The sequence below is a fragment of the Sebastes umbrosus genome, chromosome 5 (assembly GCF_015220745.1).
Source record: "Sebastes umbrosus isolate fSebUmb1 chromosome 5, fSebUmb1.pri, whole genome shotgun sequence".
Classification (NCBI taxonomy): domain Eukaryota; kingdom Metazoa; phylum Chordata; class Actinopteri; order Perciformes; family Sebastidae; genus Sebastes; species Sebastes umbrosus.
The window spans coordinates 22,532,224-22,746,582 of NC_051273.1; the positions used below are offsets into that span (position 1 = coordinate 22,532,224).

General features: G+C 39.2%; 10 protein-coding genes across 18 annotated transcripts; 7 read left to right on the forward strand and 3 right to left on the reverse strand.

Moving 5' to 3' along the window:
• Positions 1-5,495: 5,495 nt before the first annotated feature.
• Positions 5,496-22,353, forward strand: LOC119488201 (signal-transducing adaptor protein 2-like). Of its 2 annotated transcripts, none has more exons than XM_037769633.1 (13): positions 5,496-5,721; positions 9,294-9,365; positions 9,487-9,606; positions 9,735-9,791; positions 10,755-10,912; positions 11,673-11,804; positions 12,458-12,527; positions 13,242-13,344; positions 14,637-14,729; positions 16,360-16,428; positions 16,555-16,605; positions 16,711-16,827; positions 22,223-22,353. In XM_037769633.1, exons 1-13 carry the CDS (start codon positions 5,635-5,637, stop codon positions 22,231-22,233), a joined length of 1,140 nt encoding a protein of 379 aa, XP_037625561.1. In that variant the 5' UTR covers positions 5,496-5,634; the 3' UTR covers positions 22,234-22,353. The 2 variants fall into 2 exon arrangements, with proteins under 2 accessions (XP_037625561.1, XP_037625560.1); XM_037769632.1 differs by lacking the exon at positions 22,223-22,353 and adding an exon at positions 17,553-18,957 and having other exon boundaries at positions 5,501-5,721.
• Positions 22,354-22,667: 314 nt separating this feature from the next.
• On the reverse strand, positions 22,668-35,575 carry fsd1 (fibronectin type III and SPRY domain containing 1). Its single transcript, XM_037769631.1, has 13 exons — positions 35,173-35,575; positions 32,402-32,497; positions 32,154-32,285; positions 30,117-30,218; positions 29,852-29,874; positions 29,327-29,448; positions 26,866-27,075; positions 26,685-26,783; positions 26,425-26,572; positions 25,555-25,637; positions 24,576-24,827; positions 22,921-23,009; positions 22,668-22,812 (listed from the first exon to the last, which is right to left on the reverse strand). Exons 1-13 carry the CDS (start codon positions 35,377-35,379, stop codon positions 22,702-22,704), a joined length of 1,674 nt encoding a protein of 557 aa, XP_037625559.1. The 5' UTR covers positions 35,380-35,575; the 3' UTR covers positions 22,668-22,701.
• LOC119488202 lies at positions 24,711-46,813 on the forward strand. Of its 2 annotated transcripts, XM_037769634.1 has the most exons (6): positions 24,711-24,849; positions 40,048-40,160; positions 41,801-42,193; positions 43,541-43,588; positions 44,071-44,205; positions 46,152-46,813. In XM_037769634.1, the coding sequence occupies exons 2-6, from the start codon at positions 40,118-40,120 to the stop codon at positions 46,316-46,318; spliced, it is 786 nt and encodes a 261-aa protein (XP_037625562.1). In that variant the 5' UTR covers positions 24,711-24,849; positions 40,048-40,117; the 3' UTR covers positions 46,319-46,813. The 2 variants fall into 2 exon arrangements, with proteins under 2 accessions (XP_037625562.1, XP_037625563.1); XM_037769635.1 differs by lacking the exon at positions 43,541-43,588.
• Positions 46,814-48,623: 1,810 nt separating this feature from the next.
• si:ch211-129c21.1 (uncharacterized protein LOC563087 homolog) lies at positions 48,624-72,142 on the forward strand. Of its 3 annotated transcripts, none has more exons than XM_037770623.1 (14): positions 48,624-48,759; positions 57,838-58,311; positions 58,634-58,776; positions 61,575-61,637; positions 62,006-62,104; positions 64,042-64,141; positions 64,415-64,528; positions 65,285-65,436; positions 65,595-65,767; positions 66,742-66,898; positions 67,006-67,228; positions 68,625-68,740; positions 68,962-69,184; positions 70,698-72,142. In XM_037770623.1, exons 2-14 carry the CDS (start codon positions 58,203-58,205, stop codon positions 71,438-71,440), a joined length of 2,415 nt encoding a protein of 804 aa, XP_037626551.1. In that variant the 5' UTR covers positions 48,624-48,759; positions 57,838-58,202; the 3' UTR covers positions 71,441-72,142. The 3 variants fall into 3 exon arrangements, with proteins under 3 accessions (XP_037626551.1, XP_037626553.1, XP_037626552.1); XM_037770625.1 differs by having other exon boundaries at positions 64,418-64,528; XM_037770624.1 differs by lacking the exon at positions 48,624-48,759 and adding an exon at positions 56,782-56,802.
• Positions 72,143-76,518: 4,376 nt separating this feature from the next.
• On the reverse strand, positions 76,519-88,385 carry scamp4 (secretory carrier membrane protein 4). Of its 2 annotated transcripts, none has more exons than XM_037770590.1 (7): positions 88,239-88,385; positions 87,690-87,717; positions 86,887-87,015; positions 86,583-86,739; positions 82,072-82,173; positions 79,467-79,584; positions 76,519-78,029 (listed from the first exon to the last, which is right to left on the reverse strand). In XM_037770590.1, the coding sequence occupies exons 2-7, from the start codon at positions 87,694-87,696 to the stop codon at positions 77,841-77,843; spliced, it is 702 nt and encodes a 233-aa protein (XP_037626518.1). In that variant the 5' UTR covers positions 87,697-87,717; positions 88,239-88,385; the 3' UTR covers positions 76,519-77,840. The 2 variants fall into 2 exon arrangements, with proteins under 2 accessions (XP_037626518.1, XP_037626517.1); XM_037770589.1 differs by lacking the exon at positions 88,239-88,385 and adding an exon at positions 88,015-88,160.
• A 2,281-nt stretch (positions 88,386-90,666) lies between these two features.
• On the forward strand, positions 90,667-105,368 carry chaf1a (chromatin assembly factor 1, subunit A (p150)). Its single transcript, XM_037770665.1, has 16 exons — positions 90,667-90,975; positions 93,737-93,784; positions 94,863-95,524; positions 96,500-96,562; positions 96,738-96,982; positions 97,108-97,189; positions 97,273-97,341; positions 97,539-97,756; positions 99,110-99,278; positions 99,448-99,528; positions 100,811-100,909; positions 101,042-101,291; positions 101,572-101,743; positions 102,396-102,717; positions 102,915-102,999; positions 104,474-105,368. Exons 1-16 carry the CDS (start codon positions 90,912-90,914, stop codon positions 104,575-104,577), a joined length of 2,733 nt encoding a protein of 910 aa, XP_037626593.1. The 5' UTR covers positions 90,667-90,911; the 3' UTR covers positions 104,578-105,368.
• A 3,244-nt stretch (positions 105,369-108,612) lies between these two features.
• ubxn6 (UBX domain protein 6) lies at positions 108,613-116,424 on the reverse strand. The gene is made up of 11 exons (XM_037770804.1): positions 116,123-116,424; positions 114,973-115,130; positions 113,850-113,908; positions 113,618-113,746; positions 113,390-113,487; positions 113,214-113,289; positions 112,254-112,338; positions 111,893-112,112; positions 110,857-110,987; positions 110,619-110,767; positions 108,613-109,505 (listed from the first exon to the last, which is right to left on the reverse strand). The coding sequence occupies exons 1-11, from the start codon at positions 116,206-116,208 to the stop codon at positions 109,380-109,382; spliced, it is 1,317 nt and encodes a 438-aa protein (XP_037626732.1). The 5' UTR covers positions 116,209-116,424; the 3' UTR covers positions 108,613-109,379.
• A 4,022-nt stretch (positions 116,425-120,446) lies between these two features.
• Positions 120,447-142,027, forward strand: uap1 (UDP-N-acetylglucosamine pyrophosphorylase 1). Of its 3 annotated transcripts, XM_037770115.1 has the most exons (12): positions 120,447-120,599; positions 123,784-124,099; positions 126,040-126,244; positions 127,330-127,505; positions 127,607-127,779; positions 132,919-133,112; positions 133,562-133,702; positions 135,627-135,815; positions 136,034-136,075; positions 137,454-137,520; positions 139,220-139,334; positions 141,988-142,027. In XM_037770115.1, exons 2-11 carry the CDS (start codon positions 123,817-123,819, stop codon positions 139,310-139,312), a joined length of 1,563 nt encoding a protein of 520 aa, XP_037626043.1. In that variant the 5' UTR covers positions 120,447-120,599; positions 123,784-123,816; the 3' UTR covers positions 139,313-139,334; positions 141,988-142,027. The 3 variants fall into 3 exon arrangements, with proteins under 3 accessions (XP_037626043.1, XP_037626042.1, XP_037626044.1); XM_037770114.1 differs by lacking the exon at positions 141,988-142,027 and having other exon boundaries at positions 139,220-139,938; XM_037770116.1 differs by lacking the exons at positions 136,034-136,075; positions 141,988-142,027 and having other exon boundaries at positions 139,220-139,938.
• On the forward strand, positions 141,368-194,835 carry ddr2a (discoidin domain receptor tyrosine kinase 2a). Of its 2 annotated transcripts, none has more exons than XM_037770111.1 (18): positions 141,368-141,438; positions 145,013-145,176; positions 170,219-170,333; positions 181,341-181,443; positions 182,144-182,375; positions 183,251-183,398; positions 185,240-185,342; positions 186,978-187,161; positions 187,248-187,488; positions 187,713-187,778; positions 189,151-189,287; positions 189,405-189,615; positions 190,734-190,966; positions 191,101-191,228; positions 192,110-192,307; positions 192,415-192,649; positions 193,532-193,681; positions 194,433-194,835. In XM_037770111.1, the coding sequence occupies exons 3-18, from the start codon at positions 170,240-170,242 to the stop codon at positions 194,562-194,564; spliced, it is 2,595 nt and encodes an 864-aa protein (XP_037626039.1). In that variant the 5' UTR covers positions 141,368-141,438; positions 145,013-145,176; positions 170,219-170,239; the 3' UTR covers positions 194,565-194,835. The 2 variants fall into 2 exon arrangements, with proteins under 2 accessions (XP_037626039.1, XP_037626040.1); XM_037770112.1 differs by having other exon boundaries at positions 189,456-189,615.
• Positions 194,836-205,747: 10,912 nt separating this feature from the next.
• Positions 205,748-214,084, forward strand: hsd17b7 (hydroxysteroid (17-beta) dehydrogenase 7). Its single transcript, XM_037771031.1, has 9 exons — positions 205,748-205,923; positions 208,256-208,462; positions 209,441-209,533; positions 209,698-209,812; positions 211,935-212,129; positions 212,211-212,324; positions 212,401-212,457; positions 212,527-212,625; positions 213,719-214,084. Exons 1-9 carry the CDS (start codon positions 205,889-205,891, stop codon positions 213,848-213,850), a joined length of 1,047 nt encoding a protein of 348 aa, XP_037626959.1. The 5' UTR covers positions 205,748-205,888; the 3' UTR covers positions 213,851-214,084.
• The last annotated feature ends 275 nt before the right edge of the window (positions 214,085-214,359 follow it).

Below are 214,359 nucleotides of genomic sequence, written 5' to 3' on the forward strand. Positions count from 1 at the left end.
TGTTTCTGAAAACATTTGAGGCAAGAAATAAGCCACGCAGTGCTGAATCTCTCTTTATTTTGGATCGAAAACGTTTATTTTAAAAGATTCTCGGGAGTTTCGAGAGGCGGCGAGTCGCGTCGGACGCCCATGATTTACATGAAGTAGATGAGCCCTCAACTTTATGCAAATAAGGAGCGGGATTCGCAACGCTCCGTTTCTCGAATCGCAAAGCCACGCTACCAGAAGGCATTGCGCGGCTGTTTACATAAACAATGAATGCGGAGCGTGGAAAGCATGGAGCCTGTGGACACGTACCGTCCCTCCTGCTCTGTACATGTAGACCGTCAGCACGCCGCGCACCCCTGCCCCTCCCTGCTTGATGGTATTATGATTCTTGACTTTTATCACCTGATTGGTCGCACGGACGTCATTAACACAACATTCAGTTACAGTCAGTGCAAGAGTGCCCGTGTCGCGCAGAAGATCATCCTATCATTCTGCCTTGAATTAATAAAAAAAAAAAAAAAAAACGGCTCTCGGACGGGATCCGGCTCTTATCGTTCACTTCAAAGAACCGGCTCAAAGAGCCAACTCGTTCACGACCCACACATCACTAGAGCAGAGCCGCTGAGAGAGAGAGTTGCGTCAACGTCACGCAGTCACGTGACTTGCTGGTATGTAGTTTCAGGTACAGTCAGAGTACAGATACAGGTGAGGCGTTATAAAGAATCATTAGTCATTAGAGCAGTGAGTCAAGTTTATTTATAGAGCACATTTCATACGACAGGCGTTGACTCAATGTGCTTCAAAAATAACTTTGTTTTAGAAGTAGTAAAACGTCACACAGTCACGAGACTTGCCGGAATGAAGTTTCAGGTACAGTCAAGGTAAAGTCACGTTTCATACGACAGCTGCTTCAAAATAACTTTGTTTTAAAGGTCACACAAATATACTAATTTTTACACTATTATTATTATTATTATTATTTTACTAGAACATGTTTAATATGGAGGACGGAACCTGCCAAAATAAAAAAATATATAAATTAATAAATTAAAAGTTATAAGCAGTAGCAAAAAAAAAAAAATTAAAAATAAATTTAGCTAGGGCTGTCCCGAACAAACAGTTATATCCATCCGAGAATAATTATTACTTAATGTTGAATATGAATCATGTGGAATTATTTCTTATTTCATGGGCTATTTTGAGATTTATGAAAATGTCCGACATACTATACTATGACTTTTTTTCCCATGAGATTTTTCGGCATACTATACTATGACTTTTTTTCCATGAAAATTTCCAATATACTATACTATGACTTTTTTTTCAAAAACTTTTTTGACATACTATACAAAGAGGTTTTTTCCATGAAATTTTTTTGCATACTATACTAGGACTTTTTTTCGTGAAATTTTTCGACTATTCCTTATTTCATGGGCTATTTTGAGATTTATACTTTATTATTACATACATATATTTAACAAAAAAAACAAAAACCCGAAGCATTCGAATACTGATTTGGAGGTCGATTACCATGGCAACGGTCGAATCATTCGGGTCAGCCCTAAAAGTATCTATTAATTAATTGATCAAATGTGACAAATTGATTTATTTCTGTTTTGATTTGCTTGTTTATTTATATTTTGTATTAATTCCCTTATTTATTTACTTTTCTGTTAAATGTTCCCTTTTATTTATGTATTTATTTTGATCAATTCTTAAATTTGTGTATTTGTTTTTGCATTTATTTATTTATTGCATTTATTTTTTATTTATTTTTGCATTTATTTTTTATCTATTCATTTATTTTTTGCATTTATTTTTATTTATCTATTGCATTTATTTTTTTGTTTATTTATTTATTTTTGCATTTATTTTGTAATTGAGGTTATTGTCTAATCAGGGAGAGTTCTTACATGTATGCATAAGGTAATATGTTTATTGATTTTATAGCTACCTTTGTTTACAAAAAAAAGTGAGCAAGATGTTATCATGAAACTAAACTCCAAGGTGTAAAAGAATCAGGTCAAATCTATAATTGCTTGGTATGGAGGTATGTACTTTGCCAACAATCACAAAGTGGTGGTTGGGAATGTACCTGTACACCTGGGGCAGATAACTAACAGTAAATCAAAGTGTTTCCTATAAATTCCTTTCAAATGGAGTTTCCTCCCTCAAGCGACAGGTTTCGTCCACAAAGGGAACACGTGTACTTTTGTTATTGCATCTGAAAGCCAGTGTTGTTAATTGATAAAATGAGACATAAATTAATATTTTGATACTTTGTATTAATTCCCTTATTTACTCTTCTGTTTAACTTTCCCATTTATTTATGTATTTATTTATATACATTTTTATATTTATTTATTTTTGCATTTATTTATTTTTAAATCTGTGTATTTATTTATGTATTTACATGTGAGTGTGAATGGTTGTTTGTCAGCCCTGTGATAGTCTGGCGACCTGTCCAGGGTGTACCCTGCCTTCACCCAATGTCTGCTGTCTTATTTATTTAATGAGCAATTTATTTATTTATTTTTGATTATGTCAAGTTTTGTTTTGTTTTTTAGATCAGTTTTTTTTAATTATTAGTTTTGTTTTAGAATATTATTTATATTTATTTTCTCATTATACATTTATTTTATATAAAAAAAAAGTTGAAAAATGTTTTCTTGTACTTTTGTATACAAAATGATTTTCTTTTTAATTGTGATAACTAATAAACAAAGTGGGGGAAAATTGTTTTTATTTTCCTCATACTGTCTGAATATGCCTGTATTTAGTTACCCTTGTTGCATCCGAAATGTCATACTAACATGCTATTTAGTACGCTAAAACAGTATGTGAGATATTTTAGTATGTCCAAAACATTAATATGAAACCAATAGTACGCAACTGGCATACTATTTCCGGTGAAATATTACAACGCTGGAACCTACGGTCGTAAAAGTATACCGATAAATATTGATGGAGTCATCATAACAAATGATAAATGACTTACCTGAGACCCACGGATCCCAGTTCTGTCTTCATCCACATCCTCTTCTGCTGCTGTGAGGAGCTCCACTGACAGACATCAAGGCCGGAGACAGATCATGTCCCAGGAGATGCTTGACCGAGACAGATCCAGGCGTTGGGGATGCTAGAAGTAAAAAGGTGTAAAAAGGACATCGTTAAAAGAAACCGAGACATGTTTCTGAAGATATTTCCACATGACCTCGGATTGCAACTCACATGTTACACATTGAAATTGGCTCCTCAGCATCTTTCCCAAACATTTAGTGCTGTATGCACATAAGAAAACTAAAAAAATATCCCTGGTTCTCCGTCATCTATGTAAAGTAATATGATGCATTGACAAAACTCAGCCCATGCTAGATTTACTGGTACACAGACTAGTTAGCAAAAGAAGGCAAAAGTATTACAATAAGTTCAACAGCAGCACAATCTACAGCCTCAAATGTGACCATAAAGTTGAATCAGCACCTCTTGAAAAATAGACATTATAACCTTCATGAAAGAAGGATTTATTGCAGGACAGTTGCATTAAACTGCATTAGTTTTAGTTTAGGTGCACACTGACAATGAGTGTATTTGATAGGCTCTAGGTTGATAGAACCACAACAAATTCCTCCAGCAGAGGGAGACACCATCTGCTCCTCTTGACATAAATATACATGTTTCCTTCAGGCCTCTGCACTATTCACTTGCAAGCATTGTTTGAAGAAGTACTCACATCCTGTACCAAAGTAAAAGTAGCATTAATACTGCAGTTTATTCATTAATACTGCAATTTCACAACTGTTTTAAGGGACATCACAACTCTATTGCATGTCTGCAAAAGGTAGTAAATCACCCAAAACATTTAATTCATGCTTCAAAACCAAGTTATTGTGTCAGTAAATTGGCCGGTGCCACCAAAATGAAAAGTTTTTTTGTCATCGTGTGAGCCGTACTGGTCAAAATGTTTCGATGTTTTTTCACCACATCACTCAACCCGGGAAATGTTTCTTATGTACAAATCTCTCTTTTGTTGTCACTGACTGCTCACTATCCAAGAATGTCAGTACTGTTTAGCTGAATGCTGTTGTGTATCACACTGAGCTGTTTAGATTCCTAATTCGACAGTCTCTAGGTCAAATACTCTACAATATTGTAGTAGCTACACAGAAACAGGATATGCACATTTGTATGTATAGTCATATACAGAGAACAGAATTTTTGCCACAAAATGACATCTATGACAAAAAACAACAACAACAACCCTGCATCAATGAAAAAAACTGCAGTAGTTCTGTTCAAAAACAACAAATTGTACCTCCTCGTTATAGATATTTATGGAAAATACATGTATGTCTGACAGATTCTGTTAATTGAATGAATCATTTTGCATACGATGGCATGCATATGGCAGGAGGACGACAATTTCACTGAGAATAAACTCATCAGTTTTGAATAGAAAAGAAATGTGCAAGTGGTTATTGTATTTACTCTTTTGCACACAACAAACTAATTGTTCAGAGATTTGAACTTATTGTTTTGAAAAAAATATTCTCATTCAAGAATTGAGCCAAAGTGAATGAGAAAAAACTTTATGTAGTGCTGGGTTGTTTGTGAATTTCACCCCAGGGATCAATAAAATCATATTAACCTATAATATTGCATTCATTTATTTGTTGATTATATGTTGTTTTATTAATCTGAACATGCAAAGTAGGCCTAACTTAAGTTATCAAATAAATATAGTGGAGTGAGAAGTAGATGTAGTAGAGTAGAAGTATAAAGTAGCAGCAAATGGAAATACTCAAGTAAAGTACAAATACCTCAGAACTGTACTCAAGTACAGCACATAAGTAAATGTACTTAGTTACTTTCTACCACCACTGCCTGCAAGTTAAATGTGAGAAAAACCAGCATCATCTTTCTCCATGATCCTTTACTTTACTTACAGGCTGCACTTCATCATTCACATTCAATCTTCTGGTTTCAGCTGCATGGAAAGCAGCCACAGTAAGGTGTTCCCACTCTTGATTAGACACGATGCAACAACAAACACTGGCCTAGTATGACTCCATATCATCACTTTCAATCACATTTACTGCACCATTAGTTGATTATTGACACTGACTGACTCAGTATAGCTGCCTTTGTATGCTAACAACAATAAAACTGCTTGTTTTTAAGATGCAACAATCTTCTTTTTTTTTTTACAGACATGTGCGACACCATTTTTAACCATTCTGTGTAAAACTCACCTGCTCAGGTGTTGACATGAAGTCTTTTCCACCTTAAACTGGTTCCCAGCTTAAACTTGTTTTGCCAGTTCACTGTAAAAGAAACGTGCACAGATATTATAGAATTAACCTAGTACACTTAATTAGTACTAGTGAACTGGGACACAGCTGATTTCCATGCTTCACAATTACGTCGACTACGTCATAATGCCCCACCTGTAGAAGGACACGCCCACTTTGCTCATTAACCAATCAGCAGCGATGACGCAGTTTGCAGGTTCCCTCCTCACTTTCATATACAAGAGCCTTTTTATAGGAGCCAGAAGAAGCTTCTGATGCATCTACAATAACAGTCACAGTCAAATCTGTAGTCTATATATGTAAGTTATTTTTTATTATAAAACACCGACAAGCGATGGCAAAGCGAGCAGCTCGACAGAGGAGCCAGCTGCCCACCTGTTACTATGAGGGATACCTGGAGAAGAGGTCCTTCAAAGATAAGGTATTATATTTATATTTATTTATTTATATATCTATGAGAGATAAGTTGTTGTATGCAAGCTTTTTATTATTATGACTTTTTGTTTTGTTCTTGTATCTGATTGTTATCTGCAGTGGTGGAAGAAGTATTCAGATCATTTACTTCAGTAAAAGTACTAATACCACACTTTGAAAATACTCCACTACAAGTAAAAGTCTTGCATTCAAAACCTTACTTAAGAAAAAGTATATGTAGCCTAAGTATTATCAGCAAAATAAAGTAAAAATAAAATAAAATATTGTGCAGTAAAATGTTCCCTGCTAGTGTTTTACTATTATTATTATTCATTATTATTTATTTATTATTATTATTATTATTATTATTATTATTATTATTATTATTATTATTATTATTATATTTCATTATATTATATTATATTATAGTACATCATATCATATAATACTTTATTTTATTATATTATATTATATTATATTATAGTATATCATATTATATTATATTTTATTTTATTATATTATATTATATTATATTATATTATAGTATATCATATTATATTTTATTTTATTATATTATATTATATATGATGTTTCTGGAGTACTATTGCTGCTGCATTAATGTGTTTGTTGCATTTTACTGCTGTCGATGTTTAAGGTTGTGTTAATTTAGTTTAATCTACAGCAATGCATCATATTCTATAAGATCATCATATGTTTGTAACACCGCTGTCCTTTGAGAACCACGTTCTCTAATAAGTCAACTTTTCATGAGCTCAGAAAAACTCATGTGAAGATACGTGGTTTTCACGAAACAGGAAGGGGATGAAATGTAATCTGAAAAGTAACTAAAGCTGTCAGATAAATGTAGTGGAGTACAAATCACATCTGAGATGTAGTGGAAGTATATAGTTGCAAAAAATGGAAATACTCAAGTAAAGTACAAGTACCTCGAATTTGTACTTGAGTACAGTACTTGAGTAAATGTACTTAGTTACATTCCACCACTGGTTATCTGTGGGTTTTAGGAATCTCATCAGAACCAGTTTGATTAAAAATCTTAATGTATGACTTTCAATTGTAGGTTTAACGTCTGTGTGGCTGCATCTAACAATTATTTGATTATTTTCATTGTTGATTATTCTGTCAATTGGTTTTTATATATTATTATTATTATGAATCAATTCATTGTTTTCTATATAAAATGTCGGCACATTGTGAAAAAATATCCATCACAATTTCCTGAAGCACAATGTGAAGTCTTCAGATTGTTTGTTTTGTCCGACCAACACTAAAAACAAAAATATATTTAATTTAGTTTCATATAAGATGAAGAAAAGCAGCAGAAAAATAACTTGAACAATTAATTGATTATCAAAATAGTTGCAGATTATTTTTCTGCCGATGATTAATCGACTAATCATTTCAGCTCCAAATTGTTGTTGGCAGCTCTCTCTCTCTCTCTCTGTGTGGGTGTGTTAGGTCTGTCCCAAACACATTTTTTGGGCTTTGAAGCTAAAATACAAAAAATATTCGATTACCATGGTAACGATCGAAGCTTCGAAGCATTCGGGTCAGCACTATGTGTGTGTGTGTGGGTGTGTGTGCGTGTGAGAGAGGACAAATGTGATTGACAGGCATCTCAACAATGTGCACCAGATAATAGAGATCTTCACTCCTGTCACGTATGTTATGCTTTAACTGGCAGCAGCTGTAAACTGATCTGTGCTGTTCTGCAGAAGAGGAACTCTACTTTACTTTCAGGAAATCAGTATCGGTATTCTAGATGGTTTGCCCTCATGAGGTGAAACTAGTACATTCATTAGTACATTCATTTACCTCCACTAACCTGTGCTTCATATTAAAAAAAACTGCAGTGCAATGGCTAGAGCTTTAGTCAACTAAGATCTCTTTAGTCGATTATTCGTTTTTAATCCTTTTTTTCATGCTGAATGATTTATTTCTAAGAAACTTATGAGCACATCTCTGGTAAACACAAGACTTAAAGTGGTGCTTTTGTGTGATTCTTTGTGGAGAAAGTCAGATCTGTTGATTAAATCAGCTAATCGATTAGTCGACTAAGAATTTCTTTAGTCAAAGACAGCCCTAGTAATGGCATGCTTAATACTTCATTAACACTTCGTAAGACAGTGCAGTGGCCTAGAAACACACTTGTTTGTGCACAGCATCAGGTAAAGTCAGGTTAAATGTCACCTGTCCCTGTCATATATATATATATAGGTTATTGTAGACAGGCCCTTTTCACAGCAGCCATTTTGACATGTGATTGCAGGGTAAACGCAGTTGTAATTAATAACAATAATTGTGGCCCCAATCCATCCAGGTGGGTCAGTCGTATTGTTACTGACAGAATGGGACCACAATTATTTTCTTTAACAAATTACACACGTGTGTTTACTCTGCTTGGACATGTCAAATGATAAAAGGACTTATTGTGTGAACTTTGACTTGAGGTTATTAGCAGACGTTGAACAACACTTCAACTGGTTTGACTGCTATTCTGCTTATTGTGTCGTAAAGATTAGAGCTGACAGAAAAGTTAAGACGCTTACTGGCAAAGCAGGCTTTGCCAGTAATGAATCATGTGTGCTGTCCTGCCCTCCCTGATAAGATAACAGCGTGCGTGCAACCTCACAAAAAAAGAAGTATACTTGTAAGTGTACTACTTCAATACTTCTTGGGACTAAATTGGCCCACTTTAGTTTATAAAAGTATATTTAAGCGTACTTTAAATGTAAAAGTTGTAAACTTTGAGTGCACAACTTAGTTTACATCCAAGTTGTATTTTGTACTGCAACTACAATATGAACTATACTACAAGTGAACTTACGTTTTAGTTTATGAAAGTACACTTTAAAGTATACTCTCAGTAAACTACTAGTCTAATAGTTTTTACTGCAAGTATACTTGTAAGTTTTCCTAAGTGAACTTATAGTACTTAGCCAAGTATACTTTTCTGTATAAGCCAAGTATACTTAGACTTTTCTGTACACTTGTCGGTATAAGCTAAGGATACTTAAGTATAATTTTGTTATCTCTGATAAGTACATGGAAAGTGACCTGAAAGCATACTCTCTTATTTTAAGTTTAAAAGAAGTATACTAATAGCACACTTGAATAAACGTCTTTTTTGGAAGGGCACTCCAATGAGAGCTCGTAAAACATTTAACTGGACACTTTAAAACTATCCTAACCCCAGATATAATTATTTGTACTCAATTACAGTTCAGTACTTTATGTTTTAGTAATTTTGCATTACAAGACGTTGGTGGTGGCTTTGACCTGAAACGGACGGTGACCGTGAACTCTGATTCATTCAACTTGTACGAACAATTTAATTAAGCCGGCGGTGACACGGATTCACTCATCAATTCAGACACTGTTATTAATATCACAAGTGGTTTCTGTTGTAAAAGTTGACTCATCAAGTCTGATTCACCTGCACAGTATAGACTGACTTTATTTCTTTGTTGTGCAACAAGCATTTACTTTCTTCTTCCTTTTTCCTTTTCGTTCTTCTTAACACAAACAATGACTCTCTGTTTGTGTGTGTTTGTGCAGACGTCCCGGAAACTGTGGACCTGCCTGTGTGGCAACACGCTGTTCTTCTTCAATGAGAAGAGAGACTCTGACGTAAGTTATCGCTGAGATTTGGGTTAATCAAAGCCAGAGATTTGGATGATTTTCAATAAAGAATTTTCAGGAAAACCCAGGAATTATTTGTGACTCTGTGTGTCTTTGTCTGTCTCATCAGTACGTAGAGAAAGTGGATCTCAAGGAACTGATCTCAATCACAGACGACAGCAGCCAGGATCGTAACTTAGACGCAGCCAGAATCAACCTCCAGACGAAGGACAGAGTTATCAAATTCACTGTGAGGGAATATATATATATATATATATATATATATATATATAGAAAATATGCAAATCTATGAATAATCTTTTTTCAGAGTAATTTCCTCATTTTCACAGTTTTTCTCTCTTTTCATTGTGTCTACAGGCTCCTAACGCAGAGGCTCGTGAGCTATGGAAGGGCTACATCCGCTCTGTGGCTGAGGTCGGTGGTCTATAACAGTTAGCTCACTTTTTAGAATAAAGTTATTTTAAAGATTTAAGTTTAAAGGGACAGTGTGTAGGATTTGGCGGCAACTAGTGGTGTGGTTGCAGATTGCAACCAACCGAGTACCCCTCCACTCACTCCTCCCTTTCCAAAACTGCGGTAACGTGAGTCGCCGAGTGCAAAACCGTGGTAACGCTGTTGGCCTCGCTTAAAAGGCCAATCATACCATTATAACACTACTTTAGGAGCAACGGAAGTAGATAAGATGAAATGCTTTTTAGTTTAAGTCACATTTTAGTCATTTTTATCCTTCATAGTTTTAGTCGACGACAACTCAGTTTTAGTTTGTCGAAAAGTCATTCAATTTTCGTCTAAATGTTTTTTCTCTTAATTTTGTCAGCTATATTCTGTATTTAATATTAGTCCTGTTTAGTCATCACATTATATTAAAAGTAAAGTTTTTTATTTTTTAAACTAAATGTCAGTCTCGTCTTTTTTCGTCAATGATATTGCATGTTTGATATCGTCCCCGCTAGTGTTCAATGACGTCGGTGCCGTCTCGCCATCATCTAGTCATAGTCGTGGAAAAAAAGGTTGTTGCCGAAAACATATTTCATCATAGTTTTCTTTAACGAAATTAACACTGCGGTATACCGCAGTTTCACAAGCGTGTCGGAGAACTACGGTGGTCTTCAGGTAACATAAAAATGTGAAAGGCTCCCTGCTACCTATGTATAGATGAAGGGCTCATTCTAAGCTAACGAAAACAAAACGATTCTTAGTTTCAGGTGATTATACACTAATGAAAACATAGTTATGAATATTATATTCCATTTCTGCTAATAGATCCCCCGAAATGTTCCACACTGTTCCTTTAAGATGACTGATGTTTAGTTGTAGTTAACATCCGGCCCTCATTCATTTGCACTGATAATTTAAACTGTGTGTGTCTACCTGCAGCTGACGGTACCATCCTCCCTCAACCTGCTACCAGGCCAGATCCACATGCTGAAAGAGACCGTGGAAAAGGAAAAAGGAAGAACAAGAAATCTTCTTCCACTTCCAACTGCTGTCACCAACTCCACTGCTTACATCAGCATCAAAACAGATATGCCAGCGTGAGTACAAACAAGACATACAAGTATTGAGACTCAAGAGAAATACTGGTTATCACCTCTCTGCCAGGGAGGTTTTCGGTTTGGTTTGTTGGTTTGTTTGTCTGTTTTACACAGAATCATCTGAGAAGCCGTCATTGGAAACTGTTTGGAAAAGGGCAGGCACTTTAAAAAAAATACTTGGCAGGTGATTGGATGAGCCACCTGTCAATCAAACTCTTGCCGAAGCCAGTCAGGAGAAGAGTGAAAACATCTTTTCCATCAAAAGAAATGCAGAAATACTCTGCAGTTCTGATGTAATCGATGCTATTGCATCATTTAAACTCTTTACGAGTCGCTGTGACGCAACAGTCGCCCCTCCGTGTTGCATCACACAAACCTAAGCCGCGCTCGTCGCTGCCGGCCAGACACAAATATGTTACTTGAAGTCTGACAAGATGGATTCTTGCGTGATCTCGTGACATTGCGAGAATCCAGCTGCTGTGTAAAGGTAAGTAGTAGCACGGGGCAAGGAAGAACCTGTTAAGGATCCGAATCACGGTGCGGTTACACTCTTTTTCACTCATGGAAACGTCTTGGTGGAGGTCTGTGTGCTCTCTGAGTGCCCTTCTAGTTTCAAATGTGGCCGATGGAAAGAGCTGATACCATGATACAAAACATATGACATGAGGTCTGGATGCATCACTGCAAAAATCTGTTTTCAATGAGTGATGGCAGTTTTTACTTTTTTGTCTCATGACTGTGTTTTTCTGCCGTCCTGTAGTTGTTACCACAACGTGTCCCGACTGGAGGCCGAGCTGCTGCTGGAGAGAGTGGCCAAACAAGGAAACCTGCTGCTGAGACCCGGAAGTAACGGAAACTCCTTCGCTGTCACCACCAGACAGGACCTTGAAGGGTATGAACACAGACATAAACACAGACACACAGATCTAATATGGTGTACATACTTTCAGGCTTTAGAAAATCTAGCCCGTGACGGGAGACTTTGGCCAATCACAGGACATTTACTTCGAGAGAGAGCGTTCCTATTGGCTGTTCATTCAACGGAGGCAGCTGTCAATCACTCTCAAACTCCGATCAAACGGTCAAACTAGGCAGCGCTGATCAAATATGAATCAATATTCTGTTACTGTAATGCCTATTTCTCTCCTCAAATGTTTTCAGAAACATCTTGTAGTGTACTGTTTAGCTGTAAAATGAGAAAGTTTGCTCCGGCTGGTGGGCGGTGCTTGGTATTTCCTCAACTGATCTCAGCATGGCAGAAGGGTCACAAACTTTCCTAAGAGGAAGAGGAAGTGAAGAAGTCTAGTTTTCTCTCAGAACACTTGAATTACAATATGCTGAAAAGTTATTATGGAATTTTTGCCCAATGATGCCAAAAACATTCTGCTTACTGCCGCTTTAAAACAGTACTCAATAGTTTTACTTCTACAAAGACAGTATAACTGACTTTAATGTAACACACGTTTATGTGTTGTTGCATGTTGTCATCTTGGACAGTTTATAATCTATATTTTAATGGCCTCCCTGTCTCTCTTTCTCCATCAGCTCTGTATTCAGACACTACCGCGTGGCTCGTAAAGTCGATGGCAGCTTCGCCATTGATGTGGACACACCTGTGAGTATTAAAATAGAAGCATAGTGAAGGTACTTTGAACTGTACTGTATGTGCCACAGTTAAAGGACTGAGTTCTGGTCTCTGCAGATTTAAAAGAGGTAAAAGAGGAAACCACATAAAACATTAGACAAGAAAACCAGCGTTGCCTTTTTATTGCTTGATAAAATCTACTGTGTATATATGAACTTTTGTAAGTGCAACTTGAGAAATGTAGAACAGTACTGTATGTACGAAAGAGCTATTTGCACTTGATTGCTGGAGTTTTTAATTGCTCAGGTGAAAGATGAGAGATGAAAGTGAATTTCTAGCACATGACGTCCTGCAGATTACCGGTAAACACAAAGGGGTCAATAAAAAGAATGTCACATGGCGTTAGTTCAGCCACGTTTCTGTGTGGACGTGCTGGATAAGACTTTCATTCTGCTGCCAGTGACATGACTCACCTCTGATCTTTGTATTAAATTCCAGACATAAAGTGACACATGTGTACGTGTGGTGTGGTATTTTTCCAAGCAACTGACTGAGTTCCACTTAATTTCCTTGGAAGCACTAATGATGACACATGATCTGTAATTAAACTCAATTATAGACGATTAAGGTTGCAATAGTTATTGTAACTATGGTTGAGTCAAGTCTGTTTGCAAAACCCAACCTGTTCTATTCCCTGTGTTTATTTGTTATTAAGTTATTAAAGAACATATGTTCTCCATGCAGGTCCCTTGTGCTACGCTCCACGATGTGATCAACTATTTAGTGGAAAAAACCGACCGGGTTCTGATTCCTCTCATCATGGAGGAACCCTACGAGAAAAACATCTGTACGGAGACATTTTCATTTCTCTTTCTATCCTTTCTTTTGCTCCCTCACTTTGTATTCAAGTCACTTTTTAACCCTCTGAGACCCACAATAGACCCGTTTTTGTCTTTTTAAGGGGGTGTCTTTAGGGGGAGATAGCAGGTCAACAGTAGATGTCACATAGAAGTGGTGTACATCACCTGAAAGCTGGGAACCTGAAGATTAATTTGAGATGCAGCTCAGCAACGTGTGTCAAGCTGTTCCAGTCGTAAATCAGAAATAAAACAAAATTAAAATAACTTGTAAAAGTGTATAAGAGCTTAGAACATTATGATAGAAGTATATGATGGTCATTCCCAGGGTTATTTATGTCTCATAAATTGGTGCAGCAATTTTTGGGTTGATACCATTTGTTACACAGATTTGGTGCTAACCTTAACCTTTTTTTACACTTGAGAATTGATGAAAATTATCAATAATCCCTTCAAAATACCGCATTAAGACACCAAGACCTTGAGGAACAACATAGAAAAAGCCATGCTGAGATTTGGTTTCAAAAACTTTTTGAGATTTCTGAAAGGATTGCATTTTTCAACGATTGGATTGCGAACACTTCTGTTCTGGAAACTACTCAGAAACCCCCTTATTGTCTACCTAAGAAATCCATCCATCCTATGAATGCTCTAGGTCTTTAGTTTGTGGCTGTAAAGTTTCATGAGGCTGTGATTATCCTAGAGGTCACCATAGGTCAATTTATACTGTGAGGTCAAGTTTAAAAAAAATTGTCTCACTACAATGAAATGGCTCCTTTGTGGACTAACATCATCACACATGAATACAGTTGGGCTCATTGGATCCACAAGAGTCTCAGCTTTACAGTGATACCCAATTTATGTAATCCAAGACTGTTTAGGGACCCCAATATGCAGAAATATTCAAATACACCATATTCAGAATAGGCGTAAATAACACATTTGTACTGCCTGCAAAAAACTGCATGTGATTATCATAAAGTGGGCATGTCTGTAAAGGGGAGACTCGTGGGTATCCATAGAACCCATTTACATTCACATATCTTGAGGTCAGACGTCAAAGGACCCCTTTGAAAATGGCCATGCCAGTTTTTCCTCGTCAAAATATAGCCAAACTTTGTAGCGTTATTTAGCCTCCTTCACTCTAGCTCTAAAACTGAACCTGCTACAGCCTCTGAAAGTCAGTATCCTGCAGGTCTCAGGGGGTTAAGCTGTGTACTTATTATATGTTAACCAAAATGTTATTCATGACTAATAGAAGTTCTGTTTTTTTTTTTTACAGTTTTTATTCGGTCTGATAAGGAAAACGGAGAGACGAGCATTCATCAGGCCCCGTCAAACACTGCCACACTCCTGCCAACTTTACCCCCCAAAGGTACTTTGTGACTATTACTAGAAAAACACACAGACATGAACTCTCAGACACGTCAAGCCACTAAACTGTTTGCACTGTTTTGCCACACCTTGTTTGCTGAGGCCCTTTGACGCATTCAGGTAACTGGAAATTCCACCTCTACAGCTGATCTTGGGCTTTTTCCAACAGGTCACACTGACACGAAAAAATTACTTGGTTCTTTGTATGATAATGTAAGGCGCAACAGGACGGACAGACGTGCAATAGATGTTGTGTGTATAGAATAACAACATCAAGAAAATACAACATTAGTAATGCAAACATATATTTCCCGCGCGTTTCGTATGTGCTTTCTGGAGACATATCTTAAGTAGGTGGTTAATCCACTTTGTATCAGTGGGTGTGTCAGAGATTTGCAAAACCATCGTGATAAGACCGATGTTTCCGTGCGGAGGTATTACCCACACCCATCCATCACTCATGGTTTGCTTGTTTTAGAGCCTTTGTGCAGCAGGTAGAAATTCCTCTACAGAGTTTTGCTAAAGACTTTGTAGCTCAAGCAAATATTAACAAGACTAAGAGTCGACTGCAGTGGTTGCAACGATGCAATATTTGCTTGAGATGCCCTTCTAAGATTGTATTTGTGCACCGGCTAGTTGAACCAAAAAGTGGATTTATTTTGCTTGTTTTACTGAATAATTATTACAAGTAAAATTATTACAAGAAAAAAGCTTTATCTTCTTAATCATCTAGTGACCCCTCAGATATGTCTTGAGACCCTTTGTGGGGGTTCCAACCTCCATTTTGGGTTAAAAACTGGTCTACAGCCACGCCAGCGGCTCTGTGAGGCTTTACTTTGGCACAGCTTTGAGTGCTTTGAGCTAACGGCTAACGTCAGCAGCTCACAATGACAATGCTAACATGCTGATGTTTAGCATGTTCACCAACTTAATTTAGCGTGTTAGCATGCTAACGTTTGCTAATTAGCGCTAAACACAAAGTACAGCTGAGGCTGATGGGATTAGTTTTGCAGGTATTTGATCATTAACCAAATATATTGGACAAATTGGTATTTTGACCTGATGATGACGCAACATGAAACTTCAGGGGATCACCAACGTTTTTCAACTTATCCTACGGGGGACGGGAATGTACGTGCAAAATTTCATGGCAGTTGTTGAGACATTTTACTTAAAGCTCACATGCACTAAAAGCACTCACGGCCGGCCCGGCGATGTAAACAAAGCACAGAGAACCTCTGATTACAACACACAGAGGGAGAATGACTTCATTCTCTGCTTAGGTAGACATTATTCCTCTATATTTTTACATAGATTAGTTGTTTGCTGCTATATTGATGCTCTCAATATCATATAAAGCACCTTTAAAACAACAAATACAAACCTCATCATGGTTGCACTAAAGGAAAAGTCAGAGGATGACCAAAGATAGTGGGATTCATCCTCTGAGGACCACGAATGTCTGTACAATAACATACCCTACATACAACCAGTGTCTATTTCTGCCCGCTGTAGCTTGTGGTTTAGTTATTTCTCAAGTGTACTGACAACACCTGTTGTTTACTTTGGCCATGATATCAGTCATTAGATCAACCCTGTAATAATCATAATTACACGTTCTGTGTTTGCAGTCGCTTCGAGAGTTCCGACCCCTGAACCGGCGCCAAATGAAGAGGACAATGTCTATCTGAATGACGAACGTGAGTACAAGTCAACTGACACCAGCACCATCAATCACTCCTTTCATCGTAGCCTTGCAAACATAAAACAGGTGTGACTGCATTTTTTCCATTGCTGTTGTTAACACTTTGTCTGTATTCAAACAGCTGTGAAGAAAGAAAAAGAGACAGAGGTTTCCCCAGTTGTTCCACTGCCACGTAAGTTCCTTTCTGTCTTATCTTTACATCTCAGAAACATTTTTCCTTGTCGTCACAACTTTTTTTTATGACAGTGAATCACTGTGTGTTTTTGGTCTTCCACAGAACCAGAGAAAAAAGCTCCAAAGAAAGCAATTATGCCTCCAATTCCTATTCCTCGCAAATCGAACCCCGCTTCCTCAAATATGAGGACGAGAACCCTCACAGACCCTCTGGGACAGAGTAAGTCCACACCGCTTCACTGAGACACATTCTTTAGATAGTAACTTGTGCAGATTAATTGCAAATAAATCACACTTTTTTTCTGTTCAAAATGTACCTTAAAGGGAGATTTGTCAAGTATTTAAAACTCTTATCAACATGGGAATGGACAAATATGCTGCTATATGCAAACGTCTGTATATATTTATTATCGGAAATCAATTAACAACACAAAACAATGACAAATATTGTCCAGAAACCCTCACAGGTACTGCATTTAGCATAAAAAATATGCTCAAATCATAACACAGCAAACTGCAGCCCATCAGGCAACAACAGCTGTCAGTGTGTCAGTGTGCTGACTTCACTATGACTTGCCACAAACTGCATGTGATTATCATAAAGTGGGCATGACTGTAAAGGGGAGACTCGTGGGTACCCATAGAACCCATTTTCATTCACATATCTTGAGGTCAGAGGTCAAGGGACTCCTTTGAAAATGGCCATGCCAGTTTATCCTCACCAAAATGTAGCGCAAGTTTGGAGCGTTATTCATCCTCCAAGCAACCAAGCTAGTATCACATGGTTGGTACCAGGTTTTCTAGATTCATATGATGCCAGTATCTTCTCTCTAGCTTTAAAACTGAACCCCTTACAACCTCTGGAAGAACGATTGCGTTACTATCACGTTAACCTTGAAAGCCCTAGTAGATAATAATCAAAGCTTTTTGTCTCATGTGCTCTAGTTCCTCTAGCAGCATTAACTGAGCTGAAACTCAAGTTGGGGCAAAAGGCCAGATCTTAGAGGAATGTCCTGCATCTGTGAAAACCTGCTCCACCAGTGATTCAGAGTCACTAAACCAGTCTGTCCCAGTGAGATGAACCAACACAAGACAGCGGAGAACAGCTGTTTCCTACAAAAACAACCTGTTTCCTCCTCTGCTCCTCCTCGTCAGCTGGCTGTCGACAGTAAAGCCTCTCTGAAGATTAACACTGTTATTGATTCACTCATTAGCGAGTTAATCAGCTGTAACGAGGGATGTTGCACGTCACATCATCCTCACCGTGTTTTGTCATGTACGTTTTGCACATTTACCACTGACAATGGTGCACATTTACCACTGACAATGCTGCACATTCTTCTAATCAGATTATCTACATCAATGTTGTTTTTGACTACTTCTTTTTAGTGTAATCAAATTGTATTGTATATATTTTTACTTATTATATATTTATTGTAAAACAAATTACTGCCTCTCCATACAGTGAAGTGTGAATGAAACAGGGCTGCAATTTATAATTATTTTCATTATTGATTAATCTGTAGATTAATTGTTTGGTTTATAAAATGTCAGAAGATAGTGAAAGAGGTGATGTCTTTAAATGTCTTGTTTTGTCAAGTACTCAGTTTAATATGATATAATACAGAGAAAAGCAGCAAATCTCCATATTTTAGAGGCTGAAAACAGCATTTTCTACCATTTTTGCACAAAAAATAGCTGGCCATTATTTTTCGATTGATTGGTCGGTTACTGTACCTTCAGTATTGTATGTGAATACATTATATATATATATATATATAGTGTTTCAGTGAAGGAAAATTCTTGCTTTTGTCACATCAAATCAGATACATGTGAACAAACAACTTCCAGTATGTGCTATGCATTTTTTAAAATAAAGCCGACATTTGTTTCTTACTTTGTTTTTTATTCCTCGTTGAAGCAGAAATCCAAGAACAAAGTGCTCTCGCTCCTTTATTACCTCAATGACTGATACAATATTGTGGAAAAAATTAAACTATTTACAATAAATTGTGACACTGTGTCAGCATGTGAAAATAAAGTTGAACATAACTCTCAGCCGGACGCTTCTTTAAAATCATTGCAGGCTACAGTTATTCAGGAGATGCATACAGAGGGAGCAAAGCAAATACTTGTTACCCTTTAACATGTAGACGCTACTCAGACGTCGGGCTGTGCACTAGCTAGGGCTGCACGATTTTGAGAAAAATATCTAATTGCAATTATTTTTGACTGATATTGCAATTGTGATATGATTTACGATGTTAGATGGAATGATATTTTTTACATCATTATTCTCATTTTCACTGAAAAACATTTGATTATGGTGTGATTTTTGCGGCGATCTGCACCAAAAAAAGATGTTTACTTAAAGGTCCAGTGTGTAGGATCTGGCGGTGAGGTGAGGAAATCGCAACCAACTGAAGCCTCTCACGTGTGCCAAGCGTGTTGGAGAGCTACGGTGGCCGAAGTGAAAACGCGAATGATGTCCCTCTCTAGAGCCATTTGGAGCAGAGCATAGAGTGTGTGTGTGTGTATGTGGGAAGTGAGTGGTGAAGCAAGAGAGAGAGAGCGGCAGTGGCGACGGGAGCGAGTAACGGAAGCGAGTAACGTTATCAACTACGGCCCCAAGCAGGAAAAGTTAACAGAGTTTGGTTTGTCCGTTCTGGACTACTGTAGAAACATGGCGGACTCCGTGAAGAGGACCCGCTCGCTATGTAGATATAAACGGCTCATTCTAAGGTAACGAAAACACAACAATTCTTATTATCAGGTGATTATACACTAAAGATACTTATTAATATTATATTAAATTTCTGCCAATAGATCCCCCTAATTGTTACACACTGGTCCTTTAAGTCTTTAGAATATGATGTGTAGGCCGGGACATCTCAACAGCACCACTATATTTAATTTAAAAAGGTATTTTGACACAAATTTCACCTTTATTGCAGTAGGCCATATTGTGATTTCGCTAAAATTTAAATTAATTGTGCAGCCCTAGCACAGATACGGACTTCATAACAGTTTCATAATCAGTTTCCAGAGGTTATCACTTGTGTTTCTCACCCAAACCTGGCTAACTCTCATAATACATTGTGTTAGCTGAGGCTACTTGCTAGCTATTTGTTATATTTGGACTAACGGACAGCCCGCTACTCATAATGGGATTCTTCTTCAGTAAATAAAGTGGTGTTATTATTAGGTATAGAGATAATAAACTGTACATAAAGATGGACGACATGACAGCTCCTCAAAAGTGAAGCCAGAACATCTCAATCGCCCCCTGGTGGCTGGTTGCAGTATAGGTCATAAATCCCGCCCCTCCATGTTAGAAGATGAGACCAACTAAAAAGTCAAAGTACACATTAAATACATTTTTCCTGAAGATGGTTTCTATCTTTTTATGTAGTTCTTCTCACGCTGATGTTTATTCAAGTGTTCATTTCTCTGATAAGTTTGGTTTTAATTAGTTATTTGATGCTATAAAAAGGGGGTCAGACGTCATGATTGACAGCTGCTCTGAGTGAAATAGTCGCAGCCAGAGACTCAGGAATTGTACGAGAGAGGAGATGTAACTTTAACTTTCCATAACCGCCACCAGTCTGTGTAATAGACGTGTCAATTTGATCATAAATGTAGTTGATGTAGAGATATTATGGTTAGTTGTTGTCTCTTTCTAGCGAAACAGCTACCGTAGTGCTAACGTAGCAGCAAGGTGTCTCACGCCAGCAAGCTGCGGCCGTGCTCGGCTCGTGATTGGCTCGAGCCTCGATATCGCGGCTACAGCCCCCCCCCCCCTGATCAATACTGTGCAGTGTCTGGCTCCAATTGACGTCAAAATCTCAAGATGGCAGCCCCCCGTATCCGTGATATTTTGGCTTCACTTTTGTACCGTGGGTGGAAGTGGAGACACGTCGTCCATCTTTATATACAGTCTGTGGTAGAGACACATACATACTGTACAAACAAGCATTAGGGTGCAGTCAGGTGAATAGAATGAATACAGTACAGTCATTTCCAAAATCCTGAAGCCATATCTGATGACTCCTCTACGTGATAAAAACTCTAACTTTCTGTGCAGAGTCTGTCTGTTAGATTAAGACTCTGATTTAACACTAACAGAACATCAGCAGGAGGCTAAATGACCCAGTTTCTCGCACGCAAAGTCTGGTAACCTGACTGCAGAAAGTGAAATGCAGTAAACACAAATAGTCGGCATGACTTGGCAAGACATACGTGTGTCGTTCACGTGAGCTATTAGCTGCTGGTAAAAAATAACCTGATTCAATGAACTACATTCTATTCAGTAGCGTTCGCCTGGAAGCAGGATGTTATTTAGGTTAAATAGGTCATCTGACGGCAGATTCAGTAGGTGATAATTACCACTAAGCTACAGTACAACCAGGTTATAATGACACTGACACAGAACACGATGTTTTAAATTGAAACAGGGAGATTACACTTCTGTGACACCCATGTCTATAATGCATACAGACATGCCCACTTTATGATAATCACATGCAGTTTTGAAAGCAGTATAAATGTGTCGCCTATTCTAAAATGGTGTATTTGAATATTTCTGCATACTGGGGTCCCTAAACAGTCTTGGATTTGCATAAATTGACTCTTGTGGATCCAATGAGCTCAACTGTATTCATGTCTGATGATGTTAGTCCCCACAGTAGCTATTTCATTGTAGTGAGACCATTTTTTGACCTCACTGTATAAAATGACCTGTGGTGACCTCTAGGATAATCACAGCATCATGAAACTTTACAGCCACAAACTAGAGACCTAGAGCATTCAGAGGATGGATGGCTTTCCTGGCTAGATTGACAATAAGGGGGTTTCTGAGCAGTTTACACAACAGAAGTGCTCGCCATCCAATTGCCAAAAATGCAATTCTGGCAGAAATCTCCAAATGTCAAACGTTTTTCAAACCAAATCACAGCATTGACTTTTTCTACGGTGTTTCTCAAGGTCTTGGTGTCTTAATGTTGTTTTTTTGGAGGGATTATTGATCATTTTTTATCAATTCTCAAGTGGTAAAAAATGGTTCAATTTAGCACCAAATCTGTGTAACAAATGGTATCAACCCAAAAATTGCTGCAACAACTTATGAGACATAATAGAGCATGGGGATGGCCATCATATACTTCTATCGTAATGTTCTAAACCCTTATTAATTAATTCAGTTTATTTCTGATCAATGACTGAGATGATGTACACCACTTCTATGTGACATATACTGTTGACCTGCTATCTGCCCCTAAAGACCCACTGTAGCCCATAAAAAAAGACAAAAATGGGTCTATTGTGGGTTTTAGAGGGTTAAAAGATTATAATATATTACAATTATGGGAATTATAATACACTATCATCCTTTCAAAAAGAAATGTGACCAGCAATTATGATATATATATATATTACTTGACCTTGTAAGTCATTATAAAATTCTTTACAGTGTGTTATGATTATTGTTATAAAGAATTATGGAGTGCTTATAAATATGATTATACGTTGCTCTAAGCAAATTATAACACATTATAAGTATGTTTATAATGCATTATACACATGGGCGTCATAGAAAGTGTTACCACAATTTCTTGCAGTGAAATACTAGCATGTTGGTACGGATCACCGGATTTGGCCTATCGGTTTGGAAATGAGCAGGAAGGCACAGGGAGAGAGCAGACAGGACGGGCCTCGACCCTGCAGCTGTCTGCACTGACAGTACGACTGACAGTTTTGGTGATGGCGAGGAAGGAAAGAAGGGCAGCGGCCAGCGCTAAATCTTTGCTCTAGCAGCAGCGGGACAGTGCTGAATGACAGGAGAGGAAAAACTAGTAAGACTACAGCTAATGTGTCCCAAGCAACAACAACAAGCCAGAAGTCATACATCTGAAGAAGAGATGTGTCACTGACGATGACTCACTTGTTCCCAAAACTATTTTTTGTTGTTACACTGGAACAGGCTTCAGTGAAGTAACTCTTCCATGATATAGCTTGGACCGCAGCCAGCGCATATGCGATGTTCTGACTTGAGGTCGAGCCGAGCTGGGAGGTGTCCAGCTGGCCGAGTGGATGCGTCTTAGGTGAGGCTGGCGTTGGAGCTGCTGGTGCCGCTGTTCTTCCTCTGGCCGCTCTGCACCACGCTGGGAACCTGCAGGCCCGTCACGACTGAAAAACTGCCGTTCCACACCTGTAGGGGGCAGCACGTCATCAGGAAGTTGACAAACAAAAAAAGGCCATTGGAACAAAAGAGCATTCTTTTAGATGACAGAAAGGCTTTTGAAGGAACGTTTCTCACCATGAAAGCTGGTACAACTGGATGCTGGAACTTGGTTTTGAATGTATGCATCAGCTGTTTAGTTTTGGAGTTGTAGAAAGACAGAACACCTGAGAGAGAGAATAAAGACGTACTGCATTTAAAAAGTGGGGCTGCAACTAACATGATTTGATTGTTGATCAATCTGTTAATTATTTTTTCACATAATCAATTTATAGTTTTGTTTATAAAATGTCAAAAAATGCTACCGAGACATTGCAGGAAAAAACACCCACCCCCTTATGAAGAATGGGCTACAACTATGGCTCAATTGGCTGCTTGTGAGAGGCTGACATACTCTCTATTGGACAAGTTTGATCAGTATATGTTAACATGGGGCCCTTTCACTGCTTTGCTATTTGTAACTGTAACTTAGAGGTCAATTTAGTAATAGAGGGCAACTAATGGCCTGCTGTGCTTAACCATGGAGAGGATGACAGTGTGTTGGTTCTTGCTTTGTTTTTCTTTTATTTCCCCTTTTCCCTCTTATTCTGTAAATGCATATATCTATTTCTTATACAGTAGATCTCCTGTTAAGTGAAGTAGTGCTTGTCTGTTTGTGTCACCTTGTTTTAACTTTCAATAAAATGTCAAAAAAGTATGAAAAACATTGAGTGATTGAAAGTCTTGAAATTGCTGGTTTTGTTCGATCAACGGTCCAAAACCTAAAGATATTTGATTTACAACAATATAAAGCGCTGAAAAGCAGCAGTTTTCTCTTTTCAGTAGAGATTTATCTGCTGCCAGATTTTATATTGCTTTGTCTGCATCAATTTATGCTGCCGTCTCCAAGAGATCTGGATACATTAAGTTTGGATAAATAAATAAATTTAAAGTTCCCCTGCAGACACGTTTTAAAGTATGAAAAAATGATTAATATTTAGTTTAACCTGGTTTTCCCACATAAAAAAGTGAAAAAAAAACTCTGAAAAAGGGGTTGAAAGCACATTTTCTCTTCCTCCCTCATTGAGAAATACCTGGATCTGGCCTCACCCTGCCCACCACCGCTGCTTGCACTAGGTTGACCCGTGCATATCAAGATGGCGATGCCAAGTTTGCCATTAAGTTTTCAGGTTTCTTTACCAGTGTAATGTTGAAGACTGTTTCCTTGTCGATGTGTGTCTGCATTTGTATATTAGACAGCGATTGGCTTTCAAATTTGTGAAATCTAGTTTGCCTGGTGTACGTTTGAAACTCAAATTTTTGGGGAAGTGCACAGACATCTCCCCCTTCAGTAGAGGGATGTGAAAACACCTCTAGTGACAAACTTTGCACAGATACAAGTCAGTATAGTCAAGGATAGACATTTGAGGGGATATAAACATAGGAAAAACACATTTTCAAGTGGAGGGGATCCTTAAAAATCCTCATATTGTTTGGCGTTTTCACTTTAAAAATTAGTTTGTTGTTTAATTTCTGTCCAATGACCAATCAAAAAATTGACTAATTGTTTCAGCACTAAAAAAATATTAAAAAAGTACTATTTTATACAGACAATGAAATATAACCTGATCATTTGCAACATATTTTTCATTTTAGTGACAAACTTTAAAGTGTTTATTTTGTGGGGGAAATTCTCAACACTTAACAGTTCTATTTGTGATCATTCAAAATGTGACTCTATGTGTTTATCGTACCTTCGTCATAGTTGACGTAGACCCCTATACTGTTTGGGATGGCACAGTCCAGTGCTCGAGCCTTGTTGTTGTGCTTGGCTGTGAGGCTCTGCTGCAGCCAGTTGTTCAGGTGGATGCACCAGGAAGCGCTGCTTTTCCCCAACTGGTCGAATTTTCCCAGGCTCCGCAGGGCGACGCCCACGGCGAAGGCTTTGCTCTCCTTGTCGAACTTCACCTCCCAGTACTGCTGGCCAGCGTCGATCATGGTGTCAGCTGTCATAAGACATAAGCCCAGGTAATTCTTTTCTAGTCTTACAGTGTCAACACAATCTGTTGTGTAGATCGAGAGGTGTGGTTACAGGTTTGTTTTGCTTGTAAATCTATTTTGGAAAGAGATAATCTGACTTCAGTTCTGTGAGAATTATTTGTGTTGGCAGTTTCACAGGAATCATCGAATGGAAATCATGGTAGCAGCGCCCGAAAGCATCCCCTGCTTTATGGTCTATTTAACTCTAAATGGGACCATAATTTACTAAATGAACATCATGCTGTATTGAAGAAGACTTGAAACTAGCGATTGAGACCATAAACTCATGTTTACAATGTTTACTGAGGTAATAAATCAAGTGAGAAGTAGGCTCATTTTCTCATAGACTTCTATAAAATCAGACTTCTTTTTGCAACCAGAGGAGTCACCCCCTGCTGGCTGTTAGAAAGAATGACAGTTTAAGGCAGTTAAGCATTGGATTCACTTTTCATACCTGCAGGTTGCCCAAGGCTAGCTAGGCTAATAAGCTAGCCTACAAACTCAGCCAGGCTAGATGCATTTTTCATGCATTGCTCCACTCCAATTTGGTCCATCCACTGAGGTTGAACCTCAAGCTGTGAAATAATTCATGCTGCCAGAATGGCTCGGTTTCAAATGACTGTTCAACTCCGGTCTGGTGTGTTTTACCCCTAGAGATGTAGAAATACATTGGTTGTGCTTTGTTACTCTCACCCAGCACCGTGTAGGACTCTGCTGTAAATCTGTCTCTGCCGGGCCGGGCTGTCGGCGCTCTCTTAGGTGACATCAGGGCTGATCTAATGAAACAGATGGTAAACAACAAACACTCAAAGATCCATATTTTTTAGATGTATTCTTAATAAGGCTGTTAATCGATTCAAATATTGAATCGTGATTAATAGCACATTTTGTATCCGTTCAAAATAAACCTTAAAGGGAGATTTGTCAAGTATTTAATACTCTTATCAACATGGGAGTGGACAAATATGCTTCCTTTATGCAAATGTATGTATACATTTATTATTGGAAATCAATTAACAACACAAAACAATGACAGATATTGTCCAGAAACCCTCACAGGTACTGCATTTAGCATAAATAATATGCTCAAATCATAACATGGCAAACTGCAGCCCAACAGGCAACAACAGCTGTCAGTGTGTCAGTGTGCTGACTTGACTATGACTTGCCCCAAACTGTACGGGATTATCATAAAGTGGGCATGTCGGTAAAGGGGAGACTCGTGGGTACCCACAGAACCCATTTTCATTCACATATCTTGAGGTCAGAGGTCAAGGGACCCCTTTGAAAATGGCTATGTTAGTTTTACCTCAGCAAAATTTTGTGCAAGTTTGGAGCATTATTTATCCTCCTTTGTGACAAGCTAGTATGACATGGTACCAACGGATTCAACGATTTTCTAGTTTCATACGACACCAGTATCTTCACTCTAGCTTTAACACTGAGCCTGCTACATCAGCCCTAATTCTTAATGACAGAAAGTACATGACTACAGGCCTTAAGAGAGTTTTTTGGACCCCTGTTAATAGTCAGAACCCAGGTTTAAAGACCCTGCATACACACCTGGCTGGAGAGTGCATCGGGGAGTTGGTTCGGGTCTTTTCCTTGCGAATGTCCTGAATCTTTCCTCCACAGCTGTCCCACTCCACACTCATGTCCTCCACCTTCAGGTTCTGGTGGGACGAACCAGAGTCCAGTTTGAAGGTGAAGGCTGCAAATGGAAAATGAGTCAGACCTTTATATGTATATACACACAATCCAGTATTCACATTTGTATGAAGATACAGATACAGCCTTATGAAATCTAGTTTGTGTATTCTCACCATGGGTTTCTAGTGTAACCGGCTCCGAGAACTCTCCTGCCACGGCCTTGTTACACGCTTTCACTCTGAACGTCAAGTACCGGGTGTCAAAGCGCAGGCCTGAGAATAAAGAGTTCCCTTTATGAGTCATCGAAGTTCAGACAACAAAATGCCAAATCCCTCCTCACAGTCCTCCTCCTACCGGTGAGTGTGTGCTCCTGCTCTCGTATCCCCTCCAACACCATCCAGGGGTAATCCTCTCTGATTCGCGGCGGACCCTCGTGGTTCGTGCGTCGATGCTCCAGTATGTAGTGGTCTATCTTGCTGTCGGGCTCCGGTAAGGTCCAAACTACATTCACTGTGTTGTCGCACACCTGGCACTCTGAGAGCTGGATCTCAGGAGTGGCGGGGACTGGAGAGAGGAGACAAGTTTGTCTGTTACAGGGGATATCGAAAAAGCCACTTTGTTCAACACTTTTAATGTTATTTCACTACGGAAACAGCTAATGTGTGAAATATATTAAAAGGCAGGTCCATTATTTGAGTTTTCTTTGAGGTTTTTACATCATTCTGTAGCTTCCCAGTGGTGTTCCTTATGTATTCAAATCCAAACATTACAATTTTGGTCAAAGTATGTATGTTTTAGTGTCAAAATGCTATTTTCCCTTCAAGCTCTTCTAAAAACTTGTTCCCACGTGATGTGACGTAGGTTTCTGCATGATGACGCTGCTACATGTACAGTATATATATATATATCCTTATGGTCAGTGTATTAACATTACATACAGTAACTTAGATGGCGGTCGGCATGCTCCCGGTTTGGAGAAGCAGACAGGAGTACCGGCACGGAAGCTAAGCAACGTACTGCTGTGTGGACGCCACGTTAGTTTGGATGCAAAAGTCACACAATAACACAAACAAACTAACCGATCGATGGATCGGTAGACCAGCAACTCCTGTGTTCTATGAGTTAAAATTACTGTTTTTATGAATGGAGTCTGGTCTGGTGGCTTTCGAAAACAGCGATATAACGGCTTCAGTTCCCCGTCAGAAAGAGCTGTCTGATGGTGAGGTAAAGTGGTGAAAATATTCTAAATATAGCGTACACTTAAATGTATATGAGACATGAGCAGATTTTAAATTATTATTTAACATTTTTTATAGTTTATAATTTATCATGACATGAGCTGTCACATGGGAATAATGTTTCAGCTGCATCAACTGATTTTTGCCACTTGGGGGCAGAATTACCTCAAATCAAGCTGACACAGCAGAGCATACACTATAGCTAAAGTGTTATCATCAAACAATTGTATATTTACACATCAATCAGATACATACATTATCATTCATTCGGAGTCATGTTGTGTCCACCTGATGAATATAAGTCTAATATTCACTCTCTGGAGGTAAATACCTTGCTCTTTAGCTGCCAAATGATCAACTATTATCACCAGCTAGCCGCTGTCTGTTAGTCATTTGATGCAGGTGGTGTACAGTGTCTGTATGTATCAGAGCTTTTTGCTGAAAACAGCTGCTAGCGATGAGAGCGAGCCATACAGTAAACATGTGGGCTGTAATTAAAACCACACGAGTGCATTAAATGAGGTTAAAAAGCCTCACACAGCTGCAGAGTTGGGTAATGATTCTCTGTGGTTTCATCGCTGCGAGCGACCCCCTTTCACGTTACATGCAGTCATTTGACTCGTCTATAAAGTTATGAGAAGTGGAGCTTGTGGAAACCACTGCATCACGCGGCTTGTTTGACATAGAGCCATTGTATTGTTGTGATTAGACTTTGTGACAGTGGTTTGAAACAAAGACGATAATAATTCGTTTTAACGTCATTAACTTGTTGGTAAGACACTGGTATCATATAAGACTAGAAAAAACCTAAGGAATCCATCGGTACCAACCATGTCATACCAGCTTGTTGCGAAGGAGGTTAAACAACACTCTAAACTTAAACTGAATTTTGGCAAGGAAAACTGTCACGGTCATTTTCAAAGGGGTCCCTTGACCTCTGACCTCAAGATATGTGAATGAAAATGGGTTCTATGGGTAACCACGAGTCTCCCCTTTACAGACCTATGCCTACTTTATGATAATCCCATGCAGTTTTGGGGCAAGTCATAGTCAAGTCAGCACACTGACACACTGACAGCTGTTGTGATGATTTGAGCATATTTTTTATGCTAAATGCAGTACCTGTGAGGGTTTCTGGACAATATTTGTCATTGTTTTGTGTTGTTAATTGATATAAAATAATAAATATATACATACAATTGCATAAAGCAAGCCTATTTGCCCACTCCCATGTTGATAAGAGTATTAAATACTTGACAAATCTCCCTTTAAGGTACATTTTGAACAGATGAAAAATGTGCGATCAATCACAATTAAATATTCAAATTGATTGACAGCCCTACTAAAAGACTTGACAAGAAGGACATTTTTGTTATTTTCTTGTTAATTAGTAAAACATCTAATACCTACAGCTGTTAAATAAAATGTAGTGGAGCAAAAAAGTACAATAATTCCCTCTGAAATGTGGTGGAGTAGAAGTATAATGCAGCATGAAATGGAGATACTCAAGTATGAATGTACTCAGTTTCATTACACCACTGCTGCCTGTATTTGTCAGTATTAAAAGTGGAGCAGACCTGGGAGAAACTTGAGGCCCTGCAACATCTCCCTCTCCTGGCTGAAATCCACCATCAAGTGACTCATGATGTCACCGGCTTTAGCCTTTAGGGAGAGGCGAAAGGCTGGAGCCATTGTCACACTGCGGACAAAGAGAGACACAGAAACACACAAGCACACAGAGTGGAAACAAGCGTTGTCCATTATTCAACTGGATCAGAGGCAAAGAAATACTAATACTGCTCACTAAGGAAAGGCCACTAACTAGACTTCTGGTACTACCACTGAACTCGTCAACCTAATGAAGGTTTAAAAGCGGAGCTAGAGAGGGAGTTCATCCAGGGTGGGGGAGCTGACACAGGATGGTACAGACTAGAGAAGACAGCGGGAAACACAAAGACAAAAGGCTCTTTTTCCATAGCGCTTATTGTCTACAAAACGGGTGTGGTGGTGTTGTGAACGCATGCACGCTACATTATGAGATGACTCAATGGTTACAGAAAGGCGATGACAAAGGGGAAGCAATGGATGACTGAGTACTATACCTATCCTTAATGTCTTTGGCCGCCTGGAGAGGAGAAGCAGAGAGGGAAAGGAAAAAAGAGAGGAGATACGAAGCGAAGAGATATCTGAGTTGTAGCTCATCATGTTGTCATTTAACACAAACAGTCGCTGGTGGCTGTGTTAAAATATCTGGTAGTGTGACACCACTGGAAATTCACCATCAGTCATTACAAACGGAGTTATAAACAGCGAGCAGAGGGAACACAGTGCAGCAGCGTTACATCAGTGGCGGAGTGAGTCAGTTACCTGATTGAAACCGTCCGTCTCAGAGGAGCAGAGCGTCTGATTGGCCAGCTCCAGCAGCTCCTCTGAACTCTCCAGGGCTTTGGAGCCGGCACTCAGCTGACTCTGAGAACATTACCAAGCCACAGTCAAAAAGGGCACATCTGCTAACACACGTTTTGTTTATAGTATAATGGGACTAGTGTGTTCTCTGCAGAAGCGATGGAGTTAGCTGCGTCATTTGAGAGTCATGGCTCGGTCCTGAGGCTGCAGAGTTTTATACAGAAATATACAGTTGATGGCATTTTGACCTGAGAGGAATCAATAACACCTTATGTTCAGTGCACTGTGAGCTGGAATAGTTGCTGCAAAAAACTACTGCAAAAAATAGAAAAAGAAAAACGTCATATCTATATTTCTTGTCATATTATATGTAGTCTTTGGGCAATTGGGACTAATGTTTTTGCAATATATTCCATTATATTTTAGGAAAAAACAGTAGTCCCATGTGGCCAAAGAGTAAGGTTGGGTCCGAAATTGCATACTAACATGCTATTTAGTACGCTAAAATAGTATGTGAGATTTTTTAGTGTGTCCGAAACTGTAGTATGAAACCAATAGTACGCAAATTGCATACTATTTCTGGTGAAATATTACAGTATGCAAACACAATACAACGCAGTAGTGATAACAACGTTCATAACGGACGTTGTCGGACAGCTCTGTAACGTCAATAACGCTTCACTTTAACTGTAAGTATAAGATTTCACTTAGTAAGGCGTAATCTAGTTTTTTAATTATTTCAGACTTTGATTCTCGCAAACAGTCGTTTTGGTCACATGAGGTTAGCATGGGTTACCATGGTTACACGTCTCCAACCGGCAAGGAGACTCTCAGGAAGTGACGACGTAAATTACTACTCAGCGCGTACGAAAAGGTGCATACTACTGTTCATACGCACAAAAGTATGTTGAACGATATTACACATATTAGGTATGTAGTGCATAGTATGTGATTTCCGACGCAGCGTAAATCTAGTATGATAAGAAAATTGCTGTATCTCAGAACCTACAAGGTGCACAATCAAGTGATGAACTGATAACAAGTTGAAAATCAAAGATATGCGTAAAAAAAACCATATGGAAGACATTTAATAAACACAATGTCAGTATTTTTCCTCATTTTTAAAAAATCCTGATTTTGACTATTAATAAAAGTGTGATTTTTCAGGTAATCTAAAAAAATCTAAGTTGTACTGTTAGATATTTGGCCAAAGTATGTCCATACCAGATTTCAAGACTTTAGACCAATCAGAACAAATGTTGTGGCATGTTTTCTTACTACTAGTGCTCTACAGACAGACTCAGGAAATCCTTTGTCCCCCGAGCCATCGAACTGTACAACACCTCTCTAGGGAGGGGGGGGACAGAGGAGGACGGTATGCAGGACAGATAATAATGCACTATACTCACTTTTAACAGTCTCTTCTGCACTATATTCACTTTTTTTAATAGTCGTGTATCACAGCTGTTACTCTGCACTATATTCAGTTTTAACAGTTTTCTTCATCTCTTTGTATTTTTATATCTGGTATATTTTTTTTTCTTTGTACTTTGCACTACTAACTTTTTTACTGCCTTTTTACTAACATGTTTTTGCACTTTTGCACTATGGAACTGTGATGCTGGAAACTTGAATTTCCCTCGCGATTAATAAAGTTACTATCTATCTATCTATCTACTAAATGTAGTTTTTGGGCACATATGTCTCTGCAGATGACCTAGCACGTACTATAAAAACTCACTTTGTGATCCAAAGAATTTGTTCATGTGTTTAGGTTTCCTTTAAATGTAACATTTAATGCTTCTGATCAAGAAAATGGCATGAAAGGATGTATAACAGAGAGAAAATGTCCCAAACTGTACGTTTTCACATTTACTTGACAATAAATGGTAACAACAGAATAAGTTTCTCCCTTGAATAAAAACAAACCTTTAGTAATTAAATAAAACTAAATCTGCTATTATTTTGTAAGTCTAAAGAAATGCAAACAGCAGCTACCTGTAGTTCATATGTGCGGCTGGCTCTCTCCTGTTTGATGCGCGTCACCATCTTTTCCTTCATCTCGTCCAGAACAGAGTGGAGGGAGGTGAACTCAGACTCCAGGTCCTCCTGGACTCTGCCTGAGTTCGCCTGGTGGTGTCACAACAAAAAATGAGTGTAAACAGGAAGTAACATTTTTTCTGCAGTTGCATGATTATACTGGCTACCAAACTGTGTGCAATCAGGATTAAACTTTTATTTTGTACCTCTAAATTGTCGAGGCTCTGTTTGAGAGCGCAGACGAAGTTTGAAATCTCCTCATTCTTCATGGCCAGCGTGTGGGTGATCTTACGCAGAGAGTCCTACAGATAAAGACAACATTTAAAGCAGCAGTAGGACTGGAGCAAATATGATTAAAAAAAGTTATTTTTATAAAACAGTCACCATATCCTGACAGTACTACATGAGACAGGTAATCTGAAAAAAATCATGTGCCTCTGTGTCCTCCGGTGCTGCTAACGGCATCTGCAAGATCTCACAGACCGGAGGAAAACAACCAATCAGAGCCGAGGTGGAGCCTTGCCGTCTCTGAGCAGCTGTCAATCACTCGTGAACTCCAATCAAACGGTGAAACTAGGCAGCGCTGATCGAATATGAATCAATATTCTGTTACTGTAATGCCTATTTCTCTCCTCAAATGTTTTCAGAAACATCTTGTAGTGTACTGTTTAGCTGTAAAATTAGAAAGTTTGTGACCCGGCAGCCATGTTGAGTTCAAGTTGAGGAAATACCAAGCACCGCCCACCAGCCAGAGCACAGCCAACAGGAACTAGGGATGTCACGAGAACCGATACTTCGGTACCAACTTGGTACCAAAATTTAAAAAATGTGACGGTACCCGTTTTCTTCAGTACCGAAGGTACCGAACGACGCCTGTAATGGAGCAGAGGTACTGGAGATAAGATTCTTTTGGATCTAATGGGGGCAGTATACACTTACAAGTGTTCTCATCTGCCGTGAAATGAAGGAAGAAGAAGAACGCCGTAACAGCACAGAAAAAAACAACAACACAAGACGTGAAAGATGGCAGCTGCTGCAGCGCTACCTCCGCCTCAACTCGTTGAGAAAACAAATAGCAAGAGTCGGGTATGGAAGTACTTTGCGTTCGAGGCGGATTTACAAGGAGTAATAATAGATTCGCAAAACTAGTATGCGGTGCAGTAACGGTGCCGTCGTACCTTTCCTTCCAAAGGAGGATATGCTTCCAATTTAGCAAAGCACCTCAAAGACATCCAGACAATATGGTCTGTTTTAAAATACTTGAAGGCTACATGCCACTGTTCTGTTTTGCAATGTTAATAGACGTTTCTTTTTATTTATTACTTAAAGGCTACATGCTTCTGTTTTTTGTAATGTTCAAATGCATTAATAAAGGAGTGTGTGTTGAATTACATGGGATTTATTGTTTTTTTTTTGTTTTTTTTACCGTGGTATCGAATTGGTATCGAGAATCGTGTAAATTCACTGGTATTGGTATTGACTACTACATTTCTGGTACCGTGACATCCCTAATAGGAAATGACCTGTGATTGGTATGGAATTTTTTTGCCCAATGATGCCAAAAATATACTGCCTACTGCCACTTTAATGAGAAAGAAATAGATCTACTTTGCATTTTTGTTCCTCCCTATTACGCTCATAAAAAAACAAAACACAGCATTAAGTCATTCTGCTTGTTCTAAAACATTTTGCCAACAATCATGTGGATACAGCATATTTTGCACTTTCAGACAGATGTTTTATGGTTATTAAGGTTATTATGGAATTTTTTTGCCCAAATGATGCCAAAAATATTCTGCCTACTACAGGTTTAACTTGTCATTTCATTCAAAGCCTGAAAACAGAGCCATGAGGAGGTGCAGAAGTCTCTCTCAGAACACTTGAATTACAATATGCTAAAAGGTTATTATGTAATTTTTTTGCCCAATGATAATCTGCCTACTGCAGGTTTAACTTTTGCATAATCAACATTTTCTTATGACAAGGTTAAAAAGCAAAGCCTTTATAGTGTAATATTCCCTATCAATAGCCTCAAAGCCAGAGGACTGAAGGGGCTGCAGGTTTCTCCTCTAACCAAACACTTCAGTGCATCCTCTGTGGTGGAGGAGGTTAATCAGTGTTAGTGGAGAGGACACATGGAGATTTGAGCTCCCTTTTAAACATGATCCTCAGATTAAAGCCTGAAAACAGAGCCATGAGGAGGCGCAGAAGTCCAGCTCTCAGAACACTTGAATTACAATATGCTGAAAGGTTATTATGAAATGCCTGAATGATGCCAAAAATATTCTTCCTACTGCAGGTTTAACTTTTGATTAATCAACATTTTCTTGTGTCACAGTGTAATATTCCGCCATCATATCCTCAAAGCCTGTGATATATATACACAGTAGAGGACTGAAGGGGCTGCAGGTTTCTCCTCTAACCAAACACTTCAGTGCATCCTCTGTGGTGGTGGAGGAGGTTAATCAGTGTTAGTGGAGAGGACACAGGGAGATTCGAGCTCCCTTTAAGGATGATTGTTCTGCAGACTGCATGGGAACTAAAGCCTCAGAGGACAGGCAGGGTGGAGGACACAGGATGCTCATTAATAATCTAATAATGCAGCTTCCCAACCATTGAACAACCGCCTTCAAAGACCTGGACACACACACACACTGACTGTGACCATCCCACAGTGAAGCAGCTCATTCATACTGATGTGTGTTGAAGCGAGAGGAGCTGCAGCCAAGGCCCCCAGTCAGTCCCCTATAACACCGATACATCCATAGCACAGTCATCCACAGCGAGATAAACACCACCTCCACACGGATTAACACTGATTATAATATAAAACACCACCGTGAAACAGGAGTCTCCTCCACAAACAGCTCGTCTCCTCCTTCCTTCCTTCCTTCCTTCCTTCCTTTGTACACTACCGCCCTACTAACGGCTCCTTCTCCCCCATCAGAGACACCTGTTCCTCGGGCTGCGGACTCACCTTCTGGTCCCCCATCCTGCCGCTCCCAACCGAAGCTCCGGCGCCGCTAGAGCCGTTAGTTAACACCGCCGGTATTTGTGCTCCGTGAACCCGGTTAGTGTGTTTTAGTGAGCTGGTACTGATGCTGCCGGAGTGCGACGCATCCTCGGACGGAACACCAACCGCCAACCAACCAACGCCTTCTGGGCCGGAGAGCGGACTGCGCATGCGCCAACAGGCGGGAGAGGATTCTGGGTAGTGATGTTTTTGTTGAGCGGGTGCTGCCTTCAGGGACTGTCGGAGAAAAGTGAAGACCACTTAAAGGGACTATTTGTAACTTTCAGAAATGCTTCTTAACAGCGACACCTGTGGCCGTGAAATCAACCAAAGTCAGCGTCGGGCTCGCGCTTGCTCGCTCTAAATATACCTGAACGAGCATCACTCAAAACAGTGAGGCGACACACGTCAGCTAAAACCACAATATCACTCTATATTTCAGCTGCTTGGCAGTAATGTTAGAAGACCAGACGAAGGTCTCTCCATGAACATGATTTAGATCTGATCCTAGTGTTGGCTTTTCCTGCCTAAGCCAGGCTGATGCAGCGGAGCTCTGCAGCGTGTCTCCTCTGCTCTCTCCGCCCGCAGCCGGAGAGAGCAGAGGAGACACCGGCACCCGGTCGGTAACGAGAAGACAACGTAACTCTCTGTAGAGCTCCGTCACTTCACAAGACACGGAAAACCTCTGTTGGTCTGGAGGAGCTGCAGCAGTTATTTCTGCACAAACGTCCCCTGTACATTCACTAGATATTCTCAGAGCTAAACTAACTCTTCTGCAGTGTGGAGTGAGCGCGCGTTCACGTCTAGAGGTGGAGCGAGCTGAGCTGTCTGAGTGAAGGCGAGCAGGAAAAGGAGGAGGGTACAGCGGCTACACGCGAACGCGCATATGCGAGCGCGCATGTGTGACGACCCGCTACATTTATGCGCGTACAAAGTTACAAATAGTCCCTTTAATGTTGTGCTTCAAACGTGGTTTATTTTTTTTACATTATTACGATTTTTTTCTGCAACATAGCAACATGATCACTGAAATGTCAGTTATGTGTAAACTTAAATTATTTTATTTGACTTCATAAAATAAAGAGGGTGGCTACTACTAGTTAGAAGAGTTTCAGTTATAACTAACACTGTAACAACACCAACAACTATTACAAAGAGATTTACAGCATAAAAGCAAGATTAAAGGACTATTTATATTTATTTATTTATTTATTTACTCGTTGTGATTTATTATCACTGTTTACTTTGTTTCTCTTTTTTTTTTATTATATTTATTTATTTATTATTAATATTATTATTATTTTTTATTATTTAATATTATATTATATATTATTGTTTTTATTATTATTATTATTATTTAATTTTTATTTATTTTTGTTTATTATTATTCCTATTCTATTTTTTTTGTCTTTTATTTCTATTTTCTAACTTTATCTCTCATTTTTATTTTGTTTTTATTTATTTATCTATTTATTTATTCTTTTTCAATTCCTTTTCTATACTTATCTTCTTTTCTCTCCTAATATAAGTATAAATAAACATGTAATTTTTCCTTCCTGTACATTTATGTTTTCTCTGGTCCTATGGACAAAAAATATTATTCATTCCTACCTAATGGAACAATGTATGGACATTGTGGGGAGGCCAAAGCATACGGACTGCCTCTTAAGGACACCTATGACCCTATTGTATCTTAAAACATGTGATTGTGCTGTACGACTGTACCTGTTGAAAGGAAATAAAAAGAAGTTAAAAAAATACTATTTACGTGAAATACAATGAATAAAACAAGACAACGATTTAAAACACAGGCGGATATTATAATGAGCTTCAATATGGCAATTAACTTACAGAAACATTTTAAATATTTTTGATGAAAACTTCATTCATTTTGTGCTTCAAACGTGATTTTTATTTTATTTTATTTTATTTTTTTTACATTATTCTGAACAGAAATATTAAAATAGATACTGTAACACAGGAACAGTATCACTGAAATGTCAGTTATGTGTAAAGTTAAACGGATTTTATTTGATTTAAGGGTGAAGATGGTGGCTAGTTGGAAGAGTTTGAGATCTAACAGTGTAACAACACCAACAACTATTACAAAGAAAATAAAAGCAAGATTAAAAGACTATTTGTGTGAAATACAATGAATAATATGAAACGTTAATATTAATATTAATTATTATATTAAATGGTATACTTATTGACTGTTTTATGGTGTTTTTGTAAATTCCTTTTCAATTTGAACTATTTATTGATGGATTCATATTTTATAATTCTTCTTTTTATTGCCCATTAAAATGTTAAATAATCTATATTAATAATAATATTCTAAATATGAAAACATAAAATTACCATACTGTGATCAGTAAAAATGACCCATTTCATACTAAAAGGAAAGACTATAGAATCTGTAGGGAATTTATTTTTAAGGAAATTGCACCCTGAGAGCAAATGAGCTATAAAAAACTAACAAACAAAGGTGTTTATGTTGTCACAAGGCCGGGTCACATAATATGTAATTACAGTAATGCAGAACTCAGTCGATATTGTACTAGTAGTGCAAAAAGTAATATAATCACCAAAAAGCAACTGAGACACTGTGAACCTGGGTCTTTTTGCTGTGTTTTGTTTTTTTATTAGCATAATAGGGAGGAACAAAAATGCAAAGTTGATCTATTTCTTTCACATTAAAGTGGCAGTAGGCAGTATATTTTTGGCATCATTGGGCTAAAATTCCATAATAACCTTTTTAGTATATTGTAATTCAAGTGTTCTGAGAGAAAGCTAGACTTCTGCACCTCCTTATGGCTCTGTTTTCAGGCTTTAGAAAATGTAGCCCGTGACGGGAGACTTTGACCAATCACGTCCTTTCATTGAGAGAGCATTCATATTGGCTGTGCTTGGGTCATGTGACCAGAACTTGGCGTTCCTTCACCAGATTTCACAACGGCGGTGGCGGCATCACAAACTTTCTCATTTTACAGCTGAACCGTGTACTACAAGATGATTCTGAGAACATTTGAGGAGAGAAATAGGCATTAACGTAACATAATATTGATTCATATTTGATCAGCGCGGCCTAGTTTGACCATTTGCTCGGAGTTCGCAAGTGATTGACAGCCTGGACGGCAGATGGACAGCGGACCTCAGATCAGCTCTTACTGCTTGTTTTCCTCCGGTCTGTGAAATCTTGCAGATGCCGTTAGGAGCACCGGAGGACACCGGAGGACACAGAGGCACATGATTTTTTCAGGTTACCTGTTTCATGTACTACTGTCACGATATACCGACCGTTTTAGAGAAATAACTTTTTTTAAATATATTTGCTCCAATCTCGCCTACTCCAGCTTTAATAGCTTAACAAAACAAGATTAGATGGAAATTAACAATAACAGTAAGTAATAGCAGTATGTAGTAGTAATAGCAATAGAAATATGTGAGAGAAAAACAAAAAGTGTAAAAAAAAAATGTAGGATAAAGCGGGTCTTTTTTCATCATATTGCTACTTTATTTTATTCTGTTTACATAAAACATCAAAGTCACACCTTTGCTTTAGAAACAAAGGTGTTACACATCAGAACAAAAAGATTCATCCTGAGATAAGACTCATTTCTGTAGGTCTGTCGTTTATTTCACCAACAGTATAATAGTGGAAAATCAGCCACAGTTCCTACTCAACTCTTCTGTTGTCCCACTAAACAAATGATTTGAGATCAGTTCTCTATACTTACGTTACAGGCGGGACCTAGTTTCAGTCTCTTGAAGTTGCACATGGTTGAGGTTTCACAGGTTATACACCCCCTGTACACTTGACATGTTTCTTCTTTTGGCCTTTTTCACCTTTACTATAATGAACAGATTAAACACTTATTATCATCCTTTGACTTAACAAGCCAGAGTCAGAAATCAGAATCAGGTTTATTGTCAAGTAGGTTTTCAAATACAAAATATTTGCCTTGGTGTTTGGTGCATAATATAAAAAAACAAGACAAATGTGAGTACTACAACAGTGTCAAAAATTATATATAAAATTTAAAAATGACAATAAAAATATGGAAAAAAGTGAATTAAAAGCAAGTTTAGATATTTAAAATTTTAAACACCAAACTGTAAAATGTCACAAACTTAGATGTTATTGTGTTTTTACAGTATTCCTGTCCTAAACTATCCCGTGTGAAACTATATTGTCAGAAAAATTACAATTAACTTTATCATCTCTCATCTTTATTGTCTCTCATGCACTTATCTTGTAGACTGCGGTTGGAGATTGAATCTGATAGTTCATATACCCCATCGTACTCAGTTGTGTCTTGTCACAGGAAGCTGACGCCTGTCTTCTTGTACACCGCTGTGGGGACAAGGTGAAATGCGTTTTTAGCACCCTTGCACCAAAACCCACAAGGGTTTCACAAACCCCTGGCATCATCGTTGTGAGCCCTGCTTTTTATTTTTATTCAGCAAGTCAGCACATGCATATTAATCTCACTGAGGGATTTGTTGTCTGCTTGCATGTCAGTGTACTAACAGCAGGATGTACATTTTTAGCAATGAGGCAGCAGTACAGCAGCCAGCTTTGATGTCTTTTGATTAAAAGAAAATGAAACAATACTGCAGTAATGTTTGGTCAGGAATCTCTTTTGTCTTTTTGAAAGCCTACACTATTTTCCATCTTCAGCTGTTGTTTATGCAACCTACACTACACTCAGTCACCTCCCGAGAAAGCAACTTATTCTCACACTAAACTTAAAAGAAACAAAAAAAAGCCCTCCTCCTCCCACCCACACAGGCGTTTTTTTTTTTTGTGTCTAGCTCTGTCGGATGTGCACACAGACAGGCAGCAGACACAGGATGAGTCTGAGAAGAAGAAGAAGAACAAGAAGACCACCTCTCACATGATACAATGGAAATGTGTCTGAAGCGGTCAACTCTGGTTTTTCTCACAGGTAAGACTCCTGAAAACAGACAATACCCTGACAACATAAAGATATAACATAAATAGAATAATGAATGAACATCATGTGTGCAGAGCTACTGTAGAATGAAACACATTTGCCTGTTGTAGTTTTTTGTTTCTGCTACCAGTAGTGGTAGAAGTACTCAGAAACTTTACTTAAATAAAAGTAATAATAGCACAGTGTAAAAGCCAATAACATTTAAGATTTTACTTAATTAAAAGTAGTGATATTGCAATGTAAAAATACTCTGTGACGAGTAAAAGTTACGCATTTAAGATTTTACTTAAGTAAAAGTAATGATAGCACAGTGTAAAAGTCATGTATTTAAGATTTTACATAATTAAAAGTAATGACATTGCAGTGTAAATATACTCTGTGACGAGTAAAAGTTACGAATTTAAGATTTTACTTAAGTAAAAGTAATGATAGCACAGTGTAAAAGCCATGCATTTAAGATTTTACTTAATTAAAAGTAGTGATATTGCAGTGTAAAAATACTTTATTACAAGTAAAACTTACGAATTTAAGATTTTACTTACCTACCTTACTTTTACTTAGGTAAAAGTAGTAATACTGCAGCGTAAAAGTACTCTATTTCAAGTAAAAATTATGCATTTAAGATCTTACTTAAGTAAAAGTAGTAACGAAAATACTCAGTTACAAGTAAAAGTCATGTATTTAAGATTTTACTTAAGTAAAAGTAGTAACACCGCAGTGTAAAATTACTCTATTATGAGTAAAAGTTAAGAATTTAAGATTTGACTTACCTACCTTACTTTTACTTAGGTAAAAGTATTAATACCACGGCGTAAAAGTACTCTGTTACAAGTAAAATTTATGCATTTAAGATCTTACTTAAGTAAAAGTAGTAAAGAAAATACTCAGTTACAAGTAAAATTCATGCATTTAAGATTTTACTTAAGTAAAAATAATAATACTGCAGTGTAAAAGTCATGTATTTAAGATTTTACTGAAGTCAAAGTACAAAAGTATTAGCATCAAAATATACTTAAAGTACCAAAATTGAAAGTAATAATTTTGTAGAAAAGCCCATTTTATAATAATATACATTATATTATTGTATTCTAATGATTTATTTATTAATGTGTATATCACTTTAATACTGAAGCTGGCTAAATTAATTGATATACTGTATATATATATATATATATATTGTATATATTACTTCATATAAAGCTTGGTAGCTTGTGAATTTCCCCCTTGGGATCAATAAAGTCTTATTGATATAATAATATAATTATTTACTTGCTGATTCAATTTTGTGATATGAATCCGGAGCGTAACATAACATATTAAATAAAGGTAGTGGCGTAAAAGGTATAATATTTCCCTCTGAGATGTAGTGGAGTAGAAGTATAATGTAGCGGGAAATGGAAATACTCAAGTAAAGTACAAGTATCTCAGATTGTACTTTAGTACAGGCCTTGAGAAAGACGTACTTAGTTACTTTCTGCCACTGCTGGCTACAGATACTGCATTTTTATCATAATGTTTTAAATATTGCTGTATTGAATTCACCTAAAAGTCCATATTCATCTCTATCCATCTATCTATCCATCTATCTATCTATCCATCTATCTATCTATCTATCTATCTATCTATCGCAGCACTAGCAGCCCTGGTGATATCAGGTCAAGCTCCTGTGATTCTGGATAATACAAAAAACAGAAGAGTGGAAGTTCCTGTTGGTTCCTCTGTGACTTTCCAGTGCGGTTTGACGACAGAGAAGTTTGAGAGATTTCGGGTGGTCTGGCATTTTAACCCCTCTGGATCTTCAATCTACAACTCGAGCAAATTATCCTCCGAGATCTTTAACAAATCTGAAAAGACCTTCAGCGTGGTGTCAAACGAAACAACGCTGAAGAACACCGAAGACACTTCGCTGAAATACACTTTATCAAATGCAACAGTCCAGAACAGCGGATGGTACTTTTGCAAAGTCATCAGTGAGATTCCCTTATATACCTTAAGTAGCAGCATTGGAAGAGAAGTAGTTATAAGTAAGTATCACTTGAATTGGATAAAGCCGGTAACACTTTACTTTAAATCCTCCTATTTAACATTCATGGTTTATAACACACTTTAATGTATTTAAGAGCAGCTATAAGGACATTGTTAGTTAAAGGTGCCCTATACGATATCAAGAGATAGCAGCAAACAACTCTTTGTAATATAAAGACATAGTGGAGTAATGTCTACCTGAGCAGAGAGTGAAGTCGCTCCGTGTGTGTTGCATAGACTGTATATATAGATGGCGACGCGGCTCCACTTCCTCCCACTGCACAAAAGTGAAGCCAAAATATCACAGATACGGGAGATGTCATCTTGAGATTTTGACATTATTTGGAGCCAGAGTCTGTGCAGTAGTATCAAGGTCCCGCCCACACATTTACCTGAGCCAATCACGAGCCGAGAGCGGCCGCAGCTTGCCCATGTGCGCCACCTAGCTGCTACGTTAGCACCACGGTAGCTGTGTGGCTAGAAAGTCACAACAACTAACCATAATATCTCTACATCAACTACATTTATGATCAAACTGACACGTTTTATTGCACAGACTCGTGATGGTTATGGAAAGTTAAAGTTACATTTCTTCTCTCGTACATTTCACTCAGAGCAGCTGTCAATCATGACGTCTGACCCCCTTTTTATAGCATCAACACGTGAACATACATCAGCGTGATAAGAACTACCTAAAATGATAGAAACATTTATTTGACGTGTGCTTTGACTTTTTAGTTTGGGTTGGTCGCGTGCCTTATAGTGCATGTTCGTGCACGTGAGCGTACTCTACTTGCTAGCTCACGGCCGTTGCTCGGCACTTCGCTCCTATGGCGGTTACAGCTGGTAACGCCGTCCCGACCAACAGCGCCTTTATGGAAGCGTTACACTATTATGTCTGTCAGCTGTATTGCTGTTGTTTTCACTGTTAGCATCATTAGCGGCGAGCCTTGTTGAGACAATAGAAATGCTCCCAATCATTTAGCACCTTTAATGTACAGTATTCGCCAGTAATAACTTCTCCTATGAAGAAATAGTTTATGTTATTACAACTGTGTTTTACTATATTCTCTTTTATTATCTGATTATACATCAACCTCCACCCATGGGTGCCCACAGCAGGAGATATAGAAAGAAATAAACTACTTACAACTACATTATAGTGGCTTAAAAAAGACTATTATTACATGTTTACATGCTGCTTATGAATGCTAAACAGAGGTACATGAAGTAAAGTGTTGCCATAAGGCTTATTATGATGAAACATGACATGATGAAGGGGATTTATAAAATATTCTGGCTTGCTATGACTTAATGAAAGTGTCATTTTGTTTCCTCCGTGACAGCGAAGAGCAAGGAAAATACAACGTACCCGTCACTTCCCATAGTGACAGGTAAACATGTGTGCATGTATGTGTGTATGTGCGTGTGTACCAATAGCTAAAATATAAACCATAATGCACCGTGCATTTTTAGGACCCGGCACAGTCTGAGCTGTTATTCTGGTGGTAGTAACTAAGCTCTGAACTGACAAGTGTCCACTTATAGAGGTGATGACACCTCACTGGTGAGGAGGTCAAAACTATTTCTAAATTGTAAAGCCGTGTGAAGTTCTGCGCACACAGGTATTGTGTTGATCAGTTGACAAATGCATGTGTTTATCGCTCTTTAAAACATATTATATTAGCCTTATTCTTGTACATTGGCCAACGTGTAGCCTGAGGAAAAATTAAAAGAAATTGTGATATTGAGCTGTTTAATAACTCTGTATTCTTAAGGACTATTGTGTACACACATTGGCTTTATACTATACACATTCTGATAACAAATTGACATAATTGTGAACATATTTCAAGACAAAGTTTGTCTCTTACAGCTACTGTGACGCCCACAAACAACTTCCAGCTCATCGACTGGTGGATGTGGCTCTTGTTGGGGGTAGCTGTTTTCATCCTGATTGTCCTGCTGGTCATATGTGTCTGGCTGAGAAGAAGACGCCACAGAAGCAGAGGTAATAGTCTCCCTACCAGGTGGAAGGTTAAGATAATCATCTAGACCAGAGGCATTTAAAGTGGGAGGCAAAAATTTGTCTGAGGGGACGCCCACAGCCTCACACTTTGAAAACCCCTGATCTAGATCTAACTGGCACTGCAGTAAACATCTATAGATTATAGATAAGCTCTGCAGGCATTGAAGCTGCAGGACTGTGAGGAGTTGTTTTGTGTCTGAGTGAGAGAAAAAAAGAAAAAGAGAAAGCACTGTTCATGTGAGATAGCAGGTATTTTCTGCCCAACTCATGGCCGGTGGATGCAAAGTGAGCAAACAAGTGGTTTGTGTGGTTTAACTGCACAGTTTGAGATGATCTAAAAAGATGATGCAAAACAATTGAGGCAGCCTGTCTGTCTGCTGTGTGGTTCAATAGATGTAGAGAGAATTTAATTTCTAGAACAGACCACTGCAGTTTAGAAAGACAAGGACCTCATTTTGCAGGCGGAGCTCACTAGTGCATGAGATTTGGTCACAGCCGGCTGCCCCATACTGAGAAAAATATCAGATACTTGTAGAAGAGACGTCAGCAAACTGAAGAATCCAACCACATCCCACCACCCACCACATTTACGGCTTTTCCAGTCACTGAGACAATTTTGCTTGGGAACTACCTCACAGTCACAGTCTATAATTCACAAACAAATACATTTATATATAGTTGCTACGGGCCTCATTTCCAAAATAAGAGTGTAAAATGAAGAAACCCTATTATTGTTTTTTATAAAAATTTAGTGTGAAATTCACACATCTTTTGCTAAAGAGCTGAAACTATTAGTTGATTAATTGTTCGACAGACAAATTTTGATAATCGAAAAATTACAATAATTTACTTGTTGCAACTTCTCTTATATATTATATTATTTTAAAGCGAATATCTTTGGGGTATTGAGCTGTTGGTCGGACAAAAAAAGACATTAGAAGACAGATTAATTGTAAATGAAAATAATACATTTTATATGTTGCTTTCACACCGAATTATCATTAATGCACTGTAATGCACTGAATACGTCTCGGTGATCAAAATGCTGCTTTCCTAATGATGTTTATTATCACGCAAAAATATTTTATCCACCATTCACGGCCTTTCAAACATACATATTTTCACAGATTTCACTATAATGTCATAATGCCAAAAGAATTGGTAGCAGGTGACTTTTGAAATCCAATGACCTTGTAACATTTATCACATGTTGTCATATTTAGCTTACAGTTGTAACTCATCAGCTATCATTTCTCAACCACATTTACAACACGTGCAAAACTTTTATGATTTTATTGTAGTTTTATGTCGGTGCAATATTTCCGATCAGACATCACAAAGGTGGCGTGTGAGTAAGTGGGTGTGAATGTGGTGGTTTGGCCACAGAGGACGGAGCAGTTAGAAGTAGGACAGAGGCTACATGCTGCCTACATACAGAGGATGTTCTGTCATGACGCATACCACAATACCTTTGGTGTATTATAAGCGTGATATGATGTTTACAGACAGGAGCATTTCTACAGTAGTTTCTAATTTACATAAAACTGCTGTCAAGAGATAATTGTCTTTTGTGTATTTTACATTGTAGTTACTGTAAGGTTCTGAATGTGAATAGGGAACAGTGGTAGTCATTGGTGGTAGAAGTATTCAGATATTTTACTTAAGTAAAAGTGGTAATACCACAGTTGTAGCAGTGCATACTTGCTGTCATTTCCCCTTTCCCACTTAATTTTAGCTGAATATATATATATATATACACACATATATTCAGCTAAAATTTAATAAAAAAACAAAAAAAAAAAAACTAACAAATATTTTAGATTCTGTTCTGCAATTTAGATTGAACATACTGGTTAATAGATTAACTTAATGGAGGGTAATCAGCCTAACAACTGAAATTCATCCTGTTTTTATGTCTCTTAATGCAGTAGAACAGCCCATCTATGCAAACACTCATCGTGTGCCCAACAAACAGCCATCACCTCGGCCGGGCACACCTGCGGCGAACAACCTGAAGCTGGTTTCTTCCTCTCAAAACCTCCGGACCCCGAGTCCAGGCCGGAAATACGAAGACAAACGGAGATACAAACATTGAAGAAGTCATGGACCTCATCAACTCCTCCTCATCATATTTAGTCATGGTGGACTAAAGCTCTTTTAAAACTTGACAACATAAATTATCTAAATGGGCCCCTTTGTATTTCCTGTTCCAATTGTTGTTAATGCAGCTGACAGGAAGTAAACTTGGACCAAAGCTGTTGCCCCAGCAACAGAATAACAATGTAAAGGTCTATAGGAATGAAGCAATGAATTGTCTTTTTTAATTATTATGTTTTACATTGTATTTTATATTTTCTGGTGCAGGCTTTTCCTTTAAACTGGAAATGTGTCCTATCTTATTGTTTGTATTTCTTCTCAGATATTTCCTGTAAAATATCTTTTATGAGCCCCTAGATGGCAGAATGTTAACGGGTAAATTCAAAATGTTCTTTTTATCTTTTATTTTTTTTGCTTTTCAGCTCCTGACATTATTTGAATATGTTGCCAACAGCAGCCCTTGTGTAGCTAATAAATATATAAATAAATAAAATGTGGCAAATTGATATTTTTTTAGTAGTGATGGGAGTGACATGTTAATGCTTTTATCAACCGTGTGCTTATTTTTAGACTTTATATTAAAGATGAAAATTTAGTTTTTGCGGTATAGTTTACAATATCTTAAACAATAATAACTTTATTTGTATAGCACTTTTCCAAAACAAGTTACAAAGTGCTTTACAAAGACCCAAAAAGCAAGAAATTAACAGGTAGTAATAAATAAAAGATAGTGTTGATACAGTAAAAATGACAAGCAAGGTATGAAGTACTAAAACACAGCAACAACAAGTAGAATAATAGGAATAGGAATAGGAATAATCGATTAAGAGAAAGCAATTCTGAAAACGTGCGTAAATGTTATAGTATGTTATTGATATCCTGTCATAATATCACAAATTAATTTTGCATTTCAATGTGGGATTATAGCCTATAAATCAAAAATACAACATTTAAGAGCAAAGTTGGATATTGTACAAACTGTAGACAATTGTACTCTTTTGCAACACATGTGCCAAAACACGTGCAATTTGCTTGAAGGAATTAAACATTCAAATCTGTTGTGAACAACAAAATAAATGTTTTGAGATTTGATCTTATTGTCTTGGAAAAAAAATCAAGAATGGAGCCAAAATAAATGAGAAAAACTGTATTATGTTTTATTATGTTTTGTCTTTTATATTTTTTTTGGTTCAAGCTTTTCCTTTTAACTGGAAATGTGTATTTTATGTATTTCTTCTCTCCTGTAATATAACTATTATGAGCCACTAGATGGCAGAATGTGGATGCTGTCAATGGGTAAATTCAAAATAGTTTTTTATTTTCTTCTTTTCTTGTATTTCAACTCCTGATAATATTTGAATATGTTGCAAACAGCAGCCTTTGTATAGTAAATAAGTTAAAAGTGCTATTTTTAGTATGAATTAGTGATGGGAGTGACAGGGAGTCACAGTTATGATGTTTTTATCAACTGTGTGCTTATTGTTAAAGTTTATATTAAAATCTTAAGATACTGAAAATGCAGTTTTTGATGTACAGTTTGCAATATCTATATCTATTATTATTATTATTATTATTATTATTATTATTATTATTATTAATAATAATAATAATAATAATAATAATTTTATTTATATAGCACTTTTCAAAAACAAGATACAAAATGCTTTACAACTCCTTCCTTTAAACTGGAAATGTGTATTATATGTATTTTTTCTCTCATGTCAAAATATTTGATATGTTGCCTACAGCAGCCTTTGTACAGTAAATAAGTAAAAAAATAATAGCCAATTGCTATTTTTTTTAATTAATTAATGATGGGAGTGACATGTTATAATGCTTTTATCAACTGTTAAGAGTTTATATTAAAATCTTAAGATATTGAAAATGCAGTTTTTGCTGTACAGTTTGCAATATCTGTATCTATTAATTAATAATAATAATAACAATAATAATAATAATAATAATAATAATAATAATAAGTTTATTTATATAGCACTTTTATAATGCTTTTATCGACTGTTAAGAGCTTATATTAAAATCTTAAGATACTGAAAATGCAGTTTTTGCTGTACAGTCTGCAATAAAAGTATGTTATTTATTTTTATTTTATTTAATTAAATTTTGCATTTCAAAGTGGGATTAATACACATACAAAAATAAGATAAATAACAGCAGAAGTATAATCCAAATCATGTGAATATTATTATTATTTTTTTGCAGTTACAAACTGATTGGCTGTCTCTCTTTGAAGGAAAGGTACAATCAAAAGTCACATGATGAGTCTCTGCCTACCACTGAGAGCTGCCTCAGAGAGAGAGAGAGAGAGAGTCGCTCCTTGCAGGAGTTCAGATGTGGATTGAACGTTACAGGTGGAGCTTCGAGCCGGATCCAAGACCAGAAAAACAGTCTGATGTGGATCCTTTAACTTACTCCTGTATGGTGAGTCTGATGCGTTTGGGACTTATTGACTTGTGGGTTTTTATTTCCCCGCAGACATGCTTGTTATGTTTCCACCACAGGGCTGCTTGTGGGAATTAGATTGTCACCCTGTGTGTGGTTAAGAGGTTGCAAACACAGTCTAACTTGTCTGTCTTATCTAAGATTATAGGATAAATCTAATAATAGCAGCTGAAAGCTAGACTAAGCAGTAGTAGGATATGCGTTTAGGTTGCAGACACAGACAGACAGCAACAGAGAGAAACTTGTAGGCTGGTGAAGTGTCAAAGCAGTGGTTAAATCCCCCTGTGGGTGGAAATGCCTTGGAAACCACAAGCCAAACTGTTTATTAAGCTACACAGTTTTTCTCCATTTAAAAACTCTCTTTGTAAATAGTCCAGCATGTAAACATGAATAAATGCTGCAGCTTTACATCAATAATTCACCAGACAAGATAATCTAAAATATGCCTGCATGTGAAGACAATGGTGTAGAAACTCTGCTGGGTCTCTGTGGTAATCACATGCAGGTGGATCCTTCAGGTGTATTGGGCTCATTCAGTCTTGTGAAGGGCTCATTGTATGGGTGGAAAAAAAGTAAAAAATGCAAGTCTTCCTTAAAAAATAATCCAAGGCACACTGTAGTGTTTGAACAAAATTAAAATGACTTTATTTTACATGGCAATAATTCTTTAAAATGACCAACATGTTGCGACCAACACAGGTCTTCATCAGTGGTTATTTTTTAGGGAGCATTTTGTACTTTTTTTCCACCCCTGCAATGAGCCCTTCACAAGACTGAATATGCCTGCATGTGTTTTGCATTCTGTCAGAGTGAATTCAACTGGATGTTATATAGTGGGTTATTTAAGGGTGTGCAGTTTGTATGGATGGTGGGATATTATAGCATATGATACGTCTGGCAAGAGGAGGAGCAGAGGATATATACTTAGTGCTGTCAGTGCACTCACTTGCTCAGGGGATTGCTCAATCTTTTAGCTGTCATACTGCGGCTCAGTGGGGTCACTTGGTGTCGAGGCAGGCCTGCACCACAAATAATACACTGGAAGTCTGTGGTGTGAGCTGGAAATGATGTCTCCTTTTGTGTTTTACAGTACTGTAAAACCGCTGGACTTCTACATTGTGTTGGTTAGATAGTTGGTAGACCTCTGTTTACTCTGATAGGGAAACGGAACCTCCATGTTAAATCCAATCTCCCCACAGGAGAGTTGTACAAAAAGTGGCCAGACGTAGCCAAATATTAAAGGGACTGTTTGTAAGAATCAGAAATGCTTGTTAACAGCGACACCTGTTGCCGTTAACTCAACGAAAGTCAGCGTCAGGCTCACGCTTGTGCTCGCTCTACATAGACATGAACGAGCATTGCTCAAAACAGTGAGGCGACACACGTCAGCTAAGACCACGGGTCGGAAGGAGACGCCGGCACCCGGTCGGAGACGATAACGTTTCTCGCTGCGGAGCCCCGTCACTTCACAAGACACGGGAAACCTCTGTTGGTCTGGAGGAGCTGCAGCAGTTATTTCTGCACAAACGTCCACTTCACTAGATATTCTCAGAGCTACGAAGTCTCCTGCAGTGTCTAGTGTGAGCGCATGCACGTGAGGTGGAGCGAGCTGAGCGAGTAATGAGCGCGTTGTGTGAGTGAAGGCAGGCAGGCAGAGGAGCAGAGTACAGCAGACACTCCGGCCCTGGAGACCAAAGCTACGGTCTCCCCCGCGTCCTCCGACCGCGGCCAACACTGTTGAACAGACGGGCTTCACTAGATATAACTTTGTGGATTTGGTGCTTCTGTGTAGTTTGTGTTGGAGTCTTGTCTGAACAGTGTAGCCACACGCAAGCGTGCATGAGACACCGACCCGGGTGATTTATACGTGTAAGAAGTTACAAACAGTCACTTTAACCATATCAAAATAAAGTAAAAATTAACTAAACTTTATTAAATATACTTAAATAAAATAATAAAATATAAAGTTTAACGGTTTATGGCACATGATAGGCTGACATGTTTTTTTTTTTTATCTCTGCTAGGGCTGTCAAAGTTAACGCGATACTATTGCCTGTGTGATTAATTTGAAAATAATCGTGATTAACTATGGACAATCATGCAATTAATCGCGATTAAATATTTGAATCTATTGACAGCCCTAATAGCTGCATATCTGGCATCTTCCATGATTGTCTTGCCACTCTTACACCTGAATACAATTCATTGTATACTGACTAGAGCTGAAATCATTTGCCAATAAATCGATTATTGGTTCAAGCAAAAATAGCAAACATTCCTTTGTCCCTCTTCAATATGAGGATTTGCTGCTTTTCTTTGTTTTATAACAACTAAGTGAATATCTTAGCGTTTTGAACTGCTGCTCAGACAAAAGAAGACATCTGAAGTAGGGCTGGGCAATAAATATATCGATATTATATATCGATATATTATATACGGTATGGTGATATGAGACTAGATATCGTAATATGGCTGAAGTGTTTTAAGTGTTGTCTTTTTCCTGGTTTTAAAGGCTGCATTAAAGGAATATAATTTTCAGACTATTCTATTATTTGCCTTTACCCACTTAGTCATTATATCCACATTACTGATAATTATTTATCAAAAATCTCATTTTGTGAAAGCACGTAGAGTCAACCTTACAATATCGTCACAATATCGAGGTATTTGGTGAAAAATATTGTGATATTTGATTTTCTCCATATCACCCAGCCCTAATCTGAAGACGTCAGCTTGTGCTTTAGGAAAGTATGCTGGTTGCTTTTCACTATTATCTGACATTTGATAGGAAGAAAATAACAAGTCATTAAATCAGTTCCTTGGTTTTGGTTTCAAATCCAAACTGAAGTGCTGCTCACCACATTTTGTTTTCTTGGGCGTTCCCGTCCGTCAGTGAACTTGACACACAACAAAGGTAGAGCCGGCCGAGATGTTCAGGTGTTCAAATTTTCCTTTTGTGGCCCAGCAGCTCCTGCTGAGACTTGCCTGTGTGTGTGTGTGTGTTTGTGTGTGTGTGTGTACGTGTGTGCGTTCAAGCTTGCACTCACACTCACCCAGACATGTCTCATCAGTGACAAGTAATTTGTCAGAGCGTAGACAACTTCTTTATCTAACAGGTTGTTGCATTTATTATTTTGTTGTTCTCTCAGTTTAATGATGCATGAGGTGACTTGATATCTCCGCACACGCAGCGTGTTTTTGAAGTATTGTTTTCAGCTAATTACAACTCTCCTTCACATCAAAACAAAAGGTGGCGAGCAACCGTCATTATGATAAAAAAAAGAACGGTTTGTTTTAGCCATCTGAGCTTGCAAAAATATAACCCGTTGTGCTGAACTGGGGTGTGTTTTCCAGTTAATGTTTCACAACAGAGTCTGTGACACAAGGAGTGTCAAAGGTGAGCAGCCTCCCACAACCGGTTTCCTGTTTAGGCCCCTGTGATGGAATACTCTATCACCAGCCAGCGGGCCACTCAGCATACGTCTGACTGACAAACAGGCACACTGGCAGTGACTCAACCAGTATGAAACCAGTAGACCAGTTAGTCAGCCACTCAGGTAAATCAGTTACAGCCGCAGGAGGAGGCCTCGCCCATATACAGCACGGCGTAGTGCGGTCACGAGGCCCACGCAGTCACAAAGCTCACTCCAGCTGTTTGACTGTTCACACGGCTTTTTGGATTTGGATTTGTTATGACTCACGGTGATGACAGCAGTGCGCCTGTCTGTGCACGCTTCAGACGCTGCTGTTCACAGCGTTTAGCTTTGTTCGCAGCACGAGAATCCATCGTATAGTTTTGTAGATATGGTGGAGGATCCTGAGCGGGCTATAAATATCCTCGTGCTTCAAGTGGTTTGAGTGTCTGGAGATACCGCTGGAGGGCTTCTCCAACGTATTGTACTGGATCACGTGCAGCCTTTGAACCCACAGTTGATGAGTAAAAACCCACCAGCAGCCACACAGTGATAACCTTTTAAGGTTTTTTGCTTGGCGTAAAGGTGCAAGTGGGAAATACATTTTCACATTTACATGTAAAGAAACTATTTTAGTCACACTCATGCTGTTTGTTCTGGTTTTATAGAAGCTCATCTCTCACTGTGCCTTTGTGTTTCATAGTGTTCTACATTGTATGCAGATACTGTCAATTGATTAAAATATTTAATCATGATTAATTGCACAATGTTTATCTGTTCAAAATGTACCTTAAAGGGAGATTTGTCAAGTATTTAATACTCTTATCAACATGGGAGTGGGCAAATATGCTTGCTTTATGCAAATGTATGTATATATTTATTATTGGAAATCAATTAACAACACAAAACTATGACAAATATTGTCCAGAAACCCTCACAGATACTGCATTTAGCATAAAAAATATGCTTCAAATTCAAGGCCAACAGGCAACAACAGCTGTCAGTGTGTCAGTGTGCTGACTTGACTATGACTTGCCCCAAACTGCATGTGATTATCATAAAGTGGGCATGTCTTTAAAGGGGAGACTCGTGAGTACCCAGAGAACCCATTTTCATTCACATATCTTGAGGTCAGAGGTCAAGGGACCTCTTTGAAAATGCCAGTTTTTCCTCACCAAAATTCAGCCTAACTTTGGAGCGTTATTTAGTCTCCTTCGCGACAAGCTAGTGTGACATGTTTATTGGTACCAATAAAGTTAACGTAAAGTCAAAGTTAATGCGTTATTATCCCGTTAACTTTGACAGCCCTAGCAGATACTGCTCTATGTTTTTCATAAATGACGTCATTCATAATGATTCCACTTCTTTTATAATGTGCCTGTGTCACAGGGTAATAATGTATTAGCTGTACAGGTTTTGCTGGCAATACAGGAATCAGTATAAACAAAAGACATAACTGGATTTCGCACCAGTCTTTCACTACATACTGAACCCTTTTGCTTCAGTGGAGAGCACGCCTAATTTGATGGTGGTTTATTATTATTATTACTTCACTACCACTGAAAGAGAGAACAGAGATGTTACTCTAAACCTCAGTGGTTAATAAATCATTCATGTGTAAAATGATAATGTAAGAAGCTGTTATACACAACCTGTCAAATTCCACATGCCTTTATTAATGACAGCTTGTATTGATAGTAATAGGTGTGTGATTAATAAGCCACTTTATAACATGTCATGTGGTGAGCCGTTAACAAATGGATGTTGGCAGTGATAGTGCAGCCTTCTTCCATCAGGTGATGGGTCAAACAGTTCATGGGAGGATCCATCCTCGTTAATTAAATAGAACAAAAGAGGCAGCAAAGGTGACGGACATAGAGATATAAATGTGGGATCATAATCTTACAATCCTAAAGTTACTTTAATCCATTTATTATATGCAGAGCTGCAACGATGAATCGATTAGTTTTCAACATTAAATTAATCGGCAACTATTTTGATAATCGATTAATGACTTTGAGTCATTTTTTAAGTAAAAAAAATTCTCTGATTCCAGCTTCTTAAATGTGAATATTTTCTGGTTTCTTTACTCCTCTATGACAGTAAACTGAATATCTTTGCGTTGTGGACAAAACAAGACATTTGAGGACGTCATCTTGGGCTTTGGGAAACACTGATCGACATTTTTCTCCATTTTATGACAACTACTAATCAATTAATCGAGAAAATAATCGACAATGAAAATAATCGTTAGTTGCAGCCCTAATCTCAACTTCTTTTAAGTAATTTAAAATGTTGAATGAAACACAACACTGACATATTATCACCTTACAATCAAATTTTTTTAGCAACCTATTATTAACACATCCAGCAGCAGACATTGAACAACATAACCGTTCATTTGGAGTTGTGTGTTTGGCCACCTGACAAACATAAATCAAATATTTACTCTACTTTAGGTCTGTTCAGGTCAACTCAAGGGAAACAAATCTCTCTTTATCTGCTAGACGCTGTTTCACACCAAGCACAGATTTTCAATGGCTGTTTGTTTTCAGGTTAACAGACTGTCGAACAAATGGGCTTTTATTGGTCCAATGGGACATTGTTCAGACTACTAGTGTTTCAGAATAACAATAAGCCATCCCCTTCTCAACACCCAATAATGTACGACAAACACTGCTACCTCAACAACCAAATAAAGGAAAATATATGGCTTGAGATTGCCCAGCAGCTGGGATACGATGAAGATGGTAATGTACAGTAGCTGATATGCTGATCGACCTCTAATCTAAATAATTTCTTTAACGCATTAACGCAACTTGCAATTTTTAGGTTGTAGTGGGCTCAGTTTTAAAGCTAGAGTGAAGATGCTGGTATCATATGAAACTAGAAAAAACCTAAGGAATCCATTGGTACCAACCATGTCATACTAGCTTGTCGCGATGGAGGATAAATAATGCTCCATACTGACACTACATTTTGGCGAGGAAAAACTGGCATGGCCATTTTCAAAGGGGTCCCTTGACCTCTGACCTCAAGATATGTGAATGTAAATGGGTTCTGTGGGTACCCACGAGTCTCCCCTTTACAGACATGCCCACTTTATGATAATCTCATGCAGTTTGGGGCAAGTCATAGTCAAGTCAGCACACTGACACACTGACAGCTGTTGTTGCCTGTTGTGCTGCAGTTTGACATGTTATGATTTGAGCATATGTTTTTATGCTAAATGCAGTACCTGTGAGGGTTTCTGGACAATATTTGTCATAGTTTTTTATGTTGTTAAATCATTTCCAATAATAAATATATACATACATTTGCATAAAGCAAGCATATTTGCCCACTCCTATGTTGATAAGAGTATTAAATACTTGACAAATCTCCCTTCAAGGTACATTTTTAACATATAAAAATTTGATTAATTTGCGTTTACTACTATACATATAAAAGATGATGTTAGAAATCTTATATTAAGAAAAGACTGAAAAAAAGTCATGTCATTTAAATTAAGTAACTTGACAGATCAAATTTAAGGGTCTTATTTTATAAGAAAGCAGCTTTGTGCAACTGGTGACTGATAAACCTCAGCTGTGCGTCCCCCCAACCTCCCAAACACACACCGGCCCACGCATGCACATGTCAGTGTGTAAGTGTGACCGTGGATAAACAAAGACACAACTGCTGCACGCTCTTCTGTTGTTACAGCCATACCTGCCTGTCTGCACTGTTTGGAAGTATTTGTCAAATGCTGTGAAAAACAACCTGCAGTCATTTCATTCAGCTGTAGCGCTCAACCTACACCGCCACCAACACCCCCCCGCCCCACCCTCTCACAGCCTGAGGGGAAAAGACATGCAAGACGTCGGCGCTCTGACAACAGAAGAGCAGTCCTATACATGCAGCAGCTCGTCCCGCAGTGTCAAGTAACAACAAGGCGGGAGCATGGCAGTTTGTTGCAAAACGCACTTTCAAAAACTGAGGTTGTTCAGAGGCACAAGGGAGCGAGCGCCTGGCTGTCTCTCGAGGAAATTTGGATGCTGTCACTTTGGTTTCTGTCAACAGGCGAGGACTCTGTGGTGTGCGTCTCAAAGGATGCATCTCTGTGAAATCTGCTGTATTTTTCCTCTAAAAAATCTACTTGCAAAGCAGCTGTGTGGAGCGGCGGCCTTTTTTTTTGTGCAATGTGCACCATAAAGATAAGAGTTTACCTTGCGAGTCTGCTCTTAAAGTATGCTTTGTGTGTTATTCTGAGGGAAAAAAGTGCCTTGATGAATTTTGGATGAGGCCGCGCTGCTCAGTTAGTCAAAACAGAAAGAAACTCGTCAAAAGAAGTGGTAGGTCTCAATTCAGCGTGAATCCCAGGGTAGGGATGGAGCGTGTAAAGCAGTGTATTATTGTGATCTGCATGCATGCCCAAACCTGAACTGATCCCCCTCTGCAGTGTGAACCCCGCTGAGCCCAGAGGAAGCAGGTTCTTATCAGGGAGGAGGAGGACAGGAAGACACAGAGAGTGGAGGAGGAAGAGAGAGTGGGGGTCGGTGGGCAGCATGGCAGAGTTTCACTTGACATCAGTTTCCTCTGTCAAGTTTTTAGTTATGACTTTATGACCGTAAGTGGTGCTAGACTTCTCTGATGTAACAACAAGATTATATTTGTCCCTCTTTTGCATATCTTTTTGATAAATATACGACATATATACAAACACATCTAACCACAATTTCTAACAGAAAGCTTCTGCTACAAAAATGGGTGAACTTGGGAGTTTAAAAGGCATAGAGTGCTTATGATACTTACACGTTTTGTTCAGCAAGATAATCTCTACAAATGAACACGACTTTATGTTCTTTGAAGTGTGAATGCAATCGACAGAAGTAATGTTAGGCTATAAACGAACTACACCACAGTCGCATGAGCGCGAGTAGAAACTTTATGATAATCACATGCAGTTTGGATCAAGTCATAGTCAAGTCAGCACACTGACACACTGACAGATGTTGTTGCCTGTTGGGCTGCAGTTTGCCATGTTATGATTTGAGCATGTTTTTTATGCTAAATGCAGTACCTGTGAGGGTTTCTGGACAATATTTGTCATTTTTTTACATTGTTAATTGATTTCCAATAATAAATATATACATACATTTGCATAAAGCAGCATATTTGCCCACTCCCATGTTGATAAGAGTATTAAATATTTGACAAATCTCCCTTTAAGGTACATTTTGAACAGATAAACATTGTGCAATTAATCATGATTAAATATTTTAATCAATTGACAGTATCTGCATACAATGTAGAACACTATGAAACACAAAGGCACAATGAGAGATGAGCTTCTATAAAACCAGAACAAACAGCATGAGTGTGACTAAAATAGTTTCTTTACATGTAAATGTGAAAATGTATCTCCCACTTGCACCTTTACGCCAAGCAAAAAACCTTAAAAGGTCACACACAAGGACAAATCTCCCTTTAAGGCCCTAATTATACTTGTTGAAAATCTTGATGTAGCTCTATTTAATACTGATAAAGTACAAAAGGAGGATTTATTAAGACTTAAAAGCCTAGAATTATTTCCAGCCTTAGCATTGATGTCTTTCTATATCATTGGTCTCTTTAATAATACATGTTTTCATATCTTTCCTAGAGGTGGGCACCATTAAGATGATCTCCTCCAGCATCCTTCATCAGTAGCTGGGCAGCATGGCTTCTGCTCCTCCTTCCAGAGAGGACACCAGTAGCTCATTAGCGCTGCGCTGGAGGCTAACGCCGACATAGATAATTACCGTCTTCAAACTGCACCCCACAGGCCTGGTTAAAGACACTCATGAACTTCCCTCAGAGGATGGCTTGTGCCAGAGCGGTACATGTCCAGGACAGTGACATCATCACCGCGGTGTAACGACATCTGGACTGAGACTTTGGACCATGTTCTGTCTCTGATCGGCTGCTTTGGCGGCAGAGCTGGACTGTGCAGCTCTTCCACGCGTAGACAAACCTGGACTCTGAGCCATGTCTCTTCTCTCAGCCCTGAGCATCGTCTGTGGATTGATGCTCCATGTTTCATTCAGTGCACTCAACTCTTACTACTGTGACCCACGAAAGACCGTCCCCTACCAGAGTAAGTCACAAGCTCTCAATACTTCTCCACTAATATGTCATGGCATATTCTAACTGTGTTATTTCTGGAAGATTTACTCCTCAGTTTGAGCAGTAAATACAATAATTTGTAGCAGTTTTTAGGTTGTTTTTGAATATTTTAACCATGATATGTGAACAAGCATTGCAACTTTTACTTAGTGTTTGTGCTGGCTGGGACAAACTTCTACATTTTCAATGAATTTGCATTTTGTTTTCTGCTGCGGGAGCATTTTCCCGCAGAGTCACAGCAGCTGAAATGTAGAAAAGTAATGCAGATGCTCTTCTTCTTCTTTTTTTTTTAGACGAGCTGAAGTTGTTCAAAGAAGAGGGGATCTTCAACTACTCCACTATGCTAATGATGGAAGACCTGGGTGTGCTGCTGCTGGGGGCCAGAGAGGCTGTATACGCTCTGGACATCAACAACGTCTCCGTCAGAAAGGCTGCGGTAAGAACATGTGAAGAGATTAATTAAATAATTAGCTGTTTACAAAATGTTCAGGTATGTTCGGATCAGCTGTGAACAATAACACACCTGCCTGCAGAACAGTTACATATTAACATGCAAATTCTCTTTTGCTAGATTAAATAGCCATTTATTAATAGGTGTGGGAATCACCAGAGGCTCCAGGATGCGTTTTTAAACATTTTGCGATAAGATATATTGCAATTTATTACCTGTATTCAATTGCAAATTATGCAGTTTGTCAACATCTGTTTTATCTTATGAGAAACAGTTTTGACTCTGTTCATGTTAGAGTTTTCATTCACATATCTTGAGGTCAGAGGTCAAGGGACCCCTTTGAAAATGGCCATGCCAGTTTGTCCTCACCAAAATTCAGCACAAATTTGGAGTATTATTTTTCATTCTTGCCGACAAGCTAACATGACATGGTTGTTACCAATGGATTCCGTATGTTTTCTTGTTTCATATGATCCCAGTATCTTCACTCTAGCTTTAAAACTGAGCACGCTACAACTTGATGTTGATCAGCATATCAGCTACATTACTATCTTCATTGTATCCCAGCTGCTGGTCGATCTCAAGCCATAAATTGTCCTTTATTTGGTTGTTGAGGTAGCAGTGTTTGTCGTACATCATTGGGTGTTGAGAAGGGGATGGCTTATTGTTATTCTGAAACACTAATAGTCTGAACAATGTCCCATTGGACTGAAAAAAAGCCCATTTGTCCGACAGTCTGTTAACCTGAAAACAAACAGCCATTGAAAATCTGTGCTTGGTGTGAAACAGCGTCTAGCAGATAAAGAGAGATTTGTTTCCCTTGAGTTGACCTGAACAGACCTAAAGTAGAGTAAATATTTGATTTATGTTTGTCAGGTGGCCAAACACACAACTCCAAATGAACGGTTATGTTGTTCAATGTCTGCTGCTGGATGTGTTAATAATATGTTGCTAAAAAAATTACATTGTAAGGTGATAATATGTCAGTGTTGTGTTTCATTCAGCATTTTAGATTACTTAAAAGAAGTTGAGATTAGGCTGCAACTAACGATTATTTTCTCGATTAAGCGATTAGTTGTTTGGTGAAATTGTGAAAAATGTCGATAAGTGTTTCCCAAAGCCCAAGATGACGTCCTCAAATGTCTTGTTTTGTCAACAACGCAAAGATATTCAGTTTATTGTCATAGAGGAGTAAAGAAATCAGAAAATATTCACATTTAAGAAGCTGGAATCAGAGAAGCCCGCTACAACCTCTGAAAGACAGAATAGCGGTTAGATTATTAAGAGGTTAAAGATCAATACTTGAACTCCTTGTATTGATACACTATTGCACGCACAAATATCGCGATACTATGCTGTATTGCTTTCCCCCCCCCACCTCTGTCAATTATCTTTATTGCAGATTAAAAATGAAAGATTAATTGAACATTTATGATATTTTATTGAAGTGGTTGAAGGCATGTCATCAAATAAGCAGTAAGCCACTCGAGGCTGAATGGTTCCTTAAAGTTTTAGATTATAATCCCTTAAAGGGGACATGTCATGATCATGCTTAGGTTTCTACTAGAACATGTTTACATGCTTTAATATTCAAAAAAAATATACCTGTATTCACCCTCTGTCTGAAACGCTCCGTTTTAGCGTCTGTCTCTTTAAGCCCCCCTCCCGAAAAAATACTTGGCAGGTGATTGGATGAACCATCTGTCAATCAAACTCTTACCGAAGCCAGTCAGGAGAAGAGCGAAAACATCTTTTCCATTGAGAAAAGCCTTCATTGCCGTTCTTTGCTCTTCTGTCAATGAAGAAATACTCTCCAGTTCTGATATAACTGATGCTATTGCAACATCTACGCTAACCTCTTCAGGAGGTTGTTTAGAACGGCGGCCTGTCTGTTTCATCACGCCCGTAGCTGCCAGTAGCTCATCACAGGAGGCTGATTGGTATGTGCTCTGGCTTGCCGGACACAAACGCATTACTTGAAGCCTGACAAGATGGTGTGATATGTGATACCGCGATCACATGATCTTTTGACATTGTGAAAATCCAGTTGCCGTGCAAGGTAATGGTAGGCACTCCAGATACTCATATGTATATGTACACAAGTACTGAAGAAGTGAGTTATTCATGATATGTCCTCTTTAAAATGAAGTCAAGTCTATTTGTGACCCCACATCACAGGTGATGGTGGTGGTGGTGTGGATGTAAGTTATGAGCAGCTCAGTTTAAAAATGTTTCCCCTCAACACGTCTGATATGAAGGATTTTTGGAGAATGACAAAGTGAAAGTATCCAGTATTTCACAAGAAGTCACTTTTTGACCCTTCAGACTTATCTTGGTTGCAAGAACGTTTCACTAACATTTCATAATCAGTTCATGCCTCCAGTAAGTGTATTCTTTGTATGTCTTTCTCTGCCCTCTTTCAGTATTTTCGCTAAAGATATGCTCACAGTGACACATTAGATTGCGTAACGAACTGCTGTCACACCAGCAGCCAGTTCAACACTGTTGTCTATTTGGCCCGTGCACATTTGCATGAGGAATTTGACTAAATAATGTTTTTGTTGGACTCTAAACAGTAGTCTGTTGATCCATAATTGTAGTTACACAACTAACAGTCACAACTGAAAAAGAACTGGTGTCCCAGCCTGCAGGTAGAGCGTACCAACTGGTCTTGACGTTAGATAAACAGTGAAATGTGTGAAGGTAAACAGGCTACAGCTATGTGGGTTGCGACACACCGTTCCTGTGTGCTTTGACAAGACTCTTTCCCTCTGTTGATGCAGGTGTACTGGCGAGTTACCGAGGAGAAGCAGAGGGACTGCACGTACAAAGGAAAACATGCTGAGGTTTGTGCAATGTCTTTAAAAACAGAGCTTGCTAAACTTTTACTTCTAGAGGTGAGGATCCAGCCTGAAAGCAGTTCACTCCCTCATGCAGTTTATCTCTGTGCATTTGTAAATCATTTATATGGGTGTTTTCCTTTTCAAGTCTTTACACAGAACTCTCTTTGAAGTGCTTTGCTTACAGCTTCGTAGCGAATGTCCAAATAAAGGCACAAGAAGAAAATGCGTGTTCACAGCCTTGACCTTTTGGTCCCCAGATCGACCCCAGGCAGCCGGTGCCGTCAGTGTTATGTATGTGGCATGTTTGTGTTTTTGCGGCTGAACTAACAGAGCAGTGACCTTGGCGTTCTCTCTGCTGGATCTTGTTGCAGGTGGAATGCCGTAACTACATTCGAACCCTGCACAGAGTGAACGACACTACAATGTATGTGTGTGGCACAAATGCTTTTAGCCCCACCTGTTATTATATGGTGAGTAAACCGCAGAACATGTTAGTTAGTTTAGAGGATTTGTAAATTGTTTCTGTAGGAAGGACCTTTGTTTATCAGCTGAGGGGGTTTGAGTCATTCAAATCATTTGCAAACCCTTAACTTTGATTATAAACGTCATTGGCGTCAGTGCTCCCACTTAAAGGGATAGTTTGGATATTTTGAAAGTGGGGTTGTATGAGGTACTTATCCATAGTCAGTGTATTACCTACAGTAGATGATGGTCGGCACGCCCCCAGTTTAGAGAAACAAACAGGAGTACCAGCATGGGGGCAAAGCAATGTATTGCGGATTTTAGACAACTAAAAAAATCAATATCCGTTCAAGTATACGCAATATTTAGAACATTTTCACTGCTTTATATTACTGTCAGACAGCCCTTTTCAAGGGGGAACTGAAGCGTTATCGTTATTTATGCTAATCAGTATTATTTGTAGTATTAGTAGTAGTGTCAGTAGTAGTAGTAGCAGTAGTAGTAGTAGTGGCAATAGTGGTAGTAGTAGAAGTAGTAGCAGTATCAGTAGTAGTAGTTTCAGTAGTAGTAGTAGTGGCAGTATCAGTAGTAGTAGTAGTAGTAGTAGTATCAGGAGCAGTAGTTGTAGTAGTAGTGGCAGTAGTAGCATTAGTGGCAGTAGCAGTAGTAGTAGTATCAGTAGCAGTAGTAGTATTGGTAGCAGTAGTAGTGGCAGTAGTAGTAATAGTAGTAGTAGCAGTAGTAGTAGTGTCAGTAGTAGCAGTAGTGTCAGTAGCAGTATTAGTAGTATCAGTAGCAGTAGTAGCTGTAGTATCAGTAGTAGCAGTAGTATTAGTGGCAGTATCAGTAGTAGTAGTGGTAGTAGTATCAGTATCAGTATCAGTAGTAGTAGCAGTAGTAGCTGTAGTATCAGTAGTAGCAGTAGTAGTGGCAGTATCAGTAATAGTAGTGGTAGTAGTAGTAGTGGCAGTAGTATCAGTATCAGTATCAGTATCAGTAGTAGTAGTAGTATCAGTAGCAGTAGTAGCTGTAGTATCAGTAGTAGTGGCAGTATCAGTAATAGTAGTGGTAGTAGTAGTAGTGGCAGTAGTAGCAGTAGTATCAGTAGTAGTAGTGGCAGTATCAGTATCAGTAGTGGTAGAAGTAGTAGTAATAGTAGTAGTATCAGTAGTAGTAGTAGTAGTAGTTGTAGTTGTAGTAGTAGTAGTAATAGAAGTGGCAGTAGTTAGCAGCAGTAGTAGTAGTAGTGGCAGCAGTAGTAGTAGTAGTAGTAGTAGTAGTGACAGTAGTAGTAGTAGTAGTAGTAGCAGTAGCAGTAGCAGTAGCAATAGTAGTAATGTACTGCTGTGGACGGGGGCAGCAGCAAAACATATTTTAGCCACAAACACATACATTTAGTATATTTCCACTGCTTTACCTCGCCGTCAGACAGCCCTTTTCAATGGGGAACTGAAGCCGTTATCTCTGCTCTCTTCAAAGCAACCAGACTCCATTGACAAAAACAGTAATTTTACCTCGGAACACAGGAGTTGCTGGTCTACCACTACCTCGATCAGTTTGTTTGTTTGTGTTATTGTGTGACTTTGGTGAATCCAAACTAGCCCTTAAAACACAAAAGGTAAAATTACTGTTTTTGTCAATGGAGTCTGGTTGCTTTGAAGAGAGCACAGATAAAAAGGAAAGAAAAGGCAGTCAGACGGCAAGGTAAAGTTGAAGGTTGGCGATCAATCTAAAAACTTCTATTATCTTTTATATACTTTGGAAAGTGGTGAGTAATAATGTAAATTTACACAAGGTGTAGTTAATGGGTTAAAACATGCAAACTACTCTTGCATTTGTGTCCCAGTACTGTGTCTGAATAAAATGGCACCTTTCTTTTCCCTCTCTTAACAAGTTTTTCTTTCCTCTCTCTCTCTCTTTCTGTCTCCGGCTTTGTTTCCGACAGACGTTTGTTAATGGACAGCTGAGGCTGGAGGGAAAGCAGGAGGAGGGAAAGGGGAAGTGTCCTTTTGATCCCTTCCAGAGATACTCCTCCCTCATGGTCGGTGAGTGTCAGGTTTGCTGCCAACAGGGAACAAAGCAGCACAGAATACTGCTGAACGTTCAAAGTGCGCCAACAGAAAAGATCAGCGTGTGATAATAAATGTGTGCAAATTTCTCGATAGCCACACGAGCCCTGAGCACCATTACAAATGGCACTAATTAGTCAGGAAAATCCAGTTGGCTCCATTAGTAGGCATATAAATGAGATATTGTTCCAACTTAATATGAATAATGTATTTCCAGGAATTTTCTCCTCACCTCTTGTTCCTGTCCAGCAGGAAATGACCTGTATTCTGCTACATCCATCAACTTCTTGGGCTCTGAGCCGGTGGTCCTGCGTAGCTCAGACTTGGCTCTCCGCACCGAGTTTAAGAGCTCCTGGCTCAGTGGTGAGTTCCTCCTCTGCAAAAACTGACCATTTAAAGTTTTATGTAATGGTGTGCATAGTTAAGAGGGAATCCACTGCAGCAATAGCCACATTTATTTAGTATTTTTTAGATATCCTTTAATGTAACTGAGGCAAAGTTTTTTTGATTTCTCTGCACCTGTCCTAAGTGCTAATTTAATTTTTCTTTTTTAATACGTTTATTGGTTTTCAGTTTTACAGATAATAATAATAGTAATAATATTAATAATAATAATAATAGAAATAAATTGGCAAAGGATTAAATACAAACAAAAACACACAATTAGAAATAAATAAATAGAATAAAATAACTAATTTAAATTAAAAAAAAGGTGTGTTCAAGTTGCTTATGAATTTAACATGAAATTTCATTGATGCAGTGTATCCAAAAATAGGTCTGCAAATTACATTTGAGGAGATTTAAAGCTTAGATTCATCATAGTCCAGGAAGGAACGCCACATTTTCTCAAATTTGTCAGCAAAGCGACGAAATATAAACCTGAGTTTCTCTAGTTTTAAGTGCTGTATGACATCTCTCAACCTTAAAATGCTACTGGGAGGTTGTTGTGGGTTTTTCCAGTTTAGAAGATCCAGCCTGCGTGCTAACAACAATCCAAAGGTCACAATCTTATAATTAACTCCTCTAAGAGGACGACCCTCTCCCTGGGACACCGAATACTGCAATCAAAGGATCAGGTTCTTAATTTCTTTTTTTTTCTTTTTTTTTTTGTGATTTCAGAGCCAAATTTTGTCTACATGGACATTGTGGGTGAGAGTGTTGACAGTCCTGATGGTGATGATGATAAGGTGTACATGTTCTTCAGTGAGAATGCCATGGAGTACGACTTCTACAGCAAAGTGACAGTGTCTCGAGTGGCCCGTGTCTGCAAGGTATAGTTAAAAACTCACCGTCTCTGCAAGAGACATTTTCAGAGACATTAAGGGAGGTTAAACAACATTATCATCTGGCGCTGGTCTGGTTGTTGTGGTTAAGAGGAACATCTGAGTTTCAGTTTCACATGACAGAGCGCCTCTGTCTCTGTGTTTAGGGGGATATGGGCGGCCAGCGGACACTGCAGAGGAAATGGACGTCGTTCCTGAAAGCACGTCTGGATTGTTCCCTCCCTGAACCCAGCCTGCCCCCCATTGTCCAGGATGTCTTCCTGCTGAAGGACGAGGACTGGAGGAACAGCGTCTTCTACGCTGTCTTCGCTCCGCAGTCGTAAGTACTAACAATCAAATCCTGTAGTTTTATGACAACATAGGACGTCCGCTGAGCATTCAATGAAGAACGAAAGAGGTGTCTATATTCACACAATTATTGGTCAAAAAACAAAACAAAGGCTTAAACAATATTTTCCATTTGTTTGATACATTATGTTCACATAAGGCATTTAGTAGTTAATATTTCTTTTCAATTATGATTTTTATTGTTTCCTTCAGACATCCTAAAAGGCAATCCAATGAATTTAACGTATATGTTAACAAATAAAGACAATTAATAAATTAAAATATATATATAAATGAATCAATAAATACAAAATAAAATTAATATATGTATAAAAAATAAATAAATAAAATAAAAATTGTAAAAGCTACATTAAAGTTAGAAATAAAAAATACACATATATATATATATATATACATATATATATATATATATATACATATACATACATACAGTATATATACACACATATGAGATATTGCATGTATATTAGCAGTTTCTTTTCAATTACGATTTTTATTGTTTCCTTCAGACATCCTTAAAGGCAATCCAATGCATTTACCTGATAGCATTTACCCTATATATATATATATATATATATATATATATATAGGGTAAATACAGGTATATTCAAACATATATATATATATATATATAAATGAATCAATAAATAAATAAATAAAATAAAAATAGTAAAATCTACATTAAAAAGTAAAAATACATCTATATATTTATATATACACACACACACACACACACACACACACACACACACACACACACATATTTAAACATACATACATATTTGTACACGCATGTGTAGACAAATATAGCTAAGTTAATACTTGATCTGAAAGGAAAGTAGTTCATATTTTTATTTGACATTTAAAAAGTATTCTCTCATCATACAAATAAAACAAACATTTGTTAGTTTGTTTGACTAAATGTTTTTGATTTGGTGTTTCCAGGAGCTCGTCCCAGGTATCTGCAGTGTGTGCATACACTGTGTCCTCCATTCGAGATATTTTCAACGAGGGCAAGTTTAAGACACCTGTCGCTGTGGAGACGTCTCACGTCAAGTGGGTGATGTACACTGGAGATGTGCCGGTCCCCAGACCCGGAGCGGTGAGTCTAAAAAGACTTTGTTGCAGCCAGAAGTGATTCTGGAAATTAAAGCTTTCAAGGTAAAATCTGAAAAATACACAATTCTGAATTGAGGTTTTGTATTTCAGTGCATCAACAGCGTGGCACGTAAACTGGGGATGAATCGCTCTCTGGACCTTCCTGACAAAACCCTCCAGTTCATCAGGGACCGCCCCCTTATGGACGAGGCCGTTCGCCCGGTGACAGGAGGGCCGCTGCTGGTCCAGAAGGGAGCTTTGCTGACTCGGATTGTGGTGGACAGTGTGTTGGCGCTGGACGGACAGAGATACGCCGTCATGTTCATTGGCACCGGTAAACTATAAGATAGCTGTTAAAAAAAGATGAAAGTAAACTGAACTGATGTTGATACTATTAGCTTAGTTTTCTGCATGAATATACTGTTTGATTTAACTTGATTTAACGCCCCTGAAAACTTGGTTTTGAATCTTAAAGTATTCTCCATAATGTAAAAGGTTCAGTTAAAGTTTAAAAAGTTATTATTTATTAAAGGAATACTTCACCCACAAAATGATCATTTGTATATCAAATACTCAACCCCGTGTTACCTTGAATTCGTGAAGAAAACTTTGTTTTTCTCACATCAAGCCTCCACGCTGAACGATACACAATTACGTTGTCTAAATTGATAATAACAAACACATACTAACTCAAATTTCTCAGGAAATCTGAATTGATAACAATTTTGCTTATGGGCATATCCCAGTTAAATCAAGCTATTGTCTTAAAGGTCACATAATTGTAAAAAGTGACATTTTCATTGCTTCTATATTTTAAAGCAGGTTTAAATCCAATATAAATACTGTGAAAGTGTCGAAACACTTAATCCACAGACATACACACACCCCGTATTCAGAAACTGAGTTTTTGAAACAAGCCGTCAGAATTTCTGCCCATTTGTGATGTCACAAATCTACAATATTTAGACCATTTAAAAGTTTTCAACATAAATAATTCTAAATGGGTCCCAGTTTATTTCCTGTTGCAGTGTATGTGAATGACATCAGCTGACCGGAAGTAAACATAGACCCAAACTGTTGCCTAGCAACGCAATTCTGTTGCAATTCCAATGAAATGTACTAAAACGGAGCATTAGGGTAAATACAGGTATATTCAAGCATACAGCGAGAGGAAAATAAAGTTTTTTTTTAAACATTACAGCATGTAAACATGTTCTAGTAGAACCCAAAATACAAGTATGAACCTGAAAATGAGAATGATATGGGACCTTTAATCTGATTACTCTGTTTTCTGTGCATGCATATCACCATAGTCAGTGTGTATAGCTGGAAATATTTATTTATGTTTTCTCTATAATTTCACTTGAAACTGTTATTAATTTTGAACTTAAGTTCTTAATTCAATAAGAAAATACTCTTTTAATTTTTATAGAAAAATAGACTTTATTTTGTGATTATTTCATATACTGTAGGCTATGTATTTATTGAATTATCAGAAAACATGATATATCGTGATATATATCGTTATTGAGATATTAAATCACCTACATCACAATAGAAGATTTTGGCCATGTCGCCCAGCCCAAGAATCAAATTGAGAAAATATGTTTTCAGGACCTTTTAATTGTAAACTTTTAAAGCCACCAGCACCTTTTAAGAAACACATTCAATATGAGTGATGAGAGTTAATACATGTGTCTTTATACAGTCCTTTTTTTGTGTCCTGATAGAAAACGGTTATGTTCAGAAGGCTGTCAACTACGCAGGAGAGATGTTCATCATTGAGGAAATTCAGCTGTATGAAAACCCCGTGCCTGTTAGCATCCTGCGCCTCTCATCCAGCAAGGTAACTCTTAACACAGTGGCAATATGGTTCATTAGCTAATCATCACCATCATCATCATCGAAGGTGCAAAGTCTCTGGTGTTTTTCTTGGCAAATTTTGCACAATAAGCTTCAGTCTGAATTTATATCTCAATTTAAATATACTGCCACTGTATTGCTTCAGGGGTGATAAAGATGAAATGATTTGTTAATTTGTGTGTGCATGTGTGTGTGTGAACACAGGGCCAACTGTATGCAGGTTCAGAGTCTGGTGCCATCCAGATGCCGGTCAGTAACTGCAGCCGCTCTGATGCTTGTGTGGACTGCATCCTGGCCAGAGATCCGTACTGCGCCTGGGACTTCAGCAGCGAGAAATGCTCCTCAGTCTCCAGCTTATCATCCTCCTCCTCAAGTACTGCAATACAGAGTCTGAAGGAGGGAAACGTCTCACAGTGTCCCCAGCCAGGTACATTCACAGCGGGTTGTTTGCATGCATCCCAGCAGTCTTAATCATTAGTATGCAGAGAGATCAACAGAAGGTTAGACTGGGGTAAGACACCCCCACGAGGTAAGATCCTCCCTCTCTGACTACCAGATAGAGACATTATTCATGTCAGCTCACATCTTGGATGGTAGTTGCCTTGCTAACCTTCGAATAGCGTCAAAATTGTTTTGCTTTTGGAGGTTGTAGCGAGCTCATATGAATCTAGAAAATCTAAGGAATCCATTGGTACAACCATGTCATGCTAAACCTTGTCGTGAAGGAGGGTAAATAACACTCCAAACTTACACTAAATTTGGTGAGGAAAAACTGTCTTTGCCATTTTCAAAGGGGTCCCTTGACCTCTGACCTCAAGATATGGGAATGTAAATGGATTCTATGGGTACCCACGAGTCTCCCCTTTACAGACATGCCCACTTTATGATAATCACATGCAGTTTTTTGAATGCAGTATAAACGTGTTATTTTTACCTATTCTAAAAATTATGTATTTGAATATTTCTGCATACTGGGGTCCCTAAACAGTCTTAGAATCACATAAATTGGGTATCACTGTAAAACTGAGACTCTTGTAGATCCAATGAGCCAATGTTAGTCCCCATAGTAGCCTGAAATTGCTGCAGCCTCTATCTATCTATCCCTCTATCGATCCTGCGGGTCTCAGAGGGTTAACTTTCTCTTTTTTGTACGGTGGGCTCGTATGAGTCATGTGTCGGATTCAACAAACGCTCCTAACTTCAGATAACTGTGTAAATGACCTGCGTACACACGATGAATGCCACCTGTGCGTGAATGAGTGTGTTCATGAGAATAGTGAATTAGCATAATTAACGTCCCAATGATATCATATAAGGCTACGCATCCTGCCCCATTCATCTGTCTCTGCCAATATATCAGCACGTTGTCTAAAGATGCGCTCTCTTCCAAAAGGGCCTGAGGCGCATCAAAAAGAAGTAAGTCAGCCATGACGCACCTGGTTACACTTCCTGTTGACCTTATTAATTCGATATGCAGAGTCAAACAGGATTATGTCAACATACGTATGAAGTCTAATTTATATTTTCTAACTCAAAATAGCTTCAAAGTAATGAAACATGTAAAATTTAAATTGTGTTGTTTATGATGATCATTTACTGAGTATGTGTATGGGTTTATTGTTCATTTCATTTTACTGCTATTTAGTTTTGTTTTTATCTTTTTTTCGTTTTTACATTTTTCGAAATAAAATATAAACTAACAAAATATAAAATCCATTAGTGAAAAACTAATTGCACACGACTCCTACGACAGGTCTGGACCACTCATAAACTGTGTTCGTCAAAATACGAGAAAATTGGTGAATGCGGCAATTTCTCCTACATCACTCGTACAAGCCACTTAAGAACGAGTCTGTTCGTACGAATGGTTCTTGCATGAGGCCCATTGTTCATACGGAGGGTCGTCTTACCCCAGTTTACCTTTATGTGTGTGTTTTTAGATCCAGTAGCAGCTGTGGACTTTCCCCTTGTTCCAGAGAACAACATCCAGCTGCCTTGCCAGCTCCACTCCAACTTGGCACAGGTCCTGTGGCGATTCTCCGACCAAACGCTTCACTCCAACAACAAATACTACATCTACAGCGGGGGCCTCCTCATCCTGGGCGCCTCTGAATCGGACGCCGGCTTGTACACGTGTGACTCAGTAGAGCTGATCAACGGCAGTCCGTACAACCACACCGTGGCAGTTTATCGATTACGGCTCTACTCTGGTCCGGGAGTCAGGGGCGGCACTACTCCTGGCAATGAGGTGACAAATTCCTCAAACTCTAGTCACGGTGTGACAACAGCTGCACCGGGGGAGGACCCGTTGTCCCCCGAGAACCAAAGCGGCACGGGCAGGGTGACTAGCTTAGAGGTGGCTGTGGCTCTGCTGGCGTTGCTTTGTCTGGCCCTGATGGGGGTCATATTTTGGATCTGGAGTCAAGGGCGTTTGGGATGCTTCAAGTTTGCAAAGCGCACCAGTGAAAGCGAGGGGAAACGGCAGTCAGCCGAGTACATGCACATCCAGAACAGAACTCCAGAGATAAAGCTCCTGCGGCCCGAGTCGGGAAGACCTCACGTTGCCAATAATAATCACTCTGCTGTTGACTTCAAAGGGAACGGCGAGCACCACTTCACACCTATGGCCAACATTTCAAGCCTGGACGGTCTGGGATACATAAATGATGAGTCAGAGATTTGACTCTGCTGCGGTGTATAGAATTCAGACAGCGCACTGATTATCTTCCTTTAGGTGTGCTGATAAAAGTTTTCACATTATAAATTCTTTTGACTGATCTCCTGTTTCTCCTTGCCAATTTCCTCCACTGTCCATCATTTCCGTACGCCGTCGGGCAGCTGTTGTTTCACTGGAGAGACTTTTTAGGAGGTATTTTCACTCCAGAAAACAGTTGAAAAAAGTAATTTTTTAAAATATATATATGTATTTTTTGTATAATTGTGAATACACTGTGTAATATATTGTGTACAGGCAAGAGCTTTTTTTCAACAATTATTTATTTGTCGCCATAAAGATTTTTATTTCAGCGATCGTAATACGTGTGTGATGTAAGTCTTGTAAATAGAGTCAGCAACAATGAACAAGTAGCAAAACACTTTGACCTCTAATTTCCAGGCAGATTTCATTTTATGGGTTGTTTAATCAAGATAACATTCATCAGTCAGAGAGCAGACTGTGTAAATGATTGATCAATAGACTGTGGAGCTTATTTCTAGGTTGCTGTTAAAAAAATGGACTACAGATAAAGGTTAACCTCGGTATCTTTCAACCTGGACCCTATTTTCCCATGTGTGTGTCTAATGCTGCATTCCATTTGAACTGGGAAGTCGGAGATTTCGAGTTCCCAGTCGGATATCTCAACTGGAACGCCCCCTGAAGTCGGATTACCCACTCAGAAAGTCAAAAGAACCTCACAAACCCCGACCTCAAAATCCAAGATGACTCCTCCACGCATCAACACTAAAAAAGCTGTAGTAATATACTCTTTATAGCACTTCTGTCTTATTGTGTCTCGTTAAAGTGGCAGTAGGAAGTATGTTTTTGGCATCATTGGGAAAAAATTCCATAACAACCTTTCTGCATATTGTAATTCAAGTGTTCTGAGAGATAACGAGACTTCTGCTCCTCCTCATGGCTCTGTTTTCAGGCTTTAGAAAATCTTGCCCGTGACGGGAGACTTTGGCCAATCACAGGTCATTTCATTGAGAGAGCGTTCCTATTGGCTGTGCTCCGGTCATGTGACTGGTACTTGGCGTTCCTTCACCAGATTTCACAATGGCGGCGTCACAAACTTTCTCATTTTACAGCTAAACCGTGCACTACAAGATGATTCTGAAAACATTTGAGGAGAGAAACAGGCATTAACGTAACAGAATATTGATTCATATTTGATCAGTGCGGCCTAGTTTGACCATTCGCGAGTGATTGACAGCCGGCTCTCATAGACGGCAGCTGGACAGCAGACCTCTTACTGCTTGTTTTCCTCCGGTCTGTGGATGCCGTTAGGTGCACCGGAGGACACAGAGGCAAATTTTATTCAGGTTAAGGTTAATCATATTTGCTCCAATCTCGCCTACTTCAGCTTTAAATCAGTCGTACACACAATAGTGTCTAACTTCTATCTGTTGACATGTTGCTACGGTGTTTGTATGCGCAAAATACCGGAGTAATGTGCTGTTATCAACTGGTATTGCTAACAATGGCTAACCTGGCTGGAGCAAAACCCCATTAAGTTTTCCGACTTGTACTGGAGCACGGTCAACTCGGGTTTGACGTCATTCCCAGCTCCGACTTCCGATTTCCGAGGTAAAAGGAATGCAGCATAAGAGACTAATGGGGACAACCATTTCGGAAATTGGTCCAGTATTGAGGCAGAACGCCGCAACCAGCAGCTGCGAGACAAGTTGCAAGGGCAAGTGAGCAGCGTCATTGTAACGTTACTTCCACTAAAAGTGCTTGTTTTTGCCACTGACATGCTCAGATTGTTATTATAGGTGTATGACAACATTATGGAAAGGATCCTACAGAGAAATAAAAAGTTGTCTCACCTTTCGCTTGATGTTCCTTGCCTGTTCTCATTGTAAAATCTGAATATCCGTTTACTCTGGCTCAAATAAATACGAGCAGCCATCAAATTCAAGGCCCTCATCCACATTGTTGAAATCATCTAAATATTCAGCCATGACATTGAAAATCTTTTAGATAACACTAAGCTACGTTTTCTGTACTCCAACATAACAAACACTCTTGTTTCCCACCGTGAATATATTCCACTATTCCAACGTCACCGTCTTCCGGCAACACGTCACCTCGCCAGATTTCAGACTTCTCCTTGACTCTTTCCATATTGTCAGACACTTATAATAACAATCAGAGCCTGTCATGGTGAAAACAAGCACTTTTAATGGACGTAAATGGCGGTGCCAGCTTGCCCCAATAGCACTATATTGCACCCTGTGAGCAGCTGCCGTCTACAGCGCTCTCCCTCAATACTGGACCAATTTCAGAAATTGTTGTCCCTATTAGTCACTTAGACACAAAAACATGAGGAAAATAGGGTTGAAAAATACAGAAGTTACCCTTTAAGCATTCAAATAGGTGATATAGAGCGAACTCCTCTATCTTCCAGAGCAAAAACATGAGATTATTTCACTCCAGTAAATGTTGTATCATCATCATTGAGTAAACTAGTGCGTCACTGGGATGTGTGGGTGTCAGTGAATCAACTCTTTGCATCAGAGACGCAGCACAGATAAGAATTTTGTGTATTTTTGCTGTCAGACTTTTCTGAAAATGCCACCCTTGTTGATAATAAACAACTTTATTGGGAGTTTGACGTGTGTCTAGCTGTCAGTAATGATTACCTTCTCTCTCTCACACGCCTGAGAAAATTATTTGAACCGCTTGACATGCTTGTTGTTCTTGATGTTTCCAGCAGATACTCCTGTGGATTGTGTGGCGGGATGATGATATCAACAAAAACACACACACACACACACACACAGCGACTCCACAGATACCTCAGACCTGTTTGTTTTTGTCGAAAATGTCTGAGAAAAACTAAATTACAGGAATGTCGTCGTGAATGTGCTGTGTGCTTTTCTCACTCTGTCATTAACAACAGCGGCTCAGAGCCGCCTCGTGTTTCATCTCAAACTGTAGATATGAAAGGGTTGAAGTGGGTCTCTGCTCAATTATTCAGCAGTGCACCATAAGGAAGTTGTCAGGAACAGAATTAAAGATTGTATATTGATCTCATCAGGCGGTAAATTAATAAAATATTAATGCAGTTGGATTTTGTTGTTTTAAAGAAAGTGCTTTCATGCACAGCATGGGCATATTTACACTGGAGAATTAAAACAAACCACCCACCAACTATTGTTTCTTTATTCTAAAAAAAGCCAGTGAGTTTATACTGAGTCGTTCTTAAGTTTCATAAATCACTCTTTTTTTATCCGCTGCCCTCTCTCCTGTTCACTTTTCCTCCCAAGATTTTTAATGAGCTCTTACTTTTAGTTCAGGCTGTCTTGTCGTTAGTCGATGATGCTCACAGGCTTTTTTTTTAATCCCACTAGCAGTTTCTTTGAACATTCCTTACATATATATATCTATCTATCTGAATAAATCAATATGACAGCAGCGTCTCTTTGCAAGGATAAGATATTTCACACTGAGGACAGAAGATACAGAAGAAAAACACACAGAAAAAGTGGGCACCAAAACCAGACCTCACATGTGCCAAGAGGTGACAGTGGTCCGAAACTGATGGCCCAGAGAAACTGGTAACATTGAATCATGTATTTTGTATCAGTTTGTTTTAAAGGGGACATATCGTGCTCATTTACAGGTTCATACTTGTATTTGGGGTTCCTACTAGAACATATGTACATGCTTTAATGTGCAAAAAACACATTATTGTTCTTGAAATGAAATGAGAAAGTGTGCTCTGGCTGGTGGGCGGTGCTTGGTATTTCCTCAACAGATCTCAACATGGCTGCTGGGTCACAAACTTTCTAATTTTACAGCTAAACTGCACTACGAGGAGTTTCTGAAAACATTTGAGGCGAGAAATAGGCATTACAGTAATAGAATATTGATTCATATTTGATCAGCGCTGCCTAGTTTGAGCGTTTGATCGGAGTTTGCGTGTGATTGACAGCTGCTCAGAGACGGCAAGGCTCCAGTTCGGCTCTGATGGTTGTTTTCCTCCGGTCTGTGAAATCTTGCAGATGCCACAGAGAGGCGAAGTCCCGCCCCTTCCGGTGGACCACCATGGTACGGTAGTCAACGGCGAGAGACAAATATTTTTTTTGATCCCGTTTGAATTGCTCCATGAATCACACATATGTTTGTCAATTTAAAAGATAATTTTGCAAGTCAAGAAAGTCACGGTTCGTCACTGGTTTGTCGTAGTATCATTTAGTTTTGTGTGAAACCGCTCAGTGAACTACATCTCTCGTCTCGCACATCATACGTCACTAGCGCTAGCTAATTATCTAACTAGCTAACGTAGCTATGTTTCCCGCACAAATGAAACGTTATCTTACCTGATGTGTTTTATCCAGCGACTCCTGGTCTTTTAATCAGCCGGGAAGAGAAAGAACGATTGAGACCCGTTGCTCCTGTGAGTACATCCCAGTAGGAAACACACAGGCATCGTAGAGAGAGACGTCACTACGCAACTTTTGGGTCTGTCGTCTTTCTAATTACGTATTTTCAGTCCGATACTTCAACAGTTTTACAACAAACAGACTTTCTTGACTTGCAAAATTATGTTTTAAATTGATAAACATCATATGTGTGATTCATGGAGCAATTTAAACTACAGATCAAAAAAAACATTTGTCTCTCGCCGTTGACTACCGTTCATATTTTTTTCGAAATAAGGTCCCATGGTGGTCCACTGGAAGGGGCGGGACTTCTTCTCTCTATTAACACCGGAAGAACACTGGAGGATATTATTTTTTTGTCTCATGCACTTCTGTCAGGATGTAGTGACTATATTTGCTCCAATCTAGCCTACGGCTGCTTTAAGGCCTTAGAGGGGGCCGTTGGGATCGGGCCATTATTTAAGTGGTGTTCCCCTTTAACATTTAATCATTGTGAAACTGATGAGCTAACATTACTAAACACTTGACTGGATAGTAGGATGGACAATTTGAGTTATGAATAAATCAAGCACAGACCTGGCCTGCTATATTCTATACTTTTGTTCCAACCATTAAAATGTATCTTACATTCAGCTCGGACAGACGGACACGGTGGGAATAAGAATATTTATTGAAATGTTGGCAATATTTAAAGGTTACTGTTTTAACAGATCCATTTCATTTTATCAAATAACAAAAAAAAAAAAATCAAAATACTAATATTGGCAGTTGGCCATGAAGGACACTTTTGTAACAAGAAAAGAAATCAAACGATGAGGCTGCAGGAGGCGCCTTTAACTTCCAGTTGGTGCTCATACTTCATATAGGCATTTTATATCATTGAGCCAAAATAAAAAGTAGATTACCTGCATAAAAAAGCCACATTCATTTGTAACAATGTTTGTTGGAATGACAGTAAATTAGTCTGCATTTAATCACTCTGTGACTACGTTTACATGCAAGATTTTCACTTCACCGCTGATCTGTTTTGCAGTTATTATTTCAGCCAGTTGAGTTGTTTGTATCGGTTACACGAGGTCAGTTCATTTGAAATAAGAGACTCCCGTTCAGTTCCACTACCATGATAGGCTGCATGCAAGTCACCAAAACACAAGTCTATCAGGGGGGGAAAGTGAAAGTGACGGGAACATTGACAACAGCAGATAAGGCGCTTTCACGGCAGGGCGCTGACCACTGAAAGCAAACAGTGCAGAAAAAACAATATCTACTTTGGGTGTGACTTTTTAAACGGTTATCAAAATAATGGAAAGTGTTTTGGCACATCAGTGAGAAATCACAGAGGAGGATTACGCACCAACAACGTTGCTTCCCTGAAGCATTAATCCAGTTTAGCAACAATAACAACAAAAAAAAGCATTTAAGGCGAAAGTCAAGCATGATTATTTTCCACATACAAAATCTGCAATATTAAGGCGCATTTCAAGAAATCACAGCCAAAGCAGCCAAGCACAGCGTATCAAAAATAAACTGAACTCCTGACATAATAATACACAGAAAAGATAAAAATCGTGCAGTTAACAGACGTTCTCCTTGTTGCAAAAAGGGGGTGGAAATAAACCCTGTTGTTTGGCATACTATGACTTCTAGCATGCAGATTTGGCAATACATAAAACTATCATAAGGCACACATCCTTCACATCCTGCTACTCTTTTTTGAGTTTCCAATTGCATATTTGCAAGAGCATAAAATTGTCTCTCATTCATTTTGATAAACTATATGTAAACGAAAGTTGAAATGGAATGACATAATTTTAAGCTCTACTACCAAGTGTAGTAATGAGTGGTGAAAAAAACTTTCTGTATAGCAATCTTATCCTCTCGTTTAACAAAAAATATGTCTAGAGAGTGACATGATATGTTGCACCACGGAGACGACCGGCTATCTGTCTCCACCTAGCGGCGACTCTCGGCGATCACCAGTGACTGTTGTCGGGGTAGTTCGGCACTGCGGCCGGGTACTGGGGCAAGCTGGGGCCTTGGGCCGTCTGAGCAACAGCGTTAAACCCTGCTTCCCTCACTGGTGCATTCTTCCACACGCCGGTGCTCCACTCTTCCTGAGCACGCTGAAAACTACCGCCGCCGCCACGGTACATTCTGTGCACCTGCAACAAGAATCAATCAATCAATATTTTTTTCTATATAGCACCTTTCGAACAAATCAAATGCACTTCAAAGTGCTTTACAAGTGACGGACAAATAAATTGACAAATGTCATAATGATCAACAGTTACTCAAAGTAGTAAAATGTTGATAAAACAAAATGAGTAAAATATAAATAATAAAACCACTAAAATTGTAAAACACTACATGAAAGCCAGACTAAATAGATGGGATTTTAGTTTACGTTTAAAAAATATCAATATTTTCAGCTCTTCTCAGATCCTCTGGAAGCGTAATTTTGAATTAGTTGATTTTAGGAATGCTCAATTTGAAAAAATTCCTTAACCGATAACCGGCGTAACGGCACTATGTGTGCCCGGATTAACGATAGGGATTGCCTGATAAACAGTGTGTGTATTTGTGCTACGTTAGCAGCTCTAGCATTGCTGGAGGCTTCTTGCTCACCTAGCAATGAGTCCATCAGATACAGTCCATCACCGCGATGTAACTCTAATGAGTGTCCGTGTGTGTGTTGGCGGTGAGTGTGAGGTTGTTGGTGGTGTTATAGCTGTGAACGTAGGTGTAGCAGTGTGTGTACAATTTATTTGTTGCTGAATAAATGCTACGAAACTACACCTCCTCCGCTCCGCTCGAGCGAGCCATCGACCGGCGCCAACTTCCTGTATCCTGTAACTTCGGCTCCGCTTCTCAAGGTTGACCAGCTTTTCTCCTTAAAGTGACGAGCTGCTCAGCTTTTTAATTAATTATAAATATTTCTTTTAACTGTTTTAACCGATAGCATTAATCGGTTAAAATGCTTAATGTCGGTTAAACGGTTAATTATGAACATCCCTAGTTGATTTATTGTATTCCTCAGTAGACCAGAAAGAAGAGCGTTACAATAGTCAAGCCTGCTAGTTTAGAAAGCGTGAATCAATGTGTTGCTCAGAGAGAGAAATGGCCTCACTTGGGAGATGTTCTTCAAATGATAAAATGCTGTTTTTGTGACACACAGCCTTGAAATTAAAATCTGAATCAAAAATCATTGCTAGATTTTTTTGCTTTTTGGCTTGGGTTTAGTCCTTCTGTATTTATATTGGAGACCAGTTTCTCTCTCTGAGCCTTTGCACCAATGATCAGTACTAAAAAGTGAGTCGATCGGTCCGGTGTCATCAGGAGACACGGCTACATAGAGCTGAACTTCATCAGCATAGCTGTGGAAAGAGATGCCGTGCCTCCTGATGACGCTGCCTAGGGGTAGCATGTACAGACTAAAAAGTAACGGTCCTAAAACTGATCCTTGTGGTACCCCACAGATAACATCATAGAAAAGAAAGTGGAAAAAAAAACAAGTTCATAATATGTATTTGTGTCCAAGCGTCTGTGTGGGTTTATACACAAAGTGCAAAGTGTGTTTTCAGCGTTTTGCGTTCACTCACCTTAAGGAGCACCAGTGCCATTAAAGCAGTCACCACAGTGAAGAGCAGAGTTGTGATAAGCATCACTATAGCGGAGCCCACATTATATTGGAAAAACATCACTGTCGCAATCCAGCCGCTATCATGAGTTGGTGAGAGTGAGATGGAGTAGCACGGGTTAGTGTATCATACAGTATAAAATTAGCAAAGTGGATTTAATACAAATATCCAAAGTTACTAAAGAGCCATTAAAGGGATAGTTTGGGTGTTTTGAAGTGGGGTTGTATGAGGTACTCATCCATAGTCAGTGTATTACCTACAGGAGTACCAGCACGGGAGTAAAACAATGTACTGCTGTGGACGGGGGCAGCAGCATAACGTATTTGAGTGACCTAAAAAAAAATCTATATCGGTTTAAGTTTACGCTATATTTAGAATATTTTGTCTGACGGGGAACTGAACCTGTTATCTCTGCTCTCTACAAAGCCACCAGACTCCTTTGACAAAAACAGTAATTTCACCACACAAACACGGCAGTTGCTGGTCTACCGCTGCCCCGATCGGTTAGTTAGTTAGTTTGTTATTGTGTGACTTTGGTGTTTTCGGGGCCGTACACATGCCACGTCTTTTGCGCGTTCATATCCATCGTTGTCAATGTAGGTGCGCGGCAGGCGATGCTGTTGCGGCGCAAGCGTTCCCACGCGCCTATTTTTCAGGGCGCAGCGGCTGCACTCCGAGATAAAAATGGTTCCACTTTTAAAAAATGTTTAAATATCAGTCTACAGTAAATATGGAGGAGAAGTTGATCATTTTAGTGCAAGATTACCCAAGCTACATCTGTCCTACAGACTATTTTACTTGTTTCATCCTCCGTCCAAGAACGTTACAACATCCGGTTGAAAGGTGAGCCAAACTGACACAGAGAAATTGAGCAGTAAAACTACTGTGAGGGATTTACGGCTGGCGTTTTTTAGACGTGGCATGTGAATGGCCCCTTAGAGGGTTAATTTGGATTCACCAAAGTCACACAATAACACAAACAAGCTAACTGATTGAGGCAGCGGTAGACCAGCAACTCCTGTGTTCTGCGAGGTAAAATTACTGTTTTTGTCAAAGCAGTCTGGTGGCTTTGAAGAGAGCATACATACAGTGGATGGATATAACTGCTTCAGTTCCCCGTCAGAAAGGGCTGTCTGACGGCAAGGTAAAGCGGTGAAAATATACTAAATATAGTGTACACTTTAACTGATATTGAGTTTTTTAGATGACTAAAATCTGTTTTTGCTGCTGGCCCCCGTCCACAGTAGTACATTGCTTTGCTCCCGTGCTGGTACTCCTGTCTTTTTCTCCAAGCTGGGGGCGTGCCGACTGTAATCTATACACTGACTATGGATAAGTACCTCATACAACCCCACTTCAAAACATCCAAACTATCTCTTCAAGCAGTGAGGAAACAGCACACTGATGATCAGCGTAAAACTGAGTTTACGTGACAATATATATCATGAGCAGTGAACAGTGTTATTATCACAAGCAGCTGTTCAGTTATTGGACACGAATATTGCTCAGTTTTAAGAAAGTTTTTTTCTAGGGCTGGAAGTTAACCCAATAATAAATTCATTTTAACCCAACTAATTTCTTTAATAGGATGGAGTATTAGGGCCACGTTGAGGGTAAAAAAGTCTGAGATTTCCAGAATAGAGTCATAATATTAGGAGAAAAAAGTCATAATTTAATGAGAATAAAGTCATAACTTTACGAGAAAAAAAGTATTTTCCTCCTCCACAAAAGAGGCACATCCCCCAGGTCTGTGTGGTTCTTTCTTCGGAATAAACAGTTTCTTGCACAATCTTTTCAAGGTCCTGATACTGATTGTAATGTGGTGCTGATGTGCCAAAAGATGAGGTATTTTGTTATTTGTGAAACCTAAATTCAAGTATAACTTCACAAGATGCTCCACGTTCCTCATTTTCACACACGCTGCTCTATTTCCCCTCTAAAATAACACGTAAAATTACTATTTATTACTACTTATAGTATGACTTTATTCTCATAATACTACGACTTTTTTTTCTAGTAAACCTATGAATTTATTCTCAAAATCTTATATATTTTTTTTTTTACCTCAACGTGGCCATAATACTCGTGGTACTTTAACGCATTAACGTAACTTGTGATTTTTAGGTTGTAACGGCTCAGTTTTAAAGCTAGAGTGAAGATACTGGCATCATATGAAACTAGAAATCCTAAGGAACCCATTGGCAACTATGCTGATAAAAGTATTAAATACTTGACCAATCTTCCTTTAAGGTACATTTTGAACAGATAAAAAATGTGTGATTAATAGCGATTAACTATGGATTATCAAGCGATTAAATATTTAAATCGATTGACAGCCCTAATAGAAATAAAAATCTCAAAAGCTGCAGATAGTTTATGACTACCCAGTTCTGTTAACATCCTTGTGATGGGTTTCACTGTAAGTGTCTGATGGAAAACATATTTTCCAGCTGCCTTGATCATTTGACAAAAGCCCTCATGACCCACTCGCTGGTAAAAAACAAACAAAAAGAAAACTGGCAGGCAACATGTTCACAGTGTTCAAAGCTGGTTTGGTTCAACTCACCATGTTCCCCAGCCAGATATGCCTATAGTCTGGATGAGCGCCAACACACACTGAAGGAAGAAGATGAAGAAGAAGGCCATGAAGTTGAACGAGCTATCGGCCCTGTGAACACAAAGAGATGATACAAGAGATCACAAACAAGCCAAGAGTTGCTCTATTTCTGTTGCTGCTTCTTCCTCCTCCTACTAGTTATCAACATGTGAGGATACAACGTGAGTCTTTTTAACAAGAACAAAACTTGTTTCACAATCTTACTGTCCAAAGCATGAAAGTACAGTTGAAAATCAGTAGAAGTGATACGGCTTACATTTATCAATATATCACATTATTTCCAATACCTCCCAGCGTTATGTAAGGGATAATGTACAGCTAGCGGGACATTGTTGTGAAAGAATCCCCTGGTGGAGGGGTCTCTCACAACAATGACCCGCTTGCAGTACATTATTCCGCTTATTGCACGGCTACTTACTGAAGAAATCAATATTTTGATACAAAAACGGTCCACCAGAGTCCAACATCAGAGCTGCTCCCATAGCAACGGTCTGTTATACATAGCAACGGTCTGTTATACATAGCAACAGTCTGTTATACATAGCAACGGTCTGCAATAGAGAAATAACAGACCGCAGAACGCCGTGATTGACGAATCAGAATCGAATATTCAACACAGCCGTGTAATAAATAACAATAATTATTCCTACTGATATAACTGAATAAATGAACACAGCCTGGACACAGATAGGCTGCAAGTTTTTGCTTAAATTGACACTTGCTCATTACGAGGTGATGAGCCTCCAATTTAAAACAAAACTAGAGCTGCAACTAATAATCTGTTGATTGTATTCTCGATAAATCAATTAGTTGTTTGGTCTATAAAATGTCAGAAAATTGTTAAAAATGTCGATGAGTGTTTCCCAAAAGCCCAAGATGACGTCCTCAAATGTCTTGTTTTGTCCACAACTTAAAAGATATTCCGTTTACTGTCATAGAGGAGTAAAGAAACCAGAAAATATTCACATTTAAGAAGCTGGAATCAGAGAATTTTGACTTTTTTTTTTTTAAAAAACAATTTAAATGGATTATCAAAATAGTTGGCAAATAATTTAATAGTTGACAACTAATCGATTAATCGTTGCAGCTCTAAAAAAAACCATCTTAAATTCAGCAGCGTGTGCATATTTTGTTCTGAATACATGTCTTTACCTTTTTTAATGTGTCACGCTCACACTATTAAACTCACTTCATATTAATTCTACTATTCTACTTACTTACTGTATTTTCTGTATCACATCACTTTAGAGCTGAAAAGATTAATCGATAAGTTGTCAACTATTAAATTAACCGCCAACTATTTTGATTTTTTTTTACAAGGAAAAAAAAAAGGCAAAATTCTTTTATTCCAGCTTCTTAAATGTGAATATTTTCTGGTTTGTTTACTCCTCTATGACAGTAAACTGAATATCTTTGAGTTGTGGACAAAACAAGACATTTGAGGGACGTCGTCTTGGGCTGATAATAATCTTTAGTTGAAGCCCTACATCACTTCCCTTCATCATCTGTAGTTGACATGCATTCAGTCTTTTCTACAGTTAGTGAAGTGACCGGCACTTCATGGAGTCAACAAGAGAGGTGTATGTTGGAGTGGATTCACTCTTATGGAGTCATTTATTAAATATGGAGCCTAATCGTAGACCAAATGTACGTTGAAGGGTCTTGAATGATTGTAATGTTATGCTAAATGCATGTTTCCGTCCTTGTTTCCTGTCTGTGTTAATGTTGCAAATGGAGCTGCTGAGATGAAAGAAAACGTTCAGACTTGATCTGACAATAAAGTAATATCATCATCGTCATCATTTTAAATGTTCATCTGTCAGTGTTCTTCTGAACTTAGACGACTTCATGACATTCATGTCTTTAACTGCCATAATTATGTATGTCACTATTTGAAATGTTTGTTTACATAGTATTATTTATGTAATTTCTTTTCCTTAATATTGATTTGCTTGTATTAACACATAGGAACAAATGTTTACGTCTTATGTTGTGCGGGGACACATTTAGTTGAGTTTATTCTCCGCTCAAATTTATAAGTTATAAGTTTGAGATGATTGCATTGCCCCATATTTTGAAGAAACAGTGTTCAAGTGGACTCATTCCCTCTCGGTCGTGTGCAGCCAGTTTGTTTACAGTTTGTGTGTCATGCGATGTAATTATGATGAATAAATCCATCAGTAACAGAAGAACCACGGTGTTGTATATTTCCTGGAGGGAGTGATAATGTCAGAAAAAGTTGCTTCGCAAGTATCACTGAAAAATTATCTGACAGAAATCCATTAAGTTACAGATCGTAAATTGTTCATTTTACGCAGCCAAAACTCTCAAAGTAATTTCATATCAGATCTTGTGCTGACCGCCAGTGTTGTTATTGCTCGAGATCGTTTTTTGTCATGAGACCCGTCTCAAGGCCACTTTTTGAAGGTCTCGTCTCAGAACCGACCATATTTTTACTCGGTCTTGGACAAACTCTGCATTTTATTTCAAGACCGGTCAAGACCACATCTCACTGTTTATTGTCTGATTTATTTGTTTACATCATTACTGTGGTTGCTCATAGAAAACAAAGGAAAATTCCCACACATAAAATTCATTTCTGCAATGCCGTTTGATTATTTCATCAAGACATGTCTCCTTGTACACTTATACATACACACATATATACAGTATATATGACAATAAAAGAGATGAATGAAGAGGAATCTTCATTTGTTTTCTGTGGGCGTTTTTGTGGGTGCCACTGTGGTTAACATGTTCCACATTTTAACATAAGTGTGGGACTCATATGGGGCCATTACTGCAGCAAAATTATTTGCAATTGTGTAACTGTATCTCAATGCAGTTGTGCGTAATCAGATTTGTAAATGTGTAAAAAAAAATCTCCAAATGGTATTTAGATTTGCAAGTGTTTTGAGATCTGTAAATGTGTAGACAAATCTGTAAATGCGTACACACACAGGTGCTGAGTTGTAACTGATGACTTGTCTGTATTTCCAGCTCCTGCAGCAAAATACTTTGACCTTTTAGCCAATAATATATAAAGTATATGTACGCATTTACAGAATGTCTACACATTTACAACTTCTACTCTGTGCTCTTCCTGTCAGCTGCATCTTCCTACTACTATGAAGCTCTTTTCTCTCTCGCCTACACATGACGGAAACAAGAGTCTTAATGTGGTCCAAAACGCAGGAAGCCAGAGTCCGTACAAGATCTGAGAAGTGAGATCATAAAGCAGCTGTCCTAGTTAGGCCTGCACGATATGAGGAAAATCAGCAATGTGCGATATCATTGTTCAATACTGCGATGATGATATGACTTACGTTAAATAAACAAGAAGTTTGCATGTTAGCTATATTTGTCAGCCTGGTTGTTTTTAAACTCAGAACCAGATTAGAATTGAATATTTTAAATATAACTAGGCTACATGTTGTGTCTAGAGCAGCAACAGTAATGTTTACAACAGCAAAGTCACCATATGAACTCTATAATATCTCCCTATATTATTATTATATTGTTATTTAAATATCTGTTAAAAATAAAGCAGCATTTGCTAAATTGAAGGCAAATTACTTTTCAAAAGAAGCACCGTTGGCGGTTAGCCACTATGGTTAGCCTATGGGACTAACTAGGTTACTGCTACTTCCGCTACCTCACCGAAGTTACACACATTATCATTTCTACATCAACACCCCCGAGAACAAGGCGGATATGAACATTTAAAATTGCCTAACATAAACCCTGTTAAATTAACATTCCTATTTATATGTTTGGGATTCTGTCTGTATTTTTATATGTGATGTCTCATACTTGTGTGTGTGATGTTATACACCGATCAGCCATAACATTAAGACCACTGACAGGTGAAGTGAATAACATTGATTATCTCGTTACAATGGCACCTGGCAGTGGGGGGGATATATTAGACAGCAAGTGAACATTTTGAACTTTGTGTTGGAAGCAGAAAAAATGGGCGAGCATGAGGATGTGAGCGACTTTGACGAGGGAAAGGGAAGTTGTGCTGGCTAGACGACTGGGTCAGAGCATCTCCAGAACTGCAGCTGTGGTGGGATGTTCCCGGTCTGCAGTGGTCAGGACCTACCAAAAGTGGTACGAGGAAGGAAAACCGGTGAACCGGCGACAGGGTCAGACCCGAGGCTCATTGATGCACGTGTGGAGCGCAGGCTGGCCCGTGTTGTCTGATCCAATAGAAGAGCTACTGGAGCTCAGATTGCTGAAAAAGTTAATACTGGTTCCGATAGAAAGGTGTCAGAACACACAGTGAGGAGCAGGTGGTGCGTATGGGGCTGCGTAGCCGCAGACCGGTCAGGGTGCCCATGCTGTCATAATGTTATGCCTGATCGGTGTATTTTAACCTGTTAAGTATCCAGAGACTCTTTGGGTGGTGTGCACTTTAAATGATTCTGTTTCATGACATTTACTGGATGGTGACTAACCTGAAGGCTTTGTAGAGCGGTCTGAACCAGCAGGTGTAACTGCACGGGCTGAAGAGGATGAGCCAGAGTAGAGAGTAGCCGAAGTTCATGGCACTTCCACCTCCGGCCCACCAAGCAATACACGAGATCACGTTTATGCACAGTGTGCCTGAATACACTGTGGGGGGGAGAGACGAGGAGGACAGAAGAGAAAAGGTAGTGATTCATTGTTAAATATAACAGTAAAGGGAAGAATGCATGTTCTTCATTCTTCAGAAAGATTACACAACACAACGTTAAGAAATGTGTGTGAGAGAACACTCACTCATCCAAAGTGTGTAGACTCTGCGCACCAGCAGCTGGTGGGGTGCGGGGATTTCCTCTTCGATGTTGTGGTAAAAGCACGGCTTTATCCTCATGAACTGAGGCAGCGGAGGAAAGTTATTTACCCGCTCTAAAACAGGAAGGAACGTGTCATCATCATTATTATCGTCTTACTATTTTATATTCAGGTATGTCGCAACATGCCTAATTACAGGGCACAGGAGACAGGAATGTGGAGCAGTGGAGCGTGGAGTGTGTATTTATAGATGAGTAGGTAGGTAGATAGTAGGGGTGTAAGAAAATACAGAACATTTGGAATATCGCAACGTTATGTTTTTTTAATTAACAGTTTACATGATTAACTCAGTCTACTTTATCTAATCTGTAAACAGATGCACCCTCTCAAAGTAGTGCTTTGATGTTGGATGTTACAGGAACTGTGATAAATGCAAATGCAGATGCTATTGTTCTGATTGCATAAAAAAGTAAACTTATTTTTACTCAGATTTTATGCATATGGTGGTGTGTTCTTTATACTATGACAGTTTTCCTGAAATCAGGTTTAAAAAAATCGCAATATATCCCAATATATTGAATCGTAACCCCTTTATCACGATATGTATTGTATCACCAGATTCTTGCCAATATACAGCCCTACATAGATAGACAGATAAACAAATAGATAGACAGGTAGATAGGTAGGTAAGTAGATAGGTAGGTAGGTAGATAGATAGATAGATAGACAGGTAGACAGACAGACAGATAGACAGACAGATAAATAAATAAATATTTGAAGTGACAAACCTGCCATCTTGAAATCCCCAATTCTTTCCTGGATAATAAGAATACACAGAAATATAAATATAAATAAACAGTAAACACTCATACACTTTGATACTTATTCCAGGCTCAAAACCTAAATAAACAACCCAATGTGCATGCATTTTTACTATACACATACATAATAGTCCTTATTGCTATTCACTTTAATGAAAATTGCCAACACTGATCACAATTTGACATGCAACCTTCAACCAGTTCTTAAGTAAAGTTAGTAACTTAACTCGCACATTGACAACTTTACTCAAACTAACACTAAAACAGTGAAACTCTCCAGCTGTCCTTCTACCTGTTGCAGCTGTGTGAGGTCATCATGTGTGGACTTTATGTTGTGATGTTGTTCTACAGCAGATAGCAGCTAAAGCGCGCTATTAGGAGGCTCAGCAACGTTAGTAGCAGTGGAGCTTTATCTCTCTTTATCTGTTTAATCTGACTAACTGTCTGGCAGCTGACAAGCAGTGAGCATGCTGTTACATCTTAGCAAACATAAAGCTTAATATAAGTCCATATTACCGGGATAAAGCGGTTTATCTCCTCACGTTTCCGTCGACAAACCGCAGGGGTCCGGGAATCATTCAGGATGCGCGTTCTCAACCGACCCCATGGAGCACACTGCGCATGCGCAACAACCGCAGCATTTGTAGTTCTGGAGTGTCTATATAGATCGCGCTCGACGGCCTGAAGAACTACAAATCCCAGGATTCATGTGAGAGCGGTAAACGGGAAACGCGTGACTTCCAACATGATGACACCACGTTTGTGTGGATCCCGCACCCATGAAAAACAAAAAAATCTGTAAACAGTTTATAGTGGAGCTGATAGTGGAAAAATCAAGCAAATATTTTTTTTCTTAATATATATTTTTTTTATTGCCTTTATTTCACAAACTGTTAATACAGGTTCAATTACAAAGACATGTGCAAAACTAGACAAAATAACAGATGCCAGGGGATGAACAGCTTACAAGTACAAAGCCAGGGAAAATAAACATTTAGATAAATATATTAAAGGAGTTGCATAAAGTTACCGTTTTATTAACTTTTTTGTTTTTGGAGGAGAGAATCAATTTAATGTATTGTTTGGTTTCATGTTCAAATACAAAAAATTAAAGTTTAGATTTACTAAATTTGGATTTATGTATATGAAATTTAGCTAAGAGAATAATCAGATTAATAATATAATGTTCTTTGATTTTACTGTTACCTCTATGGAAACCAAACAAAACATTCTCTAGACATAGAATAAAATCAGGGTCAGATCATGCAAATAGTGATACAAGCACCAAATCTGGCATGATGATGCCAGAGGGGACACTGAGCAAATATACACGATTGGCCACTTGGAAATCCAAGATGGCGGCCAAATTGAACTGCTGGTTTCTCTCATAGAAATTCATCTACTTGGTCGATTTGGGTGAACTTGGTGTCAAATTATATGTTTTCTAGCATGCTGGATCTAATTTTGATAGTTTAAAAAAAATGTAACTGCAATATGGCGGCCATTTTGTGTCTGTTTAGTGTCTGCTTCCTCATGAGAGCCAAGGCCTATGGAAAGGAGGCTGGGTCACGGGCGGACATGGGTCATGGGGTATAACACATGCGCAGTGTAACTTAAGCTGCGGTTGTGCGTTGCGATTGGCTCAATTTCGGCGAGTGCAGACGAGCCGGTTCAAAGAGCCGGCTCTTTTAAGTGAACGATAAGAGCCGGCTCCCATCCGAGAGCTGTTTTTTAAATTTTTTTTTATTAGTTCAAGGCAGAATGATAGGACGATCTTCTCCATGCCACGGGCACTCTATGCACTGACTGTGACTGAATGCTGTTTAATGACGTCCGTGCGACCAATCAGGTGATGACAGACAAGGATCATACCATCAAGCAGGGAGGGGCGGGGGTGCAGGGCGCGCTGACGGTCTACAGGTACAGAGCAGGAGGGAGAGGAGGAGAGAAAGAGAGAGAGGAGTGTGGCGCGCAAATAGCAGACAAGATGAGTGAAAGTTCGAAATGAAGCAGCCTGTAAAATGATGGTATTCTGGAAATTATAAGGTTTGGTATAATTATATTGAATAATTTAAGTGATATATATGCACACATACTAATCATAGGTCAAAACAGCGCTTAATTTGGCTGAATTATAAAAGGCAGAAGTGGTAAAACGAAGAGCCGTTTAGGAGCCGAAAGACCCGGCTCTTCTTCGTGAGCTGAGCCAAATGATCTGGCTCACTAAAAAGAGCCGGAACTCCCATCACTGGGACCCCTGCTTTCACTTTACCAAAGAGTATAGAAGTAAAGAGATGAATCCGGTGTCTTTTTTTGACAACAGCCGCTGCCGCCATTTTGGACCGAAAATATTATGTTTATAATATTTTATCGTTCAACACAGGCTATTTTGGTAGAGTATGACAATACAATATAAATAATTTGTTTTACTTTTGTACGGCACTTTTTAGGCGGACTGGCGGAGGCCTATCTTAGCTTGCCGGTCGGTGATGTTTGCAATGAAACGAACAATTGACCTCTAATCTTGGCAATTATACATTCTTTGATTTTACTATCCCACACACAACATGGCAACCCTGACTTCCGAGTAAGTCAAACTCCTCAGCCAATCACAGAGCCCCAAACATCAGACAGGCGGCGTTGCCCTGTGAGATACAGCTGACATCTTTCGGTTTGTAGCACAGGGTGTCCCGAAAAGGGTGGATAGTATGTTTATTAAAGAAAACATAAGCAGATTTAATGAAATAAACTCACCATATTTAGTCTTTATGAGGAACAATTTAAGTATAACACCACATTTGACACTATAGTGCTATTACAAATGCCCCAAAAGTGCTTTAGTACACGAAACACCGCCTCAACGTGTAGCGCAGTTGATTAAAACAAACGTCCTCCACCGGTGATCAGTAACTTTGGCTTTGACCAATCAGCGACGGTTATTGATGGAAGTGTCACACTCCCGCCAATTCGGATTTGGGAGCGCGAGGCAAAGCAGCGGGGTAAAGGGAGTATGGTGGGAGACGCGGAAAGAGTATGTGAAATAAATTAGTAATAAATGTCGTTTAAATAGCAGCGTAATAGTTGGTTCGCTGTCGGGGGGTATTCTCGGGTGTTTACTCAAACCTGTGCCGTTGTTTTTACGGGTTAATATATCGTAAACCTGAGGGAGAACCGGCTTTAGTTACTGGGATGTTGGCGGCGGATAACCTCTCCGTGGACGGTCATTTATCAGCGTCGACACCCCGGAGAAGAGGTGAGTTAATGCCATTTACCTCTTCTATTAACTTGCCCAGATGTCTATTATTATTATAAAATGGTCGCAGTGTAGTTACCACTATATATATTGTCTGTGGTTTCGACTACACCAAAGGATGACAAAGATAAATGTCTGTTAACGTTTGCAACGTTTTCCAAGCGTTACCAGTTAGTCAATGTCATGGTTACCAACCGTTACCAGTTAGTTAGTGTCATGGTTACCAACCGTTACCAGTTAGTTAGTGTCATGGTTACCAGCCGTTAGCTAACTGTTAATTTGAAAATCTGCTCAGATCTCTCCAAAAACATGGAAGCTAGCACTGTGAGCTGACATGCTGCTAATGTTATCATGTAACTTTAAAACGTCAAATGAGACACTATAACTGTTATGTTTAAGTAAGTTAGGTCTGAAACTACCAGTCACAAAACTGTAATCTTAGTTTGTTAAACAGGGTTTGAAATTAGCACCAGCTAAATGCTGGTAAAATATGCAAGCAGCTCATTGAAGCTAGCACTGTAACTTGCTGCTAATGTTATCATGTAACTTTATAACGTCACATTAGACACTATAACTGTTATGTTTAAGTAAGTTAGGCCTTCAAACTACCAGTGTTTTCACAAGATTGTTAACAGGGTTTGAAATTAGCACCAATTACCAGCCAACATGTTGGTAAAATATGCAAGCAGCTCATTGAAGCTAGCACTGCAAGCTAACTTGCTGCTCATGTAACTTTAACCTTAAAATGAGACACTATAACTGTTATGTTTAAGTAAGTTAGGACCTCAAACTACCAGTGTTTTCACAAGACTGTAACCATATCTTATTAACAGGGTTTTAAATTAGCACCAGCCACCAGCCAAATGATGGTAAAAATGTGCAAGTGGCTGCTAATTTTTTCTTGACCCACCAGCCAAAAAAAACCCCAATATTAGTCTATTGATTGGCTGGTAAAAATGTGTAATCCACCAGCCACTGTAAGCTAACTTGCTGCTAATGTTATCATGTAACTTTAACGTCAAATGAGACACTATAACTGTTATGTTTTAAGTAAGTTAGGCCTCAAACTACCAGTGTCGACCATATATTGTCTATGGTTTCGACTACACAAAAGGATGACAAAGATAAATGTCTGTTGCTTAAGTTTAGTGTTAGTTAACATTGAAGCTAGCACTGTGAGCTAACTTGCTGCTAATGTTATCATGTAACTTTATAATGTCAAATGAGACACTATAACTGTTATGTTTAAGTAAGTTAGTCCTCAACCTACCAATGTTTTCACAAGATTGTTAACATGGTTTTGAAATTAGCACCAGTTACCAGCTAAATGCTGGTAAAATATGCAAGCAGCTGCAAGATTTGCTTAACTCACCAGCCCACAAACAACCCAATAGTCTATTGATTGGCTGGTAAACATGTCTAATCCGCCAGCCACTGTAAGATAACTTGCTGCTAATGTTATCATGTAACTTTATAACGTTATGTTTAAGTAAGTTAGGCCTCAAACTACCAGTGTCGACCAATATATTGTCTATGGTTTCGACTACACAAAAGGATGACAAAGATAAATGTCTGTTGCTTAAGTTTAGTTAACATTGAAGCTAGCACTGTGAGCTAACTTGCTGCTCATGTAACTTTAACCTTAAAATGAGACACTATAACTGTTATGTTTGAGTAAGTTAGGCCTCAAACTACCAGTGTTTTCGCAAGACTGTAACCTTAGCTTGTTAACAGGGTTTGAAATTAGCACCAGTTACCAGCCAATTGCTGATAAAATATGTAAGCAGCTACTAGATTTGCTTCACTCACCAGCCCCCCAAAAAACAATAGACTATTGATTGACTGGTAAAATTTGTCAGCCACCAGCCACAGTGGGAGGTAGACAAAAAAAAATTCCAACCCTGCTTGTTAATCTAAACTTGCTCTGTTACCAAGTCATTGCCCAAGGTGCCTCCTAGTTTTGTTACGTTAGCACACAGGCTAGCCACGTTAGCATCTGTGAATTGGTTAGCGCCCCATATGAAAGCGGTTTTCAGAGGTGAAACTCCAGAGCTGCTTTGTTGTCTTCGCTCCTTCACACAAGTTTCTTGTGGCTATAATAACTTCTCGTAAATGCATAACTAGTGTGAAGTTTTCAGTATTGTGGTCGGTCATGCATCCTCTGCCTGACAGCCAGAGACAGAGCCTGCTCTGCGGACTGGACTGGGCCTGCAGCACTGACTAATAAAAACCGGTTGGCGGGAGGAGCAAACCAAACACAACCATTACACTCATTGTAACACTGCAACGTTAGCACACCGACGTTGTAAACTAATGTGACGTTTAATGCAACACTTTAAAAAGAATACTCTCGGGGCGTTTGTGCTATTCTATAGACTTTCATAGTAATACAGTGTGATTTAGAGGCACTGGCATGTAGTTATTACTGTAGTGAACTAATGTTACGTTGCCGTAAGTGGAGTCTTAATAATAAAATGGCTGAGTGGAGTTGTTAATGCGTTAAATGTGTGATCCGTGCATAGGTTATTGTTATTTTAAAAATAGTTAATCAAATAGGTTTTATACTGAAGGCTTTATTTTAAGTGATTGCCATTTTAAGTCATCATTGTGTTTTAATCTGCTACAAAAACTGTTATCAGTTCTGAAAACTGATGGATTTGCTGTGACTAATATAACAACCAGATTCTTATTCCAATCATGTTTAATATTTTTAAGTGTAAAGTATTATTTTCTGATGTGCCCATGTTTTTGTTCTTTTCAGGCATGGATTGTAAGTCAAGTAAAAATGCCAACAAGAAATTTATCCAAGGTAAATATGGACTTGCATTTATGTAATTAAATACAATGTTTAATGTTTGACACTATTTGAATATTACCAATGAGAATAAGATGCCATTGATGATGATCTAGCATGGTGGGTTGATCATTTTAATACTATCCATGTCTTACCATACCTTGCATTTACATTGCTTATTAATGATTAGGGATATCAGGCCGATACTGACTCCAATAGCTAGATCGGGTATGGGTGAAAATTGGGCCGATCTATTCAATTCACTTCTATGATTATATACTATATACATTATATACTGTTATTTTAGTTAGTTTTGACATTTTGCATTAAAAAGGTTTACAACTGAATTATAATTCCTGATAATTTTGAAGATTTTTTACCAAGTTGCTGATGCACGATTCGACTCGGTATCGGCTGATACCCAAAGCCCAGGTATCGCTATTGGGACGGAAAGTCGGATCGGTGCATCCCTAGACACTATTTAGATATTACCTATGAGAATAAGACATTATCAGATGCCATGATGATAATCTAGCATGGAGGGTTGATCATTTTAATACTATATACCCTGCATTTACGTTGCCTATTAATGATTGCTGCACCTTTTATGTATTGCTTCTTTTCTCCTGATAATAATAATTAGGGATGCACCGATCCGACTTTTTCCGTCCCAATAGCGATACCTGGGCTTTGACTATCAGCCAATACCGAGTGCCAATCCAATACCAGTGTTTAATTAATAAACTGTATGCCTCACTGTGCAGAAGAGTATTAAAATGATTAGCACATGCTCAAATTATGGATATATCAACCCTACAAATACACATAAGAGCTTAACAAGTTAAAATTCAACCATATGGTTACAGTTGCCCTGTACAGCAATGAAGCCTACACTTTTTTAACCTTAAATCTGTGTTGTCACTAACATTACTTTGTATGTAGTAGTCTATCCAATTAACACGTTCATTAACTTTTACAAATATTTATTTAACTTGTTTAATTTTTGTTGCTCTCAGACTGTATTTTGATGAATAACTTTGCAACACAACAGCCATTATTGTGACACTGTTTTTTTTTTTAATTCTGCCTGCAGCTCGTCTCCCATTCAAGCGCATGAACCCTGAACCTAAAGAGAACCAGCCGCCTAAACGCCCTTGTGCACATGCCTGCCCCAAACCAGACGTCTCAGACAGGGAGAATGAGAATGAGCCCTCTGAACCCCCTGTACACAGTGGACCACCTTTGGTTAATGGTCGCGGGCCCCTTGATGGCTTCCTGAGCCGTAGGCGCCCTAAAGATGAGAACATGGTTATAGATCTGACCGAGGACAAAACGTCATCTCCCGTAAAGCACCTTGCTTCACCGGCCCCCGCCTCACCCTGCCTCCCAGCAAAAGACAAGCATCAGGGCAAAGACAAAACTGCATCTTCTGGGAAATCCAGCAATGCTGATCACACTCCTAAAACACACACTTTAGACTGCACAGCAGCTAGCGAAGATGAGGAAGAAGAGATGGAGGAGGAAGAAGAAGAAGAAGATGGTAATCAGACAGCATCTATTTCGCAGCTCGACACAACGCAGGATTCTGAAAGTGAGCCAGAGGAGCAGGATGAGTCGGGAAACGTTTCCAGTTTAGGAAACGTTTCCAGTTTAGGAAACAGGTCCATGCTGTCACCTTCATCAGTCAGCTCCACATCTGAGAGCTCACCAGAGAAATCCAAGACTGATGACCCCACACCCACTGGTACACCTACAGTATGTACATCTCCCATTTCTTGCTTTTTATTTAATCCCACTTGGGGCTGTGTAGTATTAACTGATGCAATATCACACAGTATACATTTTTCAGTATTCCTAAGAGTTCATTTATAATATATGCATACATCACACAAAAATAAATGGTTCATCACAAAGTATAGCATGTGGTGAAAGCAGTTTTTCAAACAATGAGCTGTTAATGGTTTAGTGATTAGAGAGATTTTGAGAACATGTTAACTTAATAATTTCTTCATATTTACTCATAAAAAACATATAACAATTGATCATAATTAATTATGTTGAATGTTTTTCCACTGCTCTTATCACATTACATATTTGACACTCAATACAGCCAATGTGTGTTAATTGAGACAAATACCTCTATTAATAATGTGACAGCCTTTTGAGGAGGCCTATAAGTGCTTTCAGATATATTGTAGATATTTACACACAAGTAGGGCTGCAACAAATGATTATTTTCAATGTCGAATAATCTGTTGATTATTTCCTCAATTAATCGATTAGTTGTTTGGTCTATAAAATGTCAGAAAATGGTGAAAAATATCGATCAGTGTTTCCCAAAGCCCAAGATGACGTCCTCAAATATATTGTTTTGTTCACAACTCAAAGATATTCAGTTTACTGTCGCAGAGGAGTAAAGAAATCAGAAAATATTCACATTTAAGAAGCTGGAATCAGAGAATTTTAACTTTTTTTTTCTTTAAAGATGAATCAAACCGATAAATCGATTATCAAAATAGTTTGCGATTAATTTAATAGTTGCACTACACTCAAGAATATTTGTGAAACACCCACAGTATGAAGGTCGAAGTTGAAAATATAGTCCAATATTTGTAATTTGTCAGCTATAAAGCGCACAAATAAAACCTTGACTAGACTTGATGACATTGTGTTAAACACATTTGACAAGATTGTAATTTTTTGTTTTTTATTTTTTCCCTATCCTCATAGGAGCCAAAGACCACCCCCAAGACACCATCAGATCAGAAAATCCTCAAAAGACGCTCATTGAAGGTGGGACTTTAGACCGCAAATTACTTTGAATTCTGTTTCATATATCTTAGTCATCTTTTTAATAACAAACACAACCTGATTTGTTATGTGTCATAATTTTCACCCACTTTGTCTCATTTATTAAAACTTTTATTTAAGTAAAAGTGAAAAGCTGACTACATTTTTGCAATTGTAGGGTGAACAAGAGAAGCTTCGTCTGCGAGAGGAGAAAGAACGCCAGAAGGAAGAGGCTAAAGCTGAGAAGGAGAAAAAGAAAGAAGAGGCTCGCAGGCTAAAGGATGAGCAAGAAAAGGAGAAACGGGAGAAACGTGACAAAAAAGAGAAACAAAAACAAGACAAAAAAGAGAAGGAGGAGAAGGAAAAGGCGGAAAAGGCAGACAAGTTAAAAGCAAAAGAGGAGCTACGGAAATCAAAGCTAGAGTGAGTAATGCAAGGTCCCCGTCACTCTTAAATCAAGGCTCATCCATTTGGCACGTTTTCAGTTTCATAAATCCCTGTTGGTTGATTTTTGTATACTAAATGTTTTGTTTTGAACTTGTTTTTAGGGCAAAGCTTGAAGAGAAACGGAAGAAAGAAGAGGAGAAGCAAATGAAGGAAGAAGAGAAACGGTTGAAAGAAGAAAAGGATGTAAGTTGATGTGTTTGTTTGAGCTAGGTAGAAGCTACGACATTACCGAATAGTCTGTTAACCAATGTGTTATCTGTTTACAGCGCCTCAAAGCTGAGAAAGCAGAAATTACACGTTTTCTGCAGAAACCCAAGATCCAACAGGCTCCAAAGGTTCGTAGATATCACATTTTATAATTCAGCTGGGTTTATCCCTCGATAAACTGTTTGTTTTTAGTTCATAATCGTCATTAGCTTAGTGTTTGATTGAGTTTTAACACATGCTCTGATCCCCTGTACACTCCCCTTAACTAAGATAGACAACTGAATGAATAAATACAAATAATATAACTGCAACTTTGCCATTTCAGTCACTTGCAGCTGCTTGTGGGAAGTTTGCTCCATTTGAGATAAAGAAGCACATGGCTCTGGCACCACTATGCCGGGTTCAGTGTGAGGACTCTGTTCTGGAGGAACTGGACCGTTGTTTGTTGAATCCTGCTGATAACTTGAATGGACTGAAAGACTGGATCGGGCCAAAACCTCGCAGCTCAGGACCCACCAAGCCCAGACAGACAGACTCACTCTGGTAAGACTGGCAATAGTGATTATCCTAATTTATGTACACTGTTTTCTCCATGGTTGTCCCATATCCAGTGAGCTTTGTATTTACTTCCAAAATGAGATTTGTGCTTTATTTTTGTGCCTCCGCACCAGCGACAGTCGTGGGTGGAGGCATTATGTTTTCTGGTTGTCCGTACGACCGTCCGTCCCATTATACATGGTGGTATTATAATGACTAGGAAAATACAGAAATAAGCTAAATGAAATTACCATTGAAATGATCAGTTAAAAGATGGGCAGAAATTTATGGATGCACGATCAAATTTCTTTTCTCCCCCCACCCCGAAATTTAACCCTAATGCATCTTGAGGGACATTTTTGGCTTTTTAATTTTTCGATGCATTATGTGGCATACATTTTGGCAATGGGATTTTTTTTATTTATTATTTTTCTCTCTCTCGAATGTTGGCCAGCCAAAATACACTCAGACCCTTGAGGACAAAAATGTCCCCATTGAAACCCATTAAAACCACAATTTTTGATCCCACAGCCAGTACAGCATCATGCTATTATATCAGCCTGGCTTCATAATTGTAGTTTTTACTATTTTCCACCAGATTGAGCCATTTTTTAAAGACCATAACCATGCTTCAATTCTTAACAAAAATGGAGACTATTGTACACCATCCAGCTTAGGTAAAGTTTGATTATTATAGATTACGTTTTTTGAAATTGTACGTAAGTAAAGGCAAATTGATTTGTATAACACAACCAGGCAATTCAAAATGCTTCATATAAGACACAAAGGCAGTGCAATTATGCACTCGCTGTCTTCTGTGTATCCTTCGTGGAAAGAGCTTCACCGAACCAATCTGCTAAACATCGAATATTCTCCATCGTGTTTATATCATAACATCATTTTCTCAGCCGTTCTCATTTATCAAGTGTCGCTAATCCTTTAATAAAAATGTCCATGCAGGAAAAAGCTCAACAACAACTGCGCTTTCCAAACCAATTATGAATTTTCAGTGATTCTATTTGTTACCTACATATATTTTACCAAATAAGCCAGATTTTGGCATTTTTTTGTGCAGTTTATTCAAAGCTCAACTCGCTCAAAAAGGTTTATGGATGTGGAATTCCTGTTATATTCACTTTTGTACACCATGGTTGACGCATTACTTTAGCAATCTCAGCCAGAACAAACAAAGCTGTTTTTTATTTAAGTTATTCGATGTTTTTTGTAACTTCAGATACTTCGTGCAGTACATCATGTGTGACTACGTTATAGATTTTGAAAAACAAATCCAACTAAATTTTCCTGTAGCTGCATGGTTAAACATTCTTTCTCTCCATCTTCCTCCTACTGTTTTCTCAGCGAGTGTATAACAACAGAAGGGCCTAAACCAGACGGTGTGCCAGATCGTAAACGTTATGGATCCATGAAGCTGCTGCAGTTCCACGCGAACTACCGTCCAGCGTACTGGGGCACCTGGAGTAAGAAGAGTTCACACATCTCCCCTCGCTGCCCTCTCAGACAAGACAAGGTAAAACTATTTTACTCGTCACCCCACAATTATGAGATCCTAACTGTACTAAGCATAACTTACTTTTTTTTTAAATGTTGGATGAAATGGATTATAGCTTTCATTTAATATTTTGACTTTATCTAAGAATTGTAGCTGTGAGACTAATCTCTGTTTTCTGTCACCACAGGATTTGTTAGACTATGAGGTGGTTAGTGATGAAGAATGGGAAGAAGAGGAACCAGGAGAATCCCTGTCACACAGTGAAGGGGTGAGTTTCATTGGAGGGTGAAAAAAGATGCACATTCCAACATTTTCTCTATTTATGTAGTATCGACATCATTGTCCAGTATTATAGTTTAAAACACATGCAGAAGTACCTCTACGTACCCTGGCATCTACAAATGGTGTGTAGTTAGCACTATTGCCAACTAAAACATACATTTTTAGATTTCCAACGCCTCGGGCAGCCACTGTTTCTCTCAATACACCACATTGAGGGCCTTGAAACTAGCAGAGCAGCTGCGAGCAGCGACCATTTTATGGAATAACCACTAGGCAAACATGGTCATTTTTTAACAGGACAAGTGAGAATTTGGTTGGTCCATTGAAAAGTTTGCTATTTGGCTGTTGACTCTAAATTTTAAACACAACAAAACCAAAAAAGATTTTTTTCTCCACTTGCACCTGCATGTTACATAAATGTAACTTGGACAACAAAAAACATAAAGGCAATTAAAACATTCTTTAAAATAAATAAATAAATAAAAAGTATACATAAAAGTACAAGTTTTGAGATTGAAATGGTACCTTAAAGTACTTTTACTTTATGTATAGCTGACCTTTGTTAGTTAATCTGTATCACACCAAGTAGTCAAATTAAATTATCTGAATAATTAAAGCAAACCATCAAAGTCCACATGAAATGAAAAATAAATTTTTCCAGTTTTAATCCGGTCTGTGTCACTGCAGCGCAGCAGTACATGCAGTGAACGGTAAAAGACCGCCAGATGATGTGACGCGACCAGCGGACTTTTGCCGGCGGGGCGCTCCAGGCGCCGTACATCTGCATGTACTGCCCATGCTGCAGTACCCTAAAGCCAGTTAAAAACAGCAAAGTTTCCCTTTTAATCTTTCCCTGGTCCTCATTCTGATCTAACAACAGGTGAGGGAGAGGGTGTGTTTGTGGAGCCAACAGTCCTCTGCTCTGTAGCTTGCTATTGTGCTAAACAGACACTTTTTGCGATTTGATATAAATCCTTCTTGTGACTGTACGCCATTTAAATTTTCCATTTCTCTCTGAGATACGTCACCATGCAGAAGTTAAAGACGCTCTAATTTGTGTTTCACAGGAACTTTAAGCATTGTTGGAATGTCTTTTCTGAATGAAACAGCATGGAAGGAAATAGGCTTTTATGAGTTTTCTGAACTCTTGTGCAACAAAGCGCACACCGTTATCATATTTATCTTGTATCTTCACAACAAGGAAAGTAGTATGGACAAGGAGATGATTTTACATTTTTAAAAGACTTTGAACTGCTGATCATTTTCAGGAAGATGAGGAGGAAGGAGGTGATGATGACAGTGATGATGATGGCTTCTTTGTTCCTCATGGCTACCTCTCAGAAGATGAGGGGGCTCCAGAAGAAGAGGTATGAACGGAGATGCAATGTTGGTTCAATAAATCTGAATTTGCCTCTCCTTAATCTGACAAACCGGAAGTACTTTTGGACAAGTTTCTGCTTCCTGTTTGCACCACTATTAACACACATGTAACCTCCCAGGAGGGCGGTGACCTGGAGAAGCAGAAACTCCGTCAGAAAGTGAAAGCAAAGGAATGGGATGAGTTGATGTCCACCAAGAAGAAGATGAAGGTGCTGGACCCGGTGGTGAGGGGCTGCGTCTGGGAGGGAGAAGGACCTGGTCTGCAGCTCTTACAGCCTTATGCTGTGTGTCTGGTCGAACCTTTACCCAAGGCCAACACCAGCCCCAGTCCAGAGGCGTCTTTACAGAAGCGTCAGAGAGAAGCTCAATGTAAGTGTGACGTGACTCACTTCGATTAAAGTTGGAGAACTGCCTTTCTTTAGGTGATGATCCATTAGGGACCTGATGAACTGAGCAGTTGAGCTGTGAGTTATCAGATGGGGGACCCTGGGACAGAATCAAACGGGTTCGTGGTCTAATTTGTGTCAACTTAGGGGTCCTTGGCGTGGCAAAGTTTGGTAACCACTGATTTAAAGTTTGTAACAAAATTACTTTAAAATGTTTCTTATTTATTATCTAAAAACATCTCTAATGCTCTTTTCTCCCTCAGTACTCGGTCAGCTGCTGCCTCTGCTGCACGGCAATCTCAACAGCAGCAAAGTGATCATCACTGAGTTTCAGGAGTTTTGTCGTCAGCAGACCTCCTCTTCCTCCTCCTCCTCCTCCTCATCACCTCCTGAACTGTCCAGCCCTCAGAGCCCAGCAGAAAACATCCCCACCAGGTGAAACAACAATATTTGGTGATAACAAGCTCTGTGTAAACTTATCAATATCTTGCTAATAATAATAATCATAATTTAGGCTGAAGCTCAGCAGGTCGTCCTTTAACCAAAAGGTCGGCGGTTCGATCCCCAGTTCCTACTGTCCACACGTTGAAGTCTCCTTGAGCAAGGCACTGAACCCCAAGTTGCTCCCCGGGCTCTTTACAGCTGTCCACTGCTCCTACAATGCTTAGGATGGGTTAAATTTAAATAAAGAGGTCAAATTTCACGTGTATATATATATGTATGTATTTATGTATGTATGTATGTATGTATATGATGATTGTAATTAGGTTTACGTTAAGTTGTACTGACTCAAACAAATTTACCTCCTAAAATGTCATGAAACCCAATTAAACACTAATTTTACCACCGCATCAAATTCAGTTCTCAAATTTAACACTTAAAAAGTTTCTTTTAAATATTCATCCGTTACTTTTCCAAATCCACATGAACCACTCTTCACTTCTGTATAAATTAGATCCACCGCGAGGCATTTATTTAAAAAGAAAATAATTAGCTTCAACAAGTCGCTGTACATCTTATTGAGAAATAAATATTAGTTCTTTATGTCAGTTATAATTACCTTTTTTTTCCCTCCCTCCTTCATCAGAATACAGGTGAAACGCCTCATCAAGAGCAATGCTGTTTATGAGAAGCGCTCAACCTACAGACGCTGCTGCTGGTATGTGCACACAGAGGTCCTGACCCGTTGTGGGCAGGAGGCTCTTCCTGTGCCCTGCCACTGGACCTACCTCACCTCAGGAGCTCGAGAAGACTCCCGCGAAGAACCCCAGGCAGCCACAGGCTCTCAGGGAAACTCTCCCACTACGCCACAGACCTCCTCCACCACGTCTTCATCCTCCAACAAGAGGAAGAGCACGGGCAGCATGTCAATCACCAAGTTCATGAAGAGATGTACTGACCCCGAGCAGGTAGAGAAACACACACAAACACATTTTTAAATTACCATGCAGACTTCACTGCAACATTTAAGTTTTTTTGCGCACTTAATTTAGTAGCACTTTTTGGTATTGTTTTTTTTAAAGATTATCTCATGGAAATACACTTTTAACATACTGATTGTAGCCTATTATTGTCTGAAATAGTCTTAAATCTCTGTATTTGCCAGACTGAAGCAACGGAGGCAGACGGTTTTCAAGCTGACACTGAGGAAGACGACGAGGAAGACTGTGTCATCATCTCCACACAGAATGGTGAGTTACACAGGTGGAATAAAAAAACTGTGATTGTCAACTTTTAAAGGTACAATTTATAACACCGCATAACATTCAGCCACTAGATGTCGCACTCTCCCTTCTCCATTCCATTGCATTCACTTCATAATAGGGCTGGGCGATATGACCTAAATGTTTATCATGGTATTACAAAATTAAAAGGGATACTTATTGGCTCCAGATAAGATAAGAATAAAATAAGGTATAGGCCTACATGTATTTTGGGAGTAGCCTGCCCCATAATGTAAATGTAATTTGATTCATTCAGAGTTAATAGTAACAGCCATGCTGTTATTTTGAGTTGTGAGTGAACTGTAGCTGATTGCTGAGCAACCTGGATCTCAGCAATAAAGAATATTTGGGGGGAAAAAAATTTTTTTCACCACAGCCAAACTGGGCATTACATTACATTTAAAAGAATTTACATCTTTGAAGAAACCGAAAGCTGACATAACCTTTTACATCTTAATCCACATGAAGAAAGAGTTAGAAAATATCCGGCGTAGAGTCACGCCGTTGGACCGGTGCTGTACAGAAGAGATAAGATAAGATATACTTTTATTGTCCCCGTGGGGAAATTTTTCCTGGACTCCGTCCAACTGCAGTTACAAAAACTATATTAAAACAGCATCAACAACAATAATAAACAATTCCACATCAGACAGGGAAATAGTTTCACAGAACCAGATGTTTCAACACATACACAGTCCACGTACATAATGGCACATACTATCACACACACACACACACACACACACACACACACTGTCACACACACCATGGCAGGTATTGCACCTAGGTAGTGCACTGCACCGTCTACCGTCTCGCCCATATTGCACAGACAATAGTCAAATATTACACAGATGCAACATATTGCACTGTCCCAATTTAACATATTAAACTCTCCAACCATATTGCACTGTCCTTATGATAGCTTTATGTTACGAGTTGTTGAGAAGTTTAATAGACATCGGCAAGAATGAATGTTTGTAACGGTTCAATCTGCACCGTGGGACTCTATATCTCCTGCAAGAAGGTAAAAGTTGGTACTCCTGGTGTAAGATGTGAGTTGGGTCTGCATGGACCGTGTGTGACGCCTATTTTTCCCGCGTGATGCGTGCAGTTCTCAGCCAAAAATAGACCGTGAAAATGATCTGTTGAGGGCTGGCAGCTCCGCAACAGCAATGCTGTACGTGTGGACGCCACACACGTACGAGGCGAAGCAGGTTAGCGGCTGCTCCACCGGGCTGTTAACATGGGCGCCACCATGAAAGGCAAAATGTTCTGCAAAGAAACAGAACGGCGGTAGCCTGTACGTAACCATAGACAGCCTGTGTGGGTGTGACGCAGGCCTAGTATTGGGTGCTAACTCTTGATAGTATCCAGTTTTAAATGAGTGCGTATGTTTTTTTTAAATTATCTAAATGAAACCTCATTAAATATTCCTCTCTAGGCCCGACCTCCTCCAGCGAGGGAGACTGTCTGATGGAAGTCACGCCCTCGGACACAGCTGCTCTCCCCGTGGCCAGCGCTGCTCCGACACTCGCCACCGCCTGAGGACGGGAGAGGCCGGCTCCTCTAAACCAAGCTACCCCGTTTCCCTCGTAAACTTCTCCTTTCTGGCTCTGAACTCTACTGTGTCCAAGACAGAATCAAAGTCTTCCAGCAAGGTGAAGCACCACACTCTGGTACAGGCAACTCACAGCGGGTGGCTTCTGCTCAGTATTATAAGTCTCTTATTATTTTAAATGAGTCAGGAGTCACCTTGCCTGTAAAATGTGCATAAAATCAGGACTGTCTGACTTGATTATTGGGGGCACTTTTGTCCAATGTTCATTAACTATGTGTCTGATCTTTGCATTGAAGTATGTTTCAGTCAGGCATGTTTGGCGTGGGCCTCTTTAAAGTCTCTCTGGCGCTGCTTTAGCTACAGCAGATTGGGTTGAGCAGAGGGAGGAAGAGCAGAACGGAAAATGCCCAATGTTCATGAGAAGAAGCATCAAGAACAGCATTATTTACAGTTCTTGAAATGTTTGAATTCATGACGTTATTGGATATCTTCTAGTCTAAATGTGTGTGTATATATATAGTTTACCGAAATAAGAGTTGGGGGGGAAATGAGAGGCTGAAAGTCCATCTGTACATTTCCCTTCGATTTCAATGGGTGCATTTATTCTGCAATTTCTAACTCTGACAACTCACTGGAGTAGTTGCTAGATCTGTACTTGTACAGTTAGGTCCAGTGTCACAGTGTTTTATAAATATGTATTTTCTGTATTTTTTTCAAGAATACTTGAACAGGATAAATTCATTAAACATGAATAAAAGTACTGCACTTTTATATTCCATTCATTCCTCGACACTTCTTCGTGACGCTAATATATTTCTTATCAGGAACTTGACTGTTTTAGGTTGAGACTTGGATGTTTAAAAATATAGGAGATGCTGCAGTGCCTAAGGCGGCTCAACAGAAGCTGCTTTTACACCGCCTGTTCAGTGCAAAGATGTTGTGCTGTTATTCCGCCTCGCCGTTCTGTAGAAAAGGTACGAACATGGAATGGGGGAGTTGTTGTTACATCGTTAAACAACACCTGTTGCACCGAGTTCTGCTACCCGTTTCCTAAATGGGAAGTTACGGTATTATTGTCACTGTAAACATTTTTTAACATTACTTTATTACATACTTTTTTTAAAAGCAGCTGTTCTCCATTTGTGCTCTCTTCAAAGCCACCAGACTCCATTGACAAAAACAGTAACTTTTGTCTTGCAGAGCACGGGAGTTGCTGGTCTACCGCTGGCTCGATCAGTTAGTTAGTTTGTGTTATTGTGTACCCTTTAAAAAACACCAAAGTCACACAATAACACAAACAAACAAAGTGTACGCCATATTGAGAATATTTTCACCGCTTTACCTTGCTGTCAGACGGCCCTTTCCGACAGGGATATGTATTCTAAATATATGTGTTAGTGGTTGTAAGGTAGCTTCCCTTTAGATACAGGTTGAAGTCAAACACAGACTTTCCTCATAATAATTCTGTTTATTAAACAAAAGTGAGGATGCAATGCAAGCGATCTTGGTTACAGGCAGGTTATTAAAAAGCAACAGAATACAACTCAGACCATCTGGACAGATCACAACTGCTCACTAGTTATTTTAATAAGGTTACAATTCTGATAAAACATTTACACCCTTCCATTGAATAACCTGTGTGGCTGATAACTGGTGGACAAGACGGCAGCAGAGGAGTGCAAAAAATGTTGCTTTATGGCCTCGCAAATAATCTGGGATTATCAATCAAATGTTACACTTGACAACAAATTATAACCCCGCAGTTATGATGTGTTGTGTTTTCGGTGTGCAACTAATAATTAGTACAGGTTTAAAGAGGTGACAATTAATTCTACTTTTGAAAATTCGACATTTAAGATCTATTTCTGTTTGTGTACAAATCATTTGGGATGTTTTAGACAGATAAGCAATGAGAGGTAGGTTGTTGTCATCTTAACCAACCACAAGCAGGAGAAACTATAATCAGCTTTTACAGAATTAACTGGTATAGATTCATCTACAGCAAAATCACCACCAAAACAAATGTATTAACCTTCAATGACATGTTTCAGGGGGAAACGGTGGATCTAAAACATTTAACCCTCCGAGACCCATTTTTGTCTTTTTTTAGGGGGTAAAGGGTGTCTTTAGGGGGAGATAGCAGGTCAACAGTAGATGTCACATAGAAGTGGTGTACATCATCTGAAATCTGGGAACCTGAAGATTAATTTAGTCTAGTCATAAATCAGAAATAAACATGAATTCATTAGAATAAATTGTGAAAGTGTAAAAGGGTTTAGAACATTAAGATAGAAGTGTGATGGCAATTCCCTTGCTCTATTGTTGCAGCAATTTTTGGGTTGATACCATTTGTAATGCAGATTTGGTGCTAAATTTAATTTTTAAATGGTCTCACTACAATGAAATGGCTACTATGGAGACTAACATCATCACACATGAATACAGATGGGCTCATTGGATCCACAAGAGTCTCAGCTTTACAGTGATACCCAATTTATGGGGGTTAACATGAATTCCCATTGCATTTATTGGACTGGTAGAAGCTATGAATTTGCATTTTCATGTACTCCCACAGTGTTTGAAATATAGACCGTTTTTATCTCAAGGAAATGTGTTTGATACAAACAAATACAAGATTAATTAAACCACTGTTATCAAGACGACAAGACTCCATGCTGTCAGTTTTAACAACAGAAATGTAATTCATGCCTGCCTGCATGCCAAAGCAAGTTGTTTACATGAAGCTTCAGCAGTTACACTATTTATCAGTTGAGTAGTGTGGATAAAGTAATATGTCTGAGTTTTCTCTTTTTACATTTAGGGCACTCTATGTTTTAAATAATCCTGTAAAGTGCTTAAAACTGGTAAAGTACAAGAAAATATTTTAGTATTAGAATCACCGTCACATTGTCAGCACGTGGCTAACACTTATAAAACGTACTACATTGGGGACTTTGTTTTCGGTTTGATTTTCTTGGCCTTGGCGGAGGTCTGTGCTCTCAGAGTGCCCTTCTGGTCTGTAAATGATGTTTCATTTTAAAGGGTAACTTAAGTATTTGTCAACACCATTTTTCCATGTTTTCGTGTCTAACCGACTAATAGCGACAACAATTTCTGAAACTGGTCCAGTATTGATGGAGAGCGCTGTAGACGGCAGCTGCTCACCAGCTGCAATATGGTGGTTTTGGGGAAAGCTGGCAACGTCATTAACATCCACTAAAAGTGCTTGTTTTCACCATTACAGGCTCTGATTGTTATAAGTGTCTGACAACATTATGGAAAGAGTCTCGCTCAAGGAAAGTCTGAACTCTGGTGAAGACAGCGGTGGTTTACATCCATGGTGGAAACTGCGAGTATTTGTTGTGTTGGAGTACAGATAGCGTAGCTTAGTGTTAGAGTTAGATGATTTCCACAATGTGGACGAGGTCTTTGAATTCAGTGGCGAGCCAGAGTATTACGGATATTCAGATTTCACAACGAGACTTCTCCTTGAGCGGGACTTGGACACAATAACAAACAGACCGGATCAAGAGAAAGGTAACAAAGAGGTTTTATATCGTGGGCAATATGACGATATAAATATATCAAAACAATATAACAATGTCTATTGTATGTATTTTTCTATATTGTTTCTATTGCGATATAAGCTTGGCCTATATTTATTTATTTTTCCTCTATAATTTCACTAATTTTGCACTAAAGTTCTTAAAATGAGAGAATACTCAGTACTTTTCATTTGTCACATATTTAATAGAAATGTTCCGATACCATTTTTTCCTTCCTTCCTTTTTTTCTGGGATACCAAATTTTGGGCAGTATCGGACGTATTTCCGATACTGGTATTGGGAACAACTCTAGTATTTAATTCACACGGGAGTATACAAAAATAGGCTTCGTGTATCGCTTTCGAGATATGAAATTACCTATATCGGGATAGAAGATTTTGGCCATTTCGCCAAGCCCTACACTGAAAGGTTCTTTCCATAATGTTGTCAGACATTTATAATAACAATCTGAGCCTGTCAGTGGCAACATTAACTTTTAATTATCGAAGCAACCAGATAAGTCTGTTGTACAACAAGGAGTGCAAGGTCACTGCAGAGCAGAGGACAAACAGGCAAGCCAGACTCGTTATCACACCGAATCAGACGTTGACGGACAAAACACTGTTCAAATTCGAGCACCGCCAAACAAAACTAATAGCATTTCAAGTCAAAGCCAGTGAGACAGACACCCAGCAGCTTTTAAAACGGAAGGAGCTCGTTGCTGATACCAAATAATACAAGTCCACAACAGCATCTGACCACATTTACTTCACCGCTCTTTGATTTGCCTCTCTACATGACCTTACGGCCACACTGTTAATCCAACTGTTGTGTAAGCAAGATGGATCGTTTAGGGAGGGAGGGGAGTGTTGACACAGTTAAAACAAGGTCTCTCAACATGCCACATGAAGTACACCTGACTGCTGCCACACGTCTGTTTTACTCCACAGCATGTGTAGTACGCTCAGGATGCAACAAAAACAACACATGTCCCTTTGCCTTCTCCTCACATCTGTTAGTAGTGCGTCCTTCAGTACAACGTGCTGCAGGGTGACTTTATCCCCACATGGAGAGAGAAGGGTATGCTCAGCAAAACAAGCCGCCTTAGGGTGAAGCTGCCCCTGGTCTATCACTGCTACAGACTTAAGTTAGCATTTAGCATCACTAGTCTTGTGTAAGGGGCAGCTCAACCCCAGTAGTGCCAGAGGGGGGAGATAGCAGGGACAGTCTCAGCTCGGCTCAGCTCAGCTCAGGGTCCGAATGGTTTCCAGCAGCTCTGGTTTGAGGAGGGCGGGGCTCTTTCCACCTGCCGCTGCGATATCCGCCTGCACCGCTGCATCCCAGGCGAATGTGAGCAGAGCTGCAGGGACCTAAAAACACACAGGCACAATTTGATATTAACTTCAGGAAACTGATACTACTGGATTGTATAGAAGACACCATAGTTTGCATCGGAACAGCAACTCACAATTATTTAAATTATTGATGTTACATTGGTTTAGTAGTCTCATTTTTTAAGACACGTAAAAGCTTCACAATTCACATGTGATATTTATTTTAAATGGTAGAACAAAACGTTAAAATCTCTTCTCTGCATCTAACTAAAAAACCCACTGACTTCCAGACGAGGGAAGCGGAAGTGCTAAAATGCTAACTCATTTCTGGGCTTTAGGACTCATTCCTGCAGCGCTCTATTGAGTTTTAATCCAGTTTTAAGCGACATTTTTCTGATACAATTTTTATATCTTGGTCCTTTTTAACTCGGATGAAGTATTTTAGTCCTCGGTCATCTGGATCTTAAGTTATCAGAGAAACAAGCTGAGCAAACATTATCGGTCCCGTGTCCGCTGAACACAGATTTTTGAGGTGAAACTGCTTTATTCAGTGTTTCTACTGGTTTTAATCACCAGGTCCGTTTGTTTTGGAGAGGAGGACACCTCTAATTAATAAGATAATTCTACTCCTGATAAAAAAAAAACCCTAAATGATGAACACTGAAGGAAGTTTGACGGCAATGGTGGTGAAGACAACATCTCCCATGATCCCAAGTTACTTCACAACGTCAACCAAACCTAGCTGCAGAAAATTACATATTTAGCGTCCTGTCTGTGGCATCAACCTAATTTGTTCCTACTAAAGACATATTTCTTTAAAAAGAAACTGGCCTCAAATATACACTTTCAGAAAAAAGACTAAATGGTTTCCTATAAAGAGCTGGGCTCTGTGGTTTCTAGCAAACATTGCTCAAACAGGCGCATTGCACAATGCATTTTTTGGGGACTATTTTCACCCAGTGTAATAATGTGGCTCATATATGTTTGGAGAGGAACATGCTATATCACTTGCTAAGAGACTCAAATCATTGTTGGTTTCTGTCTTTTCATTAGATTTGCTTATAGCACCAGCCTTAAAATTAAATAATATATGACTACGTGACAAAAACTGTCTAAAATCTAGATGCACTACTTTATGTTTCCACTCACCAAGTTACACTCTGCCAAAGCGACTTCTTCAGACTCTTGTAGTTTCTGACTTCCAGGAGCGATGAGATCAAAGGGCTGCCAGCCGTCCACCAAGGATTCACGAACAAACGCAAACAGCACAGGCAGCCGGTCCCACGCGTAGAAGGTCCCTGGGGAGGACACATCATCTTTACTGACTCACTTCTATCACAGGCTTTCAACACAACTCTGTTTGGTAAGGTTGATAAGAGGCTCTCACCTTGTAGCAGGTTTCCATCAGGCAGTCTGATCCGGAGCAGAGTGTAGTTGTATTTCCTTCTCTCCCTCTGCTCCTCTTTCTCCCTCATGACTTTAGTGCGCAGCATGGCGTTCTTCTCCACCAACTCACTCCTGGGAAAAAACACACAAAAGAGACGCAGGTCATTGAGTGCAGGTTCTCTAAACCAGACCACAGTCTCAGTATTTCCGTGGCTAGTAGAGGTGCAGATCACACCTAGGGTGCACATACAACAGGGAAGGACTGAAGGCGTCCATTATCATACATTACTGATGGGTGTGTTCGAGAATGTCATTTTGTTCATCGCACCCACAGGCCAACCTCTACTGCATGCATCTAGAAGATGTCAACATTTCATCCGACGCCTCTGATGATTGGGAAGCTATGTAGCAATAACCACCAATTTGATGTGCAGACATTTATGTGGTATTTTGCAGCGGCCTAGTCATGCTTGTGCAATATTTAATCATGGGTTACATAACTGCATGCTGACAAACAAGAAAATGCAGATGTTAGGAATCAGATAATCTTTACTCAAGCAGCAACCTCCGGGTCTGTAAAGTGAAGCCGATGCTGAAGTGCCTTAAACTGTCATTCTTTCTAACAGCCAGCAGGGGGCGACTCCTCTGGTTGCTAAAAGAAGACTGATTGTATAGAAGTCTATGAGAAAATGAGCCTACTTCTCACTTGATTTATTACCTCAGTAAACATTGTAAACATGAGTTTATGGTCTCAGTCACTAGTTTCAAGTCTTCTTCAATACAGCATGATGTTCATTTAGTAGATTATGGTCCCATTTAGAGTCAAATAGACCATAAAGCAGGGGATGCTATAGGGGGTGGCCAACTTGTGATTGACAGGTCGCTACCACGGCGTTGTCCGTGGTTTTCGTCGTACAACTTTAACCCTTTCACCGTGTATTTTCAGTTCATGAAAGTTAATTATAACCTTTTTGGTCGCCTGAAAATGTCTTATTCAGAGTTCGGTTGTACTTAGCTCCCTTAATCTGAGTCTGTACCTCTGCTGTTGCTCCTTCTTGAGCTCCTCTGCTGAAAGGTTGTAGAACTCTGGCGGCAGCTCGAAGCGTTGAGCGTTGGGAGACGATCTGAACACTTGAGGCTGTCGGTCCAGCTGAGCTCTGACCGGCTCTCCACTCTGGAGACGATCCCTCCTCTCCTTCATCAACTCCAGGGCATCGGGACTATGCACAAGTAACACCAGGAACTCCTCGTCCTCCTCTGAAAGGCAAGCACAAATCACAATATCTAACAACTGACTGGATGTTAATGAAAAAATTGTGTTTGCCAGGTTGACTTTTTAAATTATCTGTTGACTGTGACAACACCCCGTTGATAAGGAGCTTGTTAGGATTCATTTACCTTGACCCTCTATAGGAAGCATAATGCTTGTGAAGTCCAGAGCCTCCAGAAACTCTCTAGTGCCCTCCACACAACGCACTTTCTCCTGAAATAAATCAAGAGGGAGTGATATAAGAAATAAGAAAAATAAGATAATAAGAAATGCAAAAAAATAAACCTTCCTCAGGGTTAGGGTTAAAAGCCCGGTAAAGGCCCTGACACACCGGGCAGACGGTCGGCCATCGGACAATTTCGGGCCGTCAGTGAGCGTCTGTGGGCCTAATTTTTTCGGTGTGTCCCGCACCGTCGGCTCTAGTCTGCCCGTGTCAGAAGTTTTTCGGCCGATTCAGCATGTTAACTCAGCGGCGGAGCTCGTCTGTGAGAGAAATCACTCTGATTGGCTGTTCAGCTTAAACGAATCAGTGCACGAGAAGAGAAACGGAAGTGAGGAAAGCAAGCCAACGAGTAAAGTCAAGAGGAAAAACACAGAAGGCTCTTCTCATTTTTCATCTTCATCTCATCTGATCGTTCCAACACACGGATATTTTCACCACGGCATGGCCATCTGGAATGAAGCTAAGTGGTGAGTGAGAGTGGTGTGAAAATGGTCGGCAAACGCTGCTTTGTTTCATGTATGTATCATAACAACGGCTTGCATATCCGCCGTCCTTGGTTTTCCCGTTTCCCTTTTTGAATGATGAATACAGACTACCGCTGTCTGCTGGTGCGCAGAGTTATTTCCTCTCATGCAGGTGCAAAATGTACGTGTTAACTGGCCGTCGGCTGTAGCCTCTGCGGTGTGTTCGAGTGTAACTTTTTTGTCAAGACACAGGCGACGTGAGGCGACGCAACAGTCAATCTTCGACGCCATTAGTTGTTTGTCGGTTTGGTGTGTCTGGGCCTTTCTTATGTGTCTTTAAAGGTGCTCTATATACGATATCCACAGTACACAGTAGTGAGGGACCCCAGTTTCAAACTCACCTGATACACCTTGTTGCTGAGTTTAATCTTCCTGTATTTCTCCTCTGTGGGATTCTTACATATATTATCAATATACCTATTGACAAAACATGAAATAACACAATTGTTTAAAACATAATGTTAATGGAAATGTTCAAGTCTGTGACAACAGTAGAAAACATCGTCAAGTGTCTTACTTGCTTATGATGTCCACAGCAGCCTTCACTTTCTCTCTGTCTTTGTTAAACGTGTGGACCATCATAACAGAGGCCTCGACAGCATCCTCCTCAAACCGCTGACAGTGAAACAAGAGGACATGTTTTGTCAACAATACTCAGTAGAATAATATATTCAGATTATATTATTATGCTGCAAACACGTTCTAATTTGAGCTTAAAAAAAAGTGACAATATCTTCAGACGTACCATTAATATGGCCTCTTTAATGTGCACTTCCCTCTCACTCCTAGTTAAAGTGGCTCCAGTTAGCGGACAGGTGAAATACACACCTGACACTGAGAGACAGGCGAGATCTTTCACCGGCACTTTGGATCCCTGGAAACAATCGTCATTCACTGATGTCGTCAGACTAAACACTGATCACTGTGTAAAGTTAAAGGTGTCATGATTTAACCAAAAAGATCGCTGGCACACATACCTCTGCTACATCGGCCTTTTCTTTATCAGCCAGTGCAGCCGCCTCCAGTTCTCTTCTAACTATAACCAAATACCGAAAATCATGCATCAATTATGTGTCTTTACCATGCCAACAGATCATACGCAATAAATTAATTGTTATTCTTTAATCAAACTCTTATATTGCAGTCTATAGAACAAAATTGATCGCACTAATGTTTTGCACTGATGTATTTTGTTTTTACTTTTTCAGTAATAGGTTTCTACAAAAATCGAGTTAAGCTTTTCAAAAATGCCTGTTTTTATCATGATTACGTGGTTTTCTAGAGGAGAATGTAGTCATTTGTCTGTACAATAGGAGAGCAAAAATATGGAGGACGAAACAAAACCTGCCAAAAACAAAAATAAATCAATAAATTAAAAAAATGACTTAATACATAAATAAATAAATAAAAATGATTTAATGTAGCAAAGATATTCAAAATTAATTTAGGCATTAATTCATTGATAAAATGTGACATGTTTTAATTTGCTTCTTTATTTATTTACCTTATGTATTTATTAATTCTGTAATTTATTTACTCTTTAGTTTAATTTTCCTTTTTATTTATTTATGTATTTTCTTAAATATTTTTTTTATAAATTTTTGCATTCATTTTTTATTTATTTTATATGTATTTTTAAATGTGTGTATGTATTTATATTTTTGTAATATAAAGAAGCAAATTAAAACAGAAATATCAATTATCAAAATAGAAATTTCAAAATGTCACATTTTATTAATTAATGAATGGATACATTTATTTATAATATTATTTTTGCTACATTTAATGACATATTTATTTTATTTATTGAGTCATTTATTTTTTATTTTGGTAGGTTCCGTCCTCTATAGACAAATACATATCAGACAAATAGTATCAGTGATAATAGTACTGAATTGACACTAATATTCATTTCTAAAATTGAGATAATCAGATAGCATTAGTCAGCCCATAAATTGGGGTTGATTAGGGCTCCAAATCCCTGAACCTCTTATGACAACTGCATGTCAGAACATAAAGGAAAGCAACATTACTCAAAGCATACACATCCCGTGTGAGGAGGGGGTGGAATTCAACTCATTTTAAGGATGCTTGTCTCACCCTGGTTCCTGATGGCGTCCTGAGAGGTGTGGACCTTCGGCCGCGGATGCTGTTCGATCCTGGCCAGGGCTGCGGCTCCGGCCCTCTGGGATCCGGCACTGGGAGCATTGCGATGCTGCTTGGCACTGGAGCTGCTCTGCACCACCTCGGGCTTGGAACTACAGTGTTATGAGGACAGGAAAGCAAGGTGAAGAGACCTGCTGTGGCTCCACGTTGGGCCTCAATTCTCTGTTCCCAAATAGCCACAAATGTTGCTTTAACACATAAGACACGTCCAACAAAATCAAGACAATACAGAGATCAGTTTTAGAATCGATTTAAGATTTTCTTACTAGTTTTTAAATAATTGAATAATAAATAATAATTTCTAGTCCTGCAAAATTCTATTTATAATTGTCTATATTTTTTTTGTTTTTATTTTTTTTTGTCTATCTTGCTCTGTGAAGCACTTTGGGCTGCAAGATTGTATGAAAGCTGCCATATAAATAAAGTTGTAGATACATAATAGATGTAACTCACACTCCTTTTATTTACTCCTCTAATTCATGTTTTTTTTGGGGGGGGGGGTTTGGTTTTTATTTGTTTTGTTTTTTTTACATTTATCCTTTGATATTGCAATAAATTGTTATTAATTGTTTTTTATTTATTTGTTTGTTTTATTGGCACAACAAACATGAATTATTCTTTATTGTTTTCTTCCATTTACATGCATGTTTTTTTTAAATATCTATATATTGTAATTTGCTTAATGAATTGTATACATGTTTATAGCTTTCACATGCTTACAATGAAACACTATCCAAACAGTCAGTGGCACAGCTATTTGTAGTCAGTAAATTAGGAGGCTTAACTGTGAGTAAAAGTCACTTTAAGTTACTAAAACCATCAGCTAAATAAGATTGTTGAGGGATTATCTGTTAGCTTTCCTGACATTAGATGAGCTCCTCCCAGCTCAGCTGAGTTATGTAATCCAGCTGCTAACAGATAGACCATTATAACATACTAACATACAGTAAATCACATAGTTCTAGTTATCTTAATAAGTGATCTAATAATCATAGATGAGCAGCAGCTAGCTATGTTCTAACTCAATGTTTTCAAGATAGCTATGTGGCTATCTTTAGCTATGAGAGGTATTTAGTTTATTTACCTGCCGGCTTCTTCTGTTAGTTTCTTCCCGGGTCCCGCAGTTTTAAACTTCATGTCCTTCTTAATGTCATCGAAAAACTTCTTCATTTTGCGTTAGCTGTCACAGAAACAATCCAAACAGATGAAGTGCAGCTAGAGCTTTAGCTTTAGCTTTAGCTGGGAGGAGACCAAAACAAAACGCGTCAGCTGATAGAGATTATTTCCGCCTTCCACTTCTTCTGTTTGGGTTTTATCGGTAGTTGTCAGTGCATTAGATGTTGTTACCGCCACCTGCTGCTGCGGAGTGTGAGTCAGAGGTCACAGCCTATTCATCCTGTTTTTACTTATTTATTTATTTTTAAAAAATTGCTGTGGATATATTAGGAATGGGTTTTGTTGCTTTATATGAATAAAATTGGGCATTATTTGAAAAGTACAAAATTAAATAAAAATCACGAAGGTTCACTGCTTTCCAGTGGTCACAATGAGGCACTGCAACACAACTTTAAATCCAATGCAGACATGACACTATTATGAAACTGTACTTAAATACGGAGGACAGAACCTACCAAAATCAATAATAAATGAATAAATAAATCAATAAATAAATGACTCGATACATGAATAAATATGTTATCAAATGGCGAAAAAATTATATTAAAAATAAATGTAGCAAAAATAATATTAAAAATAAATGTAGCCAAAATCAATTGACACAATGTGACATAAATTGGTATTTCTGTTTTAGTTTACTTCTTTATTTATTATCTTTGTATTAATTCCCTTATTTGTTTACTTTTCTGTTTAATTTTCCCTTTTATCTATTTATGTCTTTATTTTTTAAATGCATTTATTTATTTTTGCATTTATGTCTTAATTTATTCATTTATTTTTGCACTTATTTTTTTATCTATTTTTAAATGCATGTATCTATTCATGTATTTTTTGCATTTTTTTGTTTATGCACAATTTTCCCTTTGCATTTCACCCCTTATTTATTTCCCCAAACTTATTTATTTCTATATTCTTTCCTTTACACATTTCTTTTTTACATTTCTTTTATGCTTTTCTGCCTCATTATGCAAGTGAGGGGGCTGTTACTCAACATTTGTTATGGGGTCAGAGTGCATAGATGGATGCCAGCTAGCCGCTTCATTCCCAGCCCCGTACAGCGGGTCGTCAGCCTGCTGCTGCAGGTCAACCACCTGAAGTTGAAGTGTTTCGCAGACCCATCGTTAAACTCCTCCCCAAGGTTTAGCTTGTTCAGAGTGGGAACCAATACAAATTTATTTATTCATATATTTTGGATTTTGGCAGGTGCCGTCCTTCATATTTAAAAGCCTACAGTTTTTGAGTAAATGTACTTAGTTACTTTCCATGTCTTTATTGACATTTAGCTTCTCAGAAAAGCAGATTTCCAAATCTTTACAGAATTTCCCGGTATGTGGACGTACATGAGTTCTTTCTAAAAAGAGGATTAATTAAATTTACGTTAAGAAAAAATGTCAAACAGGGTATCAGTGTACTGTGGTGGCAGTTTCTGTTAAAACAAGACACAAACCAACGTAACAACTTGTCTTTCAGTGAATTTAATAAAAAGGCATACATTAATAACTAAAGCATCTGCAGATGGACTCACGAGCACAGCCACCTGTTGTGGACTGTGGCAAGTGAGCCCCGAATACAAAGAGTAGTCAGTATTTATACATTTAAAGCATAACATGAAGATAAGTGCAAAGAAGAAAAGAAGAGAAGGATAGAAAGTGTATCAATGCGTCAGCACACAGCAGACAACAGAGCATCACAAGACATAACAAGTATTTCAGCAATCTGTTGTTTGCAGTTACAGAGAACTAAAATGTCAGGTCACTGTCCTATGGTAATGAAGTTGAACATGTGAGGCCCTGAGATTATCTAAAGGTACAGTGTTAAACTGCAGATATGAAAATTGCCATTACAGTACACAGCAGAACTGAGAGCAATAATTATCAATCTTCAGCGGGTAGAGGAGGTTAAACTAATTAAAGTGGTGATATGTTGAGATAAGCAGGTCAAACAGTTCGACATGAACTATTCATTGAGGTTGATATGACCTACAGCAACTAGATGTTCTTTTCTGTTGGGTACCGGCACTAGGGATGCACCGATCCGACTTTTTCAGTCCCGATACACATACCGATTACCTGGGCTTTGGATATCGGCCGATAACGAGTACTGATCCGATACCATTGTTTAATTAATAAGCTGTATGCCTTACTGTGTGGAAGTGACTGGGATCATTATATTATGTGTAAGGACACATCAGACTTGAATTCAGTATTGCTTTTCTAACTTCATAAAACAAAATGTGACAAATAAATCGTACACCAGCAACTTGAAGGGATATATTTCAATGCAATGAAAGACTCGTGAAGAAATATTAGATTCCCGTTGCCCTAATTTATTATCCTTCCAAAGTCTTGTAGGACTAGTCATAAAATGTTGGACGATGGCTTAATACATTTTATCAATACATTTTATCAGTGTTGTATTGGTTAAGTTTGTTATGATTTATCTATGTTGTCCTATGACCATTATTAGAGGTTAGATCTTGTGCTAGTTCATGTACAACATGTCGGTCTAGATGTGTTTCACTGTCTTAAATACACTTTATAGGTAGGGATGGGGATCAAGACCCTGTTCTGAAAGAACCCAGTTTCAAATTTCTCGAAATCATCGGCATATCGGACAATAAGATAACATTCACCGACGGCAGTGTCCGATGTTTATGTGTTGTTCTGCATTTTTATTTTATGTTTAAAAAATTGTTTTTGTTGGGCTAGGTAATAAATTCTTCTCATTGAGTATATAAATAATAAATCATACACCAGCAACTTGGTACAAAAAAATAGAACAAGTAATATATATGGTAACATAGAATTGAATTGAATAGATCGGCCCCATTGTCACTGATACCGATCAAGCTATTTGAGTCAGTATTGGCCTGATACCGACCCGGTGTCAGTGTATCCCTAACCGGCACATGATGTAATAGAGGGAAATGAGGTTGCAGATAATTGCCAAAAGACCATTAAACAAAAATTATATTTTAGAAATTAGTTAAAGGTCCCATATTGTTAAAAGTGAGATTTTCATGTCTTTTACATTATAAAGCAGGTTCAAGTGCTATATAAATACTGTTAAACTATCAAAACGCTCAATATACGGAGAAATACACACAGCCCGTATTCAGAAATTGTGCGTTTGAAAAAAGCCGTTAGGATTTCTGTCCATTTGTGATGTCACAAATATACAATATTTATATCATTACACGGTTTTAAACATAAACACTCTAAATGTGTCCCAGTCTATTTCCTGTTGCAGTGTATGTAAATAACTTCAGCTGTCAGGAAGTAAACATGGACCCAAACTGTTGCCAGGCAACGCAATTCTGTTGCAATTCTGTTGCAATTCTGTTGAAATGCACTAAAACGGAGCGTTTCAGACAGAGGGTAAATACAGGTATATTCAGGCAGACAGTATGAGGAAAGTAAAGGGTTTTTGGAACATTACAGCATGTAAACATGTTTTAGTAGAAACACAAAATACAAGAATGAACCTGAAAATGAACACGATATGGGACCTTTAATTTTTTTATAGGTGGTCATATAAATGCTAGTTTAAACACCATGAAAAAGAGTCAGATAAATGTGAGATGGGTGGTAAATATGGGAAGAGAGTGGAGCATCTGTTAGAGATAGGGGACAAACAATTACAGGTTCAAAGGACTTTATTTAAATATTTAAACTAAACAGGTTTAACATCCAGATTATAACTTATTTATAAAGTCATGATAGTTTTTTTGTTAGAATTCTTGCTGGTTGCTAGGGGATCAAATACTTATGTCACACAATCAAATGCTAATCAATTTATAACTTGTATATGATGTGATTTTCTGGATTTTTTTTATATTCTGTCTCTCACTGTTAAAATAAACCTACCATTACAATTATAGACCGTTCATTTCTTTGTCAGTGGGCAAACTTACAAAGGCAAGGGATCAAATACTTATTTCTCCACTGTAAATGCTACTTTAAACACCATGAAAAAGAGTCAGATAAATGTGAGACGGGTGGTAAATATGGGAAGGGAGTGGAGCATCAAAGGTCTGTCAGAGATCGGGGACAAACAATTCAAATTACTTTGTTTAAATATTTAAACTAAACAGGTTTAACATCCAGATTATAATTTATTTATAAAGTCATGATAGTTTTTTGTAGTCCACCAGTAAAACCAAATAAAGAAAAAGAACCTTTCAATTTACGAGTAGCACTTGAACGCGGCACTCCTTGGTTGCCTCGCCACCGCGCAGCCGTTTGTGCCACGTCAAACCGTGACGTAGCAGGAGGTGTAGTCTGTAGTCCGGGTGGGAGGCGCCCTAAAACCGACCAGTACAAGAAACCACCCTCCAACTGGCTGGCTTTAATGGTCTTAAACCCACAGAGGAACACTTGTGAGAGGTAAGAAGCGTTTTAATATTTCATTCATATTATCTTTTAAGGTTTAACCGAGCTATGCTAACTGTTAGCTCCTCAGTTAGCCGCCGGTTAGTCTCTAGCTAGCTGTCAGTCTCATGCTGCTGCTGAGGACTCAGTGACTGATGATAGTTTACATAGAAACACACCTTTATCACTGCATAGTAACAGCTGCCTGATTCATTACACCATGCTAATACTAATCTTCTGCTACCAGTGAAGAGGCAGAGATACCTGCTGTGTTTTTACTAGCAAAATCCTATTAAACACTTCACACAGTCTCCAGGAAACTAAGTTTTTAAAGTGTAATGATGCTTAAAGTTGCCCTCCAGGTGGATTTCCTGGTCCAGCTAGATGCTCATTGTGGGTGTGGGTGCAAACAGTAGTAGTAGTAGTAGTTATTTTAATCAAATGCTTTGCTTTACAGTTACAGTACAAGATGTAAAATGTCATGCTGGGTGTTGTATTATAGTGCCACTGGTTGTCCTAGTTTTACCAGCAGTTGCCAGGATTATAGAATAAACTACCCACTTTAAAAAAAAGTTTCATCATGACAACTCAAATTCCATTCATTGTGACTATACTTGTGTTTTTTTTTGTTGCCTCAGATTTAATCTAAATATATTAGAATCAGCAGGATGCCAGGATTGTAGAACCACCCACCCACTTAAAAAAAGTTTTACATGTAGTTTACATAGAAACACACTTTTATCAGTGCATAGTAACAGCTGCCTGATTCATTACACAATGCTAATACTAATCCTCTGCTACCAGTGAAGAGGCAGAGCTACCTGCTGTTTTTTTTGCTTGTATAGCAGCCTCAAAATCCTATTAAACCCATGACACAGCCTCCAGGAAACTAAGTTTTAAAGGTCCGATATTGTAAAAAGTGAGATTTTCAGGTCTTTTATATTATAAAGCAGGTTTAAGTGCTTTATACATACTGTTAAACTATTAAAACGCTCAATATACAGAGAAGTACACACAGCCTGTATTCAGAAATTGCTGTTAGGATCTCTGTCCATTTGTGATGTCACAAACATACAATATTTAGACCATTACGCGGTTTTAAACGTAAACGTTCTAAATGTGTCCCAGCTTATTTCCTGTTGCAGTGTATGTAAATAACATCAGTTGACATGAAGTAAACATGGAAGTTGCAATTCCATTGAAATGCACTCAAACGGAGCGTTTCAGACAGAGGGTGAATACAGGTATATTCAGGCTGACAGTATGAGGAAAATAATGTGTTTTTTGAACATTACAGCATGTAAATATGTTCTAGTAGAAACACAAATTACAAGTATGAACCTGAAAATGAGCACGATATGGGACCTTTAAAGTATAATGAAAATAAAAGTTGCCCTCCAGTAAGAGGTGTGTGTGTGTGAGGATTTCCTGGTACCAGCTATAGCTGCTCATTGTGGGTGTGGGTTCAAACAGACTAAATAAACACCCCAGTAGTAGTTATTTCAATCAAATGCTTTGCTTTACAGTTCCAGTACAAGATGTTGATGTCATGCTGGGTGTTGCATTATAGTGTCACTGGTTTTCCTAGATTTACCAGCTCTTGCCAGGATTGTAGAACCACCACTTAAAAAAATGTTTTGACATTCCATCAAACAAAACGATCTCTCCTACGTCATGTCAAGGTAACAACTCAAATTCCATTCATTATGACTATACTTAACACAATCAGATTTAATCTAAATATATTAGAATCAGCCTCAAAAACCCAACATATGTAATATGTGTGTAATTGTAGAATGCAAACTCCTCTTTATGTCTTTATAACCCCCAAATCTTTTCAGAAATATGAGTGAAAGACATGACCTCAGTAATATCCTCCTTAGTGGTAACTATGGTCCTACTCATAAGTACATCTAAGGATGACTCGAATGCTTCGAAACTTCGACTTTTGCTATGATAATCGACCTCCAAACCAGTATTGGAATGCTTCATTTTTTAAATTTTATTTTATTTTTGTATATATATATATATATATATATATATATATATATATATATATATATATATATATATATATATATATATATATATATATGTATGTAATATTTTTTTTAAAGTATTAATTTATTGGGAGTAACAACAGGTGTACAGAAACATACAAATCAATGCAATGCAATCAAAGACTCGTGAAGAGTTATTAGATTCTCCTTAACCTAATTTATTATCTCAGGTCTTGTAGGACTAGTCATAAAATATTGGGCGATGGCTTAATACATTTTATTAATACATTTTATCAGTGTTGCATAGGTTAAGTTTGTTATGATTTATCTATGTTGTCCTTAAAAATGCACTATGGCTATTATTAGAGATTAGATCCTGTGTTAGTTCATGTACAACATGTCGGTCTAGATGTGTTTCACTGTCTTAAATACACTTTATAGGTAGGGATGAGGATTAAGACCCGGTGCTGTAAAGACCCAGTTCCAAATTTCATAAAATCATCGGCATATCGGCCAATAAGATGACATTCATTATGTGTTGTGCTGCATTCATTTTGTGCCGGCTAAATGTTGTGTCGTTAGCTGTTGATTTAATAACATTTATTTTATGTTTCAAAAAATGTTTTTGTTGGGCTAGGTAATAAATTCTTCTCATTGAGTAGGTTGTTTCTATATATATATATATATATATATATATATATATATATATATATATATATATATATATAGAGGCTAAGGGACTTTTGAAGCAGTTATTTTTCATGTGAAAGAAGGCTATGAGCCGCGCCTCAAAGCGAGGCTTTGAATACCTTCGAATATTTCTCACCAAAGCTTTGAAGCCCAAAAAAATGGTATTCGGGACAGCTCTGGTATGCAGTAATCTGATGTCCCATACTTGAGTTTGTGTTACTCTTTTGATAGTCATAACTGACAGCTCTTATTAAAATCATTCTTAAAGTACTGGTACTAATAAAATGTGGTAATGCAGGGTATTGCGATACCTTTCTAGCATCGGTATATCGTGCAACACTATTATCTTGTGTGCACAAGATAAAAAGATATCACCTTTCGGGACTGTAGGGGCTCCATAAAAACGACACTAAGTACGTGATAAAGACACATAATCTGATGGATCACATAATTTGGTATAACACCAGCAGCGGAGGTAGTACTCATCCCATTTTTCATCTGTGTTTCAGTGTGGAAGAGTTAATCAAGAAGCACCGTTCATCATGGACCCGAACGCCAGCGGACTCGCCATGAGGTTGGCTGAAGCCGGCCAGTCTCACCTCCTGCAGTTTTGGAAAAAGCTGAGCCCCGAGGAGCAGGGCGACCTGAACCTTGGCCTGCAGGGGATGGACTTCCAGGAGATTAATGGATTCTTCGCGAAGGCCATGAAGACGTCTAGTAGCAGCAAAGACGAGAAGATGGACGCCCGCATGGAACCGGTGCCCCGGGAGGTGCTGGGGAGCGTGACGAGGGACCGGGAAAGTCTGAAAGAGTGGGAGGTAGCAGGTACGCTCCATCAAAAATATGTCTGCCCACATAAAGTGTATTCACACAGCTTCATTAATGTTTTACATGCCATAAGGAAACAAAGGATAATTTGACAGTATTTGTTTTTATTGGATTCATTACAGTGTCATACAGTAGAAGGGAACATGTGAGCAATTACCAGTTGTTAAACTTGTAAGACTTGCCTAGTTACTGCAGGAACAATTACAACTCTTCTAAAGGTATGGCCCCGAGGTGAGTGGGTAGGAAATATTTCCTGGTGTCAGACTGGATAGAACATCACACGGTAACCTAGATACTTTGATGTTAAGATGGGTCAGTGGGCGTTCTGGTAATTTGTGTTATTCATATTTTCAGATGATTGACTTCCCGCACCAAAAGCAACATTTTTAATAAAACTTTATCTTATCAAGAAGTACACATCGAGTAGCATCCGAAACTCCCTCGTTGCTCGCTGTGTGGTTGTAGAAACTCACAAACTATTCCCAAGCCTGCGTAGATTTGAAATATGAGTAAGCCAGTTCATTATGCTTTGCGCAATCCCCCTTGCAGTGGGGGTCTGACCATTTTAGTGAGTTTTTTTCCTTGGGGAGGATGACAGTGGAGGCAGGCATTGCAGAACATCTGGTCCTGATTTGGGCCTGACGTAAACGGAGTTAAGCCTGACCCTCATTCATGAGGTCACTCTGTTCTGTCAGGACCAAATCCGTGTTCAAGGCGTGGTGTGTGTGCGTGTGTGTGTACGTGAGAGTAGTCAAAGTCTAGCCGGCCCGCCCAGTCCACTGGTATAAATCTTGTCTTTTGGCACTTGTAATGAGACAGTATTGCATGAAGTCACGTAGCAGCAGTTTATTTAAGATAAACTGGAAGCGTCATAAACCAGTGAACCAATGATCCACAGTAAAGGCAATCAAAGACTCATGAAGAGTTATTAGATTCCCCCTTGCCCTAATTTATTATCTCGCCAAAGTCTTGTAGGACTAGTCATAAAATGTTATGCGACGGCTTTATACATTTAATTAATACATTTTATCATCGTTGTATAAGTTAAGTTTGTTATTATTGATCAAAGATGTCCTTAGAATGCACTATGGCCATTATTAGAGATTAGATATTAGCTAGTGTATCGAGATTGTGTATCAACATGTCTGCCTAGATGTTTTTTCACTATCTTAAATACACTTTATAGGTAGGGATGGGGATTAAGACCCAGTTCTAAATTTCTCATAAACCAAAAATCAATGAAGGCCGTTTTTGCCTCGTTGACTGTAATCGGCCTATCGGCAAATAAGATGACGTTCACCGACAGCAGTGGCCCATTTTTATCTTTTGTGTTGCATTAATTTTGTTCCGGCTAAATGTTGTGTTGTTAGCTAATGATTTAATTACATTTAATTTATGTTTCACAAAATGTTTTTGTTGGGCTAGGTAATTCTTTCCTCTCATTGAGTAGGTAGTTGCTAAGGGACTTTTGAGGCAGTTATTTTTCATGTGAAAGAAGGTTATTTTGTCCATATTTTTATATTTTCCCCCAAAGCCCCCTCCCATCCAACCCTCACCCATTGCCGATGCAAAAAGGATATAGAACATTTGGTCAATTGGTTGCTGTCATAGTTATATATTATGTTGAAGGGGGCCCTGTGTGTTCCTTTCAAATAAATGCCGAGCATCAGCAATGTTTATTGAAGGCTAGGCAAATTACATTCTGTTGTTCAGAAATCAAACACTCACAGACTCACAGTTAAGCCATAAAAGCAAAACCAGTTCTGTCGTCTCGTCTTTCCACCAAATAGTAGAAAAGTATTGATAGTGGTATCGATGAAAAACCGCCTTGAAAATGGTATCAATATCAATACAAATGAACGATCCCCATCCCTATTTATGTGACAGATATTCTTGCTACTATTTATGCCAAACTGTTGCTCTCTGTGCTCCTTCAGGTCTACACTGCATCTCTCAGAGTAAAGTGGCGGTGCTGCTGCTGGCCGGGGGCCAGGGAACCAGACTGGGGGTCTCTTACCCTAAAGGCATGTACGACGTGGGCCTGCCGTCCCACAAAACCCTCTTTCAGATCCAGGCCGAACGCATTTTGAAGCTGCAACAGCTGACTGAGCAGAGGCACAACATCAAGTGCTGTATTCCCTGGTAAGACGTCGTGTTATATGCTTTGGGAAGAGATACGTTAGTGTGCCTGTCAGCTGAATTGCTGCTTTATTTGAAGAAAACAGATCTAAGCAACAAAATACTGTCTCTCTGTTCGTAATGAGAACTACAACCATTTGTCCCAGTTGTGTTTGTGTGACGATTAACTGGGTCATATCACTGCTTCAAAGGAAGCTCAGTCGATGAAGTTGTATTACTGGAAAAGGATTAGTTCCCCGTGGAGCGGATCAAAGGACAGTTTTAAAGTTTTAAAGATGAAGATAACTGGAAGGCAGTGAAGTGCATAAAGTCTACCTAACAGTGTAGTTAGGGTTTAACAATCACTAAAGATTATGTCAGGAATGACATAATCCTCAGCAGGTCTGATTCTGTAAGAGAGTTGTTACATTTTTATTGTCATGTACTTAAACTTTATACGTGTGTGGCTTGGGATGACGTTGGTTTTGTTGTAAGTTTTGTTTTTGTGAACAGGCTCTGAAATTTCCAGCGTTTAAAAAAGAGAGAATTTGTATTCACTTGGAAAGGTTTTCCTAAGGATGTACCCTCTCTTCCCTCAGCTACCTGTTTCTAGAGTTGTTCCAATACTAAGGATGCACCGATCCGACTTTTTCAGTCCTGATACTGATAGTAATACCTCGGCTTTGGGTATCGGCTGACACTGAATACCGATCCGCTACCATGTGTGTTATGTGTAAAGCTATGTTCACACTATGAGCAACTAAAGCAACAAAATAGCCAAGCGTGGCGTTGACGTAGTTATGCCGTTAAATTGCACTCAGAACTGGCAAACGGCATTTTTGTAGACGGAACCGAACAGGGTGAAACAAAAACATATGACCATGTCGTTGAAACACTACAAACAAAGTTGAGACCAGCTCAACTTTATTTGTAGCACGTCACAGAACGACAAAACTAAACTAAAATAAAAACTAATTGAAAATTCTAAACTTTTATAACTTTGATGAGAACATCTCTACCTGTTTTCACACTTGATTTAAAATAGAGAGGAAAACAAATAATGCAATGCATTAATCAATGGTGCTAAATTCCTTCTGTGTTGCCTTCAGGTACATCATGACCAGCGGCAGGACAATGGAGTCCACCAAGGACTACTTCTCACGACATAACTATTTTGGCTTGGACAAGAACAACATCATCTTCTTCCAGCAGGGCATGCTACCAGCCATGGACTACAACGGCAAGATCATCCTGGAGAGCAAAGGGAAGCTCGCCATGGCTCCCGGTAAGACCACTCTGGATGTGTGGCTCCATTCACTGTGTTGTTGTGTCTTATTATTGCCATGAGGTGTTTGTGTGTTTCAAACGAGTATCTCTGTGTTTCAGATGGGAACGGGGGTCTTTACAGAGCTCTGGGGAACCAGGGCATCATGGATGACATGGAGCGGAGGGGGATTGGATTCATCCATGTGTACTGTGTGGATAATATCCTGAACAAAGTGGCAGACCCCTCCTTTATTGGTTTCTGTGTGAAGAAGGGGGCGGACTGTGGAGCTAAGGTTGGTCTCACCTCCTGCTATTTCTGTCTGTTCTTGTCTTCTTTTCTGCTTCAAGATCTTTGTGATACCTTTTTCTAGAAAACTGGGGGCATGCCGACCGCCATCTACTGTAGGTAATACACTGACTATGGATAAGTACCTCATACAACCCAACGTCAAAACACCCAAACTATCACTTTAATGTTGTGGTATCATAGTGGGGCTTTTTAAGAATCTGCCATCTTGATCACAACACCTGAATCAGTGTCACTTTTTACATTTAATTTTTGTGATAATTACGGTCTTTAGTTTTGTTCTACCTCGCTATCTTCCTTTCATGTCAGGTGCTGCATTTTAACAGGAGAAAGTTTAACAGAGGTTGACACAGAAGCAGGTTATAAGCTTATATATTCCCGTCATAAAGCTGTTTTGATAGAATGATCCCTCTCTATTGTGCACCTGCAACACTGATATGCTCAGTTATCTCTTATCAGACCAGGAAGTAATGATATTATTGTAAGGATACACGCACACAATGTTTATAACCTATCAAATAGTGTGATGAAACGCCCATATTAGTCATACAAATGTTTTTGTGTGCAATACATCCACAAGATTATTACAATGAATGTGATCCAGTCTGATCAGTCAGTCTAGTTTTTTTTAAGGAGCTCCTAAAGGGTGACGGATGTCGAGTGTTGTATTATAGGGTGTGGTCAGTTCGCTGTCCCAACAGCTCAACTGTCCTGTTTTTGTACAGCAGCACCTTCCACAACTCACCACTGGGTGGCGATACAGGCCACTCTGTCCCCTCCTGCAGTCATCCTGAGCAATAAATCCATCACAGCTTTCTAGGAAATTTGAGGGTTGAGCCCAGAATCGTCCTCCACTTTTCATCACGGTCTCGGATAACATCAGTGTGATGTGGAGAACGCCACTTTTTCCGAAACAGTTTCTGTGGACAGAGTGTACTTTCATTTTGGGAGGGAAAAAAGCTTTTCAGGGTACAACGGTTGAACTGGAAACTTATTTTTTCCACTAGTGGATAAACCATATTCATAATTAAATATAACTTTTTTTAATCTCATTTTTGTTTGGCGAGTAATATGTATCAGTCCAGCCAACACCCTGTACATGGAATAAATAGTTGGGATGCGCCTCACAGAACAGGTCCATCAGTTTGACAACACATTACATTATAGATACCTAAAAATGTACATGTGTTGTTCAAAATGGTTTAACTGTAGATATTTTCTGAAGGTATTGTAGTGATTATACTTATTTGTATGTTTATCAGAAATGCAGTAGTAAATAGTAAGAGATTTTAAGAATGACAAAGAAAGAAAAAGCACAATAGCCCAATAGAACAACCCATCACCCATTGAAATAATAATAACAATAACCAAGAAAGAAAAAAAAAAGAAGTAAGAAAGTAAATAAATAAATGAAATTATATAAATCTAAGTAAATACCTTAAAATAAATAAATTAAACTAAGCAGATAAAAAATAAATGAAAAGTAGAAAATAATACAAAATTAAATTAATAAAATAGATGAATTAATACAATAGATATACATTTTTTATTACATTATTGCTCTATTTTATGAATTTATTTATTTTTTATTTTTATTTTATTGTTTTTTATAGGCTGAGTCCTTATTGCAGTGGCTTTGCATCCAACCTCCCCATTTCATAATTATCACTGTCAATATCAAATTACGGCTAAAAGCCAAATCTTTAATCTTAAAATAAATAAAAAAATAGATAAATAAATAAACCTGACATACATATGTGATAAATTCCAAAATAGTAGTAACTCCTACTGTTTGTTTGGAGAGTCGGTGCTGAGTGGTTGAGATCTGGTAGGGCATGACATTATGTTTTCACATTGAAGCTCTCTGCTGTTGGGTGCAAAGTGGTGGCTGGGTGGTGAAATGCGACATCGTTCACAGATCTGTCGGTAACAACGACCTGAATTTGAGGGGAAATTTGGCCATTTCTGCCACTGATATAATGTGAATATAAGCATGATAATGCAAATACACCCTTTCAAAGAGCAATTCACTTTTAATTCTTAAAGAATATTCAGACATTGGAATTGGAATGTGAAAAAAATATTAAAATATCCTAAATAAATTAAACATAAATAAAATAAAACCACACAAGCAAAACAATAAAATAAATAAAAAACAATAAATAAAATGGACTCTCCGGCTCTGTTAACAAAAATTGCATTAAAATAAATACTAAACATTTGGCACAGTGGTATAGAGAGTCATTCATTCATTATACAGGCAATAATATCCTGCCAATCCAGTTTCTCAATGGTTAGGACCTTTGTTAACAAAAAGTGCAAAGTAACGATACTCTCTCACTCGGCTTACAACCAAAATGTTCCCACACCGGAGCTGTGGACGATAAGTTGATAATGTAAAAATTATTGAGGTCATCATGTCCATATTAGGGCTGTCCTCGAACTCCACTAAGAAATTCTTAGTCGACTAACACTCAAATTGATTAGTTGATTTAATCGACAGATCTGTAAAACTGAGTTTCTCCACAAAGAATCGCACAAAAGCATCACTTTAAATGTTGTGTTTACCAGAGATGTGCTCATAAGTTTCTTAGAAATAAGTCATTCAACATGAAAAAAGCATAAAAAAACGACTAATCAACTAAAGAAATCGAATAGCAAAAGGACGATTAGTCAACTAAGAGAGGGCTGCGCCAGTCCATCTATTAAGTCAATTTAGTAAGGCAAGGCAAGGCAAGGCAGCTTTATTTGTGTAGCACATTTCAGCAACAGGACAATTCAAAGTGCTTTACACAAACATTCAAGAACATTGCGACAAAGTGCAAAAGAACATTTGTAATTATATTATTAATTATTTAATCATTTAATTATTAATTATTATATTAGTAATTCTTGTGACAGGCCTAGTTGGGTCTCCTGTTGTAAAAGTTGTTTGAGTAGTTGTTGTCAAGGCTGCCACTAATAGGAAATACTTAAATGAGTGATGGTGGTGATGAGGTCCAATATTTCCTGCTTGATGCAACAGGATATGATCTTAGAGTTATTCATACATTTATGACTTACTATTGCCGTCATGTTTTCCTTAATTAGATTTAGAAAAAATGATTCATGCCATTACAACTTCATCAAACACATCAAGTACACGTTGTTCTTGTATTTTTAGTTCACTTTATCACAGTTTTGCTTCCACTTCTTCTTCTTCTTCAACGTCACATGTAAATGAGGTCATGCTTGTTAGATTGTGTTCTTGTTACCTACTCAGACTGACTGTGTCGAGGCACATTATTACCAGTGCCACAGTGAAATATTTGTTTTTTATTATCATCCTGTGTATATATCCTCCAGCAAACACAGAGTAGATTTAAACATTTAACAGTGTGGATCTTCAGCTCGTACGCTCCTGTTTGACATTACAAGTTGTGCGGTGGTGGAGCAGAGATGGAAGCGTCAGATCAGAGCAGAGACCCACCCTCCCATCATAAATTACTAACTGGTACTACGCTCCACTACAGTTCATGTGGCTTCATTACCACCACCACCCCCCCTACCCCTCACTCCACCCCGTTCACCAACCCCCTCATCAGGACTCCACTCTGTCATTAGCCACCAGCAGATGGGGAGAGGGTTGTTTTCATTCAGTGCAGACTTTAACTTGCTGGCTGTATGAAGTGGAACACACTGAAGAAAATCTGATCCTTTCGTAGCCGTTTTTGAGTCTTAAACTTTTGGCTTATTTGTACTCCTCTGCGCTTCCTTTTTTTTAATGGGCGAGTCCATCATTTTTTTCAGTTTTTTGAGGTTTTCATATCATTCTGTAGCTTTACAGTGGTGTGGTCTTATGTATTTAAATCTGAACATTCAAATTTTGATCAAAGTATGTATGTTTTAGCGTCAGAATGCCCTTTTCCCTTCATGCCCTTCTAAAAACTTTTTCCCACATAGGTTTCTGCATGATGACGCCTGCTACATGTACAGTATATATGCATCCATATAGTTGGGTGTATTACATACAGTAACTTAGATGGCGGTCGGTACGCTCACAGTTTTGAGAAGCAGACAGGAGTATCGGCACAGAAGCTAAGCAATATACTGCTGTGGACGCCACGTTGGTTTGGATCTGAAAGTCACACAATAACACAAACTAACCGATCGATGCAGCGGTATACCAGCAACTCCCGTGTTATGCGAGGCAAAATTACTGATTTTGTGAATGTAGTCTGGTGGCTTTGAAGACAGCGATATAATGGCTTCAGTTCCCTGTCGGAAAGGGCTGGCTGACGGCGAGGTAAAGCGGTGAAAATATTCTATATAGCGTACACTTAAATAAGGCTGCAACTACTGACTATTTTCATTGCAGATTAATCTGTCGATTATTATTTTCAATTAATCGATTCAACATGACGTCCTCAAATGTCTTGTTTTGTCCACAACTCAAAGATGTTCAGTTTACTGTCATAGAGGAGTAAAGAAACCAGAAAATATTCACATTTCAGAAGCTGGAATCAAAGAATTTAGTTTTTTTTTTTTAAATATTCAAAACGATTAATCCATTATCAAAATAGATGGCGATTAATTTAATAGTTGACAACTAATTGATTAATCGTTGCAGCTCTACACTTAAACTGATATTGATTTTATTTTTAGGTGGCTAAAATAAATTTTTCTGCTGCCCCCGTCCACAGCTGCTTTACCTCGCCGTCAGACAGCCCGTTCCGACGGAAAACTGAAGCCGTTATATCACTCTCTTCAAGCCACCAGACTACATTAACAAAAACAGTCATTTTACCTCACAGAACACGGGAGTATACATAAAAACCCACCCCGAACTAACCCTTTCAGCTATTTACAAATTTAGCACAGCTAACGTTGACTCAGCTAGTGCTAGCCTTCACATTATTCATAACCTTATTAATCAGCTTACTTAGGTAACCTACATCACTGCAGATGGGCCTATCCTTTTAAAGAGCAATGTCACAAATCCAAAAAAAATACGTGCTAGTTAGTGGTTAATCTGCTAATTCGTAGCATATTGCACAATTAAAGCTGACTGACATTTGGATCTAATGTGTTAACAGTTGTGCAGTTTTCAGGTCAACAGTTTGTCTTCTTGTGTCATCGTTTCCAGGTGGTGGAGAAAACCAACCCGACAGAGGCTGTGGGCGTGGTCTGCAAGGTGGACGGGCTTTATCAGGTGGTGGAGTACAGCGAGATCACCCTGGCAACCGCTGAGAAGCGCAGCGCTGACGGCCGACTGATGTTCAACGCAGGAAACGTGGCCAATCACTTCTTCAGCTTCTCCTTCCTCAGAGACATAGTACAGTAAGACTAATGCACACTGAACATTTTAGGCTTTAATGCAGTTTGTGCTCTTCTCTGTCAAAATTAGGGCTGTCCTCGACCAAAGAAATTCTTAGTAGACTAACACTCGTACATTGTTTCAGCTAATCAATTAGTTTCTTTAATCGACAGATCTGTGAAACTGAGTTCCTCCACAAAGAATCACACAAAAGAACCAATTTAAATTTTGTGTTTACCAAAGATGTGCTCGCAAGTTTCTTGGAAATAAGTAATTCAGTATGAAAAAAGCATAAAAGGGGACTAATTGACTAAAGAAATCTTAGCCGACTAAGACCCAAACAACTGATTATTCAACTAATCGACTAAGAGGGGGCAACCCTAGTCAAAGTGGATAAATTTGGAGTAGTCCAAAGTCCAAAATGGCAGCAGCACTACCGCAATGAATCAGCTTCTTTTCTCTGTTTTAACAGGAAGTACGAGCCGCAGCTGCAGCACCACGTGGCCCAGAAGAAGATCCCATATGTGGATACGGAGGGTCAGCTAATCAAACCAGACAAACCAAATGGGATTAAAATGGAAAAGTTTGTCTTTGACATCTTCCAGTTCGCCAAGTGAGTTACAGTGTGTTTCTTTCCATAAAGGGTACAGACCAGTGTGTGTGACAGCATCAGCAGACAGACTCTCACCTCAAACTAAAAAGCCTGAGAATACAATGAATATCTTATGCTCCTTTTGAGAGGTGGCTGGATTGCATATGTTCTTCTGGCAGGCCTGCGGGCTCTGGGTTTGACTGGTCCTTGATCTGTCCTTCCATGCATGAACCAACCCCCTTTTTTTCCAGTCCCCGATCCCTATCCACCAGCCCCAGTCCTGCCGTTGCTCCGAGGTCTGGTCCAGCAGACTGCCAAGCGCTCTGCAGGAGGATGGAGGTTTATGAGCTGTTCACTCCTTCCACCTCCTCCTCCTCCAGTGTGTTGCATGACATCAACTTTGAGTCATGTCACTACTAATAGAACTATACATCTAATGAAAGGATTCCTGTAAGGATTGACTGATGGAAAAAAAACACTGCAGACACGTCCAGCTTCCTTCGAGGTTTATTCGTTGTATTTCAAAGTAAAAAGGATGAGAAATGGTTTTCTGTGTTGCTGAGGAGATGGATTACAGTTGTGCCCAGACTGGCAGCTTTAGCACAATCCAGATGGGCTGAATCACTGTGCAACCAGATTTTTAAAAAAGTTCTACTCTCTGTTCTTTCTCTGTACTGTTTGGCTGAAGATCTCCCAGTCTGTTGTGTGGCCACATGTGCCATATATTATGTATGGCTGCTGTTCACCTGCCAAGTGTTTTTTTTATTTGCTTCTACTATGTAATGCAAAAGTTATTCAGGCCTGATTATGTGATTAGTTTGGATCGAGCCCCCAGTAACAGCGCTGGTTTGTGAGTTGATTTTGGCGTAGTGGCCACATTCGATATTGTAGGATCACATGATGCACAATACTAAGACTTTCTTTTTCCCATACAAACAGCTGTAAATCAATGGATACAGTTTTCAGAGTGTCACAAATGCCCTGAAATGACTGTAAAATGATGTAAGACCAGAATTTGATCCATTTGGAAATTCAGAAAAACTTTTTAGGCATACTTTCACAGGAATTAATTTTATTTAGTGCTGTCAATCGATTAAAATAGTTAATCGTGATTAATCGCAAATTAATCACACGTTTTTTATCTGTTCAAAATGTACCTTAAAGGGAGATTTGTCAAGTATTTAATACTCTTATCAACATGGGATTGGAGAAATATGCTTGTTTTATGCACATGTATGTATATATATTTATTGGAAATCAGTTAACAGCACAAAACAATGACAAATATTGTCCAGAAACCCTCACAGGTATTGCATTTAGCATAAAAAATATGCTCAAATCATAACATGGCAAACAGGCAACAACAGCTGTCAGTGTGTCAGTGTGCTGACTTGACTATGACTTGCCCCAAAACTGCATGTGATTATCATAAAGTGGGCATGTCTGTAAAGGGGAGACTCGTGGGTACCATAGAACCCATTTACATTCACATATCTTGAGGTCAGAGGTCAAGGGAACCCTTTGAAAATGGCCATGACAGTTTTTCTTCGCCAAAATTTAGCGCAATTTTGGAGCGTTATTTAGCCTCCTTCCCGACAAACTAGTATGACATGATTGGTACCAATGGATTCCTCAGATTTTGTAGTTTCATATGATACCAGTAGTAGCTGAGTAAAACTCAGCCTGCTACAACCTCCGAAAGACAGAATAGCAGCCGGGCCCGATGGCGGACCGTCAGATTTTTAAGAGGTTAATTAAAAATCGATACAGCGTCTTAGAGAATCAATACAGTATCGCAAAACATTGATAATATAAAATTATGATACTCATGTGTATTAATATTTTCTTACAGCCCTAGTATTTTACGATAGCAAGACTGGGTACGATTGTCCAACCTTCGCTGTGTTTTCCTGTGTGCTGATGTGCTGCCGTGTTTATCCAACAGGACATTTGTCGTGTACGAGGTGCTGCGGGAGGACGAGTTCGCCCCGCTGAAGAATGCAGACAGTCAGGATGCAAAGGACACGCCCACCACAGCGAAACACGCCCTCATGTCCCTCCACCACCGCTGGGTGCTGAACGCCGGCGGCCACTTCATCGACGAGAACGGCCGTCAAGTGCCCGCCATACCCAGGTGACCACAGCATGTCATGTCGCTTCACAAGACATTCACACACATCGTGTTTGGCATGAACACGGGTTCTTCGTGGTCACTCTGCACACTTTGTGTTCAAACTATATGCTTTTTTGTTTGTGTGTGTTATAGACATAATATTCTTTTAGCCTCACACTCTCACTTCCCCTCCTCTCATGCTTGGTCTTGCTCCTGTGTTTCCCGTGCAATGTTTCCAGAGACGGAGCAGCAGGCAGTGTCACAGATGATGGCAACAGAAAGTAATTATTGTCCCCCTGCAGTACTGAGGTGCATGGTGATGGGGTTTTGGCTTTCTTTCCCGCTCGCTCAGACGCGTTAACACTAAATAACATTTCTTCTGATCCCCTTTCCTTCATTACCACTGAGAAGAGGAATCTATGCGGATGCATGCCAGGCGGCAGACACTTTTTATTTTGTCTTTACAGTCAGTTGTGATGAAGGAAATGACAGCGAGGATCAGTTTAGAAGACTGAAAACACAGTGCTCTTAGCGGCCTGGTCAGATGATGTGCAGTCATAATGACCTGCTGACAGATCATTTTCCCCTCAGATGGTTGCTACTAATACACATAATATATTGCATGCTGGGTAATGGGTACCGTTGTGGTACATCTCTGCAATAGATGGATGAACTTGTTGATTTCTGTGTAAAATCGTTCCGACGAGCCCAGACGTTCATTGCTTGCTAGTCAGCCTTTGAGTTTATTCCACCTGCTTTTTTTTTCCCGAGACATATTAATAAATGAGCATGTGCTTCAATAACATTCATGGCAGCCATGAATGTTATTCTGGCTCTTTTAAAGGGTTTGCTTTTTCCTCAATCATTCAGCTTTTCTTTCATTCTAATGATACAGCTGTGTGAGGGCAGCTGCTCAGAAAACACCTGAAGCACCTGATGATTAGTGACTGTTGTCTGTAATGATTATCTAGAAATAAACATGTTGAGTGAAGGCAATGTGGTGGCAAGTTCTAGGGGTGATTGGATTATATTCACAAGAGGTATAAAACATTACATGTCCCTTAGAAATTAAAAAGAAAATACCAATAGTTTGTGAGGGAAATATCTTTATTCTTTGATTTTTGGGAAACATTTTTACTGTATTAATTTAGATATTTTCCAAAGTAAAAGACCTTAGAAGTGTATGAGCCAACTTTTTCCCATGGTCTAAAAATCACAATAAATTGTAATATCGAATCGCAATATTTAAAAATCGCGATACATATCGAATCGGCGCCCAAGTATCATGATAGTATCGAATCGGGAGATAGGTGTGTCATCCCAGTCCTAGCAAGTTCCCCCAGTATTTTTGTTTCAGAAGCACTGGGAGGAGAAACAACCACATTACCTGTCATTCATCTGTTTTCTTCTAGAGGAAGTCTGTTACGGGTCAGAGGGCTAATCACTGGTCATGTTTGGGAATGATGAAGCTCTAATTCTCTGCCTTTTGAACTCTAATCACAAGCCGGCGTAGAAGAACAGCTGTGTCAAGGACGTACAGCTGTTTCTCTCTCAACTACCGTCCCTCTGCTCTTTTCATGAGACGATCACTCATTCTGTTTCAATTTTCTTCTTCTTCTTCTTTTGATCCTCCCTGAACTCGTTGCTTGTCCAACGCAGCCTGAAGGACGGAACGGACCTGCCAATCAAGTGTGAGATCTCCCCACTGGTGTCCTACGGGGGAGAGGTAAGGAGGCGAGGCCTACTGATGGAAATTCCAGATGTTGTTCTGCTCTTGAAATAATCTGTAACAATGGGTCTCATTCACCAATATCTTCCTAAGAGTTTTCTTAAATTTATTCTTGAGAAAGATCCTAAGAAAAGTCTGGATCAGATTCATGACGTGTTCTTAAACCGCAGAATTGTTCGCACCTGTGTTCTTATAATGACGAATCCCATTGCCCACATAAAAGGGCATGAGACTGCAGGGCCGTGGCACACATACGTAGAAACTGAAAAGAAAAGTTTTAAGGAAAAGAATTAAGGGTGTGTTCCAATACCCATACTACCATACTATTTAATATGCCACAAAAACATGTAGTATGTCTGAATTAGGGCTGTCAAACAATTCAAATATTTAATCGCACATTTTTTATCTGTTCAAAATGTACCTTAAAGGAAGATTTGTCAAGTATTTTATACTCTTATCAACATGGAAGTGGGCAAATATGCTTGCTTTATTGAAATATATGTATATATTTATTATTGGAAATCAGTTAAAAACACAAAACACTGACAAATATTGTCCACAAACCCTCACAGGTACTGCATTTAGCATAAAAAACGGCATGTGATTATCATAAAGTGGACATGTCTGTAAAGGGGAGACTCGTGGGTACCCATAGAACCCATTTACATTCACATATCTTGAGGTCAGAGGTCAAGGGACCCCTTTGAAAATGGCCATGCCAGTTTTTCCTCACCTAAATTTAGCTTAAGTTTGGAGCGTTATTTAGCCTCCTTCGCGACAAGCTAGTATGACATGGTTGATACAAATAGGTTCTTTAGGTTTTTTAGTTTCATATGATACCAGTATCTTCACTTCGCAAGTTCTGTTAATTCGTTAAAGAAACTAGTCGCGTTAAAATTAATTTGCGTTATCACCAAAATAATGCCAAAAGTACTAGGATGTCCTACTGCATCCAGTTGCATTTTGCATGCTTTTCTGGCTATTCTGACCCACGATCCTCTGTGCAGTAGAAGATACGTCACATTGACTGAGCCGCCAAGAAAGCACAGACAGACGACGGCTCATTGACAGCTCATTTGACAGAAGACGCCAGATATATATTACCTAGGCTCGCACGGCAGCTGGATTCTCGCAATGTCCCGAGATCACGCGAGAATCAGTTATTTTGCATAAACATGTCGGTACTCAAATGTGCGGCTGTCAATCACTCGCAAACTCCGATCAAACGGTCAAATTAGGCAGCGCTGATCAAATATGAATCAATATTAATGCTGTTTAATTAATTACGTTAATGCCTGTTTCTCTCCTCAAATGTTTTAGGATAATCTTGTAGTGCACGGTTTAGCTGTAAAATGAGAAAGTTTGTGACTCCGTTGTGAAATCTGCTGAAGGAACGCCAAGTTATGGTCACATGACCGGAGCACAGCCAATAGGAATGCTCTCTCAATAAAATTACCTGTGATTGGTCAAAGTCTCCCGTCACGGGCAAGATTTTCTAAAGCCTGAAAACAGAGCCATGGGGAGGTGCAGAAGTCTAGTTATCTCTCAGAACACTTGAATTACAATATGCAGAAAGGTTATTATGGAATTTTTGCCCAATGATGCCAAAAATATTCTACCTACTGCCACTTTAAGAACGGTTAAGTGGCTAAGAACGGTTGGTGAATGTCCTGATGGTGTTGTTTACTACTTTAAGGGTCTCGAAGAGCTGGTGAAGGGACGAGAGTTTCATGCAACTCTGATGATCGACGAGAACGGAGTCCACGAGCTGGTGAAGAACGGAGTTTAGACAATGAAGGAGAGAGAGAGAGATAAGAGGGACAACCCAAAGACCAACCTCCCTTTGTCTCTCAACATTTTATCGGGGAGAAACTGTGATCATCACTGTGCAATAATAACAAATGTCGCGTGCACGTGTTCATGAAAGAGGCCGCCCTCTCCAAAACGAATGAACGAGCCAGATGAAGTGTATCGTTTACTTTTCAGCATCAAGTTTTCTCTGCTTCGTATGTTGATGTCATACTTTATTTGTTTTGAAGAGCACTTGAACATAGCGTTAAAATGAAGGACGAAATCCCCGGCACACCGATTGGATGAAGCAGTCTTCAGGTGCATCTATTTATTTTGCTTATGAGACTTATTTTTATATATACTGATAGATGCTCTATAGGTGGGAATGACCATCTACTCATTTTACCTGGTGATTTTTATACAACATTTGACTGAGGTGATCAGAACGGTGTTTCTTACTAGCATGTAATCAAGGTACATGGTACGGGGCTGTGGGGGGTATTTATAATATCTGCTTCTCTTCTGCTTGTAATCATTGAAGATTAGATATTATTCAGCTTTAAGAGATGCTATGCTTTCTATCATCTTTATTAAAGAAATTTCCTAATTGGAAAACCTGCTCAATGTGTTGTCTTTAATGTCTGTGTGATTACTTGTGTGCATACAGGCTATACTATTACTTTAGTAGCATTGGCATGTTTTCCACGAACAATATGTGAATGTGTCCCAATCTGCATATGGATCAGATTTGAACTAGTGTTAGTAATCTTCTTCAAAAACATTTGTTGAAAACATTCTGACAGCAATCGATAAATCAAAAGAAAAATATCCGGTAGCCTCTCTGTGGCTGTGCAGGACTGTAATAAGCCTGTCCGATCATTTCATCCAGCCCTTAAACTGACATAAAGTAGACCACGGACCCCCATTTCATAGGATTTTGTCTCAGGGTCCCCCATCTGATAGGTGATAGTAGTAATAGTTTTATTACAGAGAGTGTATTAAACCCATGACCAAAATAGTCATACATTATGTCATTATGTTTATTATGGATGGAATTATAGTGAAAATAAATTATTCCCCTTTTTGCTTGGGATCCTACCTGCCTGTCAACCTAGCTGCCTGCAGTGTTGCCGGATCAGATTGCCAGTTTCCAGCCCAGTCACAACAGCTTAAAGGTCCCATATTGTAAAAAGTGACATTTTCATGTCTTTTATATTATAAAGAAGGTTTAAGTGCTATATAAATACTGTGAAGTATCAAAACGCTCAATCCATGGAGAAATACACACAGCCCGTATTCAGAAATTGTGCGTTTGAAACAAGCTGTCAGGATTTCTGTCCATTTGTGATGTCAGAAATATACAATATTTAGACCATTACACGGTTTTAAACATAAACATTCTAAATGTGTCTCAGTTTATTTCCTGTTGCAGTGTATGTGGATGTCATCAGCTGACAGGAAGTAAACATGGACCCAAACTGTTGCCAGGCAACGCAATTCCGTTGAAATGCACCAAAACGGAGCGTTTCAGACAGACGGTGAATACAAGTATATTCAGGCAGACAGCATGAGGAAAATAAAGGTTTTTTTGAACATTACAGCATGTAAACATGCTCTATTAGAAACACAAAATACAAACATGAACCTGAAAATAAGCACGATATGGGACCTTTAAAAACCGCCCAATTCAATAAAAAACAGCCCAAATCATAACCTGGCCATAAAACCATTAAATGTGCAATAGAAAACACATCGTAGGCTAATAATACAAAGCTTCATATCTGCATCAAATAACCAAAGACAAAATGTTAGATAAATAGGTTATCCTCAACAACGATTGAATACAACTCAGTCAATGAGTGAGAGGACACAACGCTTACTGAATTATGTATCTGTGTTTTTGACCATAAAATGGCAGCTTGTTTGGTAATATTAATTTCACAATATTTTCAAAACCCTGCCAAATGTAGACAAAAGCAGCCCAAATTTCATCTACCAGCCGATTGCTATTTTTTCTACACCCAACTCAACATGAAATTGTCAGATCTGGCAACCCAGCCAGCCCGTCTAACACTAATGGCAGGTCAATGGAGTCTTCTTCATGCTGCTAGCAGCTGGACAGCTGTGAGTACTAACAATAGCCATGTTCGTTGTTTACGTTTATTTGTTATATTCTGGGGTTCATAAGGATATCTTGGGGGGTGGTTGTGGAGGGAGGCCTGAAGTGAAGAGCTGTCAGTGTTACCGACTTTCTTACTAGATTTATGGACTTTTGTAGCTAACTAGTGCTGCTGGCTACTTTAATTGGAAAAGAAAGAGTTATATGGATAAACTGGATCATTTTTAAAATCTAGTGTACTTTTTATAGTTTCTTAGAATTACAAACCCTAGCTTTAATGCACTGTGAAAGTTACACTACAGAGATATTCTGTTCAGGGTCTAATGAGCTAGCAGGTAATGTTACTGTACAACGCTTAATGTGTTCACTATTTTAGTTTAGTGTGCTAGCAGGTATTGCAGGCAAATTTGGACAAATTAAAATCTATTATTTTTTATTTATTATTTGTTTATTTAACAGGAACAATGGGCAGTCATTGACTGTCCTAGAGTTAGATAGATAGCTACATTTTATTAGCAGTCCCTCAGCAGGAAAATCCACAAGAGTTATGATAGAGAGAGAGATAGATAGATAGATAGATAGATAGATAGTAACTTTATTGATCCTGAGGGAAATCCAAGTTTCCAACATCACAGTTCCATAGTGCAAAACATGTTAGTAAAAAGGCTGTAAAAAAGTTAGTAGTGCAAAGTACAAAAAAAATATACCAGATATAAAAATTAAGAAAACTGTTAAAACTGAGTATAGTGCAGAGTAACAGCTGTGATACACTACTATTAAAAAAGTGAATATAGTGCGGAAGAGACTGTTAAAAATGAGTATAGTGCAGGGTAACTCCAGTAGCTTAGTCTATGAAAGTGCACTGTGTGCATTAACATCTGTCCTGCAGACCGTCCTCCTTTGTCCCCTTCCTCCCTAGAGAGGTGTTGTACAGTTTGATGGCTCGGGGGACAAAGGATTTCCTGAGTCTGTCTGTGGAGCACTTGGGGAGCAGCAGCCTGCCGCTAAACTAGCTCCTCTGTTTGGTGATGACGGCGTGCAGAGGATGGCTGGCGTTGTCCTGTATGGCCAGCAGTCTGTTTAGTGTTCTTTCCTCTGCCACCGTCACCAGAGAGTCCAGCTCCATGCCGACCACAGAGCAGGCCCGCCTGATCAGCTTGTCCAGCCTCGAGGTGTCCCTCTTTATTGTGCAGCCCCCACAGCACACCACAGCGTAGAAAAGGACGCTGGCTACTACAGATTGGTAGAACATCCGCAGGAGTTTTGTGCAGATGTTAAATGATCCCAGCCTCCTCAGGAAGTACAGTCTGCTTTGGCCCTTCCTGTAGAGGTGGTCAGTGTTTATTGTCCAGTCCAGTTTGTTGTCTAGCTGCAGCCCGAGGTACTTGTAGGTACCCACAACCTCCACCTCGTCCCCATCGATCTGGACTGGTCGTGGGGGTGGTCTAGACTTCCTGAAGTCTACGACCATCTCTTTGGTTTTTGAGGTGGTGAGCTGCAGGTGGTTGGAGTGACACCAGGCATCAAATGATAAAATCCAGTCAAGGGAATAAACAGACAGGGGCACAGAGAATAAACAATAGTATAGTGTAATACTATAATAGTATATTATAACCTAATAATGACGGGGGTGGAGGTGGGGGTCACTAAAGTTATCACAATTCATCCTGAGGGGAACACGAATGTGTGAAATCTACATAGTGTCCATCAGTTGTTGAGACATTTAACTCAAAACCACAAACCTCAGATGCTCGGGGAAGTTATGGGATCACCAAAGTCAGAAAGCTTCATCCTCTGGGGATGTTGAATTTCTGCACACATTTCAAAGTAAATGGCAATCCATCCAATAGTTGTTGAGATATTTCTGTCTGGACCAAAGTGGTGGACTGACAGACCAACATATTGCCATTCCTAGATGGCTAGCATGCCAAAAAATGTGTAAAAGCAGCTGAAGAAAACCTACATTCAAGTAGACAATAAAATCCTTAAATTCCATTAAATCCCTTCCAGACATTGGAGGAGTGCGGGATAGTGTGTGGCTTCCTCATCAGGAAACACTTTTGCAAATCAAGAAACAAGAAAAACCTAAAGTCACAGTGTCTTTGAATGAAACGTTCACATTTCCACATAACCGTTTCATTTCTTTATTCCGGTCAAACGGTTCAGGCCACATCAGCAGCGAAACACACACTTTATGACGTCAACCTCTCTCTGACACTTGACTCACACTCTTCGTGGATCTGGTTTGACTATTAAAGCTGTGACAAACTGCAGTGTTCGGTCACGGAAGAGTTTTAGGGAAAAAATGAGAGGAGGAAGTTTATACTTTTGACTTGTGGGACTTCATGTATTTTAGTTTATTTTATTGATGTTAAGGATATGTAATTCATGTTAACTTTTCATCATTTAAATATGCTTTGGCAATATGTACAGTGTTACGTCATGCCAATAAAGCCATTTGAATTGAATTGAATAAAGTAAAAATGTCAAAATGTGGAGAATATAGTTGAAATGTCAAGAATAAGTTGAAGTTTGACCTTATTCTTGACATTTCAACTATATTCTTGCCATTTTTACAACACTATTAATGCCAGGCATAAGAAAAAATAAATAAGAGGAGGAAGAGTTTTTTTTTCTTTTGCATTTTTGAGAATAAAGTCGAAATATCATTTTGAGAATAAAGTTGAAATGTTGAGAATAAAGTTGAAATACCATTTTGAGAATAAATCCCCAAAATCTATATTTCAAAATATTAAGAATAAACATTGAACTTTTGAGAATAAATCAATCTACTAGCGTTAGCGCATTTACTGAATTCTCGACACTCGGATGAACAAGTTGTAGAAACACTGTAGAGATGTAACAGAAACAGCGCTTGCTTATTTATTTATTTATTCATTTTTATTCATATTTATTCATTGTATTTTAGTGGTTTTAGTGATCAGTGGAGCTTTGAGTATTTTTTATCATATTTGTCTATTGTTTGTGTTGTAAAATGTGTGTACACGATGGATACCTTGTCTTTTTTTACTGCAAACCAAATCTACCTATAGGTACAAATAAAGGAACCTGAACCTTTACATATTCTCAAAATGCAAAATTAAAAAAATCTTCCTCCTCTCATTTTTCCCCTTTATGCCTGGTCTTAATACTCTTCCGTACAGCGCCTCTGAGTTTAATAAAAAAAGCTGCTTCATGGGTTTTTCTAGCACATCAGCATTTTATTCATATGATCACCAGATCTACAGTATGATTTGATATTAAAGTCATGTATTTATAACATTTTAAACTAAAAATGAATGCAATGATGATACAGTAGCAACAAACACTTAAAGTTGTATAAATCTGCGTTGCTTCAGCCTTTAGCTGTCAAAAGAAAGACTCTTTTCAGGAGGAAGAAAGCTTTCTGATTTGAGCGTTGGATTCAGCCTTAATTGAAACCTTATGTGTGGCATGTGGAATTCTGGGACTTTGGCGCTCTCCCAAGAATCCACAGAATGTGAAGTTTTTTTTTCTGCCTCCCCCTCTCTCTCCCTCTCTCTCTCTCTCTCCTCTCCCTCTCTTTTTTCCTATGTGCAGGGGTGTCTTACATCAGCCCACTGAGCCCCGGTGAAGGCAACTGACGGACTGAGAGTGAGCGAGCGAGAGAGAGAAGGACTCGGACTGTAACATCCAGCCGTGTCACTGGAATAATCTAAAACCATCTCTGAACAAATGGTCTGAAAGGAGAAGACATCTTAGAAGTAAGTCATTCTTTTCTTTGTACACTTTTTTCCACCATAACTCTTTCATATTTTATATCACAAGTTCGGACTCTGACCACCTTCCTCAAAGCCTGTGAGATTATACCTCAAAGTTTCCTTCAAGTATTTCATGCTGGGAGCTTTAGCTGCAAGTTTGAACTCCATGTACCTTTTGTGTGCTGCTGTTTGCATGGCAGGCTAGAAGAGTGGACAGCAGAGTGGAGCGATGCCAGATTCAAACTCCTCTCTGCTCTGCTGCAGATCCAGCTGTTTCAAACTGAAGACATTATACGCTGCGGTTGGATGTGATTAAAGGCTCATTCCTTCATTTAAACACATTTTCACTTCAAATAATAATCAGGGTTGAAGAAAAAGAATATGAACGAAGGAAGCGTCTCCATTCACTCCAGCTGAAGCTTCTGTCTTTTAATTTATTCTATAGATGCATAAAATTCGGCGCCTTCCTTAGTAAGTTAAAAATAACACACATGTTAAGTGTAACTCTGTCTGGAGGTTTTAGTGTTTACTGCATCACACAGATGTCTCTCTAATGTGCAGAGCGGCACAAGCTCTTCTTTTTTACAGGCGACAGAAGAAGTGTCTCTAATGTAAAAATGACTGTTCTTTGAGTGCTTGCATCAAGCTCCCACACATTCTTTGTGTGCTTTATTGTGGCGGGGTAGTCAGGAGCTTGTTTTGGAAAACTGACTCATTTATGGTTCGCTGTGGTCAACTGATGAAATGTTGAATGCTCAAGTTACAGCTTTAAAAAAGATTTCCGTCCCCGCAGTACATGTCCGGCTCTTGGTGTGTAATATGTTCCTCGGTGTTATGTAGGTGTTACGCAGGTGGTGTGTAGGTGTCCTCCTGTGGTATGTGGGCGATAGATGCTCCACACAGAGGCCTCTTTTCTACCACGTTGAAGTTATTTGGTAACTTGACACAGTGAAGAGTTGTGTGAAGAGTTAAGAATACGTATGAGCTCACAGCTCTGACATTTGAGCCGTCAGGAGATGTGGCGCTGATCAATGGAGTAATTGTTTAAAGGAGGTCAAGGTGATCCTGAGGTCAGGTGGCGGTGTGGGTATGTGAGTAACAGTAAGTGGGCTGGTTTTATATCTGGACACATGGCTGCTCTGCATTGTTTATGTTAATGTTGTTGTCGGCCTCAATGCCTTCGTACTGTAACGTGAATGTCAACTGACAAAAAATTATCAATGGCAAATTTTCTATTTAATTGTATGTAATTTCGCGCACAAAAATCCCCAAAATGTTTTGTTTCCAGTTGCTCCAATATGATTATATACTTCTTTTCTCAATTTTACTTAATTGTGATAGAATATAGTGGTTAGTGGTTAGCACTGTCCCCTCACAGCAAGAGGGTCGCAGGTTCGAATCCGGCTTGTGGCTCTTCTGTGTGGAGTTTGCATGTTCTCCCCGTGTCGGTGTGGTTTCCTCCCGCAGTCCAAAGACATGCAGATTAGGTTAAGTGTTGACACTAAATTGCCCGAAGGTGTGAATGTGATCGTGATTGGTTGTTTGTCTCTATGTGTCAGTTCTACGATAGTCTGGCTACCTGTCCAGGGTGTACCTGCAGGATGCTCCAGCTCCGCCGTGACCCTGAATGGGATAAGCGCTTATAGATAATGGACGTAATCGAATACAAATAGATTTGTGATTGTTGTTCCAAAAAATTAGGGCTGCCCCCTCTTCTAATCGGTCGTCTTGGTCTTAGTCTACGAAGATTTCTCTAGTCGATTAATCGTTTTTTTATGCTTTTGTCATGCTGAATGACTTATTTCTTTTGTGTGATTCTTCGTGGAGAAACTCAGTTACACAGATCTGTCGATTATTCGACTAATTGATTAGTCGACAAAACTGTATGAGTGTTAATCGACTTAGAATTTTTTGGGCTGAGGTCGAGGGCAGCCCTACAATAAGTAGTCTTTAGATAGAATAGACTTTGTGTTCTGGTAACTTGTAATGGGATATTTGTGAATATTTAGTATATCTTTTAGACTGAATTGTTAATTGATTAATACAAAAATATATATACTGTATAATCATTAGTTGCTGGCTGGCTGGCAGGGTGTTTATTTTTGTTTGAGAAAGAATATATCTTCAAATGTGCAGACTACATGGTCATTTAAGGCAAAATCATAGTTTTTTTTATGCACTTGTCAGTTTTGAAATGTTGGGGTTTTTTGCTTCCATAACATGTCTTCTTTCAGACTGGTGGAAAGAGTAAAACCACAATACACATTTAGGTGTTTATTTTACTACTTTGTCTGTTTGTGTCTGTATATTTCTCCTAAATTCACCAAAAGTTAGTATTAGATAATGCCTCATTTGCATATTTAATCCTAAAATTTCAGAAAACTTGTAACACAATTTTTTTTTTTCGTAATGTAAGTAATCAACTGGGGAAGTTTCATGGTGATATCTATTTATTTTGTTTTTTACCCTATTCACTTGTAGTGTCTTCAAAATGTATTGAATTTTACAATCCATATCTTTAAAGGCTGTTTTTTTCTCTCATATCCTGTCAGAAATCTCCACTTCAGTAGCACTTACATACAACAAACTTTCCAGTTTCATTCCTATCTATATTCTGAAGGTTTTTACAGAGCGGTTTGTTCATATGTCATTCATAGCCTGATTTATACAACATTTTATTCCTAAAAACATGTTTTTATTTTCATTCATTTCATTCATTTTGTATGGCTGTTGACATTATTTTCTGATTTATAGAGTGATAAAAAGAGATATAAAGAATTTTGAACCTGGCTTTACCCAATGTTCAGATTTCTGTTATGGAAATGTATGAAAATGAGCACATATTTAACAAGATAATGCATCATTTGCATATTAACAACACAATTCAGAAAACTTGTATTACAAAAAAATAACTGTCTTAATGTAAATAATCAACTGGGGAAGTTTCATGGTGATATCTATTAGTTAATTATTTTACCCTATTTGACTGTGTTATATGCACTTCTAGGTGGATGCAGAGTTTTGTCAACCTTATTGTTTGGACAAGTCATGAAATGTACTGTAGATGACATGATGTCATATCAGCATATATCTACAATATTGTGTAAGAGGTCTCTATATAGCCATCTAAAACATCAATAGTAAATATTTTATCACAGAAATGTTCAATATTCATGTTCATATACAGTACTCAGATATAAATCCACAGTTGGTTAAGCAGAATGCAGCAAAGGGCCGTGATCTATATTATGATTTTAATGAGGAGTGTATCTCACTTTGTTGCTCTTCTTCTACTATCACTTCTCCTCCTCTCTTCACCCGAGTGGCCAAAGACTTTGTCTCAGTGCAGCGTTGAATCCTGGGGAACAAAGAAGTAATGACACAAAGCAAGCTGAGGACAACAAAAAGGGAAATTACAAAACTTGACCGCAAATTAAGTTCTGGAACGAACTCGACACCACAGAGCGACGATTTAGGGTCAACATAAGAAGAAGTATTCGGGTGTGGATTTTTCCTTTTAGGGCCTTTTTTGTTGTGTGTTCTCTTGGCTGGACGCGTAAACAGGAAACCATCTTTATCAGGGTCAATAAGCTCTTTGTCAAAGCAGACTTATTGCTTATGACAGGGGAATATATGAAATGCCTGTGGTGGATGTCAGAGGGGAGAGGATAATGTACTCACATTCAGTGTTTTTTATTTGTCCAGACAGTTGGAAAACAGAGAGGGAGACAACGTTCAAGGGGGATTTGATCCCTCGCCATCACTCCATTATCTGGCTGTAATGTGATATTTAATGCACACACACATACAGTACTATATAGGCTATAACACACACTCAGATAGACAGATAGAATGAGAGAGGGAGTATAGAGGAACCACATTAGGAGTGTGTTATCACTGCATCTTTCTGACATGTCATTTCGATTAGCAACCCTTCCCTTCAGAGTTTGGCGGCCGACTGACATCCTCACATACAGACCTTAATCACGCACCACAGCAAAGGCTGTAATTTCAACCCCACATTCAAAACACAGCGCTGGAGGCACCCGGTGCTTACTTAGCTCAGCTGTAACTCGACGCAGACGTCGTTTGATTGGAAGTGTTTTCAAAATCAATGCCTCTGGCTGGAGAAAACCAGCTGTGCACTCGCTACAGCTGAGGTGCATGCTGTAATTTGGTATAAATAGCGGCATTTCATCCTTTAAATACTGCGCTGTTGACTTTGTATCCCACACGTGCTCGAACTTCGACCCTGCCCAAACCAGCACCCCACTCATCACCTACCATTGGAGGGGGATTAGGTTACTCGTAGCCTCAAGCCGGCTGCATTTGTGCCTCTTATTTCTGAGCTTGTTTGTCTCTGACTTTGACATCTGCGTCCAAAACCAGAGGTGAGATGGCGATTAAGCTGTATTCACAGGAAATGTGACAACAATTACATTTCTTATGTGATATTTTTCTATTGTGGAATAACTAATGAAGTGAAGGAGGACACTACAGATGATGGTTAAAAATGTAACAACTAGATATCACCATGAAACTTCTCCAGTTGATTATTTACATTAAGACAAATCTTTTTTGTATTACAAGTTTTCTGAAATGTTATGTTTAAATATACAAATTATGCATTATCTTATTAAATATGTGCTATTTTTCATACATTTCCAGAACAGAAATCTGAACATTGGATAAAGCCAGGTTCAACATTCTTGTTTCATTTTGTTGACATATTAGAGTCAAAGGTTTATACAGAGGGGAATTTTGGATATCTCTTTTTATCACCATCGCCATTTGTTATCATGTTTTTAGGAATAAAATGTTGTATAAATCAGGCTATGAATGATATATGAACAAACCGCTCAGTAAAAACCTTCAGAATATAGATAGGAATGAAACTGGAAAGTTTGGTGTATGTAAGTGCTACTGAAGTGGAGATTTCTTCCTCAGAGTCTGAGAAAAAACACATTTTGTTGCATACGTTTTGCAAGACACTACATGGTGATATCACCATGAAACTTCCCCAGTTGATTACTTACATTAAGACAATTATTTATTGTATTACAAGTTTTCTGAAATTTTATGTTCAAATATGAAAATGAATTATCTAATGCTAACTTTTGGTGAATTTAGGAGAAATCTACAGATGCAAATAGACAAAGTAATAAAATAATGTTTTCTTTCCACTAGTCTGAAAGAAGACATGTTGTGGAAGCAAAATAGCCCAAAATCTCAAAAAGGATTCACCTATGTATCGCAAGTTTTTTTTTTTTTTTACGATTTTGATATAGATTTTTTAATGCCAGAATCGATTTATTTGCTTCATTTGAGTCTATGAAGAGGTAGAAGGAAGTTACCGCTTTTAGTGTTGTAGTCTGAGTAACGTGACGTCATATCCCTTCTGTAGACCATGAGCCATGAGACCTCTAGACTTGGCGAAGTTCGTGGAAGTATACGCGTGTGACTACGTCCGGTTTTCAAAATAAGGTGTTAACAAAAGGGAACTGTATATACAAAATACATATATGGAAATAGGATTGATTGGATTATATTCACCAGAAGTATAAATCATTGCATGTCCCTTATAAATTAAAAAAGGAAATACCACTAATTTGTGAGGGAAATGTCTTTATTCTCTTATTTTTACTCTTACTCTTCTTACTGTATCAATTTAGATATTTTCCAAAGTAAAAGACCCTAGAAGTGCGTGATTCAACTTTTTCAATGATCTAGTGTTAAAAAAGTTAACAAAAACTGCGATAAATCGTAATACCGAATCTCAATTCTCGTAGAATCGCAATACAAATCGAATCGGCACCCAAGTATCGTGATAGTATTGAATCAGGAGATAGGTGAATCATCTCAGCCCTACTGAATATACCTGTATTCACCCTCTGTGTCTGAAACGCTCCGTTTTAGTTCCTGTCTCTTTAAGCCTCCCTTCTGAAAAAGACCAGTCTGCTCTGATTGGTTTGCGAGAAAAATATGGTGCACCTTTGCAAAGATAGTTCTCAAGCTGTGGGCGGTGTCTTCTAATGACATGTGACATAGGAAGGGGAGACAAATCTGAATGTTGAATCACATGTTTTCTGATCTAGACAGCCCACAAAAGATACCCAAATATATATACAGAAAAGTGAGTTTTTCATGATATGTCCCATTTAAGATGAGGTTGCTGCTTTGATCCAGACTACCGCTCGAATCACAAAAACCAAATAATTGTAGAGGAGCTGGAAGATGGATGCACATTAACACACAGTAGTCAGTGCCTGTGTGTTTGCACATGTGGCCTCAGTCATTCCCCATTCTCTCTCTCTCCTGTTTACAAGTGGCAGTCTCTTTTTGTTTGTCTGTTTGTCTCTCCATCTCGCCGTCTCTCAGTTTCCCCGTCGTCGTCTTTCCAAATTACATGCTGTCAGGGAAGATCTGAAGTAATATTTCAACATCAAAAGGACCTCATGACGTGCTGCAGGCTGCCAATGTGTGTACATGCTGCCTGGGCAGGGAAAGAGTTGTCGGTGCTGACGTATCAGGCTGTATATTATGGACAACATCGGCCTTTTTTTAAGATTATCTTTTTGCATTTTTGCCTTTATTTCACGATGTAGGGACAGAGACTGGAAATGGGGGAGAGAGAGAGAGAGGTATGACATGCAACAAAGGAAACGAATCAAACCCGGGACGTTGCGGTAACGTGGCGTGCGCAGTAACAACTCGGCTTAGAAGGCGGTCCAACATCTGCCTTTTTATAGAATTGTTATGTTTATCTGCTCTGTTGTTGCTTTTTTATTTGAATGTCTATGGAGTGGATTTATGTGTGATCAGTAGTGGAAAGTGACTAAGTATATTACTGTATTTAAATACATATTTGAGATACTTTCACTACATTTCAGAGGGAACTATTGTACTTTTTACTCCACTACTCCAAATGTATCTGACAGCTGTTACTAGTTACTTTCAGATGAAGATTCAATACAATACATTTTTAAATATTAAATCAGTGATTTCCATCCTTTTTGGGTCGTGACTTGCAATAAAAGAAAAAAAAACAGTGGCTCGGGCCCATCGTCACATTTCAGATGAGAGATTTCGGAGATCGTCTATAAAGCCAAAGTTATATTTTCTGCGTCCGCTGAGGACGCTAGGGTCCACGTGACATACATTTCGTCACCAGAATACGCGTAGGCTCTGTGCGGACGTCCACTCGCCGCCAATTTGTTGTGTTCGGTTCTGTCCGTACAGCCACTACGATACAAGTGGTAGCTCAGCGATCTACTGCGCCAGTGTGGAATGCGTCCTCCAAGTGGACAGTATAAACAGAACTACTACGCGTCCGTGTTTGCGTCTGTTCGGGAGTATAATCGAGGCTAAGTTGTTTACAGTTCCACTAAAAGGGCATTTCCCCTCGAAACTTCTCTGATAGTTACATACCCCCCTAGACCCTAGGAGAACATTTTTATTAACTCGTTCCCTCAAGTTAGTAAGTCGTTCCCTCAAGTTAATAAGTTGTTCCCTCAAGTTAGTAAGTCGTTCCCTCAAGTTAATAAGTTGTTCCCTCAAGTTAGTAAGTTGTTCCCTTAAGTTAGTAAATCGTTCCCTCAAGTTAGTAAGTCGTTCCCACAAGTTAGTAAGTCGTTCCCTCAAGTTAGTAAGTTGTTCCCCCAAGTTAGTAAGTTGTTCCCCCAAGTTAGTATGTCGTTCCCTCAAGTTAGTAAGTCGTTCCCTCAAGTTAGTAAATCGTTCCCTCAAGTTAGTAAGTTGTTCCCTCAAGTTAGTATGTTGTTCCCTCAAGTTAGTAACTTGTTCCCTCAAGTTAGTAACTCGTTCCCTCAAGTTAGTAACTTGTTCCCTCAAGTTAGTAAGTCGTTCCCTCAAGTTAGTAAGTCGTTCCCTCAAGATGGTAAGTCGTTCCCTCAACTTAGTAAGTCGTTCCCTCAACTTAGTAAGTCGTTCCGTAGGTTTTATGAGTTAATAACTTGAGGGAACGAGATACTAAAATGTTCTCCCAGGGGTCTATAGTGGGGCTCCGTAGATAGCTTAATTTCAATGACTGTTCAAATTATACAATATTCACAAAAAAGGAAAAAAAGATGAGAGAAAATTAAAAAATCTGAACGCAAATTTAATTTCATCTCATGAACCTTCAGATTTATATTTTGACCCTTTCGAGGGTGCCTGACCCTTAGTTTGGGAACCACTGGACTAAAATACGTTACAGTATATAAAGTAGTTCAAACTAGCTTCACCTCAACCAGCTACAACAGTACTTCTGTACTGCAGAACAGAGCAGAACACAATATGATATTGTCCTCATCAAAGGTAAAGCTCCTTCCCTTGGTTTGAAAAGTGGTGAATGCATATTGCTGGTTGTTATATGTGTAGTTTAAGAATACAGGTGGAATTTTCTCTGTTGAAATTAAAGAAAGCACTTCTCGTCTTAGCTGAATGAACAAATACTCTTGATTTAAGCAGCGTGCGGAGGGATGGACCTCTACTTTAAGGGGGGAAATGGAAAAAAAAAAGAGCTTCTTGGCGTTGACTGGTGTTTTTCCTATCTGACAGTGTAGCTGTAAAGTTCAGGGCCTGGATATTCAATCAAAATGGATTTCCAGTCAAAGATTTTAGGCTACTCTCCTTACATAATAAACACAAAACCTAGTCATTGCACGATGAACAGTTACGAGTCTTTGTCGAAATACTTTGGTAGATTTCGCTGGTAGATAAAAAATACAGCCTCTCCTGCAGTTTTCTTTCTCCCTTGTGGCCGCTGAGCATCAGCTGGTAGCCTTTACGAGCACCTGCACGCTGGTGTGAACAGTTCACGTCCTCGAGCAATTATAGGTCAGCGAGGAGCTATACAGCAGGTGTGACTGTCGAACCTCAACAAAAGCACAAACCTCCATTACAAGAAGCACTGCAGCCAAACCTGTGAAGCAGAAGTTTTGTGTTACTGTTAAACTATTGCTTACGCAGCAAAGTCTTGTTTTTATTCACTCTATCATGGAACAAAACTCAAAATCTGCCTTGTATATCATTACATGTGCATACGTGGTGTAAGATATCCTACAATTAAGCGCGTAGACGGGAACACTTCTCAGCAGGTGTCACATCTTAACCCCAGACAATAGAGGGTTGTTTTCTGTGCAGTTTTCTCCTCCAGTCAAGACAATTTAATTACATATAGTGTGCGTGTGTGTGTGTGTGTGTGTGTGTGTGTGTGTGTGTGTGTGTGTGTGTGTGTGTGTGTGTGTAGACCTGCATGCATGTGCGTGCGCCTCATTCTCAGATTTTACTGCTGTGTGTTTACATGGCTCCACCTGGGTCTGATTGGGAAATGTGATTCAGATTTCATGCATTCCCATAAAAATAAAATATCTGTGTTACAGCCTTCAGGGAAGAAACAAGAGGATATAATAGAAAGCACATGTGGATGGTTACGGTGCGCAGCGTACGAGCAGTCAGGCCCAGTTTATAGCTATGAAGCCTACAAGTATGGGCATGATGCCTGGGTTTAGGAAGTAGATCTGAACTGAGTCAGACTTGTTGTTGATATTATTTAACTTTGTGCAAATAAGAGCCTGCCTTGTCTTCAGCAGCTCACATACCCAGAATGTTTGCCATCATTTATTGGTTATTTAACGTCATTTATGGGTCCCAAACTTCCCCATCTGCAACTGAACCGGGAATGTTGTGGTTATACGGTATGGGTCTTTTACCACCAGGCCCCCGGACGCTCCACGCAATACATTTATGGCACCAGATAGAAGCTAAAAGCTAGCATTCATCTGTGGTTTCTGTTAAAGGTCCCATATCATGCTCATTTTTGGGTTCATACTTGTATTTTCGGTTTCTACTAGAACATGTTTACATGCTTTAATGTTCAAAAAACACATTATTTTTCTCATACTGTCTGTCTGAATACACCTGTATTCACCCTCTGTCTGAAACGCTCTGTTTTAGCGCCTGTCTCTTTAAGCCCCCCCCTGTCGCCGTCTTCACAACGTTGTTGCAGCCGAGGACTCACTGGGGTGTTTGACCCGGCCACCATGTTGAGATCAGTTGAGGAAATACCAAGCACCGCCCACAAGCCGGAGCAAACTTTTTCATTTTACAGCTAAACAGTACAATACAAAATGTTTCTGAGAACATCTGAGGAGAGAAATAGGCATTACAGTAACAGAATATTGATTCATATTTGATCAGCGCCGCCTAGTTTGACCGTTTGATCAAAGATTGCAAGTGATTGACAGCTGCCTCCTTTGAATGAACAGCCGATAGGAATGCTCTCCCTCTCTCTGAAATGACCTGTGATTGGCCAAAGTCTCCCGTCACGGGCTAGATTTTTAAAGCCTGAAAACAGAGCCATGAGGAGGTGTAGAAGTCTAGTTATCTCTCAGAACACTTGAATTAAAATATGCTTTAGATTCAGAGATTATGGAATTTTTGCCCAATGATGCCAAAGACTTTCTGCCTACCCCCACTTTAAGTATAGCTAACTTGTCAAATTAGAAAACATAAATTGGCTTTCAAACTGGAGAATCTCTTAACAATAAATGCAATGTAACAAGAAAAATACTCTGCACAGATTATAATTAAATTAAATTTACATTTAACAAGTATAAGAATCGTGGGTAGATGAAAAAGCAAGAATCCAACATCCAACATTTTAATATAATTTGTTTAACACAAGATGTTTAACTTGCAAATTAACTTGTCACATTGTTGTTTGAATTATGGTGAAAGTATTGTAATTACATTTCCCATTTGAAGTCATACAGTTTAACAGAAATGATAACCTGTGTTTGAGCCTTGTGATTATGAGTAAGGAGATGTAATCTTCTATGAGCCCCACATCCTCTCAGACAGTGTTTGGTGGCTGGATGGTGAAGCGTTTAGTTGTTCTTGACCCTCTTAGCCTCAGGTGGTTACTCATACTTCTGCAGAAGCTCATGTAAAAAGCCCCAAGTGTTGATGCTGCTCTGTGTGTTTGTGTGTGCTTGTGATAGAGACCGAGACAGAGGCAGGGAACAGAGCCAGGTAAACCTGCGTGTTGACTTTACAGGTTTTCCCAGGGTGCAGGACCTGGTGGTACACCAACGTCACTCTGTGTGCTGGGCTCGACCCTCCAATGGAAATCGGATTTATTTATACAAACAAGAGAGCCTGGGAAAGCAAAATAAAACTGCCGGAGGACATGGCAGTGAGCTCTTACTGAATGCATTACTGAGAGCGTTTCTGGGGGTTGCAAGATGAGGAGGAGGTGTATGTCTGCAGCCCAGTCGCCAGGAAAAATGTTTGGCATTGTACGATTCCTCCAAACCACGGATATGTTGAATGTCGACATTTTTTGCATTCGGTCAGAGCAAGTGACGGAGTACAGCGAGCAACCATTATTGAAAGTTGCGTCGTATAATAAAGAGTAGAGACCTTTTTATAGTTTGCAAACGATGATGATTTACGCAAGTGTGTGCATGCAGCACAACAGATTGTCAAGCTATGCAAGGGCATTTACCACCAAAAATACCACAAATGCAACATAAACAAATTGACTTTCCAGATCCACATGCTATTAGAACGTGAGTAGAAAAAATTAGCAAGTGGCCCAACATTTAGTGGTAAGGTATATATATACGTATTTGGTGGAGAAACCTAGCATGTAACGTTACGCCAGCGAGAAATTAGAGCATACACTAGATGCTTGCAACTACGTTATCTGTTGTCATTTACAGAACGTCAAATACTATGACAGACTCAGAGTTTTGAGTTTATGGATTTTTGATCGTGTCCTTAGTCTAGTGGTAGTCAACAGGTTTAATAGCTTGCATCCATATACGCTGCTGGTGTTTTGGTTTAACGAGTGACCGTGTTAACTGGTGACTCTCGGCCGAATGTGTGGTGGTTGCTCGTAGTGACGGCAGCAGTTGAGAACATGAACAGAACATGTAGGTGTCCTCGTAAAAGCCCTCAATCAATTTTAAATATATGCTCATCTGTGTGTGTGTGTGTTGTAAGTTACTACGAGCAACCTGGGTCCGGACTCATTCGGCTGAAAGTCACCAATTAACACGGTCACTCGTTAAACTGAGACTCCTGTTGCTCTGAAACTGTCGTGATCCTGTCGGGATTCTGTAGAACTTAAGTCCGCTGTTGCAGTATCGATTCTCACAACTGAACACGCAACAAGAGGACATTTTGATGCTGGTAACAGTTTTAGTCCAGTAAGGGTGGATGGGTCAAACAAACGCAGTACTTCCACCCAGGAGACCGCTGTTCGTGTCCCGCGTGAAACCAAAAGTTAATGTTGACTTTACGCTTTTAAGGGCAGTTGTAATTTATTAACGGTAGTTACGTTATTATTTTAACACAAACTATGATCTTTTCTCTAACCTTAAACAAGTGGTTTTGTTGCCTAAACCTAACCAATCGTTTCACAACGTTAACCACGGCGGCATTGTGCGTTTCTGCAAGCGTGATAAGAGGCTGATATGAAACGTATTTATGAAACGTGGTTCAGAAACGTCGGCATTCAACGTATCCAGTGGTTTGCAGACATGTAGAATGCCAACATTTTTTCTGGCAACTGGGTTGATGTTTGTGTGTGAAGTCCTGCAGGAATAATGTATTTATGCCCTTTTACTGTGAGTAATACAAATTTGGAAACTCATCAGTGAATCTCCATTGCATTTAATTGGTCCTTCTGATTCAAAAATGTTGAGAACAGGTATCTGTGTGTGTTTCTCGGTTGAGCTTTGTGGGTTTCTGAGGGGAGTATCTGCCATTCACCACTTCCTGAACAAGCTGAGGGAGCTGATATTTATGGGGCACAACGTTTTTTCCCCCCCGAAGAAGAAATTTAAGTCAATAGTCTATTCAGGAACGTCCTGCTCCAAGTTGACACAATAAACTCTGCTTGCTGCCTATCAACATTTGGTGTTTATAATAACCTGAATTCAAACAAAGGTCCAGTCAGAGTTTGTTCTGTCTGTAAGGTCTGTCCAGTCTGAATGGTTCTGTGATTGAGCACTTTAACATATCTGTGAATACATCTACAGACAGATATTAGTCTTAAGTGAGTAACTGACATGTTAGATATTGTGTTCAACGTTAAATGTCATGCCATAACGCCCACTGCTACAACAGTAATTTGCCACCACATTCAGTATCATTTACCACATATGGTTTTGTTTTTACATGTGATCCTCCGGGAGAAAGTAACAGTACTGTAAACGGCGGTCATGCTATAATATACTGTTAGTTATGACAAGATTTTGAGATATAGAAAAGTAGGTCTAACTGTTATTATTAATACCAGTATGCTCAAATAGATTTCACCACTTTACATGTATTTCTAAAATGTAGACACACACATACAGTTACCTTCTATGAAATACACACAAACAAACGTATATTTAAATATCCAAATGTGTCCCTGTTAACCACAGAGGGATTACTGATGAGGCCCCTGGTGGTCAAAGTTTCCTCGGCACAGGACATATGGCTGTACATTTAACAATTATTATTTGTAGTATTATGTGAAATAAGTAGAACAATATTATCAGGGTCTTTGGCCTTTGGATGACCATTTCATAAGGGGTCAATGGCTTTTAACGTGACAGAGGCCCAAAGCCTTGACTAACTCAAATCCACCATGTACGCAAGAAGTTTAAACCGTTTAATGACAGATTGCACTATTTTAAAGTTCTGCTTTATTTTTTTTTATATTTGACATTAATATTAAAAGTTGACCGTCTACATGCAGACTGAAAACCGGGTCTGAAAAGTGAAGCCGATGCTGAAGTGCCTTAAACCTGCATTCTTTCTAACAGTCAGCAGGGGGCGACTCCTCTGGTTGCAAAAAGAAGTCAGATTGTATAAAAGTCTATGAGAAAATGAGCCTACTTCTCACTTGATTTATTACCTCAGTAAACATTGTAAACATGAGTTTATGGTCTCAAACGCTAGTTTCAAGTCTTCTTCAATACAGCATGATGTTCACTTAGTAAATTATGGTCCCATTTAGAGTCAAATAGACCATAAAGCAGGGGATGCTTTAGGGCGTGGCTACCTTATGATTGACAGGTTGTTACCACGGCGTTGTTCGGTCTGGGAGTTGTCCGTGTTTTCGTCTTAGAGCTTTAACCCTTTCACAGTGTGTTTTCAGTTCATGAAAGTTACTTATAACATTTTGGTCGCCTGAATATGTCTTATTCGGTGTTTGGTTGTACTTAGCTCCACCCTATTGTGTCACTTCTGGTTGCAAAATAACAAGATGGCGACGGACAAAATGCCGAACTCGAGGCTTCAGAACAGCAGACCAAAAACAAACGGGTGACATCACGGTGACTTCTTATTTACAGTCTATGGTGAAAACACAAGACCATGATTGGGTGTCCATTGTCTAAAGACGCTGTACTCGTGGGGCCTCCTCAACCTACATCATGGTTAAAAATGTCATATATAACTGAGGGACGGAAAAGGTTTTTTTTACGTCGCTCAGTGAAATATGTTGGGATATATGAGGCCAACTTTCCTTTATGAGTTATTGCCCAGACATTTATATAACATATAGTCTGGAGGTACAGCACAGTAAAGGTGGGACCTGATGTGAAACTCAACCAGCACTCTGTTACGTCTCTGTCCTTCTCTATACTAACAAACTGGTGAAGCCATATTTCTTCTGTCTTCTCTCATCTTTTTACTTTGCTCTATAGAAGTTTGGATCTGCTTGAATTTGCTCCGTTGGACCTTTGAAATGTGTCAAAAATGCTTCTCTACTTAAAGTTGTTTTGATTGCCTTATTCACTTCCAGCCCAAGTTTATTTTTTGTTCCTTTTCTGAAAGCTTTTCAAAGTGTCAGTGGACCTGACTTTGGTTTATTTTGATAAATGTGACCCTGGTGTGAGCTGTGTTGTGGTGTAGACTTTGATGAAGGTTAGCTGTGTGAAAGATGTGACATCAGAGTTGATTGGTTTTTCTTTTCACATCAGGCTGAATTTAGAACCAGACTACGGAGTCTGGAGCGCGTAACGCCTGCTGTTTTTCACATCTAACTCTGTGAATTAAAGGGATATTAAGGGGGTTGTATGACGTACTTATCCATAGTAGGTGTATTACTTACAGTAGATGACGATCGGCAGAAATGTAGCCACCTAAAAGAAAGGTTCACCTAAAAAAGATATCTGTTTAAGTGTAAGCTATATTTATAATAAGAAGAATCCCTTTAAGGGTTTATTTCGATCAAACCAGAGTTGGTGATTGTCGGAACAATGGGAAGACGAACCAAGATGGTTTTGATGAGTGTTATTTTGTTTCTGTCGAGTTTGAATGAAGTGTGTTTCGATGATCAGCGAGTTAAAATGACTGTCTGGCTGGAGTCCGGTGGCTTTGAGGAGAGCATATTAGTTGTATGTTTTGTACGTTAATAGATTATAATAATTACCCAAATCCCTGTTGATTCTATTTATTATATATTATTTCACGTCAACGCGCGTCACATAGCATAGTGCCAGAAAAGGGGTGAAAATTAGCGTGTCCACCCGGGAGTTTCCATCACTGTCGATCGGAGCTTGAGCCGATAAATACCTGTGACTACTGCAGAGTCATTTGTCCGGGAATGAATGCCGATTATAACCTTTCCCACTGAAGACAAAAGCCAGATGTTAGTGGACGGGTTTTTGTCCAGTGGGAAAGAGGCTTAACAGTCTACAACCACACTAGCAGCTCTATGAGGCTGGTACGTAGGTACTTTGAGCTAAATGCTAATGTCGTCATGCAAACATGCTCACAATGACAATGCTTACATGCTGATGTTAAGCGGGTATAGAGTGTACAACGCTCATAGTCCTAGTTTAGCGTGTTAGCATGCTAACATTTGCTACTTACTACTAAGGACCAATGTGGTGGACAAACATGGCCACCCTGCTAGTGTGGCTAAAACAACATACTGCATGCACAGTAGTTTATTATAATGAATGTCTATTTACTGTACTTTTAATCAGCGTTAATATCAAAATTGTATCGCTGCGACCCTCCAACAATACTTTCTGATGCCAAAAATCCTTCATTAGAAACGTCAGACCAGGGTGCCTTTTTTAAGTATTTTCAAAATGTAGTGCACAAATACAGCTGTTTAAAGGGGAAAATCTATTATACAGTGAACATATTCACATCTGTCGCCTCACTATGTTATATCCAGTGGCCAGAGAGGCAATATTAGTACAATATTAGTCTCACTACAAACCCTAAGATCAAACCTAAGATTGTTTTCATTGTTGATTAATCTGCCGATCATTTTCTTGATTAATAGATTAGTTGTTTGGTCTATAAAATGACAGAAAATAGTGAAAAATGTTGATCACTGTTTCCAAAAAGCCCAAGATGACATCCTCAAATGTCTTGTTTTGTCCACAAATCAAAGATATTCAGTTTTACTGTCATAGAAGAGTAAAGAAACCAGAAAATATTCACATTTAAGAAGCTGGAATCAGAGAATTATGACTCCTCAAACCGATGAATCGATTCTCAAAATAGTTGACAATTAATCAAATAATCGGTGCAGCTCTACTTGTAGGTCTCTGGGCTTCACTTTGAGACAAAGCCACTCGTTACACTTAATCACTTAATTACTGTGGTGGGGTTTGTGAATCCCATCTTTACTCCTCCTTTTACACAGCACTTTCCCCCCAGTTGAGCTCAACAAAAAATAGGAGGACCCAGTTTATTTGGGTGCCGTGGTTACAGAAGCGAGCAGACTTTACCTCAGACCAGTGATATCCAAATTAAACTTTGCCTGTTAATATCTGCTGGTCGTTGCTGAATGAATTGTTTAATCAGCCATAAAATACCAGACATGGAGGGATTTATTTTTCCAGAATAAAAATCATCATCACTGGTCCACAGTATGTGCTCCCGCATGCTAAATAACAAGGACCCGGAGGTCGAACCTACTGTATATCTCTCTCTGTGCTCTGGTCCGACATACAGGTGGGGAAGGCTACTGTACGTGACCTCGATCTCTTTTTCCTGCTTCGTCTCTCAGGATCTTAGAGAATAAATTAACCACTGAAGGGTTTGTGCAGCTGGTCCTCGTTGCGGTCCTCTGTCTCCAAATCCCTCCATCTCTCTTTTACCGTTACTGCTTGTGTTTCCAGTTCAGAAAAATCAGAGTTACTGCGAGGGTTAGCTGTTGAAATTAATTTTAAAAGAGCAATGTCCACAATGTCCAGAGCATCATAAATATAGACTCTTTTGAAATATATACACAGTAAGTTGAAATGTAAACCTTCAGAAGATTTGACAATGCTTTCATAAGCTACAATTTTCCCCAGTAAAAGTTTGAAATATGTCTTTGAAAGTGAAAAGGAAAAACAAAATCCAGGAGCAGACACTTTTTGAAACCGAGATAGGACATGAATACGTTTTTCCTGCTGTGTTCCTGTAAGACGAGAACGGGGAGAAGTTTCCAGAGCTGTGAACCTGTGTGCCTGTTACTCCAGTGCTGCCGACTGATCTGATGTTACTATAATGGAGGCCAGTGGTGGAATAACAGCTGTTTACTTCATACAGGTATTGAGAACACAGCTGGATCCAGAGGAGGAGGCAATAGCAATGCAACTAATACACATGAAATCCATTTCCACATTTTAACAATCACTAAACCATGACCATCTAGAAAGAACTTACTGTACACTCAACGTATAACAATATTAACAATGGCTGCTTGGATCTCATATAGCTTTAACTGAGGATAAAACAAAGAATAGTTAGAAACACGTCTTAAAAATTAACTTTTATAAATCATTTAAGGGTCTAAAAGAAAAGACTTTAAAGGGGGTTTTTCAGACTGATGTATTTTCACACCAATTGAGCCAATTTTCTACAAATTATATACCGTTTACATTACAGCCAGACACTTTCCAAAGCCTACCGTAGAATTTAAAATTGACAAAAGCATTTTTCCTTGGCAGTCACAGTTCTCAGCACGTTAATCAACATGGAGAGACCCCAAATTTACTGCAGCGGGGCTGCGTGCGCAACCAGGCGATCAGATGTGATTAATGGGGGAGAAAATGGATTCAAGCTGATGTTGAGCTCTTGCCGTTGCTTTGCTGTTGAATTATATAGTTCATCGTAATTATTTACCACTAATATCAACCTTTGTCTTCATTTGCCGTTGTTCCACTATTCCTACCAGAGGTGTGGACTCAAGTCATATGACTTGGACTCGAGTCAGTTCACCTTGGACTCAACTTGACAAAATCAACTCAACTTGCATGGGCCAACTGTGACATCGATGCATGAACGTGCTTAAATTCACATGTTGAGTGTGAGACGGTAGTTCTTTAAAATAATAAAAGGTAATAAAAGACAATAGTTTTAAATACTAAGACCAGGTATAATCATACCAGATAATAAATACACACAATGCACATAAAGCGCGCCATACCCCATAGGGAACCAATGGATTAGCTCTCATTTCTAGCGACGCATCTTAGTGTGATCGGGGCATTAGGGTGCACCCTTTAGACATAAGACTTGACCGCTTCATAGAAGCACATGTTGCACATTATCAGATTGTCATTCTCATTTTCTCAATATCCATGTTTGCTTGGTGTTTGTCTTTTGCGTTTGATTTTCCAACACCATAGTTTGTTGAAGCTCCTGTTGGAGCAAAACCCTTTAACCCTAAAAAAGAAAATGGCATGAGGGTGGTATGTGAGGAAAGGCTACATTCTTACCTAAATTAAACAGGTTTTTCTTAGTATGGTGGCCATTTTGGTACATCTCAGACTCAGCCTGTTAGGCTCAGCTGTATGTTGTCAGACTTGGTGGTTTAAAGTGTTGTCGAGCTTGGATTAATGTCCGTCATTTGTAAAGATCAGCTGTGCTTTGAGCTGAATGCTTTAACGTGTTAACATTAAACATGTAAGTATGCTAACTAAAGCATGATAACATGCTATGTTATTGGTCTGAAAGTGCAGCTGAGGCTGACTGGAGTTTAGAGATATCGTCCTGTATTTTGTCATGGACTGAAGTGTGGGAGGAATGTCTACCCGTTGATAAAAAGTCAAGAGAATTCATCCTCTGGGAACCATTCATGTCTATGTTATATTTCACTTCACTCAATCCAATAGTTTTGGATATATTTCACTCTGCACCAAACATGTTGAAGACAGAGAGACTGAACCACATCCTCCAGTTATAAAAACAGTGAGCAGTAAAGTAAAATGTATGTGATTTGCAGTAAATGGGCTAAAACATGCAAACACACCATTATGGTCCTTTGAGAGTCTCTGATCGGAGCACCAAAGGTCAGTTCTCCTCCCCGATACAGCACAATCAGCCTTTACATAAATGTTCTCCAGCACATGGTAAACACATTTTTTGACTTCCAAATGCACACAAGCCATTGCCATCAGGTGTTTGTGTTTCATTACCTATGAAAAAGCCAGTAGAAGTTAAGCTTAGTAAAGGCGTCTCAGTGGGAAGTGGCTGTAATGTGAAGCTGCAGGAAATGGAACTGAGAAAAGCAATGAGATTATGTGTTAAGGCACAATGAAAGAGGCAAGTCAGGCCTTAATTAGTGTCACATAATTCAGTGGGTGGACCGTCAACGCTGGTCGCACGAGATCAGTTTGAGGTCGTTTTCACTACAGGAGAACTTCAAAGGTCCGCTTGAGCATTTTGGCTCTTAAAGAATTACTTCAGTATTTTTCAACCTGGACCCTATTTTCCCATGTTTTTGTGTCTAAGTGACTAATGGGGAAAACACTTTTTGAAACTGATCCAGTATTGAGGGAGAACGCTGCAGCTGCCGGCCGCTAAACAAGCTGTAATGTAATCATTTTGTGCAACTTGGTACCATCATTTTACGTCCCATAAAAGTGGTTCTTTTTGCCACTGACAGGCTCAGACTGTTATTATAAGTGTCTGACAACATTATGGAAAGGACCCTACAGAGAAATTAAATGTTTTTCCTTACCTTTCGCTTGATCCGGTCTGTTTGTTATTGTGTGTCTCTCTTGGAGAAGCCTCGTTGTGAAATGTTGCGTCACATTCACATTGTGGAAATCATCTAAATATTCAGCCATGAGATTGAAAATCTTTTAGATAACAATAAGCTACACTATCTGTACGTTCTCCACCGTTCTCCACGTTTCTACCGTTGTCTCCCGGCAACAAGTCACATGACACAATAACAAACAGGAAGTGAAAGGTTAGAAAAACGTTTAATTTCTCTGTAGGGTTCTTTACATCTTGTTGTAACATTACAGCTCGTTTAGCGGCTAGCGGCTGCAACGTTCTCCCTCAATATTGGGTCAATTTTGTTGTTTCCATTAGACACAAAAACATGGGGAAATAGGGTTCAGGTTGAAAAATACCAAAGTTATCCTTTAATTCAATAGACCCTGGAGAATCAATTATAATTAGCCCAGTCCCCAGGAAAAAATGTTGACATTGGTACGTTTCTGCAAACCTGGGATACGTTGAATGTGGATGTTTCAGTCAGAGCAATGAGTCAGTACAACAAGTGACGCGCCTAACAAGTGTGTAGTATATAGAGCGACCGTTATTGAGAGTTAGTTGGTATAATAATGAGTATAACAAGCGAGAAGTTATGGTCGTTACGTGTTGTTACGTTACTATTTTAGTACAAACCATGATGTTTTTTTCTGACCTTAAAGGTGCAGTGTGTAGGATTTGGCGCCATCGAGCAATGAGGTTGCAGATTGCAACCAACTGAAACTTCTTGCGTATGCCAAACGTGTGAGTTAGTGTTTGGTTTGTCCGTTCTGGGCTACTGTAGAAACATGGCGGCCGGCTCTGTATGTAGGTATTAACGGCTCATTCTAAGGTAACGAAAACACGGTTTTTATTTTCAGGTGATTATACACTAAAGAAAACATATATATTAATATTATATTCCATTACTACCAATAGATCCCCTGAAATGCTACACATTGTTCCTTTAACCAAGTAGTTTTGTTGCCTAAAACAACTTTAATAACGTGGCATTGTGCGTTTCTGCATGCGTAATACAAGGCTGATATGAATAATATTTATGGTTCAGAAACGTCAACGTATAATAATAACAACGATAATAATAATCTTTATTTATATAGCACCTTTCAAAACACAGTTACAAAGTGCTTTACAATAAAAACAGAACACATTTAAAACACAAGGATAACGAAACTAAAACTAAATGATAAATAAAATCACAGAAAAGCAATTCTGAAAAGGGAGTTTTTAAAAGTGATTAAAAGACATGACAGAGTTTGTATCATGATGTTTGCAGAAATGTACAATGCTACTATTTTTTTCTGGTGACTGAGTTGATTTTAATCCACAACACTCCTCTTTGGAAAAAACAAAACAATACATATCTTTTCTTTTTTTCATATTTCCAAATGCAAATGTCCAATCATTTCATGTGGAAAGCTGAAGAAATTGTACAGGTATCTTTAAAAAAATCAAGCCTGTTAAATAAACACATTTAAAATAGAGTACATTTTGGCATAAACTCAATATCAACAGGTCTGGATTTGTTTCCCATAGGCAACATATGTGAACCTGCACTTCATATATGAGATCATGAGGTTAACTGGAGCGTTAGCAGACAACGTTACTGCTGGTGGAGAGACCCCCTGTTGAACATAAGTAAGGAGAGAGAAGCATAGAGATGATATTTAAGGAATAATAATATAGTACAATACTGTACAGTCACTGACAGCCGATTGAACAGTGTGTGAATGAAGGCCTGTACTGTAGTCCAGTCTTTTCCCATTGACCAGACCGCTGAGCAGCATGCTGCTGATCCCTCTGTTATTTCAACGGGGAAACGTCAGGAAAATGTTGTTTTTGGCCGGCGATGAAGACCAGGAAACGGCTGATACACACACACACACACACACACACACACACACACACACTGATGTCTCTCTGTGAAATTTCCCACAGTGCTCTGGTAGCTTTGCTTTGTGTCATGTGTAATTGGGTTTAGATAACCCTGCTTAATTGATGTCTTTTAGTATTTACATTGGAATTGTAGCATAAAGTCTGTCGCCTGCACTATAATAAAGATACTAAATCATTAGATAGTGGAAAAAATGGATAGTTTGGGGCTATTTTACTTCCACAACATGTCTTCTTTCAGACTCGTGGAAAGAAAACATCCAAAACACACATCTAGGTGTTTATTTTACTTTGTCTATCTGAATCTGTAGATTTCTCCTAAATTCACCAAAAAAATGGCATTAGATAATGACTCTTTTGCATATTAATAATTGTCTTAATGTAAGTAATCAACTGGGAAAATTTCATGGTAATATCTTTAAGTTTTTTTTTCAGTTTATTTGTTTTTACCCTATTTACTTGTAGTGTCTTCAAAATATATGTAATTTTAGAATTATTTATTCATAAAACATAATCAGTCATGCACTGTCATTAACCCTTTAACACCAACTATCTGCTGCTGCCGTTATAGATTTAAATTCTTACAGTCTTTAATGCACATTTTTGCACATTTTTATATTATAATTTGCAGTCTTTAATGCACATTTTTTGTACATAATGTAATATGTACATACATGTCACTGTAAATGTATATTCTACTCAGTGTACATACTGTATAAAAACATCTCCACATATACATACTATACATAATCATCCAGTCCACATATATCCATCCACTATTTATTTCTTTGCACTATTTGTTTTGTTACAACTTCCGAACACTTGACTTGTATATAAACATTTTATTTTTATTTTTATTTTTATTTTTTTTACTCCAATATGTCAACAAAATGAAACAAGAATTTTTACCCTGCTTTTATCCAATGTTCAGATTTCTGTTTATGCAAATTAGCACATATTTAATAAGATAGTGCCTCATTTGCATTTTTAAACAACACATTTCAGAAAACTTGTATTACAAAAAACAATTGTCTTAATTTTAGTAATCAGCTGGGGAAGTTTCATGGTGATATTTATTAGGTGTATTTGTTACCCTATTCACCTGTAAACACTTGATTTCTCGATTTTTCTCTCTTCTAACATCAGAGTGTCTCATTTCTCATTTGGTGGCACCGTTTTGTTGCATAAGATCAACATGGTGTGAACAATAAAAACTAACCTCAGTTATATAACCGAGACTTTGAGCAGCAGTAAAAGTGCCACAGCTGGTTTCTTCTCCAAGTAGTTAACTTTGAATCAGATAACTACACTAAGATGTTTCAGTGAAGCAAACTAAATGGAAGCTTTTGCTAATGTGGGTGAAAACAGAACACATCCTCATCCCGTTGTTCAACATTTAATAAGAAAAGAAGCTGTATGTGAAGTTACTAGCGGTGAATGCATTTCCTTGTTTGTCTGTTTTTTTTTTTGTGAAGTCACATCACAAATGAAATGTGGACAGACGCGGGTTGAAATGAGGTTGTTTTGGACTAAGTGGTCAGTTGGAGGCGGCTCGTTGGCGCTGCGTCTGTGCAGCTGAAGTCATGTCTGTGACTCAACGTCTCTTTCTCCCCTTTCTCCATCATTTATTCATTCATCACTTGTTCCTACAATTAGTGTGGAATATGTAAAAATTATAAAAAATAATAAAAAAAAAAGCTTAATTTTAATTGCATATGAACTGAAGCTATTCTGTCTTGTATGGTTGATATTGAAATATCACCACTGTTAGAGTTTAATAGGCCTTCTCTCATAGAGTGATAAAGCACGGAAATTTCAGTTTGGTGGCAATTATTGTGTCTTTTATTGAGTGGAATAAAAAACATGCTTCCAATTAAACTCCTATTTTCCCCTTGTATATGCAAACAAATGCTTGGTTCCCATGAATACAGAGGAGGGAATATAAAGTACAATGTGTTCCTCATGCTAGTCGGGGTGGGAATCAACAGAGGCCCCACGAAATTATCACGATGCGTAAGTCACAATACGATCTTATTGCAATTTTAAACATTTCGCAATGTGCTGAGGATTGCGATAAGATATATTGCAATTTATTACCTTTTTCCAACTGCAAATTATGCAGTTTGTCAACATCTGTTTTATCTAATAAGATACAATTTTCAGAGTTTTCATTCACATATTTTGAGGTCAGAGGTCAAAGGAACCGTTTGAAAATGGCCATGCCAGTTTTTTCTTGCCAACATTTAGCGCAACTTTGAAGCGTTATTTAGCTTTCTTCCCGACAAGCTAACATGGCATGATTAGAACCAGTCGATTCCTCAGGTTTTTTGTAGTTTCATATGATACCAGCATCTTCCTTCTCAGCTTTAAGAATGAGCCCGCTAGAACCTCTGAAAGACAAAATAGCGACCGTCGGTTTGTTAAGAGGTTAATAGTTTATGTAATAACTAGGGTTGTCAATCGATTGAAATAGTTTTTTATCTGTTCAAATTGTACCTTAAAGGGAGATTTGGGTGTCGGCAAATATGATGCTTTATGCAAATGTATGTATATATTTATAACTGAAAATCAATTAACAACACAAAACAATGACAAATATTGTCCAGAGACCCTCACAGGTACTGCACAAACCATAAAAAATATGCTCAAATCATAACATGGCAAATTCAAGCCCAACAGGCAACAACAGCTGTCAGTGTGTCAGTGTGCTGACTTGACTATGACTTGCCCCAAACTGCATGTGATTATCATAAAGTGGGCATGTCTGTAAAGGGGAGACTCGTGGGTACCCAGAGAACCCATTTTCATTCACATATCTTGAGGTCAGAGGTCAAAGGTCCTCTTTGAAAACAGCCATGACAGTTGTTCCTCGCCAAAATTTTGCTTAAGTTTGGAGCATTATTTAACCTCCTTCGTGACAAGCTAGTATGACATGACACCAATGGATTCCTTAGGTTTTCCAGTTTCACATGATACCAGTATCTTCTTTAAAACTGAGCCCGCTACAACCTTAAAATCGCAATTGAGTTAACTTTGACAGCCCTTATAATAAAAAAACAATGACAAATAATGTAATATATTAAACTTTGTATCGCACATTTGCGTAACCTGCTGTGTCCATCTTGTCTTTCAGATTGGAAGCCTGTCTCTGTGCATGCGTTTGGGGATGAAGCACCTGTGGGACGTTCACTTCCTCCTGCTCATCCTCCTCTACCTGTTAGGAGCCGTCACATCACAGGTCAACCCAGGTCTGTGCATCTGCATCTCCCATTTTTCTGTACTACGATTTCAAACCTCCCGACTGCAAATGAGATCATATTCGAAGAGTTTGTGAATACTGTGAAAATGAGTTCTGGGTATAGTGTTTGTTGGGTTTGGTGCTCCAGTCCAGTCCAGACTGATCCGATTTTGGATAAGTGCTGCTTTGTGGGAGCCATGTGGTCCCCTTTTCTTTTCTCTCTGGTTTGGCCTCTTTGATCCCGGCACGCACGCCTTTCTCCAGCTCTCCCTCCACTGTACGGGTGGTTTCTTTGTGATGTCAATGAAAAAGGACCAATAATTTTTTAACAAGGAAATAGAGTAGCAACATTTGGTGGGCAGAGTCGAATGGGAACCAAAGACAGTTTTTTTAGGTTATTGTTGAAATTGTTGAAATGCAGCAGATATTTGCCAGTAAAAAACCCAGATCTGGCTTCTGTTTATGACTTCAGTCTCAAAGCTTCTGTCATCACGCTGAGTTTTCTGTATTGCTGAAAGGATAATGAATGTCATGTGTGCTCAGATCTAATTGATGATGGTTTTGTCTACAGGTCAGACTGACCAAACTCTGCAAGGCAATGTTTAAAAAGAAAGAAATAACAGTGGAAAATAAACGCCCCCATCACTTCCACATCCTCCCGCCTTACTCCACCCCGCTTCAACTTTCAAAATAAAATGTTTGACAATATATTCTACACTGATATACAACTATTAATCCAATTTCTTTTTTGAGATTGTATAAAAATACGAACAAACACGAGGTCATGATGACAGGCCTTGGGGGTTTTCTCAGTCAACATTTTTCAAACCAAGAACAAAACAAACAAAAAGTTATGTTTAACAGCAGTTGTTTTGTATCTAGAGATCTCAGAGTGAGCTGCACAGGCAGACATACACAAATACACCCATAGATCAGTCTTTGCATAAACACCATAGACCATGTAGCCTGTATAAGAAGTGGACGTAGTAACTGTGACGTCACAATAAGATCTATTTGTCAAGTACCCACATACAAGGAATTTGACTCTGGTTTTATGCATCAACATTTAGACGAATAGAAGTAACAGCTAAGAACAAGGACAACAAAGCTGGACAATTTATGTTTATGTCACCCATTGGTTTGTGGACGGCCGTTTTGAAGCCTCGAGTTCGGCATTTTGTTTGTTGTTTACTGAAGTAATGAATCAAGTGAGAAGTAGACTCATTTTCTCATAGACTTCTACACAATCAGACTTCTTTTTGCAACCAGAGGAGTTGCCCCCTGCTGGCTGTTAGAAAGAAGGACAGTTTAAGGCACTTCAGCATTGGCTTCACTTCTCAGACCCTGGAGGTTGCCGCATGGTAAACACACATTCACACACATATTTGTTCTTTGTGCCAAAGCTAACAGAATAAAAGAGAGAGTTTTATGAGGAGTTTTTAAAAAAGCGAGGGAAGAAATGGAGAGAGTGAGGGAGATAGAGATCACAGAGAGCGTTTATAGAGGGAGTTTCAAGTAAAACACTGTGTGCATGCTGTGGTTACTTTCAAGCCTATATGTCTCCTTACACACATATATATATATATGTATATATATATATTAATAGCATTTCTGGCCTATATAACCAGATGTGAATGAAACATATAGGATGCTTAAACATACAGAATCTTGTAGCTTTCAGCACCAAAGCTTTTCACTGTGAAGATTTTACGAGGCATCTTCTCAACTACACTTAATTGAGTATTTGAGTGTTTGACCCTTGTGGTAGTGTTCTTTCTTTGCTTGTCTCTCTTCTTACTGTGTTTTTGTGAGTGTGTGTGCATGTGTGTGTGTGTGTCTGCTCGCATGCATATACCCGCATGCACACGCACACTGTGGATCCAGCTATCCCACTGGAGTCTGTGGCTAATGCATACCAGACATTCTGACAGCAGGAAAGTCCATTGAAATAGGCTCTGTCTTTCTCCACAGCACTTGTGTGTGTGTGTGTGTGTGTGTGTGTGCTTGTGTATATATATGTGTGTGTGTGGTGTGTGTTTCCCAGTATTTGACCACTCATAAGTCATGGAAAGGACTGTTTGTGCATCTGATCGTGGTCAAAGTTCAACAAGTTCACCGTTCAAGGCAACGTTTTTGTATCTGTAATGTGACTCAAGGGATTTCTTCACTCAAAAACCACAAGTTATTATTTCAAAAAAAAAAAATCACCTCCAGTGTCACTTAAAGCTTAAATCTCAACCTGCTCTAATATATGGAGGCAGGATATATCCACCTATAATTCTGTCTAATACTTTAGTTCTGCTGCATTGAGAAGACGGTCATTTTTCCAGTCTGGAAATATTCATGGCTGAATTTAGTAGAGCTGAGATGTCGAGTGATGCCAACTTTCCCCTGTTTAAAATTCCCAAGCAATGGAGTTATACCATCCCTGTCTTTCCCATTTTACTCGTGAGTGGGCGAACTTTATTTCACTGTGAAGGGGGAGGGGGGTGTGGAGATGAACGGAGGCCAGCGCAGAGCAGCCAAATATCAAGCAGTGCTGTTATTGTGTGGGTTTCTTCTCGTGAGGATGTTTAGAGTAAACCTTGAATGAATGAATTAAAATCACACATTTAACTTGGAGACATCGGGATATATAGGGCTGCCCCCTCTTAGTCGATTAGTGAACTAATCAGTTGTTTTGTTCTTAGAGGGCAACGATTTCTTTAGTCGATTAGTCGTTTTTTATGCTTATGAGCACATCTCTGGTAAACACAAGATTTAAAGGGACTATTTGTAACTTTCAAAAATGCTTGTTAGAAGCGACACCTGTGGCCGTTAAGTCAATGAAAGTCAGCGTCGGGCTCGCGCTTGCTCGCTCTAAATAGACATGAACGAGCATCGCTCAAAACAGTGAGGCGACATGTCAGCTAAAACCACAATATCACTCTTTATTTCACCTGCCTGGCAGTAATGTTAGCTGACCAGACGAAGGTCTCTCCATGAATCACTGCTGATCCAAGTGCTGGCTTTTCCTGCCTCAGCCTCTGGGGCTGAAGCAGGAAAAGCGTGTCGTGCCGGGGCTGAAGTGGGAAGAGAAACGTTATTGTCTCCCGACTGCGCCCGCAGGGAGACACCGGCGTCTGGTCAGAGACGATAACGTTTCTCGTTGTGGAGCCCCGTCACTTCACAAGACACGGGAAACCTCTGTTGGTCTGGAGGAGCTGCAGCAGTTATTTCTGCACAAACGTCCACTGTACATTCACTAGATATTCTCAGAGCTACAAAGTCTTCTGCAGTGTGGAGTGAGCGCGCGTTCACGTCTAGAGGTGGAGCGAGAACGCGCGCGTTGTGTGAGTGAAGGCAAGCAGGCAGAGGAGCAGTGACTCCGGCCACACGCGAGCGCGCATAAAAAGTTACAAACAGTCCCTTTAAAGTGGTACTTTTGTGTGATTCCTTCTGGAGAACCTCAGTTTTTAAATTTACAGATCTGATGATTAAATCAACTGATCAATTAGTCGACAAAAGATGTGTTAGTCAACTAAGAATTTCTTCGGTCAAGGACCGCCCAAGAGATATTATTGTTAGTTGTTTTGTCTTCCTAGCTCAGGGGTCTTCAACCTGCGGCTCCGGAGCCACATGCGGCTCTTTAGCTCCTCTTCAGTGGCTCCCTGTGGATTTTTAAAAATGGAACTAAATAACTGTTTTTTGTTTACATTTTCATTTTTCACTCATTTATCATTGTTGTAGGTCTATGGTACGACGGTACGACGGAGTATTAGGGCCACATAGAGGAAAAAAAATAAATCTGAGATTTCGAGAATAAAGTCATAATGTTATGAAAATAAAGTCATAGGTTTACGAGAAAGTAGTTGTAATATAAGAATAAAGTCAGAAGTTTACGAGAAAAAAAGTCGTAATATTATGAGACTAAAGTCATAAGTTTACGAGAAAAATTGTCGTAATATAAGAATAAAGTCATAACTTTACGAAAAAAAAGTCGTAGTACTATGAGAATAAAGTCCTAATATTATAAAGTAGTAATTTTACGTGTTATTTTCTTTTTGTTCTCGTAAAGTTGTGACTTTATTCTGGAAATCTCATATTTTTTTTCCCTCAATGTGGCCCTAATACTCCGTCATACATTTGCTCTTTGGCCCTCACTGCATTAGACTTATATACTATATACTTAGACTTTAAACTATGTTACCTTCATCACAATGCTCAAATGTTTTGCGGGTCCAGACAGATTTATTTTGTGCCTAAAATGGCTCTTTTGATAGTAAAGGTTGCTTTGATCCATTGTTAATATAAAAACATTAAGAAGGGCAGCTTTAAAGCAAAGGCTAGAGAGGATCTTGCGTTGTAATCCTGTAATCTCCACTTGTGTCCACAGTGAAGATGTAATAAAGCAGACAGTAAATTTATAAGCAACATAACCAAAACTGCCCTCAACGGACAGATATTTAGATGTGAACATCAACTTGCATGACTACACAGCATGTATGCGTGATGTGTGTATATATTTGGAGCCAGCGGTTGGACAGCAAACACTACAGAACAAACCTGCCTTTCAGTAGTCAGGGTGCGGTAAAAATCAAGAGGTGAGAGAGAGAGGGTTTGGTCCATTACTCCTTCATCTCTCTCTCTCTCTCTCTCTCTCTCTCTCTCTCTCTCTCTCTACATTCCTTCACCACACAAAGCTGGTATTTTTCCACCTTTTTCTGGGGTGATATTTTTAGATACTGTGGTCAAATGTTGAGCCTGAAGGTTGGTGGTGGTGGTGGTGGTGATCAGTGTGAGTAGGGGGGGTAGATCTGTGTATGCGTCCGAGCAAACACACTCTCCTGCCCCCTCAGCTCACCCCAGGGGTCACCTCTGAGTGGGTCGGGTAGATAAATAAACACAGCAAAAACCAACATTTGGAAGAGCGGTCAAACATCCGGCACGATATATGCTGAAACCCGTCTCTCTGACTCTCTCTAGGATGTGGTTAAAGACTCTGATAATGACTCCTATTTTCATCAATTATGTCCCAGACAATTGCTCAGTGTTTTCCCCAGCTAGTGATGTTGCATTGTCTGTGTATATATCACCGTAATTTAATGGCTTTTTATTACACAATTTATGTCACCACCTCATACCACAACGTTACATATATATATATATATATATATATATATATATACAATCATCCCAGCATTTCCACTAAGAGTACTTTTTGTCTTTTTTTACAATAGCCGTGTTTCCATTCACATTTTTGAATGCACATTTTGGAGAATCGCATTAGGAAAGCTGTATGGAAACGGCAGAATCTGAAGAAACTTCCTCAATTGCAACAAAATGTTTTTACGCTTGCTTGAGGTGATATTTGCCTTTATCGAAAAAAAGGTTTATGCGCTAAATGGGATATGGAAATGCCTTTGCCGAATAAATTGTAACGTAGCGAACATTTAACTCACGTGTCATGTGACGATAGTAAACAACAACAGTGCGGTGCTAGTGTGCGGTGCTAACAATAATGGTAGTCAGAGCAAGAAAAATGTAGTAGTGTAGTAAACAGCTATTAAATAATAATAATAATAATAATAATGGGCGGCACGGTGGTGTACACTGTAAATAAAAAAGTTTTTTTACAGTTTTCTTCAAGAAATTTTACATTTTTTGTCTGTATTTCAAAATGACAGAAAAAAATTTAAATTACATGTTTCATTTGTGATTTATATGTAAATGGTCTTAGATTTTCAGTATTTTTTGTAATCACAATCGTAATATCTGTATTTAAGCTTTTCTTGATCATTTTTAAAGATAATTATTTTGTTTTTTATAGGTTTATGACTCTATTTTAACAATTAAATTATGTCAGAAGAAAAGGATTTCATGGAATTCTAAAACTATTTCTTGTAAAAATACAGATTTTTGTTGGGCTTTTGCAACGTAAAATTACATGTTTCATTTGTGATTTATATGTAAATGGTCTTAGATTTACGGTGTATGACTATTCTCACAATAAATATATGTTAAAAGTAAAATATTTCTTGTAATATTACAGTAATAAAGGTTAATTATATAAAGATATTACTGTTTTGTTTTTTTTACAGTTTATTTATGTTAATTAACGGACAGTATTTTTCCGTTTTTTAACAGACATTTTCTGGCGCACCTGCTGCCGGAAAATTTCCGTTATTTTACACTCTTTTTTTTTTTTACAGTGTAGTGGTTAGCACTCAAAGGGTCGCAGGTTTCGAATCTGGCTTGCGGCCCTTCTGTGTGGAGTTTACATGTTCTCCCTGTGTTAGCGTGGGTTCTCTCCGGGTTCTCCGGCTTCCTCCCACAGTCCAAAGACATGCAGTTATAGGTTAACTGTTGACTCTAAATTGCCCGAAGGTCTGAATGTGAGCGTGAATTGTCTGTCTCTATGTGTCAGCCCTGTGACAGTATGGCGACCTGTCCAGGGTGTACCCTGCTTTCAACCAATGTCAGCTGGGATCGCCCCCCCCCCCCACCCCCCCCCGCGACACCCTGAATAGGATAAGCGATTACGGATAATGAATGAATGAATGAATAAAAATAACTATATATATGTATTTTTTTTTTTATGCTGATATCGGATCCGTACTCAGTATCGGCCGATACCGCAAGTTCAGTTATCGCAATCGTTATCGGGAAGGAAAAAATGGTATCGGAACATCTCTAGTCTGAATCACTTCACCGGCTATGTGTCTCAAATACTCTCTGCCTTGATAACGCAGCTGCACACGGACCACAGAGAGATGTGCCGAGGCCTTTCAGGTCGGGTTGAATCTAACGTTGACATTATCGCTGTTGATCCAGTTTGTTTGCCTGCTTCCATGGCTGCCAATTTGTTTCCTATGTGGCAACGGGGTGTTGAAATGGGCCGTGGACGGGATCACACAGGCCAAAACAAAAACAGGCATTTCGGACCGTAATGGAAATTTCAAAGGAGAACATACTGGTTGTATCATTGTTGTCAGAGAAGCCAGTATTTCAATTCAGCATATTTCCTTAATCTCTTATGACATATCGTGGTCATTTTATGATTTAATACCGTAAATACATTACATATTGGTCCTTTAAAATGAGCTTGACAATTGAATGGAAACACTGTGGAGGCAGTAGGAGTAAAAGATGAGATGCTGCTGCACTGTGGTCATCTCTTTCTTCGTCTCGATGTCTGTTTACACTCCTTACCTCCGTGTGAAGGAGGCTCATGTGCTGCTCTTCTGGCTCTCACAACCACCTCAAACCCCATAACCTCTGGACCAGGCTGCACCAAAGACCGATGCAACATTTCAGCTACTTGATGCCAGTGATTATCATTCCAGCTTTTCCCATTTTCAAACATTGACGTTGCTTTGTCATCTTATCCAGCCCTGATTTGATTTGAAATCATTTATTGGAGTTCTCCGCTGTTTCTCTTGAAGCAGGTTCTGACGATTTGTGTTTTACTACAGCTATCATACGTGAGGTTTCAGAGCACCACACCTATCATTAAAATGGCTTCGTAATGATGCAGCCAAAGGATACCGCTAATATGCTGAGAATATGAGAAGATGATTTTTCTGTTGATGTGGTTCTGCTTATAGCCAAGGCGATCTGGTGCGAGGAGAGGGATAGGAGTGGAGGGGAGGGGAGTAAACATTTTGGGGATAAGTGATGAGGACTGCCGTGAAGAGGGCAGCACTGAACAAAGGTTAGAGAGGACAAGATGAAAGGAGGTCAGAGGAGGCGAATGTAGACATCTGGAAGAGTTTTTGTTTGTGCCTCCTTCAAGCTGTCACCGTGTCACTGCCAAGACGAAGCCTGCCTTGCGTTTATGTGGTTGCATCAACAGATCGCCTGGTTTTGTGTGCACAGACACGTGAGCGGCGTATCAGGTCGTCAGTCCCAAACCTTCAGGGGATTTTCACATCTTGACTTTTAAGCAAATATTTGGTTGAGATCAAGAAAAGAGGAAGAGAGAGAAAAAGAAAGAGCAGGAGAGAGAGGGACAGAGAAGGCCTTGAACCTCGAGCTCTGCTGTTGCTGGCATCTTCTCAAAGGTTTTTCTGTGAGACAAGAGGCCAGGCTAACAGGGTCAGGCTCCCTTTAACTTCCGCCTCCAGCTCCACTGAAAGCCGCTATCACATACACAGAAATCTAGTTTTTCCAAAGGCTCTTTCATCCATAAATGAGGCCAACTAGCGGTCATATGCTGTTAGGCGGAGTTATCACCGACCATGTTTACATGAATATAATATTCTGTTTTTTGACTTTATTCCATAAAAGACAATATTCCTACTAAGTAGGGCTGTCGCAATAACCGCATATTGACAATCAACCGCCACAACCGCGATGTTGACAGTTTTTCTTTTTTTAATTCATTGCAATGGGAGCACCGCATTTCACTGTGTTTACGAGATGAGTCCATATGAACGCCCCCCTAATGTCGTATTCACAACCTCGTAAGTGGGAAGTTTCTGAAAACTCCGAGTTCACGAGCTATCAGCGCTGCCTAGTTTGACCGTTTGGTCGGAGTTCACGAGTGATTGACAGCCGGCTCTCATAGACGGCAGATGGACAGCAGACCTCAGATCAGGTCTTACTGCTTGTTTTCCTCCGGTATGTGAAATCTTGCAGATGCTGTTAGGAGCACCGGAGAACACAAAGGGACATGATTTTTTCCATGTTACCTGTTTCATGAATTACTGTCACGATATAGCGACCGTTCTATAAAAATAACTTTTTTTAATCACATTTGCTCCAATCTCGCCTACTTCAGATTTAATTCCCCAGAAGCACTTTGTTTGAACCAATCCGACAGCATCCAATCAAATTGCAGGAGAGAACCATGAGAGAGCGCCAGTTGGAAAAACGTATACCAAAGATTATTTCGTTCAAGTAAAAAAAATGATGTGGTGGTCAACAAAAAACGAATTGCAGTATGCAAAACGTATGGCAGAAAAAGTTTAGGACTTGAGTGCAAAGACTTAACTTATGACTTGGTCCCATCTCTGCACGGCTACATGTAAACAGGTATCTTAGTGGATTATTCATTTTCATTAGCAATGTAAACAGGTTAGTGGGAATCTTTTTCAGAATAAGGGCAAAAACCAAAGTATTTCATGCATGTAAACGTAGTCAACGTTGGACCAAAACACAGCTCAACTCTGTAGATAACACACGATGGAAAAGTGCCCCTTTCATTTTTGGCGTTTGGAAATCAGTAGATTCACTCAGAGCCTTGTAAAAGTTAATAGATACCATGTTGGCTGCGTCATGCTCAGTTAGCCACTAGCCAGCTGAGTCTTAATGAGATGAAGATTTTCTAAATCGCGCTGTTAACTTTTTATCACCGTTTGCCTACTGAACGGGACAAAAGAAAAGAGAGACCACACAGGAGGAGTGAGAGGAGACATGAGGGGGTGGACGGGCATGCAGGAAGCAGAGGGCATATTGCTTCTATTGACCGCACAGTGGGGGCGTGATGGGCTCAAACCTGCCAGCTTTACCACACACACACACACACACACACACACACACACACAGTCACACAGTAACCAACTCCTGTACATGTGCTTGATACCAGCACTGTTTGGACTGGCAGACACACTGAATGGATCCAGCTTATTATTTCAATAAAGCAACCACAATTTGAGTGCAAGGAGTGTGTGGATATATATATGTGTGTGTGTGTGTGTGTGCAGTCCTCTCACATCACCTCCCCACCCCTTCATCCAGCACTATCCATCACATTTTGCAGGTTTCTTGACAGGAGCTGGGAATTAAGTAGTTCTGTCTTAGAAATGGCCGCGAGCGTCTGGTGAATGTTTGAGTACGGTTTCGAGTTTTCAACACCAACCAGCGCTGTGGTTGGTCTGAGAGAAGTGAGGGGGAGCTGACGATAATCCAGGCAACCTTTTTAATACCAGCGGTGGAACTAGAAAATTCTTCTTAAATAGAAGCACTGTTATAGACTTGAGCAAACAGAGGTAAGAGTTCTCTTATTAAAAACAACTCAAGTGAATGTAAAAATTAGGGCTCAATCGATTACAATAGTTTATCGCGATTAATCGCACATTTTTTATCTGTTCAAAATGTACCTTAAAGGGAGATTTGTCAAGTATTTAACACTCTTATCAACATGGGAATGGGCAAATATGCTGCTTTATGCAAATGTATGTATATATTTATTACGGGAAATCAATTAACAACACAAAACGATTTGACAGATATTGTCCAGAAACCCTCACAGGTACTGCATTTAGCATAACAAATATGCTCAAATCATAACATGGCAAACTGCAGCCCAACAGGCAACAACAGCTGTCAGCGTGTCAGTGTGCTGACTTGACTATGACTTGCCCCAAACTGCATGTGATTATCATAAAGTGGGCATGTCTGTAAAGGGGAGACTCGTGGGTACCCATAGAACCCATTTTCATTCACATATCTTGAGGTCAGAGGTCAAGGGACCCGTTTGAAAACGGCCAAGCCAGGTTTTCCTCGCCAAAATTTAGCGTAAGTTTGGAGCGTTATTTAACCTCCTTCACGACAAGCTAGTACGACATGGTTGGTACCAATAAATTAGGTTTTCTAGTTTCATATGATACTAGTATCTTCACTCTAGCTTTAAAACTGAACCCGTTACAACCTAAAATTCGCAAATTGTGTTAATGCGTTAAAGAAATTAGTGGCATTAAAACAAATTTGCGTTAGTAGGTTATTTGACAGCCCTAATTATTTCATATTACACAAACTAATGATAAAATAACATAAATTATAGCATCACTAATAATTACTAAACATTATTAATTATAATTTCATTGTTTGTTATCAGTAAAATAACTATTAAGTAAGTTTAATTAACTATCAATTCACCATTTATAAATGATGGTTATTATAAAGTGTTACCCAAGATGGCGCTTTCTTGGGGCCCCCAATTCCCTAAATCTGCCCCTGAGTGGACGTTCATCTGTTGACCTTCATGACCTTTATCTCTTCTGGTCTTTTAATCAAGCATGTTGTTGTGTCTCAGGTGTGTGTCGGTATCCTCTGGGCATGTCAGGAGGGAAGATACAGGACGAGGACATCTCTGCTTCCAGCCAGTGGTCTGAATCCACCGCTGCTAGATATGGGAGGTAGGTCTCTCTCTCTCTCTCACACACACACACACACACACACACAAACACGTGCTTCATAGTATGTTTACCCTGATAATGAGTGTGTGTGTATGTGTGGGTGGCTTTATCCTGCAAGGTGCCTGTTTATTTGTAGTAAGCCACAAACTGGGGTATCAGTTCTACGCACAGCCACATGATTAAGGAGGCATTTGTGTGTGTGTGTGTGTGTGTGTGTGTGTGTGTGTGTGTGTGCGTGTGTGTGTGTGTGTGTGTGTGTGTGTGTGTGTGTGTGTGTGTGTGTGTGTGTGTGTGTATGTGTGTGTGTGTGTGTGTGTGTAGAAGAGCTTGGGTGGCCTTCAGTAAGTATGAGGATAATGATGTAATACACTTTCCCCCCCGTCCATCCCGGCTGTGTTTTCAGTCTCGCCCAGCTCCCCGTCGCCCCTGCCAGCCCCTTACCCAAAATGAACACTTTTAAGATGAATTTACGACGCAGGCTTTCACCGAGATGTTTTTATAACGGGCTGTAAGAACTGAAATCCACCACCGCACTCACTTCTGCTTTCCTCTCACCTTCTCCTCTCCATCCTGTCCTAGTTTTTCTTCTCCCTGGCTTCTCTTCCCTTTCCTGCTATAATTCTAATATGAACTTCCACCCACCGTTAATTCATCCTTTCCATCACCCCTCTCCTTCTCTCTCTCTTTGCGTCTCTACCAGGTTGGACTTTGAGGAGGGCGACGGCGCGTGGTGTCCAGAGACAACAGTGGAGCCAGACAACCTGAAGGAGTTTCTCCAGATTGACCTGCGCTCGCTCCACTTCATCACCCTCGTGGGCACCCAGGGGCGTCACGCGGGAGGCATCGGTAATGAGTTCTCCCAGATGTACAAGATTAAGTACAGCCGCGATGGAAGCCGCTGGATCTCGTGGAGAAACAGGCAGGGCAAGCAGGTAAGTCGACCTATAGAGGGGCGAAGTCCCGCCACTTCCGGTGGACCACCACGACCTTATTTCGGAAAAAATATGAACGGTAGTCACAAATATTTTTTTGATCCTGTTTGAATCAAACATATGATGTTTGTCAAGTTAAAAGATAATTTTACAAGTCAAGAAAGTCTCAGTTTGTTGTAAAACTGTTGAAGTGTCAGACTGTGAAAATACGTAATTAGAAAGACGACACACCAAAAGTCGTGTAAGTGACGTCTCTCTCTCTGAAGCTACAATGCCTGTGTGTTTCCTACTGGGATGTACTCCCACGAATATGGGTTTCGCTCAATCTTTCTCTTCTCGGCTGATTATAAGACCAGGAGTCTCTGGATAAAACACATCAGGTAAGATAAGGTTACATTTCTGCATGGAGCCTAGCTAAGTTAGCTAGCTAGATAAATGATACCACGACAAACCCATGACGAACTGCGACAAACTGAGACTTTCTTGACTTGCAAAATTATCTTTTAATTTGACAAACATCATATGTGTGATTCATGGCGCAATTCAAACGGGATCAAAAAAATATTTGTCCCTCTCCGTTGACTACCGTTCATATTTTTTCCTAAATAAGGTCCCATGATGGTCCCCCGGGAGGGGCGGGACTTCGCCTCTCTACAATCTATTTTGACCTTTATAACAAACTTCTGATACTCATCATCGGCCTCCAGGTCATACTTTTACGGCCTTATATAGTTTATACCTGGCACGACTGTGTTTATAGTCGTAATAGAGGTTTATGAATTCTTCGTTATCTATAAATGATATAAAGAGGTCATGGGTCGTTCTCTAGTGAGCTTCTTCATTAAGGTCAAGGTGTGTTTGTTTTTCTCCTGCAGGTGATTGAAGGAAACAGGAACGCCTACGACATCGTACTGAAGGACCTGGAGCCGCCCGTCGTCGCTCGCTTCGTCCGCTTCATGCCCGTCACAGACCACTCCATGAACGTCTGCATGAGAGTGGAGCTCTACGGCTGTGAATGGCTGGGTAAGATGTCGCTGAGGATGATGATGATGAGAAAAGAGAGGATATGTAAGGACGGCTGAGCGAGGAAGAAGTGGAGGGCAAAGATGACGGCTGAGCTGAGGCGCCAGTCCTAACTGCACCTTTGAGCCCATAAAGATAGAAAGGATCAGCTGATTCTCTGTCACCTTTTCATACAAGCAGGACACGAAACTGATGTATACTACAATAATCATATCAGTGACTTAATATTGAATAACCTCTTTAAATTTACTGAGGTTTATTTGATGCATGGTTGCAACACGTTCTCACTCCCAACTCATCAAATACCCCCACTCGGTCAGTTGCCCTATGCTTCAAAATATAACGTTCTAGGTTAAGGGTCTGAAATGAACTTTTCACTTTCACTTCCTGCCACTCAGAAATTTGATCTGCCACTTTTGAAACCTATGCGTTAAATGAAGGAATAACATTTTAGATCTGATGTCATTCAATGTAACACAAAAAACATTATCAGTCACTCATCTCTCATCACTCAATCATCTTCAACCGCTTATCCGGGGTTGGGTCGCGGGGGCAACAGCTCCAGCAGGGGACCCCAAACTTCCCTTTCCCGGGCCACATTAACCAGCTCTGACTGGGGGATCCGGAGGCGTTCCCAGACCAGAGTGGAGATATAATCTCTCCACCTACTCCTGGGTCTTCCCCGTGGCCTCCTCCAAGCTGGTCGTGCCTGGAACACCTCCCAAGGGAGGCGTCCAGGGGGCATCCTTACTAGATGCCCGAACCACCTCAGCTGGCTCCTTTCAACGCAAAGGAGTAGCGGCTCTACTCCGAATCCCTCACGGATGACTGAGCTTCTCACCCTATCTCTAAGGGAGACGCCAGCCACCCTCCTGTAGAAACCCATTTCTGCCACTTGTACCCGCGATCTAGTTCTTTCGGTCATGACCCAGCCCTCATGACCATAGGTGAGAGTAGGAACGAAGATTGACCGGTAGATCGAGAGCTTTGCCTTCCGGCTCAGCTCTCTTTTCGTCACAACGGTCCGGTAAAGCGAATGCAATACCGCCCCCGCTGCTCCGATTCTCCGGCCAATCTCACGTTCCATAGTCCCCTCACTCGCGAACAAGACCCCGAGGTACTTGAACTCCTTCACTTCACAAAAAACATTATATGCATTATAAATTACAGTGTTCAAAATACACCGTAGCTTCTGGGGAGTCTTATTTTTTGGGGGTGGGAGGGTACTGTACTGTACACAGTACTGTACTGTACTTTGTTATTGTCATCTATAGTGTTTATTTACATAAAAGACACAGTTGAGAAATAAAAGATTGTATTTTTATTTAAATATTTGCTTTGATTAGCTTAGTAGTTTTAACGATGTATTGTATTAGCTCTATCATCTATTTTATATTGCTGTGAAAACAACTGTATTTCAAACAGGAGAGTCAACTCCATTTCTACAATTTCATTTCAAATGAACAATAATTGATTACATGGTGCATGATAAGATGAACAGTGCAAAGTCTTTGGCGATTAGCTTGGCACTGGCTTGAAGAATATGTGGAGATTTTTATCAGTTATCCGAAAAAATACATGAAGCAGTAAAGAAGAGTATGGAAACCTGGTGAAATTTGAGATCCTACTTTCATACTGTTGGAAAACATCACATATTCTGCATAATGGAAAAATTCTACCCATGCCTTTTGCATAACTTTGTAAATATTGGTAGCTGTCTTAAAACTACAATTTCAAAACAAACTTCTGTGGCTTTGAGCGATGCTTCTCTGCACAGCATGAGTTGAGAATGTTTTGGGGTTATTTAATCTAAAAAATAAATAACTTTCTTTGCTTTACAGATGGACTTGTGTCGTACAACGCTCCAGCAGGAGAACAGATGAACATGCCTGCTCACCCTGCTTATCTCAACGACTCGGTCTATGACGGAGCTGTCATCCACAGGTATGTGTTTTATGTGTTTCTGTGTGTGTTTCATTATTCCCCTCACCACTACACTGCTTCATCATTGCTCTCATCCTGCGTCAGTGCTTTTTTCCCCCCTCACCTTGTTGTTGCCCTGTCACCATGGGGAAAGCAGACAGACAGGCGGTGGTGAGTGGGTCATGGTGGTTTACTTAGTTAGGCAACAGCACACTCAGAGGAATGACTGAGTCAACCATGAAGTTTAGAAACCGGAATCAGTCTTTTGTTGACAGGGGTGTTTATGTTAAGGCATGGTGAATAATGTCCTCCATGACACAGGCAGAGTTCCTTCTCTCTCTGTGGAGGGAAAAAGAAAATGGCCTTTATTACGAGATCACAGCCAACATCTGAAGTGAGGAAATGGTTTTACAATGCTGCCACCTAGTGTTAAAGAACTTGTACAGTTTTCTGCAAATACTAAAACACAATTTCTGAAACTAGGGCCCTCTTTGTCCAAACTTTACACACAAAAAACAAAAACATACACAAAAAAAAAAATAAGCAAACACTTCATTCAAAACTATATAAACTTTTATTTTTGCATCACAACTTTACACACAAACGCCAAATAAATGCCAACTGCACACTGATGCTAAGTATAAATCACTATTATCTAGAGTCTTTGGCTTTTTCATATGCAGCATGCTGTAAATATAGACTATGAACACAAACGCATTGTGTTTATTCTAAATACTCATATACTCATAACAGTATCAGAGACAATGACTTTAACCCTTTGAGACCCACAATAGACCTGTTTTTGTCTTTCTTTAGGGGGGTACAGGGGGTCTTTAGGGGGAGATAGCAGGTCAACAGTATATGTCACATAGATGTGGTGTACATCATCTGAAAGCTGGGAACCTGAAGATTAATTTGAGATGCTGCTCAGCACGCACTGTGTGTCAAGTTTTTCCTGTCATAAATCAGAAATAAGAATGCCATTATTCGGCGATTGGATGGCGAGCACTTATATTCTGGAAACAAATCTCAGAAACCCCCTTATTGTCAATGTACCTAGGAAAGCCATCCATCCTCTGAATGCTCTAGGTCTCTAGTTTGTGGCTGTAAAGTTTCATGAGTCTGTGATTATCCTAGAGGTCACAACAGGTCATTTTATACAGTGAGGTCGGGGTTTCAAAAAATGGTCTCAATACAATGAAATGGCTACTATGGAGACTAACATCATCACACATGAATACAGTTGGGCTCATTGGAGCCCAGTATGCAGAAATATTCAAACACATCATTTTAGAATTGGTGAAAATAACACATTTATACTGCATTCAAAAAACTGCACGTTTTCTTTTTGTCAAAACTGCATGTGATTATCATAAAGTGGGCATGTCTGTAAAGGGGAGACTCGTGGGTACCCAAAGAACCCATTTTCATTTATATATCTTGAGGTCAGAGGTCAAGGGGACCCCTTTGAAAATGGCCATGCCAGTTTTTCCTCGCTAAAAATTGACGTATCTTCAGAGCTACATTGAGGTTTCAATAATTCTGCCACAAGAACCAGTTTTTGTGTTTTGGCAATTGCAAAAAAACTGTAACAGAAGTCTTTACTTTGGACATAAATGATGTTCCTTTGTGTGTCTGCCTCTCTCCATTTCTCAGTATGACCGAGGGTTTGGGCCAGCTGACTGACGGAGTGTGTGGCCTGGATGATTTTACACACAGTCACGTCTACAATGTGTGGCCCGGGTACGACTTCGTGGGCTGGACTAATGAGAGCTTCCCCAGTGGATATGTCGAAATCATGTTTGAGTTTGACCGCATACGCAACTTCACCACCATGAAGGTGAGGCTCCTGATGATACAAAGCTTTCCCCCTGTGATCAGTTTTTTCTCTCACCAGCACTAAAAGCGTCTTTAATCTGCGTCCAGGTCCACTGCAACAACATGTACTCACTGCACGTCAAGGCCTTCCGCCAGGTGGTGTGTTACTTCCGCTCTGAGGCCGACTGGGAGGCCACGCCGCTCTCCTTCAGCCCCGTGGAGGACGAGAAGAATCCCAGCGCCCGCTTTGTCACTGTCAACCTGGCCAATCACATGGCCAGCGCCATCAAGTGCCAGTTCTACTTCGCTGACGCCTGGATGTTGTTCAGCGAGATCACCTTCCAGTCAGGTACAGACTGAAGAACCGTGTGTGTAATCTGTAACGCAGATCGCTGGTAGTTTTACTATTGTATACATCTGGTTTTACACTTTAACATTTAATATTTGGAGACTCTGTGTATAATAATAGTATATTATTTGTTATTATGATTGTATTAAAGTCCGTTTTGAAGCATTCTGATTTAAGATGAACAATTTAATTTCTGACCATCTCTGTGCCATCTGGCCTTTCAGATACAGCCATGTACAACACAACGCTGGCTCCGCCCAAGACCGGACTGCCACCCAACATACAACCAGGTCAGTGATCACTCCACCAGCAGCGCCGGTCAGCTTTGGATGACATAACACAGTGTTTTCCACAGAATTTTGAGAAACTGTGGTGGGGTGCTCCCTCAGAAGAAAATGTTGAACATATTAAAGTTAAATGCATCAATCTGGTGCACTTTGAGAGCAAAATGATGAGGTTAGATCTATGAAGAACTTGGTGCTCTAGTAAACAATTTAATCATAATGGTTGTATGGTTATGAATGCTGACGGCAAAAAGTCATACCGCATAAGCATGGTAAACGAGACACGGTGCTGCCATTTTGTGACATGCATGACAAATAACAATATGGCATCTTTCGTTGTCAGCAAACTTGTCTGAGGATTCGACAAAGAAGTTAGTACGCAGACGCAACAAATAAGCACTGACGTGACTGTCATCAGAAAAATACTCTCAGTGTATCAGCCGGATGAAAACAGTTCAGTTCAGAACTTTATTGTCTCGCAAGTGGATGTTTTTTCTTCAACAAGACAGCATAAAAACAAAAGAACACAATAAGAGAATAAGTCAATTGAAGACATTAAAAGGGCTGGTACTATACACACAAAGTACAGACGACAATAAAAGGGTCATAACAGTAAGAACAGGCATGAGATAAAGTGCAAGCTGCGCAGGGAACCATGAGGCAGTTTATCAGAATTACAGTTTTTCATCATACACTAACTACAGTACTTGAGACACAATGACCACAACCTGTAACTCATGTATCGACCCCCCCTGGACCAAATTCTGCTAAAATACAAGCACATTTACTGCTCTACACTCCGATTGCAGTTCTAAACTACACTTCTTTCAAAACACTACACACAATTCTCTAACATTTGGCACAGTACTAGTCGTGGTAGTCAATCACAAGGTAGCCACGCCCTAAAGCATCCCCTGCTTTATGGTCTATTTGACTCTAAATGGGACCATAATTTACTAAATGAACATCATGCTGTATTGAAGAAGACTTGAAACTAGCGATTGAAACCATAAACTCATGTTTACAATGTTTACTGAGGTAATAAATCAAGTGAGAAGTAGGCTCATTTTCTCATAGACTTCTATACAATCAGACTTCTTTTAGCAACCAGAGGAGTCGCCCCCTGCTGGACATTAGAAAGAATGACAGGTTAAGACACTTCAGCATTGACTTCACTTCTCAGACCTGGAATTTGCTCACTGGTTTATTCTGCTTTTGCAACACATTTTACAAAAAAACATTAACTTTTTTCTTTAAATCAGAACCATCGCTGAATCTAGTTATTTGGATTCATATTTATAATGAGAAGTACAGTATGGTTGCTCACATACACATGCATACAGACAGTTAAAGGTGTCTCTCCCTGCTCCCTCCCCAGAGGATGACCCCACCCACAAAGTAGATGACAGCAACACCCGGATTCTGATTGGTTGTTTAGTGGCCATCATCTTCATCCTCGTGGTCATCATCGTCATCATCTTGTGGAGGCAGGTGTGGCAGAAGATGTTGGAGAAGGTGAGCTCATCACTGATGTGTTAAACCTGATATCAGCCTGTGTTGCATGTGGGAGTCATTTTCATTCGTTAGGTGGTCAGATCTGTTCCTTCAACCCCCCCACGTCCTTCATTCTAGGCCTCTCGCCGGATGCTGGACGATGAACTAACTGCTAGTTTGTCAATACAGAGTGAGACGTTCGCTTACAACCACAACCAGTCGAGCACAACCAGCGAGCAGGAGTCTAGTTCCACCTATGAGCGCATCTTCCCCCTCGGTCCAGACTACCAGGAGCCGTCACGCATCATATGTAAGCTGCCGGAGTTCGCTCAGAGCTCTGAGGAGCCCGGTAGGTAGAAACACACGTCTACTTACATACCGTAAAACTTCAATTAAAAGCCGAGGCCCAATTAGAAGCCTAGTCCCAGTGTAGCTACTCGTTTTGGACATGGACATGCTACACATCGTTAGATCAGTTAGATTCTCCACAATTCAATCATCCAGTTCATTTTACGGAAACCAGGAGCACCAAAGTATAATTCATTCAGATTTATGATGCTGTTGATTGCAGCTAGACCGCCCGGTTAGGTGTGTGTCTCCCTTTGTGTCCATTTGACCAGTGAAAATGTTGTTTTTGAAAAGATAAATGACAACAAATATGGATTGAAGCAGAGTGTTTGTTTGGGAATTTTGGAAATGATTACATCGATCTTTTTTCAATAAATGTGGACTTTTGGACTGAAGACTGAGACAATTACAGTCAGAGACGCTGAGCGCTGCGTTGTTTGCGACCCTCTCATCGGATAAGGAAAAACTCCAGACAGAGCCAGAGCAACACAACCTCCTCTCCATGTCAAACAGATAGAGCCAGAGCAACACAACCTCCTCTCCACGTCAAACAGATAGAGTCAGAGCAACACGACCTCCTCTCCACGCCAAATAGATCGAGCCAGAGCAACACAACCTCCTCTCCACGCCAAATAGATCAAGCCAGAGCAACACGACCTCCTCTCCACGCCAAATAGATCAAGCCAGAGCAACACGACCTCCTCTCCACCATGGAACCTTGAGAGAGGACCAGATTTTTGGCCGGCTCGTCACTGACGGGTTTTGTGTTGGTATTTCGGTGCCCTAAAACGAGCGTTGTTTACTGTCGCGGAGCTATAGATCAAATGAATGATTCATAATTGATATGTTATTCGATAGCCTAATTTCTAGACAAGTAATATTCATACTGGTTTAAATAATCAGTTTGATAGTATTTCCCATCTTTGCTGAGCATGAGTTTTGTGCAAAAGGAATTAAGGGCCCGTCCCAAATATACGCCGTTTGAGTTAAGTGATTGAAGCAAATAAAAGCCCGGACTATTAATTGCAGTTTTATGGTATACACATCCGTTTAAACTGATAATCAACATGGTCAATCCCTTATCTTATTGAGAGTTACAGTTTCACTGTTGTGTTCCAGCGTCTACCAGCACAGCAGCTTCTAAATCCACCACAACTGCTACAGTCCAAGATGGCGCCCCTCACTACGCAGAGGCAGACGTCGTAAACCTGCAAGGCGTGACCGGAAGCAACACGTACGCCATCCCTGCACTAACCATGGACCTGCTGTCAGGGAAGGACGTCGCAGTGGAGGAGTTCCCACGAAAGATGCTCACATTCAAAGAGAAGCTGGGAGAAGGACAGTTCGGAGAGGTGTGTGTGTGTGTGTGTGTGTGCAGCTCCACCGTTCATCTACAAGCTTTCTTACAGCTTTAGATGACAAGCAAAGTTATAAATGTTCCCTTCCTCCTCTCCTTACTCTCCTTTCCACTTCTTCTTCCTCTCAGGTGCACCTGTGTGAAGCAGAGGGAATGCAGGAGTTCATGAATAAAGAGTTTTTATTTGACATCCCCGAGGACCAGCCAGTTTTAGTGGCGGTGAAGATGCTCCGTTCAGACGCCAACAAAAATGCAAGGTATCGACTCCAGTCGCCAAATACCTCATTTTTAGCCTGAACCTGAAACTGAAAATGAGTCTTGAAATGTTAAGTTCATATAATTCTGATCTGTCTCTTTGTAAAGTAAGTCAGTTTTTTTCAGCTTCTTTTTAGTGGTATATTTTCATTATACAAAATATCCCTCTAAAAAGTTATTAGACAAATAATAATTGTGATAGTAATAGTAGTAGTAGATAATTAGAGAAAAAATAGATACATAAAAAAATTAAATAATAAATATAGATTTGAAATAAATACATAAAAAAGAAAAAAATAATAATACATAAATAAAAAGAAAAAAAGAAAAAAAAGAAGAATCCTCTCATCCAGGGTCACACAAATCACAGAAAAAAATCAATTGTACAAATACAGAAAAAGTAATTAGACAATTAAAAATTGTGATAGTAATAGTAGTAGATAATTAGGAAAAAAAAGTAGATACATAAAAAATCAATTAATAATAAATATAAATTTGAAATAAATACATACAAAAATAATAATACATAAAAAGAAAGAAAGAAAGAAAAAGATGATAATAATAATAATAGCAATAATAAATAAATACATAGGGTTGCAACTAACGATCGTTTTCGTTATCGATTAGTTTGACAATTATTGTTTCAATCAACCGATCAATCAACCAGTCCAGTTAAAACATCGAAATGTCAGAAGACAATGAAAAAAGGTACATGCCAGCCTCTCAAAGCCCAAGGTGACGTCCTCAAATGTCCCACTTTATTAGTCCAAAACCCAAAGACACCCAGCTCAACACGATATAAAACAGAGAAGAGCAGGAAATCTCCACATCTGAGAGGCCGAAAACAGCATCACAGTCACTTCCTTTTTTTGTGTTTTGGTAGGAATGACTTCCTGAAAGAGATAAAGATCATGTCACGTTTGAAGGACCCCAACATCATTCGCCTGCTCGCTGTGTGCATCTACAGCGACCCTCTCTGTATGATCACAGAGTACATGGAGAACGGAGATCTCAACCAGTTTCTGTCCCGCCACGAACCCGAGGGACAACTCGCTCTGCTCAGCAACGCACCTACTGTCAGGTGAGTGCACAAGAGCTGTTTAAGTATGTCTTGTGTGCGTGTGTTGTGTATTGTGTTTTTTATTATTCCCCTTTCACATGACACTGTTTCTTTCCTCTCCTCTCCAGCTTCAACAATCTGTGCTACATGGCAGCTCAGATAGCGTCGGGGATGAAGTACCTCTCCTCTCTAAACTTTGTCCATCGAGACTTGGCCACACGGAATTGCCTGGTGGGCAAAAACTACACAATAAAGATAGCTGACTTCGGCATGAGCAGAAACCTGTACAGCGGTGACTACTACCGCATCCAGGGCAGAGCGGTGCTGCCGATACGCTGGATGTCGTGGGAGAGCATCCTGCTGGTAAGGACTAATACTTAAAGGACTGCTACTTAAAGGAATACTTCACCCACAAAATGACCATTTACAGATCAATTACTCACCCAGTGTTTCCTTGAGTTCTTGAAGAAAACATATCTCTCATGCCTCCACGGTGAACGGAGAATCAAAAAATGTAGAAAAGTCTTGATGAACTGAAGTAAATGGGGGCAAAACTGTATCAAAATATCCAGTTTTAGCGAAGATGCATGTGTTTGTGTATGGAGGATGGAACCTGCCAAAATAAATTAATAAATTAATAAATAAATAAATGAATGACTCGATAAATAAATAAATATGTCATTAAATGCAGGAAAATATTAAAGATGAATATAGCCATTAATTAATTGATAAAATGTGACATAGATTAGTATTTCTATTTTAATTTGCTTCTTTATTTATTTATCTTTGTATTGATTCCCTTATTTATTTACTCTTCCTTTCAATTTTCCCTTTTATTTATTTATGTATTTATTTGTATTAATTTATTAATTAATTTAGTATTTATTTTATATTTATTTTATATTTATTTTTAAATGTATGTACTGTATCTATTTATGTATTTATGCATTTGTTTATTCATTTATTTATTCATGCATGATTTTTCCCTTTGCATTTCACCCCTTTTTTACTTCCCCAAACTTATTTATTTCTGTATTCTTTTCTTTATAATTTCTTTTTACATTCAAGTTACATCGACCAAAGAATTTTCATTCAGTGCTCAAACAATTCTTAATCCTGTTTTTAAAATGTTGCATGCTTATAAAATGATCTAGTTTAAAATGTCTCACATCAATTTGAGGGTCCAAACACTTTAAAAGCTCGCCAAGCTGACAGACATATCACTTTTGATCTTTTTTTGTGCAGGGTAAGTTCACCACAGCCAGCGATGTGTGGGCCTTTGGGGTGACGCTGTGGGAGATACTAAACTTCTGCAAGGAACAACCCTACTCTCAGCTCACTGATGAGCAGGTGATAGAAAACACAGGGGAGTTTTTCAGGGACCAGAAAAGACAGGTGAGTGTCGTTACAAACATTTCATCCACATATAAAAACCAAGGCCTATTGATGGAGGCTGGGACACGGGTCTTCGGGTACAACACATGCGCAGTGTAACTAGAGCTGTGGTCGTGCATTGCGATTGGCTCAATTTTGTTGAGTGCCGACTATGGACGCTAATTTAAGGGACGACAAACAGTGTGTGTGTTTGTGGTACGTTAGGAGCTCTGGCTGGAGCTTCGTGCTCCCCGTAGCCACACACATACGGTCTGTCAGCGCGGCGTAACTTAAGCGAGTGTCCGACAGACCGTGTGTGAGTGGCGGCCGTGAGTGTGGGTTTGTTGGTGGCGTTACAGCTGTGAACGTAGGTGTAGCAGACAATGCGTGTACAGTTTATTTGTCGGTGAATAAATGCTCCGAGGCTGTGCTCCGCTCAAAACCGGAGCTAAATTGATGTATCTGTAAATCCGGCTCAGACTCTCTTAAGGTGGACCAGCTTTTCTCCTTAAACTGACGAGCCGCTCCTCTGAGTTTTGCTCAGCTTTTTACCGTTTTAACCGATAGCGTTAATCGGTTAAAATGCTTAATGCCGGTTTACGGTTAAACGGTTAATTATTAACATCCCTAGTGCAGACCAGATTTTACTGCGCATGTGTTGTACCCCAAAGATATGACGCGTTGATGACGCGTGACCCAGCCTCTTTCAATAGGCCTTGATAAAAAACAGGAAGTGACTCCCTGGCTGAACTTCTCGCCCCGTGTCGTGCAGATCTACCTGCCTCAGCCTGTGCTGTGTCCAGACTCGCTCTACAAGATCATGCTGAGCTGCTGGAGGAGGAACACAAAGGAACGGCCCTCCTTCCAGGAAATACACCGAGCCCTCCTGGAAATGCAGCCTTAAAAAGCAGGGGGCAATGTTTAAGACAGTGATTCCCAGACTGCTCATCTCTGGAGGAAATAGTGCACGACAAGAGTAGACCATGATTCAGACACAATCCAGGTTGTTTCAGTAGAGAAACAAGGCCTGTGGGAAACACTGCTTCATGGACTTAAACTCTGCAAAAGATGGACTACCAGAGACTTTTGGTGCGTGTCAGTTTGAGTTTAATTGGCTCAATCGAGATGTTTTATAGACGTACAGGTATTCTTAGAAAAATCTCTTTTGTTTTATAATACACTGAAGGAACTGGCCTTCTACCTCCGAGAGGTCAAGGCCCAGTTACGTGCTGGTTAATCTTGTGTGACAAAGAGATTTTCCAAACAGACGGGTTAAAGCATAATAATACAATTTATTCCGAACAATCAATGTTGCATAAGTAAAATAAAAGAGTTTACAGATATCTGGATCCAACCTACGTGTCCCTGACAACATACAGTGCATGGGTCAGTTCGCGAAGTCTGAACCCCGAGCTATCCCTGATCCAGCGTTTTTATGGTTTACACAATATCAATATTCATGAGATTATGGCACGTGATGTTTCTGCTGCATATCTTCTTCTTTGTTTCTCCTTCTGACTCCTTTCTCTCCTTGACCTTACAAAAAGAACAGAGCATGCAGTTCCCGCGTGCCTCCCTGTCCTCGCAAACACTTCATGCACAACAAATCCAACAATCAGGTTATTGCAGGTCATTGTAAGCACTTTTGTACATAATAAATCCAACAGACCCTCTTTTGAACTTAACTAAGTTCACCTACAGATAATGTTACATACAGATATATTTATTATAAGCATAGATAATGTTACGTACAGATGTATTAATTATAAGCATCATCACACAACCTCTTCAGGGTCAACATCTTCACTATCCCCCACCATTTCCAGGAGACCCTGTCTCTCCGCTTGGAACATGGCCATCTGATAAGAAGGAGGTGCATCCGGATGCTTTCGTTGCACAGCAGAAATAATCACACGCTCAGTGAGGTGGCGAATACATGGAATACAGCAACAACCGCATAATACTAAGCATGCACACACAGCAAGGATTGAGGAGAATAGAGATACCACCATGGACTTCCATTTCCCAAATGTACGGTCTAACCAGTCGTTAATGGGGCTGTTGATACCTGAGTCATCGTGCATCGATTCAGACAGCGTCCGGAGCCCCTCTAGCGCCTTAGTTACAGTCCCGTCCGGCGCTGTATTGTTAGGGATGAAAATACAACATGAGTCTTGGAACATTGAGCATACACCGCCTTTCTCTGCCAGCAGCATATCTAATGCCATTCTATTTTGGATCACCATCAGTGACGTAGGAGCCATTTGTTCAGCTAGTCCGGCAATTGCATCACGGGTTAGATTAGTCAAACGGAGAACATTATAGTGGATGTAGTTAATGCGGTCAACATTTTTGTTAGGAGTGATAGGGATCAGAGCACTTATTATAGGTATGTTTTCAAAGCCTGCAGCTATTTGGTCAGCTAGTTTATATTCATTAGGGGAGCTACCTCACTACATCATTCTTTATAATCTTGGTTTAGCCTTCCCCCCCTTGTAGCCCACTCCTTCCACCCTGCTTCTGAGTGAAAGCATTGTCTATTGTTAAAGAGTTACTTGTGATTAGCCAGTTTTAGCAGAGTGCAGAGGCGAGGATGATAAGTAATGTATCTAAACTAGTACAGTCTGTGCTTTCCCAGGTTATTCAGATTTATCTGAGTACACAAATTCTACACAAGGGTCATGGTATTTTCTCTCACATTCCCTCCTTTTATCATGAATAACTAAAATGGTAACTGAAAACACGAAAATACATGATGAATTGCATTAAGATAGTAATATGAAATGAAAACATTAAACATATATGATATATATAATATTAAAACATTATAGCTGAAAATATTTAAAATACATGACAAATCACATTAAGAAAGTTTGTACAGAAGAACGAGGACAAGAGAGGTAAACACAAATGCTACAGCAAACGCTACTAGCAGTTTGCCGTACTGCATGATGCTTCTAGTTTGTTTTCCTGCGCGCAACTGAAAAATTTTTATCTGGGTGGTCCTATTTTATACTGGTTTGGGAAAGGAAGTGAAATTTCTCTCTGGTGGATTCTCCCCACCCCTGGTTTCTCTTTTTATCTATTTTAGCATTTATTCTAAGCAACAAGTTTTAATACAATGTGATATATAATGTTTTTCAAAAATCACCTAGATGAGTCCACCTAAACAACCATGTTAGCCTGATTTAACTGTAAATACAGGCAAGACCTTGTAACCTTCTTTCCCTTATGTGTATCTCATCACAGTCACAGTTTATACAGTATATGAAAAATAAAAAATTATACGTGACCCTCTTTTCACGTAGCCTGGGCTCCTTGTGGGGCTGCCTCCTCTGCTTCAGGTCCTGTCCTGCTGCTGGAGCACTGTGTTAGGTGCCACAAGTTGAGTCCTTTTCCTGCGAGCTGCACAGCTGTTGCAGTTCTGGCCAGAACCTTGTGTGGGCCTGTCCAACGTGGCTCCGACCACTTCCTCTTTAACACCTTCAACCAAAGGTGTTCCGGGAGTCCGGGGTCAGGTCCTGGAACGTCCTCTGTGACAGGGGTGACAGGTTTGTCACCTGTATAGGAGAGAGCTGACACAAGAGCATTAACCTTCAAATAGTATGGTCTGTAACCGAGGTCAGGAAGGGGAGAGGGGTTTTGGGACGGCCCTGGGAAAGGTCGGCCACACGTAAGCTCAAATGGTGTGAGTCCTGTTATTGTGGATGATACACAGTGCCAAATTTGTGTTGTAGTCCCAGAGCCTTTTCAACAGATTGCAGGTCTTTATTTTTTAAATGTGAACCATTATCTGACCTGATCAATTTAGGAAACCCATGTTTCGGAATGTACTCATTCACCAGACATTTAATGAATGATTTTGCGTCCTCTTTTCCCGTAGGGTAGGCCTCAACCCAACGTGAAAATGCGTCCACAATTACTAGGAGGAATCTTTTCCCCCCAGCCCTTACTCCCATATCTGTGAAATCAATAAAGATTTCCTGTCCCGGGGCAGTGGGAGAAGGATGTTTTCCTGCCCTAGGAGTGATGGTAGGTCTGATGTTACATGTACTACATACGTCACACTTAGTCAAGAAGTCAGTTATAGTAGCATGTTTCCGGGGAATCCACCAGTGGCGGAGATCTCGTAACATCTGTTTGTGGCTTTTATGGTCAAGTCCATGAGTCTGAGTCAATATTGAGGACATCCAACAGGGGGGCATAACTATTTGATCTCCGTTATACCATATACCATCAAACTGTTCTATAGCTCCCTTATCTTCCCAGATGGTTCGTTCTGCTGCTGTGGCAGATTCCTGAGCTTGTATGATGGAGAAATCAGTTATCTCAGAACCGAGATCTGCTGTGGTCATGACCATCATAGTAGGTAAATACCCTGCCGCCTTTTTAGCGGCTGCATCCGCTGCTTCGTTTCCTATACTCTCTAAGTCAGTGCCCTGACTGTGTCCTTTCACTTTGATCACAGCTACCCTCTGTGGTAACTGGATTGCTTCCAACAACTCTTTCATCAACTCCTCATGAGCCATAGGTTTATTCTGACTAGTCTTAAAACCCGCTTGCACCCAGCCAGACATATCTCTGTGAATTGCATTGCACACATACGCAGAGTCTGTGAAAATATTCACTGCCTTCCCTTCCGCTAACCGCAGAGCACAAACTACAGCCGTAAGTTCTGCTGCCTGATGTTTTGGAGCTATGGCTAGGGACACATGGGGAACAGCTTCTTCTGACATGCGATACCATTGTTCTTGTGCTGGGGTTAGTTTTTACTGCGGCTGCTACTCCTGCTGGTGCTATATAAACATCTCTTACTCCTATCCCCCAGGTTGTATCTAACAGGTTCTGTTGGAACTCATCTTGATACGTAAGATCATTATTTCTGTCATAATTCAGAGTGCAGTGGGGAGGATCGGGAACAGGGAGGTAAGGGTGTAGAGCCCTAATCCATGGTTGCCACATGTTGTAAAAGTCAATCAGAGGGTTTCTGTCGGCTAGCAGGGCCCAATATATGTCTGCACAGGGTGGTGGGGCATCAGGTGAGGTATCAGGACTCAACATGCACATGCGATCAGCACTGGAGGGGGAGGAGCACACCATTTCTTCTCCTCCGGGGAAACTCACTATCACAGCTTCTGGTGAACAATGTACAGAAGCCCCCAGTGCTGCCAAAACATCTCTTCCCAGGAGATCACGTGGACAATCAGGTGCATATAAAAAGGGGTGCTCCATCACCTGTCTCCCAAGCCGGACAGGAAGGGGAACAGTAAAAGGCAGTCTTTGTTCAGTGCCGGAAAATCCCAAAACGGAAACATAGTGAGAGGAAAGGGAACACATAGGTTCAGCTAAGGTGGAGTAACGTGCTCCCGTATCCACCATGAACCATCTTCGCTTTCCGTTCACTGTCAACTGGAGACAGGGCTCTGCCAGCCCCTACCCCTCCATCTCCGTCGGGCACCCCTATGGGAACATTCCTGGTGTATATGGACCAGGTGGAGGTCCCTGCGCAGAGTACCCGCTGTATGCCTGCATTGGAGCTAGCTGTTGGTTTGGTGGAGTCTGTATTGTTGGCTGATATGACTGCTGTGGAGGCCCTCTCATCTGCTGTTGTTGTTTCTGAGGACAGTCACGTGCCCAGTGATCCGGGCTTTCGCAGATGTAACAACTGCCTCCTCTTGGTTGGGCATACCCCCTCCCCCTGCCTCCTCCTCTCCCTCTGCCTCTATTCCGGCCTTCATGATAAGGGGGCTGCTGATATGGGGCAGCTTGGTAAGGAACATGATACTGGGGTTGATACATAGCCTGTGGCGGGCCCTGCAGTGGATAAGGATTCTGTGGCGGGGCTGGAGCTGGTGTTACAATTTGAGCCATCTGGGTATCTTTCTCTTTACTCCTTCCGGAGCATGTTTTAACAGAGCTATTCTGAACAGAGGCTGCTGTGATTCTTTATCTGGGTTCACCCCCGTAGCCCCCGCCCACTCTGTCTTTGCTCTTTCTATGAACGTGCGTCCACTCTCCCCGTTCTTAATCTTAAACACCAAGCTGTGGAGCTTACCCGCTGGTATGGAATACTTTTGTCTAATAGCATTACCGAAGGAGGTAGCGTAGGGGTTAAAGTTCCAAAGTACCACCTAACACTTGAAACAATGGTGCCATAACTTCGTTTGTATAATCACTGTCCTGTGGGGTTGGTACCGGACTAGGGGTAGGAGGAGGATAAGGAGGGGGGTTGGGATGTGGGCCAGGTGGGTACTGCTGATGGAGGGACATGTAATGTGGCGGCTGGCTAGTATGTGGGTTTGGTGGTGGGGGTGCGCTAGGACTGGGTGAGGGTTTCACTAGTGGTTTTGCTTCAGCGGTTTTTGCGTGGGTGGCTTTCGTCTGGCTGCCTAAGGCTGATAGTGCAGCCATCTGTATCACATTATATTTTACCAATTTACTTGCCAACTCGTCTTCTTTCTTCCTCAATTTCCTCCTTACAAACATATGTCCCTTTTCTTTGTCTTGTCCTGCTTGCAGCAGCTTTCTATGAACCACCTGTATTAATGCTCTCATCACTGGCATGAATTTGGCTTCACTTCCCGTGGCTGGAAAATGCCCTTCCTTCACTGTCATGTTATACCACTCATCTAGGTCTTGAGTCTCTTTATTTCTAGTCTTGGGATCAAATGTACAGATTACATTGGTCCTGACTTTAGCCCATTGCTGTCCAAATGATAAACGGGGAGGCCCACAGCCACCCCGTTCCTCACAGTCTTTGTCAAATTCTCCGTCCATTCTGTCCAGTACTATTTCACACAGGTTTATTCAGTTTATGACAGTAACTAGATTCAGAGTAAATGGGTCGCTATGCCCCTCGCTGTGATCCTACCAACATAAGCTTCTACTGGACACTTTGATGTTCCAGCGATGTTGGCCCAGTATCAACAGTAAGTTTTAATTTTCCTCTGAATACTAGTTATTAATGTACACTCATACAGGCGCTTCAAGCGCTATTTTTACTAAACTCTAACGTCCTAGACGTTACTAAAAGGGCAACTTTCCTCCTTTTAGTTTTAAAGGGCAACTTTCCTCCTTTTAGTTTTCTAACGTCCCAGACGTTACTAAAAGGGCAACTTTCCTCCTTTTAGTTTTCTAATGTCCCAGACGTTACTAAAAGGGCAACTTTCCTCCTTTTAGTTTTAAAGGGCAACTTTCCTCCTTTTAGTTTTCTAATGTCCCAGACGTTACTAAAAGGGCAACTTTCCTCCTTTTAGTTTTCTAACGTCCCAGACGTTACTAAAAGGGCAACTTTCCTCCTTTTAGTTTTCTAACGTCCCAGACGTTACTAAAAGGGCAACTTTCCTCCTTTTAGTTTTCCAGACGTTACTAAAAGGGCAACTTTCCTCCTTTTAGTTTTCAACACTAAACTCTAACGTCCCAGACGTTGCTAAAAGGGCAACTTTCCTCCTTTTAGTTTTCAACACTAAACTCTAACGTCCCAGACGTTACTAAAAGGGCAACTTTCCTCCTTTTAGTTTTCTAACGTCCCAGACGTTACTAAAAGGGCAACTTTCCTCCTTTTAGTTTTAAAGGGCAACTTTCCTCCTTTTAGTTTTCTAACGTCCCAGACGTTACTAAAAGGGCAACTTTCCTCCTTTTAGTTTTCCAGACGTTACTAAAAGGGCAACTTTCCTCCTTTTAGTTTTCAACACTAAACTCTAACGTCCCAGACGTTGCTAAAAGGGCAACTTTCCTCCTTTTAGTTTTCAACACTAAACTCTAACGTCCCAGACGTTACTAAAAGGGCAACTTTCCTCCTTTTAGTTTTCAACAGAAAGTCTTTACTTTTGCAACATTTATCACTACAAAGGAGATTCAGCACAACAAGAGAGATAATTTAGAGTAAGCCAATATGCAGAGTTCGATACAACAGGTTCTGCTTACCTTAAGATTTCAGGGCCCTTTCTCTCTCTCGCCGGTCTGTCCGTCCTTTGGACACGCTTCTCAATGCCGAAGATCACGTCGGGGTCACCAATTGAAGGAACTGGCCTTCTACCTCCGAGAGGTCAAGGCCCAGTTACGTGCTGGTTAATCTTGTGTGACAAAGAGATTTTCCAAACAGACGGGTTAAAGCATAATAATACAATTTATTCCGAACAATCAATGTTGCATAAGTAAAATAAAAGAGTTTACAGATATCTGGATCCAACCTACGTGTCCCTGACAACATACAGTGCATGGGTCAGTTCGCGAAGTCTGAACCCCGAGCTATCCCTGATCCAGCGTTTTTATGGTTTACACAATATCAATATTCATGAGATTATGGTACGTGATGTTTCTGCTGCATATCTTCTTCTTTGTTTCTCCTTCTGACTTCTTTCTCTCCTTGACCTTACAAAAAGAACAGAGCATGCAGTTCCCGCGTGCCTCCCTGTCCTCGCAAACACTTCATGCACAACAAATCCAACAATCAGGTTATTGCAGGTCATTGTAAGCACTTTTGTACATAATAAATCCAACAACACCAACCCCAAAACACACACACACACACAGATGTGATTAAGGTTTGGTTGTGACATGTGTTGACGAAGCCAAAATTAAATGTAGCAAGTGACATTTGACACTTAAAATTTTAATTTTTTTTTTTTTATTTGAATATGAGTTCAGATTTCCCATAATGTTCCAGTGTTTTGATGACAAACTTTGTGCAACATTGTTGAAGAACTTTCTCGTGTTTTCTTTTGGAAGACTGCTTGAATGTAGAGGGGGAAACGTGCAGCCGACCGTCACTGTTAGACATTTAATTATATTCGAAGTGCTTCATCTCAGTTTCTCAACACATTTAGAATAACAAGGAAATATCGGTAACACTTTCTATGACGCCCATGTCTATAATGCATTATAATCATTAGGGGTGTAAGAAAATGTCGTAACACATGAGTATCTCATATTATTAGCACTATCGATTTTTAATTAACTTCTTAAAAATCTGACGGCTGCTATTCAATCTTTCTGATGTTGTAGCGGACTCAGTTTTAAAGGTATAGTAAAGGTACTGACTTCATAAGAAACTAGAAAACCTAAAGAACCCATTGGTACCAACCATGTCATACTAGCTTGTCGAAAAGAATGCTAAATAATGCGTAGTAAATTTTGGTGAGGAAAAACTGTCATGGCCATTTTCAAAGGGGTCCCTTGACCTCTGACCTCAAGATATGTGAATGAAAATGGGTTCTATGGGTACCCACGAGTCTCCCCTTTATAGACATGCCCACTTTATGATAATCACATGCAGTTTTTTTTAATGCAGTATAAATTAGTTATTTTTACCTATTCTAAAAATAGTGTATTTCTGGTGTGTTCTTTATACTATGACAGTTTTCCCAAAATTAAATTTTAAAAATCGCAATATATCACAATATATTGAATCGTTACCTCTGTATCAAGATACGTATCGTATCGCCACATTCTTGCCAATACCCAGGCTTACTATACATACTTATAAATATTCATAATGCTTTATAACAATAATCATAACCCATTATAAAGCACTTTATAATGACTTGTAGGTCATAATACTTCAGAATTGTCACTCCCTGACATTTCTTTTTTAATTATAATGTGATTATAAGTTACTTTAAGGGGTCATTGTGTACTCTTAGTAAAGTGAAACAAATATCATTAAATCTATACAAGAACACTCAAAACATTGTCAAATGTTTCACTTTACTCAAAGCAAACAATGATCACTTATAGTAACTTATAATCACATTATAACAGTGATCATAAAATATTATAACCTATTACAACTATGGGAATTATAATACACTATGATCCTTGCAAAAAAATATTATGATTCTTGACCTTATAAGTCATTATAAAATGCTTTATGATATGTCATGATTATTGTTATAAAGCATTATGAATATGTATGAGTGCTTATAACTATAATTACACAGCACTATAAGCAGATTATAACGCATTATAAGAATGTTTATAATGCGTTATAGACATGGGCGTCATAGAAAGTCCTTCTCCCTGCAGTTTTCCGTCTGTGATTTGAACATGTTAATGTGTACATGTATTTTCAATAGATAAGTCTAAATCTCAAATAGCAATATTTTGTATTAATATTTATATGTTCATACGTGTTTGTTCTGTTTACGTTTTGTTGATATATTTGTGGATTAATATCCTCTTTAAGTTGTTTGGAGCATCATATTTGATATGATTCCGTAACTTTCACGCTCACATTTTGGATCTAAACACCAAAAGACTGCTTCAGAAGATTTGTTTTTGTTCCCCACTCCAAACTGTTATTAGCTTGCATTGATCACAAACTGATATATCGCTCTTTGATAATTGATCGGATGTTGTAAGATGCTCATCAGGAATGCAGGCTGTGTTTTTGTGCTACGTCAGTTCAACAGTATGTGTTTACAGTCAGCAGCGTTGGGAAGATGTTGGAACAAGTTAATTCATTTATGGTTATAGTTCGTCTCAGTGGACAAAGAAAGTCGGGCTGAATGATACTGAAAAAATATCTAATTGTGATTATTTTGACTGATATTGCAATTCAGCCCAGTCGCACAGCAGATTGTGAAATAGTCATGAAATTGAATTTTTTGATTTGTGTACATAGACACGAATTTCAATTTTTTTTCATGATGGTCAGAATGAAATCAATTCTTATATAATCCATGTAATTGTGAACCGGGAAGTATAAAGAGCAGTGAACGCCACGTAGGGAGGAGGTCGGGGTCCGAACGTCAGAGATTTTCCACAGATATAAACAAAACATTAATTTTGGACCGCCACAATTTTTAGAATGATTAATTCACAATCATTATAGTTTCTTTTTTCAGGAAAAAACATACTTTTATTCAACACATTTCTAAAAGCTCGCCAAGGATGTATTATTTTTAGGTTTGTCAAAGTTAACACGAATTCATTCAAATTCATTTCAACGCCACTAATTTCTTTAACGCATCAACGCAACTTGGGATTTTTAGGGTTTTGCTAGAATGAAGATACTGGTATCATATGAAACCAGAAAAGATAAGAGTAATAAATACTTTACCTCCCTTTAAGGTACATTTTGAACAGACAAAAATTGTGCGATTAATTTGCGATTAATCCCAATAATCATGGACTATCATGCGATTAATCGCGATTAAATATTTTAATCAATTGACAGCCCTAATTTATTTATTTTTTAAATATTCGTCAACATTAAAATGTTACCAATAAGACCTTTAAAAAAATATTGTGCGTCCTGCGTTTTGAAAATTGCGATATTGCGATTTTGATAAAATTGTGATTAAATGTTCAGCCTTAAAAGAAAGTTTTTAAAATGGGAAATGTAGAAGAAATGGGAATATTCAGCCAGAATAATGTGTTTGATTGGAACAATATTTATATTAGCTCATGAAAACGAACACAGCTAATGACTCATCTACACGTTTTAGTCATCAGTTTGTTTCTTTCTTTTATTGATGTACAGTATGCTGGGTTTTTTTCCTCTTCTTTTCTAGCGTATAACTCTAATAACTTGAACTTCATACTGCACACCATCTGTTTATCAGCCACTTCAGCTGTATTTACAGGCTCTGTCCTCTTATCAGAGGCCTTTGCCCCCTTCACCTCCTTCATGTCTGTCCTCATGCATGCTATTTTCAACTTTTATGTGGAAGTTCATCCTTATCTCTCTGTGTTTTGCAATCCAGGCAAAAGATTTTGTACAAGTAAGTCACAATTTGGAGACATATTTGGCTATTTGTGATTCATTTACAATCCTCTCAGTGTTATAAATGAAGTGGGAGCACCCTGACGGATTTGTTTTATTACATATTTGTACTCAAATGTTTGTTTTTTCTGTGAGAATGTTTTTTTATATACTGTAAACAAATGTTGTACATTGATGGACGAAATACAAATAAATTGTAAACAGGGGAATCCTCTCTCTGTTTGAGAGCTCTTCCTTTATTCACAAGTATCTGACACCGTGTGGGCGGTGCTTGAAGCTGAGCCGACTGGTACCCGGCTCTCATTGGCTGAGAGCTGCTGGGGTGTCCAATCACAACGTGGAGGCGGAGAGGAGGATATGACTCCACATTATGGAAGCTTCACATCAGGGTGGAAAACACTCCTCAATCCAGACACAGAACTTGTTGCTCTGAAAGAACATTTTGCTGTAAATTTTGTGTTTTCTGATTGCAGTTTTGTTTCCAGCGTGGACCAGAAAACATGAATAAGGTGGTTCTGGTGACGGGAGCAAACAGGTAGTGGCAGTTTTTATTTTTTATTTTTTTATTATAAACCTCAAGTCTGGCATGTGAAGTGTAATGGAGACCTTTCTTCAAGGTCTTTTTACTTCATTTTTAGCTTATTTTATTTATGTATGTGGCTTTTTGAAATCTCCTTGTCAAGAGGCCCAAGTGTCTGTATCATTTTGTCAAATACAAATTTCTTCAACACTTTAATGCAACTTGCGATTTTTAAGGTTGTAGTGGACTCGATTTTAAAGCTAGAGTGAAGATACTGTTATGGCCGTTTTCAAAGGGGTCCCTTGACCTCTGACCTCAAGATATGTGAATGAAAATGGGTTCTATGGGTAGGGGAGAGTGGGGTAAAATGAGCCAGTGTTAACACCATGTTAATCCCTTCGCTAAAGATTAGCCTGAATTGCTAAACTGGGCCATTTTTTCCAAAATGGTAGCTATGGGGCAAAGTGAGCCAAAGGCTATGGGGTAAGTTGAGCCACTGGCTCACTAATATTCTACTATTATTCCGAGCCACTGGCTCAACTTACCCCACCATAAATTAACCAAATTAATTCTCTGATGTATAAAATGGTATTACTGTTGAGTGTTACACAACTTGGTTTGATTTTTTTATGTGTTAACCTTTATAGAAGAGGGAGATAAAGGAAGTTAAAACAGTTGGTTATAGTGGAACAGCAGAGGCAAAGAGGGTCCTCACAGAGGAGGTAGAGAAGGAGCTTGCAGACCATATCAAGAAGCTGGCTGAACAGTTCCACGGCCTTACTCCAAAGAAATGCTGTGAACTGGCATTGGAATTGGCAGAAAGAACAACCTTCCTGTCCCCAACAACTGGAAAGAGAAGGGTTTAGCAGGTAGGCCTAGGTCAAACCAAAGACCAAGACGAAAATCACAGCGTACAGCAGTTCTGAGGAGAGTGATGTTCCCATCCCATTTGATGACACTTCTGAGCATGAGTGTTCTAATGATGAGAGAAGTGAACCAGACATCTCAGATCTGTCAGTTGGTGACTTTGTCATAGTAAACTTTGTATCCAAAGGCAGAAGCTACCATTACATTGGCTTGGTTGAGAGCCTGGAGGGCAACGAAGTGAGTGCAAGATTTCTCAGAAGAATCCGGGGGAACACTTGACGTGAGAAGCCCACCTTTGTATTCAAGGAAAAGGATGAGGCATCTTTTCCACTGAGTGATGTGCTGAAGGAGCTACCTCAACCTCAAAAGGCTGGAGGAACTGCAAGGAGGGAGCAACAGTTCATATTTCACTGCAACCTTGACGACTGGAATATTGTCGAATATTGAATGATATTTTGATTGTTCAATGGTCTTGAAACTCACTGGTGGTTTGTTCTCACAAGTTCATAACTGTGAAACTGTTTGTTAACACACTTATGCTGAGGTTTAAACTTAAAAACTCAGATGTTCAGTTTACCCCACGATGGCTCAACTTACCCACTGACTCGGATCAACTTACCCCTTACCTGGGGCAAGTTGAGCCACAGGAGCACTTTTTTTGGGAAGGTCATTTTTTCCAGACAGCTTTGTGATGGATGCATGCTGATCATTTCATTTGATAGGAGAGATCCTGAATTTAAGGTTCAAGTTTTCATTCTGCTTCTGTCTCATTTTTCCTAACCTCGAGGACAGCATAAGTAAAAATTGGCTCATCTTACCCCACTCTCCCCTATGTGAAATCATCTTGTCAGTAATGTAATCAAAGTAAACTGTACATAATTAGGGCTGTCAAAGTTAACGCGATAATAATGCAGATTTGTTTTAACACCATTAATTTCTTTAACACTTTAACGCAACTTGCAATTTTTAAGGTTGTAGTGGACTCGGTTTTAAAGCTAGAGTGAAGATACTGTTATGGCCGTTTTCAAAGGGGTCCCTTGACCTCTGACCTCAAGATATGTGAATGAAAATGGGTTCTATGGGTACCCACGAGTCTCCCCTTTACAGACAGTCAAGTCAGCACACTGACACACTGACAGCTGTTGTTGCCTGTTGGGCTGCAGTTTGCCATGTTATGATTTGAGCATATTATTTTATGCTAAATGCAGTACCTGTGAGGGTTTCTGGACAATATTTGTCATTGTTTTGTGTTGTTAATTGATTTCAAATAATAAATATATACATACATTTGCATAAAGCAAACATATTTGTCCACTCCCATGTTGATAAGAGTATTAAATACTTGACAAATCTCCCTTTTTAAGGTACATTTTGAACAGATAAAAATGTGTGATAAATTTGCGATTGATCGCGATTAAATATTCTAATCGAATGACAGCCCTAATATTAATACTTTGCATTGTACGTTGTCTCCCTGCAGTGGCATCGGCCTGGTGCTGTGTGAGCGTCTCCTCTCGCAGGACACCGAGGATCTCCTGCTGTGTCTGGCCTGCAGGAACATGCAGCGAGCTCAGGCCGCTCGCTCCGCCCTCCTCGCCTCTCACCCCACCCCACAGGTGGCCCTGCTGCAGATGGACACCAGCAGCATCTCCTCCGTCCTCACTGCTGCACAGGAGGTCAAACGCAGGTGGGAGGATAGACTCACAACAGCAGCCAAATGCACATTCACATGCAGACTAGTGGTGCAACGGTTCAACAAGCCCACGGTTTGGTTTGTATTACGTTTTTTTGGGTCACGGTTTCGGTTCGGTTCGGTTTGTTTTGCACATTATCCATCCATCCGGCAGCAGGCTTAGCAGGGAATTCCAGACAGTCCTCTACCCAGCAACCATTTTCCAGCTCTCCCTGGGGGACCCCGAGGCGTTCCCAGGCCAGACAAGATATATAATCTCTCCAGCGTGTTCTGGGTCTACCCCGGGGACTCTTACCAGATAGACGTGCCTGGAAAACCTCTAAAGGGAGGCGTCCAGGAGGCATCCTGATCAGATCCCTAAACCTCCTCAGCTGGCCCCTTTCGACGCGAAGGAGCAGCGGCTCTACTGCGAGCTCCCTCCGGATGTCTGAGTTCTTCAATCAGGTTAAGCCCAGACACCCTACGAAGGAAGCTCATTTTGGCCGCTTGTATCTGCGTTCTCAATCTTTCGGTCAGCACTCAAAGCTCATGACTGTAGGTGAGGGTTGGAACGTAGATGGACCGGTAAATCGAGAGCTTTGCCTTCTGGACATCCGCACATTAGGGAGAAGAAAAAGAACCATTTCCAATGTGTTTGAACTCCAAAATATATGAATAGATTGTCTGATAGTAATGAATGATATTTCTTTATTATATGAAGCCATAACACTGACTTTATACATGAAATAAGGCAGACTAGTTAATGGTCAAGTAGGCCTATGTTCAGATAATTACCTCCTCTATGCCTCTGGCATCTCATCAAATAATTAGCAGGCCTGTATTTAATAGCGGTTCAACAATCCCTCCCTTCAGCAATCCCTCGCAATAAAAACGCCCCTGTAGACATGGACCTTATTACACACCAGGTGATGTTGTAGACACTGTGCTTTATAAGTGTTAACAGAAGTGTGTGACTGTGATTGTCTACTGCAGATATAACCGGTTGGACTACGTCTACCTGAACGCAGGCATCATGCCAAACCCACAGTTTGATGTTAAAGCCTTTTTCAAAGGCCTCTTCTCCAGGTACTTTTACTTCAGAAGCTACATCATATCACTGAGCTGCATCGGTGGCTTTTTATACTTTGACATGTCCAGCCTATATATCCTTTATAAAATGACTTATTTCAAAAATCTATTTCCCATGTTGCCTCTCTAGAGCTCAGGTTTCTATAATGTCTTTTTTGCAGTCGTATCATCGCCATGTTTGCCACTGGTGAGGGGATTCTGACGCAGAAGGACGGCGTCACCTCTGACGGCCTGCAACAAGTTTTCACGACCAACCTCTTCGGTCACTTCCTACTAGTGAGTAAGAATTATATCACTGCAGAAACGCACAATCTTACCATGTATATTTGTCTCATTACTAGTCACAATATCTCATTTTGACACAATCGCCTGTCAAGTAACATTTCAGTGAGATATATGCAGGCTCCCTTCGAGACACGACCCTGTGACAGCCACAGATCGTATTTTCTTGTCAGAGCATTGGATTTATTGATTGCTGTCGGGACGTAATGAGAATTTCAAATAATATAACAACAAATGTTTCTAAAATCTTTACCAACCCTACCTTTAAGTGAAAAAAATACTACTTTTGATGATTACAGGCTTATGACCCACAATGCTGCCTAATACTAGTGAAATATAACTCAAAATGAGTTTCCCGACCTAATTTCAAGCTCTCTTTTCTTATCTTGAGGCCTAAGAAAATCTTGCCAAAGTAATTTTCACTTGTTCCATTGATAGAAAAACACCTCATTGTTATTTTTACTCATTTATTTTTTTCCCAAAGGTTTGATCCACACAGAATCTAACACAAAACCATGTTTCCTTCAGTTTTCTGCAGGGACGGTTTAATTCTTGTCAGCTGTTTCCCCCTTGATGGAATAAATATAGGTGATACTGGATCTGTCCGTCACTGTAACTGAGCAACAATGCTCATTAAAAATTAACAGTACTGTCCCAGATATAAGGTCACAGCGGACAGTATTCTGCTTGCTGTTGCGTTTGCAGATGACATGTATTAAGTTGCCGTCACAGAGAAACCTTCTCAAAGTATAAATCCATCTTTGCTGCTGTATTTACACGTAGTTTGGAGAGGAAAACACTTTGGGAATTGGCAGGAATTTAACTTTGCTGATTAGTTTAAGGAATCTGAAAGGACTTTAGTGGCATCTACATGGAAAGAGATGCCATTATTGTTGCTGCTTAAAATATCTACAGGATATCTTAACCAGGTAGTGTTTTTATTCTTTTTATTTAAAGAGGACCTATGATGCTTTTTCCCTTTTCCTTTAGTGTGTTATATACTTTTTTGTGCATGTAAAAGGTCTGCAAAGTTACAAAGTCCACGCCAAAGGGAGTTACTCTCCCCCACAGAAACGCTGCTCCTGAAACGCCTCGCTCCCACCTTTTCTTGCGTAATGTGGTGATATCACCAAGTAATACATTTGCCTAATGCCTGCCTAGCGGCTAGTTTGGCACGCCCATGTTTTAGTAGAAATCCAAAAAACAAGTATGAACCTGAAAATAAGTATGATAGGCCCTCTATAAGCTTTATTTATACAGGTAATCTCATTGAGACATGGAGTCTTACCTTCAAGGACATTAAAACAGACACAGAATAGAACACTAATCATAAACGTGATATGTGCAAAAGTGCCAAAGTGATGCTTTAAAACTATGAACAAGAACAAGAGCAGACCAGAAGTTATTTTCCAGAGTTCTTAAAGCAGTTTAAAATCCTTTTGGGGGAATCATACTAGACAGTTCCTGCTGTGGTATGGTCCAGGTTGAAGGGATGGGAAGAGTGGTGAAGCCCTTGGAGCGTACAGTAGGATATGGCAGCACTGTTTACATGACATGTAAGTGGATAAAATGAGTGGACAGCAGACCAAGGATGGATTTAGTAATGAAGTTACACCAGTGCAAAGCTCTGCGCATGGATAATGATCTGACATATAGATGTGCAACACTTCCTGAGGGTTTGGTTAGCGTAGATGTTGCAATAGCATCAGTTATATCAGAACTGGGGAGTGTTTCTTCATTGGAAAAAAGAGCAAATAACGGCAGTGAAGGAGTTGTTTTCGCCTTCAGTTAGTTTCGCTTTTGTTAGTTTGAATGACAGATAGTTCATCCAATCACCTGCCAAGTATTTTTTGAAAGTACCTGCCCCTTTTTTAAACAGTTTTCAGGGACGGCCTCTCAGATGGTTAAACAAACCATCTGACAGGGTCAGGTAAGAATACAGGTATATTCAGACAGACAGTGTGAGAAAAATAATGTTTTTTGAACGTTAAAACATGTAAACATGTTTTAGTAGAAACCCAAAATACAAGTATGAATCTGGACATGAGCATGATATGTCCCCTGAGCCTTAAGATGTTATTGTGATGCTGTGTTATTCTCCTGTGTCGTGGCCCAGATCAGAGAGCTGGAACCGGTTCTGTGCCACGCAGGCCGGACGTCCCAGCTCATCTGGACCTCCTCCAGTAACGCTCACCGCTCAGCTTTCAACGTTGAAGACGTGCAGCACGAGAGAGGCACCCAACCTTACAGCTCCTCCAAGTACGCCTCCGACCTGCTCAGCCTGGCGCTCAACACCCGCTACAACAAACAGGTCGGCTCTCACGCTCACAAGCATGCTGTATAGCAACCAGGCCTGCATGATGTTGATAACTGTGATCCTTTGTGCTCTCAGGGTTTGTACTCATCTGTCACTTGTCCTGGTTTTGTGATGACCAATCTGACCTACGGTATCCTGCCCTCCTTCCCAGCCTTCCTCTGGACCCTCCTTATGCCCGTCTTTTGGCTCGTGAGTGCAACTCTGATGATACAAATTATTGAGACACACAACTGGAATTAATATTATCTGTCTTTCTTGATCTCAGATACGAATGTTCACCAATACTTTCACCCTGACCCCTTATAATGGAGCTGAAGCCCTGGTAGGTTAAAACACATTTTTCTAATAAACATGGTACAAATTCACTCATGAATGCTGCTCTTTCTTGCAGTTCTGGCTATTTAAGCAAAAGCCTGAATCACTGGACCCTCAAGCCAAGTACCACAGCTTAACATCTGGGCTGGGCAACAACTACACACAGCTGCATAAGGTACGGAGAGGAAGACTAAATTCAGTTCTTATAAAATAGAATAATCCATGAAGCAAGTTTTGTTTCTTCACCAAATATCCACTGCTGCCATTATAGATTATAATTCTTACAGTCTTTAATGCACATTTTTATATTAAAATTTACAATCTTTAATGCACATTTTTATATTATAATTTACAGTCTTTAATGCACATTTTTATATTATACTTTACAATCTTTAATGCACATTTTTGCACATTTTTAGATTATAATTTACAATCTTTAATGCACATTTTAGATTATAATTTACAATCTTTAATGCACATTTTTAGATTATAATTTACAGTCTTTAATGTGCATTTTTAGATTATAATTTACGGTCTTTAATGTGCATTTTTTGCACATTTTTAGATTATAATTTACAGTCTTCAATGCACATTTAGATTCTAATTTACAGTCTTTAATGCACATTTTTAGATACAAATTTACAATCTTTAATGCACATTTTTAGATACAAATTTACGGTCTTTAATGCACATTTTTGCTAAATTTTTTTATTATAATTTACAGTCTTTAATATGCTTTTTTGCACATTTTTAGATTATAATTTACAATCTTTAATGCACATTTTTAGATACAAATTTATGGTCTTTAATGCACATTTTTGCAAAAAAATAATTATAATTTACAGTCTTTAATGTGCTTTTTGCACATTTTTAGATTATAATTTACAGTATTTAATGCAAAATAATTTAATATGTACATATCATCTGTCACTTTATGTACATATTGTAATATGTACATACTGTAAATATAAATCCTACTCACTGTACATACAGTATATAGACATCTCCACATGTACATGCTTTACATAATCATAGTCCAGTATATCCATCTGGTATTTTTTTCTTTGCACTATTTGTATTGTTACAACTTCCGAACACTTGACTTGTGTATAGACATTTTATTGTTATTTTTGTATGCTTTTACTATGTTATTTATATTATGTGTAAGTACATTGAGAGAGCTGCATAAAAAACAAATCAACAAAAAGTCAAATCTCTTGCATGTATATACGAAATAAACCTGATTCTGATTCTGTTCCGCTTTGCAGATGGACATCGATTTGGAAACATCAGATGTGTTGTATGAGAAATTACTGCAACTAGAAAGTGAAGTGAGAAAGAAACTAAAGGAAAAACAAAAAAGTTCACAGTATAGTCCTGCAGGACCTGGATCACCTTGATGCGGATCACACCGGTCTGGGATGGAGAGTATTGTGTTCCTGTCTGGCAACGTGCACACCCAAAAATAACTGTGTCCTCTGTCTGACACAGCAACAACCAAGCCTGAATTCACAACACAAATAAACAAGTTACAGAGACTCTATAAGCATGAAATCAAATGTCTGTTATAGGACAAATAATTGTGATGGTTTGGGGGAAAGTAAACACTAATAAAACTGAGCATTTCCTGTTAATCCCACTTCTTTTCAGTCCATCAAAGTATGATATTATTATGAGGAGAACATGCAGACATGGATGCACTGTTAAGAATTTCCCAGTAAAATAACAGTAAAGAACTGGCAGCAGGGTTGCCTTTGTGTTACTGTAAAATTAACATTATTATACTGTTGATGAAATTTACAGCTTTGTACTGTTAATGAAAAATACAGTTTGAACTGTTTTTTTTTTTTATTAATTTCACAGTATTTTACAGTTAATTTACTGTTTAAAGATACATTATATAGCTGTT

What these genes read in the sequence shown, in the direction of transcription:
- LOC119488201 (XM_037769632.1), top strand. Translation starts at nt 5,635, where the DNA reads ATGGCAAAGCGAGCAGCTCGACAGAGGAGCCAGCTGCCCACCTGTTAC. An exon ending in ATGAGAAGAGAGACTCTGAC is followed by an intron (nt 9,366 to 9,486) that starts GTAAGTTATCGC and finishes CTGTCTCATCAG; the next exon opens with TACGTAGAGAAAGTGGATCT. An exon ending in ACATCCGCTCTGTGGCTGAG is followed by an intron (nt 9,792 to 10,754) that starts GTCGGTGGTCTA and finishes GTCTACCTGCAG; the next exon opens with CTGACGGTACCATCCTCCCT.
- fsd1 (XM_037769631.1), bottom strand. Translation starts at nt 35,379, where the DNA reads ATGCGCAGTCCGCTCTCCGGCCCAGAAGGCGTTGGTTGGTTGGCGGTT. An exon ending in AGAGTCCTACACGGTGCTGG is followed by an intron (nt 24,828 to 25,554) that starts GTGAGAGTAACA and finishes GTCTTATGACAG; the next exon opens with CTGACACCATGATCGACGCT. An exon ending in CAGTTGTACCAGCTTTCATG is followed by an intron (nt 22,813 to 22,920) that starts GTGAGAAACGTT and finishes TGCCCCCTACAG; the next exon opens with GTGTGGAACGGCAGTTTTTC.
- LOC119488202 (XM_037769634.1), top strand. Translation starts at nt 40,118, where the DNA reads ATGGAAATGTGTCTGAAGCGGTCAACTCTGGTTTTTCTCACAG. An exon ending in AACTCTGGTTTTTCTCACAG is followed by an intron (nt 40,161 to 41,800) that starts GTAAGACTCCTG and finishes TATCTATCGCAG; the next exon opens with CACTAGCAGCCCTGGTGATA. An exon ending in AAGACGCCACAGAAGCAGAG is followed by an intron (nt 44,206 to 46,151) that starts GTAATAGTCTCC and finishes CTCTTAATGCAG; the next exon opens with TAGAACAGCCCATCTATGCA.
- si:ch211-129c21.1 (XM_037770623.1), top strand. Translation starts at nt 58,203, where the DNA reads ATGTCTCTTCTCTCAGCCCTGAGCATCGTCTGTGGATTGATGCTCCAT. An exon ending in AAAGACCGTCCCCTACCAGA is followed by an intron (nt 58,312 to 58,633) that starts GTAAGTCACAAG and finishes TTTTTTTTTTAG; the next exon opens with ACGAGCTGAAGTTGTTCAAA. An exon ending in CGGTCCCCAGACCCGGAGCG is followed by an intron (nt 66,899 to 67,005) that starts GTGAGTCTAAAA and finishes TTTGTATTTCAG; the next exon opens with TGCATCAACAGCGTGGCACG.
- scamp4 (XM_037770590.1), bottom strand. An exon ending in CCGCTCTACAAAGCCTTCAG is followed by an intron (nt 82,174 to 86,582) that starts GTTAGTCACCAT and finishes TTGTGTTCACAG; the next exon opens with GGCCGATAGCTCGTTCAACT. An exon ending in TGGCACTGGTGCTCCTTAAG is followed by an intron (nt 78,030 to 79,466) that starts GTGAGTGAACGC and finishes TTCTTGTTGCAG; the next exon opens with GTGCACAGAATGTACCGTGG.
- chaf1a (XM_037770665.1), top strand. Translation starts at nt 90,912, where the DNA reads ATGTTGGCGGCGGATAACCTCTCCGTGGACGGTCATTTATCAGCGTCG. An exon ending in CTACGGAAATCAAAGCTAGA is followed by an intron (nt 96,983 to 97,107) that starts GTGAGTAATGCA and finishes ACTTGTTTTTAG; the next exon opens with GGCAAAGCTTGAAGAGAAAC. An exon ending in CCCTGTCACACAGTGAAGGG is followed by an intron (nt 99,529 to 100,810) that starts GTGAGTTTCATT and finishes GATCATTTTCAG; the next exon opens with GAAGATGAGGAGGAAGGAGG.
- ubxn6 (XM_037770804.1), bottom strand. Translation starts at nt 116,208, where the DNA reads ATGAAGAAGTTTTTCGATGACATTAAGAAGGACATGAAGTTTAAAACT. An exon ending in GCTGTGGACATCATAAGCAA is followed by an intron (nt 113,290 to 113,389) that starts GTAAGACACTTG and finishes TTTTGTCAATAG; the next exon opens with GTATATTGATAATATATGTA. An exon ending in AAGAAGGAGCAACAGCAGAG is followed by an intron (nt 110,988 to 111,892) that starts GTACAGACTCAG and finishes GTTTTTTCCCAG; the next exon opens with GAGTGAGTTGGTGGAGAAGA.
- uap1 (XM_037770115.1), top strand. Translation starts at nt 123,817, where the DNA reads ATGGACCCGAACGCCAGCGGACTCGCCATGAGGTTGGCTGAAGCCGGC. An exon ending in GAAAGAGTGGGAGGTAGCAG is followed by an intron (nt 124,100 to 126,039) that starts GTACGCTCCATC and finishes GTGCTCCTTCAG; the next exon opens with GTCTACACTGCATCTCTCAG. An exon ending in ATCAAGTGCTGTATTCCCTG is followed by an intron (nt 126,245 to 127,329) that starts GTAAGACGTCGT and finishes TGTTGCCTTCAG; the next exon opens with GTACATCATGACCAGCGGCA.
- ddr2a (XM_037770111.1), top strand. Translation starts at nt 170,240, where the DNA reads ATGCGTTTGGGGATGAAGCACCTGTGGGACGTTCACTTCCTCCTGCTC. An exon ending in GCCACCCAACATACAACCAG is followed by an intron (nt 187,779 to 189,150) that starts GTCAGTGATCAC and finishes CTCCCTCCCCAG; the next exon opens with AGGATGACCCCACCCACAAA. An exon ending in AGCAACGCACCTACTGTCAG is followed by an intron (nt 192,308 to 192,414) that starts GTGAGTGCACAA and finishes TCTCCTCTCCAG; the next exon opens with CTTCAACAATCTGTGCTACA.
- hsd17b7 (XM_037771031.1), top strand. Translation starts at nt 205,889, where the DNA reads ATGAATAAGGTGGTTCTGGTGACGGGAGCAAACAG. An exon ending in GCACAGGAGGTCAAACGCAG is followed by an intron (nt 208,463 to 209,440) that starts GTGGGAGGATAG and finishes TGTCTACTGCAG; the next exon opens with ATATAACCGGTTGGACTACG. An exon ending in TTATGCCCGTCTTTTGGCTC is followed by an intron (nt 212,325 to 212,400) that starts GTGAGTGCAACT and finishes TCTTGATCTCAG; the next exon opens with ATACGAATGTTCACCAATAC.